The sequence below is a fragment of the Panthera leo genome, chromosome D1, assembly GCF_018350215.1.
Source record: "Panthera leo isolate Ple1 chromosome D1, P.leo_Ple1_pat1.1, whole genome shotgun sequence".
NCBI lineage: Eukaryota > Metazoa > Chordata > Mammalia > Carnivora > Felidae > Panthera > Panthera leo.
Window position 1 is genome coordinate 69,795,522 of NC_056688.1, and position 288,358 is coordinate 70,083,879.

The 288,358-nt window shown below is 39.7% G+C and overlaps 4 protein-coding genes and 1 pseudogene across 9 annotated transcripts; 3 read left to right on the forward strand and 2 right to left on the reverse strand.

Annotated features, from left to right (window-relative positions):
• Positions 1 to 9,630: 9,630 nt before the first annotated feature.
• On the reverse strand, positions 9,631 to 10,268 carry PTH (parathyroid hormone). Its single transcript, XM_042906880.1, has 2 exons — positions 10,178 to 10,268; positions 9,631 to 10,058 (listed from the first exon to the last, which is right to left on the reverse strand). Exons 1-2 carry the CDS (start codon positions 10,261 to 10,263, stop codon positions 9,797 to 9,799), a joined length of 348 nt encoding a protein of 115 aa, XP_042762814.1. The 5' UTR covers positions 10,264 to 10,268; the 3' UTR covers positions 9,631 to 9,796.
• A 3,642-nt stretch (positions 10,269 to 13,910) lies between these two features.
• Positions 13,911 to 134,787, reverse strand: LOC122201260 (translation initiation factor IF-2-like). The gene is made up of 6 exons (XM_042907164.1): positions 134,148 to 134,787; positions 133,506 to 134,116; positions 101,594 to 101,685; positions 84,581 to 84,621; positions 23,296 to 23,410; positions 13,911 to 14,276 (listed from the first exon to the last, which is right to left on the reverse strand). Exons 1-6 carry the CDS (start codon positions 134,785 to 134,787, stop codon positions 14,222 to 14,224), a joined length of 1,554 nt encoding a protein of 517 aa, XP_042763098.1. The 3' UTR covers positions 13,911 to 14,221.
• LOC122201022 lies at positions 77,508 to 78,715 on the forward strand (annotated as a pseudogene).
• Positions 113,463 to 114,660, forward strand: LOC122201023 (peptidyl-prolyl cis-trans isomerase FKBP1A). Its single transcript, XM_042906879.1, has one exon. The coding sequence runs from the start codon at positions 113,595 to 113,597 to the stop codon at positions 113,919 to 113,921; it is 327 nt and encodes a 108-aa protein (XP_042762813.1). The 5' UTR covers positions 113,463 to 113,594; the 3' UTR covers positions 113,922 to 114,660.
• On the forward strand, positions 134,022 to 208,825 carry FAR1 (fatty acyl-CoA reductase 1). Of its 6 annotated transcripts, none has more exons than XM_042906864.1 (13): positions 134,023 to 134,276; positions 136,056 to 136,153; positions 173,861 to 174,056; positions 177,890 to 178,065; positions 184,774 to 184,953; positions 187,156 to 187,333; positions 188,366 to 188,410; positions 188,525 to 188,643; positions 189,761 to 189,828; positions 191,800 to 191,971; positions 199,182 to 199,311; positions 205,646 to 205,773; positions 208,548 to 208,825. In XM_042906864.1, the coding sequence occupies exons 3-13, from the start codon at positions 173,868 to 173,870 to the stop codon at positions 208,708 to 208,710; spliced, it is 1,548 nt and encodes a 515-aa protein (XP_042762798.1). In that variant the 5' UTR covers positions 134,023 to 134,276; positions 136,056 to 136,153; positions 173,861 to 173,867; the 3' UTR covers positions 208,711 to 208,825. The 6 variants fall into 6 exon arrangements, with proteins under 6 accessions (XP_042762795.1, XP_042762798.1, XP_042762796.1 ...); XM_042906862.1 differs by lacking the exon at positions 136,056 to 136,153 and adding an exon at positions 171,895 to 171,994; XM_042906863.1 differs by lacking the exon at positions 136,056 to 136,153 and adding an exon at positions 171,895 to 171,963.
• Positions 208,826 to 288,358: the final 79,533 nt, after the last annotated feature.

Sequence of the window (288,358 nt, forward strand, 5' to 3'; positions counted from 1 at the left end):
TGCTGATGGCTCAGAGCCTGGAGCCTGCTTCTGTTTCTGTGTGTGTCTCTCTCTCTACCCCTCCCCCGTCCACGCTCTGTCTCTGCCTTTCAAAAATGAATAAATGGTAAAAAAAAAAAAAAAAAATTGTTTTTAAATGTTCTGCTGTAAGTTAAGATCAAGGGAGGTGATTCTGTAGTCCATGTTAGGTTTAGAGAGGTCTGTCAAACAGGAATCCTTTCCCTGTATCAAAATAGAAGCTATAATTTCCTACAGAAAGTCTCTGATATTCTATAGAGTTTCCACCAATCTTCCTTCAAAAAAATCTTCATTTTTAATATATATATTTATATATACAATAGTGTCATTTGGCTCACTCTATCCTCCCTACAAATAAGCCCAATACTTAATAGGAAAACAAACAAAAAGTAGTTCTAACCCTGCTGTGGGCCGATCAGGTGTCCTCCTTGGCATAATTCACAAGTTCTAGTCCAAGTTCTAGAAATTCTCCAGGAAACATTGGAGGAATTATGTCAGCAAAGATTTTAGATAAAATATGGAAACTTTGTTCCATACTGGAATCAGGCCAAAACATTTTACCTTACTTTGAGGGACCTATAGTCCATCTTATTCTGTTATTCCAAGGAAGGAAGGAGGGAGGGAGGGAGGGAGAAGCAAGGAAGTCTGAAAATCTAATAAAACTATCACCATCATTTGCTTAAAAAAATTAACCTATCAAATATTAATTTGGGGAGCATTGGTAGCATCTATATGTCTAGTAGGTAACGCCATTGATTCAAATCATCACAAACGGCCTACACCATCATTTGTAAATGCTAGCTAACCCCTAATGTAAATCTTCTACAATATCAATCACAATACGCACCAAAAAGATCAATACAAATAAAGAGTTTTATACAGAAGCAACGAATAAGTTCCTTTGGTTGTATTGTTGCACCTCCTAATATGGTAAGACAAGATTGTTTCACAGCAGAGGATAAGATAGTTAGCGCCTGGAGGGCTCAGTCGGTTAAGCATCTAACTCTTGATTTCAGCTCACGTCATGATTCGTGGTTAGTGAGTTCTAGCCCCCCCAACCCCCCCACCTCCCCCCCCCCCCCATCAGCATGGAGCCTGCTTGGGAGTCTTTCTTTCCCAGGGTCACTCTGCCCCTCCTCCATTCGCACAGTCTCCAATAAGTAAACTTAAAAAAAAAAAAAAAAAAGACTTCTAGTTAAATACTTGCTCAGCAAATTAATAAGCCACAGAACCAGAATCCTGTTTAACTTTAAAGCCTGGGATTTCTTGTTACTAGAAGGTTTGAGCACTGTCACCTAACAGCAGGAACAGGAAAATCACACTAACACCAAAAGAACTCTATTCAGCAAACATATTTATAGATTAAGACCCTGTATAAGAATACTAGGGGAAGTACAGGCCTTGTGAATATACAGGTTCTAGGATGGGAAAAGATAAGATTCAGTAAGCAGAAAGGGAGAGGCTAAGGCTTGAAGGTCCTGGGTGGGGAAAACACATATTTTAAAACAATGCTGGGGAGCGTCTGACCACTAGCAAACGCCTGAGGGCGCAAGGTTCCTCTTAAGAATGTAACAAACACCACCTACCCGCCCCCCTCAGGTTTCCCTCAGGAATTTGACAAAAGACCTAACTAAAAATAAGTAGACCATAAAAGATATGACCCAAAAGGAACAGTTTGGCCGTAGAACACCCCCATACAACGGAAACGAGCCAATCAAAAAGGAATGACTAGGCATTTAGAGTTATCTAGCCAATAAGGGTGAAACCTGAGAAGGGACAAGGGGGAAGGAGAGGGGCTGATCAAAACCTTATAGAACAGAGTTTTATAAGTTTGCCTACAGTTTCTGGCATTCACTTTTTTTTTTTTTAATATATGAAATTTATTGTCAAATTGGTTTCCATACATGGCATTCACTTTTGAATGAAGAGAGCATTCATACAATTCTTTCTTTCTGATCTTATGCTCTAATAAACTTTTGCCTGCTGCTCATTTTATTTTGTGTCCACGTCTTCATCCTTCAATGCAGCGAGACAATGAATCCCAGGTATTGAGGTTAAAAAAAAAAAAAAAAAAAAAAAACCTCGCAAAACATTTCTACTGACTTAAATGAGATGTGTAAGTAACAAATAAAAGGAAAGCAAGCCGGGTGGTAAGGAGATAATGTGCTGTAAGAAATCAGAGATAGGAAAGATTACTTCTGATTGAAGAGATGAAGAAAGTGCAGGAAAGGGGCAAGATGGATGTTTGATTTGGGGCCTTGAAGAATAGATAGGATCCATGCATGAAAAGATAATAGGAAAAAACAGCTGTTTTTTTTTTGTTTTGTTTTTGTTTTTGTTTTACATAAACTCTATGCCCAACATGGGGCTTGAACTCACAACCCAGTGATCGGATCACATGCTCTACCAACTGAGCCAGCCAGGTGTCCCAGGAAAGGACATTCTTATGGAGAGATCAACAAAGGCATATTAATGGCTAAGCTATGTATCCTTTAGGGGCAATAATGACCCATTTAAGAAATGAATAGGACGCAATGTGAGAAAAGTAAAATGGAATGGAGACATGATAATGGCCTGGAATGTTGGGTTAAAGTAGAGGTCTGCAAACTTTCTGTAACTTGTTAGCTTGCAATAAGGGTAAAATCTCAGACCTTTCACAGCTTTTGACAATTCCTATTAGGCTTTGTTTTGTAAAGATTGACATAGTGATCTAAAAATTTACATAGAAATGCAAAAGTCCTAGAACACGAATTAAAAAAAAAAAGAGAACAGGGGCGCCTGGGTTGCGCAGTCGATTAGTGTCCAACTTCGGCTCAGGTCATAATTTCACACAGTTCATGAGTTCGAGCCCCAAGTCAGACTCTGTGCTGACCGAGAGGAGCCTGGAGCCTACTTAGAGTTCTGTGTCTCCCTCTCCTTCTGTCCCTCCCCTGCTCATGCTCTGTCTCTCAAAAATGAATAAACATAAAAAGAGAGAGAGAGAGAGAGAGAACAAAGTGGGAGAACTTACACGTCAAGATTTCAAAACTTATTACAATACTACAGGAATCAAGATGGTGTGGTGTTGGCACAGAGCTAAGCACATTGCTTAATGGAATAAGTTGTGAATCCAGAAATAAGCCTTTACATTTATGGTCAGTTGATTTCTAGCAAATGCACCAAGATAATTCAACGTGGAAAGGATAGTCTTTTCAAAAAAACAAACAAGCAAACAAAAGACCCTTAGGTCCTTACCTCACATCATACACAAAAATATTAATCTTAAATGGATCATAGGCCTAAATATAAAAACTAAAACTAAATTTGATAGGGGCACCTGGGTGACTCAGTCAGCAGAGCATCTGACTCTTGATTTCATCTCAGTCATGATCTCATGGTTCATGAGTTCAAGCCCTACATAGGGCTCTGCGCTGGTGGTTTGGAGCCTGCTTGGGATTCTCTCTCCCTCCCTCTTTCTCTGACCACCCCCCGCCCCCCATGCTCACATGCTTTCTCTCTCACTCTCTCTCAAAATAAATAAATAAACTTTTTTAAAAACTATAAATTTGATAAAAGAAATCAAAGGAGAAAATCTGCATGGTGTTGGGTTAGACAAAGGAGTCCTAGACATGATAGCAAAAGACAAGTCATTTAAAAAAAATTGACAAATTTAATTATTACGTTTAAAGTAATAAGTTTAATCAATAAAATTGAAAATTATTGAGCTTCAAAAGACACCATTAAAAGAGTGAAAAGACAAACCACAGACTGAAAGGAAATGTTTGAAATCATAATAAGGAGGTGTATCCATAGTACATAAAGAACTCTTATAACTTAATAAGACAATCCAATTAAAAAATAGCGAAGGACTTACACAGACCTGTCTATGATGATATACAAATAGTTAATACACACAGGAAAAGATGCTCAGTGCCATTAGTCATTTAGTAAATGTAAATTAAAACTACAATGAGATAAATTACAACTGCACACTCACTCGAATGGCTATAATGAAAAATCAGACAATGACAGTGTGTGAAGATAGGGATAAACTTGAACCATCATAGATTGCTGATGTGAGCATAAATCACAATCATTTTGGAAAACAGTAGCTTTTTATTTTTTTTTTAATTTTATTTATTTATTTATTTATTTAACATTTTTATTTATTTTTGAGACAGAGAGAGACAGAGCACGAACAGGGGAGGGTCAGCAAGAGGGAGACACAGAATCCGAAACAGCCTCTAGGCTCTGAGCTGTCAGCACAGAGCCAGACGCGGGGCTTGAACTCACAGACCGCGAGATCATGACCTGAGCCGAAGTCGGCCGCTTAACCAACTGAGCCACCCAGGCGCCCCAACAGTAGCTTTTTAAAGTTAGATATAAATTTACCATACTATCCAGCAACTCCTAGTGATGAAGTTTCGGGGTGATGGGAGGTTCGTGGGGTCCAGAGCTGACAGCCAAGAAAAAGTTCTTGAAGATATCTTTGGTGCAAAAAGATGACTTTACTAATGCATGGGAACAGGATCCATGGGCAGGAATTGCTGTGCTGTGTGAGGGGTGACCGTTTTATGGAGTCAGGGGAGATAAAGTCAAGAGGGAGTTTCCAAAAAGACTTTCACATGCTAAAGACTTACTGGAGGCCGACTATTGTCAAGCTAAGATTGTTTTCCCATTAGCAAAGCATTAACATTGAAACAGTAGGGTGTTCCTGGACTTTAGGCTGTTGATGGGATTGCCTTTTTCTGCTAAACTGGTGGAGACTCCTATCAGTTTAACCATTTGTTTTTTGCACTTTCTTGTTTTGGGGTAGCCGGGAGTGTCCAAGGAATATCACACATGTCCCACCTGGGGGGAGAGTGCTAGCTTGTGTTTTGCCCTCAGCCTGCCTCACGCTCCCTCATCACCAGGAATCTACCCAAAAGAAACAAAAAAATATATATCCACACAAAAACCTACGTGTGCTGCTCATAGCAACATTATCCTCAGTAGCCAAAAACTAAAAATAATCAACTGGTGAATAGATAAATGTGGTACATTCATACAATGGAGCGCTCTTCGGCAATAAAAAGGAATGGCTTACTGATATGTACTACAACATAGATAAATCTCGAAACCTGTAGGCCGAGTGAAAAGAAGTCAGATGCAAAAGACTACAAATTGTGTAAGTCATTTAGATGAAATGTCCAGAAAAGGCAAACTTAGAAAGACACAAAGCTGATCCATGGTTGTGGGAGTTTCAAGTGGGAGCAAGGATTGACTGCAAGTGGGCTCAAGGAAATTTACTGGAGTGATGGTAATCTTCTAAAACGGTATATGGATGATAGTTGCACGATTCTATAAATACTAAATAACACTGCTTTCAGAAGGTGAATTTTATATAAGTTATACCTCAATAAAGCTGTAAAAAGGGGGGAAAAGGACTTTAATCCTATGGATCGGATACCTCAATTAATTCTTTGGATCCACATGAACCCAAACTTGCAGAGGTGGGAATTTTCCTGCTTGTAACCTGAAAGCCATTTCATTTTTCAATGCCATCCATGGTTTCCATGCATGCACCTCCATAAATATATCTACCTCAGAACCTCTTTATCCACTTTTCTGTCCTGGGATCCTAAGAGAGGGTGAGAACATAGAACCCATGAAGATCTGTGCCAAGGAGCTACAGACGTTGCAATTTGGCCATCGTCCTCTCAAGGAGATGTGATCTCTGTCCAAAAAGAAGAACAGACAGAAACTGTTAGATCATACGCTCCTGAGCTTTTCTAATAGTACCAGGAGTTTATATGTTTGTTTTGCTGAAAAGGAAGCTTTAGGATAAGAACTGCAAAAGTAAATCACTGATTTTAAAACCTGACTATTCTAAATGCTGGGCTTTGCTTGGGATGAAGTTGAACTAGACAAAACAGATCCACTGTTTAGGGGCAGGTTGTTTCTTCTCCAACACGTCCTGGTTCCACTTCCATGAACTGCTGCTTCCAAATGGAACCAAGAACTTGTTTCTATCCAGTTCTGCACAGACTAGGTTGGATATTTACAGGCCCAATCCCTGAAGACTTGGGAAGGAAGGTTTGTGGTGTATGGGCCATATGGAGAGGAGAATGATAGGGGTAAAGATATTTAGAGACACACATTATCCAAGGATTAAGTTAAGCAGTGAGAGGAAGTCAGAGGAGAGGGACTTGTGGGACCCCATCTGATACTGACCTTTCAGGGACTGAAAGTTGATTCAAAGAACGCGATAAAACATTTTTTCACTACTCAGAAATAATAAATAAATAAATAAATAAATAAATAAATAAATAAATAAATAAACCTATGCTTACATGAGAACTTAAAATGTGATTTTTAAAATTATCTACAAAGCTATGGGAAAATAATTGTTTAATAGATGGTGTTTGTTGTTTGTTTTGTTTGTTTGCTTGTTTGTTTTTACAGAGAGAGAGAGAGAGAGAGAGCATGAGTGGGGAAGAGGGGCAGAGGGAGAGAAAGAATCCCACGACCCTGGGATCATGACGTGAGTCGAAATCAAGAGTTGGATGTTCAACTGACTGAGCCACGCAGGCACACTGATAGATGGTATTTAGAACACTAACTGTCCATATAAAAAATAATAAAGTTCCAATATAATATTTTGTCCTACACAAAATTAGACTCCAAAACAAGAAATACTTAAAAGTGAAAGGTAAAACACTAAAGTAGTTATAAGAGATAATTTGTGACCTAGGGTTGGGGAAAGACTTCTTCAGTAAGACTCTCCAAACACAGAAGCACCTGGGTGGTTCAGTAGGTTAAGCATCTGACTCTTGATTTAGGCTCAGGTCATGATCTCACAGTCATGAGATTGAGCCCCACGTCGGGTTCCATGCTCAGCGTGGAAGCCCGCTTTGGGATTCTCTCTCCCTCTCCCTCTGCCCCTCCCCCATCTAAAAAATAAAAAACAAAAATAAAACCAATAAGGAATTCATATTAGAATATGCAAAGAACTCAGAATTAACAGGGCAGGAAAATCAATTAAAAACTGGCAAAGGATATTAAGGAAAAAAAAAAAAAACAGCTCATGGACTCGGAAGACCAAGTGGTCAGTTCGTAGAGAGAAGTTCAATCTCACTAGTATTCAGAGATAGGTGAATTAAAACAATGGGCTACCACTTACCATCAATGTGACACAACTTCTCATAAATGTGCATACTTCCAATTGTAGGTGGAAATAGACAGAAATGCCTAGTTCTCCTGGTGGGAATAGAAACTGTACATGTGATTCAGGGTCTTGCAAAGTTTGTTTATGTATCAGGATTCTACCCCTGAGTAAACATCCAGGGAAATTCTCACACAGTTCCATCAGGAGACATATTTAAGAATACTCGTTGAGGCTGGACGCTACCAGGGAGCTGGAGGCACCATCCACACCACCTTCTACTGCTTATTCTTGTATTAGATAGTAAACTGGAAATTGAAAAACTGCATTCTCCAGACACCTCTGCTGCTAAGGTTCTAGAAGAGGTTTAGGTTCAGCCAATCATATGCACTCCTGGGAGAAGGGGCAGGCATAAGTAAGGTGATTCCGTCACTTTTCCCTTTCTGCTGGCAAGCCCTGTTGTGGAAGGGGTTGATTTTATTGTGTTAGTATTACCAGATTCTAGCAACAAGGCACAATAGATGTCAAGAAGCAAAGGGCTTGCCATCTTTTTTTGCTGTGGTTGGTCATGGCAGGTACAGTTTGTTTCTGGAACAGCAATAGGAAGCAGAGCTGCCTCCTGATCAGGGCAGTCTCAGGATAATATCAGTCAGTTGCTGAGATGAGAAGACAGAACAACTCTCTTGGTGACTTTGTGAGTTTTTCCTCCAAGTTTAACATAGAGTCTGTTTTCATCAGCATTCTCAATGATTTTGTAATGAATCCCTTTCTATAAACTAACGGAAGTAGCTTCTCTTCTCTGCATTTCAACCAAAGCCTGATTGATTCCACCAGGATGCCAGACATTTGTTAATATTCTTGTACATCTTGCAAAATTTACTTGCCATTTCAGCCATCTCAATTTTTCCCTACATCAAGAAGATCTGTTCCCTTCTCTGTGTATCATTGTGTTTTGCATTTCACCTATAACACTATAATTACTTGCTTACATCTCTGTTTTCTTTAGAACACAAACTGTTTGAGGCCAGTATGGGATCTTAGTCCTCAGGGATATAAAGCATATTTTATTTTTTAATTATTTATTTATTTTTATTAGTAATATCTACACCTAGCATCGGGCTTGAACTCACAACCCCAAGATCAAGAGTAGTGTGTTTTATTGACTGAGCCAGCCAGGCACCCCCACAAGGCACATTTTAAGTGCACATGTAGACACTGTATTGGACAAGACAGAATATAGAACATTTCCATCATCACAGAAAGTTCCGTTGCACAGCATTGATCTAAGTAGAACCAGGGTCTGTATTTTACACTTCTGGAGTGTCTTGTATTTTTCTTTCATAGTGTTTATCAAAATTAATAGTGAATTAATATCTGTCTTGCATACTAAATTGTAGGCCTCATTAAGATAGAAACTGTGTCCATTTTGTTTGCCAGTTTATGCCCAGTGTCTAATCTAGTACATGACAAATAAAGGATACTAAATTGATATTTGTTAAATGACAAATGAATGAAATCATGTCCTAATAAATACAAACATTCTATTCGTTATTTTTAAATTTTTTTAATGTTTATTATTTATTTTTGAGAGACACAGAGAGACAGAGCACGAGTGGGGTAGGGGCAGAGGGAGAGGGAGACACAGAATCGAAGCAGGCTCTAGGCTCTGGGCTGTCAGCACAGAGCCTGATGTGGGGCTTGAACCAACAAACCATGAGATCATGACCTGAGCCAAAGTCAGACACTTAACTGATTGAGCCAGTCAGGTACCCCCAAAAGTTCTGTTCTTTACAATTTGGGGTCCAGTCTAGAAATATGATCAGTGGGTTTGTGTGTAGACAAATGTTTTCTCAAGTTTCAGACCACTTTTTTGCCTTTCCTTGCAAGGCATTTAATTTCCTGAAATGAAGAGAGCAATAGTATCTAGCTAGTAAGGATTCCAGGACCTAGTATTTTGGTAATATTAAAAAGATGATGTCCAAAATATGGGACTGTAAGACACATAATTAAAAAAACATTTTGCATTATTCTTCCTACTCATGACCAATTTAAACACTTTGGTATTAGTCATAACCCCAGAAAGTGTTCTTAAAATTTTTTTAATGTTTATTTATTTATTTTGAGAGAAAGAGACAGATAGCGTGAGCAGAGGAGAGACAGAGAGAGACACACAAATCCAAAGCAGGCTCCAGGCTCTAAGCTGTCAGCACAGAGCCCAACGCGGAGCTTGAACCCACGAACTGTGAGATCATGACCTGAGCCATGGTCAGACGTTTAACCGACTGAGCTTTCAGGTGCCCTGAAAACGTTCTTATAACAAATGAGAACTATTTAACTTCATTTATTTAAAATTATGATCATTAAATTTTTATTTTGCAGTGTACGATGGGAGAGAGGTTACAAAGTGCAATTTTATTCTTTTATAAATTATGCAATAACATACTTTAAAAAGAATAAACAACAGAAATGGAATAATTAAAAGAGGTCTTACATGAATAAAAGTAGAATCAAAACAATCAATTAGAATTTCAGCTATCGTGGCTAGCCATGGATTAGACGTAAATATTGGCATTTGGTGATCTTCAAAGCTTGAGAATGTTAGCAGCATGTAATTTTGTTGCCCTATCCTGTATATAGCAGTGCTCTGCTCTGTCTTCACTGGGATTTAGCTTTGATTAACACATCCACATCAGCTTTGTCTGCTTCTCCAAGACTTTTTTGGTGGTTCTCAGCCGGGACATTGTCTTCCTTTTTTCGGGGCCTCTGGGAACCACCATCTCTGTGAGCTATTGGAGCTCCGAGGGCAACAAAGTTGTGTACATCCTGTAGTTTCCTCCGCAGCCATTCTACCCTCTCCACGGAGCTCAGATGCTTGCCCAGGTTATGCATAAACTGTATTTCACTCACAGACCTCTTCCTGAAGGGAACAGCAATGGGAAGGACCACTCCATTAGCTCCCCCCTTCCCAATCATAAAGCCAACGTTAAAAATCCAGCTCCCATGCCCTCACCACGCAGAACAGCTTACAATACTTACTTAACAGGTTTCCCATCCGATTTTGCAAGAAAGCAAATTGCAAACATGACAACCATGACCTTAACCATGTCTTTTGCAGACATCATCTTCACTAAAAGGAAAAGGAAAATGGAAGCGTTTAAAAATATTTTTAATGTGTCAAACTGTACAATCAAATTTGTAGTAGTTGCCTTTACAGCCATACAAGTGCACAAAGTGTTACAGCAATCCCAAGTAATTGAATTGGTTTTCATGAAAGACTTTGACAATCAGCCTCTTTTATTTTATAGATACGTTAGTACATATTGTATACACACAAAATTTGACTCTGAAATTAGTCAGATTAGTTCTCCTTTCTTAAGTATCTTTTAAGAGTTTTGTACAATTTTTAATATATTAATTTAAGCCACATGAGAACTGAAAAGGCTTACTTTTTAGAATTTTCTCCCACGTTTTATGTTGCTTATGATTAAGTGCTTATAATTTGCTTGAAAATGGCTAATTCTCTTAATTAGGTAACTTGCTAACACTATTTACTAAGCAAGTTTCTTTTCTCATAAGTCAACTTCATTTCAGGCACTACAATAATAGTCATAAATATCAAACGAATAGGCTCTGATTTAGAGATTTTTAATGAATTAATGCACACTTCTATCATTAAAAAGAATGTGCCAAAGTATTTTAAAATCATCTAATCATTCATCTAATCATTAATTATTTATGGAGTTAGAGCCTTGGCTCCATATGGAATGCTTGTCTATCTTATTTGACTTATTTTATTAACACTCTTGTTTGAGTATAATTTTTAGCACTTTCCTCTTTTGCCCATATAAAGCTTTTCATCTCAAAATAGAACAGTCTTACCTTAATCTGCATTTCAATAATTGCAAAGCCTATTATTACAGAAGTGCTTTTTCTTAACGCTTAATGTTCTCCATTTTAACATACACAGAATGGCTATGTGCTCATATTTTTAAAGGGAAACGGCATCATTTAGAAGTAGCATAAGAAAGATTATAATCCACATTTATTTTTACTCTGCAATATAAGACTACTGATGGAGCAACAAATGAATATTCTTCAGTGTTGGTTTATGTTAGAAACAGGCACTGTAGCTACGGCATTGGGATTTGGTCCTAGCTTTGTCATATCCACCTAGTGACTTAAGACATCTCTCCTTGGCTTCCTTGTTCTTTTATTATTATTATTATTTTAAGTTTATTTGTTTATTTTGAGAGAAAGAAAGAGAAAGCAGGAAGGACAGAGAGAGGAAGGGAGAGAGAGAATCTTAAGCTCTGCACTGTCAGCGCAGAGCCCAACACGGGGCTCAATCTCACAAACTGAGATCATGACCTAAGCCAAAATCAAGAGTCAGATGCTTAACGGACTGAGCCACCCAGGTGCCCCAGCTTCCTTATTCTTAATAGAGAGAAGAGCTTCTTACAAGAATGTCATGAAAAAGCTTAAAAAAGACAGTTGTAAAACACCCTTAAAATTCACATACAGTTTTCAGAATAGCAATTTTGAAAAGGCTTTATGTAAACGGAATAAATATCCAGGAGTAAAACTGAATTTCTCCAACTGTAACACAGATTGAGCTCTCCACGAGCCATAAAACAAACCATCTAGATAAGGATATTCTGCATTAAAATGAATTTTAACACAACACAAATTTGTATCGGCTATTTAAATCAGAATTACTCATTCCTCACTAGGCTGTTTTATTTCAAAATTTCAGTAAGATAACCATTAAAGCATATCATGCCAAATTTTAATTATTTTCTGTGTAATTTCAGATGAGTTTAGAAAAACAAAGCATCTCAAAAGACTTTAATCACAAAAATGTATGATTCAAGAGCATTTTAGCAGCATAAATTTCTTTTATATTAACCATAATTCAAACTCTCCCTTAATAACTTACCTTGAACAAGCAGCATATTTGCAGAAAATAGCACACATCACATAATTACTTCATAATGACAAAAAACCTCAAATGAAATTTAAAAGAAAATATAAATATTACTCACCACACAAAGTTGTGACAAGATCTTTCAGGTGTCTTGACAGCTGATACTTTCTCAAAGTTGAGTGAACTGGTGAAAGCTGATGAATTAGACTGTAGAGACCCTCAAGTGTGACTTTTATATATAGGTCTTCCACTCACCAAAAGAAGCTTTTTTGTTGTCACAGATAATGTCACTCCCCATTCTCTGGATAGTAACGATAGGTTCAAAGCCACACACACACCCCCACTGGGCGGTGCCCATTCCTCTTAAATTTTAAATAATTGGATATTAAAAGGAAAACAGTGTGGGGCTGGGAAAAGGGTTTATGGAAAGATTTCTAACAAATATTGAAGTGTAATTGTGACGGGATTAATGAATTTATAAGAAAGACTGATTTCAAAGGTTTATGGTAAAGCTATTATTTGAAAGTAAAATCTGAAAATAAGTGTATTTGTTATAACATATAGTGTTATATATAACAATATATATAGTGTTATAACACTATTGGTATAATTATTGTGAGGGTTGTAAAGAATCACATTATATTATTCTTACTTTGGAATCCATTTTCAACCAATCCATATTATTCCTATTTCAAAAAAAAAAAAAAATAGACATACTGCTTTTCTTAAAGGAAGTGTTAAAAATATTTTGAGAAAATGCACTTTGTAATTAATTTTAAAGCTTCAAGTGTGAAATTATCTCAAAATTCATGTCACTTAAATTTCATTTATACATTTTAATTTGCGCAGAAAACATTTGATAAGCACTAACTATATGCCAGACTTTATATGTATTATCCCATTTAGTCTTCGCAGCAATCCCTTAAAGTAAATGCTGGTATCAGCCCAGCTTTCACACGAGGAAACTGGGTTTGGAAAGTGGAGAAGATGGAATTCAACAAAGGTCTTTATGACTCCAGAGCCATTTTGATTCTTACTACCTCAGTTTCGCCCTAGAAATGAAACCCTTCTTTGCATTCCAGTCTTTAATTTGCCTAGCTTTTGCAGCCTCTTTGCCCAGGGGTTGGGTCTTGATTCTCAGGTTCCCCCCGTTGGTGACTAAGGGCCTACTCCAAAATCTAATAGAGGCATAGTACTGCCACCTGTCTGATTTCAAATATTGGTACGGTCTGGTCTCAGTTCGAAACCCCTTGAATGCCCTGGGTATATCCAGGGCTCATTTAGGCAGCTTGACTCCCACCTAAAGTCCCAGAACTGGATTGTTTTTCTTAGCTATGGTCCTATCCAGGCTTCATATTATCCCCTTTCTTGCTAACCATTGCCAAGGTTCAACTCTACCTCAAGTGCAAGCCAGTCCAAGTTTGGACAGTACCTATACAGAGTCTAGAATGAGATATATGCATGAGTCCTGCTCTGGGAAATCCTCTTTACTGGGCAAATCTTACCTGGAGTGTATGTCCAGACTCCATTTTGGAAGTGCTAGAAACAAAATGCAACATGGCTAGAGGATTGAACTGGGTTGCTAAAAATGTTGGAAAACATGACAAATGAGAAGCAGTTGAATGAAATTGGAAAAGTCTGGAAAAGACATGGGGGTGACTATATAGATGTTTTTAATTTTTTATGGGGCTAACACACAGAAGAAGAAATGTTTTCTGTGGTTTAAGGAAGGAAAGACTGAGTTTAATGGTTAAAGATTACAAGAAGGCAGATTTGAGCTCAACTTGGATATTTTAATTATTAAAATAAAGAATCAAGTATCTTCTTAAGTAGTGAGTTCCCCCATCACTGCAAGAGTTCAAGTAGAAGCTACATGAGATTTTTTAAGGAGAATATAGAGATTCCTATGTAGCGAGCAGATGGTTGAACCATGAAACCAGACCATAAAAATCTATTACTTTGGTTTTTTGAAGACCTCTTCTCATGCAAAGTATCCATGTGATGTTTGTTTATCATTTTTTTTTGTTATACACTGTTGAGGGGAAAGAGAATTGGAAATGCAAATGATTTTATAAACACATTTTCACTGTTATTATAATGCCATGTTTAACATTTTAAATTTGTAGATTTTTCCACTTCTTCAGGGAAGTTTGACATCATTGACAGCCTTCCAGGAGTGATGCAGTTAGTACTTTCACTGTGTTCTTCCTACTGCAATTAAATAAGAATAAATTGTCTCATTGAAGACAACCATGTTGCTAAATTAGTTTTTCTTACAAATTAAGCAAACTGTTTAGACAATGTTCACTTGTTTAAAAAATGCCTTGAGGATCTACTATCAGCTAGGAGCTATGCTGAGCACTAGATGATTGAGATATGATCTCTGCCCTCAAATTTAACACGTAATTACCATATAATATAATAGGTTATAACAGAGATGTGAACAAAGGCTTATAAAAATGCAGATAAGGAAGTAACTAAATTTCCATAGAGTTGATGGGAGCTATTTTACTGAGAAGCTGAAATATTCTCAAGGATGACGGAGTTTTCCACCAGAGAAGGTGAAAAAAGAACAGAGAGAACAGCATATGCAAAAGCATGGAGGCCATGAAGACTGAATATATGCAAGTGGGAGGAGAGGGGGAGATGAGCGATGATCCCATAGAAGGAGCTTAGGTACAAGTTGTAGAAGGTATTTGTGTGTATGACAAGAAGTTTTATCTTGCAGTCCTTTCTAAATTCATGCATGTATTAGTAATATTTTTGTGTCTCTCAGATTTTTTAAAGGACTATCTGACCTTCCCACAGAGAAAAGATATTGCTGCCAAGACTTGGCACATTGTTTATCTGAACCATCAGGGTCTGGAACCACAGTCACTTGATAGAAGGACATTATTTAAGAAATAGGAGGGCTAGGGGCTATGTGGGCACAAGAGGCTGATGTCACATTGGCAGAAAAGCTGAGCACAGCTTTTTGCTTTGAAAAGCTCAGCCTTTCTTAGGACTCTCAAGTTCTCCGAAACTGGGATCAGACAACATACTGTATTCCTCACATTTGGGAAAAATAAAAGAGCCATGTGTTTTCTCTTGCATTATGGGAGGTTTAATTTTAGACAGATACTTTTTCCTTCTGTTTGACAAATAAGAATTAGTAAGACTTTGGGGACTTGGCATGAAGAAGAAACTTCCAGGGCTAGGAAATCAGCCACAGTTCTCCTAATTCCAGACGGATGAGATGGTATCTGAAAAGTTGACTTACTCTTTTGCTTTAAGCTGCTCTATGGGATATTGAGCTACTGAGTTCTTTAAAAAAATTTTTTTGTTATTGGGGCGCCTGGGTGGCTCAGTCGGTTAAGCGGCCGACTTCGGCTCAGGTCATGATCTCGCGGTCCGTGAGTTCGAGCCCCGCGTCGGGCTCTGTGCTGACAGCTCAGAGCCTGGAGCCTGTTTCGGATTCTGTGTCTCCCTCTCTCTCTGACCCTCCCCTGTTCATGCTGTGTCTCTCCCTGTCTCAAAAATAAATCAAACGTTAAAAAATTAAAAAAAAATTTTTTTTGTTATTGAAATAAGTTGACATATAGTGTTATATTAGTTTTGGGTGCCCAAAAGAGTGATTGGACCAATTCTATACATTATGTAGTACTTACCACACTAAGTATAGTCACCATCTGCCACCATACAATGTTATTAGAATGTTACTGACTATATGCTCTAAGCTTTACTTTTCATCTCCATGACTTATTTATTTTAGAACTGGAAGTATGTATGTCTTAATCCCCTTTCACCTATTTCACCCATTCCCCCCCTCTGGCATTTGCCAGTTTATTTGTTCTCTGCATTTATGCGTCCATTTCTGCTTATTAATTTGTTCTGTTTTTTAGGTCCCACATATAAGTGAAATCATATGGTATTTGTCTTTCTCTGACTTATTTCACCTAGCATAATATCTACTAGGTCCACCCATGTTGTCGCAAACAGCCAGATCTCATTCTTTCCTTAAGCCAAATAATATTCCATTGTGTGTATGCACATGGTGGTGGTGGTGGTGGGGGTGGTGTGTGTGTGTGTGTGTGTGTGTGTGTGTGTGTGTGTGTGTGTATACCACATCTCCTTTATTCATTTATCTATCGATGAACAATTAGGTTGCTTCCATATCATGGCCACTGTAAATAATGCTGCAATAAACATAGGGTTGCAAATATCTTTTTGAATTAGTGTTTTCATTTTCTTTAAATACCCAGTAATGGAATTACTGGGTTGTACGGTATTTTTATTTTTAATTTTTTAAGGAACTTCCCTGCTATTTTCCACAGTTGCTGCACCAATTTACATTCCCACCAACAGTGTATGAGGATTTCCTTTTTTCTACATCTTTACCAACGCTTGTTATTTCTTGTCTTTTTGATTTTAGTTATTCTGACTGGTGTTAAGTGATATCTCATTGTGGTTTGATTTGCATTTCCCTGATGATTAGTGGTGCTGAGCATCTTTTCATGTGTCTTTTGGTCATCTGAATGCCTTCTTTGGAAAAATGTCTATTCAGATCCTCTGCCCATTTTTAATTGGGTTATTTGTGGTTTTTTTGGTGTTGAGTTGTATACTTTTTTTTTAATTTTTAAAAAATGTTTTATTTCTTTTTGAGAGAGACAGAGTATGAGTGGGGGAGGGGCAGAGAGAGAGGGAGACACAGAATCTGAAGAAGGCTCCAGGCTCTGAGCTGTCAGCACAGAGGCCGACATAGGGCCTGAACCCACAAATGGTGACATCATGAACTGAGCTTAAGTTGGATGCTTAACCAGTTAAGTCACTCATATGCCCCTTGTATAGGTTCTTTATACATTTTGAATATTAATTCCTTACCAGGTATATCATTTACAAATATCTTCTCCCAAAAATGCCTTTTTATTTTGTTGATGGTTTCCATTGTTGTGCAGAAGGTTTTTATTTTGGTGTAATCCCAATAATTCATTTCTACTTTTGCTTCCCTTGCCTCAAGAGACATATACAAAAATATGTTGCTAAGGTTGATGGTCAAGAGATTACTGCCTATGTTTTCTTTTAGTTTTATGGTTTCAGGTCTCACATTTAGGCCTTTTTTTTTTTTTTTTTTTTTTTAAGTTAGAGCATCTTAACTTTTCAGATCCCAATTTCCACATCCAAAGTAGAATACTTTCTTCCCTCCTCTGAGTTATGGGCTTTCAGATATGAGCTATTATATGCAAAAGTGTTTTGCATGTAATTGACATTCAAAAGATGCATGTCTTCTTTGGGACATGAAACTAGCTCTGAAGGGAAAGTGTTCCTTGCCTTTCCCCTCAGATGGGTCCACCTTACTCCAGGAGTCCCCATTAATAAACATGGAGAATATTGAGCTCCTGGGCCCAATTTGCTCTCTGCCTCCAAGATCTGCCAGCCTGGTCCTGTGAAGTGCAAAGAATTTAGAGGCAGTAGGCAGCTATCATGTTCATAAAATCCACTCTGAATCTGTTAACAGCACAAGGAATTGTAGTAAAATTTAAACTAAGACTAATCGTATCTTTGCATTGTTGGGAACAAAATGTGTTGAATGTGATTGGAGAGTGGACTCCTACACAAGTTAACAAACTAATAGGTGGCCTCAGAAGCTACATTCTTCTTACACCCACCTGGCAATACTGTGCAGTGGAAACACTCAGGACCTGACTATGGAAGATGAGAGCAAAGATCATAGCTCTAGCACTTATTAGTTGCAAAACCCAGGATGAAAACCTTAATTTCCGCACAAAAATAAACATAAGCTACCCCACAGAGTATCACAAGGATCACATAGAATAATGTAGATGAGGCACTTTGTCAACTACGTACGAGGTCTTGATTAAAAACAAATTTAGCAATAATAACATTGTTTTCATGAATCCTGTTAAAGTGATATAATTCTAACTTGGAGCTTTCTGTGTCCTTTCTAAGCTTCATGAAGGACATTTCAAGCATCACAGAGCTTCTCTAAAGGCTACACCTAGAATGCTATTGACCTTGCCTTTCAACAATGAAGAAAATCTTCCATACGGTCAAACTCAACAAACCGTCCTGAAGAACTCTCTAGTGGGTGCAAAGAGAAGCATGAAGATGAGATTCTGTATTTTCCCTGCATGGAAATTCTCTAGATGTTTAGGACACCAATAAAGTGTAAAAAAGCCACTATGAAACTTCATTCCAAGCGTATTCATGTGGTTGGGTCGCTTATGAAATCAACTAGAGGGAAGATCGTAGTGGACAGAGCAGTAGATTTGGAGTCAGAAGACCTGAGTTCAGATCTTGGCATTACTAGGATCATCAGATTCAGCAAATAAAAACACTAGACATCAGTTAATAATAATAAATTGTACACTTAAAGTTTTATTAAGAGGATAGATCTCTTGTTAAATTGTCTTTTCAGAAAAAAGAATTTAAAAAATGCCACAGGACACCCTGTTATATTTGAACTATTTCTAGTTATCTATGCATATTTACACAGAAATAAAAGAAAAATAGTGTATGGAACATACTTCTACTAAAAAATTATTTGTGTTTATCTAAAATAAATTATAAGTATCTAAATTACATAACTCTTTTTAAAATTATATTTCCCTGAATTGACTTTTTCTTAATATTTCCTGTTTTTCAGAGTTTTTTAAAATGTTTTATTTATTTATTTTGAGAGAGAACAAGAGAAAGAATGAGCAAAGGAGGAGCAGAGAGAGGGTGAGAGAGAACCCCAAGCAGACTACATGCTGTCAGCACAGAGCTCAGTGCAGGCTCAATCTCACAAATTGTGAGATCATGACCTGAGCCAAAATCAGGAGTGGGATGCTTAACCGACTGAGCCACCAAGGCATCCTTGCAGAATTTTTAAGTAAAGTTTCTTACAGTTACAGTTTATGTTCCAATTACATTGTAGCATGGCTTCTACATCCAAATTATTTTGTCCTTTTTTGCACTGAACATACATTCATGAGAAAACATGCTCAACATTATGACATGAGCTGGTACCCTGAACAAGTACTGAAATAAAATCAACAACTCTGTAAAACTGTTCTTCAATTTGATTTCTTGCAACATATAATCTCATCTTTCATGGTAGGAACTGATTTTCCATTCTTCAGGATTACATCTCATCTCTTGATCAGTGACTCTTAAAATTGTTGTCCATTGACAAAAAGAAACATATTGTCATCAATTTTGATTCCCTTCTTTGTCACTACATATAACAATTTCACTTGTTCCCTACTGGATGAGTATTTAGGAATATCTATGTAAAACAATCAAGTTCTTCAAGGGGGGAAATCCATTTGAAAAACAGATATGACAAGTGCCGTAATCATTGTCCACTTTGAGATGGAATTTCTTTTCCTGTTCATGAGCAACATTGTCCCTTTAAGAACAGGCACTTAGGGGTGCCTGGGTGCCTCAGTCGGTTAAGCAACTGACTTCAGCTCAGGTCATGATCTTGCCTTCCTGAGTTCAAGCTCCATGTTGGGCTCTGTGCTGACAGCTCAGAGCCTGGAGCTTGCTTCAGATTCTGTGTCTCCCTCTCTCTCTTCCTGCCTCTCCCCTGCTCACACTCTGTCTCTCTCTCTCTCTCTCTCTCTCTCAAAAATAAACATTAAAAAAGAAAAAGAAAAAAGAATAGGCTCTTAAGGGAATATATTTCTCAATTCTTTAATCTATTCAATAAGTCCCTTTAAGCAATGGAGAACTTTAATAACACTGTTTACTCTTCTTTCAATTTGCATAATCTTACTATTAAAGAATACTGAAGACTAAAGAAATACTGAAATACTGAATACTGAAGACATGAACAAGAAATAAGTAGGCTTCACTCAATGGAGTGTTTTAAAGGTCAGCAAGAACTTGGGGAAACTTTTCTTCAGAAAGTATGATTTCAACACATCAAATAAACCAAGGGTTCTCTGTCTTTGTTTAATAGAATCAATGGGTTTTTAAATGTGAGACAATTAAATAATACAGAATGCCAACAGAACCAAAAATAATTTAATTGTTTAGTTTGACCAGAATAAATACTGAAGGTTAGATGGTCATCTCTGTCCCAATCATGATCCTGTGGCCTGCTGTCCATTTAGCAGGGGCTATGGATAGAGGCAGCTTTCCTTAAAAAGAACTCTGGGTAAGGCAGGCAACAACATACATCTTTATCTTACAGAATCAACTTATGCATCAAAGTATTTGCTTTAAAAAATGTTTGCAACAGGGAGCATAACTCCCCATTCCTTAAGTGTGGAATGACTTCTTCCAAAGAATACAGTATAGAAAGGAGGAGGGGTGCCTGGGTGGCTCAGCTGGTTAAGCGTCCGCCTCTTGATTTCTGCTCAGGTCATGATCTCATGGTTCATGGGATGGAGCCCCACATCAGGCCCTGCAGTGACAGCCCAGAGCCTGCTTGGGATCCTCTTTCTCTGCCCCTCCCTCGTTCACACACACTCTCTCTAAATAAATAAATAAATAAATAAATAAATAAATAAACTAAAAAAAAAAAAAAAAAGGTAGAAAAAAAGCAGCTCTATAGTAGAGAAACCTGAAGAACACTACCTTTGACCAGGTGATCAAGGTCAACATCAATAGTGTAAGTCATGTTGACAGAATGTACCCTTGATATTATGTGATGAAAATGGCATTTTACCTCTGTGATTTTGCTCCCCAAACCTCATATCCCTAGTCTAATCATGAGAAAAACATGAAGCAAATTCTAATTGAGGGGCATCCTACAGTATATCTGACCAGCACTCCTCAAAACTGGTAAGTCATTAAAACAAGGAAAGTCTGAGCAACTGTCACAGCCAAGAGGAGCCTAAGGAGACACGATGACTACATGTAATGTGGTGTCCTGGATGTGATCCTGGAACAGGAACAGGAAATTAGATAAAACCTAAGGAAATAATAATAGACTATGGTCTTTAATTAATTGAAATGTATTGATGTTGGGGGCACCTGGGTGGCTCAGTAGGTTAAGCGTCTGACTTTGGCTCAGGTCATGATCTCATGGTTTGTGGGTTCGAGCCCCATGTCAGGCTCTGTGCTGACAGCTCAGAGCCTGGAGCCTGCTTCAGATTCCATGTCTCCCTCTCTGTCTGCTCCTTTCCCACTTGTACTCTGTCTCAAAAACAAACATTAAAAAAATTTTTTTAATGTATTGATGTTGGTTCATTAATTGTAACAAGTGCATCATACTAATGTAACATGGTTTTTTTTGAAGGTAAATATTATTTTAATGAATCTTGTACATGTGTCCATATGTGTGTATCTACATACACACACACACACACACACACACACACGTACACACACACACACACGCACACACATCCATGATATACAATGTATTTTTTCCCAGGGGTTGACTTGAAAGGAATCTCAGAAAGCAGACTGCTTTTTTTTTTTTAAGTGTTTATTTATTATTGAGAGATAGACACAGAGCATGAGCAGGGGAGGGGCAGAGAGAGGGGGAGACACAGAATCTGAAGCAGGCTCCAGGCTCTGAGCTGTCAGCACAGAGCCCGACGTGGGGCTCGAACTCACAACCCACGAGATCATGACCTGAGCTGAAGCCAGACACTTTACTGACTGAGCCACCCAGGTGCCCCCTCGGAAGCAGACTGCTTTAAACGGTGCAGAGCTTCTCTGATGTGCCAAGCCCTCCTCTTTGGGTCAGACTTCCATGTTTACCACAGAAGCCCCTCTTTTTATCCATGGTCTGCAGGCCCTACTGATATTATACTTTTTGAGGAACACTATCATCTTTTCTTTAAAAATTTTTTTAATTTACATCCAAATTAGTTAGCATATAGTGCAACAATGATTTCAGGGGTAGATTCCTTAATTCCCCTTACCCATTTAGCCCCTCCCCCATCCCACAACCCCTCCAGTAACCCTCTGTTTGTTTTCCATATTTATGAGTCTCTTTTGTTTTGTCCCCCTCCCTGTTTTTATATTATTTTTGTTTCCCTTCCCTTATGTTCATCTGTTTTGTCTCTTAAAGTCCTCATATGAGTGAAGTCAGATGATATTTGTCTTTCTCTGACTGACTAATTTCACTTAGCATATTACCCTCTAGTTCCATCCACACTGTTGCAAATGGCAAGATTTCATTCTTTTTGATTGCCAAGTAATGCTATATATATATACATACCACATCGTCTTTATCCATTCATCCATCGATGGACATTTGGGCTCTTTCCAGACTTTGGCTATGGTTGATAGTGCTGCTATAAACATGGGGGTGCATGTGTCCCTTAGAAACAGCACACCTGTATTCCTTGGATCAATACCTAGTAGTGCAATTGCTGGGTCGTAGGGTAGTTCTATTTTTAGTTTTTTGAGGAACCTCCATACTGCTTTCCAGAGTGGCTGCACCAGCTCGCATTCCCATGTAACATGTTAATAACAGGGGAAACCATATGGGAGCGGTAGAGTGGAACTCTCTGTGCCATCTGCTTAAATTTTCTGTAAATTTAAAGTTCTAAAAAATAAAGTCCATCGGTTAAAAAACTTCACAGAGATACGGCAGGAAAGATAAATAAATGAGCATAACTGTCAGCAAATCAACTAAATAAAAGTTTATGAATTGAATTGAGAATTAGGAGAGGTAACTGAATACAGCAAAATTCAGAGTAAAAGAAGATTTTTAAAAATCATCTATTGTCACTTTCCACAGCACATTATACTACCCATTGTCTTATTTGGTTCTCACAGTATCTTTGAGGTAAATGTTGTTCCTGTCTGTAAGTGAGAAGCTGAAGCTTAGACTTATGAAATTCTTGGTTCCAGTTCATTCCACTAGTGAGGGGACATAGCCAGAATTTACATGTGTCTCTTATATCCATGGCTTTTTCCTCAGTGTCGTATGGCAGAGAATAAAGGTCAAAAGAATGAAAGAGGGGTTGAGGGGATGTGTGAAATAGATGATGAGAATTAAGAAGTGTACTTGTCCAGATGAGCACCGGGTGCTGTATGAAAGTGTTGAATCTCTATATTATATACCTGAGACTAATATTATACCATACATTAACGAACTGGAATTTAAGTAAAACCTTTAAAAAAAAAATGAAAGCAGGAAATTCAACCCAAAACATATCTGCTAAGGTTGAGGCCCTGTGTTGAAATGTATGAGATTACAGAGAAGGTCAGTCATGGACCCTGACCTTGAGGAATATACGCTCTAATGGGGGAGACAGAAAAATATAATTTGCAGTAATACCTGGTCCACTGGCATGGAGAGGAGATGCAGATGTGGCTGTTGAACATGCACACAATCTTATTCCCGTGGGTGCTAAGAAGTTTCAAGGTCAGACTCCTACACTTCTGTGCAATCACTGCAAATTAGAAGATTATTTCTTTTCACCTGAGGGAACATTGAAGGATAGGCATCTGGTTTCATTTCAGGTGTAAACAAGATGACACACATAAATGATAAAGAGGACAACCTTTTATCTGACATAAAGGTTTCTGCCTATAGTTTTTCAGCTGTACAAGCTTTCCTTGCCACTAAACAGTTTAGCTGACATTCTGATTTTAAGCTTAGATTCACCAAAGGACTCATATCTTTCATTAATCGGAGTGCAATAATACAATAATAGTTATAGGGCACTTACTAGATGGCAGGACTCTTCTAAGTGCTTTATATACATTATTGCTTTAATCTTTACAACTATCCTAAAATGGGACTATTTTAACCCCTATTTTGCAACTGAGAAATCTAAGACATGAATAAGTTTAAAACTTGTCCAGGGTTACCTAACTATATTGACAGAGACACAATTTGAACAGGAGAATGTGACTTCATAACCCATCTTATAATTGTGGCATATTGTTCATCTATTCACCCCCCGAACACACACACAGACACACACACTGAAAAAGTATATTAAAGTGTGTTTACCACACTATAATTTGTATGTGAGTAAATATACTTTCTCTATTTTCTAAAATTATTTTGATCTTCACAACCTCCCCAGGAGCTAATTAGCAGGGGCATAAAAGTTCTCAATTTCATTTAGTTTAAAAATGAGTTCAGGGGTGCCTGGGTGGCTCAGTCGGCTAAGCGTCCGACCTTAGCTCAGGTCACAATCTCGCAGTTCGTGGGTTCGTGCCCCGCGTCAGGCTCTGTGCTGACAGTTCAGAGCCTGGAGCCTGTTTCAGATTCTGTGTCTCCCTCTCTCTCTGACCCTCCCCCATTCATGCTCTATCTCTCTCTGTCTCAAAAATAAATAAACGTTAACAAAAATTAAAAAAAATAAAAATAAAAATGAGTTCAAATATGTACCATCAGCATGTGGGACTCATTCCTGGAATGCATAGATGGTTCAATATATAAAAATTAATGTGCTCCATCACATTTACAGAATAAAAAAAACCCACATAATGATCTCAAGTGGTGCAGAAAAACATTTAACAAAATTCAACACCCTTTCTTGATAAAAACCCTCAACAAACTAGGATTGAAAGGAAACTACCTCAACATAAACACCATGTATGAAAAACCCACAGCTGACATCATACTCAATGATGAAAGACTGAAAACTTTTCCTCTAAGATCAGAAACAATATAAGGATGTTCATTTTCATCACTTGTATTCAACATAGTAGTGGAAGTCCTAGTCAGAGCAATTAGTCAAGCAAAAGAAATAAAGTCATCCAAATTGAAAAGGAAGAAGTAAAATTATCTCTGTTCACAGACAACAGAAGCATGTCTGTAGAAAACCCTAGAGATTACACACACACACACACACACACACACACACACACACACACAGAGTTAGAACTAATAAATTCATCAACATTAGAGGATACACAATCAACACACAAAAATCAGTTGCGCTTATTTACACCCACAATGAACGATCCAAAAATGAAATTAAGAAAACAATTTTATTTACAATAGCATTAAGAGCATAAAGTATTTAAGAATAAACTTAACTGTGAGGGTGAAAGACTTGCATAGTGATAACTACAAAACAATGCTGAAATTAAAGACATCAATAAATAGCAAGACATCCCACGATCATGGATTGGAAGACTTAATGTTGTTAAGATGTCAACACTACCCAAAGCAATCTACAGATTTGGTGCAATCTCTACCAAAATTTCAGTGATGTTTTTTGTAGAAAAGGAAATATTCTTCTAAAATTCATCTGGAATCTCAAGGGATCTCGGATAGTCAGAGCAATTGTGAAAAAGAAGAACACAGTTGGAAAACAACACTTGCTGATTTCAAAACTTACTACAGAACTATGGTAATCAGTACTGTGTGGTACTGGTGTAATGACAGATATGAAGACCAATGGAACTGAATAGAGAACACAGAAATAAATCCTTGCATACACGGTCAAATGACTTTTGACAGGGTGCCAAGATGATTCAGTGGGGGAAAGGACAGTCTTTTAAACAAATAGTGTTGGGAAAACTGGATGTCCACATGCAAAAAACTTGAAGCTAGATCCTTACCTTACACCATATATAAAAATAAACTCAAAAGGCATCAAATATCTAAACGTAAAAGCTAAAACTTCTAGAATTCTTAGAAGAGAACATAGGGAAAATCTTCATGACAATGGATTTGGCAATGATTTCTTGACTATGACACCAAAAGCATCTACAGGTAGGGGTGGAGAGGCCGGAAAGAACATTTTCTCAGGGGTGCCTGGGTGACTCAGTTGGTTAATATCCGACTTTGGCTCAGGTCATGATCTCATGGTTTGTGAGTTCAAGCCCCGCACCGGGCTCTTGTGCTGGCAGCTCAGAGCCTGGAACCTGCTTCAGATGCTGTGTCTCCCTCTTTCTCTGCCCCTCCCCTACTTGCACTCTGTCTCTGTCTCTCTCTCTCTCAAAAATAAATAAACATTAAAAAGAAAATTTTCTCAGAGGGGGTAAAATTCTAGTTGGGTTTTCAAGCAAGGAATTATGTTACTACTTAACGGTTTTACATGTATATTTTATATCTACAACTAGATCAAAAGCAATTCATGGGAGGCAGCCTGAAAGAATCATAGCTTCAGATTTAAAAGGATCATTAGAGATTATTTAAACCAATACCTTCATGGTGCTACTGTAGACTGACTGTGTCCCTCCCAAATTTGTATGTTGAAACCTAATCCCTAATGTGGTGGTATTTGGAGGTGGAGCCTTTAGGAGGTAATTAGGTCATGGAACCCTCATGAATTAGAATGGTGCCTCTATAAGAGGCTCCAGAATTATTCCTTACCCCCTTTCTGACATGTGGGGACATAGAGGGAAGATAGCTGTCTATGAGCCAGGAAGCCAGTTCAGAAATATATTTCTGTTGTCTATACGCCACCAGTCTATGGTAGCTTGTTATAGCAGCCCAAACAGACTAACCCACTAACAAAGAAACTGGGGCTCTGAAAGGGGACATAACTTGCTCCAAGTTCTTTTTTCATCTTCATCATGGTAACTGTCACAGACTTAATAGGTCTAAATCTCCCCGACCTGGGAATATGAAATGATTTCTCCAATATCCAAATGATGAAGGTTTTGTGCCCCCATCCCACTTGATTGAAGAAAGTCTAGTCATCCAATAGGCTCTCTTCCCTAGGTGGTTTTACCATCAGAGAAGCTTGCACGTTCTGCAAGTCCAGCCTGATGGAGTATGCTACCTGGTTAAGCTAATGGTCTCAGGATGTTGCTTTTCTATGTATTTTGATCGAAATAATTTTGTTATTTTCTATTTTTCTAAGCATGGCCTTTCACTTTCCTGCCTGTCACATGGGACAGTTTGGGGATTATCATCTGTCCTTGAACACCTGCTGCCATCACTCTTTTGGCATGGGCAGTGAGGGAAGGAAACAAACCCTTCCTTTAATTGATGGTGGATAGAAAGCAGAAGAGAGAGAATAAGGTATACATATTGCTGAATGTGGCTGCTCAGAGTCTTCAGACCCATCTGGTCAGGGTCCTAGGAGGATGCCCCCCCACCCAGCTGCTAGTCTGGCACCTTCTGGTTGGTGCCGTTTTTAAAAAATTTTTTAATGTTTATTTATTTTTTAGAGAGAGAAAGACAGTGTAAGCGGGGAAGGGGCACAGAGAGAGGGAGGCACAGAATCGGAACCAGGCTCCAGGCTCTGAGCTGTTAGCACAGAGCTTGATGCGGGGCTTGAACTCATGAAGTGTGAGATATCATGACCTGAGCCCAAGTCAGACGCTCAACCGACTGAGCCACCCAGGCACCCCTGGTTGGTGCCGTTTTATCTCTCATGAAAGACAAGCCCTTGAGTACCTCGTCTGCCCTGAAGTTGAAGTTCCATCTACCATGAAGCAGTTGGAGGGCCATCACCCTAGTCCTCATCTTCTATTCCAGAATCAACATCTTTCCAGGCAGGCAGGGTGACTAGAAATGGAAACATCTGCCTAATTGAGGAGAAGCCTCTTCTACTCCATGCAAGGTGGGTTGTAGCGCAGAATGGCCCACAAAAATCCAGTCTCATTAAATCAAAATATGTCAGTGTCAGCACAAGTGAGTTATTTCTTCAAATTATCTGTTGACACTGACAGTCCAGTGCAGTCTAGTTCCTTCCCTCCTATTGTTTTCTCCAGCTCCAAATAATGTTTGGGATCTCACATTTTGGTACGTTTTTCAGATTTCTAGATCTCTGAGGATAAAACTCTCTTATTTCCTCAATAACAAACAATAAAGCTCTTTCAATTCAACCAAAGAAAAGAATATTTTTCCCCAAATAAGTACAAATTCTGCAGAGTGGCACCACCGAAGCACATCAAATTTATATAATCTAAAAGAAAACTGAGCTGCTTCATCCAAAATATCTGCTTTCATGTCATTTCCATTTTCTCAAAAAAAGGATGCATGAGTAGTCGAGATATATGTATACATTGAACACTTCAAGTGGTGTCCCTCAAATCAATTAAGGTCTTCTTTAAAGGCCAAGTGAGTAAGATAAGTCTTCAATTTTTACAAAAAAAGGAAAGAAGAACTGCTTAAAACTTGAAAATTACACATAGCTGACTTCTAGCCATCAGAGTTTTAAAAGTCTTAGGGCTTAAAATAGTCTTGATGACTATTATATAATAGATCTATTATAGATAGAGAGAACATAGGGAAAATGTTCATGACAATGGATTTGGCATCATTTCTCTCTATTATAGATCTATTATATAATAGATTCATCTAATAAATAGATGAATGAAGCTGAATAACTCAAGCGTTTATTGAATACTTATTATATGCATGCACTTAGCTAGGTAATGAGCATACCACTGGAAAATAAAACAGGAATTTCCTACTTTCCTGGAATTTCAGCCTGGTGGAGGAGACAGGAAATAAACAAATAAACACTTAAATGCAAATTGTGATAAGTACCAAGAATAAACTGGGCTTGGTTCTCTCTCTTTTCTAAAAAATTTTTTTAATGTTTATTTATTTTTGAGAGAGAGACACAGAAACAGAGACAAAGCATGAGCGGGGGAGGGGCAGAAAGAGAGGTAGACACAGAATCTGAAGCAGGCACCTGGCTCTGAGCTGTCAGCACAGAGCCCGACATGGGGCTCTAACTCACAAACCTTGAGACCATGACCTAAGCAAAGTCGGACGCTCAAATGACTGACCCACCAGTCACCCCTTGATTCTCTCTTGATCCAGAATAAAGGTGTATGGGGAGAGGATGCCCCCTCCTTTTTTTAAGCAAGCTCCACACCCAATATGGGACTTGAACTCACAACCCTGAGATTGAGAGTCTCATGCTTCACTACTAAGCCAGCCAGGCACCTGGAGATAACTTCTTTAAATAAGATGTTAGGGAGGGCCTTTAAAGACTGAGTCATTTAAGCCTAGATTGAAAATTGAGTTGGAGTCAGATGTACTGAGGACAGTGAGCCATGTGTGTGAAGGCTCTCCCCCTCCAGTGCCTGCAGAACTGAAGGCAGGCCAGTGATGGTACAGCTTAATGAAGAGGAAGAGAGAGAGAGGGTTGTGTTATTTCATGTAGGTCCTAATAGGATGCTGTAAGGGGTCTAGATTGTATGCATTTGGGGGAGCCAATTTAAATAGGATTTTAAATAGGGCTGGGGTGGGGATTTGGCAGAAGATACAATTAAATTCACAATTTCAAACGATTACCCAGTTTGCTGTGTGGTGAATGGATAGAACGTATGCAGAGGATAGGATCCAAGAGACCAGTTAGGAGGCTCTTCTTGCAGGTGAGAGAGGAGGGTGACTTGGACTAGGATGGTGGCATGGACATTTGATCTGTAGGTGCGATCCCCTACAGAGGTGGTCAAGTAAAAATGAGATAAAAGTCAAGCATGACTGATGATTTGTGGCTCCTGTCTTGAGGCGCTTACATAAAGGCTTCTCTCTTTGACTTTATGTCCTCCTGGCCTTATCTTCAGTGACAATATGACCAAGAGCACATTTAAAAACCTGCAATTGCCCTCGTAGCTATCCAGAAAATGCACAAAATGAAATTTGCATCCTTCACCTTTTCAGGTCATTGCATTCAACCTACGAGGCAGCAGTCCTAGGTTCCTAGCTTGCTGCCACCAAGGTTTATTCATCTCTGTATTTTTTGTGTCACTTAGCACTCTATTAATACAGAGCTCATGGTCAATGAATTCTACGTTGATCTAAAGTGACAAAAATTCAATATCTTCAGAGTTAGCGGGTCTACCATTTGAAAGCGGTTTCAGAATTTGGGAACAGGCACAAAGTCATTAGGAGCCAGATATAAGAATAGCTTTGCTTAATGGCATGATTTAGGCCTAAAGTAGTGAGTGGTTTTTCTCGCATGGCTCATAAACTGAAAAGACAGCCCCCGGAGAGCAGCTACCTCCTGCTCAGACCCCTGAATCCACACACCAAGCTGCATGTGCTTACTCATGGGGCACTTACAGTACTTAGGGTACCATCTGGGCACTGGATATTAAAGTTGCATAAAATATGGACCCTTGAGGAGAATAAGGTGACCTCTTCTACATAAGGCTTCCATAAGCAATCTATTCTTCTCCTACCAAAGCATATATCTCACTGCACTGCAGTTTTTTTGTTAGTCTGTCTTGCACTAAGTAAGGCTGATGTGCTCCATGAGAGCAGAGACACGTGTATTTTTTCTTCACCATTGTAGCCCTTGCCCCTAGCAATGCCTGGTACCTAGTGGAGTGGATGCTTGTGTTTGCCTACACATCACCTTCCCTCTTCTTTAATAAGGGAACACTCTCTCCCATGAAGCATCCATTCCATTTGGTTTACTTGACTCTGATCCCGTCTGTATTGCAAGAGAGTGGCACACACCAGCATTCTCTCTGAAGTTTTTCAGTAAGAGATTTTAGGGAAGACTCTTGCCCCTTGTCTTGGCCAAGCTGCAAATGAATCTTGGCAGCCACCACACCTGCCCCATGGATGCTGTTGGTGTTTCACCTAGATTCCCTTCACCAGGGAGATTCAGACAATCCCTTATCCCACAGCCCTTGGCTGACTGGCAAGGGGTTACAAAATCAGAACTCCTTGTCTCAAGGTGGGATATAAACTCTGTGGTATGATTTATGCTTCAGATCTCCCCATGGGAAAAGGCTGAAGCTAGTAGTCTCCAGCAGAGCCTGCGTTCTTGCTTAGCTTCCTGCCCCTGCTTCCCTCACGTACATTTTCCTGAAAGCATTCCCTCAATAAATCACTTTCATAGGAATCCTACTTCAGACTCTATTTCTAGGGAATCCAACCTAGTCAGCGTGTAGAAAAGAAAGATTAACACTAATAACAGCATTTGAATGTCTGGATCTTTACCATGTTTTTCCTTGTACTTTGTAGTTAGGTGAGCTGATTTGTTTAAGCTATTTGGATTTCAGTTTCTGTCAGTTGCATCTAAAAGAGTCCTGACATTTAGCAGCATTCTATAAACATTGACTAAGTATATCGAATTATAAGTAGAACAAAGTAGAAAGTATAGGTGAGGATGAAAACATGGTGAGCAAGTCTGTTTAAGCTACTTGGATTGGGTTTCTGTCATTTGCATCTTAAAGAGTCCTGACATTCAGCAGACATTCTATAAATATTTGTTGAATAAGTGTATTGAATTATAAATAGCGGGAAATGGAAATACAAATGAAGATGCAATAAATGGCATTCAGTGTTTTGAGAAATGGTAATTTGCATTTATCTGAGCCCCTAAATATAAATAGGAAATCAGCAGAAATGTGGGTAGTGGAGACATTCTAGGCCTTAGGAACCTTCGTAAGAACAAAGGTTTTGGCAACCTGGACTGATGGGTGTTAGAGAAAAGATGAGTTGTCCTACACGGGTAGAGTGGAGGAATGTAAAAAATGCTTATTTTGTTGAAGCAACAAGTTTATGAGATCATATGAAGGGAAAGGAGTTCATCACCGGTGTGTATTTCCAAGCTTGTGGGCTAATGCTGACAGGTGGGCTCTAAGAGAAAGTACAAGATGTACAGACAATACTCTGATATGTTTGGGCTGTAACAGCAGACAGATTGCAGCAAATGTAATCAAGCTGTGGCTGTTCGTCATGGTCACATGCAATCAGAGTAAAGATCTGCTGAGACCCATTGATTCTGAGGTGTGTTCTTTACCCACATGGGAGCTGAGTATACACACGGCAGTCTCCTTGGTATCATTTTGTCCTATTTCACCAGGGTGGTGCAACAGTTGGCCTGTACAGCATAGATATATTTATTTTGATCTGGTTAAGTCATCATGAAAGTTGTTGGTTTTTTGTCAGAAAACAATAAATACTAAAAATATACAGTACTTTGTATTGATTGCTCAGAATAATGCCTGCTGTCACGATGTATAATAGGAATTTTCATTTATGATGCTTTAACATAAATCGTGCCATTTAATCTTCATAAGTGCCCAACAACGATCAAAGTTTTAAACTTTGCCAGAGTCACCAGACTTTGAACAATGCCTTCTCTCTTCAAGTTCACACCTCTTTCTTTCTTTCTTTCTTTCTTTCTTTCTTTGAGAGAGAGAGAGAGTGCAAGTTGGGGAGAGGGGCAGAGGGAGAGAGAGAGAGAATCTCAAGCAGTCTCTGTACTCAGCGTGGAGCCCAGCCCGGGGTTCAGTCTCACGACTCTGGGAGCATGACCTGAACTGAAATCAAGAGTAGGTGATTCAACCAACTGAGCCACCCAGGCACCCCCACACCTCTTTCTAATACCTGAGAATAGCCTCATGGTGATCCCTATGGATATTCAATAAATATTTGCTAAGATGCACTGATATAGCACAGTTAGTTCTTGGTTTTTGTTTCTCTGTGCTCCTCAGGATAATGGGGTTCTTTGTCTGACACCTCCCCAGCACCCAGAGAGTCAGCCTGCCCCTAGTAATAGGCCCTCTTCCTCGGCAGCTTTTATTGCTGGAAAAGCCTGACCCTTATATTACATGGCTTTTGAACATGTCATAGGCATTTCAAACTTAACATGTCTAAAATTGAATTTCTTATACACATGAAACTAATATAATAACATTGTATGTAAGTTACACTGGATTTAAAAATAAAAAGCATAATAAAATTTAACAAAATGGAATTCTTGATGATTTTCTGAGACCTATATATACTCCAGTTGGCTCCCACTCTTCCCCTTGTCAGCATCCCCCTGCCACGCCACCACCCAGTGAGTTATTAAAGCCAGAAACTTAAGTGTCAGCCTGTTAATTTCACTTTCAAATGACATCTAGAACCTATTTACTTCTCTTCATCTCCACTAGTACTGTCCTAGGCTAAAGCATCCTTCTTTCATTTTGACCACAGCAATAGCCGCCTAAGTGGACATCGTGATTACAATCTACACACTCGATCCCCTCTACACACGTCAGCCAGAGTGAGCTTTTATTTTATGTCATTTTCAGAGTGACCTCTTAAAAATGTAAATCAGGGGCACCTGGGTGGCTCAGTCAGGTTAAGCATCCAACTCTTGATTTTGGCTCAGGTCATGACCTCACGGTTTTTAGGATCAAGTTCTGCATCGGGCTCTGTGCTGATGACATGGAATCTGCTTGAGATTCTCTCTCCCTCTCTCTTTGTCCCTCCCCCACTCCTGTGCATGTTCTCTCTCTCCTCTCTCTCAAAATAAAGAAATAAATAAACATTTTTAAAAATGTAAATCATGGGTGACTGAGTGGCTCAGTTGGTTAAGTGTCCAACTCTTGATCACAGCTCAGGTCTTGGTCTCAGGGTGGTAAGTTCAAGCCCCCCTTGGACTCCACGTGGGGCATGGAGCCTACTTTAAAAAAAAAAGTAAATCAGATCACAACATTCTTTGGTTTAAAACTAGTTAGGGGCACCTGGGTGGCTCAGTCGGATAAGCCACCGACTCTTGATTTTGGCTCAGGTCATGCTCCCAGGGTCGTGGTATTGAGCCTCACTTCGTGTGGAGACTGCTTGAGATTCTCTCTCTCCTCCTCTGCCCCTCTTCCACTGTTGAGGGAACACACTCTGTCTCTTTCTTAAAAAAAAATGTTTAATAGTTTCCAACTGCATTTTGGATAAATCAGCTGTCAAGTAACCTACAATGCCCTGCATATATTGCCTGCTATGTCTCCAGTATTACTGTCCTCTTTGCTCAGTACACTCTAGTCACCTTGGCTTTCTGTTAGTTCTTGAGTACATCTAGCTCTTTCCTGCTACAGGGACTTCATTGTTATACTTTTTCTGCTGGGAATGCTCTTGATGAGCCTAGTTCTCTCTATTCTTCATGACTTGACACATTTTAACTCATTAAGGAGGTTTTCCATAAAATTGCTATCAACAGTTCTTATCTCTGGTATTCTCAATTAGGCACATTTTCCTTTTCTTTACAGCAATCTGCAATTATTTGCTGTAATTATTTCATTATTTGTGAAATTCCTGGTTATATATCTTCTGTGTAAGAAAGTAAACTTCATAAAGGCTGTGATATCATCTAGTCTTGGTTATATCATTAATTCCTGGCACACAGTAGGCCCTGAATAAATATTCTTCAAATGAACAAATGATTGAGTGACCTCTTGTCTAAGATGGCAATAGGACCAGTATTTATCTTTGCCCTCGTGTCACTCAGGTGACAACTTGCCCTAGCCTAGGTCCAAGAGAAAGTGTAGAAACTTGAGATCAGCCTTGCTGTAGTGGAAACATTATATGATGTGGAATCAAAAGAACAGCATTCTAATTTGGGAGAGTTACCTAACCTTTATGAACCTCGGTTCTCTCCTGTGTAAGAACAGGGATCATGACATAGCTTGTAGTCCCATTATCTTGTATCCACAATGCCTGATACACAACAGATGCTAAAAATATGAGTTTATTTAACAAAACAATAATTCTACCTTAGAGGATTTTTGTGAGGATTAAATGAGATATAGTTTATAATATACCTAATAGTTTGGGGTATATTTTAAATGCTTTTTAAATGCTTATCTCATAGAACATGCAATTGAAAGAAACTTAAAGTTGCTTTCTTTAAAAAAAAAAAAAGTTTATTTTGAGAGGGAGAGAGAGAGAGAGCACTGAAGGGGCAGAGATAGAGGGAGAGAGAATCCCAAGCAGGTTCTATGCTGTCAGCACAGAGCCCAATGAGGAGCTCAAACTCACGAACTGTGAGATCATGACCTGAGCTGAAATCAAGAGCTGGTCGCTCAACAGACTGACCCACCCAGGTGTCCCTAAAGTTGCTTTCTTATTCAAAGCAACTCTGAAAAAGAACAAAAGTTGGAGGAATAACACTTCATGATTTCAAAACTCACTGAAAAGCTACAATAATCAAGGCACTGCGGTACTGGCATAAGACTAGATACAAGATAAACAAAATCGGATTGAGAGTCCAGAAATAAACCATTGCATTTTCAGTCAGTTGATTTAAAAAAAAAAAAAGTACTGAGATAGAATATCATAACATAAAATTTTCCATCTGAATCACTTTCAAGTGTACATTTCAGTGATATTAAATGCATTCATAATGTTGGCTAACCATCTCCACCATTCATTTTCATAACTTTGAATCCTGTAAAATTGAAACCCTCTACCCCTTAAACAATAACTCCTCATTTCCCCTTTCCAGCTCCTGGAAAACACAATTCTATTTTCTGTCTTTATAATTTTGACTACTCTAAACACCTATCTCATATAGGTAGAAACATATAATATTTGTCTTTTTGTGACTGACTCATTTTACTTAGCATAATGTCTTCAAGGTTTACCCATGTTATAGCATGTGTCAGAATCTTCTTCCTATTTAAGGCTGAATGATATATTCCATTGTATATTTGCTAGGGTTGCTTCCATGTTTTAACAATTGTGAATAACGTTGCTATGCACAAGGGTGTAAAAATATGTTTGAGTCCCTGCTTCCAATTCTTTTGGATATATATCTGGAAGTGGAATGCTGGATCATATGGTAATTGCATTTTTAATTTTTCAAGGAACTGTCATCTCTTTTCCATAGGAGTTGTACCATTTTACATTCCTCTGACAGTGCACAAGGTTTTCATTTTCTCCACATCCTCACTGACACCTGTTGTTTTATGCTTTTGTTAGATAGTAGCTATCCTAATGGATTTGTACTTTTGATTTGCATTTACCTAATGATTAGTGATACTGAGCATCTTTTCATGTGCTTCTTGATCATCTGTGTATCTTCTTTGAGAAATGCCTGTCTAAGTCTTTTGCCCAATTTTTAATCAGATTGTTTGTTTTTTGTTGTTGAGTTTTAGGTGCTCTCCAAATATTCTGGATATTAATCTCTTACCATATATATGATTTGCAAATCTTTCCTTCCATTTTGTGGGTTGCCTTTTTATTCTGTTGATAATGTCTTTTGATGAACATAATTAAACATTTTTCATGAGGTCTAATTTGTCTATTTTTTATTTTGATTTCTGTGCCTTTGCTGTCATACCAGGAAATCAATGACCAACCCAATGCTGTGCAGCTTTTGTTGTATATTTTCCTCGAAGAGTTTCATACTTGTAGGTCTCACAGTTAAGTCTTCTTTCCCTTTTGAGTTAATTTTTGTATATGATGTTAGTTAAAGATCCATTCACTCTTTTGCGAGTGAATATCTAGTTTTTCCAGTACCATTTGTTGCAAAGACTGTCCTTCCCTCATTGAATTGTCTTGGTAGCCTTGTCAAAATCATTTGACCATACATGCAAGAGTTTATTTTTGGGCTCTTTATTGTATTCCATTGGTCTATATGTCTGTCTTCATGACAGTACCACACTGTTTATGGTCACCTGACTTTTGACAAGGGTGCCAAGACAATCCAATGGAGAAAGAGTGATAGTTTAGAAAAATGATGTTGGGACAACTGGATATCCACATATATAAGAATGTCATTGGATAAAATTTAACTCAGAATGGGTGAAAGACCTACACGTAACAACTAAAACCACAAAGTTCTTAGAAAACAACATGGGTGTAGATCTTTGTGACCTTGGATTAGACAACGGTTTCTTAAATATAATGTCAAAAGCACAAGTAACCAAAGAAAAAAAGATATATTGGGCTTCACCAAAACTAAAAATTTTGTGCCAAAGGACACTGTCAAGAAAGTGAAAACTCAAACAATGGAAGAAAATATTTACAAATTATATCTTAGATAAGGAGTTATATCTAGAATATATAAAGAAGTCTTAAAACTCAACAACAAAAACCAAACAACCCAATTAAGAAAATTTTCTGAACATTTATTTATTTTTGAGAGAGAAAGAGCACGTGTGAGGTGGAGGAGGGGTAGAGAGAAGTAGACAGAGGATCTGAAGCAGTCTCTGCACTGACAGCAGAGAGCCTGATGTGGGGCTGGAACTCACAAACCATGAGATCATGACCCAAGCCGAAGTCAGACGCTCAACCAACCAAGCCACCCAGGCGCCTCACAAACAACCCAATTTTAAAATGGGCAAAGGACAAACCATAAGTGACTCTTAAAAACTGAGAATAAACTGAGGGTTGATGGGGGGTGGGAGGGAGGGGAAAGTGGGTGATGGGCATTGAGGAGGGCACCTGTTGGGATGAGCACTGGGTGTTGTATGGAAACCAATCTGACAATAAATTTCATATTTAAAAAAAAAAAAGAGGAGAAGATAGCAGCATAGGAGGATGCTGGACTCACCTTTTCCTGCTGATCACTTAGATTCCACCCACATCTGCCTAAATAACCCAGAAAACCGCCAGAAGACTAGCAGAACAGACTCTCTGGAGCCAAGCATAGACAAGAGGCCCATGGAAGAGGGTAGGAAGGACGGAGAGGTGGTGCGTGCTCCACGGACTGGTGGGAAGGAGCCGGGGTGGTGGAGGGGCAGCCTGCCTGGCAAGGCAGAGCCCCCGAGTCTGGCTTGCAAAAGCGGAGGGAACAGACTTCGTGAATTCTGACAGCCAGCGGAACTTAACATCTGGAATGTTATAAGTCAACAGCTCTGCTCAGAGAGCGGGAGGGTGAGAGGACACTGGGAGAGAGAGGTGTTGAGCCCTGGAAGACAGAGCTCAGCTCGGCAGGGAACAAAGGTGCTGGCCAGCGCCATCTCCCTTGCCCATCCCCTAGCCGAAATCCCAAAGGGAACCAGTTCTTGACACCGAACTTGCTTGCACCTCACAAACACCCAACGCTGTGCTTCTGTGGATCCATCCCTCTAACGGGTCTGCCTCCCTCCTGGTGCTGCAGGGCCCCTCCCACAGGGAACAACCCATGGCAAAGCAAGCTAAACCTGCCCCTCCTGTCGCTGTGCACCTTGCGGATCCACCCCGGCTAATATGCAGGTTCCCATCAAAGCAGTACCACAAGCCTGGCAGTGTGCAAGTAGCCCAGACAGGGGCCACACGACTCCACAGTGAGTCCTGCCCCTGGAAGAGGGGAAGATAAGGTACACACCAGTCTGACTGTGGCCCCAGCGGTAGGCTGGGGACAGGAATCAGGTCTGGCTGCAGACCCGCCCACCAACGCAAGTTACTCCAGACAACACAGGGGAAGTGCCCTGCAGTTCCTCGCCACTCCAGGAACTATCCAAAACGATGAAAGAGAAGAATTCTCCTCAAAAGAAACTCCAGGAGTAGCGACAGCTAACGAATTGATCAAAAACGATTTAAGCAATATAACAGAACATGAATTTGAAATAATAGTCATAAAATTAATCACTGGGCTTGAAAAAAGTATAGAGGACAGCAGAGAATCTATTACTACAGAGATCAAGGGACTAAGAAACAGTCATGAGGAGCTAAAAAATGCTATAAATGAGGTGCAAAATAAAATGGAGGTGGCCATAGCATGGATTGAAGAGGCAGAGGAGAGAATAGGTGAATTAGAAGATAAAATTATGGAAAAAGAGGAAGCTGAGAAAAAGAGAGATAAAAACATCCAGGAATATGAGAGGAGAATTAGAGAACTAAGTGATGCAATCAAACAGAACAATATCCGTATAATAGGGATTCCAGAAGAGGAAGAGAGAGAGAAAGGGGATGAAGGTGTACTAGAACATATCATAGTTGAGAACTTCCCTGATCTGGGGAAGGAAACAAGCATTGAAATCCAAGAGGCACAGAGAACTCCCTTCAGACGTAAATTGAATCAACCTTCTGCACGACATATCATAGTGAAACTGGCAAAATACAAGGATAAAGAGAAAATTTTGAAAGCCAGCTAGGGATAAACACGCTCTAACATATAAAGCGAGACCGATAAGTCTAGTGACGGATCTATCTACTGAAACTTGGCAGGCCAGAAAGGAATGGCAGGAAATCTTCAATGTGATGAATAGAAAAAAAATATGCAGCCGAGAATCCTTTATCCAGCAAGTCTGTCACTCAGAATAGAAGGAGAGATAAAGGTCTTCCCAAACAAACAAAAACTGAAGGAATTCATCACCACTAAACCAGCCCTACAAGAGATCCTAAGGGGGATTCTGTGAGTGAAATGTTGCAAGGACCACAAAGTACCAGAGACATCACTACAAGCATGAAATCTACAGACATCACAATGACTCTAAACCCATATCTTTCTATAATAACACTGAATGTAAATGGACAAAATACGCCAACCAAAAGACATAAGGTGTCAGAATGGATAAAAAACAAGACCCATCTATTTGCTGTCTACAAGAGACTCATTTTAGACCTGAGGACACCTTCAGATTGAAAGTGAGGGGATGGAGAACTATCTACCATGCTACTGGAAGTCAAAAGAAAGCTGGAGTAGCCATACTTATATCAGACAAACTAGACTTTATTTTTTTTAACGTTTATTTATTTTTGAGACAGAGAGAGACAGAGCATGAATGGGGGAGGGGCAGAGAGAGAGGGAGACACAGAATCGGAAGCAGGCTCCAGGCTCTGAGCCATCAGCCCAGAGCCCGACGCGGGGCTCGAACTCACGGACTGCGAGACCGTGACCTGAGCTGAAGTCAGATGCTTAACCGACTGAGCCATCCAGGCGCCCCAAGAAAAACTAGACTTTAAATTAAAGGCTGTAACAAGAGATGAAGAAGGGCATTATATAATATTTATAGGGTCTATCCATCAGGAAGAGCTAACAATTATAAATGTCTATGCGCTGAATACAGGAGCCCCCAGATATATAAAACAATTACTCACAAACATAAGCAACCTTATTGATAAGAATGTGGTGATTGCAGAGGACTTTAATACTCCACTTACAACAATGGATAGATTATCTAGACTCAGGATCAATAAAGAAACAAGGGCCCTGAATGATACATTGGACCAGATGGACTTACAGATATATTTAGAACTCTGTATGCTAAAGTGACAGAATATACTTTCTTCTCGAGTGCACATGGAACATTCTCCAAGATAGATCACATACCAGGTCACAAAACAGCCCTTCATAAGTATAAAAGAATTGAGATCATACCATGTATACTTTCAGACCACAATGCTATGAAGCTTGAAATCAACCACAGGAAAAAGTCTGGAAAACCTCCAAAAGCATGGAGGTTAAAGAACACCCTACTAAAGAATGAATGGGTCAACCAGGCAGTCAGAGAAGAAATGAAAAAATACATGGAAACAAATGAAAATGAAAATACAACAATCCAAATGCTTTGGGATGCAGCGAAGGCAGTCCTGAGAGGAAAATACATTGCAATCCAGGCCTATCTCAAGAATCCCAAATACAAAATCTAACAGCACACGTAAAGGAACTAGAAGCAGAACAGCAAAGACACCCCAAACCCAGCAGAAGAAGAGAAATAATAAGATCAGAGCAGAAATAAACAATATAGAATCTAAAAAAACTGTAGAGCAGATCAATGAAACCAAGAGTTGGTTTTTTGAAAAAATAAACAAAATTGATAAACCTCTAGCCAGGCTTCTTCAAAAAGAAAAGGGAGATGACCCAAATAGATAAAATTGTGAATGAAAATGGAATTATTACAACCAATCCCTCAGAGATACAAGCAATTATCAGGGAATACTATGAAAAATTATATGCCAACAAACTGGACAACCTGGAAGAAATGGACAAATTCCTAAGCACCCACACACTTCTAAAACTCAAACAGGAAGAAATAGAAAACTTGAACAGACCCATAGCCAGTGAAGAAATTGAATCAGTTATGAAAAATCTCCCAACAAATAAGAGTCCAGCACCAGATGGCTTCCCTGGGTAATTCTACCAGACATTTAAAGCAGAGATAATACCTATCCTTCTCAAGCTGTTCCAAAAAATAGAAAGGGAAGGAAAACTTCCAGACTCATTCTATGAAGCCAGCATTACTTTGATTCCTAAAGCAGACAGAGGCCCAGCAAAAAAAGAGAACTATAGGCCAATATCCCTGAAGAATATGGATGCAGAAATTCTCAATAAGATACTAGCAAATCGAATTCAATAGCCTATAAAAAGAATTATACACCATGATCAAGTGGGATTCATTCCTGGGCTGCAGGGCTGGTTCAACATTTGCAAATCAATCAACCTGATACATCACATTAATAAAAGAAAAGATAAGAACCATTATGATCCTGTCAATCGATGCAGAAAAAGCATTTGACAAAATTCAGCATCCTTTCTTAATAAAAACCCTCGAGAAAGTCGGGATAGAAGGAATACACTTAAACATAAAAGCCATTTATGAAAATCCCACAGCTAATATCATCCTCAATGGGGAAAACCTGAGAGCTTTTCCCCTGAGATCAGGAGCACAACAGGGATGTCCAGTCTCACTGCTGTTGTTTAACATAGTGTTGGAAGTGCTAGCATCAGCAATCAGACAACAAAGGGAAATCAAAGGCATCAAAATTGGCAATGATGATGTCAAGCTTTCACTTTTTAAAGATGACATGATATTATACATGGAACACCCGATAGACTCCACCAAAAGTCTGCTAGAACTGATACATGAATTCAGCAAAGTTGCAGGATACAAAATCAATGTACAGAAATCAGTTGCATTCTTATACACTAATAATGAAGTAACAGAAAGACAAATAAAGAAACTGATCCCATTCACAATTGCACCAAGAAGCATAAAATACCTAGGAATAAACCTAACCAAAGATGTAAAAGATCTGTATGCTGAAAACTATAGAAAGCTTATGAAGGAAATTGAAGAAGACATAAAGAAATGGAAAAACATTCCATGTTCATGGATTGGAAGAATAAATATTGTTAAAACGTCAATACTACCCAAAGCTATCTACACATTCAATGCAATCCCAATCAAAATTGCACCAGCATTCTTCTCGAAGCTAGAACAAGCAATCCTAAAATTTGTATGGAACCACAAAAGGCCCTGAATAGCCAAAGTAATTTTGAAGAAGAAGACCAAAGCAGGAGGCATCACAATCCCAGACTTTAGCCTCTACTACAAAGCTGTCATCATCAAGACAGCATGGTATTGGCACAAAAACAGACACATAGATCAATGGAATAGAATAGAAACCTCAGAATTAGACCCACAAAAGTATGGCCAACTAATCTTTGACAAATAGATCTTGGAAAGATCTTTGACAAATATTCTTGGAAAGAATGGAAAAAAGACAGTCTCTTTAACAAATGGTGCTGGGAGAACTGGACAGCAACATGCAGAAGGATGAAACTAGACCACTTTCTTACACCATTCACAAAAATGAACTCAAAATGGATAAAGGACCTGAATGTGAGACAGGAAACCATCAAAACCCTAGAGGAGAAAGCAGGAAAAGACCTCTCTCACCTCAGCCGTAGCAATTTCTTACTTGACACATCCCCAAAGGCAAGGGAATTAAAAGCAAAAATGAACTACTGGGACCTTATGAAGATAAAAAGCTTCTGCACAGCAAACAACCAACAAGACTAAAAGGCAACCAACGGAATGGGAAAAGATATTTGCAAATGACATATCAGACAAAGGGCTAGTATCCAAAATCTATAAAGAGCTCACCAAACTCCATACCCGAAAAACAAATAACCCAGTGAAGAAATGGGCAGAAAACATGAATAGACACTTCTCTAAAGAAGACATCCGGATGGCCAACAGGCACATGAAAAGATGTTCAATGTCGCTGCTTATCAGGGAAATACAAATCAAAACCACACTCAGATACCACCTCACGCCAGTCAGAGTGGCCAAAATGAAGAAATCAGGAGACTATAGATGCTGGCGAGGATGTGGAGAAACGGGAACCCTCTTGCACTGTTGGTGGGAATGCAAATTGGTGCAGCCACTCTGGAAAGCAGTGTGGAGGTTCCTCAGAAAATTAAAAATAGACCTACCCTATGACCCAGCAATAGCACTGCTAGGAATTTATCCAAGGGATACAGGAGTACTGATGCATAGGGGCACTTGTACCCCAATGTTTATAGCAGCACTCTCAACAATAGCCAAATTATGGAAAGAGCCTAAATGTCCATCAACTGATGAATGGATAAAGAAATTGTGGTTTATATACACAATGGAATACTACTTGGCAATGAGAAAGAATGAAATATGGCCTTTTTCGCAATGTGGATGGAGCTCAAGAGTGTTATGCTAAGTGAAATAAGTCATAGAGAGAAAGACAGATACCATATGTTTTCACTCCTATGTGGGTCCTGAGAAACTTAACAGCAGACCATGGGGGAGGGGAAGGAAACAAAAAAGGTTAGAGAGGGAGGGAGCCAAACCATAAGAGACTCTTAAAAACTGAGAGAAAACGGAGGGTTGATGGGTGGCGGGAGGGAGGGGAGTGTGGGTGATGGGCATTGAGGAGGGCACCTGTTGGGATGAGCACTGGGTGTTGTATGGAAACCAATTTCAGAATAAATTTCATATTTAAAAAAATTTAAAAAAATTAAAAAAATTTAAAAAAATGGGCAGAGAATTTTATCAGACATTTATTTCTCTAAGGAGATATAAAAATGGCCACTAAGCCCTGGAAAGATGCTCAGCACCATTCATCATCAGGGAAAGGCAAATCTAAACTGCAATTAGATACCACTTAATATTCACTAGGATAGCTATTTTTAAAAACAGACATTAATAGGGCACCTGGGTGGCTCCATCAGTTAAGCATCTGACCTCAGCTCAGGTCACGATCTCTCGGCTGGTTAGTTCAAGCCCTGTGTCGGGTTCTGTGCTGACAGCTCAGAGCCTGGAACCTGCTTCGGATTCTGTGTCTCCCTCTCTTTTTGCCCCTCCCCCACTAATGTTTTTTTTTTTTCTCTCTCTCTTTCTCAAAAATAATAAACATTAAAATAATTTTTAAAAAAACATTAATAGAGGTCAGTGGGGAGGGGGAAGACCGCAACAAACAATGCAGAAAATTTTTTAAATAAAGAAATATATGGTGTAAAAATAAAAAAATAAGCATTAGTGAGGATATAGGGAAACTGGATTCTCATGCTTTGCTGGTAGTAAAAGCCGGGAAGCCACTTTGGGAAACAATTCTAATTGTTTAATTGTCAAAAAATTTTTTACTTTGTTTTTTAATGTTTATTCACTCTTGAGAGAAACAGAGAGAGAGAGAGACAGAGTGCAAGCAGGGGTCGGGCAAAGAGAGAGGGAAACAGAATCGAAGCAGGCTCTGGGCTGTCAGCCCAGAGCCCAACTTGGGGCCAGAACCCACAGACCATGAGATCATCACCTGAGCTGAAGCTGGATACTTAACTGACTCAGCCACCCAGGCACCCCTCCTCAATTTTTAAATATAGAGTTACCACCTGACACTACAATTCCACTTGTAGGCTTGTACCTTTGAGAAGTGAAACTATGTCCACACAAAAGCTTGTGCACAAATGTTTACAGCAGTGTTTTTCATAAAAACTAAAGTAAAAATGACCTGCATGTCCATTAACTGATGAATGGATAAACAACATGTGGTATATGCATACAATAGAACGTCATTCAGTAATAGAAAAGGGATGAACTACTGAAACTACAGCATGATGATTCTTAAAAACATTATGCAGGGCACCTGGGTGACTCAGCCATTAAGCATTTGACTTCGGCTCAGGTCATGATCTCATGGTTCGTGAGTTCAAGTCCTGCATTGGGTGAGCCCCACTTCCTCTCTCTCTCTCTCTCTCTCTCTCTCTCTCTCTCTCTCTCAAGAAAACAAAACAAAAAAGTGAGCTCCTAGCTGACTTGTGCCCCCCCTCAAAAAAAATAAGAAAAAGAAAACATGTTCAATGAAAGAAGCTAGACATAAAATACCAAATATTGTATGCTTCCTTTCATATGAAATGTCCAGATTAGGTATACCCATTGAGATGGAACTTAGATTAATGGTTCTTAGGTGCTGGGAAAGAGGGGAATGACTACCAATGGATGTAAGGTTTCTTTTGGAGGTGATGAAAATATTTGGAAATTACACAGTGGTGACAGTCACACAACTCTGAACCATACTAAAAACCACTGAATTGGTGACATTAGAAGGGTGAATTCTGGGTTATGTGAAATATATCTCAATCAAGCCATTATAAAAAGAAAAGAACATTTACCTAAAGATCTCATTTTAAATGTGAAGAAAATGAGATCTGAAGAATTTGACTGTTTACATATGTATCGGTGGTTTTCTCCTCAAATGACACTATTATGTAGTTACAAAGGCAAGCAACTGGCTGGGAGAAAACATTTGAAAAAATAGATCTGATAGGGACATTTTTCCAGAATATACCAAGTATTCAGTTTAAGAGAAATCAATTTTATTTTATTTTTTCGAACAACTCAATTTTAAAGCATTCCTTTAAAAAAAAAAAAGAAAGAAAGAAAGTGGGGGAGAGTGCCAAGTGGAGAGGAAGAGAGAGATAATCCCAAGCAGGCTCCACCTCAGCGCAGAACCCGACTCAGGGCTCGATCCCACAACCCTAGAATCACGACCTGAGCCAAGATCAAGAGTAGAATATCCAACCGACTGAGCCACCCAGGGGCCTCTCAAACAACTCAATTTTAAAAATGGCTGAAAGATTTAAAGATATCTTCTTTGACCAAAGAAGATACATGGAGGAACAAAATAGAAGGAAAGATGCTCAACATCATTATTGCTGAGGGAAATGCAAATTAAAGCCACTGTTGGGTACTTCTGCAAACCCCTTAGAATGGTTAAAATAAGACTAACAGTATGCAGGACAATTGCAACTCTTTGTTGCCAACTGGAAAGAGAAATAATATAGCCGCTTTAGAAAAGTTTGTAGAAAAGAATTATAGAATTGAACGTACACTTAAATCTAACTCAGAAATCCCACTTATAAGTATTTACCCAAGAGAAATGAAACATGTTCACTCAAAGACTTGTATATGAGTATTCATAGTGTCACTGATCCATCTATCACCACCACTAACTTGGGAAAGCCCCAGGGCCCCTTGGCGTTGCCAAGATCAACTGCTCCCTCCCAGGAAATCCCCAGAAGGCTGGACAAATCAAAGCACAGCTCCTTGCTGGGTTTGCCAACACTGTTGCCAAACAAATTTAGATAAACTCAAACCTAGATAAACTTAGAGGTGCCAATACCTCAAGGAAAAGATAAAGGGAGAAATTTATCTCAGGTGCTGGCAGCCAGAGATGGGGAGGTGGCAGGCTCAAGCTTTAACAACCAACCTCTCTGTGGGCAAGATGGACATCTAGAGTTTTATAAGGTGAGGTTCAGGTGGGTACATGCAAAGAGAGTAGGCAGAGAGCACGTGATCATGGGTGAAGGTCGATAGGTGTTCAGCCCATGATCCTGGGCAGGGAAGGGAATGTGTGGGATGTGGTCTTGTAGGCATTCCATTGTTATCAGAGCTTTTTTGGTCTGGTGTCTGGTATAGAGGCCCCTTTTAGGCAAACAGGCTAGAGCATTGGGATGAGAAAAGGGCCCAGAGCAACCCCCTGGTTGAATACAGGCAGGCCCCTCAGGTGACCCACCCCAAAATATCCATAGTCCCTAACTAACCAATGGGCTGCTTGAAGCCAGACGCAGTCACCAAAAAAAGGGAAAATTCTGTTCATCGCCATACTTCCCCACTGTCCTTCTTTAAAAACAGTCCTCACACACCGCCTCCTGGCAGACAGCCTCTCCTCTGCTGTCCTGCCCGCAGCTCCCTTTTGGTGTATTCAATAAACTTCTATCACCTTTGTTCTGCTTTGAGTGAATTCTTTCACCTCTCTGCCACCTGTCTCCACCCAATCATTGCCCCACATTTGGGGGCCCCCATCTGATTGGACAGACACCACATTTAAACACCACAGTTGGAATGTTCTGGTCGTTGCAAAACATCTCCATCAATGCTTCAAAAAAGTGCGATAAGAAATAAGCACAATGGTCTTTAGTTTGAGCATGAGTTAAGCGGTCTTGTCTATTTCTGGTTTTAATTGTTGGGGTGTACAGGTGAGCAAGAAGGCTTGCTGACAATAGTAGACTTTTAATAAAAATTAAAAGCAGAAACCTGGGAGCAACCCAATGGTCATCAACTGACAGAAAAAAATTGTCATATATTCATGCAACGACATACTCTTCAGCAATAAATAGATTACTGATGTGTACATGTTGATGAATTTCAGAAACAACAGACAAATTTTTTAAAAAGGCAAAACTGTAGTGATGAAAATCAGTCTGTGTTGTTCAAGGGCTGAGAGTAAGGGAAGGAGAGTACCTAAAAAGAGGCAGGAAGGAAGTCTTGTGGGGATGGAAATGAAGTGTTCTATACCTTGATGATGGTGGTGGGGGTTACAAGACAATATACATTTTTCAGAACTCATCTAATTACCTTAAAAATGTCAAACTGTATATGCAAATAATATCTCATTAAAGCTGACTTTTGAAAAGACCATCACCCAAAAACTTCATTTGAAGATGAAACAGTTGGGGGTGCCTAGGTGGCTCAGTTGGTTAAGTATCCAGCTCTTGATCTCAGCTCAGATCTTGATCTCAGGGTCTTGAGTTAAGCCTGCCTTGGGCTCCCTGCTGGGTGTGAAGTCTATTTAAAAAAAAAAAAAAGATGAAAAAGTAGAGCTCTAAAGTTAAGTGATCACGAAGGTAGCAGAAGTTGGAAATCCATCCAGCATTAGAAAGAATCATGTGACTCCTTATCTAGGGCCATTTGCATTATAACTTGTAGTTTATTTTCAGGAAGAAAAGCATCAAATGTACTTCCATTTATTTACGTCCCCCCTGCCCCCCCACCCCATCCCCACCCCGTACTATTTGCTGGATCTTCTTGGGAATGTGGTAATTAAATGTTTGTATTATCAGGTTTGTCTTCTAGTCAGCTCAATCTGGGATCAAACCTCTTGATAATAAATAATATTGGAGTTGCCAGTTGAATGACAGGTTGTCTTGGTTTCTAAATACCTTCAGTAAAAGGGAATTAATTCCTGTCTACTTTTTAACAGACAAAAAAATTAAGAAAGCCTCAGACACTGGTTCGATAGAAATAAAGGTGTTATTTCCAGGTTTGTGACTTGTTTTTACATTTCTCTATTGTTTGTTTCAAAAGAAAGCAAATATTTTACTTGAGAACTCAGGAGTATTCAGGTTGAAGGTTTTTGCAGTCCATTTCTCCCTGCAGAAAACGCAGGGAGCCCCCTGGTGTAGCTTCTTGTTACTGCACTTGAGTGATACCGCACTAGAGTGATAGCGCCATCAAGCGGAAAGGAGAGAACTACCTGGGGGAGGTAACACAAATAAATAACAGGCTGGGTGAAGCAGGTGGCAGGGATCAAGGAGGGCACTTGTGAGCACCGGGTGATGTTCAGAAGTGCTGAATCACGATATTGTACACCTGATACTAATGTAATAACACTAATGTTAACGACACTGGAATTAAAAGAACATAAATGAAATGAAATGAAATGAAATGAAAAATGAATTTAAAAAATAAGAAATAGAGCTAGTTTGACATTTTTTTCACTCACATGCTCCTGATTCTTTGTGATCAGTAATCCACAGTGACCAGACTGGCTAAGGCAGAATGTATTCGAATTGGATATAAATAAATAAGCATTATTAAGAGTCTGTTATTTTTCAGGTGTTAGACTGGTATAAAAAGAACGATGCTTGAGAGACAGATCACTTTAGATCAAAAGTTAAATGTTACAAAAATGCATGGCTTACAAAATGCTCGTATGCCAGTTATTGAGTTCCATTTACTAACAGCTCTATGTGGTAGGTACTTGTATTCTAACTTTACAAGTGAGGAAACTGAAGCTCAGAAAAGCAATTTCTTTTTAGAAAATTACTTTTTATAGAGCACTTTAAAGTTGAAAAACATTTATTGTGTACCACACTCTTGGACAGGTTCCAGGAATATAAGGAGATATGCATTCAAGAACCTTCATGTTCATTGTAAATATGTAAAATAATTATAATCCAGAGAGGAGGGTGTGATAGAAAGCATTGGGAAATATTTGCTAAGAGCAATGGGTTGAATCTCAGAAAGTGTAAATCAATTTGCTATGTGGAGTAGAGGAAGATGAGGTTTGTAGGAAGAAAAACACATTATATGCAAAACTGCGGGAGTAGAGAAGACCCAGGCAGTGCGAGGGTGGTGGAAATCCCATGGATTAGAGACAGCAGCAGGTATAGGAAGAGAAGTCACAGGGTTGAGCTTAGGAAACAAAGTTGCGGTTACATTGTACAGGGTTTCAATGCCATTCTAAAGAGTTTGCATTTTTTATTAAGAACTTTGTTTAATGTTTATTTACTTTTGAGGGGGGAGGGGCAGAGGGAAGGAGACACAGAATCCGACCTGTCAGCACAGAGTCCGATGCAGGGCTCCAACCCATGAACCTTGAGATCACGACCTGAGCCGAAATTGGAAGCTCAACCAACTGAGCCACCCAGGGGCCCGAAAGAGTTTGCATTTTTGAAGTCTGTGTGTGCTTCAGACTGCTTACAGAATCAGCAATGTTTTAAGAAGATCACTCTGGAGGCAACGGGAAAGCCACACTGTGGGAGGTGCATTAGTTGGGGCTGTGGGAGTAGTCAGACATGAGATGATGACACTGTCGGCCATGGCTGAGAATGACGACAAGGACAAACAGGCAGAATCAAGAGATACCAGGAGTCAGACTTGTCAGAACTGGGTGATCAGTTGGATTCGGGGGGTTAAAGGCAAAGGAGAAGCAGAAGATGATTCCAAGTTTGAACTACTGTGTGGATGGTAATGCTGCCATTGTCTACACATAGAACACAGAATTCGGGGCCTGTAAATGATGGATCCGGAATTAAATCCCAGGTCTTCTGACTCCCAAAACTTCTGTAATCTAACATACTGTGTCTAATAGGCTAGTGATGCCAATTACAGTTGAAAAATATCAATGAAAGTAATTTAAAATTGTTACAAAACAAATTCTATAATATAGCCAAATTACTATTATAGACCCTTCTGTTACATAATAATTTCTCAAGAATATATTCCTTTAAAGCCCTAATATATTTATGTTATTTCCTCTCTGTCACTAATTCTTTGCTAGGTTTCTACTTCCAGAGGAGCAATTTTTTTTTTCATTTGAGAGAGAGAGAGAGAGAGAGAGAGACCATGTGCAAGCAGGGGAGGAGCAGAGAGAGAAAGAGAGAGAAAGAGAATAGAGTACCAATGCAAGGCTCCATCCCATGACCCTGGGAGCATGACCTGAGCTGAAATCAAGAGTCAGATGCTCAACCAACTGAATCACCCAAGTGCCCCAGATGAGCAATTTATACAGAAAACTTGGTTATATACAATTTAGTCTAAGTTATATCAGCACAGAAGTCAGTTTGCTCCAGTTCAGAGGTGTTTGCTCTGACTTGTGATACTGAAGTGCCCTGGCCACCTAGACCTGTCACCATCTGTCAGTGGTCCACCTCTCAGTGTCATTCAGTCCTTGTACCATGCTGGCCCCTATACCAGGCACTCTACATACAGTGACTGATTCAATCCTCTTTTTTATTTTTTTAATGTTTATTTTTGAGAGAGGGAGAGAGCATGAGCAGGGGAGGGGCAGAGAGAGGGAGACACAGAATCTGAATTTTCAAGGCTCCAGGCTCAGAGCTGTCAGCACAGAGCCCAACGCAGGGCTTGAACCCACGAACCATGAGATCATGACCTGAGCCAAAGTCAGACGCTTAATTGACTGAGCCACCCAGGTGTCCCTGATTCAATCCTCTTAATGTCTCTGTGAGGAAACTGTTATCATCCTTACTTTATACATGAGGACCCTAAGGCCCAGAGGGGCTGAGTAACTTGTGCAGAGTTCAACGACTTCAAGTATGTATGCTAACTACTCCCACACCTGCTCTTCTAGCTGAAACATTGCAAGTTCCAGATTTGCATCTCCAACACTCGACCAGCCAGCCCTACCCAGACATCATTGACATGCCTCATAATTCAATGGGTAAAATAAGGTTCATTATTTTCCCTACAATCTGCCACTCCTCTGTTTTCTGTCCTGGTTGATAGGATCATTATACACCTGATTGTTCTAGTCAAGAATCTGCAAATCACTTTCATCTCTTTGCTTGCTGTCTCCACTGTGTCTGGTGACTAACCTTTTTTACTTCACCTTCTTGCTCATATACATTTGTTTTAAAACTTAAGTGACTAGGGGCACCCATGTGGCTCATTTGGTAAAGTGTCTGACTCTTTATTTCAGCTCAGGTCATGATCTCACGGTTGGTGAGTTTGAGCCCTGTGTTGGGCTCCATGCTGAGCATGGAGCATGCTGAGGATTCTCTCCCTCCCTCTGGCTCTCTCCCCCGCTCATGCCCTCTCTCTCTAAACTAAAAATATAGGGTAAAGTGCTTGTGCACAGTAAGTGATCAGTAAGTACCAACTGTTTATTAATCTTCTGATTATATAAAGTATATATGTCCATCATTCTAAAAATTCAGCAATATATAAAAATTTAAAAAAACTAGAAACCACCCAAACTATTCCATGACCACTGTTAGTGATACGAAGTTTAGGCCCGAGAGTGAATGGTCAAGGAAGAATTCTTGAGATGTTCTCAGTGCAAAAAGGTGATTTTTTTATAGCACGGGGATAAGGACCTGTGGGTCGAAAGAGCTGCACTGGGGTTGTGAGGAGTGACTGATTATATACTTTTAAGTTTGTGGAAGGAGGAGGGATAGAGATAACATAGATTTCTACGGAATTTTTTTATGCTGAAACTGAGGTTTATAGGACCTTGGAGGTCTGTCTATTGTCCTGATAAGGTTCATTTAGTCTCTAATAAAACATGCACATAAGGCAGCCATGAGTTCCTTGAAGAGGGTCATGCTTGTATGTCTCAGCTGTTTATCAATGGGCTGCAAGTTGCCTCTGTTTCCCTCATCATTTTCCTTTCTGAACGACTTTGATCCTTAAATCTTTAAGGTTGCTGAGAGTGGAAGGTCTTATCTTCTGTACTTCTTCCTGCTGAATAGAGGCATAGAGATGTACCTATCTATGGGTCAACATTGGTCAGTCAGTTGTGCGTAAGGGAGCTACAAAAGGCAGCTGAGTCCAATATAAACGGCAAAGAATTATCTCTGTGTGTGGTAATGACAATCTGTTGATGGGAAGTTATTGTAGTGATGGAGTTTCACACCAAGTGAAAAAACATTGAAAAAGGCAGCATATTAGAATTAAAATGTTCATAATAATGAGTAGTCCAACAAGGAGATTCTTAGTAGTTGTCCATTAGTCCTCCCCCGAACCAGGAACTTAACCAATCATTTAAAACGAGGGAAGGGTTTTGTGGAGCCTCAATTTGAGTATTCATATCTTTTAGTAGTCCTGTGGCATTTTTATGATAATCTGGGATGTATACACAGCATTCTGCTTTAATAATGGCACATGTACTCCTTGCGCTGCTGTTAGAACATCTAAAGCCATTCTATTTTGTAGAACCACTTTGCCCATTTGTGTGACCTCAGTATTAAGTAAGGAGATGTTGTTTTATGAGTCATTGAGTGCCTTTATGATGTATTTATTAATAGTGTATTTATTAAGGGTTTCCATACGCCAAATTATGCTTTCTAGCCCTACAAATGGAGCAAAAAATGGATGCCAAATGATCATACCAATGGAAAACAGATCATGTCCATCTTTGTTTTAAATTGGGAAGATTAGCTTGGGTAGAGATGGTTTTGACAATGTGCCCATGAATCTAGGCAAAACCCAAGGTGCAATGACCTATCCGCCCTGGAATAAGCCAGGGGCATAGGTTAGTTCCACATGACCAGTGGGTTCCATTTGGAGGTAGCCATCTGATGCCAGGTCACCTTATCCAAACAGTAGCAAACCAGTCAGTAGCCTGGAGTATAATGGTTTGAGAACATGTTTCTAGTGATAGCCATCCTAAATGTCGGGTGTTATTTGCCCAGGTATCGTATGTATGATTTCTTTGTTCTCAGCATAAAACTGCCTTTTAACTGAGCTGTCCAGTGGTGGGTGTGAGCTGTAAATATGTATCCCAAATTTGATATATACCCTCCTCAGTATAGCAATAAGTAGGGTTTTGTAATCTAGGCACTTGTTGACAGGCATCAATTTGTGGGCTTGCAAAGTCAGTTTATATTGTAATAGTGTGAGGGTATGAAAAAGTCTGGTTATGTCCTGGTAAATTCCATGTGTTAGTGACCATGGGCCAAGACGAAACATCGTGATTCGTGATAGATTTATCATGAAACATGGTGTCATTAGGGTTTTATGGTATTTCTGAAATATAAGTACATAGAGAGTGCCAATCAGTGCCTCATAAAGAGAAAACCCACCAGGGTAACCCAGATGTACTTGATGTGGGCAAAATTCCACATACCCAGCAAGCTGTCTGATTTTGAAGCTCAGCGTAATGTGTGCCCATTGTAGAAAGGAATTGTCTGCTAAAATTGGTGAACAGAGAAGGAAAAATATACAATCTTCATTGTCTTGCTAGGAGGAGTTTGAGACCTTCTATGGGTTCACAAGAGTAAGAAGACATGCTAGTTTGCTTGTTGGTTTCCTGTAAAGGAGGTACAGGTTTGATTCTAGATATATGGGTCCAGGAGAGTGTCCCTCTAACTTTACTGCAGTGGGAATATATAACATGACCCAATATAGACCTTTCCATTCTAGATTTAAGTCCCCTGCTGTATTCAACTTCCAATCTTTTTAATAAACCATGTCTCTGAGGCTTACATGGGTGAACTTTCAGTTACAGTTAAATCAGGTTTGGAGAGCATGTGATCAGCGTTGTTTTTTTTTTTTTTTAATGTGTATTTATTTATTTTGAGAGAGAGAGAGAGAGAGAGAGGGAACATGAGTGGGGGAAGGGCAGAGAGAGGGAGAGAGAGAATCCCAAGAAGGTTCCATACTGTCAGTACAGAGCCTGACGTGGGGCTTGATCCCACAAACTGTGAGATCATGACCTAAGCAGAAACCAAAAGTCTGATGCTTAACCAACTGAGCCGCCCAGGCTCCCCTGGACTGGTTTTAAAAGTGGGGAGGGGGAAAGGTAGTTCAGATTGCTCCTTTTGGATTTACTTGTGCACAAACTATACAGGATCAATAGATCTGTTTTAGTGTAGTTGTTAAATTTACTCCATCACAGTTTTTTAAAGTTTATTTATTTTGGGAAAGAGACAGAGACAGTGAGTGGGGGAGGGGCATAGAGAGAGGGAGAAAAAGATCCCAAGCAGGCTCCATGCTGACAGCCTGTGGGGTTCAATGTGGGGCTCGAACCCACAAACCGTGAGATCATGACCTGAGCCGAAACCGAAGAGTCGAACGCTTAATGGACTGAGCCACCCAGGCGCCCCTCCATCAAATACATTTTTGATGAAATGTTCTAAAGCACCTTTGCCCAAATGAACAGCCTGATGTAAACCTTGTATTACCTTCCATTGGTTATTTTTGGGTATAAAGATTTTTTTCCTCATAGTTAACATGCCAGTTCTGTGCATTTTTTGAATATCCTCATTCCTGGGCTATGTGAATTTTTTGGTCTGAATAGGCTGGAGTTATGGACTTTTTTGGAGTCAAGACTGGTATAAGGCTTAATATTTGTTTATTCTGCGCTGCCTGCTTGGCTGCATAGGCTGCTAAATTGTTTCCTTTCTAAGATCCTATCTTTTTGATGTCCTCTGAGGTGAATTCTAGCTACCTCCTTAAGTAGGTGTATAGCCACAGGAAGAGTGATAATTTCAGGCCCATATTTGATTGGGGAGTTATGGATTGATAATAATCCCCTTTCCTTCCAAATTTCCCCGTGGGCATGTAGCACCAGGAAAGCATATTTGAAATCAGTATAAGTATATATTTTTAAAGATTTTAATTAAAATTTTTTTAATGTTTTTTATTTATTTTTGAGAGAGAGAGAGAGACAGAGAGTGAGCAAGGGAGGGGCAGAGAGAACATGAAACAGGCTCCAGGCTCTGAGCTGTCAGCACAGAGCCTAATCCAGGGCTTGAACTTGTGAACCATGATATCATGACTTGAGCTGAAGGCAGACACGTAACTGACTGAGCCATCCAGGTGCCCCTGGAAACAGTATAAATATTATTTTTAGGCCTTTTGTCAGTTGAAGAGTATGGGTAAGTGCTATTAATTCAGCCTTTTGAGCAGAAATATTTAACTAAGCCTCAATGGTCTTAATTAAACTAACTATAGCATATCCAACTTTTCTTTCTCCCTTATCCATGAAGCTACTGTCATCAGTAAACCAATTGTCACCTCTATTTTCAACAGGGGAGACTTTTAAATCTGGTCTGCTAGAATAAACAATATAGATAATCTCTGAACAGTCATGGTCTGACACAGAAGTGTGATGGTCAGATCCAGGCATAAGGGTAGCTGGGCTTAAACTGTGACAGGTTTTAAGTATCATTTCAGGTGTGTCTAAAAGCATAGCGTGGTAGTTAGTAAGTTGTCCTCCTGTCATCCATTGGTGGCTTTGGTCTCTAGGACACTTTCGACCTGATGTGGAGTCACCGCTGTCAAGGATTGTCTCATAGTAAGTTTTGAAGCCTCTTCTACTGGGAGGGCTGTCGCAGCCACTGCTCAGAGACAAGCCAGTCACTCCTGTGCCATATGATCTAGTGACTTTGAAAAATAGTCCACCAGTCTTGTTTCATTTCTTAATTTCTGAGTAAGAACTCCCAATTCTTGTCCCTGTTTTTCTGCTACATGTGAGGTGAAAAGTTTTTCTAAACTTGGTAAAGTCAAAGCTGGGGCTGATGAGAGCTTAGCTTTTAATGTTTGAGAGGCTGGTTGCTAGGCTTTAGTCCAGAGTAAAGGTTCTTCTTCAGGGCTTTTAATTGAATCATACTATGGTTTGGCTAAGAGCCCAAATCCAGGAATCTGGAGGCAGCAAAATCCTGCCACACCTAAGAAAGGAGTTTTTTTGTTTTGTTTTGTTTTTTGTTTTGTTTTTGTAGCTGGAAGCCCAAGATTTAATATAGCCTTTTTTTTTCTGTCAGTAGACAGGGTATGGTATCCTGGTGTTGGTTCATACCCCAAATATTATACCTTTTTTTTTTTTAAAGATATTTGTACCTTTTTAGGGTAGCTGAGATGCCTTCTGTCTGCCGAGAAGTTAAGTAACCTTATAATATTACTATCAGATGTTTCTTTTGTGGGACTATACCATCCACATATTGCATTACAGTCCCTTGAGGCAAGGAGCTATCACAGAGGTCCCTACTAAGTGCAGCCCCAAATAGGTGAGGACTGTCTCTAAATCCCTAATTGAACAGCCTATGGGCTTGAAGGGGAGGCTCATTCAAAAGCAAATAGTGGCTGTTTCTTCACTTAGAGGGATGCAAGAGGAGGTGTCTTTCAAATCAAGCACTGTGAGCCAGCTGGCATCACCAGGAACCTGGGTGAGAATAGTGTATAGATTTGACACCACGGGATGGGATAAGCACCACTGCCTCATTTGTAGCTTTTTTTTTTTTTTAATTTTTTTTTTTTAACGTTTATTTATTTTTGAGACAGAGAGAGACAGAGCATGAACAGGGGAGGGGCAGAGAAAGAGGGAGACACAGAATCTGAAACAGGCTCCAGGCTCTGAGCTGTCAGCACAGAGCCCGACGCGGAGCTCGAACTCACGGACCGCGAGATCGTGACCTGAGCCGAAGTCGGCCGCTTAACCGACTGAGCCACCCAGGCGCCCCTCATTTGTAGCTTTTAAATCTTGTACCACCTGATATTCTCCATTTGGCTTTTTTTAACTGGTAAAATTGGAGTGTTATAAGGAGATTGACAAGGATGTAAAATACCATGTTTGAGGGGCACCTGGTTGACTCTGTTGGTTAAGTGTCTGATTCTTCATTTAGGCTCAGATTATGATCTCATAGATTGTGAGTTCGAGCCCCGCTGCCAGTGTAGAGCCTGCTTGGGATTCCCTCTCTCTGCTCCCGCCACCCCCCCTCCACCTCTCTCTCTCTCTGACACACACACACACACACACACACACACACTAAATAAACATTAAAAAATAAAAAAATAAAAAAATAAAAAAATAAATAAATAAAATGTCATGGTTGAGAAACTTATCACTAAGTGGTTATAACCCAGCTTTCCCCTTAGGTTTTAAGGGATACTGTTCCTTATGACGTATAGTGGTTCGGTCCTTTGAGTTTACTTTAACTGGCTGAGCTTTAAGAACCCATCCTGGGATATCAAAATCCCACACCTGCGGATTTTCTTCCTTCCAAATATTAGAAGGAATTCCAGTGTAAGGTTTTAATTCTCCATGTCAAAGAGAACAAGCTGTCCTCTTCTTTAGTAAGAGCAAACCTGCTTCCTAGTTGATACATTAAGTTTCGTCCAAGTAACGGAATGGGACAAGATAAAGGACTAGAGAAACAGGAGTAATTAATTGCCTTCTATATTTACAGATCAAAGGTGTAGTCTGGCAACATGTTCCCCTTCTCTGTCAACAATTTTATGGTTAGAAAGACAAGTAGGACTGGAGTGCAGAATAAGAACAGGATAAGTGGCTTCTGTATCAATAAGAAAATTAATAAACCTTTCACATCCAGGGTAACCCAGGGCTCACTCATCTTGATGTAAAGGTAGCCGAACCAGCCTCAGGGCCCCATCATGCCAGATCCTCTGGTTTCTGCTCTCGAGAGGGCAGGGAAGCTAACTCCTGTCTTTCTCCCTCTGCAGATGAGGACACTCTCTCTTCCAAAGTCCTTTCTTCTTACAGACAAGACCTGGCTCTGGTGGAGAACATTTGTTTGGACATCCCTTGGTCCAATGTCCAATTTGCCACACCCGTACCATGGGGTCTTATCTGGTCCTTTGTCTGATACTGGCATTTTCTTGGGCCCCTGGTAAGTCTGTCATTGTAGGGAATCTGTAATAGTGGCAGCCAATGTTTGAGCCTGTATTTTACCCTGCAATTTAGCTTGCTGATCTTTTTCCTGCCTTAAGGCCATATCTCTGTTATTTTTTAAAAATTGTTAATATTAATTAATTAATTTATTTAGAGAGTGCACGGCCAAGTTGGGGGGGGGTGGGGCAGAGAGAGAGAGAGAGAGAGAAGATCCAAAGTAGGTTCAGCACTGCGAACACAGAGCCCAATGTGGGGCTCAAACCCAGGAACCATGAGATCATGACCTGAGCCAAAATCCAAGAGTCAGCTGTTTAACCAACTGAGCCACCCAGATGCCCTCCTTCCCCACCACATCTCTATTATTAAAGACTCCAGTAGCTACCTGTAGTAGGTGCTGGGTGGGGGTTTGAGGACCTAGAGCCATTTTAGTCAGTTTTGGCAGATGTCAGGTGCCAAATGACTTATAAAGTGCATGTTTAGTATATTTGTTCCCTTAGGTGAGATTTGGTCCATATTTATTTACAAATGCCTTCTATCAAATGATTCTGAGATAGAGCTGGATTCTCATTACCTCCTTGAGTAACTTCCTGAATGTTATCAAAGTTTACAGGTTTAGAGAATCCTTTTATTCATCCCTTCTATTAAGCGAGTGATCATATGGTCTCATCTCTCCCTTCCCTGTGTATCTTCTTGGTAATTCCAATGAGGTTCAGTATTGGGAATAGCAGTTCCCCCTACTGGATAATAATCTCTATCTCTGAATGCTAGCTCATCAGCAAATTCTTGAGCCTCTGCCCAGATACAGTTCTTTTCCTTAGGGGTACAACAATGAGTTAATGCGATGTATATATCTTGCTGGGTCAAATCAAACATAAAAGATAATTGTTGAAAACCCTCAATAAATTGGGAAGGGTTTTCAGAATATCGTCTTAATTGTTGTTTTATCTGAGCCAGGTCTGCCATGGAGAATGGGATATGGACTTATTTTTTTTTTAATTTTAAAAAAATGTTTATTTTGAGACAGAGAGAGCAGGTGGGGGAGGGGCAGAAAGAGAATGGAAGAGGGAGAGAGAATCCCAAGCTGTGCTGCCAGTGCAGAGTGTGATGTGGAACTCCATCCCACAGACCATGAGATCATGGCCTGAGTCAAAATCAAGAGTCAGATGCTTAACTGAGTGAGCCACTCAGGTGCCCCGGGACAGAGACTTTTTGCCCATTTCTCCATTAGCAACCTCCATAAGAGGATGCAACCCAGATTTAGGTGGAAGATAGGGAGTCCTACTCCTGGTATGTCCAACTGGGCTGGGACAAAGGGGTCTTAAGGTTTATAAGGAGGAGGGATAGTAACAGAGCCAATGTCCTCTTTGTTTAGATTAGCCTGTGATTCCTCCAGTAGCCCAGGTTTATTAAGAGGAATTGGCTTATTTTTTTTTAATTTTTATTTTATTTTATTTTATTTTATTTATTTTTTAATTTTTTTATTATGAAATTTATTGTCAAATTGGTTTCCATACAACACCCAGTGCTCATCCCAACAGGTGCCCTCCTCAATGCCCATCACCCACCCACCCCTCCCTCCCACCCCCTATAAACCCTCAGTTTGTTCTCAGTTTTTAGGAGTCTCTTATGTTTTGGCTCCCTCCCTCTCTAACCATTTTTTTTTCTTCCCCTTCCCCATGGTCTTCTGTTAAGTTTTTCAGGATCCACATAGGAGTGAAAACATATGGAATCTGTCCTCTGTATGACTTATTTCACTTAGCATAACACTCTCCAGTTCCATCCATGTAAAGGCCATATTTCATTCTTTCTCATTGCCACGTAGTATTCCATTGTGTATATAAACCACAATTTCTTTATCCATTTGTCAGTTGATGGACATTTAGGCTCTTTCCATAATTTAGCTATTGTTGAGAGTGCTGCTATAAACATTGGGGTACAAGTGCCCCTATGCATCAGTATGCATCATAGGTGCCCCTATGCACCCTGTATCCCTTGGGTAAATTCCTAGCAGTGCTACTGCTGGGTCATAGGGTAGGTCTATTTTTAATTTTTTTGGGAACCTCCACACTGTTTTCCAGAGCGGCTGCACCAGTTTGCATTCCCACCAACAGTGCAAGAGAGTTCCCGTTTCTCCACATCCTCTCCAGCATCTATAGTCTCCTGTTTTGTTCATTTTGGCCACTCTGACTGGCGTGAGGTGATATCTGAGTGTGGTTTTGATTTGTATTTCCCTGATGAATAGCGACGTTGGACAAGGAATTGGCTTATTTAGACAATCATCACCAATACATCCAGAGGGTGTTTATTAAGCTGGTGTGTGGTTAGACACATTCTGAAAGAAGCCCTTAGGTCAGGGTCCTGATTTAGGGCCATGAAGGCCTGGACATAGGGTACCTCAGTCCATATGCCCTGTGTTTTGCAGAAGAGATCTAACTGACAGATCATATTGAAGCTTAATGTCCCATTGATGGGCCATTGTCCCTCATCTCCTAAGGAGTACTGAGGCCATGCAATGTTATAGAAGATCAGTTTTTTTCTTTATTAAATCTTGCAATCCAAGTTGATTCCAGGGGGATAAAAGTCATCCCAAGAGAGAATCCTTGGGGACTGAAAAAGAAGATACCATGTTGCTAGAAAAGTAGAGAAAGTCCATTATCAAAAAATCCTCCACCTCCCAGGTGGTGTCCCAGGGAGGATATATCAGAGGTTCCGCGTGTCAAAGTGACCCAAGTTGTCCCTCTAAGAAGTCTCTATGAAAACTGCCTTGCCTTGTAAGAGGGATCCTGGTGTCCCCCTGCTTCCCTATCGCATCCTAGGCTACAAATGAATGCTGGTGAATGGACCAAAATGCAGTGCTATGCCATGCCATGAAAAACCCACCATTTTTAACCCATGGTGGGGGGAAAAAGTTTTACAAGGGGGAAATTACCCAATTTTGTAATTTAAGTAGTTAATAAGGGACATTGGCAGAAAACAGTAAAGACAGAAACCACCATGATCTAAGTGACATTCCAACACATGTAGTCCTTACAGCCAACTTTCCTAGGAAATAGTCCCTGGTTGGGTTTTTAATTCAATCAGGTACTGGTTTTGGCTGCCTCTGGGTGGAGGTCTCCTGGACAGAAGTGGCTAGACCAGAGATGTGAAGGGGATCACATTAGACCCATGAGGAGGAAAGCTCACCTCACAGGTAAGTCTTAAGATGGGCAGCCATCCTAGTGACTTAGGTGGTTGTCCCATGCCCCAAAAGACAACTTTGTATAAGAATTGGAATAAAGGGGGGGCATCAAGTTCTAGATCTTATTACCATTCCAGCCAGGGCACTAGCTTCCAGTAAAAAGGCAGGCTTTTGGTCCTCCACATAGAGTAGCCATGGACCAGAGGATTGCAGCCTGAGCAATTGACATGAAAATGTTCCAATAAGACTGTACTCCTTGAAAAGCCCCTGAAATGAAAGTAAAGGGAGAGAAGAGGAAGTACTCACCAAGTTTGTACAGAGGCTCGGAGTACAGATGAGAAGATTCAAGCCCCACATTGGGTGCCAAATGATGTGATTTGAAGTTTGGGTCCTAGAGTGAATGGCTAAGAAAGATGAGATATTTTTGTTGCAGGAAGGTGTTTTTATTATAGCAGGGGAACAGGACCCGTGGGAAGAAGGAGCTGCACTGGGGTTGTGAGGAGTAACTGATTATATACTTTTAAATTTGTGGAAGGAGAGAGGATAGAGATAACGTAGGTTTCTAAGGAATTTTTCTATGTTGAAAGTGAGGTTTACAGGACCTTGGTGGTTGGTCTATTGTCACAATAAGGTTGCTTTTAGTCTCTAATAAAATATCCACATTAAGGCAGCCATGAGTTCCTTGAGGAATGTTATATTCTGTATGTCTCAGGTATTTATCAGTAGGTTGCAGGTTGAAAGGAGATTTAATTTAAACTATATTTCTCTTGGCTTTATTCTCATCATTAGTATTTTGGTGAAAATCCTTCCAGTAATATTTTTAGTTTATATTTGTGATATACAGAATCTGAAATTTACTGCAGAGGGGGAAGAAAATTTACAGAAGGAGCACTGGTGCCTCCAAAAGGGACAAATTCCAGATCTTTCTTTGATATTCTGAGTTATTGAAGCAGTGGTATTAAACAACTTGGGGTGGCAAGCAATGCATCTCTGAGACCAAAAAATGCCTATGACTCTCAAAAATAGAGAAGGTGGCGGATTGGTTTTTGTCCTGCATCTAGAATGAGGAAGATTTAGGGTCTATAGGGCAGCAGACATCAGCCCCTCTTTTAATATATATGAGGAAGCTTGTACTTCTACTAAGTGGTGTGCATGTGAGCAATGGAAAAGCCTGTTTGTTGAAAGCCTTAAGTCAGCAAGTCAAGGCCTACTTTGGAAAGCAGTGATGCATTTGAATCCTCAAGCTCTGTTAGCAATGACAAGGGGCACTGATTCAGAAGACCATATAAGAGTATTGCCATTTGAGGAATAGCCTAACTTTGCACCTTTGAGCAAGATGAAACCTAGAAGCAAGAAAACAATAAAGACCAAAGCAAAGATAAATAAAATCAAGAATAGAAAAATAATACGAAAAATATCATTGAAGCCAAAAGTTGGTTCTGTGAAAAGATCAACAAAATTGACATTGAGGAATCTTGGGGCAGGAGACCAAGAAGGAAAACTGTATTTTCTGCTAGACTTAGAAGAATAGCATTGACTTCATTATTATTTGAACAGTAAAAATAATGACTTTATTTTATACCCAAGCAAATGAAGAAGGCATACTTGTTCCTTATCTTTGTGAATTATTTTACATAAATGGGATCATAGTATACATGCTGTTTTATACTTTGTTTTTTTTCCCTCAACAATATGTTGTGGACATCTTTCCATGAAGTAAATGTATAAATGTATCATTTTTTAATCAGCCATGCACTATTCCATTATCTCTACAACCAATACCTACCACCCCACAAAATCAGAAGAAAAATACTGTGCCACAGCCCCCACCTTTTTCTTCCATAAATGACTAGTGCCCCCGTTTACAGGATCAATGGAAGATTCTATATCTTCTTCTCACGGCTTCCTGTTCTCCTTGAACTATTGGAAATTCCAGGGCCTTACATAGCTTAAAGGGAGGGTCATTTGTCTTCCACTTCCAACCAGGAAGAACCTAGTATTGGTTCTGTCATTGTCCTCCAGACTCTTCCACTGATGGAAGGTCTGACCCAGGGTCTGCCCTGTTCTAGTTCCCAAACTTTATAACAGGATAACCAAAGATTCTGAAATCCACATAGCTGATGCAGTTTAGTAATGTTTATCTTCCCAGTCTAGAAGTTCTGGTATAGATTATTGAGTCCCTGTGTTGCTCTCGGGTTCATAAGACAGCAAAGGATCCCAGTGATCAATTTCTGCACCCCCTGACTCATGGCATTCCCTCTTTTGTGTACTTCAATGTTAGCTCCTGCTACACTTCCTTACTCTTGCCAGTGCTCTCTTTCTAGAGATTTGGTCCCCGTTGCCCGCCTACTGGCTGTGGCCTGACTGATGGAGCCCTCAAAAGTCTCCCTTTTAAAGCCCTGATATTTGAATTATGGCTGAGCTCATTCTTTAGATATAATGCCTTGTGGGGTGATATCTCCATCTGTGACTGCAATCTGTCCTTGGCAGAGAATACTAAAAAAGAGAGTCTCGTCAAGGACCAGAGCAGGTCTTCAATGCTGACACTGTCTGGAGATGCAGCATGGTATGCTGGTCATGGTGATTCTCAACTCACTCTCTATCCACCTCAAACCCAAGAATGGTAATCCCTTTCCTTTACTCGTGATCAGTATAAGAGTGGGTCAGTCCTGGCAATGAGGTGTGAGGGGAAGTCTTCTGGGAAAGCTTCTAAAAAGGATTTCCTTATTCCTAAAATAGACTCAGAGAGAGAAGATCCCTCTTCCTTTGTACATCATCATGTTTAAATGGGATGTTTGGAACCACTTCTGCCTGGTTATGATATTAAAGCCGATCCACCGTGGAGGAAAGAGCCAAGAGAATTGCGGAGAGGTAGAACTGGCACACAGACATGCTGACCCTAAAGTCTGCCCTACTTCTTGACTTTGTAAGTGAGATAATGATTTCCTTATAGTTAAAGACCATTTGTGTGAAGTTTCCTATTCCTTACAGCCCATATGAGCCCTTCATGTGGATAAATTACTTATCTTCCTTGAGCATCAGTTTCTTCAGCTAAAATAATCCCTATATGCCTGTATTTTGAAGTTTAAGTGAGCTTTGTCAAGCACACTGTCATGACACTATCATTACTAAGTTAAGATAATACTTCTTTGTCCTTTCACAACCTGACCTCACAGTGGGCTCCTCGGGTAGTTTGAACTCTATTTCATATTCTCTCAGGAATTTAACCCCACATAATCTGGACTGAAGATTTCGACACTGAGTAAATCTCAGTCAGCTCCACAGATCTGTACAGCAGTGTAGTATAATGATTAAGAAAGAGGGAGCAGGAATTAGACTGCCTTGGTTCAAGTAAAGTTGCCCATTAACTGTGAGCTTGTGTAAATTGTTTAACTTCTCTAAGGCCCAGTGTCCCCATCCATGCGTCATAGATAATAATACCTACTTCACAAAATTGTTTTTACATTGCAAAGAGGTGATCTATATTAGGATTTTAACCCAGTGACATTGTTCACAGTTTAAAACACACACACACACACACACACACACACACACACACACACACACTCCCCCTATTCCCATGGCCTAAAGGTGTGTGGTGACTAAGGGGATGAAGATGTTGTTGAAATGGATGACGTGTCTCTGGGCCACTCCTCCTGAACTAAGTCTCCCTTCTAAAAGCTGTCATGAGCTGAAAGAACCAAGATGAACCAGGACCATTTCAGGATCCTTCTTTTTCCTCTCTTTACCTTTCTTCCTCTGGCTCCTGGTTTGCTGTGTCAATTCAGCTAACTGACTAAAGAGACAGTTTCTTTTAATGTTTGCCTGTCTCTGCCTTATAGAGAAGAGCTCAAGAACCACAGGACCATTAGGGCATGAAGACCCTTAGCACTGTGAAGAATAAGAATATCCAATCCAATCTTATTTGATATCTAAGACACATTAGGCTCCCAAGTGTCTAATGACTATACAGCTACATAGGGGGCATAGTAAGGACTTGAACCTGAGTCTGGATCTAGCCATCACTCTAGTTTTACTTAATGCCTTAATCTGGCAAGAGTTGCTAAAGAAATTCACATTTACGCAATACTTACTAAATGCTATTTACAAGTCAGATGCTGGGCCAAAGTTATTTACATAATTTCATTTTATCTTCACAGGTATCCTGTGAGAGGCTACTGGAGAGATTTAACAACTTGCCAAATGTCACGATGGATTGTAAGTGGGGAAGCTGGGATATGAAACTATATCATCTGATTCTAAATCCAGAACTCCTAAAAGAGAAAATATTTGTGCTCATTCTACCTATACTTTACCTCATACATATGCTTGCAGGTGCATGGTAAAAACTAAATGAACAGTTTCCTCTCTCCCTGCAACCATAGTACCCTCAGCCAAGGGAAACATTATTTATTCATGAACTTCAGGGTTTAAAATTTTTTCCCCTAACGAACTGAAGCCTCTAGCCCCTACCTACGGAAAGTGTGTGGTCCTTACACCAAAAGCTTTGGCATTTCCTTGGAGCCTGCTAGAAATGCAGAATATCAGACTCAACTCCAGACTTCTTGAATCAGAGTCTGGAGTGTAATAAGATCCTCAAGTGAGCGGTGTGCCGCTTAAAGTTGAAAGCTCTCTTAGTCTAGATGAAGCTGAAGGATTCCTGATTTCTGATGATCACATAATATTGTTACTAAATTTCTCCTTAACAGGATGAAGTTTCCAAATAATTATGTCCAAACCGCTCTCTCAAGAATTTGCAAAAAGAGAATCAGATAAAAAAAAAGGATTAATATTAGATGGCATACCTTGCTAAAGGCAAGGAGACTTGTAATCAATTTGTAAGTCTTTTTGAAAAAGTACACAAGGAATTTAGACAGAAATTTCTATCATGCCCCAAACCACTGAGTCCAATGAAGATAACAAATATTTACTGAAAAAATGAAAATATGAGGGGAAAAGAATACTCAGCAAATAGCTACACCAGACATTTTGCATCGTTTAATTTCTCATCACAACATTGGATGCTCACTATGTATATAAGGAAACCAAGGCAAAGAAGATGTTAGGTAAATTGTCCAAGGCCATGCAAACTTGGGTTTGAATCCAGATTTGCCTGATTCCAAAGCTCCGATGCTACTCACTCTGTGTGACCCACACATACTGTACTAGGTGCTGTAGGAATCCAAAAGAAGTTTCTATTTTCTCAATTCTAAGATGTACTTCTTTCCCCACAGCTTGACAGGTCTGAAGTTTGGGAATCTTCTTAAGACCAGTGTCAAAAGTTACTTGCCAAGGTGCCAAGAAAATCCAGTGTAGAACGGGAAGGTTGTTGTTTTTGTTTTCAACAAATAATGTCAGAATAACTGGATATCCAACTGAAAAATATGAACCTTGACCTGTACCTCATACCACACATTAAAACTAGTTTGAGGTGTATCATAGACTTAAATGTAGAAGCCAAAAAAAAGTTTTTTAATTTATTTTTAATTTTTTAATTTTATTAATTTTATTTTTTTTAAAGTTCTTTATTGGCTTTTTTTTTTAACGTTTTTATTTTTATTTTTGAGACACAGAGAGACAGAGCATGAACAGGGAGGGTCAGAGAGAGAGGTCAGAGGGAGACACAGAATCTGAAACAGGCTCCAGGCTCCGAGCTGTCAGCACAGAGCCTGACATGGAGCTCGAACTCATGGACCGCGAGATCATGACTTGAGCCGAAGTCAGACACTTAACAGACTGAGCCACCCAGGCGCCCCATTTAATTTTATTTTTAAATTTACATCCAAATTAGTTAGCGGATAGTGCAAGAATGATTTCAGGAGTAGATTCCTTAATGCTTCTTACCCGTTTAGTCCATCCCCATCCCCAACCCCTCCAGTAACCCTCTGTTTGTTCTCCATATCTAAGAGTCTCTTATGTTTTGTCCTCCTCCCTGTTTTTATATTATTTTTGCTTCCCTTCCCTTATGTTCATCTGTTCTGTGTCTTAAAGTCCTCGTATGAGTGAAGTCATATGATATTTGTCTTTCTTTGACCGAGTAATTTCATTTAGCATAATACCCTCTAGTTCTATCCACATAGTGCAAATGGCAAGATTTCATTCTTTTTCATTGCCAAGTAATACTCCATTGTATATATATACCACATCTTCTTTATCTATTCACCCATCGATGGACATTTGGGCTTTCCATACTTTGGCTATTGTTGATAGTGTTGCTTGCTATAAAAATTGGGGTGCATGTGTCCCTTCGAAACAGCATAGCTGTATCCCTTGGATAAATACCTTGTAGTGCAACCCCTGGGTCGTAGGGTAGTTCTATTTTTTATTTTTGGAGAAACCTCCATGCTTTTTTCCAGAGTGGCTGCACTAGCTTGCATTCCCACCAGCATTGCAGAAGAGATCCTCTTTCTCTGCATCCTCATCAACATCTGTTGTTGCCTGAGTTGTTAATGTTAGCCATTCTGACAGGTGTGAGGTGGTATCTCATTGTGGTTTTGATTTGTAGTTCCCTAATGAAAAGTTATGTTGAGCATTTTTTCATGTGTCGGTTGGCCATCTGGATGTCTTTGGAGAAGTGTCTATTCATGTCTTTTGCCCATTTCTTCACTGGATTATTTGTTTTCTGGGTGTTGAGTTTGTAAGTTCTTTATAGATTTTGGATACTAACCCTTTATCTGATATGTTGTTTGCAAATATCTTCTCCCATTCTGTCAGTTGCCTTATAGTTTTGCTGATTGTTTCCTTTGCTGTGCAAAAGCTTTTTATTTTGATGAGGTCCCAATAGTTCACTTTTGCTTTTGTTTCCCTTGCCTCTGGAGATGTGTTGAGTAAGAAGTTGCTGCAGCCAAGATCAAAGAGGTTTTAAGCCAAAAAAATTTTTAATGTTTATTTATTTGTGACAGAGTGTGAGAGAGAGAAGGGCAGACAAAGAGGGAAACACAGAATCCAAAGCAGGTTCCAGGCTCTGAGCTGTCAACACAGAGCCCAAAGAGGGGTTTAAACCCACGGACTGTGAGATCACGACCTGAGCCGAAGTCAGACGCTTAACTGACTGAGCCACCCAGGTGCCCCTAAAAGTCAAAATTTTAAACATGGAAGAATATATCTGCAACCTTGGGATAGGTAAATATTTCTTAAAGAAGACATGAAAAGCACTAAATAATCTCATACCCATTAGGGTGGTTGCTATAAAAAAATAACAGAAAATAACATGAGAGGGAGAGGATATGGAAAAACTGGAACCTTTACACACCATTGGTGGGACTGTAAAATAGTTCAACCACTGTGGAAAACAATATGGAGTTTCCTCAAGAAATTTAAAACAGAACTACCATATGATCCAGCACTCCCACTTCTGGTTATATATATCCATAAAAATGGAAAGCAGAGTCTCGAAGAAATATTACACACTCATGTTCATAGCAGCACTAGTCACAATAGACAAGAAGTGAAACAATCTAAATGTCCACTGACAGATGAATGGATAAAGTGCGGTATATACACACAATGGAATATTACTCAGCCTTAAACAGGAAGGAAATCTTATCACAGGCTAAAACATGGATGGACTTGAGGGCATTATACTGGGATAACCAAGTCATCAAAAGACAAATGTTGTATGATGCCATTTATACACGCTATATAAAGTAGTTAATATCACAGAGACAGAAAGTAAAATTGAGGTTGCCAGGGACTGGGGAGGAGGAATAGGGAGATATTGTTTGGGTAGAGGGCTTTAGATGTACAAGATGAAAAAGTTCTGGAGATATGTTTCATAACAGTGTGAATTAATTAGCACTATTGAAATGTACACTTTAAAGTGGTTAAGATGGTAAATTAAAAAAAAATTTTGGTAATCTTTATTTTTGAGGGAGAGACAGTGCGGATGGGGGAGGAACAGAGAGAGGGGGAGATACAGAATCCGAAGCGGGCTCCAGGCTCTGAGCTGTCAGCACAAAGCCGGATGTGAGGCTTGAACTCACGAACGGTAAGATCATGACTTGAGCTGAAGTCGGATGCTTAACCGACTGAGCCATCCAGGCACCCAAGATGGTAAATTTTATATCATATGCTTAAAAAAATTTTTTTTAATGTTTTGTTTATTTTTGAGAGAGAGAGAGAGAGAGAGAGTGAGCATGAGTGAGGGGCAGAGAGAGAGAGGGAGACACAGAACCTGAAGCAGGCTACAGGCTCTGAGCTGACGTGGGGCTCGAACTCACAAACCGTGAAATCATGATCTGAGCCAAAGTCAGTCACTTAAGCGACTGAGCCACCCGAGTGCCCCTATATCATATGCTTTTTACCACAGTAAAAAACTTAAAGTCTCTATGGAAAAAAAGAATTTAACATAAAAGAAAAAAAATTAATTATGCTTCATAAAATTAAAAAAAAAATTAATCTTTATTTTTGAGAGAGAGAGACAGACAGAGTGTGAGCAGGGGAGGGGCAGAGAGAGAGGGAGACACAGAATCAGAAGCAGGGTCCAGGTTCTGAGCTGTCAGCACAGAGCCTGTCTCAGGGCTTGAATTCTCAAGCCGTGAGTGAGATCAAGACATGAGCTGAAGCTGGACACTTAACTGACTGAGCCACCCAGAAACCCCAATACTTCGTAAAAATTTAAACTAGCCATTCCTTAAGACAATGAAAAGAAAATGAAAAGGCAAATCACATACTGGTAGAAAATATTCATAGTACATCTGTCTGCATTAAATGCTATGGTGCTCCCTCCAAATTTCCCTTCCACAACTGCTGGAAGTTTTAGCAGCTAGAGCAACAGGTAATTCTGCCTCTAGACATTTCCATTGGCCAGAGTGAGCTGCCAATAACAGAATGTCCCAGTCCTGAAAGAGTTTGGAGATATGAATGTGGAGGTCACTGTTATCAACTCAATTTATAGTTCTGAGTGAAATCCCTTAGTAATAGAGAAGATATTTACAACAGAGTTTTGAAGAAATACAATGTTTAATGTTTGGGTAAAGGAGGGAGAAGAGAAGGGAAAAAAAGAAGAAGGTGAGGGAGAAAGGGAGAAGAGAGGTAAGGGTATCCAGAGAGATGGGAGGAAAACTAGAATTGCGTGGAGACGTTAAAGTCAAGAGAAGAGGATGTGTCTGAAGGGAGGTAGTTTATCAAATGCTGCCAGAAGATTATGTGAGAGAAAGACTAAACAATGTTTATGAGATTTAGCAATATGGAGGTCACTGGAGACAAGAGGTCAGAGCAATTTATTTGCATAATGGGGCAGAAACCAGATTGATGAGTGAGAGGTAAGGAAATAAACACAGCAATGAAACAACTCTGAAATATTTTTGAATGAGAAGAAAAGAGAGAACTAGGTTAGCATTGGGAGCAACTACCTGAATCAGATGGCAAAATGTTTAAAAACTCAATTTAATTATTTTTAAGTAAGTGCTACATTCACTTGGTTCAGAGGTTTTTAAAAATTATACATTGAGGGGGGCCTGGGTGACTCAGTTGGTTAAGCGTCCAACTTCGGCTCAGGTCATGATCTCATGGTTTGTGAGTTCAAGCCCCACATCAGGCTCTGTGCTGACAGCTCAGAGCCTGGAGCCTGCGTTAGATTCTGTGTCTCCCTCTCTCTCTGCCCCTTCCTTGCTCACATTCTCTCTCTCTCTCTCAAAAATAAACATTAAAAAAATTTTTTTAATTATACATTGAGAAGTTTTACTTTCATATTCTTTATAATCCACACCCCCTACCTCATCCTCTACATGTAACCACTGGCCATTAGTTTTAGGAAAACTAGTGAAAAAATTTTTTTTTCAACTTTTTAAATTCCAGCTCATCAACATACAGTGTAATATTAGTTTCAAGTGTAGAATTTAGTGATTCAACACTTCCATACATCACAACAGGTGCACTACTTAATCCCCATCACCTATTTAGTACACCCCTAACCCACCTCCCTTCTAGTAACCATCAGTTTGTTCTCTATCGTTAGGACTCTTTCTTGGTTTGCCTCTCTTTTTTTCTCCCACGTTTATTTGTTTTGTTTCTTAAATTCCACATGTGAGTGAAATCATATGGTATTTATCTTTTTTGATTGGTTTATTTTGCTTAGCATTATAGTCTCTAGTTCTATCCACATTGTTGCAAATGGCAAGACTTCATTCCTTTTTATGGCTGAGTAATATTCCACTGTGTGTGTGTATATATGTGTGTGTGTGTGTGTGTGTGTGTGTGTGTGTGTGTGTGTATAATCTTTACCCATTCACCAGTAGATGGAAACTTGGGCTCTTTCCATAGTTTGGCTACCTTAGATCATGCTGCTATAAACATTGTAGGTGCACGTATCCCTCTGAATTAGTATTTTTGTATTCTTTGGGTAAATACCTAGGAGTGCAATTGCTGAATCATAGGGTAGTCCTATTTTTAACTTTTTGAGGAAACTTCATACTGTTTTTCAGAGTGGCTACACCAGTTTTCATTCCCAAAAAGTGTAGGAGGTTTCCCCTTTCCCCACATCCTTGCCAACACCTGTTTCTGTGTTGTTGATTTTAGCCGTTCTACAGGTGTGAGGTGATATCTTATTGTAGTTTTGATTTGTATTTCCCTGATGATGAGTGATGTTGAGCATTTTTTCATGTGTCTGTTGGCTATCTGTAGGTCTTCTTTGGAGAAATGTCTCTTGATATCCTCTGCCCATTTTTAAATTGGATTATTTGTTTTTTGGGTGTTGAGTTGCACACATTCTTTGTATGTTTTGGATACTAACCCTTTATCAGATATGTCATTTGCAAATATCTTCTCCCATTCTGTAGGTTGCCTTTCAGTTTTGTCGATTGTTTCCTTCACTGTGCAGAAGCTTTTTATTTTGATGAAGTCCCCATAGTTTCTTCTTGGTTTTGTTTCCCTTGCCTCAGGAGACATATCTAGAAAAATGTTGTTATGGCTGATGTCAGGCAAATTACTGCCTGTGCTCCCCTCTAGGTCTTTAATAGTTTCCTGTCCCACATTTAGGTCTTTCATCAATTTTGAATTTATTTTTGTGTATGGTGTAAGAAAGTGGTCCAGTTTCATTCTTTTGCCTGCTGCTGTCCACTTTTCCAATACCATTTGTTGAAGAGACTGCCTTTTCCCCATTAGATATTCTTTCCTACTTTGTTGAAGATTAGTTGACCATACAGTTGTGGCTTCATTTTTTTTATATTCTGTTGTGTTGATTTCTATGTCTTTGTTTTGTGACAGTACCATATTGTTTTTTTTTTAAGTTTATTTATTTATTTTGAGAAAGAAAGACAGAGAAGGGGAGGGGCAGAGAGAGAGGGAGAGAGAGAATCCCCAGCAGGCTCCACACTCAGGGTAGGGCCCGCAGCAGGGTTTGATCTCATGACCACAAGATCAGGACCTGAACCAGTATCAAGAGTCGGACATTTAACCAACTGAGCCACCCAGGCGCCCCAGTACCATTCTGTATTGATGACTACAACTTTGTACTATAGCTTGAAGTCTGGGATTGTGATGCCTCCAGCTTTGCTTTTGTTTTTCAAGATTGCTTTGGCTATTTGGCTATTTTGTGTTCCATACAAATTTTAGCATTGTTTCTCCTAGCTCTGTGAAAAATGCTATTGGTATTTTGGCAGGGATTGCATTAAATGTATAGATATTTTTGGATATTATAGACATTTTAACAATATTTGTTCTTCCAATCCATGAGCATGGAAGGTCTTTCCATTTCTTTGTGTCCTCTTCAGTTTCTTTCATTAGTGTTTTATAGTTTTCAGAGTACAGGTTTTTCACCTCTTTGGTTAGGTTTATTCCTAAATATCTTAAAAAAATTTTTTTTACATTTATTTATTTTTGAAAGACAGAGAAAGACAGAATACAAGTGGGGGAGGGGCAGAGAGAGAAGGAGACACAGAATCTGAAGCAGGTTCCGGGCTCTGAGCTGTCAGCACAGAGCCCAACACGGGGCTCGAACCCACAAACCGTAAGATCATGACCTGAGCTGAAGTCGGATGCTCAGTCCACTGAGCCACTCAGGTGCCCCTTATTTCTAGATATCTTAAGGTTTGGGGTTGGCAGATAAGAGCAAATACTAATGTAAATTAATGTTCCTCCCCTCTTTCTTACACAAAGACAGCATACTAGCTTTGATTTTTTTCACTTAACAATAGATCTTGTACATCTTCCCAGATCAGTACCTACAGAGGGACACAAGTTGTTTCCTTTTGCTGTCCCTGCTGAGTGGATAGAGCATTTTCTCACTGATTCCCATCCTCCACTGATGCTTGCTCCCAGAAATGTTTCCAGACTACCGGTGTGAAGGGATGGTAGACCTCCCTTGGCTTCAGGGAAAGCATTAGGCTGAGAAAACTTGTGTAGGGGAATTGCGCACCAGAGCTGCTCCAGAAATGCAAGCTGAACCGAGGGGATGTGGCTTAGGGCACAAAAAACACTACATAAACCCATACCAGGAAAGTGAATGGAAGATGTTTAATCTTTTAGAGAAGAACCTTTCCCCCAAGCCCCTCCCCATCCCACGTTGTTGGGGAGGAAAGTGGTTATTAGGTGACCTGTTGCCTTTGCACATGTGTTTAAGCCTCAAATGAATTTCCTGTCCTTAGCAGAATTCTCATTCCTGCCCTCAGTCATAGGACTCAGGCTCTAAAGCCTTTCTGGGGTTGCCGGGCAGATCTGCCTCTGTGCTATATAGCAGCCCCCTTGGAACTTATTCTGGGCTGTGGATTCCTTTGTTATGTCACCTAGTAACACTTTCTTGTTCCCTTTCCATCTTCTAGAATTTTGCTGAAATTTTCATCTCCCAATGGAGAAATGTCTATTCAGATTCTTTGCCCATATTTTAGTTGGGTTATTTGTCTCTTTATGTTTGGGTTGAAAATGTTCTTTATATATTCTGGATTCTAGTCTCTTATCCAACATATGATTTACAAATATTGTCTCCTATTAGGTGAATTGTCTTTTCACTTTCTTAGTGGTGTCCTTTGAAGCACATTTTTTAATTTTGGTAAAATCTTACTTTTTCTTTGGCTGCTTCTGCTTTTGGTTTCATATTTCAGAAACAATTGCCCAATCCAAGGTTATGATTTACACCTATGCTTTCTTCAAAGACTTTTATAGTTTTAGTGCTTAGATTTAGGCCTTTGACTAGTTTTTAGTTAATTTTTGTATATGATGTGAGAAAGGGTGCAAAATCACTCTTTTGCATATGGATATCCAGTTGTCCCAGAACTATTTGTTGAAAAACTATTATTTCCAATTGAATGGTCTTGGCATCTTTGTTGAAAATCAACTGACCATAAAGTGAGAGAGTTTATTTCTAGATCTCAATTCTATTCCATTGATGTGTATTCAATTCTATTCCATTGTGTCTCTCCTTACCCCACTACCACACTGTCTTGATTAGTGTAACTTTGTAGTAAGTTTTGAAAGTCAGAAGCTTGAGTGCTCCAAATTTATTCTTCTTTTTCAAGATTGTTTTGAATTGTTTGGCTATTCTGAGATCTTTGAATTTCTCTATTAATTTTAGGGTCAGCTTGTCAATGTCTGTGAAGAAGTCAGCTATGATTAAAAATTGGCACTTTAACTTTTCTTAATATCAAAGTACTTGTAATATACCTCAGCAATGTTCATAAACAACATCTCAACATGAATATTGAGAATTATACACATATTTATTATTTATGTTTATTTGCTCAATAAAATTCCTTGAAGCTTCTGTTCAGAGGGTGGCAGTTGAAAATCATAGCAGAGGGGAGCCTGGGTGGTTCAGTTGGTTGAGCATCTGACTCTTGATTTTGGCTCAGGTCATGATCCCAAAGTCATGGGATGGAACCCTGCATCAGGCTCTGCACTGATGCTCCATCAAGCATGCAGCCTGCCTGAGACTCTCTCTCTCCCTCTGCCCTTCTCCCCTACTTGTGCTCTCTCTCTAAAATAAAAAAAAAGAAAGAAAATCATAGTAGAACTTTCTAACTTTGTGAAAGTCTATATATTTTTATGTTATCCCCGTGAAGCATAATAATATACACACCAGACTAACACAACATAGGATTCTTTTTATCTTTCCTATGTGATATTTTTGTTGCAGAGGATAAATGTTCACAAGATAGCAGACAGATTCCTCTTTTTTTGCTTAAACACAGAGTTCCAAATAAGACTGTTCAATAAAAATATTCTCTAAAGTCACTGTATTTCTCAACTACTTTGACATGAACCTTAAAATTCAATTCAAGAACTCTCACATTAGTACAGACTTTCTCTTTCCCAAAAGAGAATATCTGTGAATCACATCAAATCAAATGTAACACTTTTAAATTTATTATTATTATTTTATTTTATTTTATTTTAAATTTACATCCAAGTTAGTTAGCATTAGTGCAACAATGATTTCAGGGGTAGATTCCTTAATGCTCCTTACCCATTTAGCCCATCCCCCATCCCACAAACCCTCCAGTAACCCTCTGTTCTCCATATTTAAGAGTCTCTTCTGTTTTGTCCCCCTCCCTGTTTTTATATTATTTTTGCTTCCCTTCCCTTGTGTTCATCTGTTCTGTGTCTTAAAGTCCTCATATGAGTGAAGTCATATGATATTTGTTTTTCTCTAATTTTGCTTAGCATAATACCCTCCAGTTCCATCCATGTAGTTGCAAATGGCAAGATTTCATTCTTTTTGATTGCTAAGTAATACTCCATTGTATATATACACCACATCTTCGTTATCCATTTGTCTGTCGATGGACATTTGGGCTCTTTCCATACTTTGGCTATTGTTGATAGTGCTGCTATAAACATTGGGGTGCATATGCCCCTTCAAAACAGCATACCTGTATCCCTTGGGTAAATACCTAGTAGTGCAATTGCTGGCTCAGAGTAGTTCTATTTTTAATTTTTTGAGGAACCTCCATACTGTTTTCCAGAGTGGCTGTACCAGCTTGCATTCCCACCGGCAATGAAAGAGATCCTCTTTCTCCGTATCCTCGCCAACATCTGTCGTTGCCTGAGTTGTTAACATTAGCCATTCTGACAGGTGTAAGGTGGTATCTCATGGTGGTTTTGATTTGTATTTCCCTGAGGATGAGGGATGTTGAGCATTTTTTCATGTGTTGGTTGGCCATCTGGATGTCTTCTTTGGAGAAGTGTCTATTCATGTCTTTTGCCCATTTCTTCACTGGATTATTTGTTTTTTGGGTGTTGAGTTTGATAAGTTCTTTATAGATTTTGGACACTCACCCTTTATCTGATATGTCATTTGCAAATATCTTCTCCCATCTATTGGTTGCCTTTTAGTTTTGCTGATTGTTTCCTTTGTGTGCAAAAGCTTTTTATTTTGATGAGGTCCCAATAGTTCACTTTTGCTTTTGTTTTCCTTGCCTCTGGAGATGTGTTGAGTAAAAAGTTGCCGTGGCCAACTTCTGATGGAGAATGGCACTACTGAGTAACTTCTGTGGGTTCAGCCCATCTCTTCCTTGTGAAACTTCTTCAGTGATTTATACTAATCACTTTGATCTGACCCAGATAAAGTGCTTAATTGTTGACCCATGGCATTCTTCCCTCACTACTCACCCTGTTATTGCCCAAGACTCCTGTGTTGCCACATCCAATGATTCACTTTCCTCTCACGTAACCTTTAGACACTGTTGCCTGCTCTCTGCCTTATGAACTTTGTTCTGTGAATTCTTTCAAGATATTATACCACCCTGGATCTCCCACTTCTAAACATATGGTCTCTCTTTTCTCCAGAATTCTCTCCTGTCTTCCCACCGCACCCAAAAGATATGTCTCAGCCACCCTTGTCTTGCTCATGGTTTTCATAATCATTCCTATCCTGATATCTTCTTCTCATCTAGTCTTGTTCCCCCTCTTGCCTACTGGGCCTATCTAGTTGGATATCATATCATTTCAAATAAAGTATATCTGGATACGGACTTACTTTATTCTCCAAGTCAACTTCCTTTCAACTTCATTTCTTAGTGGTAACAACCATTTCCCAAGGTCAGTTCCCTGCCCTTTCATTCCTTATATCTAATCAGTTGCCGTGAAGTTCTGTAGGTATTTTCTGGAAGAATTCTCAAACCAATTGATTCATCTCCATTTCTCTTCTTTCTACAACTTGTTCAATTACTTTTGTAACATCTTCATGAAGTCAAGAGAAATCTAGTAAGAGCTTTAATCTGCAAGGCAAGTACACACCTGGAGAGCAAGTTAGGCCCTAAAGCCTGGGCCAGATAAAAATAAGCCATTGATCAAGATTGAGGGCTATTTTCAGATGGTATCAGGAAGGACTGATATAGCCATTACCTCAATATTGTATTGCCATAACTCCCTAACATGTCTCCTGGATACTGTATGAGACTAATGTATTTTGCTCTTAGGCACTTCTGTACTTTTATTTATTTGGTTAGTCCGGGTTGGTGGTAATAGCTTAGTATTATCTCACTTAAAATTACTGATTTTTGTCAGAAAGGCTTCAGTACCATGGTTAAACCAAGAATGGTCAAGTACAGGGAACTTTCCAGAACACTCGCTGAAAAGCGGAGGAGCGGCGGCTGCCCGAGCTGCGCCCAGAAATGCGCTCCTTCCCGCTCCCCCACACCGGCCTTGGCCCCCTCGCCGGCTGTAGAAAATGGTGAAAGAAACTAGTTACTATGATGTTTTGGGGGTCAAACCCAATGCCACCCAGGAAGAATTGAAAAAGGCTTACAGGAAATTGGCTTTGAAGTACCACCTGCCAAGAATCCAAATGAGGGAGAGAAGTTTAAACAGATTTCTCAAGCTTATGAAGTGCTCTCTGATGCGAAGAAAAGGGAATTATACGACAAAGGAGGAGAACAGGCAATTAAAGAAGGTGGAGCAGGTGGTGGTTTTGGCTCCCCCATGGACATCTTTGATATGTTTTTTGGAGGAGGAGGAAGGATGCAGAGAGAGAGGAGAGGTAAAAATGTTGTGCATCAGCTCTCTGTAACCTTAGAAGATTTATATAATGGTGCAACAAGAAAACTAGCTCTGCAAAAGAATGTGATTTGTGACAAATGTGAAGGCTGAGGTGGTAAGAAAGGAGCGGTAGAATGTTGTCCCAATTGCCGAGGTACTGGAATGCAAATAAGAATTCATCAGATAGGACCTGGGGTGGTTCAACAAATTCAGTCTGTGTGCATGGAGTGCCAGGGCCATGGGGAACGGATCAGTCCTAAAGATAGATGTACAAGCTGCAATGGAAGGAAGATAGTTCGAGAAAAGAAGATTCTAGAAGTTCATATTGACAAAGGCATGAAAGATGGCCAGAAGATAACGTTCCATGGTGAAGGAGACCTAGAACCTGGACTGGAACCAGGAGATATTATCATTGTTTTAGATCAGAAGGACCATGCTGTTTTTACTAGGCGAGGAGGGGATCTTTTCATGTGTATGGACATACAGCTGGTTGAAGCACTGTGCGGCTTTCAAAAGCCAATATCTACTCTAGACAACAGAACCATTGTCTTTACCTCTCGTCCAGGTCAGATTGTCAAGCATGCAGATATCAAGTGTGTGCTGAATGAAGGCATGCCAATTTATCGTAGACCATACGAAAAGGGTCGCCTAATCATTGAATTTAAGGTAAACTTCCCTGAGAATGGCTTTCTCTCTCCTGATAAACTGTCTTTGCTGGAAAAACTCCTACCTGAGAGGAAGGAAGTAGAAGAGACTGATGAAATGGACCAGGTAGAACTGGTGGACTTTGATCCAAATCAGGAAAGAAGGCGCCATTACAATGGAGAAGTGTATGAGGATGATGAACATCACCCTAGGGGAGGTGTTCAGTGTCAGACCTCTTAATGGGGTCAGTGAAGAACACTGATGGCATTTTATATGCAGTAGTGAACGAATGAAGGACTATAATCATAGCTCACTACTTGCTGTTATTGTTTTTGTTTTAATATTCAACTATAGTAGTGTTTTAAAAGTTAAATGAAGAATAAAAAATATAAAAGCTCAAAAAAAAAAAAAAAGAAAGGTCAAGTACATACCTAAGTTGGTTTCCATGAAAACAAAAGATGAGCAAAGAGGTATAATCCTTAACTTAAGATATTGTTCACTAGGTCAATAGAATAGTGTCAGGAACTGGAATTGAAGTAGAGCTTTCCAGAACCAGGGGAGACACAAACCAAAAAAATTATGGGCAAAAGTTTTTCTAAGCTTCCTGAGCTTCTCTGCTACCTGGAGAACAAAAATAATTTAAACCTTCACAATGAGCCTTATCTGAACTCTAGTCTTTGACTGCCAACAAGGCTGAGTGTCTCTTTCAGAAGAGTAGCTAACACTTATACAATACTTTCTTTTATATATATATATATATATATATATATGTGTGTGTGTGTGTGTGTGTGTGTGTGTATACACATATATATATACATATATTTATATTTTTAATTTTTATTTATTTTTGAGAGAGAGAGAGAGAGCAGGGAAGGGGCAGAGAGAGGGAGACACAGAATCCAAAGCAGGTGCCAGGCTCTGAGTTGTTAGCACAGAGCCTGATGTGGGGCACAGACCCATGAACTGTGAGATCATGAATGACCTGAGCTGAAGTCAGATGTTTAACCAACTGAGCCACCCAAGTGCCCCTATATAATACTTTCCATGGGCTAGTGTATTAACCATATTTTTAATATTTTATGGTGTTTGACAAGTTGTGGGGATTGACTCGCTGAGGAGAGACTGCCCCTCCCAGGGTTAGCTAATTCCCAGAGATAATAAACAATTTGCCTGAAATATTACTCAGCCATAAAAATAAAAATCTTGCCATTTGTGACAACATGTATGAACTTAGAGGGTATTATGCTGAGTGAAATAAATAAGACAGAGAAAGACAAATACTGTATGACTTCACTAACATGTACAATCCAAAAACAAAACAAATGAACAACAACAAAAAAAGTCAGAAACAGACTCATATAGAAAATAAACTGATGGTTGCTACATAGAGGGATGGTCAAAATAAGTTAGGAGGTTAAGAAGTACAGTCTTCCATTTATAAAATTAAGACACAGGATGCAATGTACAACATAGGGAATATAGGCAATAATACTGTAGTAATCTTGTATGGTGACAGATGATGACTACTTATTGTGGTGACCATTTTGTAATGTATACAAATATCAAATCTGTGTATATATTTCATAATGTATGTAAATATCAACTATGTTGTACACCTGAAACTAAAACAATATTGTATGTCAATGATTCTTCAGTAAAAATTTAAATTAAAAAATGAGCAACAAATCTGAAAGCATGTTTTGCATATATAAATCAACTAATCCCAAGTCCATACCCCCAGTCACCTCCTTTATTTAACGCCCCCCCCCAACTGCAAACCAATATACCCCCTGCCCTAAATCATCCAGGACTAAGTACCAGACAACTGAGACAGCTCATCAAAATTATTCAGACTAGCCAACCCTAAGCAGTTTCCCTTGCCCTGCCTTGCCTTTCCTATGGAAAACCATAAAGGCTCTGGGCCAGGCTTCCCCTTCACTACTTTCTGCCTCCTAATCAACACTGATGCTTCCCCAGGTGGCCCTGCATGGTATGTTGTGCCTTCTCCTCTGGGAAAACATAAGTAATAAAAGCCCTTCAGTGGCACTAGTCTTCCCGTGTTTTTACTTAGTCATCTCCATAAATTAAAATCCCATGAGTATAACAGAAATCGGAGCCATTCTAAGTATTTTGCATAAGTAAACTCACTTAGTCTTCACAAAAATTCTATAAGGTATATACCACTATTATCCCCATTCTAACAAGGAGAGCATGAGGGTAAGTAACTTGTTTACAATTCTATGAGTGAGTGACAGAGCTGAGACACCAACCCAGGCAGCTTGGTGTCAGCATTATATCGTGGAAGTCCGGGTGTTCCACGTACTCAAGACACAAATCTCTGGCTTTCTCCTCACCAGCATAGACCTCCTACAAGGCCTGCCCTCTTTGTTTGACAACTTGCCTTGAATTAGTTATCAGAATGAGGAGCAGACACATCTGGGGCCTGAAAAGCATCACTGTTCTGATCCGAGGTGATTGGCTTGGGGTGAATAGAGAAAAAAACAACTAGTTAAAGTTGTGTAAAACTCAGATGCTACAAGAATGACAATCCGTGCTCTTTGTCTCTTGGATCTATTTTTTGTGGTAAGAATACAACACAGTCCCTTCAGCAATTCTAGCAATGAACCAAATGTTTATGTGCAGCAAACTACAAGTCTTCCAGTGTTTTCAGGGCATAAAGTACAAAATGGCACCAGTAGATGAGACTAGAGAGATCCACAGGAACCAGGCCTGGAATGTCTCACGTGATTTACAAAAATGCAGGTAGGTGATGGGAAGCCAATATTTCTCCTTCCCTCATGCTTGAGAAATGGGACCCTCTGACAGATCCTCCAGAGGCTACTACATAAATGGTCTCTTAGGTTATGTGAAATATAGAGTAAAGCTTCTATTAATGGCACTATTAAAACCTAACATGAACATTTGACTTTCTTTTCAATTACTGTGTTGGGCCAATTCCCCGAAATAAAATTGAGTCAAAAAAATACCGTTGTTGGGACACCTGGGTGGCTCAGCTGGTTGAGCATCCAACTTTGGCTCAGGTCATTATCTCGTGGTTTGTGAGTTCAAGCTCCACATGGAGTTTACTGCTGTTACCCTGTCAGCACAAAGCCTGCTTTGGATCCTCTGTCCCCTTCTCTCTGCCCCTCCCCTACTCATCCTTGCTCTCTCTCTCTTTCAAAAAACAAACAAAAACATTAAAAAAAAACCCAACACGTTGTTCTTTCAAACTCCAGATTGCTTTCACTAACTTACATAGCCTCAAGCATTGTATATATTATACAAAGACTTGCCAGCATTCAGTTTTATCCTGTAAATTTATGCTACGTCATCCTACACTCTTCAGAAATCATTATTTCATTCTCTTTTCTCTTCACATTTCCATCATTCTTTTCCCTTTTCTTGCCCTCAACCAATAATCTTATTTCTTTTAAAGGAAATCAGGTATGTGCCCACCACTAATCTACCAGCCCTCCAGCATCTGTACCTGTTTATTCTGTTGACCCTCAGATTATAATGGGTGGAATTGACATGCTCTTAACTAAGGACAAACCTTCACTTGTTTATTGATCTTCTCCTTTTTACTCAGGACTTGGCTCTTCCTCTCTCTTCTGAATGCCCCATAAGTTCAGTGACTGGCAGCTCTCCTGAGCTTCAGGCTTATATTCATATATCTGATTTCTCAATTTCTCTACTTGGATGTGTATCAGGTGATCTTAAATGTAGTATATCCAGAACAGAACTCTTGATTTCCTTCATCCCCTAAATCAGTTCCTCCAGTCTTCCTTCTCTTAGTTAACGTCACGATCATTCCCTCAGTTGTTTAGACCCCAACCAGGAGTCATTTTTGATTCTTTTCTTTCTCCCACACCCTCCATCCAATCTATCTGCAAGTTCTGCTGCCTCTAACATCAAAATATATCCCAAGTCCGGTAATTTCACCTCTTCCAACACCATCATCTTTATATAATCCAGTAGTTTTAATATATTCATAAGATGTGTTCAACTATCACCACTCTCTTTTCCAGAATATTTTAATCACTCCTAAGAGAAACCCTAAATCCATTAGTAGCCATTGCGTATTCACCTCTCTCCCTCATACTCTGGCAACTACTTATCTACTTTCTGTCTCTATAGATTTGCCTACTCTGCACATTTCATATAAATGAAATCATATAATGTGTGGCCTTTTGTGACTGGCTTATTTCACTTAGCATAACATTTTCAAGGGTCAACCATGTGGTAGCAAGTATTGGTACCACCATTTATTTTTCATGGCTGAATAATATTCCATTGTGCAGCTATATACCACACTTTACTTATCTATGCATCAGTTGATGGGTGTTTGAGTTGTTCCTACTTTATAGCTATTACTAAGAATGCTTTGAGAAAAATTCTTTCCTAGCTGGGTCATATTGTAACTCTGTGTTTAACCTTTGAAGAACTGCCAAACTCTTTTCCAGAACGGCTGTGCCATTTTACATTCTGACCAGCAATGCATGAGTGTTCCAATTTCTCCACCTCCTTGCCAACACTTGTTAATGTTTGATTTTTAAAATTATAGCCATCCTATAATGAGTGTGAGTGGGTACCAATTTGGTTTTGGTTTGAATTTCCTTAATGGTTGATGATGTTAAGCATGTTTTCATGTGCCCATTGACAATGTATATGTCATCTTTTGAAAAATGTCTATTAAAATTCTTTGTCCATTTAAAAAATCAAGTTGTCTGTTGATTGCTGAGTTGTAAGAGTTTTTATATATTCTAGATACTAGGTCCTTATCAAATATATGAAGTGAAAATATTTTCTTCCATTATCTGGGTTGTCTTTTCACTTTTTTGATAGTGTCCTTTGAAGTCCAAAACTTGTACACATTAATCAAGTCCAATTTATTTTTTCTTGGGTTTGTATGCTTTTGGTGTTATAGCTGAGAAACTGTTGCCTAGTCCAAGGTCATGAAGATTTATACCTATGTTTTCTTCTAAGAGTTTTATACTTCCAGTAATTAGATTTAGGTTTTCAATCCATTTACAGTTAATTTTGTATATGGTATGAGGTAGAGGTCCAAATTTATCCTTTTGTATGTGGATATCCAGTTGTCCAAATAATTCTTTATTGCAGAGGCTGTCCTGTGCATTGTAGGATGTTTAGCACATTCCTGGTTTCTACCCCTTAGATGCCAGTAGCACCCCCTCAAACTTATGACAGCCAAAAATGTCTCCAGAAATTGTCATGTCTCCTAGTAGGCAAAAACAACCCTGATTGAGAACCACTGATGTATGTAATTGGAATTATCTTGAAATGAAGTGTGCAACCTCTGGGCTTGACTGTTTTGCTTTAAAAAAAATTTTTTTTTTAAGTTTATTTACTTATTTAGAGAGAGAGAGAGCATACAAATGGGCGAGGACAGAGAGAGAGAGAGAGAGAGAGAGAGAGGGAGAGAGAATTCCAAGCAGCCTCCACGCTGTCAGCACAGAGCCCAGTGCAGGGCTGCAACTCATGAACTGTGAGATCATGTCCTAAGCTGAAATCAAGAGTCAGACACTTAACCGACTGAGACACACAGGCACCCTGTGGAATATTTTCTTTTTTAAAGTAAAGTTATTGTAAAAAATATTCAGGTATACATAAAGAAGTAAAGAAGAGTATAAAAGACCCCCATATACTCATCACCCAGTTTCAACAACCTCTATTATAGATCCTGCTCTTCCAGTGGCCTGATTGTTTGACTTTCCCTGGCCTCCCAAAGCACATGGAGACTTCGCACAAAGCACATCATGACTTTGTCAGTCATGATGCAACTGGAGTTTAATACAAGAATTAATTAGACAGGTGATGGAAACACTGAGAAGCCAGGTAAGGTATGAGTTAACCCAGAGATTGCCAATGACAGGCATCTGCTACCATGTTTAGGGGCCACATGACAAAGGAAGGAAGTGGTGTTACAAGAGCCTAGAACACTGCTCAGAGGGATCTGAAACCATAGAAAGAGAACCTGTCCATTAAGAACTAGACCCAGAGACATTGAACACGGTAAGACATGGAGAATTACCCAAGAGTCTTTCTACTCACCTTCTCAATTCCTATTTTCTCTTAATTCTTCCCTTTTGCTGAACCTACCTGGAAGCCAGTTGGTAAAAGAAAATAGGTCATGTAGCTCCCTACAATACAAGAGAGAATAAAAGAATGAATCTCAGAGCAAAAAGCAAAATTATGCATCATTTGAAGTAAATTGGGATAAACTGAGCCCATTTCTTAGCCCGAAAGAGTGTAACTTACAAATTTATTATCCTGGTGTTCTCTTATCACAGATAGTAAATATTTTGTTGGCTATTGTGCGCATCAACTGGAGGCAAAAGATTTGACCACACTTTAGAAAATATAAACTGACCTGGGGTGACTCAGCAGTAGATAGCCCAGGAACATAAGTATCAGTTGCTCTTTTGAGGCTAGGTGCAGGGAGCAAATCAAGATGTCATTTAGTGATTTAATTACTAACCTCCATTCTATATCCCTTCTTATCTCCACCTTAGAAGATTATTATCAGAATTGTTAAAAACTTCCGGGGTTTGGCATAGACTGAAGGATCTAAATGTGTCTGGAAAGTCATCTTCTATCGGTGGCCTCTCAGACTTGGATATTGCTTTTGAACCTGAAAGTCCCATCTTTGTGAAAACCTGAACCCCTGGAGTCAGTTTGCTAAATTAGGGATATGTGAGAGTGGCTCATTGGGTCATTTTATCACCACACTCAGGACCGATAGTCTTGGAAAAACTGTTGCTTACATTGTTTCATTTCAAAGAGCACAGGGCTTTCCTAGTTGGGTTGCTTATAAATCTTATAAACTCCTACAAAAATTCCTATCTATACTGTTCCAAAAGGAAAGAGTCTCTGACTTTAGGTAGAGATGTTATCTTTCATGTCTTCATACATTAACCAACATTTTGTGAGTACCTACTTCATGCTAGGCCTTGAGAAGAATACAGTAAACAAGACCAACACAGTGTTTTGTTTTGTTTTGTTTTACTTTGTGCTGCTTATAGGAATTTAGACCCTGAGATTACAGCCATAATCCCAGGGGAAGAGACTCCTTCATGACCAACTCTCAGGATTCTGTGAACTTTTTGCTGAATATAACCAAACATAAATAGGAAACATGCTCAGTGGGGTAGGATCAGCTGCCTGGAATGGAGTCCATGACAATTTCTCCCTGGGCTTTCTAATAGTATCTACCCTTCTTCAACATACTTAATAGATATCTGGAGGAAATATGGACAAGTGCTCAAGTGATTTTTCTGAGTGGTTTTTCATGAGAAATGTCAATAGATACAACCTTCATTGACAAAAGTTCTTTGGGGTCCTTAACAATTTTTAAGAGTATAATAGGATCCTAAGACCAAAAAATTTGAGAACTGCTACTCTAAGGATCATATCTAGAAATAACATGGAATGGTTGGGTCATAGATTATGCATTATATTCAACTTTTGTAGATAATAGCAGGTTGTTTTCCTAGTAGTTATACCAATTTATAATCTCATCAGTAATGGAGTGCTCTAGTTAAAGGTCTTGGCACTTTCTGTGATTCCTGATTTTTATTTGATTTGTAAAGGACTCCACACTATTGTAAAGGTAACTTAGATTTTTGGAAGGGAGTGAGGATGAAGTAGTCCAGGCTCTACCATTTAATAGCAGGGCGGTGTTCAACAAATGATTTAACCTCACTTTCTCCATAAGATTGTTTTTATGATCACATGAAATAAGGCACTTTAAGTAATAGAAGTGGGCTTAGTACATAGTAGATATTGTGCGTGTTTGTGCTTAATAAATGTTGGGTATCATCGTAGTCGTCATTATTTTTATGGCAATATGTAGGTACATTCTGAAAATGTGTGATCAGAACTGAGATTGTAGGTATGCTGATGAAATCGGTATTCCATTTAGGCTTCAACTTACTTTTGGTGAGGCTGGAGGTGCAAAGGGAGTCTAAGAACATGGAATATATGAATGTATAGAAATTGAAAAATCAGGCCTCCTGGGGTGGAGAAATGGGAGTTTGGGTTTTCTTTTTTTATTTAAGAAAATGAAAGCCCGTATGGTGTTTTCATCCAGTTGAGTAATTTCCTTAGTCTAGATCCAGAAAGGACTCATTTAGGTTCCACATGACTCAGGAAGAAAAAGAGACTGATAAATTAGTAAAGAGCTGTCATATACTGAGTGCTTAACATGTGCTAGACACTATTCTAAGAGTCTTTTACCTTTTTTCCATTTCACTGTAAAACAATTTTATATATTAGGTATCTTTCTTTCTTCCTTCATTTTTATTTTTTGAAAGAGAGAGCACAAGCAGGGAGGGGCAAAGGGAGAGGGAGAGATAATCTTAAGCAGTCTCCATGCTCTGTGTGGAGCCCCACACAGGGTTTGATCTCACAACTCTGAGATCATGACCTGAGCTGAAACCAAGAGTTGGATGCTTAACCAACAGAGCCACCCAGGCACCTCATTATGTATTATTCGTAACCCATTTCACTGAGACATAGATAAATTGAGTAACTTTTCCAAGCCCACATATTTGTTAAGGTGTGGGGCTCGGCTTTAAGCCAAGGCAATCTGACCCCAGAGCCCTCATCTTAATTACTCCAATGCTCATTTGAATACGTGATTCTCAAAAACACATAGGTTGAGTGGATAGGAGAGACTAGTATGTATTTTAGTTAAGTCAATGAGCCTGTGAGATAAAAATGATAGAAATTATTTAGCTGGTGACTCAAGAGTAGCTTTCCTGAGATGATGATAGGAAAACGCGGACATAAACGAAGGCAGGTGTATGTTACTAGGCACAGGATAAAGAGTAAAGACGTACTTGGGAAAAATGAATCTCTCTGGAGATTATGTTCCAAGTCTTTTGGCAACTCTTCATCCCCCTGAGGATTTCACATTATAGAGTTGAACTCTCACTCCTTCCTCTTTTGATCTCATTAGTAGTTTTCCTTTTACAATGCCTTTCTTGGCAACCCAGTGAGGTAAGTATGTATTCTTATTCTCTTTCTTCAAATTAGTTAAGTGGTTTGCCTATGGTCACACTAGAAAGTGGACAGAGTCAAATTAGCCACGGTTATTGTCTCCAATTCAGTACTCTTTACATTCACAACTGGCATTCTAGAATACCTCCCTCTTTTTTATGCCACTGCTCCTTTTGCTTTTTAAAAAAAAATTTTTTTTTTAACGTTTATTTACTTTTGAGACAGAGAGAGACAGAGCATGAATGGGGGAGGGTCAGAGAGAGAGAAGGAGACACAGAATCTGAAACAGGCTCCAGGCTCTGAGCTGTCAGCACAGAGCCCTACGCGGGGCTCGAACTCACGAACTGTGAGATCATGACCTGAGCTGAAGTTGGAGGCTTAACCGACTGAGCCACCCAGGCGCCCCTCCTTCTGCTTTTTAACTTGTCTTTTTCTTTCCCCCCATAGTCTATTGCATTGAATTATTACATGCAGCAACAACAGGCCGTGTTCCGTATCCATGTCTGTCTTTTTAAGAGATCTTGATGATCTAATTCAAGTGTTTCTTGAAAGATTATTTGGATGTATGTTTCCTTACAGATGAATTCTCAGGTTTTAGACGTCTGAAAAAGCTTTTTTAATGGTTTCTTTGTATGGTTAAAGAATTGATTCAAGGCATTGAAAAAACTATATCATTTAAGACTCACGTGACTTTCATTTTGGCAGAAGAAAATCAAAAAGTAGTCGAACATGTTTTCCCTGCCTTCTCCTGTTCTCCCCTAAACTTAGGAAGACAAGGATACAAATCAAAGCTTTCTTTCAACCAAGTTGATGAAATTTGAAGTGTGGTTCGTGAGCAAACGGCTAAGAAAGAATTCTTGAGACGTCTTTGGTACAAAAAGGTGATTTTATTAAAGCACGGGGACAGGACCCGTGGGCAGAAAGAGCTGCACTGACGTTGTAAGGAGCAATTGATTATACACTTTTAGGGGTAGAGATAAAGTTAGTTTTTAAGGAGTTTCTGGATGCTGAAAGCACGGTCTCACAGGACCCTGAAGATTTAGCTATTGTCAAGATAAGGTTGCTTCTAGTTTTTAAAGAAGTGTAAACATTAAGGCATTAAGGCAGCCACAAATGTCTTGGGGAGTGTTACACGCCAGGTCTCTGACATCTATCAATGGGCTGCAGTCTGTAAAGGAGTTTAAACTACATTTTTCTTGCCTTTGTTTCCCTCATCAAAGTCACATTAATGAGTTCAAAATATATTTATTCACAGGTAAAATATATTCACTATTGGAACCTTGGATTTTGAATCTACTTTTTTTCTTGTTTTGTTATTTATATCATCCCTCCATGGGAAAAAATATTTTAGAAAAGGTTAAAATCCTTTTTTATTGCCTTCAACAATCTGTCCCCTTCTACCATAGGTAACCACTGATATTACTTTTGTTTTTGTCTTTCCAAACTTTTTTCTCTGCATTTATCTACATACATACATTTCCATGGAAAACAAAGTTATTCTGTAGTTAGTTTGGTAAGATTTTGTAGATTTTACATAAATGAGGCATGTTCTGAAATTTGCTTTTTTTTCATTCAACATTCTGTCTTAGGGACCTTTCCATATTAACATTATTTGTTTTAATGATTATATGGTATTTTGTGGGATGACTTTACCACATTTTATTTCTCCCTACTCATTGGCTTCTTATTTTTTCATTTAAAACAATGCTGCAACAAATATCTTTGTACATGCTTCCTCATGCACCTGTACAGCTATTTCTTTGAGGTAAATATAGAGAGGTAGAATCGCTAAGTCACAGAGTGGGTATGTTTTAAAATTCCAACACTTTATTGTCAAATTGCCTTCCAAAAGGACTGCAATTTAAACTATTAGCAGTGCATGAGGTCTCTTTTTCCAATCCTTAACCACCCTTGATATTTTCAAGCTCTTTCAATTTTGCAAATCTATTGAGTGAAAAAGCTATCTCATTGTTATACTTTGCATTGTTTTGTTTGTTTTCTAGTGAGGCTCAGTGTCTTCTCCTATCTTTATGGCTGTTTTTCTTTTGTGAGTTGTCTGTTTATATCATTTATGCTTTTACTATACCAGTGGTCTTTTTCTCACTACCAATGTCACTTTTGGTGAAAATAAGTTTTGCATGTTGATGAAGTCAATTTGTGACTTTTGATTTAAAAAAATGTTTTTTAAGTTTATTTATTTATTTTGAGGGGGGTGAGGAACAGAGAAAGAGGGAGAGAGAGAATCCCAAGCAGGCTCCGTGCTGTCAGTGCAGAGCCTGACGCAGGTCTTGGACCTACAAACCTGGAGATCATGACCTGAACCGAAATCAAGAGTCAGACGCTTAACTGACTGAGCCACCCAGCACCCTAATACATGGCCTTTTTTGTCTGTCTTCTTTCACTTAACAGAATGTTTTCATGGGTTGTAGTATGTGTCAGTACTTCATTTCTTTTTCTTGCCAAACAATATTTCATTATATGAATATATCACATTTCATTTATTCATTCATAAGTCATGGGCATTTGGGTTGTTTTCATTTTTTGGCTACTATGAATAATGCTGCTATGAACATTTCTGTACAATTTTTTGTGTCATCAACTGTTTTCAATTTTCTTGTGTATATACTGAAAGTAGCTGAGTCTTTATGGTAAGTCTATCTTTAGCATTTCAAGGAACTGCTAAACTGTTTTCCAAAACAGCTGTACCATTTTACATTCCCACCAGCAACTTGTGAGCATTCCAAATGTTCCACCCCTTGTCAACACTCGTTATTTTCCTATTTTAAAATTATAACCCCCCTAGTGGATATGAAGTGGTATCTCATTGTGGTTCTGAATTCCATTTCCCTCCTGATTAATGTTGAACAACTTTTTGTGCACTCATTCACCATGTGTGTCTTCTTTGGAGATATATCAATTCAAATCTTTTGCCCACTTTTATTTTTATTTTTATCAACAATTAAGATTTTATTTTAATAAATTATAGGTCATCTCATTTATCAGAATAACAGTGAAACTATAGATAAATACTTCATGGTATGGCAAGACGTTCACTGGTTAGAGAAAAATTGGGTTACAGAGTAATATATAATGTATTATCCTATACATAATGTTATGGACTGAACCATATCTCTTCCACCCCCAAATTTATATATTGAAGCCCTAATCTCCAATGTGACTAAATTTTTTATTTTTAAAATTTACATCCAAATTAGTTAGCATATAGTGCAACAATGACTTCAGGGGTAGATTCCTTAATGCTCCTTACCCATTTAGCCCATCCCCCTTCCCACAACCCCTCCAGTAACCCTCAGTTTGTTCTCCATATTTATGAGTCTCTTCTGTTTTGTCCCCCTCCCTGTTTTTATATTATTTTTGCTTCCCTTCCCTTGTATTCATCTGTTCTGTGTCTTAAAGTCCTCATATGAGTGAAGTCATATGATATTTGTCTTTCTCTGACTAATTTTGCTTAGCATAATACCCTCCAGTTCCATCCACGTAGTTGCAAATGGCAAGATTTCATTCTTTTGATTGCCAAGTAATACTCCATTGTATATATATATATACCACATCTTCTTTTTTTTTTAAATGTTTATTTATTTATTTATTTATTTATTTATTTAATATATGAAATTTACTGTCAAATTGGTTTCCATACAACACCCAGTGCTCATCCCAAAAGGTGCCGTCCTCAATACCCATCACCCACCCTACCCTCCCTCCCACCCCCCATCAACCCTCAGTTTGTTCTCAGTTTTTAACAGTCTCTTATGCTTTGGCTCTCTCCCACTCTAACCTCTTTGCCACATCTTCTTTATACATTCATCCATCGATGGATAGTTGGGCTCTTTCCATACTTTGGCTATTGTTGATAGTGTTGCTATAAACACCGAGGTGCACGTGTCTCTTCAATACAGCATACCTGTATCCCTTGGATAAATACCCAGTAGTGCAATTGCTGGGTTATAGGGTAGTTCTATTTTTAATTTTTTGAGGAACCTCCATACTGTTTTCCAGAGTGGCTGTACCAGCTTGCATTCCCACCAGCAATGAAAGAGATCCTCTTTCTCCGTATCCTTGCCAACATCTGTCATTGGCTGAGTTGTTAATGTTAGCCATTCTGACAGGTGTAAGGTGGTATCTCATGGTGGTTTTGATTTGTATTTCCCTGAGGATGAGGGATGTTGAGCATTTTTTCATGTGTTGGTTGGCCATCTGGATGTCTTCTTTGGAGAAGTGTCTATTCATGTCTTTTGCCCATTTCTTCACTGGACTATTTATTTTTTGGGTGTTGAGTTTGATAAATTCTTTATAGATTTTGGACACTCACCCTTTATCTGATATGTCGTTTGCAAATATCTTCTCCCATCTATTGGCTGCCTTTTAGTTTTGCTGATTGTTTCCTTTGCTGTGCAGAAGTTTTTATTTTTATATAGTTTTACATAGTTATATATATTTTATTTTATTTTTATATAGTTTTCCCAGCACCACTTGCTGAAGAGACTGTCTTTATTCCATTGGATATTCTTTCCTGCTTTGTCAAAGATTAGTTGGCCATTTGCCCACTTTTAAATTAGGTTGTTTGTCTTTTGGTTGTTGAGTTGTAAGCTTTTTTTTTTTTTTTTTTTTTAATTCTGGATACAGTATCCTTATCAGATATATGAGTTGCAAATATTTTCTCCCATTCTGTGGATTGTCTTTAAATTTCATGATAGTGTCCTTCAATGCACAAGAGTTCTTTATTTTAATGAAGTCTAACATTTATTTTTCTTTTCTATTTCTTACATACTTTTTGCTTGTGTTTTGATATAATATCTAAGACTCCATTGCCAAATCCAAGAAATGGAATTTTCTTTTATGTTTTCCTCTAATAGTTATATATTTTAGCTCTTACATTTGAATATTGATTTTTTAAAATTTTTGTATGATAGGTCCAACTTTATTCTTTTGCAAATATATAACCAGTTGCCCTAGAACCATTTGTTTAGAATACCATTCTTGTCCTATTGAATGGTGTTGGCACTTTTGTTAAAAATCAATTGACCATAAATGTGTGGGTTTCCTTCTGGACCCTCAATTCTGTTCCATAGATCTGTATGTCTATCCTTTTGTCAGTTCCAGGCTGCTTTGATTCCTGTGGCTTTGTAGTAAGTTTTGAAGTTTAGAACTATAAATCTTCCAACTTTGTTCTTTTCTGGGATTGTATTGTCTCTTCTGGGGTCCCTTGCTATTCCATATGAATTTTAGAATCATCTTTTCCATTTCTGCAAAATAGGCAGTTGAAATCTTGATATGAATGGCATTGATCTGTAAATTTGGGGTATATTGCCATCTTAACAATATTAAGTTTTCAATCCATGAACACAGGATGCTATCCATTTATTCAGGTTTCCTTTAATTTCTTTCAGTAGCTTTTTATCATTTTCAGCGTATGAGTCTTGCACTTTCTCAGTTAAGTTTATTCCTAAGTATTTTATTATTTTTAATATTATGAATAGAATTGTTTTATTAATTTCATTTTCAGATTGTTCATTGCTGGAGCATAGAAATACAACAGATTTTTCTGTGTGATCTTGCATTTTACAACTTTGCTGAATTCATTAGCTTTAATAGTTTTTTAATAGATTCTTTAGTGTTTTCTATACGTAAAATTATGTCACTTGTGAATAGAAATAGATTTACTTCTTCCTTTCCATTTTGGATAATTTTTATATATTTTTTTCTGTCAAACTTTCCTGCCTAGAATGTCTTATACAATGTCGAATAGAAGTGATAAAAGCAGATATCCTTGTCTTGACCTAATTATAGGGAGAAGCCTTAAGTATAATACTAGCTGTGGTTTTTAAAATTTGTTTGTTTTTTAATTAAAGGGTGTTGGGGGTGCCTGGGTGGCTCAGTTGGTTAAGTATCCTATTTCAGCTCAGGTCATGATCTCATAGTCCGTGAATTGGAGCCCCATGTTGGGCTCTGTGCTGACAGCTCAGAGCCTGGAGCTGGTTTCAGACTCTGTGTCTCCCTGTCTCTTTGTCTCTTCCCCACTCACACTCTATTTTTCTCTCAAAATTAAAAACATAAAAAAATATTAAAGGGTGTTGGAATTTGTCAAATGATTTTTCTGCATTTATTGAGATAATCATGTGATCTTTCCCCCCTTTCATTCTCATAATATTGTGTGTTACACTCACCAATTTTCATAAATTGAAACACCCTTACATTGCTGAAATAAATCTCACTTAGTTATGGTGAATGATCCTTTTAATGTGTTGCTGGATTTGGTTTGCTAGTATTTTGTTGAGGAATTTTACGTCTGTATTCATAAGAGACACTGGTCTGTGTTTTCTTTTATTGTGATTTCTTTGTGTGGCTTTGCTATCAAGGTAATACCAGCCTTGTGGAATGAGTTAGAAAGTTTTATCTCCTCTTCCATTTTGAGGGGAGAGTTTGAAAAGGACTGGTGTTAATTCTTCTTTAAATATTTAATAAAATTAGCCAGTGAAGCCATCTGGTTCTGGACTTTTCTTTGCTGGAAGTTTTTAGGTAATTGATTCAATTTCTTTCCTTCCTATAGGTCTATTCAATTTCTCTCTTTATTCAGTTTTAGTAGTTTGTGTATTTCTAGAAATTTGTCCATTTCATCTAGGTTATCTAATTTATTGGTGAACAATTGCTCACAATATTCTGTCACAAGCCCTTTTGTTTATGTAAGATTGAAAGTAAAGTCCCCATTTCATCTTGATTTTATTAATTTCAGTCTTCTCTCTTTTTTGCTTGGTCATTCTAATTACCAATTTTCTTGATATTCTCAAAGGACCAGCTTTTGGTGTCACTGATTCTATTTCTTTCTATTCTCTATCTTATTTATGTCTATTCTAATCTTATTTGTCTCCTTCCTTCTTTGCTTCCTCCTTTCCTCCTTGCTTTAAGTTTAGTTTGCTTCCCTCCCCTGCCCAGTTCCTTAAGGCAGAATGTTGTTGATTTGAGATCTTCCTTGTTTTTTAACATAAATATTTACAACTATAAGTTTCCCTCAGAACATGCTTTTGTGCATCTCATAAGTTTTAGCATGGTGTTTTTGTTTTAATTCATCTCAAAATATTTTCTAATTTCCCTTGTGACTTTTCTTTGACCCATTAGTTGTTTAAGAGTGTGCTGTTTAATTTCTACATATTTGTGAATATCCCAGGTTTTCTTCTTTTATTGATTTCTACTTCCACTCCATCATTGTCAGTGAAGATATTTTGTATGAGTTCAATACTTTTAACCTTATCAAGCTTTGTTTAATGGTCTAACATATGTCCTACACCAAAGAATGTTCCATACACACTTGAAAATAGCGTGTGTTCTAGTGGTTACTAGAAGGGAGGTGAGTGGGGGATGGGTTAAATAGGTGATGGAGATTAAGCAGTGCACTTGTGAGGAGCACCAGGAGTTTTATGGAAGTGTGAAATGACTATATTGCGTATCTGAAAATAATATTTCACTGTATGTTAATTAACTGGAATTTAAATAAAAAAGAAAGGGGGTGCCTGGGTGGCTCAGTTGGTTAAAGCATTGGACTTCGGCTCAGGTCATGGTTCGTGAGGTCAAGTCCCACATTGCCCTGGGTAAGCTCAAGCCCTGCTTTGGGTGAGCCCCCTTTTTTTCCCCTCTCTCCCCCTCTCTTTTTCCTCTCTCTCTCTGTCCTTTGCTTACCTGCACCCTCTCTCTCTCAAAAAAAAAAAAAAAAAAAAGGAAAGAAAAGAGAAAAGAATGTGTGTTTTGCCATTGTTGGCTGAAGTGTTCTATATATGTCTGTTAGGTGTAGCTGTTTTATAGTTTTATTCATGTCTTATTTCCTTGTTTATATTATGTCTAGTTGTTCTAATTAATTATAGAAAGGGAGGTTTGGGGGCACCTGGGTGGGTTAGTTGGTTAAGTGTGGGACTCTTGATTCTGGCTCAGGTCATGATCTCATGTTTGTGAGAGGGAACCCTGTGTTTGGTTTTGCACTGACAGTGCAGAGCCTGCTTGGGATTCTGTGTCTCATCTCCCTCTGCCCCTCTCCTGCTCACTTTCTCTCCCTCTTTCTCAAAATAAATAAATAAACTTAAAAAAGAAGAAAGTGAGGGTTTGAAGTCTCTGATTATTATTATTATAATTATTATTATTATCATTATTTCTCCCTTCAATTCTGTTTTTGCTTCATACATTTTAGGGCTCTGTTAGTTGTGCACATATTTGTAATTGTTGTATCTTGATAAATTAACTATTTTATCATTATGTGATGTTCCTCTTTGTCTTATGTAACGACTTTTGTCTTAAAGTCTATTTTATCTGATATTAGAATATCCATTCCAGTTCTCTTTTGGTTATTGTTTGTTCTCTTTAGGTTCCTGAAATATCTTTTTCCATTCTTTCATTCTCAATCTATTTGTGACTTAGATCTAAGGTGTGTCTTGTAGACAGCACATGGTTAGATTAAGTTTTTTTATCCATTCTGCAATCTCTGCCTTAAAGGAGTTTAATCCATTTATATTTAATGTAATAACTGATAGTCTTTTGTGATTTGTCTATTTGTTACCTATATGTCTTTTTTTTAACAGTTTATTATGAACCATGAGATCATGATTTGAGCCAAAATTAAGAGTTGGACACTTAATTTTTTTAAGTTAGTTTCTTTAAGTTATTTTCTTAGTCGTTGCCCTGGAGATTACAATTAGCATCTTAATTTATAACAAAATAGTTCAAGGTAATAACACTTAGTTTCAATATTATGTGAAAGCTGTTTCTATATAGCTACTCCTCCACCTCTCATAGTACTATCTCAAATTACATGTTTATACATTTGTACCCATCAACATAGATTTATAATCACTGTTTTATGTAGTTGCCTTTTAAATCAAATAGATTAAAAAGAGAAGTTATAATAAAAAATACATTAAGATGGACTTTTATATTTAGCTATGTAGTTACCTTTATCAGTGTTCTTTATGTCTTTGTATGGATTTGAGTTACTGTCTAGTGTCCTTTTATTTCAGCAGGAAGGACTCCTTTTATCATTTCTTGTGAGGGATCTTCTACTTGAAATGATCTCTTAGTTTTTATCTGGGAAAGTCTTAATTTCTTCTTCTTCTTTTTTTCTTTTTGGTAGGTTTTTGTGTGTGTGTGGTTAAAAAACATATAACATAAATTTACCAACTTAACAACTTTTAAGTGAACATTATGATATTGTTAACTATATGCATATTGTTGCACGACACTCTAGAACTGTTTCATCTTGCATGACTAAAACTCTGTACTCACTGAACACCAACTCCTCATTTTCTGCTTCCCCCAGCCCCTGGCAACCACTACTCCACGTTGTTTCAATTAGTTTGATTAAATATTATGTATAAGTCGAATCATGCAGTATTTGTCCTTTTGTGCTTAGCTTATTGTAGTTTACATAATGTCTTCAAGTTCCATCCATATTGTAGTATGTAACAGAATCTCCTTCTTTTTAAAGACTGAATAATATTCCATTGTATGTATGTAATGTATTTATCTTATCCATTCATCTGTTAATGGATATTTAGGTTTCTTCCACATCTTGACTATTTTAAATAATGCTTCAATAAACATCTCTCCTTCATTTATAAAGGATTATTTTGCCAGATGTAGAATTCTTAGTTGCTAATTTGTTTTCTTTTAACATTTTTAATATGTAATCCTACACTCTGGCCTCTATGCATAGTTTCTGATAAGAAATTAGCTGTTAATCTTATTAACATAATTTATAATTTATAAACTTATAATTATAAATTATAAATCTTCCAACTTTGTTCTTTTCCAGGATTGTATTGTCTCTTCTAGGTCCCTTGCTATTCCATATGAATTTTAGAATCATCTTTTCTGTTTCTGAAAATAGGCAGTTGAAATCTTGATACGAATGGCATTGAATCTGTAAATTTGGCATTGAATCTGTAAATCTTGATACGAATGGCATTGAATCTGTAAATTTGGGCATTAAATCTTAACAATATTAAGTTTTAATCCATGAACACAGAATGCTTTACATTTATTCAGGTTTTCTTTAATTTCTTTCAGTAGTATTTTATCATTTTCAGTATATGAGTCTTGCACTTTTTCAGTTAAGTTTATTCCTAAGTATTTGATTATTTTTAATATTATGAATAGAATTGTTTTATTAATTTCATTTTCAGATTGTTCATTGCTGGAGCATGATCTCTTGTTCATGACAAGTCACTTTTTTTGCTGTTTTCATGATTCCCGCTGTCTTTGGTTTTTGACAATTTGATGATAATGTGTCTTAATGCATATCTCTTTGAGTTTATCCTACTTGAAGTTCATTGAGCTTCTTGGATATGAAGACTCATATCTTCTATAAAATCTGGGAGGTTATATCCATTATTTCTTCAAACATTCTTTCTGTTTCTTTCTCTTCTTTTCTTTTGAGATTCCCGTTAGATGTATGTTGGTATACTCACAAGTCTCTGAGACTAATCATTTTTCTTCATTCTTTCTTTATGCTCCTCAGAGTGGGTAATCTCAAATGACCTCAAGTTCACAGCTTCTTTCTTCTGGCTGTTTAAATATACTGTTGAACCCCTTAAGTATATATTTTTAATTTCAATTATTGCATTTTTCAAATCTAGACTTTCTATTTGGTTTCTTTTTTAAATTTTGTATCTCTTCATTGATATTATCTATTTGATGAAACTTTATTCTCCTGGTTTCCTTTACTTCCTTGTACAAAGAACATTTTGAACATTACAATGCAGGAACTCCAGAAATTACATTCTTCCCTCCCTAGGATTTGTTGTAGTTGTTTGTTTATTGAGTTTTCTCAACTAGTTTTGTAAACTCTTGTTGTTGTTTAGGGGCACTGTAGTATCTTTTCCATTAGTTTAGTGGTCAGCTAATGATTTGACAGAGATTTCTTTAATGCCTGGAACAATGATAACAGAAAACCTTCCAATTTGCCAAGAGCTCTCTGTACATGTTGTGACACATCTTCAATACTCCGTCAACAACTCTTCTTGAGCCTTCCTTACTGCTTGAGCAGAACCTGAAGGCCAGCTAGAGGTGGAAGTTCAGTGTCTTCTCAGGTCTTTTCTGAGAATACACTAGCCTTGGATATGCACCCAGCCTTTTAGAGCCTTAGGAATATGTGGAAGCTTTCCAAAGGTCTTATTCTCCAAAACATCTCATTTCTCATACTTTCATTGCAAGCTTTTATATTTTTTCTATTGCTTGCCCCAGTTGTTATCTTTTACCCCAGGCATTAGCAACGAATACATTTGCCTTTCAATATGTTTGATAAGCACTCCCCCAGGTAGCTGCTTCAGACTTTGGAGAGAGCTAAATTAAGTGAAACTAAGGCAAGTCCTTTGGTTTGGTCTTTCAGGGAACCATCAGACAAATCAAAATAAACCACCACAGTTCTTTGAGAATGAAGTTTGTTTTGCTCCCTCTAGTACTAGAAACCTATATCCAAAATGGAAGCTGTTGTCTTGAAGGGTGTTGCTAAACCAGGCAGTAGGGAATGAAGGATGGGGAGGAAGTAAGTTAAAATGCCACAGAGCTCTCTTACTAAGATTTGGCTGTTTTATTTATTTATTTATTTAGCCTTAATTAATCATTTTCCTGGTTGCTGTAAACTTTTAATTAGTTTCTGGAGTTCTGAAAAAGTTGGTTTTGATAGTTTTTGCTACTTTACTTACTGCTTTTGTGGAGGGACAGAATTTTGGATTTTTGTACTTTGCTCTTTTCACTGATTCCCTCTGATTTTGGAAACTCATTTAAAGACTTTCTATTTAAAGGGTTATAAATATATTCCCTTAAATTTTCTTTTACTATTTGAACGATAATGTGTGTTGTTTTTTTTTAAACACATGGGTCTGTAATCCATAAAAAATTATTTCTGTGAACAATGTGAGGAAAAGATTGTAGTCAGCTGAATAGTAGTCCCCCAGGAGCCAGTGAATGTTACCTTATATTGCAAAAGGAACTCAGCAGATGTGATTGGAGAGTTTGAAATGGGGAGATTACTTTGTATGATCTGAGTGGGTCTGATAGAATCATGAGATCCTTATAAAGAGGAGGCAGGAGATCAGAAAGTAGGAGGAGGAGTAGGAGGAAATATGACAGTGGAAGCAAGGTGTTAGTGTGTTGCAAGAAATGGACCAGGAGGCAAGAAATGTAGGCTGCTTCTAGAGGCTAACAAATACAAGAATACAAGAAACCTCCAGAAGGAGCACATTGATTTTAGAATTTTGACTTCCAGAACTATAAGAGAATAAATTGTTGTTTTAAGCCACTAAGTTTGTGGTAATTTGTTAAGCAGCAATAGGAAACTAATACAGGTTATTTTGGTCTGAGCAACTGACAGAATGGAGTTTCCATTTATAAGATACATGGGAAGCAGGTTTGGGAAAGAAAGACAGTATTCAAAACTAAAGTTTATACTCTCCAAGTGGAGTTACAAAGAAAGGGTTGGAAAAGTTATTGACTTGTGAGTGGGGTAGAGGTGAGGACTAGAGATAAGAATTTGGGGGGTCATCGACATATAAATGCCATTTAAAATAATGAGACTGGCTGAGATAATCTGGGGAAAGAAGGTAGATAGAAAAGAGGGCTGAGCATTAAGCCTTGGTGGACTCCAATAAATGGTGAAAAAGAAGAATCGACAAGGGAACCCCAACTCTATATGTGTTACCCTGGAAGATAACCAGATAGCAATTTTTGTAGTAGGATGTTTAGCCAAAGGCATTGTAGTGCTGGAGAAATTGAGTTAAATCTCCCACTTAAATTTTTAACATGTCAAAAAATGGCATAGTGGTATCATCAAAGAAAGTCATTAAAATTTTTTTTTTAAATGTATTTATTTTTTAATTTACATCCAAGTTAGCATTTAGTGCTATAATGATTTCAGGAGTAGATTCCAGTGATTCATCCCCTATGTATAACACTCAGTGTTCATCCCAACAAGTGTCCTCCCAACGTCCCTTACCCATTTAGCCCATACCCCCACCCACAACCCCTCCAGCAACCCTCAGTTTGTTCTCCGTATTTAAGAGTCTCTTATGCTTTGTCCCTCTCCTTGTTTCTATATTGTTTTTGCTTCCCTTCCCTTATGTTCATCTGTTTTGTATCTTAAATTCCTCATATGAGTGAAGTCATATGATATTTGTCTTTCTCTGACTGGTTAATTTCACTTAGAATAATACCCTCTAGCTCCATCCACATAGTTGCAAATGGAAATATTTCATTCTTTTTGATTGCTGAGTAATACTACATTGTATATATATAGACTACATCCCAAGAAAGTAATTTCTTAAGGAAAGAAAGGCACAAATATTTGTGAAATGGCAGAAATACAAAGAGGCTTTAACATATAACTGGAGTTCTTCAAGCATTTAACAAAAAGAGTATGAACATAAGGGCAAAAAAATTTTTATAAGCAATGTACAACTATATTCTAGTCATCATCTGAAGGGATGCAAAAGAAAAATACAGTTAAGAGCAAAATGGATCAGAATTTGAATTTTACTTTGCCTCCTACCCATTGGGTGACCTCAGGTTTAGGAAATAAGTTACTCAACTTCTCTGAATTTCATTTTTTTTCTCATCTATAGAAACAATCGTATTTACTACAATGAGCTTTGTGTGGATTGGGTAACACGTGTTAGTGCCTAGAACACAGTTTATATTCAATGAATGGTGGGTTTTCTCATTCCATGCTCCCATCAGAATCCAAGTCTTAAATATAAGCAATATGATAAAATTTGACTTGTGGATCTGGTTTTCAACTTATGTTTTGAGCAGAAGTATCAGGTTTACCAAGTTCTATACTATGAAGTAAAGTGAGTTGGAGAGGAGATCCCCAGATTTTAGTAAAATCCCCAGATTTAGTAGTCTTCACAAGTCCTCACAATATCTATGGCAATATAAGGCACAAGCTCCCTCCACCCTACTCTCAAGATAAAATTAGAAAGTTTCTAAAGGTCTTTCTAAAAAGTGAAATTTGTTTCTCAAAAACGGAGTTGAAGCCAGATTAGGAAGCCACTATTTCAGAGAAGGGTACTTCAGACATATAATAATTAGACAAGGATTGAAATAGAGAAAACAAACCCCACAAACGAAAAATCTTCCTGGAGGTGGAGGTAAAAGGAAAGAATTGCAAAGTCCATCCTCTGGCTCTTGTCCGTTGTCATCTGTTCAAGCTTAAAAACAAAACAAAGTAAAATAAATTGTAAAATAAAGTCCTGCTAAACCTGGTTCTAAGCCAGATGCGTCCATAGAACAGCTTGTCCCCCTTTCTTCTTTGCAGGCACAAAGGAAACTCAAAGGACCAGATGAAGGGCTATATTGCTAGCGCTGGAGAACCAGTCACCTCACTCCTGCCAAATGACCAAACACCTCTACACTCCCTCACGATTTAGTGAACTCCCTGTTTCACCTGCTCTGTTCTGCTCTTTGGACACTCACTCCTCCTGCAGTACAGCCTATGGCACACACACGGTGCTACCCTGGAGAAGGAGAAACCCCAGTGAGGAACTTGGGTTGCTGCCTGTACTACTGTTTATGGAGGGACAGGGAGAGGTTTTACAACAACTCTTAGCACACTGTGTCATTCTCTGTGTCTGTTCCACCAAGCTCCTTGTTGTGTCTGTGACTTACATGTAATGATGTTGGATACGAGAGAGAGCATTTAACATATGTGCCATGTTCCCAGCCCTATCAATGGCCCATATGGATCGAGTAACCCTGTTTTGTATCATGTGACCACTTCTCCCCATATTCTCTGCTAACTGAGGCCAGTCGTGCCCCTAATTGAAAAACCACCAACACATAGGCTGGCTCATGTCCTGTGCAGTGAAATGGCATGAAATGCTTTACCTTACCTGAAGTAAGGGTTTGCTTACTGAAGATTGAATCTTATAAAAAAATGAGTGCAGTTAAATTTTTACTTTATATATTGCAAGCACTTCCTGCCATCCAGGATGGAAACACAGCTTGCTTTTGGAAGCGGACGAATGGAAATTGACGAATGGAAGCCTAGGGAGGAGAAATTTGTTCAAGCATACTCTAACAAAGAATTGGGCTGCCCTTACCTGGGGGGTAGGATAACTCACAGCTTCTAAACACTGTACCAAGGAAGTGCAGAGCCAGCACTAGGGTAAAGCAAGCAAGGCACCCAGGATGCAACATTTCAGGAGGTGCTCCCTCTCAGGGTTGTGCAAGTGCATGGTTGGTACATAGAGTTGAAAATCTTCTGAAATTTTACACCCTGGGCACTTTGCTTGCTTCACCCTAGTCCTGGGTCCATGTGGCACTCTAGATTATTAGGTAATGAGCTGTGGCAAACAGATTCATAGTCACAGGAGTTTAATGGCAGAATATTTGAAAGATTCAGCAAGTTGAGGCACCTGTGTGGCTCAGTCGGTTGAGTGTCCTACTTTGGTTCAGGTCATGATCTCACAGTTTGTGAGTTTGAGCCCCATGTCGGGCTCTGTGCTGACAGCTCAGATCCTGGAGCCTGCTTCGGAATCTGTGTCTCCCTCTCTGTCTCTCTGTGCCCCTCCCCTGCACACCCCTCTCTCTCAAACTAACTAACTAACTAACTAACTAAATAAATAAACATTTTAAAAAGAGAGAGAGAGAGATTCAGCAAGTTAAAGATGAGAGCAGATGCTCAAAATTCTGATCTCTGAGAGGATAAGAACATGCCAACCCAAAATAGGCCACTTTTGTGTACTGATGATTTTGAGCTGAAGGCAGCTGAGAAACAACAGATTAAGGAAAGGCTCTCTGATCTCCCCCTTCCTACCTAAAAGCAGATCAGAAATTTTCTCTTTAGAAAGGTACTCTACTAGGAAGAGAAGAAGAGTGTCACCATCAGACACTAGGAGTCAATGCCAAGATGGATATGTACAAACAAACCTACTGAAATAACCCTTAGCTTCTATTAGTTTCCCTGTATATCCTAGTCACTTCCTTGCAAACTACCACTCCTGAAAGAGTAAACTTTTCTTTGTCTTGTCACTTCACAAATTTATAATTCTTTGTTTTTTAAAGTATATAAGCTGTTGGTACTAAACCGCTACTTCGGTCTTTGGTTTTCCTATAAAGGCTCCAAGTGCATGTAAAAATATTAAATGAAAACTTTTTACTTCTCTCCTGTTTGATCTTATGCCAGTTAATTAATTAATTAATTAATTTTTGAGGTGTTCTAGAAAATTTTTATTTTTTATTTTTTTATACAATTTATTGTCAAATTGGCTTACATGAAACTTACCCAGTACTCATCCCTCCTCAATGCCCATCACTCATTTTCACCTCTTCCCCACCCTCTGATCCCCCCTCAGTTTGTTCTCTGTATTTAAGAGTCTCCTGTGGTTCCCTCCCTCTTATGTCAGTTTAACTCTCAGGTCCAGCTACAGAACATAAGAGGGTAGAGGAAAGATTTTCTTCTGCTATGTGGGCCAAGAATATGTTGAAGAGAACAAATGAAATTTTGAGTAATCTGAAAATGCAAGCTGGAAAAAAGATAAAGAGTGAGGAGATCAATGGATAGTAGACAGAGAAAGAGATCCACAGAGTAGCCGATAGGCAGAGAGTAGTCAGTCATGTCACATTAGACAGATAATTGTTGAATTTCTACTCCTGAAGGCCCTAGAGCTATTTTGGACCATCTGGCCCTATGGAATCCAGCCCTACCATGGCTTCTGCCACTCATGAGTGAATCTTTCTGTGGCAAGCTGCAGAAAACAGCTCCAACCTTAGCAGAAGAGAATTTATTCAAAAGGCATTGGGATTAGAATCCAACTGACTAGAGGTGGGTGAGTCATGCCTGAGAACCAAGACATCCCTGGAGACAACAGTGGTCTCAGTAGCAAGAAAGGTCTGGTCAGAATGTGTAGTACAGACAGAGTAAAACTTGATCATTGATAGCTTTAGTGTGCTTTCCCCTGGGTTAGAGATTCACATTCCAGGGTGGAGGGGAATATACAATGCCCTAGTTTAGCTTGGGTCAAAGGCCTGCCCTCCTAGCTTGTGTCACAAGCCAAGTCCCACATAATGGTTCTATCAAATTAAGTGGAAGAGGTGATAGGGGCAAAAGGTAATTGGGCCACAAAGAAGGTTGAAACGATGAATATCGGAAAGCCCAAACAAGAACTGTCCGCTGCCCAACAACATGGCTTTTTGTCCTTCCAGGGGTTCCCACAGACCTTCCCACATGTCCTAGATCCCTATCTTTTATTCCTGTGAGTACCATTACCCCAGCTACCCCATAAATGTTATTTTTGAATGATTCTCTGTTCCTTGCAACCAACACAGCTGAGGCATATTGCTGAGGAAGACAGTGCTTTTCCGTATTTTCCTTTGTCTGTATCCTACAGAAATTATCAAAACTTCTGGAAATACTCCAAACTTCCTTCTTCAGGGGGTATTTTCTTCTGGATACTTTGGTCTTTTCTGTCAGCTTTCTCTTGGAACTTTTTCCACATGGGAAGGTGTGATGAGAAAAATAAATTTTTTCTAAGTTGCTACCTAGGCATTTTACGGTACGATGACCTTACTCACACTGAGTCTGAACATTTAGATAAGGACTTGAGTTTAGGATTCCCACCATAAATTCCCATTTTGCCATCCCCAGAGCACCTTTTAAAATAACCACCTAGTGGGGTGCCTGGGTGGCTCATTTGGTTGAGCGTCCAACTCTTGGTTTCAGCTCAGGTCATGATCCCAGGGTCGTGGGATCAAGCCCTGTGTTGGGCTCCACACTGAGTGTGAAGCCTGCTTGGGATTCTCTCTTTCCCTTTCTCTCTGCCACTCTCTCTCACTCATGCTCACTATAAATAAATAAATCATCACTTAGAAATAAACAAATAAAATAACCACAGTTATTAAGGCTGTGAAAAGTTGGTGACCTCTGCCCCAGCCACATTAGTGAGTAATAGGTGCATGCTACCCTATTCTATTTCCTGCTCGTTCATGACCTGACACAGAGGACTGCCCTTCCCCTAGCTCATTGCACACCCACTCCCATTTCTGGGATTTATAAGTAACAAATCTTAGCGCTTTACTTCTTTTGTGAGTGTACTAAACCTGCTTCTTCAGTGAAAACAACCCTGGGGTATTTTACTTGCCCAAAATTGGAACTCCAATGCTTGAGGAGCTATGTGCTGACTCCTGTGAGTGGATTGTGCCCCCTCATGCAGCAGGTCATTTTCTGAATGTTCTTAATTCAATACACCAGCTCCAGTTTTCCAAAACAAAAGGGAAAGGGTCATAATATTATAGCCATTTCCTTTCTCAGTTAATGTCTTAGCCTGGTATTGCTCAGAGATCAGCCCAAGCAGGGGCAATATACATGGGCCCTCCTGCTCCACTGCAAAGGAAACAATCAACAAAACTAAAAGGCAACTGATGGAATGGGAAAAGATATTTGCAAATGACATTCCGGATAAAGGGCTAGTATCCAAAATCTATAAAGAACTCACCAAACTCCACACCCGAAAAACAAATAATCCAGTGAAGAAATGGGCAGAAGACATGAATAGACACTTTTCCAAAGAAGACATCCAGATGGCCAACAGACAGATGAAAAGATGCTCAACATCACTCTTCATCGGGTAAATACAAATCAAAACCACAACGAGATAACACCTCACACTGGTCAGAGTGGCTAAAGTTAACAACTCAGGAAACAACAGATGCTGGAGAGGATGTGGAGATACAGGAACCCTCTTGCACTGTTGGTGGGAATGCAAACTAGTGCAGTCACTCTGGAAAACAGTGTGGTGGTTCCTCAAAAAATTAAAAATAGAAATACCCTATGACCCAGCAATAACACTGCTAGGAATTTACCCAAGGGATATAGGAGTGCTGATGCACAGGGGCACTTGTACCCCAATGTTTATAGCAGCACTTTCAACAATAGCTAAATTATGGAAAGAGCCTAAATGTCCACCAACTGACAAATGGATAAAGAAGATGTGGTTTATATATACAATGGAATTCTACTTGGCAATGAGAAAGAATGAAATCTGGCCATTTGCAGCAACATGGATGGAACTGGAGGGTATTATGCTAAGTGAGATGAGTCAGTCACAGAAAGACAGATACCATATGTTTTCACTCATATGTGGATCTTGAGAAAATTAACAAAAGACCATGGGGGGAGGGGAGGGGGAGAAAAGTTACAGAGAGAGAGAGAGAGAGAGAGAGGCAAACCATAAGAGACTTATATACTGAGAACAAACTGAGGGTTAATGGGGGGTGGGGGAGAGGGGAAAGTGGGTGATGGGCATTGAGGAGTGCACTTGTTGGGATGAGCACTGGGTGTTGTATGGAAACCGATTTGACAATAAATTATATTTTTTAAAAAAGATATAATTCACATGCCATAAAAGTCATCCTTTTAAGGAATACAATTCAATGGTCGTTGTATAGTCACAAAATTGTACAACTATCATTACTATGAAATACAGAATATTTTCATCAGTTACTTCCCATTCTCCCCTTCTCTCAACTCTTGAAAATTACTAATTTAACTTTCAATCTCTGTGAATTTGCTTATTCTAGACATTTCACACAAATGGAATCATATAGTATGTGACATTGTGTGTCTAGCTTCTTTTACCTAGCATAATCTTTTTGAGGTCCATCCACACTGTAACATGTATCAGTACTTACTTCCTTTTATGGCTAAATAATATGCCATTGTATGGATACATCACAATTTATCTTCTCATAATTGATAGATATTTGGGTTGTTTCCACTTTTTGGCAATTATGAATATTGCTGCTATAAAAATCATGTACAAATTTTTGTATCAGCATATTTTCAATTCTATTTGGTATCTATGGTATACAATTACTGTGTCAAATGGTACTTCTATGGATAATATTTTGAGAAACTGACACACTGTTTTTCAGAGTGGCTGCACCATCTACAAAATATGAGGGTTCCATTCTACATCCTCAACAACACTTGTCCATTATTATTTATATTTCAATCATTCTAGTGAGTGTGAAATGGTATCTCATTGTGGTTTAAAATTTTTTCTTTTAACGCTTATTTTATTTTTGAGAGAGAGAGAGAGACAGACTGTGAGCAGGAGAGGAGCAGAGAGAGAGGGAAACATGGAATCTGAAGCAGGCTCCATGCTCTGAGCTGTCAGCATAGAGCCCCATGCAGGGCTTGAACCCATGAACTGTGAGATCATGACCCAAGCCGAAGTCAGACGCTTAACTGACTGAGCCACCCAGGCACCCTTCATTGTGGTTTAGATTTACATTTCCCTAATGGCTGATGATGCTGGGCATCTTTTCATGTGCTTACTGGCCATTTGTGTAACTTCTCTGGAGAAATGTCTATATGCTCATATTTTAATTGGATTATCTTTTTTTAACATTTATTTTTATTTTGAGAGAGCTCAAGAAGAGGAGGGGCAGAGAGGGAGGGAGAGGGAATCCCAACCAGTGGCAGTGCAGAGCCTGATGCGGGGCTTGAACCCACAAACCGCGAAGTCATGACCTGAGCAGAAAACCACCTGTATTCTGTATTTATGTATTCTGAATACTGGTGTCTTATCTATGAGTTGCAAATATTTCTTCCATTTGGCTTGTTATTTCACTTTCTTGACAATGAAGCACAGATGTTTTTAATTTTGATGAAGTTCAATATATCTATTTTTTATTTGTTTGCTTGTGCTTTGGGTGGTGTATCTAAGAAATCATTGGCTAATCCAAAATAATAAAACCTTACACTCATGTTGTCTTCTAAGAGTTTAATAGTTTCAGCTTTTACATTTACGTCTTTGATTCATTTTGAATTAACTTTTGTATGTGGTGTGAGGTGGGGGTCCAAATTCACTCTTTTGTGTAAGGATGTGTACACTCTTTTGTGTATATCTAGTTGTCCCAGCATCATCTGTAAAAACAGATTATTTTTTCCCCATTGACTTGTTTTGGTAGCCTTGTTGAAAATCAAATGACTGTATATATAAGGGTTTATTTCTGGACTCTCAATTCAGTTTCATTAACCCATATTGCTATCTTTATGCCAGTATCACACTGTCTTGATTACTGAAGCTTTGTAGTGTTTGTCCTCCAACTGTGACCTTTTTCAAAGTTATTTTTGCTATTCTTGGTCCCTTGCTATTCCATGTAGAATTGTAGGATTAACTTGTCAATTTCTGCAAAAGAAAAACTCCTAGGATTTTGATAGGGATTGCACTGAATCTGTAGGTCAATTTGAAGAGTATTGCCATCCTAACAATGTTAAATTTTCCAATCTGTGAACACATCTCTGCATTTATTCGGTCTTCTTTAAGTTCTTTCAAAAATTTAATAATTAAAAAAATTATTTCTAAGTATTTTTGATGCTATCACAAACAGATTTTTTTTCTTAATTTTCTGACTGTACTCAACTGATATTTGTACATTGATTTGGCATGATGAAACTTCAGTAAATTAATTCATTTCTAGTTTTAATGGATTCCTTAGGTTTTTCTATATACAGGATTATGTTCCCTGAAAGTATAAGTAGTATTACTTCTTCCTTTCCAATTTGGATGCCATTTATTTATATTTTTTGCTTAATTGCCCTGATTAGACTCTCTAGCACTATGTTGAATAGAAGTGGCAAGAGCAAACATCTTATTATTCCTGATCTCAGGAGAAAGCTTTAAATCTTTCACCATTAAGTATGATGTTAGCTGTGGTCTTATCAAATTGAGGCAATTTCCTTTCTATCTTAGTTTGTTGTGAGTGGCTCAGTCGGTTAAGCATCTGAGTTCAGCTCAGTCATGATCTCACGGTTCGTGAGTTCAAGCCCTGAGTCGGTCTCTGTGCTGACAGCTCAGAGTCTGGAGCCTGTTTCTGATTCTGTGTCTCCCTCTCTCTCTATGCCCCTCCCCTGCTCACACTCTGTCTCTCTGTCTCTCTGTCTCTTGAAAATAAACATTAAAAAAATTTAAAAAAAAGAAATATTGAGATGATCATGTGGGTTTTTTCTTTTTAACTTTATTGTATTAATTTGGTGTATTACATTGATTTGTAGATGTTAAACCAACCTTGCATTCTTGGGATAGGTCCCACTTGCTCATGGAATATAATCTTATATGCTACTGGATGTGCTTGCAAATTCACAAACATGCAGCTAGTATTTTACTGAGGATTTTTTTTTTGACTATATTCATGAGGGATATTAGTCTGTTCTTTCATTTTTTCCTTGTGATGTCTTTGGTTTTGAGATTAGGCTGATACTGGCCTCACAGAATGAGTTGGGAAGCATTCCTTCCTCTTCTATTTCTTTAGAGAGTTTTGTAAAACCCTTAGCAATAGAACTAAGGCCAAGAAAATGAAAGACTGCTTTGTGCTAAATAATTCTACCCTTCTGGGTTATAATACAAAATACTATATACAAAGATGGATTCTAATGAATAAGGTAATAAATATTTAAGAGATAAATATCAAGCCAACACATTTTGTCCTAGATAACGTTTACCCATACCTGAATTTTCTAGAGGTAATCTACTTAAGCCATATCATAAATTTATTTTTAGACTAATTTAGTGTTTGTGAAATGGAAATATAGCATATTCCTTGAAAAGCATTCAAGCAACAGAGCAACATATCAATAAATTAAAAAAATAAAATCCTATCACCTAGAAATAAACATCAAACTATTTGGTGAACACCATTTTAGATTATGTTTGATATCGCAGCTATTTATGTATTTAAATGTACTCATTGTTTATCTCCAGTCCTTTTATCTTACCTTCACTATACTTAAATTTCATGGATATATGGATTTTATTGAAAGTAATTTTTTTCTAGGACTCCTGGATACAGTGATTTCTAAGTTTCTTTATGCTTAGGAGTATAAATATGCTTCCTTATATGCAAACAACTTGCCTGTGTAGTATTCTTGTCTTCTATTTCAACTTTCTAGGCGTTGCTCTATCTTCTGGCACTGAATATTGCTGTGAAAGAATCAAAGCATAATCCAAATTTCCCATTACAGATCACCTTCTTTTTCTGTGTGGATGCCTGAAGAACACTGTTTAATCCTTGAAATTTAACTGAATTTGACATGTTTCATCTCAGTTCAATCACTCATTTCACTTTTTTTCAGAAACAAGATCGCCTTTTAGTTTGCAGATCTAGTTTCTTTTAATACTTTTTTTTCCCTCCTGCTGCACATTTTAGGCTCACTCTTTTAGGGATATTAATTGGACAAGGTTCTCTACAATGCTTTAACATTTGTTTTCTTTTCCTCTTCCATTGTAGTGATTAATTAGGCCTTCTCTTGCGTTAGAAATCTCATTTCAGTTGCGCCTGTTGTTTCTTCATATTTTATATTAATTTGTTAGGTGAAAGTTGGTGTTATTTTGGTCCTTATATTGTCTTCTTAACTCTGAAATCTCCTTTTTCTGTCTCCTATGGTCATTTTATATCGTGTTCAAGCTTTTGCTTTATTAAATTAATATTCTTAGTAAATTTTCTTTAGGTGTAAAGTATCGTGAAATTTTTATTCTGTTCCTTAGTACCTAACTTGCATAGTATTTTAAACAGTTATAGATGTTTCTTCTTAAACATTCCCCCATCCCTCTAAACTTTCACCATTCCAGTATGTCACTAGGAAGGGGAGAATGTTTAATGTGTTTTTCTATTTCTACCATATTTTAATTCTATCAGTTAGGATGCTTTTGGCCACAAATAACAAAATCTCTAAAAATGTTTCAAACAAAAACTGTAGTGAAGCCCCCTGATATCCCCCCCTTTTTTGTAATACAAGTGCCTGACTTAAGCTTTGACTGCTGAGACAACCATTACAAAGAGACACCCACTTCAAAGAGGGCTATCTCAAACACAGGTCAGACACACAAATACAGAAACCACCAGGCTCCTTCCCTGTACCAAGGCGCCTTTGTTTCAAAAATCTTGGTAGATTCCCATAACTGACCTTTTGGGCCACTTGTTTTTCCTCTTCCCGTGCTTTAAATCCCTGCTCTTATGTTTTAAATTCACCATTTAATAGTGAGCCCATGAAAGCCTAGGCCCCGGCCCTCAACTCCAATAAAGCAGAGCCCCAGGCCAGTGTGCACTCAGTCTATCTGCCTACAACCTTGCTGTGTGGTGCCATGTGTGCTATGTAATTTACAGGTCCTGTAGGTGCTCAGCCTTCATTTTTACAAAGTTTCTTGATGATTATTGCTGAAAGCCATCTTGCAATCATAAAAAGCACAAGGGCCCATTCAGCCACAACACTGATTACGGACAGTCTGGGACTGGCACAAAACAAAGACATTCTATCTAGTATCTAGAGGTAGTCAGTTCCAAGGCTGGCTCCACAGTTTATGTCATCAAGGATGCAGGCTCTTCCCATCCTTCTCTTCTGCTGTACTCAAAATCACAAGATGGCTGCCACAGCTCCAAAGTTCAAATCCATACATACCAGCATCCCAGGCTGCAAGGTGGGGGAAAGGACTCTGAGGACCTTGTTATTTTTTTAGCTCTCTCTTTTTTTTCAGAAAGGAAAATCTTCCTCAGAACTTTTCTTCTTTATGCCACAACACTTAAACAGACTTCTTCCATTTTGCCAGAAATAGATCGTGTGCCTTCCCTAAATAAGTCCCTGATAAAGAACTGGATTGTCACGATTGGTCTTAAGACAGCGATTCTCAACTGAAGGTGATTTTTGCTTTCTGGCAATCTCTAGAAATAGTTTTGGCTGTTGAAACTTGTGAGAGATGTTACTGGCGTCTAGTGGGTAGAGATCAGGGATGTTGCTAACCATTCTACGAGGCACAGAACAACCCCCCACAACAAACAGGTACCTGGCCCCAAACATCAATAATGCTGAAGTTGAAAAATCCTGGTATGATTATGGTAAGTCATAATTCATCTCATTCTCTGGGGCTTGGCACATTGCCATCCAAACCAAAATCAGGGTTCTATGGGTATAGATGAAGGGGAGAATATCAGTTGAGTATACATACTACCTATCCACACACCATTATCTAGTGAGAGGAAACTGATTTTCAGTTAGAATACTAATCAATAATTTATTTTTCTTACCAAAAGAATTGTTAGACTGTCCTTCCTCTGCCATACAAAGGACAAAATAAAACTCAGAGAGAAGTAAAAGGTCTCAGCTGTATACAGAGAAATGCTTCGGAGTTATGCAGTCAGAAAAAGAGAGAACAATTGGGGTTTAACAAGTGAAAAATACTTTTACAGAGAATTAGAAGAATAAACTTATGAAAAATAAACTAATCAAAGTAGTCCTTAAAGTGAACTTTGTCAATAACTTTATGAATAAAAATAAGGAGTACATAAAATACAAAATAAATTAGGAATAAAAAAGACATTTATGGTAGAGTATCTCAAAAATATCCATTTCCTAATCCTTGGAACCTGTGAATGTTACTTATATGCAAAAAGGTTTTTTTGTTTGTTTGTTTTGTTTTGCTTTTGGATATGATTAAGTTAGATTGTCATTATATGGGGAGATTATTTTGGATTATCCTGGAAAGCCCAATGTAATCACAAAGGTTCTTATAAAACGGAGGTAGGAAGGGTCAGAGTCAAAGTAAGAAATGTGATGACAGAAGCAGAAGGTGAAGTGATGTGATGGGACCATTAACCAACGAAAGCTAGTGGCCTCTCAAAACCAGAAAAGGCAAGGAAATGGATCCTCTCCCTTAAGCCTCCAAAAGCAACATATCCCTGCTGACACCCAATCTGACTCAATCTCCAGAACTGTAAAATAATAAATTTGTGTTTATTTATCATTAAAGCCACAAAGTTTGTCATTAATTGTTATAGCAGCAATGGGACATCCAAGTGCAAAATGACATAGAATAAGAACAGCATGAGACATAGCATAGAAAATCTCCAGGACTTGCAAAGACAAGAGGAACTGGAACTGGATCAAAAGAGAAGCAATATGGGCGCACGCAGGGCGGGGCGTGCGGGGGCGCGCGCGTGCGCAGGCCAGGCGCCCAGGGCCAAGGCAGAGCCGGGGAGCTGCCGCCAGGTCCGCTGTGGGTCCACGCCGCCCGCCGCGCCGCCCGCCAGCCCAGCGTCCCCAGCCGCCGCCGCCGCCGCCGCCATGGGAGTGCAGGTGGAGACCATCTCCCCCGGAGACGGGCGCACCTTCCCGAAGCGCGGCCAGACCTGCGTGGTGCACTACACGGGGATGCTTGAAGATGGAAAGAAATTTGATTCCTCCCGGGACAGGAACAAGCCCTTTAAGTTTATGCTAGGCAAGCAGGAGGTGATCCGAGGCTGGGAAGAAGGGGTTGCCCAGATGAGTGTGGGTCAGAGAGCCAAACTGACCATCTCCCCAGACTACGCCTACGGTGCCACCGGCCACCCAGGCATCATCCCACCGAATGCCACCCTCGTCTTTGACGTGGAGCTTCTGAAACTGGAATGACAGGGACAGCCCCCCTCGAGCCCCCTGCGCCCCGTTCTTGGATGTGCCGTGGAGGGATGTGGCGCCTCCAGATGCGCACACGCGAATCCGTATGGAGCTTTTCCTGATGTTCCACTACACTCTTTGTATAAACATCGACCCCGACTGAATGTGTTGTCACCCGGCTTCGCTCTTTCCCTTTCTCCTCGTATGTGTGTTGACCTAAACTATCTGCCGTAAACCTCAAGTTACTCATTTTATTTCGTTTTCGTTTTGGGGTGAAGGTTCAGTTTCAGTCTTTTGGATCTAGGTTTCCACTTAAGTATTAGTCAAGTATTAACAGCACAAGTAATGGGTTAATTTTAGAATAGGAATTGGTGGGGGTGGGGGGGGGGTTGCAAGAATCTTTATTTTATTTTATTTTTTTTTTGGATGAAATTTTTATCTATTATATATTAAACATTCTTGCTGCTGCGCTGCAAAGCCATAGCAGATTTGAGGCGCTGTCGAGGGCCGAATTATCTCCAAGTTGAGAGATGTCCTTGGGTTGAATTAAAAGCCCTACCCAAAACTGAAATGGGGAGGGGGAGGAGAGCCTTTGCCTCCACTGCCCTGCCCCACCCTCCCCTTAAACCCTCTGCCTTTTGGAAGCAGATGGTTCTCACTGCGATGTTGGACACTACAGGTATCTGTCCCCAGGCCAGCAGGGACCTCTGAAGCCTTCTTCGTGGCCTGGCTTCCCCCCACCCCCCACCACCCACCCACCCCCCCCCCCCCCCGCCCCTCCATCCTGTGGTTTTTCTAACGGATATTCAGGACTTTTGTAATCTCATAGCTATCCAAGCTCCACTTCCTAAATTTTAAGAAACTTTAATCGAAAGTTTAAATTGAAGGTGCTGTTTGTAGACACTTAACACCCAATGAAAGCCCAGCCATCATGACAAACCCTTGAGTGTTGTCTTGAGAAAAATGATGCTGGTCATCACAGCTTCAGCATCTCCTAGTTTTTGATGTGCAGCATTGATGTTCAGCTCCCCCTGCTGATCTCAGAGTTTCCTGCCTTTTCCTCCCCCCTCTCACCCCTTTGCTGTCCTGTGTAGTGATTTGGTGAGAGAAATTATTGCTGCCTATCCCCCACCCCCACCTCCCTGCACTATGTATAAGTTCCAAGTTTTATTATTGCAATAAAAGTGCTTTATGCTGGCTTTTCTCAAAAAAAAAAAAAAAAAAAAAAAAAAAAAAGAGAAGCAATATGTAAACACTAAGTAAGAGTTTTTACCATTTCTCATAGTGAGAAGGGAACTGGATATTTCTGTGGAAATTCACTGAGTATTTGTTATACTTTGATGTATATATTAACCACAGTTCTCCAGAGAACAGAACCCATTGGAGTTTTATGTCTGTCTGTTGTGTATGTGTTTGTAAGGAACTGTCTCATAAAATTGCGAGTGAGGGTAGGCTGGCAAGTCTGAAATCTGTAAGGTAGGCTGGCAGACTGGAAATTCAGGTAAGAGTTTGAGTTGCAGTTTTGAGAATTCTGTAGGGCAGCAAGCTAGAAACTCAGGCAGGGTTCCTATGTTACAGTTTTGAGGACAATTTCTTCTTCATTAGGAAACCTTAGTCTTTGCTCTTAAGACTTTGAACTGATTAGATGAGGCACACTCACATTTTAGAGGGTAATCTGTTTTTTTTTTTTTTTTTTTTTTTTTTAGTTTATTCATTTATTTTGAGAGAGAGAGAGAGAAAGCTCAAGCTGGGGAGGGGCAGAGAGAGAGAGAGAGAGAGAGAGAGAGAGCCTGATGCATGATGGGCTCGATCCCATGAACTGTGTGATCATGACCTGAGCCGAAACCAAAAGTTGGATGCTTAACCTACTGAGCCACCTAGGCTCCCCAATGATAAGCTGGTTTATCCAAAGTCTACTAAATTAAATATTAATCATATCTAAAAAATACCCTTACAGAACATCTAGACTAGTGTTTTGACCAAACAATTATGTACTACAGCCTAGCCAAGGTGACACGTAAAATTAACCATCACAATGTATATGTGTACATTTAATTCTATAGTAGAATACACTCATTTATTACCAGCAAATCCTTTGTTATGTTCAACAACTTGCCTTATAGTGTTCAGATCTAGATTCTTAATCTGGAATCCATGGACCCCTGTCGGGTCCCCTATCTTCAGGTTAGGGGAGAGGGTTCATGAATTTTTCTGGGGGAGAGATCCATAGCTTCACATACTCTCAGAAGTCTAAAAGGGTCTGATGCTGGCCCAGAAAGGTACAGAGTCCCTATAGACAGATATCTAAACTGAGTGAAACATTTTTGAAATTTGAAGGCAGGATTCTGGTGTCGAACAAGCAGCACCCTTACAGACTGCTCTGGGAGTTGCTCATTACATAAATACAAAGTCCTCACCAACTGTAAGTAATAGATTAGATACATATCGTTGCTTTCCAATAAGGTTTTTCATATCTTACTCATATTACAAGAGAGATGGAACAGTCCAAAATGAGTCTCTTGGAAGCAAGTTTTTGGTCATTACAGTTTTATGAGCTATTTAGTTAATACATGGCCAGAGTGAGCAGCAGTGAGGAGCTTTCCAAATTCTTAGAGATCAGAAAGAATGCTGACCTCTGAATCCTAAACTTATCAACTCAGCACATATGAGAAGCTAGCAAAATGTCTCCAGCACTCTAAGGACAGCTGTGTCCTTTAAATGAATGAATCAATAGAAGAAACTTAGTATTTTAAAGTAGTTCAGACTGCAAAGGGGCTGCACAAGGGAGTTTCTAGGATGATGGAACTATTCTATATGATACTATGGTTGTAGACCTATGACTTAATGCATTTGTCAAAACCCACAAAATTATACATCACAAATAGTGAACTTTTTTACATGCAAATAAAAAAAAAGTCAACAGGATATCCAAGGATCTCAGGATGGAATGCAGTGACAAATGAATCTGATTGTATTACAAATATATGATATAACCTCACTGAAGGAAGTGGGGAAAACAGAAGCTGACCTAAGGAACTTTGGAAAACCATATTTGGACTGGATACTTTAAGGCTAAAGACAAAAAGGACAGATATAAACACTATAGTTGGTAAGTGTCAGCATTTCTGAAACTGCTTTATTTATCTACTAGGATAAAATAAATAAATTAAAGACAACGGGAGCCAGATTTCTCACTTTAAAGAAAGAAATTAAGAAACAATCAAGGAGAGAAGGCTAGAATGAATTCTGTAGTGCTGTATTAGAATTGGAGATGTCTATATGAACTCATGTTCATTTTAATATATATTCATATAGATACAGAAACAAATATAGATATGTGTTTATATGGGTTAATATCTGTGTGTATGTAAACAAACACACACTTATTTGCTAGCTCTGTTCATTGAGTAGACCTGGAAGCAGTGGCAACTCAGTAGCAATGAGCACGTCCAGCACCCAAATCTTGGTTCCTAAATAACATTCTCCAACAAAAGGACACAGGAAGTAACCTGAAAGAGCTCTCAAATCTGGAAGAATTTGGCCAAAGTTGGAACAATTTGAACCACAAAGTAATAATAGTATTCTATTATAATCCAAAGAATAAATATCCATGAGTCCATACTAATATAAACAATTGAATAAATAAGTAGGTAGGTAAGTGCCAGAGAAGAATCAAATTTTCTTTACAGAAGAATTCAAGACAATATTTGTAGCTACTCCCCTCTCCAGGAAGTTGAGCTGATTCTCCCTTTCCTTGGGGGTGGGCTAGACTTGGTGACTTGCTTCCAAAGCACGGAATAGAGGAAAGAAAAACAGTAATTCCAAGTGGAGAAAACTGGCAAGTATCATCTTAAACAAGTGGGTAAGGTTAACATTATCAGTGATAAGTTACATTGATATCATATATCTCCTGATATGATGGGAAGAAAAAGCACTTCACCTTTGTTGTAAGCTTCCTCCAAACTTAATAATCTAGTGTGATCATAAGAGAAACCCAAACTGAAGGACATTCTACACAATATCTGACCTGTACTCCTCAAAAATGTCAATGTCACAAAGGACAAGGAAAGACTGAGAAACTGTGCAAGATTGGAGAGGATTAAGCAAAATATGGTAACTAAATGCAGTGTGGGATCCTGGATTGGATCCTTGAATAGAAAAATGACATTAATGGAAAAACTGGTAGGATTGGAATAAAGTCCATGGTTAATAGCATTATACTAATGTGAGTTTCTTAGTTTTGACAAATGTACCACGATTATGTAAGATGTTAACATTAGGGGGCACTAGATGAATGAAGGTAACCCTCAGTACTAACCTTGCAACTTTTTAGTATATCTAAAATTATTCCAAAAATATAATTAGATTCAGAAAAGCAAAATCTGACAGAGTGTCTAATATAAGAAAAATGTTCTTCCGTTGGTCAGGAATATTTCTCCAGGCCTGAGTGGGCTGAAACTCGCCTCAGGTCTGGGTAAGAATTCTCTGTTTACCCAACAACTTTTGGATTGCTGACTCAGCCTAGAGGGGACTGTGGTCCTGTGAAAAGGAAAGCTCTGAAGAGGTCAAATGAGCATACTGTGACAAGAAATATATATCCCCTAATTATAAATCAATCAACTGGCATCCAGGCCAATTGCATCAACCTCAGAAAATTTAGTTATAAATCTCTCACTGAGAACGTGCTCCTCCCAAGGTCCAAACTATACTTTCTGGACTAGCAAATCTCAAATTCGGAGCCTACGATCTGATGGGTTCCCCCTCTAACTCCTACACACCTCCGTCCTTTTATCCACATTGTTGTTCCAGTCCATTAGGCCTCCTGGCAGCCAGCTCTCCTAGCAGACCTCCAGTAACATCATGCTTGCTTTATACAATAAAACCTATTTCTGATACCTTAGCATCCCTGTTACTTTCTTGAATATTATGAATACCAGTTGCAAAAGTAAAATTCCCGGGGTGCCTGGGTGGTGCAGTAGGTTGAGTGTCTAACTCTTGATCTCAGCTCAGGAGCTCACAGTTCATGAGCTGAGCCCCGCATTGGGCTCTGGACTGATATGGAGCCTGCTTGGGATTCTGTGTCTCCTTTTCTCTGCCCCTCCCTCACTTGCGTAGGCGCTCTCACTGCTCTCTCTCGCTTTCAAAATAAATAAACTTAAAAAAAAAATCAAAAGTGAGATTCCCTCAGGCCCTTTGATGTTTTTATTAAGTAAGAGCTGTGCCTGTATTCTGGAAACATTAGGGTACAATACCATTAAACAATTACTCTAAAATCTAGCTTCCACCAGGTTTTTACTGAAACCTGAAAGAAAGAACATGATTCTCTCCCTGATAATACAACATAATACAACTAACTTCTAAGACTTCGCCTTGAACTTCAAGTTCTTCTGGCCAACATTACTCTAACCTGGTTGTCAATAAATTTTAGTAACTATTGCAATGGAGAGCTTTTTACCACTCAAAGCTCACCAAACCCTGTGTATTGAAAACTATAATGTGTTAATGAGTCAACCAAAAGAATGCAGAGCATTTTATTATGTAATAAGCCAGAATGAAAACTAAGGTTTACAAATATTTGTTTCCTCTTTGTTGTCCAAACTTTATCACCCATAGTTTTTTGTGTGATTATTACAGTCTAAACACGTGACTGTAAAGAAACGGGATGAGTAATTTTTGACTGGCAGAATTTTTGTTTTATTACTACAGACACGCCTGTATTTAGACTGTGTGCCTGACTTGTGTGTATTCTCCCCAGGACTAGGTAGAGGGTGGGATATTTCCTTCCCTTTACGTTGGGGATGAGCAGTTAATCCCTCCTTACATTCCTCTTCTCTAGGGTCTGATCCTAGTCAGGGTCTCAATGCCTCGACTCAGTTTCCCTTCCATTCTGGTCCCCATTTCTGTGCTGTGCCCATGGTAGTGAGAGAACAGTCACTTGAATTTTGTCATTTACCTTAATAAACCTAAATAAAGTGCATATAATGCAATCTCTTTTTAAAAAAAGTTTTTAAAGTTTGAGAGAGAGAGCACAAGCGCGCACGCAAGAGAGTGGGGGAGAGGAAGAGAGAGAGGGAGAGGGAATCCTAAACAGGCTTCTGTACTGTCAGCACAGAGCCTGACACAGGGCTCGATCCTATGAACTGTGAGATCATGACCTGAGCCGAAATCAAGAGTTGGATGCTCAATCGACTGAGCCACCCAGGCGCCCCTTGATACATCTATTTTATTTACAAATTTATTAACTTCCTACTCTTCCCATCTTTTTCATGTAATCATATACTTTCAAGTAAAGATACATAGTAGGCAGAGTTCAGGGGAGAAGATAAGCCTGGATGTTTACATTTGGGAATTGTCAGCATCCATAATCCATATGACTTCTGAAATTCACCCTGAATGAAGGCACCAGCTTCAATCCTTACACTAAATTTTAGTAAAGCTCAATTTCTTTTTCATTTTTAAATAAATACATTAAAAAATATATATGCAATAAGAAGCTCTTCTATTTTCCTCCTGTACATGCCTGGGGTGCTTGAGTTTGGCTTTGCAAAGCACTGTTCGGGGACAGAGAAATCCAAAGGCTGAGTTCTATGAAATCTCCATTTTCAATTTTATTACAAACTGCCAATTGCTTTTCAAAATGCAATGTACTAATTTATAAGCAATTAATGAAAGAGTTCCTATTTCTTCACATCCTTCCCTAAACTTTATATTATCAGACTTCATACCTGTCAGTCTGTGCACTGACCTCTCCCCTCAGGGACCAGATTTCTGCTCTAACTGGCTAGATGAAGATTCTTCACTCTCACCTTAGCACAAGACTTTTCATCCTTCAAGGTTTGTGAGAGTAAGATATAGTTCTAGAAAAATAAAATTCATTAGTGGACCAATAATTAAATATGAATTTAATAATTTATTCTTTTCTCATCCCTAGCAAATATTTTAAACATAGTCACATAAATAAGTAATAAATATGTAAAAAAAAAAAAAGCGTTACAGAGAGGATGCCTGGGTGGCCCAGTTAAAGCCTCCGACTTCAGTTCAGGTCACAATCTCGCAGTCCATGAGTTCCAGCCCCACGTCAGGCTCTGTGCTGACAGCTCAGAGCCTGGAACCTACTTATTTTTCTATTTATTTATTTATTTACATCCAAGTTAGTTAGCATATAGTGCAACAATGATTTCAGGAGTAGATTCCTTAATGCCCCTTACCCATTTAGCCCATCCCCTGCTCCCACAACCCCTCCAGCAACCCTGCTTGCCTTTCTTTTTAAAAAAAAAAAATTTTTTTTTACGTTTATTTATTTTTGAGACAGAGAGAGACAGAGCATGAATGGGGGAGGGTCAGAGAGAAGGAGACACAGAATCTGAAACAGAATCCAGGCTCCGAGCTGTCAGCACAGAGCCCGATGCGGGGCTCGAACTCACGGACTGCGAGATCATGACCTGAGCCGAAGTTGGCCGCTCAACCGACTGAGCCACCCAGGTGCCCCCCTGCTTGCCTTTCTTAAGTCACCAAGGCAGTTGCTCCTCTGAGTTCCCATTGAATATCCTTTTAGGTTTTAAAAACTTCATTTTGAGGGAGAGAGTAGGGGAGGGGCAGAGACAGAGAGAGAGAGAGAGAGAGTGTGTGAGTGCAGGGGAAGGGCAGAGAGGGAGAGAGAGAATCTCAAGGAGCCTCTGTGCTGACAGCATGGAGCCCAACACAGGGATCAATCTCACAAACTGTGAGATCATGACCTGAGTCGAAATACATGCTTAACCAACTGAACCACCCAGACACCCCCCCCATAGAATATTCTATTGACTGTTCTCATAGCACTTATATTTTATTGTGTTTATCTCTTTTTGCCATCTTGACTGATGCTGTTCAATAGAAACCTACCACAACCCACATGTAGTTTTAACTTTTCTACTAGCCACATTAAAAACAGATGAAAAGATTTTCATATTTTTATTTAACCCATTATATCCCACATATTGTCATTTCAACATGTACCTGATATAAAATTTATTAATGAAGTAGTTTAGCTTACTTTCTGGTACTATGCCTTCAGATTCCTATGTGTTTTTTGAACTAGCATATTGCATATTAGCAGATTGCAATCTGGACTGGCCACATTTCAAGTGCTCAATAGTCACATATATCTAAGTGGCTCCCAGATGGGACAGTTAGTGTGAGCTTCAAAAGGAATCCTATCTTGTTCATTGTTTTATTCCCAGGTACCTGATTTGTAAGAAATGCCTAATAAATGCTTGTTAAATGAATGAATGAACAAATGAACAATGATAAAAATAGCTAGGGTTGATTGCTTGCAATGTGAAAAGTCACTCTGATAAGCAATGTACATAACTTTCCTTATCAGCAAATGCTTGGTTGGCATTCAATGGCTATTTAACAGTTATTAGATAATTATGTAGTCTTGGGAAAGCCACTTAACTTCTTATAATCTCAATTTACCTATTTGTGATAGGACAGAGGGTATGGCCAAAGTGACTCTGAAGACCAGTTCTAAAATAGGGTGGATATAAAAAAAAAAAACTTAAAAAAATTTTTTTTATATTTATTTTTGAGAAAGAGTGAGCCGGGAGGGGCCGAGAGAGAGGGAGACACGGAATGTGAGCTGTCAGCACAGAGCCAGAAACAGGGCTCGAACTCGTGAACTGTGAGATCATGACTTGAGCCAAAGTGGGATGCTTAACCAAATGAGCCAACCAGGCGCCCCCCCCAAACAACTTTTTTTTTTTTTTTTTATGTTTATTTTTGAGAGAGACAGAGCGTGAGCAGGGGAGGGACAGAGAGAAAGGGAGACACAGAATCTGAGGCAGACTCTAGGTTCGGAGCTGTCTGCACAGAGCCTGACTGGGACTCTAACTCACAAAGAGCGAGATCATGACCTGAGCTGAAGTCAGACACCTAACTGACTGAGCCACCCAGGCGTCCTTAAAATAGAGTGGATTATAAATAAATGCAGGAGATGGGTAAGAAGTTTAAGGAAACAATGCTGCACAACAGAAAGGTGCATGCTTTGGAATTAGACACATGATATTAGAATTCCCAACTCTGCTACCTCGTATATGCTCTTAGGCAATTTAATTAGATCCCCTAATCTTCTATTTCCTTATCTGTTAAATGGAGACAGTAAGACCTACCTTGTTGTGAGGTTTGTAAATAATATCTTCAAAGTGTTTGGCACTTAGTAAATCTTCAAAAACTAGACGATAGGCATTATTATTGGCTCTAGGAAGTCTTTTGCACTTTTTTCAAAGATTTAACAATTTTAAAGGTAAGTGTTTAGATAGGGCTTATCATGTGTTAAGTGCTTTAAAATATTAACTCACTTAGCTTCACAACACCCCCATGAGATAGGTGCTATTATTGTCATTTCCATTTTACCCCTGGGAAACTGAGGTATAGAGGATTAACTTGCCCAAGGTCACTAGGTAAGTGGTGTTGCTAGGATTCTACACCCAGGAGTTCAGTTCTGGTGTCAGGGCTCTTAATCACTATGCCTTCTTATTCTCAAGCCAACCATTGCCTAATTCATGAGAAAAAACCCTGCAACTGGCTGCTCTAATAAATATAACATTAATGAACTGGTTTTGTTTATGGAAAACTAATCTGTGCACTCTGCTCTGGAGAGTAAGAGATTAGAGACTGCATCAAATGTAAATCTTAGTTCCTTGAAGAGTCACACCTTTGTATTTAATGACAAATTCTTATACATAGGTGTGGTTTTCTGCCTGAGGTTCTCCCAGTTTGGGGCCTTTGTTTGCAAATATTTCTGGAAGCAGACCTCTCCTTAGAAGCTCAAGGATGTGACAGCACTTATCTTTAGAGACTTAATGCAGAGTTCTCAAAAAGCACCACCCAAATCCAGGAAGTAGGTGAGTCAGAGTGTATGGCTGACACTTTGGACACATGTGATGCTGGAATACAGATGATCATCTAGTCATCCCCATTTTTGGGCATCTACAGGAGCTCTGTCCTGATTTATGTACAAAGAGAGTTAATCTCCAAGAAAGAAAGAAAGAAAAAGAAAAAAAGGAGACAGGAAAAAGAAAAGAATAGTCTCCAGGTCTCAGGGAGACCCTCATTGCCCCCAAACGAGGTCTGAACAATGACAATGCCACCCACAAAAAAGGGGAAAAACGAGGAAAGAAACTGACCAGCAAGATGGCTTCTTTTTTTCACAATTATTCTTGCAAAAGATAACAGACAGTGTATCAAGAATATTACAAATACTGTTCCTCTTCTTTCCAACATCTGTGAGCTACCAGGACACTTTAATCAATAGAGGAGATAGTTGAGAATGTAGGGGAGGCAAAATTTTACCTCTACTTTAGCCAGGCCTGAGATTAAACTGATATAAGACAGATTAACAGGAGAAAAGTATATAAACTTAGATGTTTTATATGACATGGGACCTCTCATAAGAAAGACCCACAGAAATGGCAAACCCACACGCTTTTACATTAGCTTGAAAAAAACAAGGCAATTGTGGAAAAGTAACTACACCATACGGGGAGGCTAAAGGAAGATAAGTGTTATTTTAACATGGTCTATTTATACAGGATTCTCTTGGCTTTGATTCCCCCCATTGAAGAATGTTCCTTTTTTCCTGGTATAGGGAGCACACTTTCACACAGGAGTGTTTATCTCCTGATTTCAGGAAGAACAGGGGAGATTAGACTACCCTTCTTTGCATCTGCTGTTTTTGAAGTGCCTTCAGTTCAAAATAGTCCTTATGCCAAAGTGGCATATTCTGCCTTCTTTCCTTCTCCCCCTTTGACAATTCCCCCAAAAGATTCATGGTCCAGAATCTGAGTTTCTATTCTATTTCTCAGTGATTTAGTCTCTTAGTCTTGAGGATAGGTCCGTTCATTTAAAGAGCTGTCCATTCAGGACGCAATGGTGCAGATGAGGGTAGCTGTTCATCTCCAGCAATCTCCATACGATATGAGCAATCAGGCATTTACTGAGGGGTATTTTTCACAGAAACTAAAGAAAAACAAATATTAATGGTTAAAAACTTAGTTTCTGAGTCCAGAGGACAGCTTAAGATTTAAGCAAGAAGTTTCTTTATATGGTAGAATGAAGATGTCAGTTGTAATTTGACAAATTTCCTGGTTTGTAGTTTGAATGTCCCTTGTTACATTTACTGGGTGTTCCAGTGAATTTTCTGAGTGGCCCACATGAGTAGACATGAAGGTTGTTTATCTGTGATCTGTTGTGGTGATTTTCTGAAGTTTATATCAGGTCATCCAACTTTAGCTTGTAGGACTAAGGGAAAAGGGAAAATCATTCTTTGTGATATCAAGTCAGAAGGGTGGGAAAAATGGTAAATGTTAGTTTGGAGAGTTGTGGCCACATACTGGAGGAAACTAGAATTTCAGGATCCAGACCAATTTGTAGTCAGATAACTAAACCTCGAAGACAATAAACAGGGCTAGAGTCTTTTTATTTATTTATTTTTTTGAGAGAGAGAGGGAATGAGTGAGTGAGGGTGAGAGAGAGAAAGACTCCCAAGAGGGGCAGAGAGAGAGAGAGGGAGAGACAGAAGCAGTGCTCACCCGAAGCAGGGCATGAGCTCACCGGATGCAGGGCTCAAACTCACCAACCGTGAGGTCATGATGGCCTGAGCCGAAGTCAGATGCTTAACGACTGAGATACCCAGGCACTCAGGGCTAGAATCTTCATTGTAAGAGTGGATAGCTTTTCACAGAAATGTAGTTTTCTCTCTAGAGTCAATCCCATTTTTATTAAATATAATTACAGTGAAACTATTTTGTTTGTAAAATAAGTTTAGTCTCATTAAACTTGGCCTGATTATTTACATAAGTGTGGCGAGAATAGTGATTTATCACATAGGTTCTTTTCAAGTCTGTTCTGTTGGAACTTTTAATAAGGAATCTTAGATTGAGCCTTTAAAAGCCATTTAAGGCTAAGATATGAAGCCAAGAATTTGCTATCACACTTTGCCTGTAGCATACATAGATTTGGGTGAATTCCTCTCTTCTCAAGCACCCAATACATGTTAAGGTTTTTGGGCCTGCCAAGAAGTAACCTTCCTTATTCACCTGTAGGGCTGGGAATCCTGTAAACAAGATATGGGGCTGGTATTTCAAGAGGCTTTATAAGCATTAGCTCCCTAAAGTCAACCTTAGTTCCTTAAATCCATCTGGTCACATTTGAGTCTATGTACATCATTGTCAAATATGACATTACAGTCCAAGCCTTGATAGTGTAATCAATGTTTCCAATCATGTTCTATTATAAAGAGAACAGATTCTCATTGAACCTATGAAAACAACTATATCATCATGAATAAGAATATTTATGAAGAGCCTCTAAATTTTGGAGGGATCAGAGAGAAAAAGATAAATATTTTAAGTTTTGTTCACAAAGGCATAGACTATCAAATTGAGATAAGTTACAGATAGCTTCAGAAAAAGAGAGAAAAAGGTTTTCTTAAATCTGGAAGACAAAATATTAAAGGTCCAACAATGCTTTAAATAAGAAGTCATAAAACTGTAATCATCATCATCAGTTCATTCATGTACTTTCTTTTTTTTTTTTCAAATAAGCTCTATGCCCAAAGTGGGGCTTGAACTCCTATCCCTGAGATCAAGACCTGCATGGTTTACCAACTGAGCCTGCCAGGAGCTCCCATCTATTTACTTTCTGTTTGCTTGATCTTGGGTTAGCAGTTTTATGAACCAATCAGTTTCTCCATTAGAATTCTAGAAATTCTGGAGCCCAGATGGCTCATTGGTTTAAGTGTCTGTCTCCTGATTTCAGCTCAGGTCATGATCCCAGGGCTGTGGGATCAAGCCCTGCATTAGGCTCTGTGCCAAACATTGAGCCTGCTGAAGATTCTCCCTCTCTCTCTTCCTCTCTCCCCTTCTCTGCCCCTCTCACTTGCCCTCTCTCTCTCTCTCTCTAAAATAAAAAATAATTAAAAAAATTTTTAAAAAGAATTCTAGAAATTCATATCCCCTTTAGTGATATAATCTTAGAGTTATCAGAAACCTGTATTTTAGAGTACTTGTCAGCGTCCTTTCCATGATCTCTTTAGAGATGAAGCAGTTTTGCTTGTAGTTGACTATAAGTGTTCTCAGAGAACAATCAAGAGTAAAGCAATAATGATTTATGAATGACAAAAGACTTAAAAATAGCCATGGTTAAAGATCTGCTGAGAGTTCACTATTAAAAAACGATACAATTAACAAAGAACATTTGTTTATTTCTGTGACATGCAATGTTTTCAAGTAATAATTAGAATTATGACTGATTATACAGACAGTAAGGACACTCACAGATTCCTAGGAATTTTGTACAATTTTTGAAATATTGGTAACATACACAAATAAGATCTAAAGAAAGTTAATTATCACTTGTATTTGACAATGTTTCTCATACAATTAACATCTCAAAAAAGCTGATTAGTTTAATCTCATTTCATAAGGGTAGACAACAAATCTTTGAGATCACCTAGGGACCCTTATAGAAATTCCAAAGTTGGTTCCAGGTCAAAAGACTTCATTTTGAATTTGATTTGGGGAAATTTGTCAAAAACACTTAAACGTTTAAAATACTCCATTAAGGGGGCGCCTAGGTGGCTTGGTCGGTTAAGCATTGGACTTCAGCTCAGGTCATGATCTCACGGTCCATGAGTTCGAGCCCCGCGTCGGGCTCTGTGCTGACAGCTCAGAGCCTGGATCCTGTTTCAGATTCTGTGTCTCCTTCTCTCTCTGCCCCTCCCCTGTTCATGCTCTGTCTCTCTCTGTTTCAAAAACAAATAAACGTTAAAAAAAAGTAGTTAAAAAAAAAAATACTCCATTAAGTAGTATCCCAGGGACAAAATGCTTAGCTATTGATCTAATTAAAGTGGCAATTAAAAGATTTTAAAGGTAAATATAGAAAGTCATATAATTGTTAAAAAAACAAACAAACCCTCAGCTCCTTTCGTATCGAAGACTCAGTTTTCCTAAGTAATCAGATCTGACAAAGACAACGTGAAGTACAGGAAATTATTCCGATAAGTCATAAAATCTTTATTTCCTTGGCAGATAACACAAAAGAAAAACCTTTTATAATCTCTTATTAAAAGCAGACCAATAATCTAAGAAACTGTCATTTTAATGGGGAGAAAATTAAATTCATTTTCTATATTATTGAGGTCATTTTACAAAACTCTTATATTTGATCCATTTAATTTTGGCTAGCTTTGACCTTGTAACATAAAATTTGTTTTCCACAAAATTGCAATTTTCTACATCCATTTAGATTTTGTCTTATTCCTTTTCTCTTTCTTATTCTGGAACACTTAGTCATTTTACTTTAGACAAACTACTCCTTTTTTTTTCCAAAAACACATCCTACATTCATCATACACTCTTTATTTAAAAACACATCCCATTCTCCTCCTATACTTTGTACACAAAGGTTTTTTTCCCTTTGTTATTATTTTTAGTAGTTTTATTTTCATATATAGATTATAAATTTTAACCATTAGTAACCTTTATTTTCCAGTGAAAATCAGGAAGCAAGTAATTGTGAACTATTATATATTAACATCCTGCAATAGGTTAGTAAACTTGTGACTACATAATTATAATTATAAATTATAATTATAAAAATTTATAATTTTTAGAGACTTATGCTTTTTCATAGTACAATTTTTTAAGGTGGTAAAAGATATGTTTACTATCTTAAATATCTTTTTTCTCTCTATAAAAATTAAGAAGCCAAAAGTGTAAAAACTTTTGTTCAGCAATTAATGTTTTAGTATATTTCCTTATTTGAAAATGATCTAGATATTCAATGAATATCCACAATTTAACTTAATATAACTTCAAGGTTTCAAGTTTCCAAAAAGATTTTGGAAACTACTTTTAAGTAGACACAATACTTTGCTTACTGAAACAAAGGTAGCATAATCTTAAGTTATTCTTCTGTAGATAAATCAGCCAAATTAAAAAAAAAAAATCATAGAAGGAAAGAACTTAAAAGTGAAAACATATGGCTCTCTCCAAGTTTTATTTTGTACTGCTGTGTTTGACATAAAGAATTTATTTTTATTGTACATCTTATTTTTAAACTGAATTTATAATTTTACAATCTTAAACATCTAGTAGAGATAAACTCATTGGATTAGTAAACCCAAGTAGAAAAAGTTGTATGTCTTCATTTATGTTTAATGTTTACAACTCTGAAGACATGATTGTTTTTATTAAACCAACTAGCTTTTATTTACCAAAAATTGTTCTAGATATTGTGAACTTGAAAAACACTTGGGTTAGTTTCTGTATTTCTGAGTTTTGGGTATACTTAATTTATACAAGTGCTTTTTTTTTTTTTACCTGACTAAATAGAGCTCTTTTACAGAGTAATTTTGGCAATATCATATGAAGGTAGAAAAATATCATATTACATAACATATACACCTAGACACAGACCTGCAAAAAGAGATCTTAGAGTTTTCATTTTAAATCTCAGCCATAAGTTAGGTATAAACTCAGAAACATAAAACTTACTAACTTATAGGAGAGTTATCTTTGCCTTGTTAATTTTTTAATTTGCTCTTCCTATCAGTATCAAGAGGGCGTTTATTTAGGGATGAGAGCTCTGTGAAAAACCTTTTTAAAAAAGATAAAAGTCTAAATATTCAAGAGTATACTGTCTTTTTATTAAAAAAAAATTTTTTTTTAACGTTTTATTTATTTTTGAGACAGGGAGAGACAGAGCATTAACAGGGGAGGGTCAGAGAGAGGGAGACACAGAATCTGAAACAGGCTCCAGGCTCTGAGCTGTCAGCACAGAGCCCGACGCGGGGCTCGAACTCACGGACCGAGAGATCATGACCTGAGCCGAAGCCGGCCGCTTAACCGACTGAGCCACCCAGGCGCCCCTATACTGTCTTTTTAAAATGAAGTATAATTGACATACAATGTTGTGTTATATTAGTTTCAGAGGTATTTTGATTTAACAATTCTATACATTACTCAGTGCTCACCAACAGTGTAGATACCATCTATCACTATACACTATTACAATATTCCCTATGCTGTATTTTTCATCTCCATGCCTTATTATATAACTGGAAGTTTCTACCTCTTAATCCCTTTTGCCACTCCTACCCCTATCTCCCCTCTGGTAACCACCAGTTTGTTCTCTGTATTGAAGGGTCTGTTCATTTGTTTTGTTTTCTAGATTCTACATATAAGTGAAATCACATGGTACTGTCTTTCTCTGACTTAATTCAGAAAATATACCTATTTGAATCAAAAAACAGTATTCCTCTTTATGGTTTAAAATCAGTAGGCCTGGAGTGCCTGAGTGGCTCAATAGCTTAAGCATCTGACTTCAGCTCAGGTCATGATCTCATGGTGCATGAGTTCAGGCCCAGTATCAGGCTCTGTGCTGACAGCTCAGAGCCTGGAGCCTGCTTTGGATTCTACGTCTCCCTCTCTCTCTGCCCCTCCCCCACTTGCGTTGTCTCTCTCAAAAATAAACATTAAAAAAATTTTTTTTAAATCAATAAGCCTTTTATCCCTTAACCATAGACATAAGAGGAGTCCCCAAGGAGTGCAAAAGATGCAGCCCTCCCCAAATCCAGTAAGTTCATTCCCAGAGTCAGCTTAAGAACGCAGACTTTCATTGTCACAGGCTTAAGGTAAGAACAGTGTTTATGAACCTGATGTCCCCTGTTATCTGTGGGAAGATGAGATGCTTCCAACTATAGACCAGCTAATTTGTGTATTGGGTGGATGACATTAGGATGAGAGTTTCCTAACACTAATGAAGGTGAGGCAACAAGCCCCCTCATGGACAGGGACCTCTCATTAAAGACAACCTTCCTTAGGAGCTGGTAATGTTGGACAAAGAGAATGCTGCTTGTCATGTTGTATCTTGGGTTGCCAGCCTGTTTGTCTGGTTACCTGACTCAAGCCAACACTTGTACCTTCCGGCTGGTGGAGAACTAAAGCCAAACTCTGAAGACAGAACAAGATGAAAGGAATATCCCATCTTACGATTTTTCCCCCTTATGATAAATACCCCAAAAGACAGACAAGGAAAACAAAGACTAGCAACCTATGGATAATACCAATGGGTGGGGCGCCTGGGTGGCTCGGTCGGTTAAGTGTCCGACTTCGGCTCAGGTCATGATCTTGCGGTCCGTGAGTTTGAGCCCTGCGTCGGGCTCTGTGCTGACAGCTCAGAGCCTGGAGCCTGTTTCAGATTCTGTGTGTCTCCCTCTCTCTCTGACCCTCCCCCATTCATGCTCTGTCTCTCTCTGTCTCAAAAATAAATAAACGTTAAAAAAAAAATTAAAAAAACAATACCAATGGGTAACCAGGACCAAACTTACAAGAGTCACAATTCAAAGAACTAATTTTTATAAATGTCTTTATCCTGTCAATCTTCCTTCCTTCCTTCCTTTCTCTTTCTTTTTTTTCTTTCTTTCTTTCTTTTTAAGTAATCTCCATATCCAACATGGGGCTTGAACTCACAACCCTGGGATTAAGAGTTGGATGTGCTACTGACTGAGCCAGCCAGGCACCCCTGCCAATCTATATTTAGAGAGAAAAAAAGATGCTTTTATTATTCTTGTTTTGGCTGGGCCTATAGGCAGAGATCTGAGATACTGGTATGTGTAGCATGTGTGTTTCTGGGTTTATTCCTACATGTTTTCTCAGTAATACATGGTATTTCTCTTTAGGTTGTAAACTATTTTTTAATAGGTTTAAATTATTTTTGTTTGGTGTAATTTACCTTTGTTTACAGAATGGTGTTTCTATAGCAAGGATCAAAAGCACATACAGTATTTTATATTTGAATAAAATTACAAGGCAGTTGATTCCAATATATATGGCAGCCCAATTCTCAGGCCTCTTGTTGAAAGATGGGGAAAGCATTTGAATGAATGATTACTTTCTTTGGTATTACTACATTTTATAGGTTAGACTCTAGGCAAAATCCTTCATCACCTTTTGTGGAGACTATTACTCACTCTTTGTAGATATATGAATTCTTTGGATCCATTTAAGAATGATGGTGCACTGAGGGACACTGGCCAATCCAACAACATGCCCTCCCCGTGAGTTTGTACCATGTTGGAGAGTGAACCATTGTTTTAATTTTAAGTCTTCCTTCAGAAAGCCCATCTTGGGGGGCCTGTGGTGGGGAGTGTCTCTGCTGGAGGTGCATGTTACATACACAATGACTTTAATCAAATGAGATGCCTTGATGCTCTCAAACCTAGTTATTTTTGAATTTCATAATGTACTCATTCAGCAATTACTTAATTTCTTCATGTGTTTTCCTCAGAACTAAGTAATAGTTTGTATCTATCTATCTATTGAAAAAAATCAAGATGTTTGCACAGAAACTAAAAAATCTGCAATGAAAGTATTCTCCAGAAATAGTGTCTGAATTGCACATGCCGATAAATCTCAGCAGTGGTGGACTTAGTTCTTCTGAGAATATGCCCCTCAATTCCCTAGGCTGGGCTCGATCCTCTTTATATATATTCCCTCACCCTGAATTATATAGGAATGATCCATTTGAGGTCTTCCTCTTATACCCTATGCTCTATGGAAAAATACTGTCTTACCTGACTTTACACGCCTAGTTCGGGGGCAGGTACTTTAAACCAAGGCATTTATCTGAATTGAACCGCTTAATGACTCAAGTAGTAAATATGAATCATGTAATCTGTTTTGCTGCGGGCGCGTGCTCTTTCACAAGCTAGAATTTGGCCCACAGGTCTTATGTTTGTTCTGGAAAGGTGGTTATTGACCCATTTGTAACAAGTGTTTCACCTTGGCCCGGCGATTTCACAATTCTGCTTCTGGACTGGGTTCTAGGCACACACTATCTGGCGTCACCTATGGGAATGCCTCATCCCTGAGGGCAAGCGGCTTTGTTGGCTTTGTGGTCCTGGGCCCTCCTGCAGGAATGACTGTACCTGGCCCGCTGGGCTGGTCGGTGAGCTCCTCCAGGGCAGAAGCCATGGTATGTCAATGAAAATTTCCTGGGTTCGGAGCTCTGGTCGGCCACAAAGTAGGCAGCTCGGTAAATTATTGCAGTTTCCAACTAGGTGAGGCAGAATGGGTGCTTTGGGGCCACTAACGGGGCCAGGCACTGAAACAAGCCCTACACCCTCAAAGAAAAATCACTCGGAACCATCTTCGCGCATCCTGAAGTATCAACCCGTGCGCGCTAAGTCTCTGTGCCCAGAGCTTTCACTCATTTAAAATTCTCAACAATCCTTTTCTTTTTCCTCCTCTGATTTGCAGTTTTTGAACGATGGCTGGCTAAATCCTAGTGAGACTGTTGATACCGCGGGAGTCTCACCGTCATGGGAATGTTATTACAGTTATTCTCACAATTCTTTTATTTTTTTTTTTATAAAAGAGGGATTATACAATATTCTATATTAAAGTGTCGTGAGTGCACTAACCTGAACTGTACGGCTGGGTACATTTTTACATACGGATACCACCCAGATCGAGAGACAGAACGTTTCCAGCTCCCCGTAGGTTCCCTTGTGGCCCTCCCATCCCCCTGAGGTAACCGTTATTCAACTTCTCTCACCAGCGGGAAGTTTTGCACTGCGGCCTGATTTGGTCCACGGGGCTGGACGAGGCGCACGCTCTGCTCGCTCCCTACAAAGCATCGCGCCGAGGTTCCGGGAGTCCACCACCGAGCGACAACTCCCCGCTCACAGACCCCGCGTAGGCGGTGCGGGAGCACGCCACAATGGCCGCCCGCGCTCTCCCGCACGGGCCTCGCCGCATTCTCCCACCCTTCCAGCGGGTACCTCTCCCGCGCCACCGCCAGCCGGGTGTGGCCCTGGGCGCGACCCGCCGGAACGCTAGCGGCCAGAGAGGCGCTCCTGAGCCCGGGATGTGGGGCGCGCGCCCATTGGCTGAACTTTCCTGCTTGGGCCGGCCGGCGGCAGAGCCCGCCTCCCGGCCCTCTTTCGGCGCTCCCATTGGCCGTTCGCGTCCCACCCGCGCCCGCTCCCGCCCCCAGCCCGCCCAGATGGAAACGGGGTTGAGGGGGTGGGAGGGCGAGGCGAGGAGGGGGGGTCGAGGTATCCTCCCGGTAAGGGGGCGCGAGAGACAAGACAGGCCAATCCGGACAAGACGTGGAAAAGAGGCTCCGCGCCAGCCAGTCACATCGCGAGGTCCGGGTCGGGGAGGCTGACGCGAGTGCGGGCCGCAGCCAATGGGCGTGCCACTACCCGTCCGCTCTTCAGCAGCCGGTCGGGGGTGGTGGAGGAGCGAGTGAGGAGAGCGCGACGGCGGCGGAGACATCGCTGGACGGCCAGGGGGAAAGCGAGGCCCGAGCCTCTGAGTCTAGGTGAGAGACAGCGACGCCGGGCGGGAGAGGCGGGCTGCGGGCCCCTCCTCGCCTGGCCCGGGCCGCGGCTGCGGGAGCCGGGGCGGCAGGCCGCCGGAGGCGACACCCGCCGCCCCGCCCCGCCCCCGCCCCCACCCTGGGCCGCCCGCAGCCGGGGGCGCCCGCCTGTCTCTGCCCGGATGGTCTGAGCGCTGCTGGGACGGGGCCGCCGCCTTCCAGACTGCCGGGCTGGCGAGCGGGGACGCAGGGAGGGGCCTGGTTTGCAGCCGCCGAGCCTTGGGGGCTCAGTCTGGTGTGGGGAGGCCGCATAGAAGTGGCGAGGGTGGGGGGGGCGGGTAGTTAACGGAGGAGCGGGCTCTTGTGCTCCAGGGGGGCAAAAGAGGCCTGTGATTGAAGGATTTTCTGGTCCGACGAGGAAGAAAGTGATGGGGAAAGGGTGATGCTCAGAAAAGGGTGCCCGGGGAGAAGGTGCGGAACCGGGGAAAGTGACTGGCCTTTTGGAAGTAGGCATTGATAGAGGATGGGGGGAAATCAGCTGGGAGTGAAGGGAGGTAGGGTTTGTTTGTTTCTGTTTTTGTTTTTTGGAAGGTTAAGATCTCTGGACAGACCGGGACACGTGGGTTTGGAGTAAGAGGCACCTACTCCAACCGGAAGGTCCCTGAGAAAAAGGTTTTAGGTGAGGTGTGGATGGAGGCTGTTTGACTAGAAGGCGTTAGGTGGCCAGTTAGGAGAAAGTATACAAGGAGCAGATGAGGTAGGCTTATGATAGCTAAAAGGTGTGGATCTTTTATGACTAAGTGAGCAAGAATAACTGCTTTTTGGGAGAGACTGGAGAGTGTCTCAGGTAGGAGTTAGTCAAGCCAGGTTTATAGGTTCATTCACTACTCATCGTGGGCCAAGCACTCAGACTTAACTCTCACTACTGACGCTAATTGTGCCCCCCACCCCCACCATCCCGGGACAGTTCATCTGATTGTTTTGCCACAGCAGCACACAAACTCACCCTCTCAAAAGTAAAGGCACAAATATTGTTTGCTTTCGATTGGATGGCAGTGCGGAATCGTTTAATTTCATGTTTAAAAAAAATTAGACCATGTTGGTTTAAAGCATGAAGATACTTTCAGAAAATCTGCCCTGTAGGGGAATTTAACTATCTTGTTGAGCGCATGTAATACAGCATAAAAATGATGCAAGATCTCTTACAGTAACACAGTGACAATTAACACATAAGTACAATTCTGTTACTGTAGGATCAACCAGTTCCACGCAGTAGAATTTGATTACGCATCATGCTTGTTGGGGAGGTTTTTAGCCTTGGGAAGAGTTTTGTACCTAAGTAGGTTCAACGTTTTTTTTCACTTAGAGGAAAGAAACACATGGTATGTGTGTGTCACCTCTGCTGCCTTTCTGTTTGATGCCTTTGGGAATTTTTATTTGTGGGATGTGGGCAGAGGTTGGGGGCAGAGAAGAGGTAGAAGAAAAGAAAGCGGCCCACTGCCACATTTCCAGAAAATTTAAACGGCCTCGAGGAGGTGATAAGCACTGAGATGTAGTTTCTGCTTGAGGATAGGTCAGAGGTTTGTGAACAGTTTAGCACTTCTTGACAGACGAGAAGTCCCGAGGACGGAAGCCAAAGAGGGCATATGTTCTATACGATAGTTCCTTCTTAGCCAGCTCAACAAAGCATCATAGCTAATGGACCGTTCTTTAGGAAGTAGAAATAATTTTGTGGAAGAAATTTCTTGGTATTGCTATTCACTGATCACATTTTACCCTTAGGATGACAGAATACCTAAGTGCTGAGGTGCTGAGGTGACTCGGGGCAAAGAAGTAATCTGAGTGGTATGGAGTTAATCAGGGAAGGTTTCCAGGAAGGGGTGAGTTTTGAGACACCTTTTGAAGAGTTTGGATATGGGTTATTGGAAGACTTGAGGATGACATTCAAGAAGTTTGGACAAGCTGTAAGCAACTGTGGATGAGAATGACACATAAAAAATGGATTTTAAGGAGGATGGAACATTTGAATGAAGATTTAAGTGTGGAGATCAATTAAGTCTGTGGTTGTAGCTTAGTTTTATAAATAATGGTTCTGTATGGTGGTTAGGAGAGAAGAATTAGAATAGTTGACGATGGGGATGCCTGGGTGGCTGAGTCCGTTAAGCTCCTGACTCTCGATTTCGGCTCAGGTCATGATCCCAGGGCAGTGGGATCTAGCCCCGCATCAGGCTCCATGCTGAGTGTGGAGCCTGCTTGGGATTCTCTCTCTCTCTCTCTCTCTCTCTCTCTCTCTCTCTCACTATCACTCACTCCTTCCCTCCCCCGCCTCCCTCTGTCCCCCTCCCCTGCTCGCTCACTCTCTCCAAAAAAACTAAAAAAAAAAAAAAGAAAAAAAAAAAAGAAAACCAATAGTTGATGATGGATTGGAGACGGGTAGTAAGGGAAAGAGCATGAAAATATTTTTTGATTTTTGTGGTAAGAGAATATGTTGAAAATAAGTTGGGTTATTGAGAAGTAGATTTGGTGTTCAACCAAAAAATAATCAGGAACATTTTTGAGTCCTATACTAGATTATGTTGATAATAATAGCAAAATTTAGTGGGTGCTACTTTGTGCCAGACGCTGTTTTGAGCTTTCCGAGTATCATCTTCCTTTGATTATCCCTGTTCTTTAGATGAGGGAACTGAGATTCAGAGAGATTTAATTTGCCTGATGCCACATAGCTAATAAGTGGCAGGTCAGTATTGACAAAGTTAATCAGTAAATTTTAACTGAGCGTATGTTTCATGCCAGGCACTGTGTTAACTGTTGGAGGTTCACAGTTGACAAGCAAATCTAAAGGTCAGGCCTGGGCCATTTTATTTTATTAAAAACAATTTTTTTTTTTTTAACATTTATTTAGTTTTGAAAGACAGAGAGAGACAGAGTGTGATTGGGGAAGGGGCAGAGAGAGGGAGACACAGAATTTGAAGCAGGCTCTAGGCTCCAAGCTCTCAGCACAGAGCCTGATGCGGGGCTCGAACTCACTGACGGCAAGATCATGACCTGTGCTGAAGTCAGCTGCTTAACCGACTGAGCCACCCAGGCACCCCTGGCCTGAGCCATTTTAAAATAAATTGTTAGGAATTAATAGAAGAGAGACAGTGAAGGGAGAGAAGAAGAGGAGTTGGAGAGACTTTTGTAGATACTGAAGAATATACTGTTTTGGAAAACTTCGGATAGAAATAGAGAAAGTAGTCAACAACAACATGTGTAGCTGAGAGACTCTGACGAACCATTGAGTTAAGTCAGGAAAAAAGTTATGTGAATTTAGTCTCAAAAACCAGAATGGAGATACTAAGGTATAAGCTGGTAGTTACTCATATTTAGTGGCAAGTTACTCATATTTAGTGGCTCTGTACAAACTTAAAATATGGTGTACAGATTCATAGGAAAGATGTTGGTATGTTCCTTTCTAATATTTTAATCTTTGGCTGGTAAGATCATGGGTGGCTTAAAAATGCTCATATTCTTTGTATTTTCCCAGTTTAAGTAAATGGGCATTACTTAATATATGGGGGAAAAGTCATTCTACTGAAATGAGCTAATAGGAAATATGTGGGTGAGCTAGTCTGAACTATGTTTCGGATAGAGGAAAAGATGGCCTTATTTCAGTGTATACTGCTGCATGTGAGATACTTTGGTAGATACTTTCCTGTCTTGGAAGTGACTAGACACATCCTGAAACTGTACGTACTGAAAGATGGCATTTGTTTAATTTGAGGGATCAGGTTACTAAATCACCTTGAGGCTTGGAGATACGGTCTTGGCTCTTCTGAACTCTGAATGTTGTTCTTTTAGGGTTTAATACATGAATTTAAGGTTAAACAAAGCAAATCACTCACTTGAGTGAATCATTTCAACTGTGTCTTTTGGACTTTACACCCTTTCCTCTTCGCACACATTGGTTCTGTAGTTCCTCTCTTCTAGTGGGGTTGTAATGGGCTTAGAGTTTCAGTTCAGTAAGACAATATGAAAGTGCTGAATTTACATGTAACCAATTTAACTTAAAATTTGCCATTGTTTTCTGTTCCCAATTTAAAGAAGAAAAGAGATGAATTTCAAGACAATAAAATAAGCTTTTCTTATCAAATAATTATTCAAAAGCAAACTAGTAGGATTTGCCCCAGGATCAGTACAGGTTTATTCCGATCTCTGCAATGGAGATGGAAGAATCTTATAAGTCAAGAAGAACAGGGTCTAGTTTTTAGTTTAATTTGGCCCATAGGGATCATGGGAGGAAATATAATATTTCATTTGGGTATTGTACTGTTCCTTTACATAAATTATTACCTTTAGCTCTCATACAGTTCTCCAAAGTGGATAGCCTGTTACAGATGAGACAATGAGGCTCAGAGAAGTTAGTAAGTAACTTTCCAAAGGTTGGAGAGCTAGGAAGAGAGCTGAGATTCAAACCTTGCTTTGTGAAACTCCAAATCTCATGCATGTAAGATCAAGGGCAAGAAATACTTATTTATATTAACTACAATTGAAAAAAATGCCACATAGCCTTAGGTGTTCAGTAACTGTTATGTTAGAAGATGGGACTGTTGCTCTGTGTGTTTGTCCTGTGACACTGGCTCTTAAATGATGGTGATTATTGTGTGTCTTTTAAGGGTGCATTATATTACCTTGAGAGGTGTATGTTTTCATATTTTAGTAGTTTTTTGAAATGAAGGTGTAATTTACAGAGTTTATTTTAAAATGTTTATATGGGGCGCCTGGGTGGCTCAGTCGGTTCAGTGTCCAACTTTGGCTCAGGTCATGATCTCAACAGTTTGTGAGTTTGATATTTTTGATATCCATGTCAGGCTGTGTGCTCAGAGCCTGGATCCTGCTCCGGATTCTGTGGCTCCCTCTCTCTCTGCCTCTCCGCCACTTGTGCTCTGTCTGTCTCTGTCTCAAAAACAAATAAACGTTAAAAAAAATTAAAAAATAAAATGTTTTGGGGCGCCTGGGTGGCTCAGTTGGTTAAGCGTCTGACTTCAGCTCAGGTCACGATCTCGCGGTCCGTGAGTTCGAGCCCCGCGTCGGGCTCTGGGCTGATGGCTCAGAGCCTCGAGCTTGCTTCCGATTCTGTGTCTCCCTCTCTCTCTGCCCCTCCCCCGTTCATGCTGTGTCTCTCTCTGTCTCAAAAATAAATAAACGTTAAAAAAAAATTAAAAAAAAATAAATAAAATGTTTATGCAATGGATACTATCTTTTTTTTTTTTTTTTAATTTGACGATCTAATTGTCTCTGTTAAATGGTTCATGGGACGCCTGGGTGGCTCAGTTGGTTAAGCATCTGACACTTGATTTTGGCTCAGGTCATGATCTCATGGTTTGTTAGTTTGAGCCCCACATAGGGCTCTGCACTGACAGCACGGAGCCTGTTTGGGATTCTCTGTCTTCTTCTCTCTGCCCCTCCTTCTCTCTCTCTCTCTCTCTCTCTCTCTCTCTCTCTCTCAAAGATTAATAAGCATTTAAAAACAAAACAAACCAAAAAAACAGAAAAATGATTCATGAATTGGACAGCACTCCATCTAATAAGTAGAGAGGGACTCCCAATGGCTACTGTGTCTTAAAGTCAAATGTGTGTCTCAGAATTAAGGAAGAGTGGTATATGCATGTAGTCTGCATGTATATTGCCTTAGCAGTTTGCTGTGTACAATTTCTTCTCATTTCCTTCCTCTACTTAGCTTATAACCTTTTTTCTTTTTAGTATGATGTAATATGTAGAACTGAAGTATATATTAATAATAAAATAGTCATTCTTTTTAGCTAATGAATATTATAGAAGAAAGTTCTTTGATGTGGAAAATTAAAATTGTACTGTGAATCAGCAGATCTGAGTTTTAATTTTGGTTTTGCTAGCAACTTGATGTGTAACTTGAGGCAAGTCATTTCCCCTCTCTGAGCTTTAATTTCCTCATCTGTAAAATGGAGTGGGGAAGGGAACCTTTAGACTTGTCCAGCCTGAACAAACTGTATGCCCTCTGTTTAATTAAAAATGTGGGTGCCTTAGATCTCTTTTTAAAAACTATAGTAGCTTTTTACTATTTTTTCTTTCACTTCATCCCTTTGCATTCTCTCCTTGCCCTTTTTTCCCATGGATCCTTGAGAGTACTATTAGCTTCTCAATGTATTAGAGAGGATGTGTTATTTTTGATATCCTACATTTACTAAGACAGGATATTTGAGAAAGTAGTAGGTACTTAGTAAATAGTTAAAAGTGAATATATGTTTTGTCTGAGTTTAATCAAAGAATTATTTAAATAAAGTATCGCACAAAAGCTGTTAAAGTTTCATTGAAAGTTCTGTGTAAATAATGAAATGTGTTTTGAAGTAAGTTTATCTACTCTCCACTGGGCAGATGTACAAAGATGAAAACTATTGGACCTGTCTTTGTCAAGTGCTGTGTTCTAGTAGAAGAAGGAATCTCCTTTAAACTTTGTATTACGGAAAGTTGCCAACATAAAATGCACATCACCAATTTTAAAAATTATAAACCGATTTTTATTTTGAAGCAAATCCCTACACAACATTTTTACCAGTTATTACTAAACAGCATGATGAGTGTAAAAATAGACATGCTAATCTAAGTGAAGTGGAAATTGTTTGTATAAATTGTTCATATTTTGAGACTTGTGTATTATACTGTGCTAAGCAGGGGAAATTATATAAAATAATCTGTAATTCAGGAGTAATGACTGAGTATATGTATATAAAACAGAATGTGGCAACATGATATCATATACCAAAATTGGTGATAGAGGTTCTAAATGAGAGATGACATTATTTCTGAATGAAAGTAGGATTTAGACAAGGAGAAAGAATGTTAGGGGGTGAGATGAGGGTGATCACCTGGAGAAAGCATGTAGTTAGAAAAATCTAACTTTAGCTTCATAGAAAAAGTCCCATCTTTTAAAAAAAAATGTTTATTTATTTTGAGAGAGAACGAGAGTGCACGCGTGTGCACGTGTGAGGGGGAGGGGCAGAGAGAGGGAGAGAGAGAGAATCCCAAGCAGGCCCTTCACTCTCAGTGCAGAGCCCAATGTGGGGCTCGATCTCACGACTGAGATCATGACCTAAGCTGAAATCAAGAGTTGGTTGCTTAATTGACTGAACCACCCAGGCGCCCCTAAATCTGTATCTTTTTATATCTTTTAGAACCCTACGGCATGTTATTGACATACTTAGATCTTAAATCAATATTTGAAAAAAGCCAATTTCTGTATTACAAACATGGACACACTTCTTTATGACTGTATCACTGTCTGTCTGGTGAATTATTTGACATGTTCCATTAAAAAGCCTTCTGAGTATCTTAGTACCTCATGTGTTAATGGATCCATTTTATCTAGAATGTTTGTGTGTGTGTGGCATCAGCTTTCAAATATAAATCACTTTGAGATTGTAAATGGTGGCTTGTATGTGTGTGTTTAAATGTTAATCGTTTGACAGGTTTTAGATTACTTTGAAATACCTAGTTTATATCATTCTTGTCTTTTATGGAATTTTTGCCAGAAATGTTGGCATGACAGTCATATGAGAAATCCTTGCATTTAAGGAATTTTTACCATTATATATTATTATTTTGGAGTATTGACTTAAATACTTTGAAGTATTAACTGAGAATAAAATCTTAAACTATGTTCCATAATGCGGAGATTTTTAGCCAAAGGTCATGAACCTCTTTGAGCATCTCCTCAAATCTTTGTGCTTTAGCCTCAGAAAAATAAACAGTAATCCCCCCTTGTCCATAGTTTCGCTTTACATGGTTTCAGTTACCCATGGCCAACCTCGGTCTGGAAGCAGATGATCCTCCTTCTGACATATCAGAAAGTCAGTAGCAGCCTAATACTAAGTCACGGTGCCTACACCGTTTACCTCACTGCATCTCATCATGTAGGCATTTTATCATCTCACATCATTAGAAGTATGATAAAATATTTTGAGAGAGACCACGTTCACATAACTTTTGTTACAGTATATTGTTATAATCGTTCTATTTTATCATTATTGTCAGTCTCTTATGTGTCGAATTTATAAATGAAATTTATCATAGGAATATATGTATATATAGGAAAAACCAGTATGTGTAGGGTTTGGTGCCATCTGTAGTTTCAGGCATCCACTGGGGGTCTTGGATGTATCCCCTGCAGGTAAGGGGGGATTACTATGCTATACATGCATACTTAGTTTTTCATATAATTCTAATAAGACTCTCAGAACTCATTCAAATACCCTTACAGGTTTATGGATTCAGTTTAATAAACCATTCTCTAATGTATAGGCAAAAGCATACTGCTAAAATTCAACTCAAATTTGTTTCTGTGTGTATTGCTCACCTTTTACAAGCAAATATTTTTCATATTTGAGTGATAAAAATTGTGAAACTCATTATATATATGCCTAATTAAAAAAAAATAGATCAGTCCCCTTTTTTTTTTTTTAAAGATTTTATTTTTAAGTAATCTCTTCACCCATTGTGGGGCTCAAACTCACAGCTTCGAGATCAAGGGTTGGATGCTCTACCAACTGAGCCAGCCAGGTACCCCCAAAATATACCAATTCTTAGCTGGATTCTTGGGGAAAAATAAACTATCGCCAGCATAATACATATGTTGAATGATTTTACCAAAGATTTTGGAATATGTGTTTGGTACTTCCTATAATAGCTCCTGATGAGGGAAACAAAGGCAGAGAAATGTAGCTTAAATTAAATCCCCTTACAGCTTGCAGTCCACTGATAAACACCTGAAACATGCAGAGCATGATCTTCCTCAAACAACTCATGGCTGCCTTACTTCCTTTATGTTTTTCTTTTATTAAACACTAAAAGTAACCTTGTCTTAATAGTAATTAGCCTCTTAAGATCCTGAAAGCCTTGCTTTCAAATTCCTTAGACACTTGAGCTATCCCTAAACCCCACTAACTTAAAAGTATATAATCAGTTACTCCTCACAACCCCAGTGCATATCTTTCTGCCCACGGGTCCTGTCCCTGTGCTTTCATAAAATCACCTTTTTACACCAAACACATCTCAAGAATTCTTTCTTAGCCATTTGCTCGTGAACTTCAAATTTCATCATCTGGCGCCCAGGGTGGGGCATTGAGTCTTCCCTTCTGGACTCTGAGCCTTGTTGCAAAGTTGGTGAATACTTTCTCTTTTCTTCCTTTACTCCTATTTCAGGGGCTTTTCAAGGAGTATGGTCTTATTGGAACACTTTCATGTTGATTGCTCAGGCTGTAATCCTCTAGCCTGTGGAGGAGAAATTCTGCCTTTTGGCTGGAAGTTGGTACTCTGGCCGGGATGGTAATAAGACCCAGATACTTGATGCCCTCTCTTTATTTCTGTCCTTACAAAGTTGTCTGTGCTGGGAACGAGACAGCCACCTAAGTGACTAGCACGACTGCTGATCTTAAAGACTCCTGTGTGAGGTTTCCTCTTTATTGGTCTAATGTGATCCCCTCCACATCCCTGGTCTAGCTGCTTCTGGCTGAGAAACTTCTACTGGGAGCCAGCTGAAACCCAATCGGGAACTGTTTCCTAGGGAAGTTGTCTGTAAAGACTATATGTGTTGGAATGTCACTTACATCATGATGGATTTCTGTCTTTACTATTTTCTGTCACTGTCCTCTACTAACTACAGAATGGTGAAACTTTTCTAGTGTTTTCCGTTGGTTAAAAGTGGCACAGCCTTCAAGGAAACTAAGGCATGACCTTCATGGCATGCTCCTCAAGACAAGGTAAACTAAGGCACAGCCTTTTACAGCACGGCTTTCAAGGCATGGCATGGGCACAGTATTTTGGTCCATATACCAGGCACCCATTTGTAGTATAGGATGCAGTGGGGAAGCTAAGGGACGCTAGCATCCCTTTTCTAGGGCCCCTTAGTGACTGGTTGGTGATCATAACAGTTTTGTTTGAGGGACGCCACTGGTCGCTTTGACGCCAAGAACCTGTGATGTATCCTTCGTGGTATACCCCCTGGAAGTTGAGGGCGGGGATTTTTGGTAATGGACCCTCTCTACTTTTCTAGAAACATGGGATCTTCAGTCCCCAGGGACTGTCCCTTGGGATGCCTTTTAACCCACTAGAATCAATTCAAATTGGAAAATTTAGGAAAGGACTGATCTTCCGTAACACTGACTAGCCTTAATGCAATCTATCGGTTAGATCTCTTCTGCAAGAAACAGGGCAAAATGGACTGAGGTATCCTATGTCCAGACTTTCATGGCCCTAAATCAGGATCCGGACCTGAGGGCCACTTGCAGAATGTGTTTGCCCAAATGTGTTTGGCCACTAACCAGGCCGATAAACTTCCTCCTGATAATTGGATGATTGTCTAAACAGGTCTCCTCTGAATGAACCCAGGTTGCTGGAGGAAACACAGGCCATCCCTAATGAAGGGGACACTGACACTCTCTCTTTCACTGTTCCTCCTTTGTCATAGACTCAGGTTACTCTAGCTGTATGTGGGGGCTCTTACTATTCATTTCTTGAGTTAATGACTATGATAATTGGAACCAATTTTCTCTTGTTAGTCTACCTCAGGAAGGAGACTTTTAAGGTATATTCCCAAGCAGCTGCCGTTGTTTCGGGGAAGTTCCCTGTCTCTGGCCTGACATGGACTGCCCATTTCCACTTGTTGGTGGGGAAAAAAAAAATAATCTGCATATGCTCATTTGTCCAAGCTGACGGCTTTAGGATTGGGAGACCTCTTTCTCTCTCCACTGGCTTTTATCCATCTCCAGCATTCCTGGAGGCATCTCATCTCTTCTGCATTCCACTCCCCCTTTTCCTGTTTCTGCACAACTTTGGGTGCAACCTGCATCTTCCATGCTTCTGGCACCATTAGCCCCTCCTCCTTTCCTCGCTATCAAGGAGTGAAGAGCACTCCCTTGGACTTAACGCTGCCCACTTCAGATTTCTTCACTGGGACCCCAGGTAAAAATTGACAATGGTGAACAAAGTGATAGACTTCATGAGGGGACCCAAGTGGAACATATTTGGTATTTGAACTAATTTATTAAGCTTGTTGGTTTAATTAAGATGCACATGTCTTTAGAATTATCAGCACTAAATACAAGACTTTTTCTACCTAGGTTTACTGAAGGTCAGATAAGCTCTTGAATATCTCTGTTGCAATTTGTCAGCAAAAAGATGGCTAAAAATGATGGTTAATTTTATCTGTCTCAGGGTTTTCATGGAAAATTGTTAAGTTAGCTTTCAAGGTCTTTGGTAACCCGAAACTTTTGTTTGGATGATAAACTGGATTGAATTCATTGAACATCCAGGTCTTTAACAAATATGATAAAATGCTTAAGCATTATTAAACATAGGTTTATGTTTTTGACTTATTGCAGAGAAACTAAGGATATTTGGGTCTGTTGGAAAAGCTGCTTTGTGCTTAGTTGATTTATAAATTTGCCATCTAAAAAATTCTGGTGTCACAGTTCCCAATTAGTTACCACTTAGTTTTCACTGGAGACTAAAGTTTCTAAGACTTAAAATTCTGCTAGATGTAACTAAGACTGATGGAAATAGGAAAAGGCAACTCTGTATGTAGAAAAGTAGGAGATATGTAAGAAAAATATAAGGAATGAAAATACATTTTTGTTGAAGGTAAAATAAAGTAATTTTGTCCTAAATGAGACTGGTTGTTTGCAGAGAAAGGGCTTGGGACAAAATCTGAATGCAAAGGAAAGTTGTAGAAGGTTCGTGAAGGTAAATCTTGGGAAAGGAATTTTATGTGTGGTTAGGACAGACTAAGGTTGAAATGAATGGATTTTAAAAATACACTGGTATAAGATTAAAATTCTGCTTTTCTCTCTGTTTAAAAGACAAAGTTTTCTTGGATTGTTGATCTGCTCTTGATAAAAATAAATTTGTAAACAAAGGTCTTTTCTCTTTTGTCTGCTGGGAGAACCAAAGCTTATGTTTTGTCTTTATCAGGTCTTTGATTACTTAAAACTTCAATGTTAAAGGAGCTAGGTTTTGCTAACAACTGTATAACCCTACGTATTTGCCTTTAGAATCTCTTATTGCCACCGTGGTTAAATAAGTAAGATTTGTGATGATCTGTAATCCTATTTAGGATGTGCTTTATAACTTTCTAAGGTTTTAACAAACTTTCCAGGGTTTTAAATTGTAAATGAAATCTTTTGACCAATTGGATGTTTTTATTTGGTACGTTACTTTGGAAAGCCCTGTCAAACATGATGGTAAGCCTTTGGTTGTATTGCTTGGTAAATGCTATAACTGCTCAAATATATCCATAAAATTCTCAAAGTTTTAATATGTTTCGGCATAGGGTCATCACTTGATATTCCAGTTGTGGAAGTGTTATGTGTCACAGAAATAACGGAGTTTCCTTGTCAGTTGCATCATACTGAACTCTCCTATCAGATTGTTAACCATGTCCATTTTTGAGTCTTTTGTCATTTATAGTTATTGTTCTGATGCTCTTACAAAACGTGTTTCATCTTCAAGGATGTTTATAAAAAGGAATTTTAGGACAAATACATGTATTTGACATCTTTAAGATCATAAAACAAATGGGTAAAAATTTACAGAGCTAATAAGTTGCATTCAAATTGAGCAAGAATTGGTAACATGGGACTAAATAAACGGAGGGAGATTATAGTTTTGTGACTCTTGTTGGAAATATTGTTGGTTCTCTAATGTTTGCCCTTCCAGATTAAGTAAACTTTCTCTTAAGATATCTATGATATACAGAAAACTGATAAAGTATTCATTTGTAAACAAACTAAAGCATTTAACTTTTCTCCCTACCTCAACCCTCTGAAATTCAAAAACTCTCAGTAAGTATTCTTTCTTTCATGGCAATTACAGTTGTTTGCATAAGTTCAATAAGAATCTGTTCTCCTTGTAACAGGTCACCATTGGAAATACTGGTTATTTTACCAAGTCTTTGACTGGAATGTCATATTTGAGAGCAACATACATACACTCAGATATGACCAAACAGTTTTAAGGAACTAAGGTTGACTTTATGAAGCACGAAGCCAGTAAAGCCCCTTGGAAATGTTGGCCTGATACCTTGCTTACAGAGTTCCCAGCAGCCTTGTTAGGTGAGTAAAGATGTCACTTCCTGGCAGGTGCAGCCACCTCAGGATACTTTGGGACCTCTTAGAAGGAATTTGCCCAAATGCAGGCATGTCTGATGGCAAGTACTTGGCATGGCTTCTGGCCTAGAGAGGCTACTGAAAGTTCAATCTAGAGAGAGATTCCTTATAAAAAGTTCCAGCAAAGCTAAATTTGAAAGATCTATATGACCAATCTCTGTTCTTGCTGAGCTTATGTAAATAATTAGGCCTAGTTTGTTAAAACTGGACTTGTTCTACAAATGAATTAGTCTTGATTTGGCTATCACTAGGAATGAAGGTTGTTAGAAAAAATTATGTTTCATGGCAATGCTCCTTAAGACAAGGTAAACTTTATGGATGTTAAATTCGAGTTCTGATTGTCTTTAAATGTTTGCTGTTTTCCTGGACTAGGCAACTTGAGGTAAACTTCAAAGGAATTGTCACAAAACTCAAGTATAGACAATCTTTTTGCCTGTTGCTCTATGGGCCATTCAGAGGGATCACCACAAACATTTGAGTTACAAACCAGCAAAACCCATCTGATTCCCACCGCCTATTCTCACTCCATCTGAGGATGCTTCAGGCCTGACATCTAAGAATCTTTTCCCTGGCAGCCCTCGAGACTCAGACACTCGGTTTTATAATTTTGCTCTAACCATTAACCTGTATTTTTTTTCTTGTTTCTCTTAGAGTGCCTCCAATTGTTTACTAAACAAAACAGAGTCTGTATGTTGGTTCATACCACCTATTACACAATCAAAGCCTTAAATGGCTCAAAATAACATTATTAAACACTAAAATAACTCAAATGCATTAAACAGTTCTACAAAATAAAAAATGGCATTAGCTGTTTTAACTGCTGCACAAAGTGGAACTTGCACTCTCATAAAAACAGAATGCTGTGTATACTTTCCAGATACCACAAAAATATTTCTGAATATCCAACTGACAGATACTCAAATTGGCTCTTTAAATGATCCCTCTCTTTCCTTTAATAATTGTTTAAACTCCTGGACTGAAGAAAGATTTTTGTCAACTATCAAAGGACTCTTATTTGGGCCTCTTTTCCTTCTTGTTATTTTAATCATGTTTTGTTGTTTTCTCCCATGTCTCTCCACCTGGTGCCAAGACGCCTTCACTGCCACAACTTCAAGCCAGCAGATGATCCTTTCTGTTCAAGGACACTCCCATATGTTATCAACTCTAGATATAGCCACCTTAGTCTTTCCTAACTCCTATTAAATTTTCAACTGACCAACCTTGACCCATAGATAGGTACATCTCTACGACTCTATTCAGCAGGAAGAAGCTATGGAAGATGAGACCTTCTACCTTCAGCAACCTTAAAGATTTAAAAGGGTCACAGTTGTTCAGGGAGGAAAATGATGAGGGAAACAAAGGCAAGAGAAACGTAGCTTAAATTAAATCTTACAGCTTGCAGCCCACTGATACACCCCTGAAAACATGCAGAGAGTGACCTTCCTCAAGCAACTCATGGCTGCCTTACTTCCTTAATGTTTTTCTTTTATTAAACACTAAAAGTAACCTTATCTTATAGCCCCTCAAGGTCCTGAAAGCCTTGCTTTCAAATTCCTTAGAGACTTACGCTATTCCTAACCCCCATTAACTTAAAAGTATATAATCAGGGGCGCCTGGCTGGCTCAGTTGGTTAAGTGTCTGACTTCAGTTCAGGTCACGATCTCATGGTTTGTGAGTTCGAGCCCTGCATCTGGCTCTGTGCTGACAGCTCAGAGCCTGGAGCCTGCTTCGGATTCTGTGTCTCCTTCTCTCTCTGCCCCCTCCCCCACTTGTGCTGTCTCTCTTGATCTTTCAAAAATAAATGTGTAAAAAAAAAAAAAAAAAAAAAAGGTATATAATCAGTCACTCTTCACAATCCCAGTGCAGCTTTTTCTGCCCACGGGTCCTATCCCTGTGTTTTAATAAAATCACCTTTTTGCACCAAAGACGTCTCAAGAATTCTTTCTTAACTGTTTCCTCAAGAACTCCACCAAGTACTGTCCATCCTGAATTAATAGGAGGTAGAATATATGACTTTTAAGTCATATATTAAGTCATATTTATTTATAAATATATAAATACCATTTTTTCAAAGGTAAAAGGAGAAACTACTTTGGCCTAACTTGCCCTTATATAGTTGAGATCTGTGGAGGAAAGGGTTTGTTAAAGTATTTTGAGTTGTACATTTTTAAAAAAGTTTATATATTTTTGAGAGATGGGGGAGAGAATTCCAAGCAGGCTCCGTGCTGTCAGCGTGCATCCCGTCATGGGGTTTGATCCCACGACTTGTGAGATCATGACCTGAGCCAAAATCAAGAGTTGGACAGTTAATCAACTGAGCCATCCAGGTGCCCCTTTATGTATATGTTTGTGTTAAAATTAGTCCTACATGTGATAATGGGGTTTAGAATTGTGTTTTGGTCTGAAGGGATTGATTCTCTATTAAGTCCTGAGATTGTGTTTATCATCTATCTAGTTTGAATGATGATCCTAAATAAAGTTCTTAGAAATACATGGTTTTAAAAACTTGTAGGTTGCACCTAAAATAAAATCATAATAATGGTTTTTACATTAGGCAGAAGCCTCAGGAGATAGGAACAGTTGAATTAGCTGCTAATGAGACATTGGACTGTTTGAGGATCTAGTGAATTTTAGGTGTATTGCTTTAAAGTGATAACCTTTGTGACCTGTTAGAGTTAATAATTCTCTGAGGATCTAATGTACTACTGGGAAACAAGTTAACTCTAATACATAGACTTTGAGAGCTAGAAGAGGAAGCATTTAATCATTAGTGATTTGGCCTCCTTTTCAATGAATTTTATGAAGGATGAGAGCAGTTAATTGACTGGCACAAGGTCAGGTGGTTAGTGGCATTCCCAACAGAGTAGTTACTCATTACTGAGTTTTGGTAGGTCTGTTGTGCTTATTTTGGCTGTTTTCATTCTGGATCTCAGTTTCTAGAAAAGAAAGTATCTTTACAGTAGGGTTTTTAGCATTGTGGCTTTAAGTCTCAGTTGATAAATTGACTAAGAATTACCTGAGTTTTTATACTCTTGGTGTTTTTACTTTGCTGTACGTGTTCTCACCCCATCTTTAGCACAATAACCCACGGTTGTTACAGGCTTATTGGGTAGGGTTTTTAGGAGCTTAAATCAGTTTCACAGCTGGAAACAAATACTAAGAATCCACAAAGTCATCAAACACTTCCCTCATGTTTTCTTTTTTCTTTTTCTTTTTTTCACTTGAGAGAGAGTGTGCACATGGGCGAAGAGACAGAGAGAAAGAATCTTAAGCAATCTCCACATTCAGCACAGAGCTGATGTGGGGCTTGATTCTACAGCCCTGGGATCATGACCTGAGCCGAAATGAAGAGTCAGACACTCAACCAACTGAGTCACCCAGGCGCCCCTCTCTCATATTTTTTGTACCTTTCTGGGCTGATTCCTGCCTGACATTTAGTTGCAAGCTATATCTATGAACCTGGCAAAATTTTAAAGGTAAACCAGGAAAGGATTTTTGAGAAGAGGGTTTGTTATGGGATTTAGTCCTTTTGAAGATATTTTTTGATGATTCCCAGAACTAGAGACTGGAGGGATCACTCACATCCAAGTTCAGAGAAGTTGTTCTGTAAAGGGCCTGATTCCAAGTTCTTATATTACATTTGGTTGGTGTAGATTTGATAGGCAGGGAGAGCACCTGCCCCTACATTAGTAGCCCTGTAGTCAGGGTAGGACCCTTAAAACAGTGCTTCTCAAGTTGTTTTAATCCCAGCCATTTAACTGGGTCATTTTTTAGCTCAATAATTCCCACTTTTGGTGGAAAAAAAAATAATTGTCAATGTCCAGGCATTTTGGAGGGAGAGAGGTTTTCTTCAGCATTTAGGGATATGGATAGTTCCTAGTTGAATTATGAAAAATATATTTGTCTTAAAGTCTAGACTAGTTAGAACGCTGTAGGTCTCAAATCCTCATGATGCAATTGTTTAATACATTCTGCAGGTATAATAAAACAAATAAAATGTATGAAGCTTAACTAATGCAAATTTTTAATTAAAAAGTAAAAATAATGACTCAGACAATACAACTTCACCAACAGTGAGTGCCTCTCTTGAAATTACAGAATTTCACCTTTTGAGTGTGTGTATGTGGTAGGAGCTTTGTAGCATTGGGAGTTGCACTAGCCAGAGTTATTAACTGTATACAGATTGAAGTCTTTGGTACTTTTGAACAACCTGGTCATTTTTGCACCTCTTAATAACTGACTTGATAGTTTATTCATAAGTAGTCTTTTAAAAAACATTAAAAAAAATTTTTTTTTAATGTTTATTTATTTTTGAGACAGAGAGAGACAGAGCATGAATGGGGGAGGGCCAGAGAGAGAGGGAGACACAGAATCTGAAGCAGGCTCCAGGCTCTGAGCTGTCAGCACAGAGCCCAACGCGGGGCTCGAACTCACGGACTGTGAGATCATGACCTGAGCCAGAGTCAGACGCTTAACCGACTGAGCCACCCAGGCGCCCCTTAAAAAACTTTTTAAGTTTATTTATTTTTGGGGGGGGTTGGGGTAGAGAGAGAGGGAGAGAGAATCCCAAGCAGGCTCTGTGCTGATGTCCGCACAGAGCCTGATGTGGAGCTCAGTGTCACGAAGTGCTTGACCTGAGCCTAATCAAGAGTCAATGCTTAACGGACCGATCGTTAACTGACTGAGCCACCCAGCCACCCCAATTCATAAATAATCTTATGCATCAAAGGAATATCATGCTTAAAAAATTTTTTTTCATGTTTATTTATGAGAGAGTGAGAGAGCTTGTGGGGAAAGGGCAGGGGAGGGAGACACAGAATGTGAAACAGCCCCAGGCTCTGTCAGCACAAAGCCCAAAAACTGAGATGAAGACCTGAGCTGAAGGGATGCTCAACTGACTGAGCCACTCAGGCGCCCCAGAAGATCATGCTTTTTAAATCATTGGGATTTAAATCCATGGGACATTTGGTGGCCTATTTTCGGATAAACATTACCTTAGAAGGTAATTTGTGAGCTTTTCAGGAGCGTTGTTTCCCTAGCTGTATTGGGAAATTTATCAAGGCTTCGGGGTCTGTGGCCTGCTTTACCTGGGGACATTTGGTAGTCTTCGATATGCTAATACACTTTATTGATTTCTAGTTGGGATAAAGTATACAGTGTCCCAGCCCCATTTACCATGGTTTGGAAAATGCTGCCTTGGAGGATGTATGTACCTGTTTTTAGGTTCAGCCTTGAGAACAGATTCAAAAGGTGCATAAGAAGGTGACACAAGAGAAACAGGAAATACAGCATAAAGCAGAAGCTTCAAAGCACTTTTCTGCTGTTCAGGGTTGCAAGGCGTTTGCTGTAATAATCAGACGGAGTCTGAACTGCTTCTAAACTGAATCTAAACTACTTTTATAACCAGTGAAATACCTGATTCTGCCAGCTTGTTCTCAAAGATCTTAATCTTCATGAACAGATTTTGGTAGTTTTAAATTACACCACACAAGATCTGCTTGAGTCCATTTTTGGGAAAATCTATAGGTGGTCAAATGTAATGTTTGTGGTAAATATGATATATTTTCCTCTTAACATTAGGAATTTGAAATATTTTTGTGTTAGTCTTTCGATATATTATGGAGTCAAATGCACAACTTCCATGAATTGCTAAGCACAATTTTAGTTGTGTTGGAAAAGTTCAAGAAGCCCGGTGTTTGGTGGTACACTTAAAGTGTTAGTACGCCTATGTATATTTGAATCCTATATTTTCACTTTTCCTTTTAAAAAAAATTTTAGTATTTATTAATTTTGAGAGGGAGAGAGAGAGCACGTGCAAGTCGGGTAGGAGCAGAGAGAGGGAGAGAGAGAGAATCCCAAGCAGGCTCTGTGCAGTCAGTACAGAGCCTGATGCAGGGCTTGAACTCAGGAACCGTGAGTTCATGACCTGAGCCAGAATCAAGAGTCAGACACTTAACCATCTGACCCACTCAGGTGCCCCTGTATTTCACTTTTCTGAGTAAGTATCAGGATAAAAATTTCATGTCTTTAAATGAAAACATTTTCATTAAGGTAAGGAGAAAGCATTGCACAATAGTTTAAGAAAGAATCACGTGGCTTGTGACAACTACTTTGTAAAAATTATTTTCTCCCAGAATAGAATTGAAGATATGGATTTACTACAAGCAATTAGCAAACTGTTAATCGGAGCTCAACCCTTCTTCGTAGGCTTTACAGTAGAGAAGTTACCCCACTGGTACAGGCCTTGAGGACAGAAACAAAAACAAAGGGAAATGGATATTGCTGAAAACTTTAAATTTTCTTGTCAGCAGATAATCTTAATTCTGTAGAATTGACATTTACTTTCTAACGGAGGAGAACTTGACTTTTTAAGATGTCTTTTGTTTTTTTACATCACTCCAAGGAATTTGGAGTCTGAATTTTGTTAATGGCTAAGACTTTCCAGGATAATGAAGCCTTAGAGCACATGCTTATTGGAGTATGTGTACAAAATAGTTATGTAGTGCCCCTAAAAGAACTAATGAACCTATTGAGATTCCTTACCACCAAGAAGTATCTCAGACACTGAGGAAGATAGGATTCAGAGAGTTAAGTATTCGTATGCCAATGTCTGTGTAGGCAAACAGAGTGCCCATTATATCTCCTTCAATGGGTGCTCACAACAGGGTTGGACACTAGCATCTTTTATTGAAAAAAGAAATGTTAACCAAGATGCTACAGCCATTCTTTTGTTTGTGGAAAAATGCCTCATAAGCCTTAATTTTTGAAAAAGGAGAAAGGAACCCACTATTCTTACCAGCTTGAGTACAGTAAATAGTGTACATTTTGAGTTTGCATTTTGGCCCCTTGTTTGTTGCTTACAGCTTACTTGCAGAGGCAGTTGGTTTTTTTTTATGTTGAGTTTTGAAACAGCAAATAATGATTGCAGAGTTATTAAAATATAGCAGAAAGACACAAGACCAGTGGTTCCCAGTATGCCTCCAGATGGAAGACAATCAGAAATCTTAAAGTATATATACTCTTCATAGTCAAACTGAAATGAGTTGGCTTGCTTTTGGCCAGAAGTGTGTCAACTCCAAGTGGTAACTTACTTATTAGAAGTTGACAAGTAAACAAGCAAAAATGAAATTTTTATTCAGTAAATGAGGTTGTTTGGTAAAAGGCAAAATATTTCAAAGTATGAGGCCCATGCAGCCATTTTTTTTAGTTTTGGGTGGCTGAAAATATGTAATAAGAAACAACTCTTTGTTGTTCCCTAGGGCCATGAAATAGGTCCAACACGGATTAAATAGTTGGCAGTCTCAAAAGTAATAAATTTGTCATTATTTCACCATGTTCTTCGTGGCAGGTGGTGTTGTCTGAAGATGGTCTTACCAGTATCTCCCATTGCACATGCTCTTTCATTGTGACCTTGACTCTTCTCTCATCCTGAGGTGGGGTTTATGGCCCCTCCCCTTGAATTTGAGTGGTCTTGTGACTCACTTGTAACCAGTAGAATGCAGGAGTAGTTATACTTGTGTGACTTTCAAGGCAAAGTCAGAAGAGGTTAGAGAGCTTCTGGCCTAGCTCACCAGAATACTGGTTGTGAAGCCTGTAGCAGCTTTGTAAGCAAGCTAGCCTGAGACTGCCATGCTGCAAAGAAGCCCAAACTACTTCATGTGGAGAGATGCAAAGGATCTAAGATCCTGAGCTAGAACTTTTCAGCTAGAACTGTTTAGTTAATCCTTCCCAAATTCTTAACTCAAAAATATCGTGAGAGAGATTAAAATGGTTATTGCTGTTTTAAGGTACTGAGTTTTTTAGTGATTTTGTTACATAGCAGTAGATAATCAGAGTCCTGCTTTTCCTGAATCTGCTACTATATCTTGAGATTTGACAATGTGCCAATGCACAGTAAGGAATACACCCCAATGATTGGTTCTGGGATCTCAGCATTAACTTTATTTTGATCTTTGACTTTTGGAATATAAAACTTTTTTTTTCCTGTTTTATCCTGCGCCCATTTGGAAAAGCCATTCCATTTTTACGTATTTAGTAGAGTGTATTTTGGTAACTGAAGCTGTATCATGTGTGTTGGAAAGTGTCCATGATATTATTGCATGAGAGCACATGCATCATCTTTAGAAGATCTTTCCACTGTACCCTAATTTTAGTTGCTATGATATTTGGCTTTCTATTAGTTTCTTAGGGCTGCTGTAACAAAGTACCACAAACTGGGTGGCTTTAACCAACAGAAATTTATTGTTTCATAGTTCTGGAGGCTAGAAGTCTGAAATTGAAATCCATACTCCCTCTGAAACCTGCAAAGGAATCCTTCCTTTCCTCTTCCTAGGTTTTTGGTAGCAATTTTGATGTTCTCTGGCTTGTAGCTGTATAACTTTAATCGCTAGTTTTGTTGTCACATGGGAGTTCTCTGGAGTTCTCCCTGTGTATCTCTGTGTCTTCACATGGCCCTCTTCTTATAAGAACACCGGTGATAATTGGATTAGTGACCCACTCTGCTTTAGTGTGACATCATTTACCTTAATTACATCTTCAAAGATCCTGTTTCCAAATAAGGTCACATGCTGAGGTACTGGGAGTTAGGAATTCAAAAGATCTCTTTTGGGGAACACAGCTCAATCCGTAACAGGCCTCAAGGGAGATTGGTTTTAACCATTTACGCATTTTTACTCCAGATTAGATGTGAAGGGGGTTTTTCACCAGTACCTATGAAGTCTGTTCTCTGCGCATTAAGTCCATCTTTTCAGCATGCACACATAATACACATAAAATTTGATTGTAGTTTTTAATGGTTTAGGCTCATTGACCCTTTGAGAATCTGATAAAAGCACTGGATTCTTTCCCTAGAAAGATGTATAGATGTATGCTTGGGAGTGCGTACTTGTGCACATACACAACAACATTTTGTTTTAACGTGTTCTTGGACCTCTACCCCTATCCCTGCTCCCCAAAGCCTGTTCATGAACTTCTGGATTAGAGAGTTAACTAATTTAGGTTACTTAGAGATACCTAATCCCCATCTCTTTTAGTGGAAAAACAAAAGGAAAAACAAGAAGCTGAGGCGATCCCTCATGGTTATTGTAGCTACATGCAGTTTTCTGGAGGATTTTCATTTTTATGTGATATTTATCATGTGCTTAGTCTCTTCCTTCCCTTCCTGCTCCCCACCCCCATATAAAACCTTTAGCTAAGGAAAATTGTAAACAATGTTATACTTTTCTGTAGAGAAGAATAGTCTAGGTTCTTTTAGACGTGGATCAATATATAAACAGACTTTTATATCTTGCTACAGTGTTGGCTTAGCTCATGACCTCTTTAAATTCTCTGTTATTTTTTGATTATTACATCAAAATTATTTTATAAAGGATAGTAATCTAGGGTTTCTGAGTCTGCAACAAGAGTGTATCCTGTGCTCTTCTTCACTTGTAGCCTTTTCTCCAACATAATATTGCCCAAACCTCAGCCCTGAACATTTTAATAGGCTTTCCTTTTAAAAGTAACAGATTTTTTTACACACTTTGAAACAGACTATAGGTTATGTCTTCATTTTGCATTTAGCCTCTGGCGTATTTCTGTTTCTGAAGCCTGGCATTCATGTATTGGCTTGTTTTTGACGATATTACATCAAACAAATATTTACTGTCTGTTTTACATGACACATATGGTAAGTATAGTAGTTGTGAAATCACAGGAGATGAATTTTCAGACCATACTGGTTTCCCTTTGATGCCTTTCTCTTTTGTATTCATTTTTCTGAATATGAAATATTGGAAATCATTGTTTAGAATAGGGGTTGGCAAACTGACTTTCACACTACCTTCCTCTTTGTGAATGAAGTTTTACTGGAACATGTCCATACTCATTCATTTACTTAATTATTCATGGTTGATTTTGTGCCCCAAATGGCAGAATTGAGTAGTTGATATTAAGATTGTATGAATGGCCCACAGAATTGAAAATATTTATTATCTAACCCTTTACAGAAATCTTTGCTAACGGTTTGTTTAGAATATTTTGTAATTCTACCTTCTAAGGATACTTAAAATTTTTTTTTCCTACTTTTTAGTTATGGAATCTAAAGGATATTAAAAGACCATTTAGCTCAACTTTTTATCTAGTGTTTGAATTTCCTTTGGTGTTGCTACCACGTGGTCGTCCAGATTAAAGGTCTAGGACAGTGAGACAAAACGGGATTGGATGTGCTATGTTAAACGCAGAATAATAACCCCTGGTTGGAAGTCAGTGACTCCCATTGAAAAGATAAATGGACTATCTTATTCTTTGTCCATTGGGTCTCCCTGCTGTCTCCATTGGTAGGTTTTTATTTTGGGTTTGTTTATGTGGTGAGGGCACAGAGGAGCCAGATTTTAATAGGAGGACCGCTAAATGGACCCTTATTTCAAGATAATAGCTATTAAGTGGTAGAAATTTATAGGAAGATTGATTGAATGGTGAGACATTAACTTGAGACTTTCATATTCAGTGCTTAGTTTTCCTAAACAAATTGATAACTGCTAAAACATAGAACTAAGTCCTTACAAATATACTTTGTCAGATTTTACTGTTTGTGTTAAAAAATGCTGGTGCAGAAAGAAACATATACAGGTAGAACAAGTCCAGACTTCACTGCAGAACCGTATTTGGTAGTTCTGTGTACTTGAGAACTTAGTGAATGTGGTGAACATAGATGAGCTCTCGGGAGATGGAAGAGAGGTGCATCTGATCCCAAGGTCAAGATTATCCTAAAGAGGAATGAATTTCTCACATTGCATTCAGGAAATCCAGTCTGTTAGAGTCTAGTTCTTCAACAGTTTCTTAGTTAACATCTGGTTTTTAATCTAATCTAATAATTTTCCATCTAATAAAGAGAAGGAATGAAAATGTAAGTTATAAAGATTAGCAGAAGATAATATCCCCCCCCCCCCCGCCTTTTTTCTTTTTTTTTAACACTACCCTTTTTACTTTTACGACGATTTGTCAAGTGCAGCTCAGTCTCTCTGTCTCTGTCCCTGTTTCTTGGTCTGTCTCTCTCTTGCCCACTGTCATATCTCGAGAGTGTTCTTTTTGCTGTAATAAACTTTCCTGCTTCTGTCGCACAAGAAAAAAAGATTTGTCAAACTTTTTTCCTAACGGTGAAAATGAGTTTGTAAATAGAAGACAGAATATAGTGGAGACTGGCTAACTGAGAAGAAAATTTGTGCTTTCGTATATTTTTTGGTACCCTCTGATTTTTCTATTTTATAAAAAGTGCTTTAAAAAATATATAACACAATGCACCTAGTACATAATTTAACAATGTACAAAAGGATATGTAGTGCAAAGTAAATGCTTTTCATCTCTGTTCCCCACTTACCAAGTTATCCCTCCCAGAGATAACCATTATTACCAATTTTTTGGCTTTTTTTTTTTTTTTTGCCAGAAATAATCTATGTATTTATAAGCATGTGCATACTTTTTTTCATTCCTTTTCTGTGTCATAAAGGGTGGTGTATCATATAGGATATTACTTCTTGGCTTTTAAAATTTATCTTGAGTGCTATTTCTTATCAGTATACGTATGTTGAACCGCCTCATTACTTTTTGAGATGCAGAATATGCCATTATAGGGATATGCCACTTTGCTCATTCACCTGTTGGTGGACATTTAGGTTTTCAGTCTTTTGCTATCTATGTTGCATTAAATACATCATTGCACACACTTGTAAGAATAGCTGCAGGATGAACTTTTAGAAATAGAACTGCAAAGGTAATGAACATGTAAAATTTGATAGATATTGTCAGATTCCCTCCCATGGTTTGCACTAGTTTATATTCCTACCAGCACATAAGAGAGGCTGTTACTTGTGGGGGCACCTGGCTGGCTCAGTTGGTAGAGCATGTGACTCTTGATCTTGGGGTCATGAGTTCAAGCCCCACGTTGGACGCGGAGCATACTTAAAAAAAAAAAGAGAAGAAAAGAGTGTTTTACTTGTGTAAAAACTCTATCAATTTTTTGGTCTTTGTGAGTCTCATAAGTAAGTGAAAAAATAAATCTTGTAGTATTCATTTGCATTTTTCAGAATGAGTAAGATTGAGCATTGGTTATAGATGGAACGTCACATTTTATGTTAAAGACCATGCATATGTAATGTAAAGGTGTGTGTGCATGTGAAAGTGGGGGAATAGTCTTGATATTTTCTTTGTTCCTTTTTGTCTTGTTAAGTAAAACAGATTATTACAGATTGTTAAATAGTCTTGGCACTCAGGATCACTGGGTCTAGTACAGTCTTATCACTCAGTGTGGTTCCTGGCATCACTTAGGAACTATTAGCAATGAGGAATCTCCGGCGCATCCTAGACCTGTTGAATCAGAATCTGTGTGTTAACAAGGTCTCCAGGTCATTTGTGTGCCCATTAAAGTTAGGGAAGCACTAATAGAGAGATTCACCTGGCCTAAAAATAAGGCTGGAGCCTCCCAAAGAGGGTATACAAATTAACCTTTTGGCTGGGCAGGGGGTGGTGGGGGGCGGGGGGGCAGTGGCTCATGAACTTGGTTCTAAATTGGACTGGTAAAAATATTTAAGGTGTGAAATTTTGTGCCTTGAGAAACGGGAGCAGGGGTCTTTGGATACAACTTTGTCACTAGAATGTTTCATTTCCACAGGGTCCAGAGGGTCCAGAATTTATTAGGATTGAAATAAAATTTTGAAATAGGGGCTCTAGGTTTAGGACCAGGTTCTGGGGAGAGGTAACTGGTAAGAAAGAGCTAGGTCGGCTAAGAAGTTCTAAGCGTCTGACTAGATTTCAGCTCCGGTCATGTTCTTATTTATGGTTTGTGAGTTCGAGCCCCAGGTCGGGCTTTGTACTGATGGTGTGGAGAGCCTGCTTGGATTCTCTCTCTCTCTGCCCCTTCCCCATTTGCACTCTTTCCCTCTCTCAAAAATAAATAAACTTAAAAAAAAACAACAACAACTGGGAATCGGGGGAGATTTGGCTTGGGGCAGAAGTTGCCACCCTCTGGTCTAGACTCATTCTGTGAGTACAGGGAATTATGCAGCTTTTTGAGCAGGTGGACGTGTCGTCTCAGAGGCTCTTGTGGAATTATTTAAACTGATAGTGAGATCTGGGAAAAAGGCATGAAAAAACAAAGCACCTTTTAATGATGTAGGAAAAAAGCATCTGGAAAATAAACTTTTTTTGAAGTCTAATACAGAGAAATTCACAAGTACAGTTTAATCAGTGGCTAATCATAAAATGAATTCACTTATGTAATCATACTCAGGGCAAGAAATAGAATATTAGAGCCCCAGAAGACCACTGTGCCTCCTCCCTTCTCCCTAGCAGTGACCACAATAGCTTGACTTCTGACCCCTAGATTAATTTGCTTTTATTTGAATTTTGTATGAGCGGAATCACACTAGCTGTATTATTTTGGCTCTGGGTTTTTTGACTAGTATTGAGAACTCTTTCGGTTTCATTGCTATATAGAATTTTTCTGTTAGAGCATGCCAGTATTTATCTATTTTGTTAATGAGTATTTGAGTTTTTCCCACTTTTAGGATGTTGCAAGTAATACTTCTTTAATCTTCTTGTTCTTCACATCTTTTGGTGTTCGTTAGTAAATGTCACCAGTTTTCCAAAGTAATTGTATCCACTCTTGCTGTACTACTAGTGTTGGGAGTGCTCTAGTTGTTCTGTACCACCGTCTGCAAGTTTGAGACCCTCCAATGTAGAGGGATTACCTGGGTTGCTCCTAATAAAGCTGCCTTAGGACTATAGCCTGATTTCCTACCTTAGGAAGCATTTGATGGTTTGTTAACCCTGTTAGCCAGTAAGTAGGCATGTCTTGTCAGTTGTTGTCAGGCCCTCAGAGGTTTGGTTTAAGCCTGCTTCTGCTAAAATCATTCATTTCCTTCCCCAATTAAAAAAAAAAAATGGGTATATGTACATGTGAATATACCAGTGTCCTGTCCAGAGATAAAATAGCTGTTAGTCTTACTTTGGTAATAAAATTTTTTTCTACTCTAAAAATTAAACTCCTAATTAAGTGATTTTTTTTTTTTTTTTTTCCGGAAAAGACCCCTAACACATTTCTAGACTAAAATATTGTAGTTTGGACTGACTGCCAAGGGATCATACTGAGAATCACTGCCAAAGAATATGGGGAAGATGAATAAGAAAATGTAATTACGTTTCTCATCATTTGTGTATTACATTTAATCCTTACACAGATGCTGTGAAGTAAAGGGAGGGTTGGGTATGCTATCTGTATCTTAGAAATGAGAAAACCAAAGAACCAAATAGGTTAAGTAAGTTCACCCCCAAGATAAATGGGTGAAACTGGATTCCAACCCAGCTCTGTTAAGACTCAAAGCCCAGGGGTTCCCACCATATCAGGGTCATCTGAAAGGCGTTTCCACAAAGGGCCTACATTATTTAGCAGGAAGCAGTTGATAGCAGAGCCTGATTTCATACAGTACTGAAAATGGGTTCACTAGAGATTAGTTTCCTACTCATTGTAGGGGAGGAAAAACTTTCCTTCTCCCCTCTTGAATTCTATGGCTGGTGCCTGTTAATTAAACTGACAAGAGCCAGATTAACAGGAGGAGAGGGGTGTGTGTGTGTGTGTGTGTGTGTGTGTGTGTGTGTGTGTATTTATATATTATAAATAAACACTTTTTTTTTTTTTATGTGGGCTAGGGCTTCACAGAAAAGACATGAAAAACCAAAAAGAGGTGGTTAGACTTGAGAGCTTATATACCATATTAACAAAGGGTGATAAATTATGAAGTGATGGTGGGAGAATGGGTGAAATAGGTAATGGGAATTAAAGAGTACACTTATTGTGATGAGCACTGAGCAATGTATATAATTGTTGAATCACTGTGTTGTACACTTGAAACTAATATGACACTGTATGTTAACTGCGCTGGAATTAAAATAAAAAAGCAAATGAAGTTAATTAAAAGTGCAAAAACATTATGAAGAAGTGACTAGACAAAGGAAAAGGAGTTTGGGCTTCTAAAAGCAGTAAATTGTAGGAAGGTAAGTATATGAGAAAAGTAATAGAAGATAAGGGTTATTTTAGTAACGTTTGTTGGTGCTGACTCATCTCAGTGCTAACTTTACATCTTCTTCATGACCATAAAACTCCCTCAGAGTCTTCATGACAGTCCTCATTTCTCAGAAGTTTCTGCTTTTAATCAGATAGGGGAAGTTCAGGGAAGACTTGTTTCTGTATCTGTTAAATCTCGATTGCTCACAGTAATCCATATGGCAAAGTGACATATTTAAGTGTATATTCTGATCCACCATGCTCCCTCACACAACACTACTATTATTCATAGGCAGTTAAGTACAATACATGTTTTCAAAGTTCACTGATCCATAGGATTACTTTGGTATAGATACCTGCAGAAACATGCTTGAATTTGTTGCTTATCTTAAGACAGACCCCAGAGCATCTTGTCTTCTACCCTGTCTTACCACCTCTACTGACCTGGGTTTTTTGTTTCTAACATTCCAATGAACGATTTTATCTAGTAAGGTCTTGGCAGTGGGCTGGGTGCAGTGGAGTTGGAAATAAATCCACTAACCTTTGATAAGGGCATATTTCTATTTTTTAAAAATACTTATTTATTTTTGAGGGGCAAAAGAGAGGGGGGACAGAGGATTCGAAGTGGGCTCAGCACTGACAGCAGTGAGCCCGATGCGGGGCTCGAATTTATGAACTGCAAGATCGTGACCTGAGCCAAAGTCAGGTGCTCAACATACTGAACCACACAGGCGCCTGATAAACGAGTATTTCTGAGGATAATGTCTTTTTATTCAGACTGATAGTGAAAATAATTAAGCCCATCTAGATGGTCTTTGAGTCAAGTTCTGTTTGATGGACCAACTTCTTATGTTCTCTTTGTTGGCTGCCCTCAGGGAAATCCTGGTAAATCTAATTGCCTTTAAATTTTAATTAAGAGTCTACCTGACCAGTTAATAGTTACATTTCTATTTGTGTTGCTGGTTTGGCCCATCAACTTTTTAATGTATGTGTGAGTTTATGAATGAATTAATGAGAGTACGAGCAGTGGAGAGGGGCAGAGGAAGAGGGAGACAGAATCCTAAGCAGGATCCCATGACTCTGGGATCATGACCTGAGTGGAAATCAAGAGTGGACTGATCCACCCAGGTGGATGGGTGCTTTTATTGTCTATTCTGCTTTTATTGTCAAATGATTTGGAATTTTAAGAATTCTTCTACCAGAATTTGCCTTTTTTCATGTTAACATTTTCTGTGAAGCAGATTTGTGTCTATCATGTCTGAAGGCCCTGTAGGGGAAAATGCAGTTCTGTTTACTCCTGTAGTGAATTGTGCAAAATGAAACAGACCTTCAAGACCATCTTTTCCAACTTTATACTTTTTCTGAACCTCTTTTCCAGTGCTGTGCACTCAGTCTTTATCAGTGAGCTGATGCCTTTACCTCACCACTAAGGGCAAGTAGAAACTTTATTCCCCCTGCAAAATGTGGGATTTAGTGTGAAGATATTGCTTCAAATTTGGCTCTGCCCATGGGTGTGCTGAGTGACCTAAGGCAAGAAAATTATTAAGGAGGCTTGTGGAAAATTATATCTGAAAACATGAGAGATACAACTTTTTGTGCTTAATAGATTTTCCTTTTCCTTTATTTTTATTATGTATTTTTGTCATCACTGGTGAGTCTTCTGTCAAACTTTGGCTTCAAGCCCTTGGAATTGCCTCTCATTCCTTCTTCCTACCTTGCCCTGCTCTCCACATAATTGTTCACATTTGTCTTTCTTCTTAGCAAGTGTCTGAAACAACTAGTTGACAGAATATTAAGACTTTTAATTACAGTTTTCAGCTCTAATTCAAGGAAAGGAATTCCTATTTCTTGGTACTGAAGAGCTGCTTTTTTTTTTTCTTTGCTAGATTTTTGTGGCTTTCTGAATATTCTAATACCCTAATCTCTCACTTTAATAGCTTTATCTATTGAAAGAACTCCTTTAAAAAAAAAAAAAGTTGAAATCGGAGGTGTAGGATCTGCTCTTTACTTGTTTATCTTAACCAAGTTTCTAAAACTAATGAGACAGCATGATTAGCTTTCCACTAATATTAAGACATTTATTATGAGAGTACTGTTATGTTGCAAGGGTGCAGTTTATATTGACTGAGTGAGTGCTATCTTGAAAGTTCTCTATGGTTTCTCCATTTGTGGCCATTTCAGGCTCTTTTTGCCCATAAGACCTATTTCACGTTCCCTTTTTACAGATAAGGAAACAGGTTCAGAGTAGTAATTTTATCTTAGGATCTCATGGCTTCAAAGTGGTACCATCTGGACTTCAAGTGAGTGAACGTAGGAAGTGAGTGAATGTATCTTCATTTAAGTACATTTGTAATATGTTTTCTTAATGTAAATATAAATACATAATATAAAAGCACCAGGAAAACCCACTTTGGCAAGAATACCTTGAAAGATTAGAAACATTTGGTACCCAGCATTTTTACTGGTCTTTTGAAAGATTTCTGCCTCTTTAACTTTTGAACCATAAGAGAAGGTTTGTTTGTTTTTTAATTTTAGTTGACACACAATGTTAAATTAGTTTCAGGTGTACAGCATAGTGATTCGGTAACTTTATACATTATCTTCTGCTTACCCCAAATGTAGCTACCAACTGTCACCATACAACTCTATTACAGTACCATTGATTAAATCCCTTATTCTGTACTTTTCATCCCTGTGACTTATTCATTCCATGACTGGAAGCCTGTACCTCTCACTCTTGCTTCACCTGTTTTTGCCTATCACCCCACCCCTTCTCTGGCAACCACTAGTTTGTTTTCTGTGTGTATGGGCCTGTTTCTACTTTTTGTTTGTTTGTTTTGTTTTTTAGATTCTACATATGAGTGAAATCATATGGTATTTGTCTTTTTCTGTCTGGCTTATTTCACTTAGCATAATACTCTCTAGCCAAGATATGCTGAGTAATGTTCCATTGTATACGTATATCACATCTTCTTTACCCATTCATCTATGGAGACTTAGGTTGTTTCCATATCTTGGTTATTGTAAATAATGCTGCAAAGAACATAGGAGTGCATTATCTTTTTGAATTAGCGTTTTTGTTTTCTTTGGGTAAATATCCAGTAGTGGAATTACTGAATCATAGGATAATTTTGTTTTAATTTTTTGAGGAGCCTCCGTACTGTTTTCCATAGTGGTTGCACCAATTTACATTCCCATCAGCTGTGCAGGAGGATTCCTTTTCTTCCATATCCTCACAAACGTTGTTTGTGTTTTTTGTCTTTTTGCTGCTAACCATTCTGACAGGTATGGGGTGATATTTCACTGTGGCTTTGATTTGCATCTCTGACAATTAGTGATGTTGAGCATCTTCTCACATGCCTGTTGGCCATTTCTGTATCTTTGGAGAAATATCTATTCAGGTGCTCTGCCCATTTTGGAACGGATTGTTTTGTTTGTTTGTTTGTTTGTTTGTTTCATTGTATAGGTTCTTTATGTATTTTGGATATTAGCCCCTTACTGGATATATCATTTGCAAGTACCTTCTCCCATTCAGTAGGTTGCCTTTTCATTTCGTTGATGGTTTCCTTTGCTGTGCAAAAGCTTTTTATTTTGGTGTAATCCCAGTAGTTTATTTTTGCTTTTGTTTCCCTTGCCTGGGGAGACATGTAGAAAAATATGGCTAAGGTTGAAGTCAACGAGATTACTGCTCATGTTTTCTTCTTCTAGGAGTTTTATGGTTTCAGGTCTCATATTTAGATCTTTAATCCATTTTGAGTTGAGTTTTGTATATGATATAAGAAAGTGGCCCAGTTTCATTCTTTTGTCCAGTTTTTTCAACACCATTTGTTCAAGAGACTGTCTTTTGCCATTGTATGTTCTTGCTTCCTTTGTCATAGATTAATTGGCCATATGAGCATGGGTTTATTCCTGGGCTCTCTATCCTGTTCCACTGACCTGTGTGTCTGTTTTTGTGCCAGTACCATACTGTTTGGATTACTGCAGCTTTGTGGTGTGTCCTAAAATCTGTTGATTGTGCTAGCTCCAACTTTTTCTTCTTTCTCAAGATTGCTTTGGCTATTTGGGGTCTTAAGTGATTCCATACAGATTTTAGTACTATTTGTTGTAGTTCTGTGAGGATAAGGTATTTTTTAAAGAAAATACTCAGCTGCCACTGTTAAGTGATGTTTTCTTGAAGGCAGCTCAAGAACAGTAAAAGTAAATATGAGTCACATTTTATAGCCCCTCCGCCCCAGCACGCAGGAATGATAATGTTGCGGTTTTTCCTCAGCATTGCAGTGCTGCAGCTGTTTTTCAGCAGATGATAGCTTTTGATGTCTTGCTATGTAGAACTCACACAGTCGAAATTGAAACAGCATGCTGTAGGATTGGCAGCATTTTCTTTCCTGGCATTTTCTAGTAGCTTCTGGCTACATTGGCAGGGCTATGTGGAAGATGTTACAAGTCTGGACTTGCCTTAAAAGAATTCTCATTTGTTCTGGCTTTGTCAATAAGTTAGCAGTAGGGTGAAATAAATGTATTGGTGGATGGGGGGAATCAAGGATACTTAGAGTTTGAAAATGCCTAGTGCTTGTAAAGTTTTTGGTGACATTGTGATAAAGTGGGAGATTTATGGGAATTCTGTTCTTTCTTTCGTGAAGAAAACCGTGTAACTCACATGTAAACAGTACCTGAAACTGGTAAGAAGCAGTTTCATCCTGAAACTGTCTTAGCAAGCAGCCTTTCTACTGCTACGCTTGAGGAGAAAGAATTAAGTTTGGTAAAAATTTTCTATTTACAGATTTGCTTTTGAGGCTTTAGAGGAAAGACGTCATTGTAGATGAGGGAAAAAACATGTAGTTGTGTTAGTTTAGGGTTGAGCCAATCGCATATTCAGGCTATAAACCCTCAATTATTAAAGGAAAAACTGCCTGATATTTTTTCTGTTTTAAATGCATATGTACACCTGTGGAAAACTTTCTTGTGCCTGGTATCTAATAGGTACTTAAGAAATGTTTATTGAATACATTTTTGCATATGAAGAAAATGAAGCTCAGAGAGGGAATTAGATGACTTGTTCTAGGTCATATTCTCAGCACACTGTGGTTAACATTTGTAATCAGCATATAGTTGTTATCAATACCTACTGGATTTATTAGGTATATTGATGCAGTTTTTTTCATATCTCCCTTCAGTGGGCTATAGTTTTAATTAGGCTTTCGGTCACTGAAATCTTGAAATAGTCTTGCTTAGACCTGAAGCAGGTTATAACTAGAGTAACCATATAATTTACCGTGCAAACTAAAACACTTCAGAGGACTATACTCAAAATTCAGGTGGGATAGCATGTACAAACCAGCTTTGTTCCAGGCAAACTAAGACCTATGGTCACACGAGGTTTTTATTTTTTAAAGTAAACTTTTTATTGGCATGTAGCATACATTCAGAAAGTCCATAAATCCTGAGTATACAGCTTAATGAATTTTTAAAAACTGAGCCAACCTGCATCAAGAAATAGAACATTACTAGTCTCCCAGAAGCCCCCTCCCACCCTCTTCTGGTCACTGCCTCTTCTTTGCAAGATAACCATTCTTTTAACTGATGAGTTTTTGTCTGTTTTTGAACTTTATGTAAGTGGCATTATGTAGTATGCACTGTTTGTGTCTGGCCTCTTTGGCTCAGCATTCTTGTGGGCCTCATCCATGTTGTATGTAGTGATTGTTCCTTCATTTCATTGTTTTTTTAATATTCCATTGTGTGAATATGCTATAATTTATACAACATACTATTGACAAACATTGGGGTTGTTTTAATTTGGGGCTAACAGGAATAGTGCTCCCATGAACATACTTGTTGATGAGTCTTTTGGTGAATGTATATACTCATTTCTCTTGGGTATATAATTAGAAGTGGAATTGTGAAGTATGATATATGAATGTTCAGCCTTAGTAGGAATGCCACTTTTGCTAAGTGTTAAACCTGTCTGTACTTCCTCTAGCAGTAGGTGAGCGCTCCAGTTTCTCTGCATCCTTACCGATACTGTGTATTGTCTGTCTTTTTCATTTTAGCCATATTGGGGACAGTGTAGTGGGATCACATTGTGATTTTAACTCGATAACTACAGATGGTGAGTTCCTTTTCATGTGCTGATTGACCATTTGGATCTTCTTTGGTAATGCCATTTGGATTCTCCTTTATGTTTGCCTCAAGCCTTTCCCATTTTTCTATCAGTTTATCTCTTCTCCTTGTTGAGTTGTAGTTGTTTATATATTCTGGGTGGTAATCAGTTGTTATTATACATACCACAAATATCTTTTCCTCTAATTTGTCTTTTCTGCTTATTACAGTGTTATGGGATGAACTTAATTTTAGTGTCCTCCAGTTTATCGATATTTTTCTTTTGTGGTTAGCACTTCTTGTGTCCTATTTAAGAAATGTTTGCCTACCCCAATATCATGGAGATGTTCTTTGTCATTTTCTAGGCCTGTAATTATCTTGCCTTTCACATTTAAGTGTATAGTCAATCTAGAGTTCATTTTTTGTGTGTAGTGTGAGGTAGAAGTCAAGATTCATTTTCTTTTAAGTTTCTATTTATTTATTTTTTTAGTGATCTCTACACCCAACATGGGGCTTGAACTCATGACCCTGAGATCAAGCATCACACGCTCTTCCGACTGAGCCAGTAAGGGACCCCCAAAATTCATTTTCTATATGGATAGCAAATTGACTGCATTATTCTTTGTCCTAGTACCACATTCCTGCAGCTTTATAATACATCTTGATATACGGTAATGAAGTTCCCCAGCTTTGTTGTTCTTAGTACTTATCTTGGCTATTATTGGCCCATCGTATTTCCGTAACATTTTAGGATCTTAGTTTCCATCCACAAAAACAGCTTAGGTTTTGATTGGGATTGTATGGACCCTAAGGATGGTGAGTTGACATTTCATTTATTTAGAAGTTGTCTTCTAATCCAGGCATGTAGTAAATCTCTTCATTTATTTAGGTATTGTTTAATTTCTCTCAGTGTTTTGTAGTTTTCAGAATAGAGGTCTCAAATATCTTTCAGATTTACTTCTACCTTCTGGTAGTTTAAAAACATATAATTCACCGAGGTAAAATTTACACAATATAATGAACCATTTTAAAGTGAACAATTTAGGGGTGCCTGGGTGGCTCAGTAGGTTAAGCGTCCGACTTCGGCTCAGGTCATGATCTCGCAGTTCGAGCCCTGCATCGGGCTCTGTGCTGACAGTTCAGAGCCTGGAGCCTGTTTCAGATTCTTTGTCTCCTTCTCTCTCTGACCCTCCCCTGTTCATGCTCTGTCTCTCTCTGTCTCAAAAATAAATAAACGTTAAAAAAAAAAATTTAAAGTGAACAATTTAGTACAGTTCAGTGTTGTGCAGTCACCACCTCCGTCTAGTTCCAAAACATTTCCATCACTGCAGAGTAAAGCTCCTTAAGCATTTTGTCTCCACTGCCCACTCTCCCACCCCTCAGCCCCTGCCAACCACCTGTATGCATTCTGTCTCTATGGATTTATTTATTCTGGATATTTCATATAAATGAAATCCTGTAGTATTGATGTTTTGTATCTGACTTATTTCACTTAGTATGTTAAAAAAAATTTTTTTTTTACATTTTTATTTATTTTTGAGAGAGAGAGAGAGAGAGAGCAAGCGCATACTTGGGGGAGGGGCAGAGAGAAAATGAGACAGAATCCGAAGCAGGATCCAGGCTCTGAGCTGTCAGCACCAGAGCCTGATGTGGGGCTCAAACTCACAAACTGTGAGATCATGACCTGAGTCGAAGTTGAATGCTTAACCAACTGAGCCACCTAGGCGCCCCTCACCTAGTATGTTTTTGAGGCTCATTCCTCGATTGTAGTGTGTGTCAGGTCTTCATTCCTTTTTATGGCCGAATAGTATTCTGCTGTAGGTATATACCATAATTTGTTTATCCATTCATCTGTTAATGGACATTTTGAGCTGTTTGTACTATTTGGCTGTTGTGAACAGTGTACTATAAACACGCATGTACTTGTTCGAGTACCTGTTGGCAGTTTTTGGGGCGTATGCCTCAGAATGGAACTGCAAGGTTGTATAATTCTGTTTAACTTTTTAAGGTGCCACTACCTTTCCCATAGCAGCTGAACCATTTCACGTTCCCACAAGTGATGTGCACGGGTTTTAGTTTCTCTGTGTCTTCCTTAATACTTGCTGTTTTCCATAGTGTTTTGGTGTTTGGGATGGTATCTTAAGGGGTTCCAGTTTTTTGTTACTTCATTTTCCGTGTCGCTGATGTATAGAAATACATTTGCTTTTTTCCATATAAATTTCGTATTTAGCGACCTTCTTAACTTCATTTAATTCTAATAGTTTATTTATGTGTTTATTGGATTTTCTCTATACATCTGGATTTTGGATTTTCAAGTGCTTTCTTATTCTTCTGTTCCTTTTTCATGTACTTTGCTATTTTATGGATGCAATATTTTTGTGAATGGCTTGGAGAATTTCTTTAGAATTTAAATTCTGTTTAAAATTTTATTGCCCTTGTTTCCTTAGCGGTTGATTCTGTTGCTTTTCATTTTGGTTCTTCTTATTTTGTTAGGTATTTCTTAAATATCTGGTGATCTTTGGTTATCTAGTCATGTTTATGAAGGATCAGGGTGGTTGGTTTTGGGGGCTGATACTGGCTGGCTTCCTCTCAGTTTTTTGCGGTCTGTTTTTCCAAAAGAGCTTTTCTCTGAATGAGATTACTGATGCAGAATTCTGTGTGAGTTTATTTGTTTTTTTAAATTTTTTAATGTTACTCATTTTTGAGAGACAGAGACAGAGCATGAGTGGGGGAGGGGCAGAGAGAAAGGGAGATACAGAATCCGAAGCAGGCTCCAGGCTCTGAGCTGTTAGCACAGCGCCCGAAGTGGGGCTCAAACTCACAGACTGTGAGATCTTGACCTGAGCCGAAGTTGGATACCTAACCGACTGAGCTACCCAGTCGCCTGAAGTTTTATAGTAACTTTATTTTTTATTTTTTTAAATGTTTATTTATTTTTGAGAGAGAAAGAGACAGAGCACCAGCAGGGGAGGGGCATAGAGAGAGGGAGACACAGACAGGCTCCAGGCTCTGAGCTGTCAGCACAGAGCCTGATGTGAGGCTCGAACCCATGGACTGTGAGATCATGACCTGAGCTGTAGTCGGATGCTTACTTGACTGAGTCACTTAGGCGCCCCTTTGTGAATTTGTTTTAAGGGCCAACAGCAGCCAGATAGATAGGCTTAGGACCTAAAATTTATTCTAGGGCTCAAGTACTTTGAGACTTTTTTCTTTCGTTGGTTTAGTTTCCTCTCTCTTGATTCTCCACCTCCCCCGTCATTTGTGGATGTCTGGAGCAATGTCAGGCTCAGCCCTACTTTTCTTTTGTCCCTAGCACCCATGCTGGATGTTCTTCTCAGCAGATCTGGATACTAAGCCTTGGGAGCTCAAGTTTATACCGGAAGTAAGGCTGTCTTGAGTGGCTCTGCTGTTCTGTGAGCAATCCTTTAATTCCCTTGATTTCCCTATGACTTTTTTTTAATTTTATTTTTTTATTTTAGAAACAGAGTGTGCACAAGCGGGGGAGAGGGAGAGGGAGAGAGAGAGAATCTTAAGCAGGCTCTACACTCAGCACAGAACCCCAACGCGGTGCTCAATCCCAGGACCCTGGGACCATGAGCTGAGCCAAAACCAAGAGTTGGACACTCAACCGACTGAGCCACCCAGGTGCCCCTGATTTCCCTATGCTTTAATTCAGTTTATTTATCTTTTTATTATTTAAAACTTTATTATTATGTTTATTTATTTTGAGAGAGAGAGAGAGAGACAGAGTGTGAGTGGGGGAGGGGAAGAGAGAGAGGGAGACAGAATACAAAGCAGACTCCAGGCTCTTGAGCTATCAGCGCAGAGCCCCACATGGGGATCAAACCCACGAGTGTGAGATCATGACCTGAACCGAAGTTGATGCTCAACTGACTGAGCCCCCCAGGCACCCTTTTAATTCAGTTTCTTGATTCTGGGCTTGGTGTTCTCTGTTCAGGGAACTGGGACATTTCTTGCCTCCTTATAAGTCCTTTCCTATGCTTGCTTTGCTTGGGTTGCTATTTCTTCTGCTATGGCTTTTCTGTCAACTTAGTCTTATCTTTTTCTTCTAGAAACTCTTTCCTTCTCTCCATTCTGCTTTTTATTTTATTTTATTATTTTTTTTATTAAAAAAAATTTTTTTTTACATTTATTTTTGAGAGACAAAGACAGAGCACAAGTTGGAGAGGGGCAGAGAGAGAATGAGACACAGAATTCGAAGCAGGCTCCAGGCTCTGAGCTGTCAGCACAGAGCCCCACACGGGGCTCGAGAACCATGAGATCATGACCTGGGCCAAAGTCGGATGCCCAACTGGCTGAGCCACCTAGGCACCTCCCTTCTGCTCTTTAATGGGTCTTTTTCTTATCTTTAGATGTTATGAATTTATTATTTTTTTAATTATGAAAGTTAGAACATAAAACACGTGTATCTACTCACTAACTTAAAGAAAACATAAATTGAAGTTCCTATTCTCTGATTGTATTGCACTCCCTCTCATGCATCTGTTAATATCATCTTGTGTGTGCATTTCTGAACAACAAAGAGCATTGTTTTGAAAGGGTTTGAGCTTTGAATAGTGACAGACTGCATGAATCCTTCTGCATCTTGTTTTTTTCCATTCATCATGGTTCTTTTGTTTGTTCAGTCTCTTAGTATACTATCTTTTCTGCTGTTTTAGTGGAATTTGGACAAAGGGGATAATTCAGCTCACGTATTTCTTACTATGACTTTTTTAAAAGGGAGATTTAAGCACCTTTTGGATATATTGTCACTACAGACATGGAAGAGAAAGGACTTGATGTTACCTCTTCTTGTTTCAACTGGTGATGATAGGCGAATATGATACCCCGCCATGTTATACAAGCTAGACAGTTGAGTCTTGCTGCTGACCTCTATTTGGTGTTATAAATCCTTTTGGAGACAGTGAAATAGAATTCATTTGTGTGTAGGGTTTAACTGAGGTTTAAGTGAAGATTTGAGTTCTTATTGCTGGAAGGAATTTTTAGAAGTCATTTAGTACATACTGGACTAAAGAAACCTAGGCCCAGAGAAGGTGAGTGACTTGTCTGAGGTGATCCAGGTGGAAAACACAGGGGCCAGAAATCACTTTTGCAGTTCGTTATTCTTTCCACTTTACTACAGTTAACCAGAGGTTAAAGTCCCCTTTTGCTAATATTCAACTTTGACTTTTGCCTGTTTATTTGAATAGCAAGAGATTTTTAGTGCATAAGAAGTAACAAATCTTTGAACTGATCTTTATTTGCTGTGTTTTCCTTAGGATCAGAATGGTTTCAATCCCAGAGTACTATGAAGGCAAGAATGTCCTCCTCACTGGAGCTACCGGTTTCCTAGGGAAGGTACTTCTGGAAAAGTTGCTGAGGTCTTGTCCTAAGGTGAATTCAGTATATGTTTTGGTGAGGCAGAAAGCGGGACAGACACCCCAAGAGCGAGTAGAAGAAGTTATTAGTGGCAAGGTAAGTGTAGAAAATGATCACTTGGAAGAAAGAAAAGAACGTGTGTATGTATAATTACTGTAATCATCAACAGTTCAGTTTATTTCTTCAGTGTCCTGAAAAAATTAGTACCAAAAAAACAGTCGTGCAGGATGGTAATAAATGGGATATGACTTGTGATCAGTAGGAGAAAGGAAGGTTTCCTCTGTGATGGGCAAAATTGTATAACAAGTTCTAAAATAGCTATATGGTACATACTTAATGTGTTTTCAGAATATTTGGAACATATTGTTTGTAATTACTAGATATTTTAAATAGTATTCAGAATAATAATAACGAAGACGTAGTTTCTAACTACCTAATGTGCTGTGAAACACTGTGCTGTGATAACACTTAAAAATTTGTAAGCACTGATTGCTTCCCATAACAGTATTAGGAAGTAGAAAAGTCACATATTATTATTGGACAAATAACATGATGACAGAGGGGTAATATAGGATATGAGAATATGTCATGTATTTTGAACCTTTAGAAAAATATTGCTAAGAAAAAAATGGAAATGAGCTGGAGTAAAATTATTTCATAATCCTAAGCTTTGAATTCTCTCAGAATGAATGAATTAGATTATCTGACATTCATTGATAGTAAGTTTAGTACAGTAGCTATGTAAGTTTTTAGTTATTAGGTATTATCTAGTACCTTTTAATCACTTGTAATTAGTATGCTTTAATTCCCTTCTTGATTACTCCCTCCCCTAGTGGGAGGTGATTCATTGTTACTCATTTTTTATATTTCAGAAAACATTTACTATGCATATTCAGTGCTGGGAACTTGATTGATGTAGGGGGTTGAATGGAGGGATAAATAAGATAGAATCCTTGCCATAATGAAGATTGCCTACAAGTTAGAGAGTTTTTAAGAGAGAAGAGAGGGTATAGAAGTGTCAAGAGAGACCAAATAGGAACAGTTATTGAAGTTAATGTCTTGGTTGGAATTGGGGCTCGGGTAAAATGTCAAAGATTTGGGCATCTCCTCTGGGACCTCCAGGGCAGTGGATCTAAAGACTTTTCTCCACAATAAGTCTAATTTGTAAAGAGAAAGCATACCTTACACTTATTAAAGCCTGCAATTTATTGAACTTATGTGACTTAACCAAAACATATGACCATTATTTTCAATATAAAGATACTTTGTCCTCATATATTTGTCTAAATTTTGACTAAAGTAATCCATAAAATTGTGTCATTTTATCTATGCCTTTAATTCCTTCCTGATCCGTCCTGCCACTTAATCCTAGGCTACTCATTCCCCATTATGTGTATAGCATTGCTAGTAAATCAATAAGATGAGTTTTTTTTTATGTCAAGTATCAATGAATGCGCACTTGAAGTTAGTAAGAAACTTAAAGGTAAAGCCTGCTATGATTTTGAAACAGGAGTAAAGAGCATAGGCTAGGAGCATATGCTGTAGTGGGACATTGTCTTATAGTACAGTTTCTCAAACTATTGACATTTTGGACAGGATAATTTTTCATTATCAGGAGTTGTCCTGTGCATTGTAAGGTGATCAGCAGCATTCTTGACTCCACCTGCTAGATGCCAGAAGCCCCTTCCCCCCACACTCCCAGTCGTGACAATCAAAAATGTCTCCAGATGTCACCAGATGTTCCCTGGGGGGTACAATTTCCCCAAGGTGAGAACCACTGATGAATGTCTCTGGGAAAGGAAACTCCATTAAGATGGTGATGATTAACTAAAATAATTAACCACAAAATAAATTCTAGAAAGGGAATAAAGTATATCAAAGAGGGCATTAGTGAACATAGTAAAGGAGGAACTAATTAGGGTACCGGTGAATTAAAAGCACCGGAAGACATAGTATTGAATAAATAGCTAGAAAGGGAAGAGTATCAGGTTTGAGATGTAACTTGTGAAACAGCATGAGCCTGTCTTGGTGGTGGAGATATCTGATACGATGGGGAGTTAAAAGGTCCTTGGCAATCTGGGAGAATGAAAAATGTAAATTCAAGGTGTTAAAAGTACTTTTCTGATCATTCCTCAGGTTGATTTTTTTCTGCTTGCCCCTTAAATATTGATATTCTCCAGAGTTCTGTCCTAGGCCTTGATCTCGTCTAGATCCAGTTAGGTGATTACTCAGCACCTTCTGTTTTATGTGAGACAAATGGTTGTATTTTAAATTAGATTTGGAAAAAGCTTCATCTAGTCTGGACCTTGGGTGCTCATCACTGCTGCTACCTGGGTGGTCTTCTATTCCCAGGGCTACCTGTGTGGGGGTAGTAAAGTCTATTTGGGTGGCCTGGCTCTTCTCTCCCCTAAACTCCCAGACCCACGGAGCCAGTTGTTTCTACTAGACCTGTCTTCTGGATGCCACATGGGCACTTCACACCCATCCTTCAGAAAACTGAACTTGTATCTCCATAACTGTACTTCTTGCTCTTCCAGTATTTTCCACCTAATGAATTTATTCACTTAACAAGTGTTCATCATGTCCGCATCTTGCCAGGCGCTCGGCTATTTACGACCTGTGTGCTGAGCAAAGTAGATGTGGTCCCTGTCCTTGTGGAGTTCACATTTCCTTATCCCTCATGTTGAGTCATTGGCCAAGTCATACTGACTTCTTTTTAACTCCCCAAACATAAATGCTGTCTCACTTTCAGGTGGTTATACATGCTGCTTTCTGTGCCTGGAACACTGTTCTTCAACTTTATAATCTCTGGTCCTTCCCCAGCTCGGTTAGTTGTTTCTCCCATACAGTCCCATAGCACTGTAATATTACCCTATTTTATTACCTTTAACACTGTATATTAATTGTTCGTTTGTCTGATTTTTCCAATCAGACTCTAAAGAGCTTGAGGCAAAGATTATTGCTTTGTTTTCTCAGTGTCTAGAAGGTGCCTGGCTCATATGAAGTACTTGGTAGATATGTAATAATATAAGAACACATTAATATTGAAGTCACTAGCTAACAGTAGTAGAAGGGAAGTGAAAGTGAAAATTATATGTGCTGTCTATAGACTTTCTTTCCAGATCGAGAATCTCTGCTTAAACTGCAAGTATGGACTTGAAATGAAATGGAGAGTCAAAGTGTAATAGAGGAGGGATCTGGAGATAGCATCAGTGCTCTTCTGTGAAATCTGGGATGAAAAATTAAATTTGACTCACAACTGAATGTGCCTTTACACTGTAATCATTTTGGGATCTAACTGAATCTTTAGTTAATTCATTCCTTCTGGAATACTTAAATAATATTGAATTTTTGGGTTAGAATCCTGTATATATGCTATTTCTCAAGTTTGTCCCAGAGTCTAATCTGCATATTTGCTTACCAGTATTTTTTTTCCTTCAACGTACTTTTTTTTCCCCTTAAACTTTGGTCTCAGATTTTATGTAGACTACGAATAATGGTATTGTACTGTAATCAACTGAAATGGAATAAAACCAAAAATAAAATGAAGTGATATATTAAGATCTGGATTTTAGAAATTTGAATGGTCATTTTAAACATTGTCCTAATGTCTGTACTGTTTAAGTCTGAGGGACAATATAATCTAGTCAGCAAAGGCGTGAACAGTTCAGATTTAACTCTGCACACTACCAGCTCTGTGTCCTTGGCAAGTTACTTAACCTCTGTATATCTCAGATTCCTCATCTGTAAAATGGGGATAATAATGTGGGCTTCATAGGGTGTTTTATATACAGAATGATGGCAATTAAGAATAGAAATTTTAGGATGAACTTAGTTGGCATTTTAAGAATAGCGATCCTTGGTGGGGTGCTAATGGGTTTTAGAAAGTTGAAAAATACTGCCTTAAAATACTTTTTCCCCTTGGATAGCTCTTTGACAGATTGAGAGATGAAAATCCAGATTTTAGAGAGAAAGTTATAGCGATCAACAGTGAACTCACCCAACCTAAACTGGCTCTTAGTGAAGAAGATAAAGAGATCATCATAGATTCTATCAATATTATATTCCACTGTGCAGCTACAGTAAGGTTTAATGAAAATTTAAGGTAAGTAAAGATATTATATGATATGTGAACTTCAACATAGTTAAAAGATCTATTTGAATTCTTTTTAGTCAAATTGTTTTGAAAGTGATTTGAAACTGTTTGCCCTGTGTCAGTTGTAGCTTTTGGTGACCTAAAGAGTGTTAAAGGAGTTTTTCTCCTTGTTATCAATTTAAAAACATTGGATAGCTAGTGTCTGTGTATTAGAAGAAGTTGCCATGAATTTAAGTGTAGGGCAGGGAAACACAGAGTAGAAGAAAGAGAAATTTACCTTCAGTAGGAGTGTTAGTTTTAACAACTAATAGTGTTTGTTTCCTCTTCCTCCACTTTTTCAGAAACCTATACCCCAGCAGATTTATTTTTCCACTCCACACATACCCATCTGAAAATTAGAAAAAAATTAGGCTCAGGTTTTGTAGCATAAGATAAAATGGCTTATAAACTTAAGTCATACCTTGTGTTTTTTTAAAAAACTTGGTAGCAGTGTTAGGGATAGGCTACATTGGACATGAGTTTAATTAGAAAAATAACCTGGACTTCTGTCCAGATGCCTTTTCTTTTTTTAAAAAAAAAAAATTTTTTTTTAACATTTATTCATTTGTGAGAGACAGAGAGAGACGGAGCATGAGCAGGGAAGGGGCAGAGAGAGGGAGACACAGAATCTGAAACAGGCTCCAGGCTCTGAGCTGTCAGCACAGAGCCCGATGAGGGGCTCAAACTCACGGACTGCGAGATCATGACCTGAGCCGAATTCGGGTGCTCAACCGACTGAGCCACCCAGGCGCCCCTGTCCAGATGCCTTTTCAAGAAAAAAGCTTTTTAAATGTTTACTTTTTTTAAAAAAAAGTCTAACAAATATGTACTTCGAAAAATGGTGCTTATTCAAAGGATTCTTTTTGATGGTATGTTCAAAAATACCATTTTATAATGTTAATCTAATTGTATGGTCGATTGTATGCCAGTTAAAGTGGTGCAGATTATTTTAGGTTTCACAATTACTTGAAGGCCTTCCTAGAATGTTTTTAAGTTAAATTTTGATTATAAAGGGTTTTGAGATTATTTCTCATCAAGTCTTCTATATAGAAGTATAAACCTTAATTGATACTATATATATATAATGTGACAGTTCAGTGCCAAAGCATTAAAATATGTTTTGCCTATGTTCCAGGTGAGGGCACTGTAGTAGTCACTTACATTTCTTTAATTGTACTTTATAGTTTTCAGGGTATTTTCTCATGCATTATTTTATTCTGTGCTAATGTTACCACTGTGATATCGTGGGGCAAGTCCATTTTATACTTGAGTGTACCAGAAAGGACATGAGCTTTGGAATTACATACCTTAGTTTTAACTTTGACTTTATCTTTTATTATCTGGTGATAATAATTTATTTATTTTTAGTTGTTTCTCTGCAGCCGTTATGTGTTCATGATTCAAAAGTGACAAAAGAATCTTAGTAGAGGTATGGTAGAATCTCACTTTCATAAAAGATGTGTGTACATATATGTGTATTTAGATAACATCTTTCGATACTTGCCACTTATCTTTGGATAGTGTGATTACAGGTAGGTTTTTAGTATTAAATAGTCAACCTAACAGATATTTCCCCCCATAGTTCTAGCTTTCATTATTTTTCATAACCAACAGAAAATTCACACAGCCTTATGAAACTGTTTTCAAGAAAAACAGGTATATGTTTATTGGATAATTGTGCTGTAGGTGCTTTTAAATGGGAAATTGATTTGCAGACTGGCAACATTAATTAGGATGAAACTCCTCAAAGTGACTTACGAACCAAATTTTCAAGGAACCTTCTCCCTCTGTCTATCCTCCTCAGGGTACACGGGGCTACCATTAACAAAAGGGAAATCTTTACATTATTCTCTCTTTTACTAGCGATCTCATAGTGGAATGGGCATTATAGATGAATTATAAACTCTGTTGCCTTGTCAAGGCATCTATATTTACTGACCTAACCTTAGTCATTACATTGAAATTATTGTTTTCTGGTAAGCAGTTTTAATGGATATTAACATGTAAGTGGGAATATTGCAACATTAGATTTGGGCCATACATTCTAAAATACCATAGTTTAGGGGGGCGCTTAGGTGACTCAGTTGGTTGAGCATCCGACTTTGGCTCAGGTCATGATCTCACAGTTCGTGAGCTTGAGCCCCGTGTCAGGCTCTGTGCTGATGGCTCGGAGCCTGGAGCCTGCTTCGCATCCTGTGTCTCCCTCTCTCTCTGCTCCTTCTCTGCCTCACACGTTGTCTCTCTCTCAAAAATAAATAAAGATTAATTTTTTTTTTTTAAATACCGTAGGTTGGTATATAATAACTGTTTAAAAAACAGTTACTCTTTATAATCATTTTTTAAGTTAACCCACAAATAAAAAATGGCACAAAGCCTTTATTGCCAGGGCAAAAAATAACCCAGATTATACTTCCAATATTATACCCAGTATTTTGGGAGAAACCAAGATAAATTGCACAGAGATCCTGTTTGCAAAGTCCATATAGTCTAATAAGGGAGATAGATTGCTTAAATAACCATAATAAAGCGTAGAAAATAAGGAGTTACTGAAGAGCATACATTAAGTGCTGTGAGAATTGAGAGGCAGTAGAGCTCATTTAGTTTTAGATATGGTGGTTTATAAACCTTGAGGTGGGAAAAAGTGGGTATCAAGATTATGCATTATAAAGAAATACTGACCTGAGAAAGATGAGGAGAGAGTGATTTTGAGGATAATGAAGGGAGTTTCTTAAATAGTTGATCCTGGGTTTTGGTGCCCCTAAGGTAATAAGGAAAGTGAAGGTCGGACAGGGCCTGTGGAGTTGAGAGTAGGAGAGTATCAAGAAACTAGTGTGAGATGTCAGAGATGTAGCAATTGGAACATGAGAATATGTGACTATGAACTTTATGAATAGGAGAGTAGGTGTCAAGAAAGGAGTAGAAGTGAAGATGGATGATGAGAAGAGATCAAGAAGCTAAGTTGAGTCTAAGGGCATCAACTCTCCACTTAAGAATGCATTATGAATCTTAGGAATTCCTGGAAAATGTGTTAAAAATGCAGAATCTTAGACTATACTTGCAAAATTCAGACCCTCTGGTTTGGGATAGTACCCGGGAATCTTAATTTGTAGCAAGACCTCTGGGTATGATTTTAAATTATAGACGTCTGGGTCTCTTACCTTAAGATTGATTAATTGGTCCCTAGACATCTGTGTCTGCATCTTCATTAAATTAAGAAAAAAAAATCAGCAGTAGTAGTGGTGAGATCTCACTTAGGAAGCATTTTCTCAGAAGTGGGGAAGGAGGAAAGAGATATCAGAATGGCCTGGGGAGCTTATTTAAAATATAGTTTTCTAGGCTTCAATTCAGACATTACAAGGTGTCTGAGGGTGAGGTCCAACAATCTACATTTTTTCTTTTCTTTTTTAAATGTTCATTTATTTTGAGAGAGAGTGTGAGTGAGCATGAGCAGGGAAGGGGCAGAGAGAGAGGGAGAATCCCAAGCAGGCTCTGTGCTATCGGCACAGAACCCAATGTGGGGCGTGATCTCATGGAACTGTGAGGTCATGGACCTGAGCCAATCAAGACTCTTAACCGACTTAACTACCCAGGTGCCCCAGTCTACATTTTTAATAAGCTCTCAGGTGTCTGTCATGGCAAGCATGAGATCTCTGGTATAAGGTCTTAGTATTATCAACACATATTTTGTATAATTTTTTTTAATGTTTAGTTTTGAGAGAGAGACAGACAGAATGCCGCGGGGAAGGGGCAGAGAGAGACACACTCACAGATCCAAAGCAGGCTTCAGGCTCTGAGCTGTCAGTACAGAGCCTGACTTGGGACTCAGACTCATGAACCATGATATCATGACCTGAGCTGAAGTCGGACGCTTAACAGACGAGCCACTCAGGCGCCCCTATCAATGCAAATTTTGAACAGTCCAGAATGTCTGTACAAGATAGATGAACAAGAAAATTTATTGGCAGTTAAAGTTGAATTCTTCCTTTTTTTTTGGAACGGCTTCTATGTCCGTGTTAATGACAGGGATCATAATTATAAAGATTTGTTCATTTTGCCCCATCTTCCAAAAGCTAATGTTATTTAAGATGCATTTATGACTCCATATAATCAAACCGTGAGAATATTTTATACACACACACACACACACACACACACACACACACACATATATTTTTAGTATTAAATGCTTTCTGATCTAACATGTCAGGGTCTCAGCCTGAAGTTCAATGGAGTAGAAATTGAATGGTGGTAAAATAGAGCGAGATTATTAGCGTTGCAGAGATACTAAAAGTTATTTATGGGGGCATAATATGCCTTCAGGTTTGGGCTCTCAGGTACAGGAGTAGTAGACAGGTACACAAGTGTTCTCTCTGAAGTTATTCCTTATTTTCAGTGACCCAGAAATTCTGTCACCGTCCTCAGAAACCTGTAACAGAATATCCTTTGTGTACTGCTCCCAAAACACTATTCTCCCCAGCTTCATTGTTTTGCAAATGCAAAAGAAAATAGCTTATTGCCTTACAGTCCAGTGGACTGTATCTTCTCTGTGAAATGTCTTTTTTGCTGGAATTCCATTTGAACAGATTCCCTCCCACCTCACTTGAGGTAAGGAAGAAAAAAGCTATACTCCTGGTTGTAAATCTCAAACCAATTATTTCATAAAAAAAAAAAAAAAAAAATCCTTCTAGTATGTTTTCATGAACCCTCGGATTCTATTAAATTTAAAGAAAAAATAATGCACAGGAGTTTTTCTCTCATGAATTATTTCTTGTTCTTGGTGACCCAGAACTTGTTGTCCCGTCCTCAGGAACCCGTAACAGAATATTCTCTGTACACCTCTTCCAAATCAGTACCCTCCCCATCCCCACTGTTGTGCAAAGGTGATAGACATCAAAGCCCTGCTTTAGAGTCAAGTGGACCAGATTCTATCAGTGACCTATCCTGGCCTTTTAAAAGAATAATTGGATTTTTTTTTCTTCTTAAGTACTGAAAATGTAAGAATTCTGGAAAGTACTTAAAACCACCGATTGTTATTTTAAAACAAATTCTTTTGTTGTCTCTCTTTGAACATAAAACGTAAACGTAGGATTTCTGATTTAGGGAAACAATTTCCACATTTCTAATTTCTTTCATTGTTAAAATTTTTGTGATGTGCTGGTATTCCACCATGTTGATATGCCATAATTTATGTATTGTTCCCTAGATATAGAAAATTTAGGGAATTTTTATTTCTTTCTTTGAAAAATTAGTGTTAGGTCAAGATTTTCCTCCAAGATAATTTCAGTAGGTTAACTAGATGAGTAATTATATCCTTTTTATACTTCCTGCTACTACTTTGTCTTAATCTCTTTTGGATCAGTTTTATCAGTGTAGTTATCGACAATGTATTACTTTGCCAGTTTTAGCACAGTATTACTGGTATTATATCAACTTTTTCCCCCCTTTCAAGTAACAAGCTATAAATCTTAATAGAAAAGGTTAATAGAAAGCAAAACTATCCACCATCTCATTACCTTTAGTAATATTTACTGAATGCCTGTTTCAGTGCCTATTGAGGAATAATGCTAATTACTTGCAAGCTTTTCATTTCATTTAATTTTATGCAAATCTTAGTAGGTAGACTCTGTTATAGTTCCCATTTACTGGTGAGGAAACTGAGGCCTGAGTGCTTGACTGATGATGCAAGGTCACCCAGTGCTAGCTGATAGGTAGGCCAAGTCAGAATTTGAAGCCAGGTCTTACTCTAGAGTCTTGTTCTTAATCCTGCTTTACTTTTTATAATGTGTATATTTAAAAAATATTCATGCAGATATCCCATGTTTTTATAGTTGTCATATAATTATTTTAAATGACTCTTTTCTTTGATTGTGATAAAATACTACTTTGTTGAAGTTTATTCATTTCATTCATAGTGAATATCCGGGCTCTCTAGGCTTTCACTATTACTAGATGATGCTTCATTGATTAGTTTTCTACATATTTACTTTTGCATTTGTGAAATTATTTATTTTGAATAAATTTCAAGAATAGAATAATACATGGATCATTTTTGAATCTTGTGACAAAATGTACCCATTTTATTATAATACCCCTTTGAATTTTATAAGCTAGTCTTTAAAGTGTTTGGATTAATTACTACACAGGGAAACAAACGTATTCTGGATTATATGTTATAATATAACTTCATGTGTCTGAGTTTTCTTTGACTGTTTTAGCCTTACTGGTGACTCTGCCTTAGAATTTTAAAATTACTTAACCATTCTGCTTTCTTCTCTTTTGTAATTCCACATCCTGAAACAGTATACTTCTAAAAATCAAAGTGCAAGAGAAGTCTAACATGGCTTCAAAATGTATGTATAAAAGCCAAAGACTGAAGTTTTCTGTTTTTATTTCTGGGTTATTTAAAAATTTTAATTTGTACTTTTATTTTTTAAATACTACTATAAGATTTATTTTATAATCAGAAAATCTTTCTTTTTAAACACAGCGGATAGAATGGATGCTCTTTATATTGAAATAAAATACACAAAATCAGACCTAAGGGATCAGTTGTAAAGAAACAAAAATCTCTGTCTTCCTAATGGAAATTAATTTTTTTTTAGCAGGTGAAATCAGTTCCTTTCGAATTTTTCACTGGGAAAGCTTCCCAATTTTTCATTGTTACTTTTTCTTTTACAGAGATGCTGTTCAGTTAAATGTGATTGCTACACGTCAGCTTATTCTCCTTGCACAACAAATGAAGAATCTGGAAGTATTCATGCATGTATCAACAGCATATGCCTACTGCAATCGAAAGCATATTGATGAAGTAGTCTATCCACCTCCTGTGGATCCCAAGAAACTGATTGATTCTTTAGAGTATGTTTGTTTTAAATTTATACACACTTGCTTTGATCCCCAAACTTTGGAGCCAAAGTTTTATCTATTTATATGTGTCTCTTGGTCTATTTCAGTTTCTCTCTCTTTCTTTCCACTTCTCTTCTCTCTCTCCACCTACGCGTATGTGTACATTTATCTCTTTCTTATTCAACAAATTATTACATACCTACTCTGTGCTGCTTATTGTATAGATTTATATCTGCATGACTGATGGTGAGGTCAGTGTTGAGCTTGAACTTTTGACCAGGTGTGATGGTTGGAGGAAGGTCTCTGAACAGCTCATCCACGATAAAGTCTGCATGGCCAGGATTTCATTTGTTTCAGGCTGCGCTTTCTCATAAAGTGAAACAAACAAACAGAATCAGAGCAAAAACAAAAAGTAGGGTCTTTTCTTCTTTAATGGACTAGAATTATAGAAAATTCCCGTGTACATCATATCTAAACATAATTGTTAATCCTCATATAATAACCCTGTGGGCTTCTTTTTTTTTCTTGTCTGTTTCCCTTAGGTCTTCTTTCGTTCCCCAAATCCTATCCACTTTCAGTTATTGTCCCCTGCTTTCTCATATTATCTTCTTCCAAAGGGCACTATAGAGTATTCATTGCTTCTCCAGGTTTTCTCCTAAAATAAGCACATAATAAGTCTTTTTCTTTAAGGCTTTCCTGCTGATCAGTGTGAGGAAACAGACAGATTGTAAGAAAATAAGTAAAATAAGAATGAGAGCTTACCAAGACGTTCTTGTAATTCCCTGGTTTCTGTTTTCTAACTCCATTTCTTAGATGGTCCCAGATGTTTACCTCATGGTCTCAACAGGTCAGTAGTCAGAAGTGTTTAATATCTCTGGGAGAAGTTGAATGTAGAAGTTAATGAAGCTTTTTACTTTTTCTCTTTTTAGCAATTGGTGTATCCAAACATCTAAGTTTCTGAGAAAGAGCTTGTAACCTTCTAATTCTGCACCTCCTTTCTTTGTTTACAAAGAAATGTAGCTAACGGATAATTTTAGAGTAACTCATGGATTGGCTTTATGAACTCAACTCCCAGTGATAAGTCTTCCTGCCTAATGTCTCCTTGGTTTAGCCAGTTTGTTGTTGTTATTGTTGTTGTTGTAATGTAGCAACTGTTCCATTTTTCAAGGCTCCTCTCCACTGTGGAATTGTTCCTAAGTTGAGTAGCAGCCTCCCTTCAATTTTGTTAGGTTCTTTTTCTTCCACACACAAAAAGTACTTCCACATACAGAAGAAAGCTTACCTTAATAATTTCTGTTTTGTGCTTCCTCATCAGTTAGTAGGGTATCTTTTGAGTGTGATAATACACTAAGTGTACAAGTCTGTGTAACATTATAAACAGTAAGGAAGAGTATTTGCAGACAGGTACATACATAATGGAATTGGAAATGGAGAATTGGAAAGACCATGGGTATCACCTAGTGTATCACCCTCCTTTTATATAGGATCAGAGTGGACCTTTTCTTCAGAGATATTGAGAGAATTGGAGGAATTTTGTGACTTCATAGTAGGTTGCTAGTTGAATTTTTATAGCATGGTTCAGTTTATTTTGATCATTTACTTTAGTATTTGTTAGTCTCGCTGGTGAGAACATAATAGTTTTTAGTGCTTTACATGAACTACTTAGACCACTAGGTCTTTTATATTAATTGTAAATGTATGTTCATTGCAACTGTTTATTGCAACATATTATGTATGCTGTTTTGGTCATTATATACAGGTCTATAATTCTTAATATGAAATCTAAATTTTGGAATTTATTTGGACTTCAGAAAGGAAATATAATCTCTGTGTATTATGCAATATGAAATAATGAGATCTGGGATAGTACCCCTGATTAAACATATTTGAAGTGTATGAATATTTACCCTAAGTGGTATTTTTTACAAGGCCACAGATCAGTTGAGATCAGTTATTGCTACCTACCATATTATTTATGAAAGAACTCGTGGCTTTCAGACCTTTTTGGATATAGAAATTGTATATAGGAGATGTGGACTTGTAGTTGATGTTTAATGAAAGTAAGATTAACTTCCATTTATTTTTTTTTAGTAAAAGTTGTCAAATCAATTGAGTCAGAGCAACAGATACGTTTGAATATGCAAACTTAAGTGGTTTTGATTTTATAGTAAAACATCTGAAAATATTTTTGCATGCAATTTCCTTGTTAACCAGGTGGATGGATGATGGCCTGGTAAATGATATCACACCAAAATTGATAGGAGACAGACCTAATACATACATATACACGAAAGCATTGGCAGAATATGTTGTACAACAAGAAGGAGCAAAGCTAAATGTGGCGATTGTAAGGCCATCGATTGTTGGTGCCAGTTGGAAAGAACCTTTTCCAGTAAGTTGTTAGAAATCTTTGTAAATAATGGAATTGAGAATTATAAGTTTTGTCTCTGTTTAAAAAGAGTTGGCAGTTGTTTGATATAAGAGCAGGTGTTATTTACTGTGCGTGGCTTACTGTGGCAAAATTGTTCTCATAGAGACACTTCTCTTGGTACTTTTATTTGTAATGTAATGCCACGGATATAGAAATGCAGGTAAACATTTTAAAAATCTTAACTAAAAATTAAATCAAAGGCTGTGATATTGTCTGGAGTCAAAGCATACCTTGCCTTACGCGTTTTCTTTGTGACTGACAAGATACTGGCCTCTGACACATCAACATTTGTTGGCTTTTAAAATTATTTACTGATTAGTTTCCCTTGTGGAGGTGAAGGCAATAGAACTGAAAATATTCAGGACCTTATTTTATTTCATTTGCTTTTTAGTACCAAAAAGAGGAAAGCCTTCCAACGTGTAGGCTTCTCCCTGTATAGATCACAAGCTAAGAAAGGTATAAGACATTTCTATGATAATTTGCTGTGGAAAAGCAGGACATTACGGTATTTATGAATCCCTGGAGTAAGATGATATAAACTAACAGATGAATTGATTTAGGAAAAATCTGGGTCTCTATAATTATAGGAAGTATAGTCTCTTTTGTTGCTTTGACAAGTGTTCTCTTTTCCTCTGTTTTATTCTGAGGAGGATTTCCCTTTTCCCCCTAATCTCGCGATGCTGCCTCAGTAAATAGCACAGAATCAAACTTGTGCAAGTTTAATTTAGCTAAAATGTTTGACAAGTATAAACTCCTTTTTATAAAATTCTCTTTGTAGAGAGTTAATTAATGGAAGAGGAGGTAACTCTCTGAAAATGACTTCAGGGCAGACTGCTTTTGTTTAGGAAGGAGAGAGAGATTCTGGCCTGAATCTAGTCTTTTAGTTTTTAGAAGAAAACTGCTAAGTATACATATGGGGTTGTAGATTTCAAATAATAAATCTCTAGTTTTATAATATTTCTAAGCTCACTCTATTTTTAACTTTTGTATTAGGGATGGATTGATAACTTTAATGGACCAAGTGGTCTCTTTATTGCGGTAAGTAAATCTTTTGATTGATTTAATATTCTACATATTTTTCTGTTTTCTGTATGTCTTATATATGCATTCTGGCTTATATATCTTAAGGTGTTTTTTTTAATTTCAACAAAGGCAGGGAAAGGAATTCTTCGAACAATGCGTGCCTCCAACAATGCCCTTGCAGATCTTGTTCCTGTAGATGTAGTTGTCAACACGAGTCTTGCGGCAGCCTGGTATTCCGGAGTTAATAGGTATATGAGGTGACAATGTCACTTGTTAAATATGTAGTAACTGTACAGGGAAAATGGAGCTAATGACTAATGTTAATTAATCCTTACTGATATGTATAGGTATTACCACTTCCAACTGCAAGAACTGGTTTAATCACAGGTAATATAGCAAGTAGTTCCATTAGCTATAATTAAGAATTAATGTTAATTTTCATATACTACCTACAGGATGGGACAAGTTCATTCGGGATTAAAAATGAGAAAACCCCCAAACCCTACCACCCCCTGTTGCTTTTTAAATCCAAACTAAAACTTGGTGTAAACTCAATGTATAAAAAATCTGAAACTCTCGGAGATGGCACACTAGAGCAGCTTGAATCAACTCAGGCCTCTTTTTAAAAGGGAGTAGTAGCATTTACAGGTAACTCTTAATATATTTTTTCCCTAATCAATAAACTGCCTTGGGGCGCCTGGGTGGCTCAGTCAGTTAAGCGTCCGACTTCAGCTCAGGTCACGATCTCACGGTCCGGGAGTTCGAGCCCCGCGTCGGGCTCTGGGCTGATGGCTCAGAGCCTGGAGCCTGTTTCCGATTCTGTGTCTCCCTCTCTCTCTGCCCCTCCCCCGTTCATGCTCAGTCTCTGTCTCAAAAATAAACAAACATTAAAAAAATTTAAAAAAATAAAAAAATAAAATAAAATAAACTGCCTTATTTTTTTTAAGCCCGTATTTTATATTCCAGAAAAAGAGAGATATAATTATATGTGTATATTGTTTCTGGTAAAAGAGAACTCAGCCCATAAGTTTTTTAAACTAGAGCCTCTGAGATAGGACGAGCTGTAGTTGTTTGTCATTTTTGTTACATTTAAAAACAGATAGTCCTGCTAGTATAAGCAAGAAAAACATGAAAAGAAAAACAATTTTTTTTAATAATTTTTTTTGGTAGGGGAGGGAAAAAAGGGTAGTTTTATATAGTCCTTCAGACATAAAAATTAATCCTTTAAGGTTAATTTTTAAAATAATCAATGTAGAAAAGGTACCCAGCATCCTTATTTCTTCCTACTTGAATATTGTATAAGATTTCGATTGGATAAGTCCAGCCTCTTTTTATGTTTCATTACTTTGATCTTTGTCTTTGCAGACCAAGAAACATCATGGTGTATAACTGCACAACAGGCAGCACTAATCCTTTCCACTGGGGTGAAGTTGGTATGATTTTACCTGTGTTTTTGAATGTTAGAATAAATCTTAAAGAACTTCAAATGTTCACTGAGTTGTTATGTTAGAATACACCCGTGAGGCATTAAAGCCACTGAGTTAGCAATTTATTCTTATTTTAGTTGCCACATTAGCCAGTACTGCTTTGTGATCCTTAGCAGTACTTCACAAATTAAAAAATATCCTGCAGTATATTCCCTCCTTGGCCCACCCTTGTCTGTTTTTCTGCTGCTGTCTGTGGCAACCCTGACAGATGCCCATGGCAATGAAACAGGGCTTCTTTTCCTCCCTTGTGGGTGCTCTCAATCCTGATGTTGTTGATCCAAAGGCAATATCCCTTCCAACTACAAGAGTTGTTATATCACAGGAGCTAGCTGGCTGCCCCAAGAGTAATGAATTAAGGAGTTAGCAAGAAGGATACGTTTTGTCAGAATATTTTCTATGACATTTATTAATCTGTTTAAATTCACAAATCCACGGAGTATGTATGCTGTGTTGCTTGTTCTAAATTAGGAATAATATAACTTAAAGCCTATTGAAATTGAATAATGTTTTAGTTGTTTATGTTTTCAAATTTAAAGTAAAATATATTTTTGGCATTGATTTAGTAATAGGTCTTATTTTACCTCTCATTGAACGATTTTTGTTACCCTTGCAGAACAATTTTGATTTTAAAGTAAGTCTTTATGTCATTTGTCCTAGGGTTTTTCCGTGGCATTTTTATTTCAATGTAAAGATTGACCATTAGGGCATATGAGGAAAAAAAAAAAAAAACTAGGGTGATTTTAACTTTTGGATAATTATTTAAATAGTATTCTTTTAAGAATTTTAAAACACTGAAATGAGTTAGGTTTTTTTGGTAATCTCTCATTGTGTTGTAAAAGTTTAGTAAAAATCAAGTTGAACGTTATTTTTAAGTGGATATCTCAATATACACTTCTATTAAAGTATTAACATAGATCATAGATTTGATTGTGTTGATAATGTATTAACTAAATAAATTACAGCAGAAGTTAATTTTGGGTTGTTTTAAGCTTGTTGATGTATGTTAACTTGAGCAACTTAATTATTCATAAGCAAAGGATGATGATTTTCCTTTTCTTTTTTAAGTAAGTACAGTAATAAGAATCTGGAAAGAGGAACAGAAAGAAAGAAGCTATCGTGAGAGGTGAAATATAGAAAGTGACATTGTAAACTGACATAGGTAAAACATTAAAAGGATTTTTAAGAGTGAATTTTAGCAAAAATTCATTCATCTAATTAAAATTCATAAATAGCGGCAGTCCTAAAACCACCCGAGCTCAGCAGTCTGATACCCATATTCTCTTAGTTATTATCGAGAGTAGAAAAGTTTGTTTTTTAATTGAGCGAACTCTGACATCTTTGGTAAAATATTTTGCTTTGTAAAAACATGATTTTTGTTTTTCAAAACTTCATTACATGGTTATTATCAAAGCTGTTACACAACTTTTCTTCCTCAGAATACCATGTAATTTCCACTTTCAAGAGGAATCCTCTCGAACAGGCCTTCAGACGGCCCAATGTAAATCTAACCTCCAATCACCTTTTATATCATTACTGGATTGCTGTAAGCCATAAGGCCCCAGCATTCCTGTATGATATCTACCTCAGGATGACTGGAAGAAGCCCAAGGTAATGGTGACTGGCTCTGTCTTATCTGTTCCTCTGACTGTTAAACAACCCATGCTTACACTAAAATGCATATGAATTAACTCTGTATTTGTTTATGCTTATGATAAGGCTTAATGGCCTTTTGTGAATGAGAAGACTCTTGAATTTAAGACTTTGTCAGAAAAGCGAAGGTAGTGTTGTCACTCTAATTTATTCTAAAGTTTGGATAATAAATTATTGTCGTGTGCTGAATTTTAGGTCTAACTTTAGGTCTTTTTTTCTGAATAGCAAATAACATTCAAAATGCTCTGACGCTTATTTTTCCTACAGGATATTATCTAAATCATTCCTTCAAGATGAATCCTTTAAACCAAGCATTCAGGCGCCCCAATATTAAGTTGTATTCCAACAACTTATTGCTTCATTATTGGAAGGGTGTCAGACATACAGTACCTGCATTATTGCTCGATCTTGCACTCAGGTTGACAGGTCAGAAACCGTGGTAAGAGGAGTAGCAGTGAATACACCTATGTATTGGTAAGGTGGTGGAAGCTTGCTGGAGAGACGAAAAGTCTGCTAGCATGAGCTTTACCTTTAGAATTACTAACCTGAATAATCACAATCACAATCAGGACGCTAGGACATTTCTTAGAAATTGAGGATATTTGGGGAGACTGTGGATCTCATTTTATTGGGCCATTGATCCTCCAAAATCCCATAATAGAGGAAATGTCCAGCATCAAGGTTGTCATTGTTATTATAAGCTGAAATTGAGCCCGTCTCTCCCCCTTAAAAACTTAGAGGTGAGTCTATAGGGGATTAAGGGTGAAATATTTTGCTCTGAGTGGATTGTGGAGTTTTATATGAAAACGTAGAATGCTTCTAAAAATTTAATTGCTCGAAATATCTCAGCTGCCCATTCAGCTTATAATATGGTAATTACAGTTTTTGACTAATTTTCCAGATTGAGAATGTCATAGTTTAAAACAAAAGTTAACAAATGAAAAACTTTCTATGTTCTTATGGTTGTTATATAGCCTTTCTTTCTTCTTTTCTTTCTTATTGAAACCCCACAGACTTAAAGTCCTCCCCTCCCACTGTCTTTACCAGAATTATAGTGAAATGTACCACAAATATATTTATTTTTTTTAACTACATTGGCATTACAGTGGAGCCTTTGATTGGAGAGTTCAGGATTTGAGTATTTATGTATAAAGAAGATGCTGATTCCAGATCTTCCATCAACTGTCAAAAAATAAAAGTGAGGTATCTGCCAGTTATAGTGTATCAGGATCTGAGTTACTTGTAGGGCTTTTCTGTGGATTCAGTTGTCCGTTACGTTCCTAACCCAGTATGTTAAGTATTGAAATATGTGAGAGGTGTTGAACAACTTTAGACTAGATAAAGAAATACTTCATGGAAAAAAGATCCAAAGTGTATCAAAATTATTTTCACGTTTTTCTAGAATGATCTGCGAAATGCAGTATTTATGATTGGCATCATTCTTTCCTGGCTAAAAAGCAAATGTAAAATTTATGAGAGATGGCATTGCATGCTTGCTTGATATTAATAAGGTTATTGCACGTTAGAGCAGAAAAGTCAAAACTACGTCCACAAAAGTACAACAGGGTAAAAACAAAGCCTGCCTGATACAGTAAAAGGGGCTTAGTAAACTTGAAAAATGAATGAATAGCCAAAATTTATTAAATCCTTTATAGTAGGTGTTGCTACATAACATATCATCTCAAACTTAGTGGCTCAGAACAGCAGAAGTTATTTTTTATTTTTAAATTTTTTTTTTGACGTTTATTTATTTTTGAGACAGAGAGACAGAGTATGAATGGGGGAGGGTCCGAGAGAGAGGGAGACACAGAATCTGAAACAGGCTCCAGGCTCTGAGCTGTCAGCACAGAGCCCCACACGGGGCTCGAACTCACGGTCTGCAAGATCATGACCTGAGCCGAAGTCGGACACTCAACCGACTGGGCCACCCAGGCGCCCAGAACAACAGAAGTTATTTTATCATTTCTTTCAGTTCATTGTTTCTCTCAGGATCAGGAATTCAGGAGGGAATCCGCAGGACAGTTTTGGCTTGGGAGACTTTCACAGGATTGTCAGATTCAGATGGGGCTGAAAGGGGGCAGGCAGCAGAGCACCTTGTATCACTGTCTCTTCTTAAAGTGGCGGCAGGATCTCTTCCTATAGTGTCTTTTCAAGGACTGGTGGTAGCCTTAGGGGAAATGAACTGCTTATCTGGTGACCGAAGGCTTCAAGGAGAAGCATTTCAGCAGGCTGGCGAAGCCGTGTGCTTCTGACCTACCTACGGAAATGATACAGCACCACTACCTACCAACTTATTCTTGAAGTCACAAGCCAGTCACATGTCCTCTGAGAGTCAAGGAAAGGGAATGTAGAGAATGTTCAAGATCATGTAAAATTGAGCAAGTGAGTTGAAAGGTATTGTTGAAGCCATTTTGGAAAGTGCAATTGGCTGTGGTCAGCCTCCTGGCCACGACAGTTCATGTTCCTCCCTTGTGGAGGATACGCTTATTTCTTCCCCCCCTACCAAGACCTTCCTTGCATCAGCTTGAAGCCACTGTTGGGTCTGCTGAATCTGGCACAGTTGCAGATGAGGCTGTTTAGGAGTGGTTTTGCAGGTACAGTTCCTCAAGTGTTGGTCTGAAAACCTATGAATGAAAGTGATAAGTTACCTGCTGCCTGCACACCCAACATGGATAAGCATAGGAAAATGACTGGACGATTTTGCGCAATCACTGGTCTGTAACAGTTTTGAATTCCAGCTAGGCATGTTTGATGGTTTCTTAATTAGGGTTCAGTCCTACTCTGGTTGTTCTCTGAGGCTCTTGGCTCTGCCCTCTGAGTCATCCTTCTTTTTTCATTAAAAAAAAAAAAAAAAAAAAAAAAAAAAGGCCTGTGTTTGCAACTGAATCATCTTCTTACCCTACTTCGTTGCCCATAAAAGGTTGTGAGTCCCTAGGGCTGGGATCAGCAAACTTTTTCTGTAAAGGGCCATGTAGTTTCTGTTGCTGTTACTCGCTTCTGCTGTTAAATGTAGCTTCCAGCTTGCAACTACTCAACTCTGCAGCCATAAACAATATGTAAATGAATAAGCATGACTATATTCCAATAAAACTTTATTTATAAAAACAGATGGCTTTGGCCCCTAAGCTCTGGTTTGCTGAGTCTTGATCCAGAGGCCTCTATTCACTTAGTACAGTCTCTGTCCCTTTAAGTGTAAACTGATAGGATTCTTTTTCAAACTGTACACATTTCCTGTATATCTAATTTTAAAGCAGTCTACTCCATTACATCAAAGCCATACCCACAGAACTCTTTAGGACATGCCTTTTTCTATCTTGAGTTCCTTATGAGGTTGCTATGGAACAATACTCTTAGATTCTGCCTCCTCAACAGTAGAGTTTCTATGAGACATGTCTTTAAGATTTGGAGTGAGTTTTTGTTTATCTGAAAGGTTCTGTGAGGTACTATTTTAGATCTTTCTGAGATCTTAAAGAGTCTTACATCTACTTTCTGGATTTGATCTATGCTCAGAAGCCTTTTTCTTTTTCTTTTTTTTTTTTTTTTGAGAGTGAGTGCAAGCAGGGGAGGGGCAGAGAGAGAATCCCAAGCACGCTCTGCACTGACAGTGCAGGGCCTGATGCAGGGCTCAAACTCATAAACAGTGAAATCGTGACCTGAGCCGAAATCAAGAGTCGGAGGCTTAACTGACTGACCTACCCAGGCGCCCCTCGGAAGCTCTTTCTTAACTGATTCCTGGCTGACATTTTACATTCCTTCCCAGATTCTACTCAGTTCATTTTTTTAAATGATCATCTTTGTTCTTTTTGAGGAAACCTTCTCAGCTAGATCAGGTTTATTAGGTACGGTTTTTATTTTTCATGTTACCACAAGTGACACTTTCGTTCTTCTAACTTCCAACAATATTTTCCTCACTTTCCTTTAAGCCCTCACCAGCATCTTCCTTTAAGCTCTTTGAAGTTCCCACCAACATTCTTTTCTTGGTCCTTCCAGGTTTCATTAGTGGTCTCCTCAAGGGCCTTCAGATTCTGTTACGACTTGATCCTAAAGCCAATACTACATGTTTTAGATGTTTATTTTAGTAGCCCCTCATTCCCAGTACTGATTGTATTGATACTTTCCTGGTACTCATATCTATTCTGTTACCTGTGCTGCATGACAAATCACCTCAAACTTCTAATCTTTTTTTTTTTTTTCATTTGAAGTATAATTGACATCAGACTTAGTGTCTTAAAACAACAATCATTTTATTTATCTCATGATTTCTGTGGGTCAGAAATTCTAGAAGGCTTTATGTAGGTGGTTCTAGCTCAGGGTCTTTCAAGAGATAGAGGCTGGCTCAGGTACACTGTGGGAGTAGTAAAGAAAAGGGATTGTTCAGAGCAGCTAGAGTGGCTGGGCATCTTTCTCACATCATGTGGTTTCAGAGCCTTTCTGTGCGGTCTTTACACATGCACTAATTTGGACTTCCTACAACACAGCACCCTTAGAGGGAGTTGAATGGTATATATGGCAACTGAAGTCCTCAAGCATGAGTATTCCAGTGAACAAGGCAGAAAGCTCTCTCACTTTTTCTTACCCACCCTTGGAGGTTACATAGTGTCATTCTTACCTCATTCTGTTGGTTATACGTTACCTTTACCTCTTGATGGAGCGATAGTCAAGGTGATACTGTAGGTGAGCGTGTAGGATAGGAGGTAATATAATCACCTTTGGAAGTTAAAGTCTGCTCCAAATAGAAAACATCAAGTGAAGAATCTTCTTAACTGAGGTTTGTCCCGTGCAAGACTAAGTATCAAAGCAGGAATGATCCTTGACCTCTAGGAGCTTATAGTCTAAAAGTAACAAGAGCCAGAAAGGTTTTTTATTTAGGCAATTTTATAAATGTTAAGTACAAAGTCTTATAATTCATATTATGTAATTTGTTCAGATATTTACTGAGCAAGGCAGTGGGCTTTATATCTTATATTGGGGCCTTAATATAGTGCCTCCTTCTTTATTACAGTAATGTTAATCATGTCATTCGTGGTGTCTACTTGTTTACATTATTCTGCATGTCAGCTAGATAAAAATCTAACTTACATATATATCTTAACATAATTATAAAAAGTACAAATCAAACATGCATCTTAAGGCTTCCTGGTTAATAGTCATTGGGGAGTAGGATGCATGACATTATTGCAAATAGAAGCAGTATAAATTATTCACTGTAGCTCTTGAAATGCAGTAGATATTTCATCACTCTTAGAAATGATATTAAAAAAATGGTTCCATAGCCTTATTTTTTTGGTTATTTATTTTAACTCTCTCTAGCTTAACTTCATTGAGTCTGATATTTTTCATCTTTGTGATTCTTTTTTTAATTTTTTTAATGTTTATTTATTTTTGAGAGAGAGAGAGAGAGAGAGAGAGACAGAGCATGAGTGGGGGAGGGGCAGAGAGAGAGGCAGACACAGAATCTGAAGCAGGCTCCAGGCTTAGAGCTGTCAGCACAGAGCCTGATGCGGGGCTCAAACTCGTGAACCATGAGATCATGACCTGAGCCAAAGTCAGATGCTCAACCGACTGAGGTACCCAGGCGCCCCACATCTTTGTGATTCTTAATAGAGGGCAGTATCTCCATCAAGGATCATTTGAAAATATTTGGAGACGTTTTTTGTTACTATACCTAGGGAAGGGATGCTACTGGTATCTAATGGGTAGAGGCCATTAGATGCTGAACAGGACAGCCCCCCACAAAGAATTATTTGGCCCAAGATGTGTGTAATGGTGAAGGTGAGAAATCCTGGACTAGATGACCATGAAGAGCTAGCCCTACCCTAAAGGACTGTGACTATTTTTTGCAGGTTGCCATAATAAAGAATACATACTCAGAACATACATGGCGATGTAGTCCCAGGCATCTATCTGCTCATAGGGCATTTTAACCAAAGAGTGACTATGCAAGGTTTCAAGTTTCTTTTTATCCCCATAGTATTCAATCCAGTACTTTTATTGCTTGATAAATATTCTGTGAACTTTACACATATATGGCCTTTCAGATTTCCTTCTCCCTCTCCAAATTTTTTATCATAATTATGTTTTGAATGGCTGAATGGTTGCAGGGTAATTTGTCACTTGAGTGAAACTGAAGGTAAGACTAGGTGAGAATTGTCAGTGACAAAGAAATTAGGAAGAAAAACTTGTTAATAAGATGTATGTTGGAAAATGATGTTAAGTAAATATGTGTATGTGTGTTATTCAAGTATACTACACTGGTTGTAATGGTAGATATTGATTTAATTGCAGATCTGTTACATCTTTTTGTTTTGTTTTGTTTTTTAGGGAAAAAAGAAAAGGTCTAATCTTTTCTAAAAGCAGCATGTCTTGTTTTTTCCCCCGCCATGTGCTTTCTATCTGTCTGAGCTATCCCTGTCCAAATACAACCTTCAATGCCCAATAATTCTTTTTGTGTTTGATGGAGGTTTTATTTTGGAATTCTTTTCTTGCATGAACCAGTTTTTCTCTGCATAGTCCATGTTGTCTCAATTTCTCTTAGTATTCTGGATTCAGGGTTTCTTTCTAAATGTATTGAATATGTCATCAGAATTGCTTAGCTAATATTGCTGTTTTGACTTTCCCTCCATTTCTGGTGGTCTAATTTTCTCCCACTTTCTCCATTTCTAAAACCCCTAATTTTGGGACTTTCTAAACTATGTAAATGCTAATCCTTATTGTGGGAATATAAACAATTCTTTTATTTTTCCACAAACTATTTTTCTGTTTATCAGAGGTCAGGAATTTTTGGTGTGTGTTTTGTTTCAAAAAGTTCTTTCTTCCCTTTTCCTACTTACCATAGGTAATTATTACTGTATAAATGTTACTGCTCTGGGTAGTGTTGTGATATCAGTGACTTACAGTGAGCCACGATCTATAAAATGACAGATTTAAAGATTAAGGTCCCTCATCCTTTTTAAAAAGGAACAAGCAAGAAATACCAAACAAAAATATTTCTGTAAGGATGAATAATGGGGGATTTGGGGAGGTAAGTGAATATCTTGAATATCTATTTCAGAAAGTTTTCAGCATCAGTCATTGATTTCACAGCACATTCAGACAATCAAGAGTGATACCTGTCTGTGTTAAAGAGAAAATTACTCTAAAAATGTATGTAGAGAGAGATGATCAAATGGCAAACGAATATTTCTGTGTACTTTGCCTCCATGATGCTGAAGAGTGGAGATCACAATATAACTCCTTATGTTATAAATTCACAGGAAATCTTAGTAATTTTAGCCAAACTAAAATGTGATTTAAGGAACGAAGAACAAGGGAATACTAATTGAATCCATTTATTTGCTTAGGATTATAGAAGAAAATTTGACCTTAAAGTATTGTATTTCCTATGAAAATTTTATATATCAGTAGAACTCTGTTTAGGCAGTATTAAATTCATTTGCTGCTGCTTAAAATTTTTTTTTTTCATTTTGGATTTATAAAATGTTCTTCCAAGATGCAGAAATATTCTCTGGTGGTTTGGTCACTTACTGAATGAATTACAGAATTATAATTTTATTGCTACTATTTCAATATAGAAACTGCATCTTGGGTGGTGATGAGATTTTTCCTAATCTATGCGAATTATGAATCTGTCAATTTTTCTCATAATACAGGATGATGAAAACAATAACTCGTCTTCACAAAGCTATGGTGTTTCTTGAATATTTCACAAGTAATTCTTGGGTTTGGAATACTGACAATGTCAATATGTTGATGAATCAACTAAACCCTGAAGATAAAAAGGCAAGTATTTTCTGTTTTATTTTAGAAAACATAGCATATTAATTGGACAGCCGTTAGCAACCTGAGAAATAATTGGATATTTTCCAGTCATTAATGCAAAAAGAAAGACATTTGACCTATTTATATGTGTTTCATTAAAGCTTCAATCATAATTGTTGGTGGTAAAATAAAATTGCTTTATCTTAGAATTTATAACGTAAGTACTTGAGAGTGGCAGAGATGTTTTCAAAGTATGATTGAAATGTTGGTTCTTTTTTTCCCTTTAGTGAGATTCAAAGAGAAACTAGAATTCTTTATGCATTTTTCCTTCAGTTTGTTTTCTTTGAATTTTGAGAAAAAAACCTTCCCTCTGAAATTGTTTTACCTCATATATTCTTTAATTTCTTATCATTCTACATTTCGCCCTCTGTTCGTTTGAAACTTAAACTCTTTGTGTGTGTTCTTTTTGAGGTTACCTTAGGTATTTTAACATACATATCTAACAAAGTCTAAATTAAGCAATTTCTATAGCCTCTTTTTAATGATATTTAGGACCTTAAAATGTTTAAACTGTGATTACCACCCCACTAATTTACATAGTTATACATTACTTTAGTTCTCTATTGAAACCCTGTAATTAGATATGACTTTGTTTAGTTGTATTTAGATTTAACTAAATATTTACCAGTAGCTTTGCTATTCGATCTTCTCTTTAGGACCCTTTTCTTTCAGTTTGAAATGTATCCAGAATCCCAGAATATGATTTAGTAGGCGGTCTGTTAGTAGTGAGCTCTCAGTTTGTGATTGCCTGGCATGTCTTTATTTCACTGTTTCTGTAACATGATTTCAGTACATGAAGGATAACTTTCTTTTTATATTCCTTTAATATTTCACTTATGTTGTTGCTGTTGAAAAATCAGTCTAATTTGCTGCTGCATTACAGGTGCTCTCTTATTCCTGTCTGTTTTTCAGAGTTTTTCTTTCGTGTCCTGCAGTTTCACTGTGAATGTGTCTAGGTATAATTTTTAAAAATGTATCCTGTTTCACAAGTGGGCTTCCCAGATCTGAAGTTTGAAGTGTGTTAGCAGTTCAGGACAATACTTAGCTATTGTTTCTTCAAATATGGCCTCTTTGGGATGCCTGGGTAGCTCAGCCAGTTAAACATCCAACTCTTGATTTCAGCTCAGGTGATCAACTCACGGTTCCTGAGTTCGAGCCCCGCATTGAGTTCTGCGCTGTCAGAGAAGAGTCCGCTTGGGTTCTCTCCTTCTCTCTCTGTTCCTCGCCTGCTCACGCATGCATGATCTCTTTCTCTCTCTCTCTCTCAAAAATAAATAAACTTAAAAAAAAAAAAAAATATATATATATATATATATATACACCTCTTCACCATTCTCTTCTTGTGAAATTTTAATATATTTTACATCATTCTTTCCTCTTTTAAGTTTTATCTCATATTTTATCTCTTTGTTTCTGGCTGGAAAGCTAATGGTTAAAGGTCTGTGGCAGTCTTTCAGCCCTGTCTGCGCCACCCAGTTGAATAAGGGGGTTCAGTGATTTTCATGTTTAGAAATTCAATTTGTTTTTCAGATCTTACAGATGTTCCTTTATTTCTCTTTTTTATTTTTTGATTTTTATTTTAGAGCAAGCGGGGGAGAGGGGCAGAATCTTTTTTTTTTTAATTAAAAAAAAATGTTTATTTTAGAGGGAGAGCTCATGTAAGCCAGGGAGGGGTAGAAAGAGGGGGACAGACAGCAGATCTGAAGTGGGCTCCGTGCTGACAGCAGAAAGCCTGATGTAGGGCTCAAATTGGTGAACCATGAGATCATGACCAGAGCTGAAGTTGTATGCTTTACCAACTGAGCAACCTAGGTGCCATAGAGAGGGAGAGAGAGAGAGAGAGAGAGAGAGAGAGAGAGAGAGAATCCTAAGCAGGCTCCACACTCAGTACAGAGCCTGATGCAGGGCTTGATCCCACAACCCTGGAATCATGACCTGAGCCAAAATCAAGAGTCGGGCACTCAACTGACTGAGCCACCCAGACACCCCTCTTACATTTCTTGAAACATGGTGAACATAATTGTTTTAAATTCTGTGTCTGATAATTCAAACTTCTAAAGGCTGTGCAATGGTAACACCTGATCATCTGTTGTTTATGCTGGGTCTCACTCATGGCACCTTGTTTTTTTTCTTATTGTTTGACTGTATATTCATATTCCTTGAGGATTTCTGTGGAAATATTTTGAAGCATATGTTGAAATTGCACTTTTCCAATAAGGATTCGCCTTTGCTTCTGCCAGTAGCCCAGTGAGTGATTATTAGCATTAACTAGCCAGGTGGCATTAACAGGCCAGGACCACTTTCAGATATCTGATTTAGTTTTTAGCCTAACTCAAGTGAATGTGGGCCTTAAGTAGGCTGGTTCATGCTTATAGTTTCTCAAAGGAGATTTCTTTTTCATCTTCCCAGGGGCAGTTTCCTTTCTCTTTCCACGTCTTTCTTTAAAAATTTTAGTACTTTGGGGCGCCTGGCTGGCTTAGTCGGTTAAGTGTCTGACTTCAGCTCAGGTCATGATCTCTTATCTCATGAGTTCAGGCCCCACGTCGGGCTCTGGGCTGACAGCTCAGAGCTTGGAGCCTGCTTTGGATTCTGTGTTTCCGTCTGTCTCTGCTCTGTCTGTCTGTCTCTCTCTCTCTCTCAAAAATAAACATTAAAAAATTTTAATGTTTTATTTAATATATCCAAAATAATATATAATTTAAACAGAAATTTAAAAATCACTGAAAATTTAAACAACTGTTTATATGATATTATACTTTCAATTTTTTTATACTGAGCTTTTGAAACCCTGTGTGCATTTTATACTCCACGGCAAATCTCAGTTCAGACCAATCACTTTCAAAGTTCCCAGACATGCATGTGGCTTGTGGCTACCATATTAGATAGTGCAGATTTAGTACATGTTACTGGTCGTGCGTGATAAAGGCATTGAGTGTGCACTTTTTTTTTGCCCACTTCTGTGTGTGGTGGGTTTACTTCTTTTTTTCACCCTTGCTCTGAGGATACAGCTTTGGGAATTTTTATCTTTTTGCAGCAATATTCTGTAAGACACCTTAACTGATATGGGGCCATAGGCTTTATAGCCAATCTTCATCCTTGCCTGCAGCATCAAAACAGAAGGTCCCAGTTACCAGGGTTCTGCAGAGAATCCCAGGTTAAAAGATTTGTGGCTTCTACTGATTGCTTATGTTCTCCCTTCCCATCTTCCTTGTCCCCATCCCAGTGCACAACGCATACTGCCTAGTGGATTATTAGAAAGTGCTGGGGCGCCTGGGTGGCGCAGTCGGTTAAGCGTCCGACTTCAGCCAGGTCACGATCTCGCGGTCCGTGAGTTCGAGCCCCGCGTCAGGCTCTGGGCTGATGGCTCGGAGCCTGGAGCCTGTTTCCGATTCTGTGTCTCCCTCTCTCTCTGCCCCTCCCCCGTTCATGCTCTGTCTCTCTCTGTCCCAAAAATAAATAAAAAATGTTAAAAAAAAAAAAAAAAAAAAAAAAAAAAAAAAAGAAAGTGACCATCCAGGTGAAGAAATAGAATATTTTTGTCCCCAGAAGTTTCCCTTGTGCCCCCTCCCAATAACTACCTTCCAAAAGTAACAACTATCTTGAATTCTGACATTAAATAGTATACTCATTTTTGACTTTATACAAATGGTATCATACAGTATTTTTTCATTTCTTTTGTTGATAACATATTTGGGTTATTTCCAGTTTTTGGCTGTTGGGAATAATTCTTCTTTGAGCCATGTGCACACATTTATATAGGATATATATCTAGAAATAGAATAGCTCAGTCAAAGGGTATTTGTATGTTCAACGTAGTTGATAATGCTAAACAGTTTTCCAAAGTAGTTGTACTGATTGACATTTTGTGTGGCAGTGTACAAGAGTTCCTGTTAATATGCATCCTCCCAACAGTTGACCTTTTCATTTTAATTTTTAATTTTAGACACTTTGGTGGGTATATGGTGGTATCTCAATGTGATGTTAACGTGCATTTCGTATTACATAAAAAGTTTGTGTAGAAATTGCAAAAAACATCAGTCCTACTGAAAATGGGCTAGAGATGAACAGTTTACAGAGAAGTAAATGCAAATGATTAACCATTGGAAAAGATACTCAACCTCACTCATAAAAATGGAGATGCCAACTGAAATTAGACTGAGATATTTACTCCTTGACAGTTTGCAAAAATGCAAAACTTGACAGCCTACCCTTCTGGTAAGGCGTTGGCCAGTGGGAGTTCCTATATACATTGTTGGTAGAAATATATCTTTCTCTGTCCTTGTATTTCCACCTTTCTGTATCCTTAGTTATCAGATATTCCTCTTATAAGCAGCATATAGTTTTGCTGTATTTTACTTTTTTCAGTTTGGCAATTTTGGACCCTTATTTGGAGGATTTAATCCATAATTTAATTTTTGATAACAGATTTAAATCTAACGCTTAGTGCATTCTATTTGTCTTACCTGTCTTAAGTTTTTGTTTGTTTTCTTTGAGGTTATTTTTTACAGTTTTGTATTTTCCCCATCTGTATCAGTTACATAAAATATACTCTTTTTCAGTTGTATTACTAGGTTTCTCTAAAGATTACAGCATCCTTCCTCACTTCATCAAAGACTAATATAATATTGATACTTCTTTTGTTTTGGAGAATGCAAGGCCTAATACTTTTCTGCTGTTGTTACGTATTTTAATTCTGTATGTGTGTTGTATGCCTCACCACCATTATTCTTAATTGCACTCTACTAAGTATTCACATAGATTTACCAGCATAATTGGCCTTTTGTGGCTCTTCATTTCTTCTTCCGTCTCCAGACTTCCAATCCAGAATCCTATTCATTTGGCTTAAAGAATACCCTCTGGTGTGCTTCTTCCTCTAGTGTGAGTCATCTGCTGATATCACATTGTCTCAGTTTTTATTCTTCTGCAAACATCTTTATTTTTCAAAGATGTTTATACTGTATAGAACTGTGTGTTAGCAGTTTTCTCTGAGCACTGGAAGACATCTTCTCATAGTCTCTTGGCTTCTATTGTTTCTTTTGGGAAGTCAAGTGTCAGTTTAATAGTTGTCCCTTCGGAGGTAACCCATAACATCTTTTTCTGATGTCTTCAAAATTTTCATCTTTGACTTTCAACAGTTTTATTCTTGATATGCTCAGGTACTTGCATGTGTATGGTGTATGTGTGTTTTGAATCTGTGGCTTAATGTATCATCATTTTGGAAATAAAAATTCCCAGCTGTTGTCTTCTCAGATGGTGTCTCTGTTCCATTCTTTTTCACTCTTCCTGAGGGAGTCCAGTTAACATAGTCTCATAATCTCTCCCATCTTAAATCGAGCCTCCATTTATTTTTTTTTTTAATTTTTTTTTTTTAACATTTATTTATTTTTGAGACAGAGACAGAGCATGAACAGGGGAGGGGCAGAGAGAGAGGGAGACACAGAATCTGAAACAGGCTCCAGGCTCTGAGCTGTGGGCACAGAGCCCGACGCGGGGCTCGAACTCATGGACCGTGAGACCATGACCTGAGCCGAAGTTGGAGGCTTAACCGACCAAGCCACCCAGGCGCCCCAAATCGAGCCTCCATTTAGTGCAGTGTTACTTTAGTGATTTATTTATGGTAGTTGTTTTTGGTCTGCAACTTGATATTTTCAGATAAGTGATGATAAATAGTGAATAATCTGTTTCTCACTCTGAAAAATAATCTGATCGTGTATGGAGAAGCACTGAGCAGTGCATAGCCTTCTTATTTTGTCACAAAATAACATTTTTGTAAAGCTTTATTTTCTAGATTCATCTATCCTTTTCATCAGATGGGCTCCTTACTGTTACCTAAACTCCTAAGCTAGCTTTCATAAAGTCTTTTTTTCTCTTGATGTCATTACTGTTCTATAGGAAAGGTAATACATGTGGTTTGCAGGATGTTCAGGAAGAAATACTGGCAATATATTAATATGTGTATAAAGTGGTGAGGAACACATAGATTATTTGGACAATGGGATTTAATTTTTTTTAGTGTAAAAAGAAGGTTGCTTTTTCCTTACACTTCATATATACTTCTCTTTGAATGTTGACATGAGCTTTCAGATTATCTCCTGAAATGTTTCTGTGTTTCATGGGAGGTATAAAATAGGGATTAAGAACTTCTTTGTGAACAGCAGTAAGATTTTAAAAGTTAATACTATAAACATTTTGTAATCTTGTCATGTGGAATTAGCCTTTAAAAAAAATATGAATTTTTGACCAGTTGTGAAAAAGTTATTCAAGAGAAAAACTGATAGTTGTTTTGTTTCTATAGACCTTTAATATTGATGTACGGCAGTTACATTGGGCAGAATATATAGAGAACTACTGCATGGGAACTAAGAAATATGTATTGAATGAAGAAATGTCTGGCCTCCCTGCAGCTAGAAAACATCTGAACAAGTAAGTTTTTTACATGGGCTTGATTGCATCGTGTCTTCCTTATGAATTATCACACAGTTTTTTATTTTATTTTATTTTATTTTATTTTATTTTATTTTATTTTATTTTATTTTATTTTTTGGTGAGCTGGTATATTGCTAGTGTAATATTTTATTTAGGAAAAGTGCTTACATTAGCACTGGAACTATGGTAGTATTTAGCCTAAGGTTGTTCAAACTTACTGTCTTTATCCTGTTCCTTAGCACTAAGTTCAGGTGGAATTTAGTTTTGAAAATCACTATTTTCCTTTGTATTTCCTTCCTTTGTATTGCTACTGAAGAAGTAAAGATATTAGGAGAAAATAAAAATGTATTTTAAACTAGAGGTAGTTTATTTGAAGTGTTGTGTTTTTTCTTTTGTTTTTTTTCCCTTTGTCAAATACATCTTTGGAAGAGGAAAAGCGATATAATAATACATCATTCAGCATAGAATTTTTTCTTTGTTTTTAAAACAAGAGTTATAATTATTCCTTTAGTCTCATTATAAAAGTAATATATACTGATTGTTTAAAAAAACTCAAAACACAGGAAAAATCACTGTTACCCATAATTCAGAGATGTAGTTAATTTCAATAGTAACCTCTTTTATTTGTAGTGTTTTTATAAAACAGCTTTCAAGACTTTCACATTATTCCTCTTGGTCTGCTGACTTTATGAGGCTTTGCAGGGCAGCTAGTTAAATAGTTGAGGAAATGGAGGTTTAGGGAAGTTGTGTTTGCAGGTCATATGCATTAGGCAGCAGAGCAAACTAGAATACTGATTTTTGACTCCTAATTCAAAGCTCTTTTATTTTTGAGAGAAAGAGACATGCAGAGTGTGATTGGGGGAGGGGCAGAGAGAGAGAGGGAGACATAGAATCCAAAGCAGGCTCCAGGTTCTGAGCTGTCAGCAGAGAACCCAATGCAGCGACTTGAACTCACAGACTGGCGAGATCATGACCTGAGCCCAGGTCAGACGCTTAACTGACTGAGTCACCCAGGTGCCCCATGAGCTCTTTTGTCTATACCATCATTTGTATATTATAGTCCTATCTTGGATTGTCTATTGAAGGTAATGGAATTTATCTAAATTGTTACGTACCTGAACATTTGTATTCCTTTCTAACACCATTGAAAATATAAAAAAGGTTTTGAAATATGAGTACAGTAACATTAATGTTACTCTTTGAGACTGGGAGGGCCCTTCTATATGGACCCATGCCATGCTTCTTTCATAGATGAGGATTTGTCCAGTTGGCCTTTGATAATGTGTCAGCTGTAAGTGAAGGAGTGAATTTGCATGTCTGACAGCTTAGAAGTACCTAAAGATGTTTAAAAATATTTTATTTTTTTGTCTGTAGGATGATGTATATAATGCCCAAACCTTTTAGATTAGATGGGAAGCTCCAGAAGGGGCATGTCTGTTTTACCTACAGTATACCTCGTCCTGGTCATACAGAAAGATGCTCAGTAATACTTGTTGAATGAATAAATTTGTGTCCCAAATTTTTTTGTTATAAAAAATCTTTGTTTTATTCATGGTTGATAGAGGTAAGGTGGTGTTTGATGGACTGCATGGTCAGGTTTGTTTGACTTTTGCAGACTTTCTAATTTAAGGGCTTCTAGTTAATTTTAAATAAGTTTCACATTAGTAATGGATTTGAACTCTTTTTTTCTTTGGTCTAAATATCAAAGTTTATTGAAATAAAATATAACCTATCATAAAAAATACTAATATCACTGGTTACAGTTTTAAGTATATTAACAATAAATCTGACATTTTAATCCTAGAATGACACTATCTATACTTGTGGTACAATAACAAACATGAAGTTAAATATGGAATAATGAAGAATTCTATCAGAATATTTTACACTTTCCCATCTATGTTCAGTATGCCTTTTTTAAGGAATATCCTCTGAAAGTGAAACTTTTGGAATATGTTTAAAGACATAGTTTTTAGGGGCGCTTGGGTGGCTCAGTCGGTTAAGCGTCCGACTTCAGCTCAGGCCACGATCTCGCGGTCTGTGAGTTCGAGCCCCGTGTCACGCTCTGGGCTGATGGCTCGGAGCCTGGAGCCTGTTTCCGATTCTGTGTCTCCCTCGCTCTCTGCCCCTCCCCTGTTCGTGCTCTGTCTCTCTCTGTCTCAAAAATAAATAAACGTTAAAAAAAATTTTTTTTTTAAAAAGACATAGTTTCTAGAATTAAATAGTTTTAACATAATTAGCATTTAAAATAATAACTTTCTTTCATAGAAATTCAGTTCAGTTCTAAGCTGGGTGGATGATTTTAGGTGTCATCATTTGAAAAAAGTATTTCAATGCTGTTTTGTATCAATCTCTAGGGTTGCTATTATTTTCAGACTGGAATTAAAGCTGGTCATAAAGCAAAATGGATGAATTGTTCCACAAGTAGAAAGGGCATTAAGGTAGTAAAGAAAAGGAGAAACGAATAGGTGCTCATACACAATCTGTATATTTAAACTCTTTGAGAACTCTTTTTCAATTGGCCAATCTTAGCCTAGCACAAGGAGATCTATATGTCATAGCAACTTCCCGAACCAAATAGTTGGACAGTAGAGTGGAGGAAGAAAACTTGTTTCTTCTTGCTACATTTCAAAATGACTTGCTCTGCAGTCATTATACCGTAATGGATTTGAGCTTTGATGAGATCAGCAACGGGGCATTGATTATCTGCCATCCAACAATATTTTATTCTAGAAAACATTGTCTGATATGTCTCTTGATTTGCTTTTCAGGTTGAGGAACATACGGTATGGTTTCAATACTATCCTTGTGATCCTGATTTGGCGCATTTTTATTGCAAGATCACAAATGGCAAGAAACATCTGGTACTTTGTGGTTAGTCTGTGTTACAAGTTTCTGTCATACTTCCGGGCATCCAGCACTATGAGATACTGAAGACGAGAATTTAGCATTAGAACATCTATGCATATGGTGGTCTAAATGCACAAAATGTAAAATGTACTTAAGTCATCTCACCTTTTGTCAAGACATTAAACCATCTTAGATCAGAGTGTGGAGTACAGTATGGTACATTTTATGTAACATTTTAATGTTTATGCTTACAAAAATCTAGTGAACACACTGTGGTTATGCCAGCTCAAATCTACAATAGCCACCAAAACCATGACTTAACATTTTGATCCCTGGGGACAAGGGGTGGGGTGAGGGTAGGAATGGGGAAATAGGAACACTGACCAGTATAACTGTGCAATTCTGGAACATATTGATTAAAATATGCCTTAACATATAGTGAGTTTCTAATTCTAATATATAGTGCAGTGGAAAGCATTTATTTGGACAGGAATACATAGCTAAGTTGGTAGATATTTAATTCTTCAGTGTTTGGTTTTTTTCATCAGTTGAAGTGGGTTTTAGTTTTGTTAAAATTATAGCCAAACTATTTTTACATCATTTCGTAAGTTACTAAGTGGTCTCCAACGTGAAAGACATGTTCTCATTTTCCTTTCTCTGATTAGTGGTCTGATGCACATCATTTTTTTGTAAGCAATCAGTTGCTTCCATTATCAGAAGGCTATATGTTATTCTAAAGGCCCTACTGGATCTAATGAGTTTGAGAATCCATATCACCATATGCTATGTATTTTTTGAAGGAAAATGAGAACGAATTCAATAAGACTATTAGTGTCAAAAAGAAGACGAATACAGTTTTCTTCTCCACATTATGACCAAATAAAAATCAGTCCTGTGAAATTGTGTTCATGTTTTGAAGCTGGAGGATTTCTTGAGACTGGCAAAGAAGGGTGCAGGTGGGGAGGGATTCACCATATTTGTGCTCTCTTCCCTGTGTACATTATATTAATAGGACTTTTAAGGCTTATACAGTCTTTCCAGTGAAAACTGATAATGCTTTATTATGGAAGAATATATTTGCAGATAGTCCTAACATTAAGAAAATGTTCTCACATGTGTGTAAACACATACTAACTTTTGACCTTGAGAGCTGAATTCCTTCAAGAAAAATAAAATAGTGCATAAAATAACGTGTATAAAATTAAATAAAGGACTTTATTTACATACCACCTAAAGTAGCAAACTGTTGAATGAGATATCATTTATTTTTTCTGCATGTAGTTTTAAAGAGATGCATTATAGAAACAAGTAATAGCAAGAAAATTAATGTGTATTTTAATGATACATTATTATTCCCTTTAAACCTTTAAACCTTAATAGTAGTAAACTGTCCTTACTGTTTTAACATACGTTTGGTTTAACAGATTGATCAGCATAACATGTTCGAATTTAGCTGATCAAGTTGTACTATATTTAAATCAACAGTATATCTTGAATGTGTTTAATGAGGTCAGTTCACAATACAAAAAGTTACATAGAACTTTACATCTTACTTTCTCTGTCAATTTAAATGCAAGAAGTTTATTTTGTTATTGTGAAAACCTAAATGTAAAGGAAACCACCTTCTTCCATGCAGGTGTGTAATCTTGAGAAGGAAAAATGCTTCCATGGTGAAGCCAGATTTTCTGTAGTAAAACTTTTAAACATTATTTTAAAAGAAATATGTATGTATGTGTATATATATATATATATATATATATATATATATATATATATATATATATATGTTCATATTCTTTGAAACGATACTAAGTCTCTGGTCTAGGACCATACCTTGTGTAAGGCGTGAGAGACCATGACAGTGTCTAAAAATGGAATAAATGATGATGCCTTTAATTTAAAGTGGCCCATAATTAACTCTAGATGCTCTATACATTGAGTACTCCATCTCTCCAAATACATTTCCGTAATGGGTTGAAAACATGCTAACATTTGTATGATGTTTGTGCTCTGCCAGATATACTTAGAATCAGATGAAGTGTCTTTGTATCTTGCAAAAGAATCAGGTCCAACTTTGACAGGCATGTGAAGTACAGAGGGGGGTATGTCTTCTGAACCATGGCATTGTTCTTGTAATCCAGTGTAGGGAAATGCTAGCTAGGCGGGTGCTGAGGCCACTGCATTAATTTTGTGTGTTTAGAATTCTGTTGTCAGAAGAAACTCATGAATGAATTAATAAATCATTGTAGAACTTAGTTCTGAAATTAGTGTGAAGAATACATAGGTTGTTAATCCCCACCAGCTAGACTTAAGCTTAACTCAAAGATTTTGGAAATCATTTTTGTTGATGTCGTTTGTCAGACAGAGTTTTAGTTTTGTTTGATTATATTTTCACACGAGCTCCATTTTTAACATGATAGCCTAATAAATTTGACATTTCATGTAATTCATTTGATAAAAAGCTATATTGTAAAACATTTGGGCCTTTCCCCTCTCTTCACTCTTGATTCTTATAATTCTGTGCGTTTGTCAATTGTGACATCATTTGTGGCTATATTTAAATTTGACTTGGCAACATTAATATGTTTTAAAAGTCAACAAAGAAGCATGGCAATGTGTTCTTTGACTTAAGAATGGTATAAACATGGTATAAAAATGGTAATAAAGATTGGAAGTAGGGAGGAAAATAATCTTATTTCTCCCCTTTTTTTGTGTGTGTCTATAGGAACTCGTTCAGGGTTTTTTTGCTTTTTGTTTTAAATGTAAATTGATAATCTTTTATAAGAAGTAAATAGAAGCATTATTGGGTGCCTTTGTTTGTAAACCAAAAAGTAATAAATGAATCCCTATATTTCCATTATAGTATTTATTGTATTTTTACGATAATTATCCTGAAAATTACCCGTAAGATGACGTGGTTAGAACTCCAGGAAGCAGGCCTCACGTATGCTACTTACCTTTTTGTAGGTGCACTTATTACCTCTTGTATCTTAATGTTATTTAATTCTGAGTTTTTTACAAGCATTTTAGGGGAAGCATATGGACAGGATGAATGCCTTTCATTAAAGTATTATTTTCATGTATTTGTCTGGAATGAGGTAGTTTTTACCAGGAGACTGTCAGTGTCTCATTGCGCTCCAGCCACTCTCCTCCACGTTGAATGATACCGTTTTAATTTATGGGTACATTTGTAGTAATTTATCTGTTGAGGGAGGATGAGGGATCACTCACTGGTAATAGAGACTAACTGTAAAAAAGGTGTTGGGCTGGGTTCGGGTGAGTGTAAATGGCCTTTTTCCAGGCCACCTCCAAGCCCTGACTCGAAACCATTAGCACTGATTTGCTCTACTCGGAGAAAAACTCTCTAACCATTTGCATGAGAAACTAGAGACAGGAAGGTATGCTGCATAACTTGGTAGAGAAATGAGTTCTTTAAACTTACAGTCTCTGTGATAAAAGACATATGAAATATTTTCTTATTGAATAATTAATGTTTTTATCTTACAGCATTTTCTAGTCATAGAATGAATTTATCTTTTTTTTTTTTTATGGTGGTATGTTCTTCTATTTCTGTTACTCTTAAGATTCCTAAGCAAATCATCTTTGTCAATTGAGCATAGTTGTGTCTAATTGTTAAATAATTCCTTGATTTTTCTTTATTAAAGACAAGTTTGAGTAACATTAAGTTTGACGTGCTCCTTTTGCAAGTTGATGGCTGTAAAATACATTTATGTAGAAAAACACAAAGTGAGAAGTATGAATTTAATATCTTTACTGTAGGCCTGAAATGAAAGGAATAAGGCTATAATTGTTTTTCTTTCTTTCTTTCTTTCTTTCTTTCTTTCTTTCTTTCTTTCTTTGTCACAGATCACAGACACTGCCTTTAATTTTATACAAGAAGAAAAGAGGCACTGGAGATTTTTCTGAATTCATTAAAATATACAAATATTCATAGTTACTGTCTTCGAAACATTTACCTTAAGATTCTCTACTAGATGTTTAACTTCATTTTCATATTACAGCTTCATGGGGTTGAAGTAGGTGTCCTCCGAAGATGCTTTGGAGACAAAATTGCTTTATTTTCCACTGGTTGTACAGAAAACCTAATACCTTCTCGCTGTCTGTGTCTCTCTCATGCGTAAATCTGTTTGATCTTGAGATTTGGTGACCAAGTATAACTAGAACGTTTTAGTTTGAACCGTGTAAAAATGCTAATATTTGATCATCTTAGACCTATAAAGGTCTAAGGCTTTCATATGACTCAACCTAGTATTAGAGCTGTTTTGGTTTTATTTTTTTAAAACATCTGAACCTAAACATACAGAAGAATGTGGTTTCATTTAAAATAGTCATCCTGGGAGATTGTAGATCAGTACTTAATTTTTTTGACATTTAATACCTAATTTTCTGCTTTATGTTGTATCTTTCATAGATTCTTGTCATTTCTCCCCACCTGGTTGTTGGTTTCTTGAAAGGCAAACCAGCCTTGTACCCTTCATGTAGTAGAAGTAACACTAGCGAACATTTGTTGAGCATTTATGCTGTGTATCAGCCAGTACTGTAAACATTTTACATATATCAACCCACTTAGGCCTTTTAGCAACCCTTTGAGGAGGGTCCCTCTATCACCTGTGATTTATAGGTGGGTAACTGAGGCAAATGGTATAACTGTTTACCCATGTTACCAGTTCTAGTGGCAGAGCGTAGGTGTGAACTTAGGTAAAGCCCTGCTCCACAATGCCCAAGACAATACTGTAGGAACATAAATGTTTCTGGACTATTCAGAGAAGTTGCCTGACATGCTGTTGTTCTAAATGTCTTTATTGGCTTCTTCCTTTTATTTTATTTTTAAAGTTTATTATTTTGAGAGAGAGCATGTATGTGAGTGGGGGTGGGGGAAGAGGTGGGCAGAGAGGGGAAGAGAGAGAACCCGAAGCAGGCCTCGCATCGTTTGGAGCGGAGTCGGATGCAGGGCTTGAACTCACAAACCGTGAGATTATGACCCGAGTCGAAATCAAGAGTCAGACCCTCAGTCGACTGAGCCACCCACACGCCCCTTTATTGGCTTCTTCATTTTAAAACCCAGCACTCATCAAAATATTGAGAACTTACTATGGGTCTGGTGCTATGTTTTATACTGCAGTTATCTGTTTATCCATTCGTATCACTTACCACACTATAAGCTTCTCAGTGGTCCAGACATGAATATAACACACTGCCTACCCTTTAGGATGTGGTGATTTAACATACATAAGTACACAATTTTAAACAGGCTTTTTGTTTATTTATTTATTTTTGAGAGAGAGCAAGCGAGCAGGGGAGGGACAGAGAGAGAGGAAGACACAGAATGTGAAGCAGGCTCCAGGCTCTGAGCTGTCAGTGCAGAGCCTGACGTGGGGCTCAAACTCACAAACTGCGAGATCATGACCTGAGCAGAAGTTGGATGCTTAACCAACTGAGCCATCCAGGTGCCCCAAGTAAACATAATTTTAATACAACATACAAGGAAAGGAAAAGACGAGATACTAAAAGCACTAAAAACACTGCTTGGTGTTTCAGGGAAGAGCTTATACAAACACCTGACATTTAAGTCGTGGTTGTAAGTCTGATTGAGACAAGGCTGGGATCGAGATGCATTCCATGTATAGAGCAGAGCACATGTTAAGGCTGGGCAGTGCGGTGCAATGAGGAAATATTTTGGTGCTACAGGGGAAGACGACGAAGGGAAGATGAAGAAGTTAGGGGCCAACAAGGGCCTGTGCGTGGTCAGTGCACTCTAGGCTGTGGAATACCTCTTGTCTAAAACACTCCGTTTCCCCAGCCAAAGCCCACCTATTAAATATCAATAGATTTGTGACTTTAAATGTACTGACCCATTACATTTATAAATGAAATTAGTTTGAGAGAAAAAAGTCTACTCCTACCGTGTCCCTAAGTACTTTTGAGAATACAAACCACAAGAGTATTTAAACAACTAGTTTCTGGTCTTCAGTTTTTTGATTCTCCAAGTAGGATCCCTAGACCAGCAGCATCTGCGTCTCCTGGGAACTCCATAGAAATGCAGCTTTCCAAACCATCCCAGACTTAGTCAGAAATGGGTGGGCCCGGCAGTCTGTTTCACAAACTCCCAAGTGACTGTAAAGTGCACTGAAGGTGGAGAAGCTCTGGGCTCTATAGTCAGTCTTTGTGAGGTACCAGCAAGGTCCAGGCAGAGTGCTGTTCTAGGATCTGGGACAAGGTCTGGAAAGTTCTACTTGAAACTAAAAATCACTATAGAAAACACCATACAAAACACATAGTAATACATAGAAAAGGGTCTGGCCTGGCAGGGATAATGCCAAAACGTTCAAGTTAGCCTTGTGTGGTGGAGTTATGGTTGGTTTGGCTTTTTGTCCTTTATTCTCATATTTTCTAAGTTTTCTGCCGTGAGCCTGAGTTTTATTTTTCTTTCTTTTTTTTTTTTTTTTTTAACCAAAGAGTTTTTATTTTAAAATAACTTTACAGATGTGGGTGCATGGAATTTGGAAAAGTAACAAAAATGTAAAAATGTGTCTTTTCTCCAATAAAGAGTCAAGGTCCATTCATTCTGGATTTTTAACTCCAAATCTTGAGGTGGAATTCAGTCTCACAATTAAGGAATGACAACTTACTAGGCACCAATGACCCTTGAAACCAGGTCTTTGTTCATATTCTACATTGGTTAATTGTGATTTGACAGAGAATCTGCTCCCATTCAGCTCTTGGTAGACTGAGAAGGTGTTCCTCGTTCTTAAAGCGGAGTTCTGGAACCAGCGCCGTGGGGATCTCTCTTAACTACCATAACATGGTGCAGGCAGTTGAAAGTGTTGCTAATTTGAGAATGTCATCTTTGAGGAAATCTGAAATGATCAGAGTTCTGTGGCCTTAAGCTTTATGAAAACAGGACTTGCCCCACCTCCCCCATTAGATTGAAAATACCTCTTCACTTTGATTTCTGCATTTGATTGTGAGCTCTCCCTTAGAGCAGGGCCTGTTAAAGTACCTGGCACATAGAAGTTACTCAGTAAGCCTTCCAACTTACTGATAACGTGAAGTTTGTTTTGTTCTTCCTTCTGTGAGTCACAAGATTTTAAGCTCCCTCCTCATGTACAAGATTTTGCAATTGAGGAGACTTTGCCGAAAAGGATGTGAAAGTGGTTTACACTGTTAACCATTTATTTATCTTTTTAATAAAGCTAGAGATGCTAACAAAACAGACAGTGCACTTGCCCCAAGTTAGAAACTCCACAATTGACAAATTTTACCAAGTCTTTTATTCAACAAGACTTTTTATCCACTAATGTAAAATCATGCTTAAATTCTATCTTCTAAACTCTTAGCAGGTTATAATCAAAATAATAACTCTGATGACTGTATTACCTCCAGAGTCTTTCTTGATAAAGGTATCTATTCAAAGAAGCCTAGTTGAAGGGCGAGTTGATTTCTGGAACGTGGTGATTCCTAATGGTGTGTGCTTTAGATTAGAAAAAACTCGGGGTGAGCTTTATGAATGTTTAGCAGTGCTAAAGCCATTGGGAGGGTGGGCTGTGTGTAACATCTAACAGCATTGTAGAATGACCTAATGGAACACTTTTACCTGACTACATCATCTGCCTTCCCCACTATGCCAGAATCCATCTTACAGGCCTGGGCCAATTTTTGAATTGTTTTCCAGTTCATAGTGCGCAATGCACTGTGAGAATTGCCCACCCTGCTCTGATGTCTTCAACCCTCAATTCCTTCATTCGTATAATATCAGTATTGTCCTAACTCCTGTCATGTTAGGACCATCCTCCTACCTCTTCCTGTATTGTCAGATGCACTTTACCTGCAAGTACACTTTGTATATCCACACTTGGTTGTCTTCACAGACCATCAAATTCTACCTATCTGTGACCATCCCAGAGCAAATGGGACTGTTTCTTGAAGAAATGTCAATACTGGGGTCCCGGACCCTTCCCTTTAGCATGATCATATCCAGAGACCCTCCTCCTTGGCATAAGGGCAGACATTTTAGCGTCTTCTCAAAAAGACACGTACACAAAACCATCCCCATCATTTTACAATTTTTCCCTTGGCAAGAACTTTCTAGTTATTCTATTTGAGTTGAGTTTCTAATTCTGATGCACAGTCCCCCGTTTGCCCCTAAGACAAAGGTTCCTATGTGCAGTGTTCTTCCTTCACCCCTGCAGACCTATTCTTTGCAACTGATTTCCATGCCTTGTCTGGTTCCTCTTCAGAGCATGCTCTTCCAGCAGCTGAGTGATCTTCCTAAATCACAAATCTGTTCATATTTACCCCTATATACTTAAAACCCTAAGGGGCTCCCCTTTTGCACACTGTCCCCAGGACCAAGCCCATACTTCATGACATGGTTTCAATAGCTCATCATGATCTGGACAACTTCTTGGCTCTCACATTCTTCCTATTCCTCATGTCCAAACCACTTGGTGTTTTACCAAATCTCTCTAGTCTCTCTTGCCTTGATCACGATATCCCTCTACCTGCAAAATTGTGTCTACTCTCTCCAACTTTCTCATTTCAGTTTAGACATCAAGTCCACATCAGGGATGCCTTCAACTGCAAATAGCCAAGAAAGCCAGATGGCAGCTAATTTTTTGTGAGCATTGATTTACTGTCACCATCAGCATTATTGGTATTATTTATAATCATAAGTTCAGTCTTCAACCTATTCTTAAGTGATCCAGTGGCTGTGATAAAACTCCATTCCACATTCCCATTCCCCTGGTTCCAAACCGGGGATCACAAACAGGTTTTATCTTAGCTATTGTTGCCAATTGGTTAATAACTGATAACTGTGTTGAAAAAATTTTGAGACTCAAGAGACACTCAGCAGAAGAGAATGCCTTGTGTGATCTGTCGTGGGTGCAGAAAACAAGCGTGGCATGTGTGCAATGTGTCTGCCGTCTTTTGCCAAACTTGTGCATCTCTAAATGGCTTGGAATAAAAACGGTTTCACAGTTAGCTTGTTGGGATGAAAAAGCACAATTCTAGATGAAGAAAAGCATTATGATTACTTTTTCTCTAATTTGCATACCTGGTGCATTGTTCTGCTTTAAATGATAAAACAGCCTCACTTTTCTAGGATTAAACCCAATTTAGTTCTAGTATAGTTATTATTTTTTGTGTACATTACTCAGCTCAGCTTGCTAGTATTTCTACTCATCAGTCAACTTTGAATTGTTACAACACTTAACACATAAGAACCTTACAGCAGTAGTTACATTTATCTCTTTCCCATTTTTCATGCCTTTGTTGTCAAATATTCTTTTTTTTCAACTTTTCCAAGTATTACAAACTGCAGAAACATTTTTGCTTCAAATAGTCAACTGTTTTTCGTGCCAATGAACTTAAGAAAACAAAACGTAGTTAGCATTTATGGAGTTCTTTATTCCTTCATGTAGATCCATATTTCCAACTGGTACCATTTCCCCTTGGCCTGAAAACATGAACATTTCTGGTAGTGTAGGTCTGCTGGTGGTGAATTCTTTAGCTTTTGTTTATCTGGAAATGTCTTTTTTTTATCTTCATTTTGTAGGATATTTTCCCTGGAAAAAGAAGTCTATGTTGGCAGCTTTTCTTCTTTAGCATTTCAAATATATCATTTTAAGTACATCATTGTCTTTTGCTCTCCATTGCTTCTCATGGGAAGTCGGTGATTATTCTTATATTGCCCCCTTTTAGGTAAACATGCACGTTTTCTTCTGGCTACTTTTATTTTGTTTTCAGCAGTTTGACTATCATAGATATGTTGAGTTGTTTGGTGTTTTTTTGGTTTTTTTTTTAATGTTTATTCTGCTTATGTTTTACTGAGTTTTGTCTGGGGTCTGTGGGTTAATAATAGTTTTCATCAAATTTAGAAAATGTTGGCCATTATTACTTCAAAATTTTTTCTGTGTCACTCGCACGTTCTTTTCCTCTAAGACTCCACATATATATGTATTAGACTGCTTAATATTGTCTTATAGACACTGAGGCTATATTTAATTTTTCAGTCCCTTTTTCACTCTGTATTTCAGTTTGGATCATTTATATTGACTTGTTTCCAAGTATACTGATTTTTTTTTTCTTTTTGTAATGTCTAATTTACTGTTAAACCCATCTAGTAAAATTTCATGTCAGATATGACCATTTTTAGTTCTACAATTTCCATTTAGCTGTCTTTTTATAGTTTTCATTTCTCTACCGACATTTCTTACATCAATCTTTTCCTTTAAATCTTCCATACACTCATAATAGCTCTTTTCAAGTCCTTAGCTATTAATTCCAATGTCTGTGTCCTCTCAGAGTGTGGTTTTTTAGGGAGCCATCATGTTGTTGCTGCTGCTGTTCCTGGTTGTAGGTCACATTTTCCTGTTCCTCCTTCTCCTATCTAATAATTTTTATTGCTTGCTGAACCATGTGGATATGACAGTATTGAGAGTCTGGACTTTGTTTTCTTCCTTTAAAGAACATTGAGTTTTGGTTTTGTAGGAGTTAATTTGTTGGTAGATCAGCTTAAAGGAGTAGGGCTTTCATGTAGCCCTTATTCTAAGGCTAGAACAGATCTACTTCTACGTACAGCCCTTCTGAGCTCTTCCACTCAGTGCCTGGGGGCCACTTTATTGTGTCCAATTGGAATATAAATACTTCGGATTGTGTAACATTCAGAATCTCCATTTGGCTTACACAGACCCCGAAGGATAACTCTTTTCCTGATTAGTATTCGGTCAAAGACCCAAGGGGGTCCATATGCAATTTCAGGAGCTACTGCCCTGAAGAACCTCCCCCCCTCTGGTATCCTGAATTTCAATTTCCAAGCACCTCAGCAGCTCCAGACTCTGATCTTTATTTCTTTCATATAGCAAGGCTACACTCAATCCTAGGTTCCCCAAGGTTCTGGAAACCCCTCCTGAGAGAGCCAGGTGACCTTGGTATTTCTGGCTGTCTGATTAGGGATGTGCCTGATATTCAGGAAGAAGCCTGCAGCTCCCTTTGTCCCACTAGATCCAGCGGAGGCAACCAGCTCCCTGTCCACCCCCCCACCCCTTGCTAAATCCATCTGCACTCTCATGCCTTCCAAACCACCGAACACCAGAGGTTAGTGTCAGTGAAAAGGAAAGTCAGAGGTCAGTGTCAGTGTCAGTGGAGGGGATTTAGTTCCTCCATCATCCCCACCAATACCCCCTAGCCATTGCATGGTATTCTTTGATAGGGATAATTTGTCTCAAAGCTATGGAAAGCTTGAATATAAGAATCTTTCAATTCTGAGCCTGGGTGGCTCCGTTGGTTAAGCGTCCAGCTCTTGATTTCGGCTCAGGTAATGACCTCACAGTTTGTGAGATTGGGCCCCATGTCGGGCTGTGTGCTGACAGTGCAGAGCCTGCTTGGGATTCTTTCCCTCCCTCTTTCTCCCTCTCTGCCCCTCCCCTGCTCACTTGCGTGCACTCACTCTCTCAACATAAATAAAGAAACATTAAATAAATAAAATATTGCTGCCTTTATCTGTAGATTTAAAAAATTAATGAGGCCACTTGGGTTCTTGGGAACAGACTCTGAGTTGGGGTTTCAGAATCAAGCTGTTTACTAGGGATTGACACCTGTGAGAAGAAGGAACTGAAAACAGGTTGGCAGAGGAGGAAATTAAACTCTGTTGGAGGCCTGCTGAGGCTTCAGCCCTCTAGCAGGGAGCTTAGGAGTCACTATTGCCTGTTAGGTGCTTTGCATCAAGCCGAATGACTGAACCTAGATACCCCACCCCTCTCACTCAGTCACCGGATCTGTGTTGCTCCAGTTAGGGCAGAACTTTGGGTATGGCAACTCTCAGAGCAAGACAGACCCTGCAGGAGCTGTCTCAGAGGCTGTCTGCTGACCACGCTCTGCATTTGAGCAGCACGTCCTCCCTGGAAGGAGAATGTGGTGGTATATCTCTCAGGGCTACCACAAAAAAAGGTGCTTGCTGTGGAAATGCAGCTTTAGGACAAATACTCTTGCTGATCTTCCCAACCCGATTGTCACTCCTAAACTCCATCTGGTCAGAAAATCTGGAGCCAGCTAGTCTCATCTTTTGAGATACCAGGAAGTAGTGAGGACTGGACTGTCATGGAGCCTCACTGGGGTAAAGTTGGGGCAGGGGCCACCCGGCAGCCTCGAACATGCATTGATCCACACATCCATCCATCTGTCCATCTCTCCATGTGTCCACCCACAAATGTTCCCTGTGTTAGGCTCTTGGTCAGGTGTTGGGAAGGGACCTGTGGCTACAACCCCTTCCCTGCCCTCAAGGAACTCAGAGGCAGTGGGGGTGACATCACAGGGGCACAGCAGTCATCACTGTGACCCAGGCAGATGATTGGACCTACAGTAAGAGGGCCTCAGCAGTGGGTCGGTCATTCCCACTGCTTCTGGGCTCAGAAGCCAATGTCAGGCGAGTGGGAGGCACTGAGAAGTCAGCCCATGGGGAGAAGTACCAGCATGAGGCCATGGGCAGGACTGAGCTGGCAGTAGCTGCCAAAGGAAGAGTCAGGCCTGGGCCTGGGCTGCATGAGGTGGGCACAGGCAATGGGCTTTAGGGGAGACTCAAAGGCATGTGGGCACAGGACACAGCTGAGCTTTGAGGGACCAGCGAAAGTGCAGCGGATCCAGAAATGGAGGAGTGAAGAAACAGGCTGGGCAGATGTAGAAGTGGAGTAGGGGTGAGGCACCAGCGGTGTCTGTGACCAGCAGGAGGGGAACAGATTCAAGTGCAGAGAGAAGGTCAACTTCCGCTGGGGTGGGAGGGTACTGTTGCTCAATGTTCTTTCTCGGATGTGCTTACTTGGTGCTTCCCTACTCTCTCCCTGTTGCTCTGTTGCCTTCTCCCTGACCCAGGGCTGACCTAGGAGGCTGGGTTAAGGGTTGACCAGGGAGCCTGTGCATCAGCATCTTCAAAGAGAGAAAGTCACAGTGCGAGAAAGAAAGGGAGATCAGCTCTGAAGGGGGCACCTGCCTGGAGCCTCTCACTTGGCCAACTCTCACTTTCCCCGGATAGACCTCATTTCTCAGGCCTCTGCTATTTGGGGAGCTTGAGACAAGCCCAGGACTCTTCAACCTGAAATATTGTCTCTGTCTGCTACAGAGACACAGCTCCCACACTGGAAACATACACGATTATTCTCATTCAGGCAGGTCCAGCCAAGCTATGAGGAGAGAGACCCCTCCGGGAGGTCTAGCCAGTATCCCAATAGGCATGGCTGACAGGGGCCTGAGGAGGCAGACCCCCAGAAGGCCTGAGGAGGCCTTTGGGAAACTTGAACAGTAACATTATATCAGGGCAATTTCCGACCTTCCACCAAAGCCCTGGCACTAGCTGAATCAATGACATGAAAAAGGTAGCTTAATGTTGCACAAGATAACTTGCTTTTTGGAGAAAAGAAAACGGAAAGAAAGGAATAGCATGGATGCTCAGGCTGTTGTTTTCCTACCAGGGCAAATAATCTTGCTCCCAGGCCGGAGGGAAAATCAACACATGCGTGTTCTGGGCATTGCTGGTGGGATGCTTTGCCCACTGCTCATGTGATCATGGAGTGCCTTCTTCACTCTTCCCAAGTTCCCACATCAGTCCAGATTCCTCCCCGCAAAGGTCAGAGCCTCAGGCAGGGGCCCCTCTGCTCCCAGGCTTACCTCTCAGTGTGGCCACCCTTCCCCGGGTCTCAGGAGCTGCACCCCTTGTTCAAGTGAGGAGCCCCCCACTTCAGGTGCCCTTCTCCCCACGACTGTTCCAGAATACCTAGTTATCAATCACTATTGCTCCCCCTGCTTCCTTCTCCTGCTCAAATGGACCCCACTGACCGGCAGGCACTCGCTCCACTGGCTCCTTCTCACTGGTGCCTTCTTACTTCTCCCTGTCCCCTCCAATCTTGGCAGAGTGGCCTGTTTTCTTCGCTTGGCTCTCTCCCTTACCACCAGCACTTCAGCACCTTGCACTCTAGCTGGTCACACCCAGCGGGCGCTTATCAGCAGGTGGTTATCTCATGTGCCCTCCTGTCTGCACCAGCTGGCACCACTGGCCACCCTATCATCCTTGACTCTCTCCCCTCCCCGGCTTTCCCTAACAGTTATATCCCGCGTTTCCCCAATCTCCTTTATGGATGTCGCTGGGGACTAAGCTGCAGACACCTCTCTTGAGCTTCAGACCCCTGTTTCCAGAGTCTTCCGGTCACCCCTCAAGGATGTACACAGACACCTTCACGGTCATCTTCCCAACTTCCAATTCTTCCCTCTCCTGTGTCGTCCGTCTTAGCCAACGGCCTCAGTGTGCTTGCCCTGCCTGTAACTTGGGAGTCCTCCCTGTTCCACAACTCATGAACTTGCCTCGATCCTCCTCCTCTTCCTCCTTACCCTCCTTCCTTCCCCCTCTTCCCTCTCCTGCTCTTCCCTATCCTCCTCCTCCTCCTGTTCCTCTGCTCAACTCTGGTCCTCATCACCTCTTAGCCCAAGGACTTCAACACCCCCACTCTCTGGTAGATCCACCCCCTCCCCTCTGGTACTCCTCAAATTCATTCTAGGTAACGAGAGCCATCTTTTTAAAGCACACAACTGATCATTTCGCTCTCTGCTAGATACCTTTGATACCCTTCCCTTGCCTTAAAGCAAAGTATGGTCCAGTCCCCTCAATAGAGTCTATAAAACCATCCTTGATCTGGCTCCTGTTGGCTCCTCCAGTTGGCTTCCCCACTCCCTCCCTGCCTGGCACTTTATCCTCCAACAACACCAAGCTGAAGCCTCTGCTGCTTTGCCCAGGCTGTTCCTTCTGTCTGCAATGTCATCCCTAACTTTAACTTTCCCTACTCATTGTTTAAGGCTTGATTCAAGTGTTCCTTCTTTTGAGACACCCTTGTCTGGTCCACAGACAGATCTATGATAGCTTTTGGCATAAATGCCTTGTAGTTATGTACAAAGAGTGTTCTAGCTGAGCCTAGAATGGGGGTCAGAATTGGTGGACAGGATGCCTTCTTGGATTCTGTTTGCATGAGCGGATAAGCATGAGGGTTGTTTGGGGAGAAGCACTGAGTGTGGGATCGGAACTCAGAAAGATGGCAGATAGAAACACATTAGGGCTGTTCACAGGAGGCATTTATTCTCTGCCAAGCCCCTGGAAATGTTGGTGAATCTTGGGGGGGGGCGGTGAGTCACATAGTCTGGGCTCAGACAACGCAAATTCAGGGTCCCCTGGTGACAAGGACCAATGCAAATGTGAGGAGAGGCCATCCTCTCCTTCTTGGCAAGGAGCCCAGTATCACTTTAGCACCTTCAGGCCTAGAGGTTTGGTGGGGGGTGGGGGGGGGCAGCCTTGGCTCCCAGCCCTACCATGTATGGCTGGCACAGGTTGTGCCTTGCACATGCACACCCAGACAAAGGGTTGGGAATGGGACTCAAGTCCACCCAAAGCAAGGAAGAGCTTCCTCTACTTTGCACAGAGGCTTTGTGTTCTTGTAGCAACCATATTGGAGTAGCTATGGCTTTTTCAGAAAGGGCACTGTCATTTCTTGGTGTGCAGAAGCTCCCCTTTGTAGCTGTGAGGCTGGAGGACATTGACAAGGAAGAAACTTGGGCAGGCTGTAGAGTGAGGGTTAAGTGTTGGTTAAACTGATGGATTGGTTCATGATTACGTGTGAAACATTCTTTGGGAACTTTGAGAAATATTTGAGGGACCCTTCACAGGGAATTAACTCTGAGTGAGTTTATTTGAATGAATGGGCCCCCATTTGTACTCGCAAGTTATTGTGGAGTGGGAAAATTGAGTTTATATTTTCAGTTTCCCCACAGTGGCCCCCAAAAGCTGATGATTGGACTATTCTTATTCCTTTTTTGCTCCCTGGGCCTAAGCACAGTGCCTGGTGCTCAGTGGATGGACAGATGGATGAAAAGACTGTTCTGTCGATTCCTTGTTCCAAGTTGAAGGAATTTGGTGAGGGGCACAGCAACCCTGCACGGGTCAGTCCTAAAAGCAATTAATATCTCTCGTTTCTTCATGCAGGATAGTCGCGCTCTGACAATGAGGCTTGACCCTCACCCAGGAAGATGCAAAGAAAAGGAAACAGTGGTGGATGTGGCTTGTGCTCTGGTTCTAGTGGCTGTGAGCAGTGGGCCTTTATGGTGCTCTGGGGAGCGAGGGGTGGCTCTGTGAGGTGTTGTGTCCACAGGCACAGGCTTCTCTTCCTCCACGAGCAGCCACCATCTTGTGCAGCCACGATGCCAGCCCAAAGCGAGAAATTGGTAGAGTCCACCTTGGGCAGCCCTGGAAGGTGATGCCCCACGCAAGCTCTGTTCCCCTTCCTGCTTCCATTCCGTAGCTCTCCTGGGCCCCATTCTGAATTGAGCGAGGGCCAAGAGAGCCCTCTGTGGACCATGTACTGCCGCGTGGCTGAAAGAAGATGCCTGTCTTCATTGCCTGTGGGTTATCTGGATTTAGGTCCCTTTTCCTCCCTTCCAACAAACCACCATTTTCTCATGACAGAGGAACAGGCTGATGTTAGGGAAGGAACCAAGACCTTTAGAGTCAAGCAGACCTAGGTCAAGGCCTGGCTCTGACACCTGAGCACCCTAGGCAACTCATTTAGTGTCTGAGTCTCAGTTTTCTCACCTGTGAAATGGGCCACTGTGGATGAAATGTGATCAGGTATGTAATGTACCCTGGGCAATGCCCAGCCCACAGTTAACGTGCTTCGTAAATGCTAGCCACAATCATCAACAGGCAAGCCAGCTCTTTGGCCTGCTCCTGGAATGAAGACCTTCCTACAGGCTCAGAGCAGAGATTCTGACAACCCAGTGGTGCCACCTTTTACTCAACCTAAATATGCACAAACGACAAGGAACAGCAAGGAACATGGGTTTTCTTTCACTGAGCTGGTACACCAGGTCTGGGCAGTGAATTCAATTTGGCAAATACGGTTTTAAGGACCTGTTTGTGTCCATACTTAGTCTGGAGTTTCAAAGGGAGGCCGCCGGGGACAGGACCACTGGGAAATCTGAGCAGGAGGCCCAGGGTGAGGGATGGGGCAGGGGTGGGGTGGGGTGGGGAAGCAGCCTGGGGGGGGGGGGCACAGGTGGGTTGGAGGTCTGAGTACCCCCACTTAGGCTTCTCCTTCCAGAGCCCTGCAGGGACGTCTGCTGGAGTTTAGAAACGGGAGAGTGTCCCTGCAGATGGGAAGGCTGCTCAGTAGCCTGCCTGATTCAGTAGCTCTGCCTCACCTGCCAGAGGCCCCCACACCAGAGTCTAGCCATGAGGCCCTTCTGAGCTTGGCCCCACTTTATCGTTCCACCCACCGTGCGCTCTGACTCAACGCTTCCCCTTTCCAGCCCCGCGGATCAGTTTCTCAACACAGCTGCTACTGTCCGCTGGGGCAGTACAATTCTTCCTGACGCAGGACTATCTTGAACATTCCTGGACGTTTGACTTCGCCGGCCTCCACTCACTGAGTGCCTGTAGCCCTCACCCCCCCCCCTCCCCCCAAGATTCATTTCCAGATGCCTTCCCCCTTTTCCAAGTGCACCCGGCCCTGGGCACGCACTCGGAACGTCCCTCCGCACCCCGCCCACCCCGCCGCCTCTCCACCTAGCCCTCCGGAAACACCCGAGTCAGATCCCACGTGTGAGGAAGCGCCCCCTTATTCCCCGAGGCCCAGTCACAGCTGCGGTCCCTCCCCACTCCGCAGCAGATCTCCGCTCTTGGAGGGCTGTCCGGAGGTCGATTTCCTTCCTTCCCCCGCAGCAGCTCCCCAAGGGCAGGAGCACATCTTAGAAGCAGCTGTGGGCTTCTCACATCCCGCACTCATCTGAGCCGGAGAAGCAAAAGGTGCCTCACGCAGGGGTCCTGGTTCGGGAAAGCGGCGTGGTCCAGGGCGGGGCGGGGCGGGGCGGCACTAAGGGGGACCCGGCAGGGACGCAGCTCGGCTTCCCCTGCCACCTGGCGGCGATCCCGCGCCCCGCGATGAGCCGGGCCCGGGGTGGGGGGGCAGCCTGCCAGTGCCCTGGGCCCCTGGGGCCGCTTAGGGCAGCGCTCCTGGCGGGGGCCCGGGTATTCCAGCAACTATCGTGATTATCATCACTGCGACAGCCTGTGTTTGTGCAGCTATTTACAGTTTAAGGAGCTTTCATTTCACCCACACTCTGCCACTCAAACCACGTGGCAACCCTGTGAGGTCGGCAGAGCCGCAATTGTTATTTTACAGGTGGGTAAAGGGAGGTGAGTAATATCGATAACACCATCAGGTAACAGCATCACTTCTCCCACCTCCAGTCTTTTCCCTGCCCTAATTATTGAGTGGTTCACACGTGCCAGGCAGCGGCCTAAGGAATTCTACCAACCTCGCGTAACAGACTCCTGAGAGTGGCTTTTCCTGTCTCAGAGTTTGGGCAAGGTCCTAAAGCCATGTGCCCACACATTTCAAAGCAGCGCTGTTCCCAGAAATAGAGTCACATATGTATTTTAAATTTTCTAGGAGCCACATTTTAAAAAAAGAAGGAAAAGAGGTGAAATCAATTTTAATGAGATATTAATTAACTCACCCAATATATCAAAAATATTATTCCAACATGTAATCAATATAAAGAATATTAGTGAGGTATTTTCATATTGCTTTATTCACACTGAGTCTTTGAAAGCTGGTGTGTCCATTATACTTCCAGGACATCTCAGATTGGACCAGCCATATTTCAAGTGCTCAGTAGCTGTATGTGGCCAGTGGCTGCCATGTTGGATAGTGTGGTTCTAAACAAAGGAATTTGGCTAAGAAAGGTTCAGCTGACTAGAAGTCTCTTACCAGCTTTTGACCCTTATCCTACCATCAATGTCTGGATCATTTATAAGAGGAGGTAGGGGGTTGGAGGGTAGGTAGAAGTGAGGATTGAGCATTTCTTTGAAAAGAATTGTTGGCATGCTGTGTGATTCCTGTCCCCTGTCTGTGGAGGAGAGGAGGTTAGACCCCCTCTTCCAATTTAAGCCATGTAAGGGAAGCTTCTGTACAGTACACAGGCTGATGGCTGAGTAGTGCCTGGAGAAGCCAAGGAATGCACCTGGCTGGAGTTGACCCTGATGTCAGAGCAAGGAGAGAAGGCTGTGGAGTGAATAGGTGGGTTGTGCATATGGTAGGGCAAGGGGCATGTTCTCCCTGGGACATTTGTCACCTTGAGAGAGCCACTGCATTGTAGTCCTGCCAGTACAGAGAGGCTGCAGGGACTGAGGGGCCACTTGTGAGCAGTCAGCCAGAGCTTTCATCACTCACAGCAGAGGATGGTGCAATGGGAAGGGCTTGGGAAACCCATAAAAGTATTCCATGAGAGAAAGAGCCTGTACCTTGGGACCTGCCACCCAGAGGGTCCTGAGGCTACATCACAACATTACCTATGGAGGGCCTTGCCCTTTTCCTCAAATCTTCTGCGCATCTCTGCGTATGACCTGGAAGATGCCCCAAAATGGCAGCTTGGTGAGTGGAAGGCAATGGAGTAAGGAAGAGGGAAGAAACTGACCGTGAGCTTCTTTTCCTTCTGTGGCTTCTCCAGTAGTCGCAGGCATTATGGTGGGATAGGGCGGCCAGGAACTGAAGTTCCTAGAGAAGGACACAGGCTGGGCCCCCATGTCTTGCTTTTTGGCAAGGCTTTTGCTTACTTCTGTGACAATCATTCATCCCACGAATATTTACTGAGCACTCAATAGTAGTTGTTATTATCACTATACTAGCCTTTCATATTTGGATTAAAATTTTTTCTAATAATTGGTGATGACACTATCAGCTATGATTAATTATGAGGTTAATGTTGAAGGCTTTACAATACAGGTAATCAGAGATCTCTGTTATATGCAAAATAAATCCAGCTCAGAGTAGCAAAAATGAAAAAAGTAGTGGAGTGGATCATGTAAGTTAGAAATTTAGAGGGTGATTGACCTCAGGAATGTTTAAAAAACTCAGAGAGGGGCGCCTGGGTAGTTCAGTTGGTTAAGCGTCCGACTTTGGCTCAGGTCATGATCTCGTAGTTCACAGGTTCAAGCCCTGTGCTGTGCTGACAGCTCAGAGCCTGGAGCCTGCTTCGGATTCTGTGTCTCCCCCTCTCTCTGCCCCTCCCCTGCTCGTACTCTCTCTCTCTCTCTCTCTCTCAAAAAATAAAAACAAGTGTGAAGAAACTCAGAGAATATTTGTTCATCTTTTGGAATTTCTTCCTTGCTTTCTTTGTGTGAGAATCACAAACTCTCATACTATAAACAGCTTCTTCTGCCAAGCTAGGGAAGATGGCTGTCCAGTGATCCAAACCTGCGTCTTTCCAGCACTGTAGCCCAAAGGCAAGATAGCATCATTCTCACTAGTTCCAGCCGTGATGTCCCTAGGACTCTGGTCTGACGGACGCAGATGCCCACCATTTGGAGCTGGGGATTAGGGAAAGATAAAGCGTGGCAGTTGATTACATCTCAAACACAAGGACTGGGGGCAAGTTTCTTTGAGAATGTTGGCAGAAATGAGATGGGGAAGCATGCCAAGAAGATGAAACCATAGTTACCACTGCCAACTCTGGGGCATATGTGCAAAGAGCTATGCAGCAGAGAAGAGGGTGTGACCAGTATTGCTTCCTTAAGGAATTCCTAACAACCTTTGTCAAATACCTCGCTCAAGTCCAGATATGTTACATATTAATTTTCCTAATAATCTTGGCTGGATATCTCCTATCTGCCCCTCCAGATCTGCTCTCCACCCTTCTCCTCTACCCTGCTTTCCACCTGCTCTTTGCCCCAGGAGGTTGACTTATCTGGACTATATCAACAGTTCCTTTGCCCTCTGGTTGGATTTTCAGTTGAGGTTGGCCAATAGAGACAGGGAATTGGACAGAAAGAGAAAGACAAATCGAGATATTTATTTTCCAAGCTCCCTTAATGTCAGATTACTTCAGGCCGCCCAGGTTCCTCCACCAAAGGGGGTGTGGCTCTGCTATAGTAGCTCTGTCTTCAGGTTCGCACCCACCTTCAGGCTCAGGGGGGTGACATCCCCCCTGTTGTAGCCCGGGGTACTGTACTACCCCTTGGGTTTTCCTACATCCTGTTCATCTTTGTATATAATTCCTTTATAAAATTCTAAGGCCATCCTAATTTGAGTACACTATCAGTTACCTGACAAAACCCTTCTCTGCAAAGTAAATGAAAATTGGTTGCTTGTGATTGTCTTTAAGCCATATCGACTCCTTACGGTCTCTGCTTTCTTTTCGAAGCGTTCACACACCATTCTTTGTGCCTATTCCTTGACTCTTGTAGAGAGTCAGTGTCAAGTTTGGCGGCCTGTTGGTTTTTGGAACGCTCTCTTGAAAAAGTATCGCTGCCTTTGCTGTTATGAGTTCTTTAATACCCTCCCCTGTGCTCTAGCATACTCTGGACATTTGGCCACTTCACTCTTTTAGTGTTTCAGTCAGAATAACCCGGGCCATGCCCTGGTAACAAACAACCTCCAACACTCACTGGCTTAAGTAAAAACAGGTTGATTTCTTGTTCCTGCTAAGCGTCCATCATGGGTTGGCATAGGGCTCTGCTCATAGTGAACACTTAGGGACCCAAAATGACACCAACAGATGGTGTCGATCATTGTGCCGGGGGAAAGAGAGTTCTGGAGTGTCTTGCATGGACAATTAAATGTTTGCCCTGAACATGAGACCAAACTTGTCACAAGGCCTCATATCTCCACATGCCTCCAAAAGGGCCAGGGAGGCAGTCCTACTGTTTGCCTGGAAGGTGCCTGTCCCTTTTGGAGGGCATTTAATGGTTTCAGATGTATCTCTTATCTGTCCAGTTGGAGCATAATACCTCTCGGGACAGAGTTGTTTTGCACTGCTTCTTTCTAGCATATGTCTGGACCACGATCACACTCAGTGATTACCCACTTGGCTTGTCCGACCATGATTTTAAGGGTGAATGACATTTGAGGGGCACCTGGGTGCCTCAGTCGGTTAAGTGTCTGACTCTCGACTTCAGCTCAGCTCATGATCTCACGGTTCATGAGTTCGAGCCCAGCTTCAGGCTCTGCACTGACAGCACAGAGCTTGCTTGGGATTCTGTCTCTCTCTCTCCCTGCCTCTCCCCCACTTGCTCTCTCTCTCAAATTAAAAAAAAAAAAAAAAACTTAAAAAAAAGAAGAGTGAATGATATTTGAAAACAGGTGTGCTGGGTGTTATGCTATTTAGCCAGCAGTTGCTAAGAGGTGTGTGTGCAGGTGTGTGTGTATTTCAACGTCAATGGTAAATGCTAGTTCTTACAATAGCAAAATCTCATGTAAACAGTAAAATCCATACAGAAGGACAAATGTCGCTTCTAGATGTGCCAGTTCTACCATCAGGGTTTATTCTGAAGTAAGCATACGGTTCAGTATGGAACCAACACAATACCTGGCACATATTGGGCTACTTTTTTTTTGAGTGGATGCATGAGTATCGTCATCTTATTCACCTAGCCTCGTATCCCAGCTTTTGTCGTGTTGCCGGGCAACAGAGAACATATGTTCACTTTAAGCAAGATGTAGCATGGAAGGGCTGAGCTACAAGATCATACCAATGAGGTGAAATACTGAGGGTTCTGACTCTAGCACAAAAACAGTAGAATCTGGGGGGACTTTTATTGGAAAGAGGACAAGGCACGGGTGGGGAACCACGTAGGCCATATCCACTCTTTGCTGGCCACTGCCAGCCTCACCTGTGTAAATCTACCTGGCTTTGCCAGCCTGAGAGTATAAGACATGGTTGAACGAACTTTGAATTTCACATCTTAATCGAGGTGGGGCCCATCTGCTTACAAAAGGCTCCAGGTGGTCTCAAAGTCACCCCCAGGTATTTCTGCTTCCGAGGACTCAGGCTGAGTCCATTCATGCTCTTCCACTCCTTGATGCAGGTCAGTGTCTGCAAACCATTCTGTCCCTGCTAATGGTGCCCCTGGGTTATTACACAGCCCTGTCCGGCATGCTGGCCTCATTGGTGGTGCCCCAAGCCCTCAGTGGGGAGTCAGGTGTGGTGTGACCATCTCCTCCCCAACTCTGAGTCACCTTAAAACAGCTCACAAGTCCTTCAAGAACAGAGTGTCCTCTTTCCTCTTCACCTTCACCCTACTCCCCACCCTAAGCTGACTCTATTCTCACCCTCCCCACCCCTACCACTTCCTGCCCTCCATCCTCCACCCCTGGTGGGGATGGCTCAAAACTGGTTCCTCAGGCTGGGCCAGGGATCTGTCAGCATTTCTGTGTGGTCACCTTGGTCCTCATCATGGCCAAATAAGGAGTGGGGGGTAGAGCCAGGATTGAAACCCTCGTCCACCCTTGCACTCACTCTCCCCTAAAAGCACACACTGAGACCCTAAGATAAAAATGAAATGCAGAGATTATCTGTTGCAAGTCAAAACTCTTTAGTTCTCCTCTCCCTGGATTTGTCCCTCTCCAGACATTCCTTCGCTCAATAAATGGCATCACACCGCATCTAGCCTGCTCAGAAAGTGCGAGTAGTGCTACTTGCAAAACGGAGCTCACAGTCACCACATTGCCCCTGTCCTCACCCTGGTCCAAACCATTATGTTATCCTCCACCTGGTCAACCGTCAGTGACCTCCTACCTGGTCTCATCGCTTCCAGGCTCAGCCCACTTATTTCTCCATTAAACGATTCCACTCAATTCTCCATAAATAGATCCCTCATTGCTGGGTCTCCTCCACCATGCTAGTCTTCCTTGTGTTTGTTGATCATATTTCAAAATAATTCACGTGCGTGTTTCTCCCCCTATCTCCCACCCCCGCCCCGAGCTCACTGACCTCCTTGACTTCCCCCGCAACAGGCAGATAGAAGTCCCCTACTGTGGAATGAGTTGCAAAACCCTGCAGATATTTAACTGTAAGCAAAGAAGAGAGTGTTGCTTTTCTAAGCACAAGACTGAATATTCCAGCGCAAACTTGCAGGGTGACTGTTCTTTTCCTTCCGGGAGAGACGATAAGGGGCGAGAACGGATTTAAAACACCTGTCATCCACTACGGACATACCCCCCCTCCCCCGTTCTATGCCTCAGCACCCTCATGAATACCTAGGATGTAAGGTGGGGGTCTTGATGACGAGGGATGCAAGAATCAAGGAGGGAACCTTTTCCCTGTCCAAGGGAGAGCTGGATAGAACCAGTTTGTAATTGCCACTGAGCTGGGGCAGCAGTGAAACACAGCTCCATCATCACACTTGTGAGACTGTTTGGTTAATATTTATCTCCCTGGCTAGACTATAAGCTCTGTGAGGACAGGCGGGGGCTAGTTTTTGCTGTCAATTCAGCAGTGTCAGACACATGGTAAGTGCTCAATACATACCTGCTATTCAAAAAATGAACCAAGTATATGTTTATGTGCAGGTGGATATTTACAAACACACATGGGGCATGTAAGTGTATATGTATGTGTGCACATATTGATACACACAAGGTTGAGGCTTCAGGTGCTCAGTGTTCACACTTGTTTTTCAAATGCAACATTAGCCAGTAGAATTTTATTGAAGCGTGGTAAGGACGTAAAAAGGTGCTAAAACTCATAAAACCTCTGTGTGCTGCGATATGAAGTCCTTTTTTTAATTTAAAATTTTTTTAAGTTTATTTATTTTGAGAGAGAGAGAGGGAATAAGTAGGGGATGGGCAGAGACAGAGGATCTGAAGTAGGCTCTGTGCTGACAGCAGAGAGCCCAACACAGGACTCGAACTCCCGAATCGTGAGATCATGACCTGAACTGAAGTCATATGTTTAACCAACCAAGCCACCCAGTCGCCCTTTAAATTTTTTTGACTGGAGATAGATAGTGTTGGTTAGGGAGCCAATTCTCTCTAACAAAAATGAAGGTGCTTTTTGAAGGGATGTAACCATCTCCTTTGGGCAGATTAGAATGAGATTGTAACTAGCCAGGGCTGTGTGGTACACAGCTTTAATGCCAGCTGTGGCCAGTGAGATGTGGTGCCTGGTGACCAAGGGACCCTAGAGAGAGTTGACGTAGAGCAGACAGAAGAAGCAAGAGGAGAATGGAGTGGAATACAGTTGTGCTCACTCAGAAACTGCAGGAACGAGACAGTAGATCAGAGACAAAAAGTTTACATGATGAATGTAAATGAATTTATTATGGTTATTTGGGTGTTAGAAACATCACACTCCAAAACGGATTTGGCTTAGTCCTTTATCTGTCGGAATTAGTGGCAAAGCAAAGTCTATCACTACGTGTGCCTCTGTGTGTGTGTGTGTGTGTGTGTGTGTGTGTGTGTACATGTGCATGCCTACATGGCACAACTTTCCTGCCTGCTAATTGTGCAAGAGCCCTGGGGGCTTATGGGCAACCCCCAAAGAAGGCTCCTTGCAGGTGGATACACCTCTTCGTTCTGCTTGCCCATGTTCTGTTGGATCCATTCAGAAGCAGTGACCCCCTTGCATGTTATAACACGCTTTAACACAGAGATCTTGGCTAAGATTCCTAAGCCCTTGTGCCTGGTGGCCAGGGTCCTTAGCCATTTCTGTTCGGAGTCTCTCGTAGTTTTTTGCTACTCAGCATCCAACCCCCGCTTCCTTCAGTTATAATACCCAATTTTCTAAGTTTCACAGAAGAAGCATGTGACTGGCTAATTCGAGTACTATGTCTCATCGATTTAGTGATTGGCCGAGTAACTGACATATATTCTATTGAAAAGCCAATATGATTTTTTGGAGACAGCTTCTGGAGAACATTACATGGATCCTGCCAATGAAATCAACAGAGAGAGGGAAATACAATATTGAGAGATGGATAAAAACAGTTCTCATGATATATTTTAGATCCCTGGATCAAGCCATACCTGACGTTAGTTACCCACGCACTATTTAGTAACCAACCAATAAATCGCCCAAATTCCATTGTCTTTTTCCCCCTTAAGCCTGGTTTACCTGTGTTTTCCATCATTTGCAATAGAAGGTATCCCAACAGATACTGAGTCCTGCTCCTGGGAATTTTAAGTGAGGCAAAGGTCATGGCTATTTATGAATCCAGCATCTCCCCTCTATCCTTCAAGTCTCCAAGAATATAGTTCTTTTCTGATTTGGGTGTTTTCCCTATTTTCAGCCCCTGGAAGACTTTCCATTCTGGAGCAATCCAGCTCAAGGTTCTATATGACTAGGCCCTTGAAAATAAACAAAAAAAACCTGTTAATTCTCCCACAAGGCAAAGGTTACTTAGATCTCCTGGACACAAATGCTTGGCTGATCTTCCAGAAGGGGGGGGAGGGAAAATCTACCTTTTCATTTGCTTATAGATGGGAGAATAAGCTAGAATAGATATCTCAATAACTTACCTGCTAGTTAACTTTAAAGGTCTAATGCTAAGACAGCAAAGTCCTAGTAATAGAGCACATGACCACTCACTTTCAGGCTTGTTTGAAACACCGTAAGGACAAGACAGCAGAGCAAGACACGAGGCACCTGACCCGGTGCTCCCTGACTAGAGAATTCTGGCCAACTGACTAGGTGACCAGAGCTGCACTTACATGGCAAATTACAAATTTAGATGCCTCCAGGGCCAGGTGGGTAACAAAACTAGTGATCTGGGGGAGGGTGGAGGAGCACAGGCAGCAGTGGGGACCACCCAGAACAGGGGAGGACTGTTCAATAAAGAGGCAGCCGATACTCAGCTCAGCCTATTGTCACCATGTGGAAAAATGGGCAGTGTGGCTCCAGTTTAAGAGAAGCCCTAAGTTTTGCAATTTCTAAATGTTGGCAGCTAATTAAAGAAATAAATTAAAAAAAAAAAAGGCAAACAGCACTATCCAGCCAAACAAAATACATAAGCTGGCAAGATCCACACTTTTCTGTTTCTTTGTTTAAGTCCAAGATAAATAGCCTCTCAGATATCATCAGAAACCAGATTCTCCAAATGTCACAAGCTACTAGATGGGTTCCTGGCTTGGACCACCATGCATGGTGTCTGAGTTGACCTGTTCCCCCTTTTCCAGGTACTGGATCTGGCTCTCCTTTGGTGGGTGCTTCTCTCCCTCCATGTCTGTGTGGTTTAGGTGAGGCTGACTCAACCTCTGAGTGTTAGCAGCCCACAACCCTGTCCTGGCCAGAAATCTCATCCTCCTGCCATGGTGGACTAGGGCAATAAGGCAATTCCTGGATTTCTTTTTAAAAAATTATTGGGAAAGAGAAGCTCTGTTTCCTCTGAGATTGCTAGCTAGCTACAAGGATTATGCATCTGGAGGGTTCATGTACCATCCATGGGCGAGGCCTGAAAAAGAACTGCCCTATCACCAAGAAAGCAGCAAATAAGGAGGGTGAAGGTGGGAAAGAGAAGTATACAGGGACCAAATGTGAGCTCCTGGATCCAGCTACACCTGAAGCCATATCTACATCTGGAGTTTGAGTAGCTTAGCACAATTTCCTCCTTAAGACAGTTTTAGCTTACATGCTGCCACTAGTAATCAAAATAAGCTCGTCAAATAATAGTGTGTTACTCACTTCCTAATAGCTCTTCAGACATAACTGAAGCCCAGAGCCTTGGCTGGGCCCCCGTGCCTGGGAGGTGGGGATATCTGTGAATCCAACATTGAAATTGTAGGGAGAAGGCCAGAAGAAGAAGTGGGGCCGACAGATCCACCCTTTCTGCAGGGGTTAGAATCAAATGTGTGCTAGGGAAGCATCCCACGTTCAGTCTGTTTTGCTATAACACTTGTGTGTTGTGAGTGATTTTAACACAAATTAGCTCAGATGTGTTGGATGAGCGGTGGGAACGATGTCCGTGAAATGTGGAAGGTGGCACTGGTTCATGTGTGACGCTGCCAGCCGGCCAGGAGCTGAGGGCGCAGCGCAGGAACACAGCTCGCTGCAGCAAGCAGAGTGGGGAGGCGGGAGGAAGTAACACACAGTTGTCCCTTGCTTCGTGTCACTTTAGTTGAGCCACAGTCTCTGTCTCAGGAGTGCTTCCTGCTCGGTGGTCCCTGATCCTGGGCATCAGTTCCTTATCTCCATGACTCCATTACAGCTTCTCTTACATTGCCTTCTATCAGTCCTTTCCTTCTTTCTTCCTTTTCAAGTCAAAGTCCTTCATTTTCTGTAGAATTTTTTTTTTAATGTATTAGGAGCTGAGCATTCTTTTTAAAACTCTGCTGGCATTTAAAAAAAAATTCAGATTGTTATTGCTTTGGTTACTGCTCTGGTTGCAAACTTGTGTATGTTTTGAATTGTCTGCCTCAATCCTATTTTCCCATAAGTCTTATTATTTTTAGTGTGCAATTTTACAGAAAGTGTTTTCTCCCTCCCCCAGGAACGCACGTATCTTGTTATTGCAGAAACAAAGGCATTTTTTACAAAAGAGCAGAATGATAGATGGGCATCGGTATGCTGACTTTGGACCACGTTGCTTCAGTTCTCATTCATTTCCTTGCTTTTATATGGTATTATCAAGGTTCAACCTGTCTTTTAATCTTTTGTTTGTTTATTTCTTTAGTATTGAAATATAAAGAGACTTACACCTGAATCTCAGGTCCTAATAGGGTGAACCTGGAAGATTTTTGTGGATCTCTGAATTTAATTGTCAAACCAGGAAGGCCTCGCTGTGCCCCCTCAGCATCCAGGAAGGGCCTTTAAGCAAAACCATATGCACCAACAACACAGCATAAGCAGATGCTATATGCTGTAAAGGACGTGAGATTCAGGCAGCTGGAAAATTGTGCTACAAAAATAAACACCCACTTTCTGCAAATTGGGCAACTCTCATTAGCCCTGGGAAGCTCATTTTCATGGTTAAGTAGTTAAGCTGCTGATTAAAGGCACAAGACCATTTAGGCACCTGCTTATTCTTTCATTTGCTAGTTTCAACTTTGACCAGGAGATGGCGCTCTTGAATGTAATTTGGCAGAGGGCTCCTCCGCGTTGGCTCTACCAGGCCAATTCAGCACCTGCAAATACTTCCTTCTTAAACTAAGCAAATGACTTGGATTTTCCGATGGGGAGAGGAATGCAATTGTAAAACCAGCTAGAAGCCTGAGTGGCTAAGAACATAATAACACCACCTGTCATGTTTTCATTTGAATTTAAAAATTCAATTAATGCTGATTAGTGTTGGGGGGGCCGGGGTGGGGGGGGGCAGGAATAGCCCCTAGTGCTGTGATGTTAAACCAGGAAGTAATAATACTTTGAAGGAAAAAAATAAGGCATTTGAGGAAGAACTCGTTTTTGATTTGACCACATTAGAATAAAGACAGCTTGGTGCACTGGAGTCTGGTAGACCTGGCTTTCTATCTTCTATACAAATACCGCATATACTGGCCTGTATCTTCCAGACTTGCCTTTGCATGCTACCAGATGACTTCAAAGCCATTATTCCCAGTACTGAGTAAACCAGGAGGTTTTGGAGCCAATTTACGTCTCTTCAAACATTGCTTTTCAGGCAGTGCCCACCAATATTTGAAGAGCAAGTTCTAGAATGTGGTGGCTTGAGGTCTGAATCTTAGTTTGCACTGAGATGTGGGTCCAAGAGAGTGATGTCCTAAAATAGAATCATAATGTGGCTTCCCGGGTGCCCTGTATGAGGCGCTCTGAATGCAGTATCTCTTTTAATCCTTACAACATCAAGAGGTGTTTCCTCTTGATGATCTTTGTTCACAGATGAGCCTCACAGAGGCTTAAAGAAGCTAAATAACTTGCCCAAGATTAAGCAGGTAACAACTATTACAACTAGGAAATTGTTCAGCTGGTTCCAGAATCCACACTCATTACTGTGCTGTTGATTTCCCCCCCAGAACGGCTACAGTTTCTTTCCTACTTAAGACTTTCTTGACTTTCTTATTTTTAATGTTTTTTTTTTTGAGAGAGAGACAGAGTATGAGTGGGGGAAGGGCAGAGAGAGGGAGACACAGAATCCGAAGGAGGCTCCAGGCTCTGAGCTGTCAGCACAGAGCCCAAGGTGGGGCTCGAACTCACGAATCATGAGATCATGCCCTGAGCCGAGGTCAGACGCTTAACTGACTGAACCGCCCCGGTGCGCCTATTTCTAATTTTAAAGAAATTCTAAATAATGCCTCATATTTCCTTCCTGTACTCTGATGGAAGGTCTTGTTCGTCCCTTGCAGCCCATTCCCCCTGCACACTTTGGAAACCGCCAGCTTAAGGTGAGACCGGCCAGTTCTGGCTCTCTGCTCTGAGACAGAGATTCTCTTCTGTCAGCGTTCAGGAGAGCTCAGGTCTTCAGCGGTATCAGGGCTGGTATACGTGTGCTGAAGAGCCAGCCTATCCTTTCCCTGGGCTGGGGAGGGAATGAGTATCAAAATGATCTCTAACTTGGTGAGGCTGAAACAAAGGGAAATTATAGGGACTGAACGATGCCCATGCCTAGGGGTCCAGGGTGTGCAAAGTCCATTTGCCAAGGCATTGTCAAGTGGTGTGTCAGTTAGTCAGGGTTGCCACGACAGAGCACCACAGACTGGCTGCCTGAGACCTGAGAAATTTATTCTCTCACAGTTCTGGAGGCTAGAAGTCTGACCAAGGTGTGGACGGGGTTGTTTCTTTCTGAAGGCATAAAAGAGGTCTCGTTGCAGGTCTCTTTTCTAGCTTCTGGTGGTTTGCTGCCAATCTTTGGTGTATCTTGGCTTGTAGAGGCTTCCCCCTTATATCTGCCTTCATTTTCACGTGGCAGTGTTTTTTTTTTTTTGGTGCATGCCTCCGTCACTGGTGTTCTTTTTACGAGGATGTCAGCCATGTTGGGTCGGGGCCCATCCTACTCTCGTATGACTTCATCTTAACTAATTACATCTGCGACCATTCTATTTCCAAATGAGATCATATTCTGGAGATTGGGGGTTAGGATTTCAACATCTCTTTGGGGGGGAATAAAATTCAACTGTAACAGACGTCCTCTGCTAAAAGCTGGCTTCTATAATTCCCCCTTGTCTAAGCTTTTCTATGACTGACCGCTCCCCTGATGATCAATGTTTACTTGCTTTACGTCAGGGTTTCTGAACTTCTTGGTGCTACTGACATTTCAGACCAGATAATTCTTTGTTGTTGGTAGGCTGCCTCGTGCACTGTCACGAGATGCCAGTAGCACTCCACCCCTCCCTGAGTTGTTACAGTCAAAAATGTCTCCAGACATTCCCAAAAGTCCCCTGGGGTGCAAATTCACCCCCTTCTAGAACCACTGCTTTGGATAGAGCAACATGGTGCAGTGAACTCCAGCTGTGCCCTGGGGTCAGGGACTCACTCTGCTCCTGGAGACTTTGCGTCTCTGTGCTCTCCTCCATGCTAGGTCTACTTGCCGTTTCAGTCCTGGAAGGTGACCTCTCAGGCAGGGTATGCCCCTCCCAGGAGCTCCCAAGACCACTTTTTCTTTTGTTAGTTGTGTTTCTGATGTCACCTGTGTATCTGGACCAGCATACTACAATAGCTCTTATGAGGGAGTATTGAAATAGTATTGCTTGATTCTTCCCGATGGGACTCTGAGCTCCCTGGTAGGGGGCAGGGAATGGGGAACAATAAAGCTTTATTAAATTTGTATTCTTAAAAGTGCCTAGTGGTTGTCTGCATTTTAGCAAAGTGGTTAAGGACATGGGCTCCGCATTTGGGTGCCTGGGTGAAAATCCCCTCTATCACTGTGACCTTGAGCTTCAGAGCCCTCAGTTGTAAGGTGGGGACAATGGTAAGCAATTAGCATTGTCCTGAGGATCAACTGAGCAATGCCTGTAAGGCAGTTGGCAGAGGCCCTTGAACTTGATAAACATGTTAGCCGGGCCATTATTATTATCTCAGTACCTGGCATAGAGTGGACCAGTAGGTGCTTGCTGAATCAGTGACTGATAAAGTTTCATTAAGCAGAGCAACCCAGTCTCTGTGTAGAGTCACAATCCTGGTGGGCCCACAGGGGGCGGGGGGGGGGGGGGGTCATCCCCTTTCACATAAACTCCAGGAACTATCCCCAACCAGGATTGTGACTCTACACAGAGACTGGGTTGCTCTCCTTAATGAAATTTTATCAGTCACCGATTCAGCAAATAGGTGATGCTTGCTAAGAAACATGTGTTCTTTTTCATAGTTGGAAGCTTCTTCCCCCTCCCCTCCAAGTGTGTTTCTCTCCTTGGTTTGTCTCAGTCTCTCTTGGGAGGATTCAGGCTGAGTTTATTGGACGTTAAACTCACGCCAATTTAAAAAAAAATTTTTTTTTAGATTTTTTTCTTTCTTTTTTGAGAGCAAGAGACTGAGCACAAGCAGGGGAGGGGCAGAGAGAGAGGGAGACACAGAAGTTGAAGCAGGCTCCAGGCTCTGAGCTGTCAGCACAGAACCCGATGTGGGGGTTGAACTCACAGACTGAGAGATCACGATTTGAGTCAAAGCTGGACACTTAATCTACTGAGCTACCCAGGTGCCCCAAGCTCACACCAATTTTTTTTTAATTTTTTTAATGTTTATTTATATGTGAGAGAGAGAGACAGAGAATGATCAGGGGAGGGGCAGAGGGAGAGGGAGAAACAGAATCCGAAGCAGGCTCCAGACCCTGTCAGCACAGAGCCGGACATGGGGCTCAAAGCCACAAACCGTGAGATCATGACCTGAGCTGAAGCCGGATGCTTAACCGACTGAACCACCCAGGTACCCCTCACGCCAATGTTTAATAATCGCTTCTCCCAAAGGCAGGCACGTTCTGGTTGTAAGGATGCTGCCCATGGGACCGGACAAGGCATTTGAAAATCTAAAATGAGTTAAAGAATCACCACAACAAAGAACAAATGTACATAAACTTAGCTATTTTACCAGAAATGGAGACAAATGTTATTTACTTTATTTTTATTTTTTTTAATTTTTTTTAACGTTTATTTATTTTTGAGACAGAGAGAGACAGAGCTTGAATGGGGGAGGGTCAGAGAGAGAGGGAGACACAGAATCTGAAACAGGCTCCAGGCTCTGAGCTGTCAGCACAGAGCTCGATGCGGGGCTCGAACCCACGGACCGAGAGATCATGACCTGAGCCGAAGTCGGACGCTCAACCGACTGAGCTACCCAGGTGCCCCAACGTTATTTACTTTAAATTCAGGGTTTTTGTTTTTTTTTTTAAGTCTTTGGGAAGTTCCAAAGTTATTGTCCCTCCTTCCCCAAATGAGACAAACGCAATGGCTGCTTTTTGGGAGCTGCCCTTATGGGGCCCTCGTTTTGTACAACAGATTTAAGCAACACCTCCTCCGATCTGTGTCTACCACAGTCCGAAGGTTCTGGGGTGTTAGCTTCCACAGAAAGTCTGGGGGCGGGTTCTGGGCCTCACCTATATGAGGCGGGTGGAGTGTTCCAAGGGCAGGAAAGATACAGAGGTTTAGAGGCTGGAGCCCTTGAAATGGAAGGGTATGGGTCACGAGCAGCAAACATGAGCCTGTACATACTGATAGATATGGCCCCCAAAGCCCAGTCAGGGTGGGAAGGAGGCACAGAGAACAGCAATATTAAGGGAACAATTTCTAAATTAAGAAAAAAAAAATGAGCAACATCAGAAAACGGTACGGTGGTTCCTGAAAAAATTAAGCATAGAATTGTCGTTTGATCCAGCAACTCCACTTCTGGGCATATACCCCAAAGAATGGAAAGCAGGGGATTTTAAACAGATATTTGTGCACCAGCACTCACAGCAGCATTATTCACGGGAGCCCAAAGGAGGAAGTGCACCAAGTGTCCTTTGATGGACGACTGGATACATGAAACGTGGTATATACATGCAATAGAAAGCTATTCAGCCTTAAAAAGGAAGGAAACTCTGAAACGTGCTATGCCATGGACGAGCCCTGAAGACACTGTGCTTAGTGGGATAAGCCAGTCACAAAAGGACATATATGGTATGATTCTACTTGGATGAGGTACTTAGAGCAGTCAATTCGTAGACACCGGAAGCAGACCGTGGCTCCCAGGGGCTGAGAAGAGGGGGGATGGACAGATAGTGTTTAATGGGCACACTTTCAATTTTACAAGATGAAAAGGGTTCTGGAGGTGGGTGGTGGGGATGGCTGCACAACAGTGTGAATGTACTTAATGCCCCTGGTCTGTACACTTAGAAATGGCTACAATGGTAAATTTTATGTTAGGTCTGTTTCACCACAATTTAAAAAAAGGAAGTAATGTCCACCCATCCCAGAGTAGATGCCTGGCTAGAGTTGTGCATCATAAGCTGGGAGGCCGGCTCAGAAGCACTTCACAGGTTTAGAAAGACAAACAGCAAGGGGGCGCCTGGGTGACTCAGTCAGTTGGGTTGGGCATCCGACTTCAGCTCAGGTCATGATCTTGCGGTTCGTGAGTTCGAGCCCCCGCCCCGGCGGGCTCTGTGCTGACAGCTTGGAGCCTGGAACCTGCTTCAGATTCTGTGTCTCCCTCTCTCTCTGCCCCTCCCCTGCTCATGCTCTGTCTCTCTCTTCCTCTCAAAAATAAAGATTAAAAAAAAAAAGACAAACAGCAGGGGTGCCTGGGTGGCTCAGTCGGTTAAGCGTCAAAGGGGTTAAGCACCCAACCTTGGCGGGGGTTACCATCTCACGGTTCATGGGATGGAGCCCCAAGTTGGGATTTTCTCTCTCATCCTCTCTCTCCCTGCCCCTTCCCTGCTCTCTCTCTCTCTCAAAATAAGTAAATAAACTTTTAAAAAAGTATACTTTTAAAATTTTACCTGAATGTGTGTGTCTGTGTGCACGTGTGTGTGTGTGTGTGTGTGTGTGTGTGTGTGGCCCTGGAATTGGGAAGGATGAGCACAGAGGTGAGCAGAGATCGGAGGCCACTCGTCGACAGGGTGGCAGCCCTCTAGGTTCATAGAAGGGAAGTCCCCACAGCAACCCTGTGAGCATAATGCGTCTGCATCCTCCCCTCAACGGCCTTCCTCCCACAGAGTCAGCTGTCCCTCAAGCCTCAGGTCTGCTTCAGTGACAGAGACAGACAACATGATATAATAAAAGAGCAAGGGACTAGGAGTCAGAAAGCGTGGGTGTGAATCCCAGCTCTGCCGCCGAGTGATCTCTGAGAAGTGGCTCAATCGCTGAGCCTCCGTGCTCTGAACTGGGTCCTGAAAGGGAGATGTCTGGCATACAGGAGGCACTTAATACGTGTTTGGGATATCAAATGCGGTGTTTACCACCTGTTTATCATAAGATGCTAACATTCACAGAGTATCCTTGCAGCAATCACCTGCATATCATCCTGGGCTGGAAGAAGAGAAGCCTGCTGGGTTGGGCAGATTAGGTAGCAGCAGTAGGCATTCCCGAAGTCGTAGAAAAGCCAGTGACTCAGGCTTTATGAAGCTTCAGAGAGAAGCCAAAGTGGGCTATGCAAGGTGGGGGCACCTGGAATTGGGCATTGCTCTAGAAATATTATTAATAGGCCCTGCGCCAGTGCCTCATTTCTTGGTCCAGACTCGGTGTTAGGCCCCTGGAGATGTGGAAGTGAGTTGAGGTCAGCTTTCTCTGTCAAAGGGCTCACGGTCCAGTGGGAGGGGGGAGGAAGGGAGTGCGAGCAGAGCTCTAATGGGGGATTAGCAAAGAGTTGCAGAGAACTTCACTAATTCTTCTGGAATCTCCTTCTCAGAGATGACATGTGAATCGAATTTTAAAGGGTGGCTATGTGTTATCCAGACAGATAAATGTCATTAAAAAAACACTCCAGACAGGAAACATTACAAAGGTCAGAAGCATATCTGAGAATTTTCCTCGATTTCATGTGGCTAGAATATTGAGTGGAATGATCATGGTCAAGGGCTGAAAACAGCTAACAGTTTTTGAGCACTTGCCTTGTGTTGGGATGGTGCAAAGGGCACTTTGCATGCATTGTCTAATTGAATCTACTCGGTGCGATTATTATCCCATTTTACAGAGGTGAAAATGGGAAGCTTAGAAAGGGTAAGGGACGTGCCTGCAATCACACAGCTCGTTGATGGAAGAAACAGGTGTCAAACCTGAGTCCAATGGGCTTCAATGCCAGAGCTTAAAAAACAGGCCCAGTCTCCCTTGTAAAGCCCCTGAATGTGGTGCTAAGATGTTTGGATGCCATTGGGTGGACATACCAAGCTCCATTGTTCATTTGGGTTTTTTTTTTAATGCTTATTTTTGAGAGGTGGGGAAGGGCGAGAGAGAGGGAGATAGGGGATATGAAGCAGGCTCTGTGCTGGCAACAGAGAGCCTGATGTGGGGCTCGAACCCACGAACCTGAGATCCTGACCTGAGCCGAAACCAAGAGTCCAGCGCTTCACCGGCTGAGCCACTCAGACGCCCCTCAACCTCCATAGTAATATGGGTATGATCTATGGCTCCCAGGCCACACAGCTCAGGGAGGTGAGACCGGCATGAGGACAGCAGTTACACGTCACATTTGCCCACGTGCAGCAGCCACTGGAGCCCTCCTATCAGTGCACACACGCGGTCCTTGCGCTGGTGCCGCCGCTGGCCCCTTGCTTCTGTTTGCCCTGGGAACAATGGCAGGGAGGCCTGTGGGATGTTTTAGCTTCCATTGATCTTGTATTGCACCACCTTTGCATTAGGACCTAGGATGAGTCCACTGGGACGAGGGACGATCCATGGAACACACCTCATGCGGGGCTTAGATACCTGCTCATCTTTCCCACTGGTTTACTCTCTCTGACTCAAATTTGTGCTCTTTCCCTTTAGGGTAAATTCCTTCTCAGAAGATTCCTGGGCTCCTCATGCAAGCAGGTTCTCAGTAGACATACCTAGCCATACCTAGCTCCTAGAGTGACCACAGCTTGGCTTCAAGCCAGGCCCTTCCAGCTGTGTCTGTCTTTACATCTGGATATGCCCTCTGAGAAATGGGTTCATCTCTCACATTGAGTGCATTTTCCATCAGCTGCATCGTGAAGACCAATTAGATTTATTGTATGAATCAGCTTTATTTATTTATTGTATGAATCATCTTAAGGCCGTGGCGTTCTCAATAGGGGCAATATCACCCCAAAGAGGTGAAAATTGGTTCTTGGTTGTATATAAAGCACAGACATACATATGAACAGGTAGACAGTATGTCAGTGGCAATAAAATTTCACGGGATGATATTAGGGAAAAAAATGCCTGCAAGGCTACTTGGGGGCAGTAGAGAAAAAAGATAGAGAAACACTCTTAAGACCCTAAGATAATAGGAATATTTATGTCAATTACAAATACACTTTATATGTGATTATCTTTCTGTTCAAGCTTATTAACAGATTTCTATGTGACAAACATTAGTAAAACAAAACGAATGTTGAAGACTATTAAAAACGGTTTTAGAATGTGTCTACAGAAGGACGTCTCCTCTTCTATAGGCTATATTTGGGGTATTTCATATATTTGGAAGCCTGTGTTCTTTTTTATGAAACATAGAAATTCCCCAAATAGTTTTATTGGCACGGGTTACCCTCATGGAATTTGGGCCGAAAGCCCTTTAGACATCTGTGATCAATTAGCTTTTGATTATTGGCTAATTAAGTACATTCAAAATATATCCAAGAGATGGATATTACAGTTAAGTATAATTCAGCTAATATTATGATTGAAAAAATTAAAAAAAATTTTTAAAATGTTTATTTTTGAGAGAGACAAAGAGCGCAAGTGGGGGAGGGGCAGAGAGAGAGGGAGACACAGAATCAGAAGCAGGCTCCAGGCTCTGAGCTGTCAGCACAGAGCCCGACACGGGGCTCAGACTCACAGACTGTGAGATCATGACTTGAGCTGATATCGGATGCTTCATCAAGTGAGCCACCCAGGCGCCCCATGATTGAAAATATTTTCATCTTTCATCAGTCCAGGGCACTCATGGAAGGAATATTTATTATTTAATTTCATATGTACAATTTACAAAGAGCTTTCACGTAAGCTCCATTTGCTGGTTGTGTACCTCATCTGACCACTCCCAAGAGCCCTGTGAAGTAGGGATTATTATTATTTTACCATTTGATTTTAGAGATAAGGAAAACGAGGCTCAGTCAGCTTAAATAATTTCTTCAAGAGATTTAGCTGCCAATGGTGCATATGGGTCAACTCAGGCTGCCATAATAAAATGCCGTACACTGGGTAGTGTCGGGAGAAAGAACTCTTTTTTCTACTATCCTCATGAGTTCTCTGATTGGGGTCCTATACATTGGGCTGAGAAAAAGAATAGCCACAAGAGAGAAACAGAGCTTTATTAGCATGTGCCTCACCCTGACACATGGGAGCACTCAGAGATGAGTAACTCAAAGGGTTCATTAGATTTGGGGCTTACAAAAAGAAAAGAAAAAAGAAAACAAAAAAAAAAAAACAGAAATTGGGCTTACATAGCTTCTTAGCAAAATAACAATACATTTTTAGAGTGTGTCAAGACAGAGGAAAAGAACCTTGGGTTTCTAGGGGCAGCAAACTAGTGGTAGGTCAAAGCTGGTTAGGAAAATTTGTTATGTAGATTCCTCTCCAGCACCAGGCTGATAAAGGTCTAAAGTTGTCTCCAGTGATTAACTTTTGTTTTTCCTGCTAGAGAGGGTAGGAGATTTATGTCCTATCTTTAGGTAAAGAAAGCTTTTCTCGTTATCTGCTTCTTCTCAATTGCCTTCAGCTCAAAACAATCCTTATGCTTAGGTGGCATACGGTGGCTTAAGCAACAGGAACTTACTTTCTCAGTTCTGGAGGCTACAAGTCCGAGAGCAAGGTACCAGGGTCCGGTGAGACTTCTCTTCCTGGCTTACACATGGCCACCTTCCTGCTGCATCCTTATAGGGACGTTCTTTTATGCATGTGAAGGGAGAGAAAAATACCTCTGGTGTCTCTTCCTCTCCTTATAGGCTCAGCAACCTCTCAGATTAGGATTCCACCCTTATGACCTCATTTAAGCTTAATTACTTTACTAAAGGTCTCCTTTCTCCAAATAGAGTCCCATTGGGTGTTAGGGGGTGAACGGAGAATTGGTGGGGGGCAGGTACACTTTGGTCCATAACATGGTGGCATTGGGAACTGTATTCCTCTCCTCTGACTCCCAAACCTGTCTTTCTGGGCCCCATCACATGATCCCTCCACGTGCCGGCATCCATGCCCTGAGCCAGCGTCAGACCGTGGTGGCAAGCCTAGTGCAGGCAGGCAGCCGCTGGCCTGGGGTAAGTGCCAGAGGTAGGAGGAAGGCCTGCATCCTTGGCATCAGGGAGAGGAAGAGCAGGTGGAAATGCAAGCTTCCCATTGCGGTGGTCATGACTGTCATTCAGGTGTTCATTTTCTCCTGCCTTGAACATTGGAGGAGTTCCCTGCTTACCTCCTCTGCCTCCAGCCTTGGCCCACTCTATTCCATCCCCCCACAGACACGAGTCCTTTTCCTAAAATGCACCTCTTTACTGTGTTTAAAACTGTTCAGTGTGGGGGCACCTGGCTGATTCAGATAGTAGAGTGTGTGACTCTTGATTTCGGAGTTGTGAGTTTGAGCCCCACGTTGGGTATAGAGATTACTTAAGAATAAGATCTTAAAAAACAAAAGAAAACAAAACTGTTCAGTGTTTCTCAACATCTACATAATGTCCAATTCCTTAACTCTGTATTTAAGAGCCATCACCACCTTGGCCAGAACCACATCTCTGACATCATCTCCTGCCACCACTCTCCTCATATTGAATATTCCAGCTACCCAGAACTCCCTTTTGTTCTCCCCAATACACTGTTTGAGAAAATGTCTATTCTTATTTCAAAACTCAGCTCAGAGAGCATCTCTTTTAGGAATCTCCTCCAGAAGTCCCTCCTAAAGAAACCTAGCCATGCTTTTCTTTCTGAAGCATGATCATTTGGTTATGCAAAGCAGTTACCTTCTATCAGAATTGTCTCCATTTTTTATCTGCCCTAATGGAATGTGGGCCTCACGTAGAACATGGTCCCGGGAGTACTTCCAAAGCAATTAAGTGTTTCTGGTGGCAGTTCCCTCACCCAGATGGGTCTCTTCCTCTTCTTCATTCCCCAGCAAGCAAGAAAGCCCGCCTATTCTTATGCAGACCTGTAGCCTTGGCTATTCTCTAAAAAGGCTAATGGACAATCTCAAGGAAGAAATCGACTCCTATGGGTTTTCTCTAGTAGTAGAAAATACCATCAGGAAAATAGGATTTCTCTTTACTCTCAGTAACCAGTATTTCATCTCCTCTTCTATTTAGAATAATTTCTTCTATGCCCAATATGGCAGCCCAGTTCTGCATCAATTTTAGAACTCTGGAGGTCTCTGAGGCTCTTAAGAAATCAGTTCTTCAAGCTTTTCTACAGTCAGCCAAGGCTCCTAGACGGTCAAATACAAAGCCCTGGCAAATCCCTTTAGTCAGAGTCCAGACTTGGCTCTTAACTCACCACCTGCAGCCAATTATCTCTTGAACTGATTGCTTGGCCAACTGTTGGGGCTTTTTTTCACTGACCAGCTGCTTAACTCAGTGGTCTATCACTTCCTTCCCTACTTGAGATATACAGAATCTTCCCCAAGAGATTTATCTGCCTAACTCAGATTCTACTCTTCATTCTCTCTCTGTCCCCTTTTCCTGGAGCACAACCACCTTCAATGCCAACCCAAGAAGAGAAAGAACTTGGTGTAACTTTAAAACTTGGCTGTTTATCATACAATAAGGGAAGGATTGTAATTTGTAACAAAATTGTCTTATCTTTAGTCAAGCACACATGCAATCTTGGAGATTCTTAGGATGGCTCTTCATTTTAGGATCAAAAGTCTTTGTAGAGTCCACAGGGAGTGACGGTTCATGCCTGGCTTCTCAGTTCTGTCTCACTGGCCCCAATCATTTTTCACTGGCATGATGCCTTTGTAATACTCTCAGAATGCACCCTATGCTCATCCCCGTGGTAACAAAGAGTAACATTGCTGAACATTCCTTCTTGTTCTCTTTCCTACACTCTCCTCCACATCTTATATCCTGATTTTATTCTACTTAACTGTCACACCACAAACATTTTTCATGTTTTTATAGGGTTTTTAAAAAAGTTTTTAACATTTATTTATTTTTGAGAGACAGAGAGAGACAGAGCATGAGCGGGGAGGGGCAGAGAGAGAGAAGGAGACACAGAATCTGAAGCAGGCTGCAGGCTCTGAGCAAGTTGTCAGCACAGAGCCTGATGCGGGGCGGGGCTCGAACCCACAAACTGTGAGATCATGACCTGAGCTGAAGTCGGATGCTCAACTGACTGAACCACCCAGGCGCCCCTTTATAGGATTTTTATAAATTAATATTTCACCAAGTGCATTTAAATACTCTTTCTTTTAATTTTTAAATTTTTTATTTTATTTTTTTATTTTAGAGAAAGAGAGTGTGTGAGCAGGGGAGATGGGCAGAGGGAGAGAGAGAGAGAGAGAATCTTTTTAAAAATAGGTTTTCTATGTATTATTCATTTAATTAAGATCCTAAGTACACACAGGACCACTGACCACCTTCCTCAGCCCATGCTATGTCCTTATCATTGACTCCTACATAAATCTATGTGTTCACTTCTATTTCTTTTTTTATCATTATTTTTTTAAATTTAAGTCCAAGTTAATTAACATATAGCATAATAATGATTTCAGGAGTAGAATTTAGTGCTTCATCACTTACATATAACACCCAGTGCTCAACCCAACAAATGCCTTCCTTAATGCCCATCACCCATTTAGCCCATCCACCCACCCAGCACCCCACCAGCAACCCTCAGTTTGTTCTCTATATTTATTTAAGAGTCTTTTTATGGTTTGCTTCCCGAGAGAGAGAGAATCTTAAGCAGGTTCCATGCTGATCATGGATCCTGACATGGGGCTCAATACCATGACCCCTGAATCATGACCTGAGCCAAAATCAAGAGCTGGATGCACAAACGACAGATACTCAGGTGGCCCAGGATTAATTTTTAGTAATGGAATGGCTGGGTTAAATGGGGTGAATATCATTTTAACTCTTTTAAGCTATTACTCTCTTGCTTTATATATACTGTGACAACTCTGTGTAGGTGTGTACTTTAGACCAAGATCACCCACAACGAGGGCTACGATTTTCAGTTTATCTTTACTAATTAAATAAGCATAAAATAATATTTTCAGTTCCATTTCAATTTCTACTTGAGTCATGGCCACCACCTTTGAAGTACCACTCCTCCGTGGTCAACGCGGACATTTTAAGCACCACTAACTAAACTGCTATTTCCAGGTTCTTTTAAATCAACTTTGGTTCGACTTTGGTTATAGACTTCATTAACATCTAGAAACGTGACAACCTGCACCTGCTTCATAGGTGCCCTTCCCTCACCTTCTCCCTATTCTTATCTATGCTGGTGTCTACACAGGTCAGCATCTCTCTAGATTGTGCATCTGTTCTGCCTTATGAGTTATGTCTAACTGCATTTCTTTCTCTAGAAACATGTTTTGACTCTTTGTTCCAAATGCTCAGGACTACTGTTCTATTCCCACAATGCTGGCAGAGCCCAAAATAGTTTGGAAAATTTTCTTTGGAAATTGTTGTCAAAGCCATTGGCATGTTCTTTTGAATATCCTTATTAGTGGCAAAACTTGGTATTTAGAAGGTAGATTTTTAAAATTTGTTTTGAAAGGAAACTAGTATCTTTTACATAACTTTCCAAATCAGGCGGATCCTGTCAGAGGCCAAAAGCCATGCCATTATTTCAGCAGGGAGATATAACGAAACTATTTCCCAGACAGAAGAGAGCTGGGCAGGCAAAAAGGGGACACTGAGGTATCACAAAGGTAGTAGCTGCAGGAAGCAGCTGTCTCCCTTAGAGATGGGGATATGTCGAGATTACTAAAACTTGGAAGTTTCTAGGAGGAGCCCGCAGAGCTGGGACTCAGCCTCTAGGGAGAAGGCATGCTCAAATGCAACTCTGCTCGGAGCTTGGAGTCTGGAGAAGCAGCTCTTTGGAGCTGGGATTCTGACTCTGCAGAGGGAGGTGCCAGTGGCTGGGGCCTTATTTCAGAGAGAGCTCATGGGCTTGGTTCTGGTTGAGGAACAACCGCAAACTAGAGCCACCTGTGTGGCTGGAACCAGCAGCTGCTGCGCGGTGAAGACCTGATAGGAACGGGAAGCAAACCAAGGAGAAAGTCTTCATCCTCCCTCCACCCGTCATGCTCCCTGTGGCCTCCTTGACAGACAGAGACGAACAAGGAGCCAGCTGGAAAAAGAGAATGTCGTATGCAGAAGTTGAGCCCTGGCCTCAGAAGTGGACTTATGGAGGAGGGGAAGATTGGGGCAGACAATAGTGGCTTCGTAACGAGCCACCCATCAGGTACCAGGCTGCATAAGGATTATCAATCATGAGGCCTCCCTTAGTTCTTGGGACGCTCTTGTGCCTGAGGAATTCCTGCTGACGTGTCGCTGAGGACCCGGAGGCCTGGAGAGAGGAGCTACTAGCCTGAGAACGCACCCTTCTCACTCTGTGTTCACGGCTGGTTCCACGACGTCTGCTGAAGGTAGGCTGTCTTTGGGATGACAAGGGGGCTGTGATGGCAGACATAGGAGGAAAGGAAGGAAGGAGCCGGGGAGGTGGCATAAGACTGGGCCACATGTCCTGTGATTCTTCCTTGTGACCCACGCTCTACATCTTTAGAAATTTCTACACACCTCATGAAATGCTTGCAGGAAATGGATTTCTTGTGGCAACCGTGGAAAGGTCTGAACTTTGCCCTGTGAGAGACTTGTAGAGGGACAAGGACAGCATGTGGAGATGCAACATAGACTAAGCAGGAATCTTGCCGGCAGCCTAAATCTCGTGAAGGATTATGACTTCACTAGGCTGTGTAATTGGTCTATCTATATCTTAAGACTTGGGAGGCTCTGGCATTTAAATTACACCCATTTTATAGATAGAGAATTTGAGGCTGAAAAATCTTAGGTAACACGACCGAGATCACATAGCTGTTAAATTGTAAAACGTGAATTTGAACTCAGTTCTGATTCCCAAGATACTTCCTCTCTGCAGTGGAAGGGACAAAGAAGCCACAATAGCACTATTATAGGCCATTTATTCAACATAGAGTATATACCTGAAAATACACTAAGTGCTTATATTGCTTAATCCTCATAATTTCATGAGGTAGATACTATTTGCCTATTTCACAGAAAGAAAAACTGAGGCTGAGAGGCTAAATAATATGCCCTATTCACAGTCAGCAGTAAGTGGAGCTGGAATACCCAAGTCCATTGGACTCCAAATCTTGGGCTCCCAACCAGTGCTCCTTAGACTCTAATGTGCCTGAAAATCACCTGGGGATCATATTTAATGCAGATTGCAATTCAGTAGCACGGGGATGGGGCCTGAAAAATTGAATTTCTAATAAGCTTCCCAGTGATGTTGATGCTACTGGTTCACGAACTTCACCTTGATTAATAAGGTTCCTAATGATGACATCACACCGCTTCCCCATCCTGCCAAATCCAACTTGCTATTTTCACATTGGCTCGTCACCAAGACCCCAGGAGGACCTCTTGGTCAGGCTCGGTTGTAATATGACACACAGGGCTCATCCTTCTTTCTTTTTCCTTCCTTGGAAATTCTTCATAGTAAAGTAAGTAACCAAACAAATCCATCATCTGGCAAGTCATTAAGGAAAACATGATTTTCATCCCCATGTGATTCCATTCAATTAATGAAGCTGTCATTAAAGTCCATGACTATGTCAAGAAAATTAGTTTCAGGTGTTAGATTGTTTAGTTCTAGGGTAATTTCTATATTTTTAATGAGGAATATTTGAAATATCATCACCCTTTTCTCCACCAGGGACTTACAGCTCAGGATACCTAAGAAGTCTGCCATATTGGGGGTCAGCGGGATGTTTACAGGAAGCAATTCACAACAGCTCATTGTTGTCTCCTTCTATTACCAGGAGATCTGCTCATTGAGAATGTTTTCAGAGCCTTAGCATTTCTTTGGGGATAGAGAAGCAAATGTAGCTTATGAAAAGTGCTGACAACTTTGTAAAGGGACCCAAAGAAGTCTAGCCAGGAATCTCCCGCTGATGTTATCTGCCCAGAAAGTGGAAAGCCTTAAGGAAGATTCATTTCCCTTCTCTAACATAGAATATTTATATTGTAAACTCTGGTTTAAAAAAAACAAACAATATTTTATTCCAAGAGTTAAATGTTTTCCCCCTGCAGTCCTAACCCCCGTTATTTCCAACCACATTTGAAATTAAACCTCAGCATTTTCACCTCTTAGTGTTGGGTTGTTGCAAAAAGAATGATAATGAAAAGTTTGTGGGTTTTTTTTGTTTGTTTGGGTTTTTTTTTGTTTTTTTTTTTTTTTTTTTTTTTTGGCTTTGGAACTTTAAAAAACTGAGTCTGGACTTTAGCAATGAGTTTAGAAAAATACTTACGCAGTAAGCTTGCTTCCCCTCCACACCAGGGAGCTAAAACTATATGGGCTGGAGCATTGAGGAAGCAATCAGGAAACAAAGTTAATTGCTGGTGGGGTGTCTGAGAAGTATCTTGTTTTGTTCCCCAGTCCATGGGTTGACATCTTAGGACAGGACAGGAAAACAATAGAAACTGAGTAAAGGTCCTGCTTGGCTTTCAGTGTATTCCTTCCTAAGGTAGGTTTCTGGGGACTTCTATGTCTTTTCAGACATCACTTTCTATTTTCCATGTTTTGTGTGTCAGTAGTTCAATCTTTCTTCTTCTTCTTCTTCTTCTTCTTCTTCTTCTTCTTCTTCTTCTTCTTCTTCTTCTTCAGTTCAGTCATTTTTATTGTTGAACAACATGCTGTGGTAGAAACATGCCATAATATGTTTGTGCATTTGCTTGTTGATGGACATTTGGGTTATTTCTACTTTTGCTAATAAGAATATTCACGTACAGCTTTTTAAAAATAAACTTTTAATTTTAGAGTAGTTTTAGATTTCTAGGAAAGGTGCACAGCTAATACAGAGAGTTCTTGTATATCACACATCCGGTTTCCCCTATTATTAACAACTTATATTAGAATCATGTACTTGTCACATTTAATGAACCAATATTGATACATTATTATCAACCAAAGTCCATACTTTATTTAGATTTGTTTCATTTTTGCCTAATGTCCTTTTACTGTTCAGCATCCCATCTACGATACTATGTACATTAAGTCATCATGTCTCCTTAGGCTCCTCTTGGCTGTGATTTGCTAATGTTGAGTTGAAGATTTTATATCTGTGTTCATGAGTTATAGTGTGTTGTTTTCTTATAGTATCTTTCTTGGTTTTGTATCAGAGCAATGCTGTCCACATAAAATAAGTTGAAAAGTGTTCTCTTCTATTTTCTCGAAGAATTTGGGTAAGCTTGATATCTTATGTTCCTTAGCATTCGATAGGATTCACCAGTGAAGGCTCCGAGCTTAGAATTTTCCAAGTTAGAAACCTTTTAATTACAGATTCGATTTCATTAATAGATATGTAGTCATTAAGTTCTTTTTCTTCTTGAGTCAGTTTTAGTATGTTGTGCTTTTTTATCCATTTCATCTATGCTATCAAACTTATTGGCATAAATATGTTCTTACTATTTCCTTAATATATTTTGATTGTCAGTAAGCTTTCCCCACCTCCAACATTTTATGTTAACAATTTGAATTCTCTCCTTTTTCTTTCTTACCAGAGATTGATCAGTTTTGATATTTCACAGAATCCTCTCTTGGCTTTGTCAATTTTTCCTAATGTTTGTTCTCTATATCATTTATTTCTGCTTTTATTTTTATTATTTCTCCCCTTCTTCCTTTGTGTTTATTTATGTATTTATTTTTAATATTTCCTCTAGCTTCTCTAAGTAAAAATTATGCTTTTTTTATTTTAAGCCTTTTTTTCTACTTTAGCTGTGAAAGCTATAAATTTCACTCTCAGCACTGTTTTTGCTGCATACTATACATTTTAGTATGTTTTGTTTCCATTATTATTCATTTGAAACAATTTCCTAATTTCTCTTGTGACTTCTTCGACCAATGGATTATTTACAAATTTGTTGTTTAATTTCTAAATATTTAAGGGCTTTTCTAGGTATCTTATTATTAATACTTTCTACTTGGTTTTGTTGTCTGTTGTGGGCAGAGCCCATACTCTGTAAGATTCCAGTCTCTTAAAGTTTATGGCAAATTATTTTATGTTCTGCCTTGTGACTTTGCCATTTCTCCTGCAAAAGCTGTATGATGTATTTTCTTACCGTTTGACTTTGAATTTGACTATGTGACTTGAGTGACACAATATAATGAGGTGGAAGTAATGGCACATTAGTTCCAAGCAAAAGAAGGCCTTCTGTATTTCCCATTGCCTTTGGGGGGTTTAGCTATCTCCATAAAAAGAACATGTCTGGGCTAGCCTGCTGGCTCCGGAGAAGGATGAGAGACACAGGGAGCAGAGCCTGGCCTCAATCAGTCTAAGAGGTCAACCTCCAGATCTATGATCAAAAATAAATCATTGTCATTTTAAGCCACTGAGAGTTTTGAATGATTTGTTATGTAAAAAGAGGTAACTGATATAGCCATTCTCCATGACAAGTGATTGAATGGATGCTCAAGGCCTAGCCAGCTGGTCTGTACCCATTCCAATAGACTTCCCTGCTCTTTTGAGCTAAAGCACTACCAGGCCTATGTTCCTGTCCTTCCAGCTGCTGCCATTACTTTTCTTCCCTTGGAACAATGACAGTGAACATTGGTTTGGACATCAGCCTGATGAGTTTGCTCATGGGGTTGCCCTGACAAAGTCCCTATTGAAAAAGCTCAGGCATCCTGGGTGCATATCTGGCCAGAGGGACAGCCTAACAGGGGTGGTGGGACTGAGCCTGACCAGTCTCAGTCTCCCCCACCAGCAAAGGAATGTGGAGTTGAGGGCACAATTAAAAACCTCTGCTGGCCTGCAACTCCTTTATATTGGCTCCCAACATTCACCCATGCTTTTGGACTCCATTGACTTCAGGATATCATTCTCTTCCTACATTAAAACTTGGCTACTTTCAATCTGGTAAGGATGAGGCTTCTGGTTCTGGCTCTGCATTTGGTCAGTTTCCCTGTATCTATTCTGGCATCTCTAGTTTGGTAGGGAGAAAGGGGGCCAACAGCAGCTGTTAGTTTTTCATCTTGCCTAGAATTGGAAGCTCCAACTTTTCTGTGTTGCTGCTGGTGTATGTGTATTTGTGAGTGTGTGCAATGTAGAACTATTTGTGTGTCTATGTATGCACAGGTATACATATACATTCTTTTTTGTCTATCGGTAGATAGATGTATATATACGCATACATAACTATGCACGTATGTGTACACATAGGTATACATACCCATACATGCCATATATATATATATATATATATATATATATATATATATATATTCCACTAATATTTATTCATGCTGTATGTATTAGTCTGCTATTGGTTTTCACCTGTGCTAAATCTGGAAGAGGTGGGCTGGCTCACTCTTTTTGGGGCCTGAGACAAGAGTACAAATAAAAGCTTATTTACCATATATCAGGATATTTAGCTATGAATCAAGCTAATAAATTGTTTAACAGAATACGTCCTGTCCTCCTACCTTGACACTTATATCTTCATAATAACCTAGAATACCAGGTTCAAATTTAGAACTCTTGTATCCCTCAGAGTTCTGTATCAGAAGTAGTGGTATGGGTGGGTGGGGCGCCTGGATGGCTCAGTCGGTTAAACCTCCAACTCTTGATTTGGGATCAAGTCATGATCTCACAGCCCTGAGTAGGACTCCTTGCTGACAGTGGAGCCTGCTTGGGATTCTCCCTCTCTCTCTCTCTCTCTGCTCCACACCCCCCCCCCAAAAAAAAGTAGCAGTATGGGAAAAGCTATTCCTTGACCCTTGGCCTTCTCCCCCTATCTTTCTACCCTAGACTGGGATACACACTAATTCATGCATTCAAGCATCATTTACCCTCTGCAAAGAACCACCCTTGGCCACACTTTGGGCATAGGCATGGATATTCTAATAGCAGAGACCACCCTTGGAAGAACAGACAGGGGAAGAGGCATGTGCAGGCCAGTTAACTGGCTTTAGGGACATCTTGGCAGGGAATCCCAAGGTCTGAGACACCCAGATTGTCATCTGTAAGGGTAGGGGCATAGCCAGCAGAGGACAGTAAATATACATTATACCAATACTATAATGCCAACAGTGCTTCATTGAGGTATAAGTCATCCTTGAATATGGGTATTGTTGTTTTAATATACCAGCTGCAAATATTTTCTTTAGAACTTTTCCATATTTATTTTTAAGTGAGATTGACTTTTTTTTTTTTTTGCTGTTATTTATTAGGTTTTGGTATTAAGCTTATGACAGACTTATAAAATGGTTTGGGAAACTTTCCACTTATATATTCTGAAAGAGTTTCAGTAATTTAGGTAGGATTATGTGTTCCTTGATAGCTAGGTTAGTTAGATCTTGCCTGTAAAACAAGCAAGGTCTAATGTTCTTATTTATTTTTACTCTTTAAAGTGGTAGATTTATGAGAAACCTTGCTAGTATATTGTGTGGTTGTTAATGTGTTTGGAGAGTCTAGTTTTTCGTGAATCAATTTTTGATAATTTATATTGTGCTAGGAAAATCAGCCATTTCATCTAGATTTGAAAATTTATTGACAACATTTTATATGATATTTTATAATGATTTTTACTATTTTTTGCAACTATGGTTTTATCTTCTTTCTCATTCCTGATGTATTTGTTTGTCTTGCACTTTTTCTTAGTCAAACTTCCTAGAGTACTGGGTTTATCTATCATTTCTGCTGGCATTTGTTTTGTGATTCATTATTTCAGCACTTTATCTTTATTAATTCCCTCATATTTCTTTTACTTTGTTCCAATCTTTTAAATGGAATGCTTAGTTCAATTATGTTCCGATTTCCAAATGTAAACACCAAGGAAAGACCAGGTGCAGGATTGTGAATAGGTAATGAAGCCAAGGGTCAGAAGGAGGACAGGACATGAGGTGGAAGGGGGAGAGCCACACGAGGAGGAGTTATGACAAGCAGCAGAGAATGTGTGAGGCTTGGTTGTCAGCATGACATGTTATAAAACACTGCTCTCAGGACAGGGTGACATGTTATAAAACACTGCCCTAACTCCACAGGCTTTGCCTCCAACTCCTGTCTCCATTTTGGCCACGAGCACATCCTGAAGAACTTGCCAAATACCCAACAGAAATCCAGACCCACAATGTCTACTGCAGTTTCGATCCAAGACTTTTACTGGGCTTTTTTTCAGAGCCCAATAAGAGAAAAAGAAAAACCAATAGGGACAAACGTAGGGTTAGCAAATTTTATTTTGTCAGGGAAGGATATTAAATAATATTAAATATACACATACAACCATTTATTAGTCCAGTGATTACAACTACATTTAAGATATTTTAACATACAACAGTTTATAGCTGAAAAATCACAGAATGACGGTTTAATTCAATTTGCAATGTGGTTCTTCACAGAATTCCAGCCCTAGCAGCACAAAGCAGAGAATAGAAGGGTGGCTTTGAAACTGGGTAACAATAGCTTAATAATAACCAGCTAACTTGCTGGGCATGGGGGAAACTTGGTGAACCCTACTTGCTTTTGGCTTAGGGCCTTAAATTTTGGACCCTAGGAGTAAGCATGAAATGGAGTTCGAAGACCTACCGCAGGGACTGTAACTCAGCTTTGCTTTATCCCAATCCTTAACAATTAAGATGAACCCACAGTGCCAAACACCAGGCAATAGCAATTGTCCGTCGTCTCAGGAAGAAGATATGATCATGTAGGTCACAAATTATTTCCACCATTTTATAAAGATAGCATCCTGGACCAGAAAAAAAAAACTAGCCAGCAACACAAGGAGGCAAACCAGTAAGAATGAAAACCATCAGAGGCAGAAGCAATAGGGCTTAATATATTGGAATGATCAGATCCAGACTTTGAAGTAGTGGGGATCAGAGTATTCAAGGGGATAAAATACAAGGTCTAGGATTTTAGGAGAGAACTGAAAGCTGTTTTTATTTTATAATTATTTTTTAATTAATTTACTTATTTTGAGAGAGTCAGAGACAGTGCGAGTGGGGGAGGGGCAGAGAGGGAGAGAGGGAGAGAGGGAGGGAGAAAGACAGAGAGAGAGAGAGAGAGAGAGAGAGAGAGAGAACCCCAAGCAGGCTCTGTGCTGGCAGCGCAGAGCCTGAAGTGGGGCTTGAACTCACGAAACCATGAGATCATGACCTGAGCTGAAACCAAGAGTTGGACATGAAAGCTAGTTTTAAAAAAGAGTCAAGTGAGTATCCTAGATTTAAAAACCAAAATTAAGCATACAATTAAAGGGTTTACTAGCTAATGAGAGAATTAATGCACTAGAAAATAAATTGAAAAAAAGCACCCAGAATGAAACACAGAGAGGCAGAGGTAGGAAAAACACAGAGTAGAAGATAAGAGACAGAAGGATATAGGAATATGCTAGATAGGTTTAATATTTGTGTTATTAGCATTCCAGTAGGCTGAGGATGGAGAGAGCAGTGGAGAGAGGGAGGGATAGAATGTATGAGAGAGGGAGAGAGAGACAGACAGAAGGAATGGGGAAGAAGCAATACTTGAAGAGATAGTGGCTAAGAATTTCCAAACCCAAAGAGCAATATGAGTCCAGTCTTTTAAGATTCTCTCCAAATATCTTGCAGGGTAAATAAAAAAAGAATTCCGCATCTAAACACATCATAGTAAAAATGACAAAAATCAAAGACAAGATAAAAATCTTAATATGACTTTGTCCTGCTGCTGATTTTCTCTTCATAGTCACAATAAGATCAGCAACTAACACATCAACAGAAAGAATGGAAGCCTTGGGACAGTGGGCTAAGAACTTGTAAGTGCTAAAAGAAAACTGTCAACCTTAGAATTTTACATCCATCAAAAATGTCATTCAAGAAAGAATAGAAACTAAAGATACTTTCAGACTCATCTAAATGGAGAAAATTCATAACCAGTAGACTGAACTACAGAGAGTACTAAAGGGCAGAAGGGAATAATACCAATTTGCTGTGTAGGAAGAAATAAAGGTCAATAAAAAATAAGTCAATATAAATAATATTTACTGTATAAAACCATTTAAAATATTTACCATTAAACACTTTAAATTTATAAATAAATTATAAGATGAAGAGCACATAAATTAGAGTTGAAATGTTATAAGAGTTTGACATGTCCAAGAAGAAGGTAAAAGTACCAGTTAATATTGGATTGGATAAATTCACAAGCCGTAATGTAATCTCTAAGGCAGCCACTAAAAGAATTATAAAACAGCATTTGGCTTCCTAGCTAATAGAAAAGAAAAATGAAGCAATTAAAAATATTTCAAGAGAAAGGGAGAAAGAATATGTGGGACAAAGAAAAAATAAATAATAAAATGGTAAATTAAAACATCCCAATGTCAGTGATAGGAAAACAAATGGACTAAACACTCTGATTAAAAATGAAAGATTACTAGTGTTGATTACAAACTCAATTCACGCTTTAGATGAAGTATTCATAAAACCTAAGAGTATAAAAAACAAGAAAGGATTGAGGTCACATTCACAGGTACCAGGGATTAGGGTTTCAACATGTCTTTATGGGGGACACAGTTCAACCCACAATGATACCCAATACAAAAACATGCACATGGGCACCTTGAGATGTGTAAGAATATAGATAACAGGAGTATTTGTCATAATCCCAAACCAGAGACATCTTTTATGTTATCCATAAATCATAGTGGCATAGTAATGCTATAAAATACTATATGATAATTAAAATGGATAAGTTATAGCTATTTACACCAATGTGTGTCTCACAAACATAATATTAAGTTAGAGAAGCTAGACATGCAGAATATTTATTGTATGGAATCCATTTATTGAAAGTTGCTGCACTACTATTTGAGGATATACGTGAGATGGTTGAACCCAAAAGAAATTCAAGAAGATGATTAGCGTAAAAGTCAGGATAGTGGTTATCTTTGGAGGTAGGGAAGAGGATGCAATGGGGAAGGGGCATGAGGAGGGTTTGTGGATGTAGACAGTGTTCTATCTCTTGACCGGGATGCTGGTTGCAATGTGTTTACTTTGTGATAGATCATTTGATCATACACCCTTATTTATTTTTCTGTATATGGGTTTTCTCATATGTACGCACACATATTTACAGAGAGGAAGAAAGGAAAGAAGGGAGGGAAGCAGGGAAGTTAGGATGGGAGAGAGTAAGGAAGGAAAGGGGGGGAGGAAAGGAAGGAAGTTAGGGAGAATGGAAGGAACGAAGGAAGAAAAAAAAGTGAATCCAGAAATTTAGTGAATTTGAGGCCATCTGGGTTATATTTACAATCAAATGAGGCAAACTAAAGCAGTATAATTAAGTTTATTAGAAAGAACACATTGGCCTCAATTCTGTTCACTAACTTGGATGTGTGTGGCTTTGCCTGCAATATCTCCTGAATAGTTTTGAAAATGTTTAATTCATGCAATAATACGTCTTTGAGAACACTCAGTGTGCTGGACACTGGGGTACACTTTTCCTCTGAGTTGAATTTTATGGAACTCAGAGGAAACATGGACAATTTTGGTCTGAACAGCTACTAGTCTCAAATTTCCTCACGATGAGAAGCTCTTCCCTCACACCACCCCCACCTTTGCCCACGCTTTAGTTGCAATGACTAAAACTTGCGAAATACTATGTATTAAAGCAGACAGGATGCACATATTCAAAAAATACCATGGCCATCTGAGATCAGGGTGAGAAAGTCTGTTGAAAATCTGTGGCAGCCTGAGTTGGGGAGTTGATGTGCATGTTCTCTGAATATTTAAGTTAGATAATGATTCTAAATCTTATTGCTTGAAAGCTATCTAAAACCCAAAGTGCCAGCCTCACTGGCTCCTCCTTTAGGAATACAGATGTCATCAAATCTCAATAATGACAGCTATTAACACAGCACATGAGATGAAAAAGAAATTTAAGAAGACATTTATTGTTTCTTAAACTTTTATGATCTTCCATGCCTGGCTTAAAATTCATTGCACATGATGTTGCTGTCTTATTTAATCATGTGTTTAAGACTAATGGATGTGTAGAATATGCTGCAAGTGAATTTCCAGGAATCTGGTTTGCCCACTCATAAGTCAACCATGTTCAGGTCGTGATGTGCCAAGACTACAGTCAACTTGTCTTCATAGCCTTTCTCTCTTTCGAGAAGCCATGAGCTTCAGGAACGCAGGGACCATGTTTTCTTCCCTTACCAACGTGTGCTTAGTACCTAGGGCAGTATTAAGCATGCAGCAAACACTAAATATTTATTGATTTGCTGATTGAGACAAGAAATGAATAAATACATGACAAAGCATATGTTGTCCTACAATGAACAATGATATTCCAGAATCATTCCTCTTGAGTTGTATTTAACCCTTGCCATTACCAAAAAGGGCCCTGACTTGGACTTTCATTCACTCAATCAACTGATTTTTATTGAATCCTTATGTAGACATTAGGGACATGAGGTACTTTTGATGATAAGAGGTAGGGGGAAATTTTTTTAAGTAGTAGGAAATATTAGGGGCCGATTTTAAATAGAGAGACCAAGTAAGGTCTCACTGAGTTGGTGTTTGAGTAAGATCTGAAGGAGGTGAGCGAGTGAGAGGTGAAGTGAATTTTAGGCAAAGAGAATAGCATGTACAATGGCCCTGAGGCAGAAAATCCTGGGAGAATTCAAGGGAAAGCAAGAAGCTGTGTAGCTGGAACAAAGTGAAAAGGGGAGAAGAATGGGAGGTGAGGTCAAAGTGGTACCTGGTCCAGACTGTGTAGGGTCTCATAAGCCCTTGGTTTTTACTAACAGTGAGATAGGAATCTATTGGATGATCTTGGGCAAATGATTGACATGACCTGACTTGCTTTTAAACAGGATCACTTTGATGATTTCATTGGAAATACATATAAAGATCAAGAGCAGAAACATTTGGAGCCAGAGCTAGTTTAGTCTATGGAAAATTCTAATTCCATCACGTATACACAATTGTAAGCAGAGGATTTGTTTTTCACCAAGACCAAGTCAAAATAGTTCCCTCCTTTCAAGAATATATTTGAGGATAGAGTAGATACTATCATTACACAATAGATGTTTCCTTCTTCTTTAAAAAAATTTTTTTAATGTTTATTTACTTTTGAGAGAGAGAGAGAGAGAGAGAGAGAGAGAGAGAGACAGAGTTCAAGTGGGGGAGGTGCAGAGAGAGACAGAGGGAGACACAGAATCTGAAGCTGAGCGGTCAGCACAGAGCACAAGGCGATGCTCGAACTCACGGACTGGACCGTGAGATCATGACCTGAGCTGAAGTTGGACTCCTAACCAACTGAGCCACCCAGGTGCCCCTGTTTTCTTCTTTTTGATGGAAGTATATATTTGGTAGTGCATGAGTATTCTACCATAACTGCAATGTGGAAAGGGGTTTTAGAATGTTTAAACAAAATGAGAAATTATAGACTACTGTTTTGAGTGTTTTTGAAGAGTACCATTTGGCATCTGTAAATGCATTTTTTTAAAGAACTGACAAGATATTTAGATTAAAATTAATGGAATATGAAGCAAAAACAGTAGAGATGAATAGTGAAATCAATAGAAGTTATTTTGATACTGAGAAGTGAATTGTAATAAAATTTTCAGATTATTCTGAAAGCAGCAATTCACTAAGAGAAAGATAAATTTAAAATAGAAGTGATAAACTTGATCATCCCATAAAATAAAGAATCCAATTAATACAGAGAAGTGATTAAGTAGCCACATTGCTAATTTGGCAAAAACAAAAAACCCCCCAAAACCAGTGACATTAATGAAGATAACAGAAAAGTCAAAATATGGTAACACAAGAAGATACCAACAAAGACTGGTTAAAGAATATTGTCAATTCAAAAAAACATTTAGATTCAATCACTGGAAAGACAAGCTCGAAATGTTCTGAACTCTAAAGCTCATATATAAAAGGAACTTGATGGAGATTTTCCCAAATTTGAAAACAACCCAAAAATCTATATGACACTACCCATGACAAGTTGTAAAGCTGAAAGGAACTTTCTAAAATATCAGTATTAAAAATTGACTTCTCACCAACCATGCCAGAGAAAAACCTAATTGTCTTTCTCTTGTTGGTGTCGAAAACGAAGAGTTGATCAAAGAGTAAGTACCCCAAAATTGGTAGGAGAAAATAGTATAAAGGTCTGTCAGGTAGTTAGTTAATCAAAATATTGCTTCTGGATTTTGTGGTATTCATAGGTTTTGTTGGCTTTTTAGAATTTGGATCTAGTTATAGTTTTTTTTTTTTTTTTTCCTCACTCTTGTTAAATTAATCAAATGAGGAAGCCATTAGACTGAGGTAACTCTAATAAGGTGGCAGCCTAGGTAGCAAATCAAAGTCTAAGCCTATATGTAAAAAATGCCTCAAGGTGATGAAATTGAAACCTAAGGACAACTGATCAAAAATAGCCAGGTTTTAAGCTATAGCCAATCAAATAATTTCCTTTCTTTGCTTCCACCTCTTGTCTATATGTCTTCTAGCTCCTGTCAGCTGGGTGCCTCTAACTACTTCTGGTTTGGCCTTGCCCAATCAAATTGATTTTTTGCTCAAATAAACTCTTAAAATCTGCCTCTGTTATCTTCTAACATTTTAAGTGAATATTTACTTTATGCCTGAATTAAAAAATTTTTTTAATGTTTATTTATTTTTGAGAGAGACAAAGACAGAATGTGAGTGGGTTAGGGGCAGAGAGAGAGGGAGACACAGAATCCAAAGCAGGCTCCAGGCTCTGAGCTGTCAGCACAGAGCCACACGCGGGGCTTGAACTCATGAGCTGTGAGATTATGACCTGAGCGGAAGTTGGACACTCAACCGACTGAGCCGCCCAGGAGCCCCATATGCCTAAATTTTTTAATGCATTTTTTAAAAGAGGGACCCCCAAATTATATACCCTTCAGGCTCCCAAAATCTGGATTCACTCTGATCAATAGGTCACTTAGCGTGTTTTAAGACTATAAGAGAAATTAGATGTTCCTAAGGATAGAAAGATATACAAATTTGGAGTTCAGGATCAAGGTTCAAGTTGGAGAAGTACATTTGTGAATGTTATGTTGGCCATATTCTAATGCGTGGCTCTTTACCATACCACTAAAGCAATTAACTGGATCCTCTGCAGATGGGGTGTCCCACAGATTTAACTCGGCTGTGACACTACCTGGAAATAGTGTCAGATTCCATGGGTTAAGGGCTGAGTCCCATAACCAGTTTCCCACCCGCCGCCCATGCGGATGCCAATCTCAAATCCAGGTGGTTACCTGTGCTTCTGACCAAATGGCTGTAAATCAGAGGTTACCATGAACCCCTCCTCGGGTTCCATTGATTTGCTAGAATGACTCCCAGAACTCAGGAAACTAGTTTACTTACTGGATTACTGGTTTATTGCAAAGAAAATTAAAGGATACAAATGAACTACCAGATGAAGAGATACACAGGGAGAGGTCCCTAACACAGGAGTTTCTGTCCAGTGGAGTTTGGTGCCTGGAACATGGATGTGTTTCTGGTTCATCAACATAGAAGCTCTCTGAATATATTTTTTGTGGAGGCTTCATTACATAGGCATGATTGATCAAGTCATTGGCTAGTGGCCATGGATTCAACCTCTAGTTCCACTCCTTGCCCTAGAGGTACAGGGGTGGGACTGAAATCAACCAGGTTGATTCTCCTGGCAACCAGCTTCCATCCTTAGGTACGTTCCAAAACTCACCTCATTAAGGTAACAAAGACATATTTATAGCTCTCATTTCTTAGGAAATTCCAAGGGTCTTAAGAGCTCTGTGCCAGAAAGAGAACAAAGACCAAATATAGGCAAACCTCGTTTTATTGCACTTTGCTTTACTGTGATTCACAGATATTGCATTTTCTTTTTTTTTAACAAATTGAAGATTTGTGGAAACCGTGCTTTAAGTAAGTTTATCAGTGTCATTTGTCCAACAGCATTTGCTCACTTCATGTCTCAGTGTCACACTTTGGTAATTCTTACAATATTTAAAAATTTTTCGTTATTATTGTTATTTGTTGTGGTGATCTGTGATCAGTGACTACAACTTGATAAAAGCTCAGATGATGGTTGACATTTTTTAGCAATAAAGTATTTTTAAATTAAGGTTTGTATTTTTTTAGTGTATAATATTGCACACTTAATAGACTGCAGTCTAGCGTAAACACAAATTTATAGGCACTGGAAACCAAAACATTTATTTGACTTTGCTTTATTGTGATATTTGCCTTATTGCAGGGGACTGGAACCCAACCTGTGATATCTCCAAGGTAGGCCTGCATGTATTTCTTATTATAAAATCACAATAGTACACATATCTAAATGGTATTTAAAAACTTAAGACTCAGGGCCACATTATGACTTTTGTGAGTTCTAGGCAATTTTGCCTTTGTGAGCCTCTTCCTCCACTAAAAAGGCATATAAAATTGTATAATTATTAATAGTTATCCACATAAAATTATATAATTATTAATAATTAATATAATAGGAAGAACAAATACTGTTAAAATGTCAACACTACCCAAAGCAATCTACGTATTCAATGTAATCCCTATCAAAATAACACCAGCATTCTTCACAGAGCTAGAACAAACAATCCTAAAATTTGTATGGAACCAGAAAAGACCCCGAAGCCAAAACAATCTTGAAAAAGAAAACCAAAGCAGGAGGCATCACAATCCTGGACTTTAAGCTGTATTACAAAGCTGTAATTATTAAGACGGTATGGTACTGGCATAAAAAGACACATAGATCAATGGAACGAAATAGAGAACCCAGAAATGGATCCACAAATGTATAGCCAACTAATCTTTGACAAAGCAGGAAAGAATATCCAATGGAATAAAGACGGTCTCTTTAGCAAGTAGTGCTGGGAAAACTGACAGCGACATGCAGAAGAATGAACCTGGACCACTTTCTTACACCACACACAAAAATAAACTCAAAACGGATGAAAGACCTAAATGTAAGACAGGAAGCCATCAAAATCCTCAAGCGAAAGCAGGCAAAAACCTCTTTCATCTTGGCCGCAGCAACTTCTTACTCAACACGTCTCTGGAGGCAAGGGAAACAAAAGCAAAAACGAACTATTGGGACCTCATCAAAATTAAAAGCCTCTGCACAGTGAAGGAAACAATCAGCAAAACTAAAAGGCAACCGACAGAATTGAAGATATTTGCAAACAACATATCAGATAAAGGGTTAGTATCCAAAATCTATAAAGAACTTATCAAACTCAACACCCAAAAAACAAATAATCCAGTGAAGAAATGGGCAAAAGACATGAATAGACACTTCTCCAAAGAAGACACCCAGATGGCCAACCGACACAAGAAAAAATGCTCAACATCACTCATCATCAGGGAAATACAAATCAAAACCACAATGAGATACCACCTGACACCTGTCAGAATGGCTAACATTAACGACTCCGGCAACAACAGATGTTGGCGAGGGTGCAGAGAAAGAGGATCTCTTTTGCACTGCTGGTGGGAATGCAAGCTGGTGCAGCTACTCTGGAAAACAGTACAGAGGTTCCTCAAAAAATTAAAAATAGAAGTACCTTATGACCCAGCAATTGCACTACTAGGCATTTATCCACAGGATACAGGTATGCTATTTCGAAGGGACACATGCACCCCCATGTTTATAGCAGCACTATCAACAATAGCCAAAGTATGGAAAGAGCCCAAATGTCCATTGATGGATGAAGAGATAAAGAAGAGGTGGTATATCTATACAATGGAGTATTACTAGGCAATCAAAAAGGATGAAATCTTGCCATTTGCAACCATGTGGATGGAACTAGAGGGTATTATGCTAAGGGAAATTAGTCAGAGAAAGACAAATATCATATGACTTCACTCATATGAGGACTTTAAGATACAAAACAGATGAACATAAGGGAAGGGAAGCAAAAATAATATAAAAACAGGGAGGGAGACAAAACATAAGAGACTCTTAAATATGGAGAACAAACTGAGGGTTGCTGGAGGGGTTGTGGGAGGGCTAAATGGGTAAGGGTCATTAAGGAATCTACTCCTGAAATCATTGTTGCACTATATGTTAACTAACTTGGATGTAAATTAAAAAAATAAGTTAAATGTAAAAAAATTTAAAAAAATCAAGTCAATGTAATTAATACTGAATATAATTCATATGTGATAATTTATAAATTAACATAACAAAATAATAAGTAATTACATTTTTATATATTTGTATATTATTGTTGTCAAAAACTGACTTCCATACTTTGAAGCCAAAAGTGTAACACAGAGACAGAGTTTGGGATAAAGATGAACAATAGTTTTACTGTTTTGCCAGGCAAAGGAGGCTGTAGCAGGTTATGGCCTTCAAAAACTGCAAGCCTGCCTGGAGGAAGGGGCTGGGGGCTTTATAGGGAAATACAGGACCTAGCTGGTTTTGACAGGGATTGTGTACGTGCTGCACACCTCCTTTGTCTTGTCGTTAGGGGGGTACCAGCTTTCGAAACAGGAGGCTGAGAAGGGAGGAGGGGAGGTGTGGGGAAGAGAGGAAAAAGGTTACTTTAAAATTGAGTTTCGCACAAAACAGATGAATATATGTGAGGGGAGAAAAGAGAGAAACTATCCATGAGAGACTCTTACAGATAGAAAACAGGTGCGCCTGGGTGGCTCAGTCTGTTAAGCATCTGACTCTTGATTTGGGCTCAGGTCATGATCTCAGGGTTCGTGGGTTCGAGGCTCTGCACTGACGGTGTGGAGCCTGTTTGGAATTCTTTCTCTCCCTCTCTCTCTGCCCCTCCCCACCTTAAAAATAAATAAATAAACAACAACAACAAAAGAGAACAAACTGGGGGGTGATGGGGGGAGGTGGGTGGGGGATGGGCTAGATGGGTGATGGGTATTAAGAAGACACTTGCTATGATGAGCACTGGGTGTTGTATGAAAGTGATGAATCCCTGAATTCTACTCCTGAAACCAATATTGCATTAAGGTTTCATTATGATTATATATATATATATATATATATATATATATATATATATATAGTAGCATGTATTAAGATGAATATTATCTAGGCTGAATGTATTATCATATTCACTTTTTCTTCTAACTTTAAAATAAAATATGTTCATGGGCACCTAAAAGTGTCACATAATTGTTAAAGTAACCAGATTAGGCCCAAGGTGGAGTCCCCATGTTAAACCCGTATCAGCAAACCAAAACTTTACTAAGTTTCTATGCTTGGTGCTCCCAGAAAAGGAAGAAGCTTAACCAATCAGCAGATGCCTGCTCAGCACCTTACCTGACCTGGCTCCAACTAAGGAAAGTAATTGGCAAATGCCAGTATAACTTCCTTGTTCCTGCTCACTTTGGTGTATAAAAATCTCTTGCCTTATATAGCTTTTTGGAGATCCTTTCTATCTGCTGGATTGATGCTGCCCGATTCATGAATCACTGAATAAAAGCCTGCTGGAACAGTAAGTTGTCTGTGGAAAATTTTCTTTTAACATGGCCAATTTTGCATCTCCTTTCCAAATCAATCGCACATGACAGCCTGCGTTCTAGTTAGCCGGCCTCCAGCTTTCCCACACCAACAATCTCAGTCAGAGTGCACCTGAAGCCTTCCTTTCCTTTCACTGGAAAGGTTTCTCGTTCCCCTGCCTGCCACTGACTCATTTGCTGACTCGCTTGCTCTATAGCCTGCTCAAGCTTTGGTTCATTTCCACAAGGACAAAACCAACGGAGGGGAGAAGGTCAACAAACTGGAGGTCAGGATAGTAGAAGGATCAAATATGTGGATGTTAAAGACACCTAGAATTATGACAGGAAGAGGGTTGGAAGGACAGACATTGGTCATGTGAGAGAGGAACCCAAATATTGAAGAAATTGTGGGAATCACCCAGGGTTCATGGGTGATGGTAGCAATGGGGGATGGTGTGTGATAAAGTCTGATGACATGGGAGTCAGAGCTATGGCTCTTTCAGAGGTAAGAGGAGAATAGTGGAGAAGCAACAGTGAGGAATTTAAAGAACTCCCTCCCCCCCCCCCCACCATGAACCCCAGTGACAGGAGGGATGTGGGAACTGCTGCAACGTAAACGCTGCTCTCAGGGAAGAGCCAGGTTTTGGTTAGAGCCAGACTATAGAGAAGGCTTGAATGTTTAGGGAACATTGCTTATTATGACCATGAATTTCAGACATTGACCGTTTTAGAAGTTGGAGAGGGTTATGAGATGGGGTCAGAATATGCAGAACATTTTGGAGATCTTGGGGATGAAGTGAGGGATGTGGGCTTCCTGCAGTGACTAATACAAATGGAGACAAAGGACATACAGATGGATGGTTGTGGTGAAGTTGTCAGTGTCAGGGAAGGGAGAGGTGAGGATCTTGTCAAGGAGGATTCTGAGCTCTGGTGCTTTTTCCAGACTCCTCCTGGAGGTGTGGAGGCCTGTGGAAGATAAGTTGTCCACTGAGCATGTGAAGTTCTGTTAAGACCCCAAGGTTGGAGGTGTGGGGTGTGTGAGAGGGAGTCTTACAAATGGGAAAGTTTCCCATGTAGACGTAACGGTGGCCCCATAAAGACTGCCATAGCTGCCTCAGAAGTCCTGCCAAGCCTGATACACAGGCACTTAAATATTTGTTGAATGAGTGAATGTATTGTCTTTAGTAACTGGAATATTTAACATTCACAGCCTAAAGCATCTACATTAGAATCACTTCTTGGGTAGATACCTACCAGACGTCTACACAATTAAAAGAAAAACAAATAAAAAATTAGAGCCTGCCCTAACAACAAATTCCTGCCCCCAGAATGAAGAAAATTCTTACACATTGTAAAATTACAGTTTTCAGGGTGCCTAGCTGGCTCAGTCAGTTGAGTGTCAGACTTCAGCTCAGGTCATGATCTCACGGTTCACAAGTTCAAGCCCCGCGTCAGGCTCTGTGCTGACAGCTCCGAGCCTGGAGCCTGCTTCAGATTCTGTGTCTCCCTCTCTCTCTGCCCCATTGTGCTATGTCTCTCTCAGAAATAAATAAAAACGTGAAAAAAATTTTTTAAGTAAAATAAAATTACAGTTTTCAACATCTAATCATTTAAAGATCCAGACTGCATAGGACAAAGAACAAGTGATTATAGAATAAAGGAAAAGAAAAGAGGAGGTAAACTTTTTGGGTAGTGGGGGGGATGGTGGTCAAAGAAAGAATATGATGTGTCTTGAACATTGGTTTGAATTAAGAGCCAGCACAGGCTAGAGGGGCAAGTGTAACAGGTATTTCCCCTAAGTCATAGCAGCCTGGGGTGAAGTTGGGGTTCCTGGTACCCAAATGCTAAAAATAAAAGAAAATTAGTTATTTCACCTTTCTTCATTAGCGACCTTGTGGGATCACGCAGCATTTCCTAGGTCTCTCCTTGCAATGGCCATCAGGAGCCATTTCCTGGGACCTGGGTGACTGCACTGGGAAAGCCATCATGAGTACTTCTTGGCTTCTGGGTTTAGGCTTGCTCCAGGTGTGTTCTCTGTAGCAGCTTCTGGAAGAATTCGTATTCTGCTTTCCAGTTATAGACCCCTGAAGGCCACACTCATAAAGTAACAGATTAAAGGGATCTTAAAGAGTTTTTGGTGTAATTCCCTACCTGATTGCAGAGGGCCTTCAGAAAATGGCATTCCACTTCAAAGTGACACAGCATTTACCACCCAGAGGCAGCCCATTCCATTTTGGTCCTTTTCAATAAATAGAATGTTCAGGCTCATTGAACTGAAATCCCCATAGCTTCTTTAACAGTATTCCTGCCAAGATTTTGTAATCAGTTTAATAAGATCAGTGGCCATAGGATTATATGCCATAGGGTGTCTTTCTAGTGACCAGAATTCAGTCTCTGAAATGGAAACAGCTGATTCAACCCTGGTGCAGTCTTACTAATCAATTTCTTTTTCTGTATGCATTATTTATAAATTTTCTTCTAATTTAATTCTCTTATTACGTTATTCTTTGTTTTATGCAATCCAACAAGCATTAAATAAATTACAGAGTGCCTACTGTGTGTCAGGCACAGATGTTACAGCCACATTGGTGAGTCAGATAAAGTTCCACTCTCTAAGACTTTGTTGGCTATAGGAATAGAGTCAAGGAAACAGGCTTTAATTCCAAAGTAAGCCAAGTGCTGTGTTATGGGATTTATTAGAATATATTGGAGTTCACACTGGGCCACCTAATCTAATTTGAATTATAATGCCACAAATCAAATGGCTGTTTTTTTTTAAAGTATATTTTAGACCTGAATGTAAACTTCACTCACCTTGGATAAATCTGTGTTTGCTCCACATTCTATCAAGCATTCATATACAGATCATCAGTAGTGGTGAAGCCTATGGATAGGGCAAACCCAGCTTTAAGCAGTCACAGATAGGATAAGCGGTTGGCAGGGGTGGAGGAGTAGGGAGGTGGGTCTTGGCCCTGGGTGTATTTTTTACGGCTGTCAAATTCCAGACTCACTCATCTTTCCCTAGTGGGAAAGATTACTTCTCAGAATGACACAAGTTCCTGGGCCTATGATGATAACAGCAGGAGCACTGTTTTTGCCCATTGATTATTCAATGGAACAAGGTCAGAAACATTAAGCACAAATATTTCAAATATATATATATATATACACATATACAGGGATTCATCAGTTTCCTAATCCTGTGGGTACACGTGCACACAGGCACAGATCCAATGTGACTAGGTAGAGATGGAAACCACTAGGAGGAAGCCATTTTGTTAGGACACTGTTACATATTTGAAGACAAAAGTGATTACTAAATATAGTCCCCAGATGTCAAATCACATAAGAGCCTCATTTCAGTGATAGCATTCCTAGCCTCAGGCTATCTTCATCATTTTTATGTTTTCCTTAACTTAATGAAATCTGCTCTGATTAAAAAACAAGATCTCCATAATTATGCCCTAAATTATGGCAGAGGGGAGGGGGTGGGTCTAATCATAGAGATTTCTTGTGGGGAGGAATGAGGGCCAGACTTTAATCCCAATTATTCGCCCTCTTGTCCTGCAAGTTCCTGAAGCACTCCACAAATGTGCATGAACGGTCCCCATGTCATGGGATTGATGTGAGCCAGCCATTCATTCACTTGACAGATATTTACCCAGCGCCTACTCTGAGGTTCCAACATCTCAGGACTAGGATACAGCAGTGAAAAAGATGTGCACAGAGCCCTGCTCTTGTGGAATGTATGTGGCTCAGGGGATGATGGTAGACGATGAGTATAATTCCCAAATGCATTATACAGAAGATGATAAGGGCCAGAAAACATGAAAATATGATATGGGCAAGAGGGGCTTGGGAGGGCAGATAGGGCTGCATAGATCCCATGGTTAAATAGAATGGTGCAGGTGAGCCTTGCTGGGAAGAGGAGGTGTAAGATGAGACCTGAAGGAAGTAACAGAATTACCTAAGTGGGTGGCCAGGAGAAGACCCTCAAAGGAAGAAGAAACAGCTGGTGCAAAGGCCCCAAGGTAGGAATTTTCCTGGCATGTTTTCGGGAGGAAGAGGCCAGGGTATCTAAAATCAAGTAAAAACAAAACAAAACAAAACAAAAAACTGGGAGGAGTGGTAGTCTGGGGTGTCACAGGATCCCATAACGCCTTGTAGGTTTCTATAAGGATTTAGGGTTTTCCTCTGAGCAAAATGGAGAACTACAGGATTTTGAAAATTTGTTTTGAGCATAGGAGGGTTTCCTGGCTACTATGTTGAAAATAGATGTCTAGGAAGCAAGGGGAACTGGCTAGGAGGCAGTAATGGAGGTGAGGGATGAGGGTAACCCAGGGATAACAGAAAGTGGTGAAAAGTGATGGGATTCCAGATAAATTCTGGAGAAGGGCCAGCATGATTTCTGATGGGTTGGATAGGAATCATGAGCATGTCTGTGGAAGGGAATCAGGATCTCAGGTTGGATATGTTTAATTTAAGATGTCTTCTAGACATCCGGATGGCCAACAGGCACATGAAAAGATGTTCAACGTCGCTCCTTATCAGGGAAATACAAATCAAAACCACACTCAGATACCACCTCACGCCAGTCAGAGTGGCCAAAATGAAGAAATCAGGAGACTATAGATGCTGGAGAGGATGTGGAGAAACAGGAACCCTCTTGCACTGTTGGTGGGAATGCAAATTGGTGCAGCCGCTCTGGAAAGCAGTGTGGAGGTTCCTCAGAAAATTAAAAATAGACCTACCCTATGACCCAGCAATAGCACTGCTAGGAATTTATCCAAGGGATACAGGAGTACTGATGCATAGGGGCACCTGTACCCCAATGTTTATAGCGGCACTCTCAACAATAGCCAAATTATGGAAAGAGCCTAAATGTCCATCAACTGATGAATGGATAAAGAAACTGTGGTTTATATACACAATGGAATACTACGTGGCAATGAGAAAAAATGAAATATGGCCTTTTGTAGCAACATGGATGGAACTGGAGAGTGTGATGCTAAGTGAAATAAGCCATACAGAGAAAGACAGATACCATATGGTTTCACTCTTATGTGGATCCTGAGAAACATAACAGAAACCCATGGGGGAGGGGAAGGAAAAAAAAAAAAAAAAAAAAAAAAAAAGAGGTTAGAGTGGGAGAGAGCCAAAGCATTAGAGACTGTTAAAAAACTGAGAACAAACTGAGGGTTGATGGGGGGTGGGAGGGAGGGCAGGGTGGGAGGGAGAAAAAAAAAAAAAAAAAAAAAAAAAAAAAAGATGTCTTCTAGGCATCAACGTAGACAAGTCAAGAGGCAGTTGGATGTGACTCTGGGGTTTGAGGAGGGGTTCTTGGATGGAGATATACATTCAGGAGTGTTTACAAAGACTCAGTCCTTCTCCTGTGTTTCTCTCTTACTCTCAGTGCTGTTACACTCGGAACATTCTGACGATAGAAATGTGTAGGTTTTCTTACAACAAGCAGTTCTCTGCAACCCCAGCTGGGTGTCCTACAATTTAACTCCATTCTGAAACTGTGTACCTGGACATTGCATCAGATCCCACAAATTAAGTGTTCAGTCTTAGAAGACCACCCCCCCCCCCATGCAATTCAGATGCCAGTTCCAACTCTAGCTGTCACCTACGCTTCTGACTGATTAGCTATAAACAGGAGGTTCCCATGACCCCCTCTTTAGGTTCCATTAATTTGCTGGAGTGGTTCCCAGAACTCAGGAAAACAGTTTACTTACTGTTTATTATAAAAGGATATGATAAAGGATACAGGTGAACATCCAGATGGAAGAGATGCCTAGGAAAAGGTGTGTGTGGGAAGGGGCGAGGAGCTTCCACCCCTTGTGCAGGCATGCCTCTCTCTCTGCTCCTCCACATATTTGCCCATCTGAAAGCTCTCCAAGCCCTACACCTGTAGGATTTGTATGGAGGCTTCATCATGTATGCATGATCCATAATTACCTCCATTTCCAGTCCCTCTCCCTTCTCTGGAGGGTGATGTGTAGGACTCAAAACTTCAAGCTTCGGATCAAGGCTTGGTCTTTTTGGTGACCCCCACCCACCCTTGCCTCCTTAGAACAAAAGACACTGCTAGCACCTGGGCAATCCCAAAGGATTTAGGAACTCTGTGTCAGGAACTGGGGTCAAAGACCACGTTTTAGAACAAAAGATGTTTTTAGCACTCTTGTCACTTAGGAAATGACAAGAGTTTTAGGAGTTTCATGCCAGACACTGGGGGGCAGAGACCAATATATATATATATATATATTATATATATATACATATATATATATATATCATATATGATGGATATTATAATTATAATAAATACATAATTATATATAATAAATACATATTTTAATATAAATATATATGTTTAAATAAATATATTAAATATATTACAGATATATAAATATATTATATATATATATATATATATATTTTTTTTTTCCTGTTACCTTACAGGGGGTCATCAGAGAACCCACTACAATATGCATCAGGTTAATTTACTGATACAGTCATTTGTCTTTGGCTGTCATTGTATTTTCCCCTCCACATCACTACTCCTGTGACAAAAGAGGGAGCAGGCTTTTGTTTTCTTTGGTCTCTGGGGAAGTTGGTTTAGCAATAGAAATGTCAATTGAGTGAAGGCAACCCATTTTTATTGCTTTTGTTGTCAAAAGCTTAGAGTTTCTGGTTGGGGCTCCCCAGGAAGGTGTGTGTAGCAGGCAGGAGGTTTAGGTAAAGTTCATTCCCCTTGTCACAGTTCAGGTAACCCAGGGCTTTCGCAGTCAGCCTATGTCATTTCCCTAATTTGGGGGTTGTTTCAGGGGTGGCCCAATTTGTCAGAAGCTTAAGACAATTGCTAGGGATTCTAAGATACCATACAGACTCTCTTTTGGACAGTGAGGTGTATGTTCATCAGACCTGGAACTAATACAGCTATTTTATCCTCACGAGGGAAGTAAGCTTAAGAATTAAGGTGCCATGTGGAAAAGGGCATAGTGGGAAAGTAGAAGAAATAGGCACAATGATTATCTATTGCTATGTAACAAATTATCCTAAAATGAAATAGTTAAAGAAAACAAGATTATTATTTCATGCAGTCTCTTTGGACAAGGGGTTTGGGAGCGGCTTGGGTAGGTGGTTCTGGTTCTCAGGGTCTTTCAGGAGGTTGCAGTCAAGATGTCAGGTGGAGCTGTGCTCATCTGAAGGCTTGTCTGGAGCTGGAGGAGTGATTCTAGAATGGCCCTTTTGCATAGGTGGCAGGTTTGTGATTGCTGTAAGTAGGACCCCCCCTGGGGCGCCTGGGTGGCTCAGTCGGTTGAGTGTCCGACTTCAGCTCAGGTCATGATCTCATAGCTTGTGAGTTCGAGCCCCATGTCAGGCTCTGGGCTGACAGCTCAGAGCCTGGAGCCTGCTTAGGATTCTGTGTGTGTCTCTCTCTCTGCCCCTAACCTACTCACATTCTGTCTCTGTCTCTCTCAAAAATAAATAAACATTAAAAAAAATTTTTTTAAAAGTAGGACCCTCCCTGTAGGGCTGTCTGAAGTATCTTCACAACATGGTAGATAACTTCCCCCAGAGTAAGGAAACTTTTTCATAGAATTTTTTTTTTCTTAAGTAGGCTTCGTGTCCAGTGCAGAGCCTAACAGAGGGCTTGAATTCACGACCCTGAGATCAGACCTGAACTGAGGTCAAGAGTCAGATGCTTAACTGACTGAGACACTCAGGTGCCCCTAGAGTAAGGAAACTTTAATGCCTTTTATGTTATTGTCTCAAAAGTCACACATTGTAACTTCTGCCATGTTCTACTCACTAGAGGCAAGCCACTAAGTCCAGCCCATACTCAGTGTGTGGGGAATTAAGCTTCACTTTTTGAAAAGAGAAGCATCAAAGAATTTGTAGGAGTATTTTAAGACCACCACACATAGTGCTAGAGATCTTAGAACCACACCTGAAGACTTTCGTACCAGTAAGTAAGCCAAAACCTCCCTTTATTTAAAAAAAAAATTTAATGTTTATTTTTGAGAGAGAGAGAGAGAGAGAGAGAGAGAGAGAGAGAGAGAGTGGGGAGCAACAGAGAGAGAGAGAGGGAGACATAGAATCTGAAGCAGGCTCCAGACTCTGAGCTGTCAGCACAGACCCTGATGCAGGGCTCGAACTTGTGAACCGTGAATTCATGGCGTGAGCTGAAGTCAGATGCTTAACCAACTGAGCCACCCAGGCATCCCTTCCCTTTATTTTTAAAGCCAAGTTGAGTTTTTTAATTACTTGTAGCTGAAACTATCCTTTTTTTTTTTTTTTTAAAGACATGGGGTTTTTAATGTGTATTTATTTCTTGAGAGAGAGGGAGAGAGAGAATCCCAAGCAGTGGGAGCTCAGTACTAAGCCTGACAAGGGGCTTGATCTCACAACCGTGAGATCATGACCTGAGCTGCAATCAAGTCAGACATTTAACTGACTGAGATACCCAGGTACCCCAGAGCTGAAACTATCATAATTAATGCAGAGGGTGTAAATTGAAGTAGTTGGTCTGGGAGAGGATAGCAGTTCCTAAAGCTGAGGGAGAGCTAGTTTCTTGGGAACTGAGAGGGTCTCCAAAAGGTAAGGGAAATGGCAGCCCTAGGGAGACTGGATCTTCCACAACGGGGCTCCCAGTCTACACAAAAATCCTTCAGCCCTGCACAAACATCCTGGCACTGCATTACCTATGTCTTTCATTATCTCTATTCTGAGGCTTTGACATCTGAGGCCCTGCTCTCTCTGGAGAGACTGCCCCTCCCATGGTTAGCCAATTTCTAGAGATAGTAAGCAACTCACCCTGGAGGGTGTTTTTCAAATGCAAACCAACCAATCCAGAGTCCAAATCCCAACTAACTCCTTTATCTGACTCTCACCCTCTGAACCACTATCCACCTGCACTAGTCACCCTAGGGCCATCTCCCAGACAACCAGGGACAGTCCCTATGCTCTAGACCCCACCAAAATAATCCAAACTAGCCAATCCTAAACCTGCTTACTATGCCTCATCTGCTCCTTTCTGAGGAAAATACAGTAAAGACTTGCACACAGTATGGCCCTTCTCCTTAGCCTCCCAACCAACCCTGGTGCTTCCCTGTGTGGCCCCTACATGGCATGGCATGACCTCCTCTATTGGGATCTGTGAGTTACAAACTATCTCTTCAATGGTAATCATCTCTTGATCTCTTGGCCTTACTAAACCTCAAATTTTCTACTAATACATTATATTTTAAATCAAGTACATAATACATAAAACTTCCTACCTTCAAAGGATCATGTGGAAATAACCGGGGGGTATATCAGCTACGACCAATATTGTATACCTTCCTGAATGTTTTGGACTATTTAAGACTCTAGGGGAATATGAGGAACAGGGGCTGGCCAGTCAGAGGCTGGGTAGAGTCAGATTTAATATAATTTTAAGAAAATAGATAACATAATGCTTTTTAACCTGAGCATGGTGATTACAAAATTAATACTTGCTATATATAAGTTTTGCTTTTTGAAGAATCTGTGATAAGCCTAATAAGCAGTTATTACCATTCCTATGTTGATTTTAATTTTCAAAGTAATTTATAAAGATTTATTTTTAAAAATCTCTAGCCCCTGCCGTCTCCACCTTTTGACCTTACTACACATTTAAACACTGGGATGTGTGAAAGCATTTGGTGACAATTTTTGTTACACAGATGGTGAACGCCTCACCTCGTCTACGAAATTTGCCAAAGTATGTTAAATCTTATTACTTGAAAACAAATGTACAATTATTTTTATAAATTTAATCATGAATTTACTTCATGGTCATTTCAATTTGGCCTTTCTGGCAACCTATGGAATTTCTCTAAAATTCAAATCTCAAGCATCTCTAGTAGGTACAAGGCTTTCATTTTTTAAATTTGTATCTATTTATTTCTTCCTGGAAAGAAAGGTGATCCCCCTTTTAAGAAGCTTTAACCAATAGCCTTTGCCTAAGACTGACATTCCAGTAATGTTTTCTCCTTTGTAGTCATTCTAATGCCCCTCCCCCCCCCTTTTTTTTTTTGCATTATCTATCTCAGTCCTTTCTCTGAGTCCTTATCTCAAATCTGTCTGATCATTGTCTTCAATAAGTGACTATATGTCCTTCATCACCAATGAGATGGAAGCTATAAATGGAAAACCCAGTTTTTTACTTTCTATGTGTGGGGAAAAACCCAGTTCTTATGTGTGTGCTTCCTTTGCTTTCACAGAAAATACTTTTGACACTTTTGGTCACCAAAGGTGTGGAGGTTTATACCCATACCAAGCAATTCTCCGGACACCAGTGGGGTATTCTATGATTTAACTCAATTCTAACACTATTTTCCTGGAGATAGTATCAGATCCCACAGGTTAGGGACTCAGCCCCACAAGACTATTTCTACCCCACTTCAGATGCCCATCACAATTAGTAGATTTCCAGGTTATTGAAAACTTCTGTCTGACTTGGCTACAAATCGGAGGATCACAGACCCCCTTCAATTAATTTGCTAGAGTGGCTCACAAAACTCAGAGAAACATTTTCTTACATTTATCAGTTTATAAAAGGATATGATAAAGTCTACAGATGAACAGCCAGATGAAGAGATACAGGGCAAGGTCTGGGAGGGTCCTGAGCACAGGAGCATCTGTCGCCATGGAGTTGGGGTGTGTCACCCTCCTGGTACGGATGTGTTTGCCAGCCTGGAAATTCCCTGAACCTCATTCTATTGGAATTTTATGGAGGCTTCTTCACATAGGCATGACCAATTATTAACTCCATCTTAGTCCCTCTCCCTTCTCTAGAGAACGGAGCGGGGTGGGGTGGGGGGGGGCTGAAAATTCCAAACTTCTAATCATGGCTTGATTTTTCTGGTGACCAGGAGCCATCCAGGAGCCCACCCTGAGCTGCCTCAATAGAACAAAAGATGCTCCAGTGCTCTTATCACTTAGGAAGTCACAAGGATTTCAGGAGCTCTGTGTCAGGAACTGGGGGCAGAGACCAATATATATTTTCTATTACCTCATAGATGTGAGTGATATCAAGGAGTGCCCTCATTCACCCTCAGGTTCTAAATTCTCTGTATTTCTGTGTTAAATTCTCTCATTTTCCTTCAAGTGTCAGAGGAAGGGGTTTTGGGGAAGGACTCCTCTCTTAAGCTAAATCATTCTTTTTGGCTCCTTGAGGGAAAATTGTTCCTATATTTATCACCTCTCATGCATCCATCCATCTTAGCCAGTCATCCACCCAATAACTAATTACTGAGCACCTGCTATCTGAGAAATCAGAGGTGCTTAAGATACTGTCCTTGTCTTTAAGGTCTCAAAATGAAGACTGATGAATTAGAAATCCAACAATTACAAAAGTGTGTACAAAAATACCATGATAGCACAGAGGGGATGATGACTTACTGTGACATAGGGTGGCATTTCATTTTTTTATTACTGTGTAACAAGCCACCCCCAACTTTTGTGGCTTAAAACAAGAATTTATGATTTCTTATAATTCTATAATCTGTGCTTGGCTTAGCTGGGAGACTGTCCTGTTCTATGCGTTGTCTGCTAGAGCAGAAAGTCCATGATGGCTCCTTTACTTGCATGTCTATTTATTCATCTGAGAGGACTGGAATAGCTGCCTGCTGGCCAGATATCTCTCACCCTCCAAGTGGCATCTCCACTTGGCTTGTCTGGACTTCCTCATGGCATCACTGTCTCAGGGCAGTTGGCCTTCTTTTGACAGATAGCTTCTAAGAGGGGGAACATAGAACTGTTAGTTTTATTTAGGCCTGGGCTTGGAAGTCCTAGAATATCACTTTCACTATATTGTATTGTCAAAACAGGTCACAAGTCCAGACCAGATTTAAGGGGAGGAGACAGAGATTTTACTTCTTCTTCTTTTTTTAATGTTTATTTATTTTTGAGAGAGAGAGAGAGAGAGAGAGAGAGAAAGAAAATGTGAACAGAGGAGGGCAGAGAGAGAGAGAGGGAGACACAAAATCCGAAGCAGGCTCCAGGCTCTGAGCTGTCAGCACAGAGCCTGATGTGGGGCTTGAACTCGTGAACTGTGAAATCATGACCTGAGCCACAGCTGGACACTTAACCAACTGAGCCACCCAGGCGCCCTAAGAGATTTTACCTCTTGATGAGTGGAAAGCCCTGCATTTGCGTGGTGGGAAGGTATTTGTGGTAGTCATCTTCCAAAAAATTACAGAGAAAAGGTCTGGGAAAGTGATTAAACTGGCCAAGGAAAAATTGCCCAAGCATAAACTCCTTATTCTTTTTGGCTTCTATGAATGAGGACTTCTTGTCCCCATCCCACTTTTATCACTTTTATCAACTCCCCTTCCCATTGCTCAGAGAACCTAGGATGGTTCACTTCTGGCATACAAATAATACATGTAGAGTAGCTATTTTAGATGTGGTAAAGAGTCCATTGTCCATAATAGGACCTTATTTTGATTGTCCTGATCCTCAATTTGTCTGTCTACATTCCTGGCATTTTTAAAAAATACTTTGCAACATACCCCAGTCAATACCAAATTTATCCATAACCTGAAGAAGAAGCATGTCTCTCAGACAGCAACATAGAAACATGGACTCTGGAAACTTGACTCTCTCTTTTCCTATGGGACTGGAAGTTCATTTCTGGAGCCTCAAAAACTCTGGAAATCATGTTGTTTCTATGAAATGTGCATTCTGGGGAATTATTTATTTACTGTTCTCTCTCCAGATTTAGTGAAATGTCCTTGGAATTTCCATCTTTCTCAGCTGTGCTAAATGGGGCTAAGGGTAGAGATTTAAGCCCATACTTCGGTCAGAACCATACAGCAGAAGCTGTAGTCCCCCTCTCCACCTGACTTTCAGGGTATGCATGGTGGTAGTGGCAGGAAAAGCAGGGGGAGTGCCCTAAGTGGGAGATAAGAGAGTTTGGTGAGGGCTCCTTGGCCAGACACATCCAGCCACCACTCTTTGCCAGAGTCTCCTCCTATTCTTCCCCAACTGGGAAGTTCTGCATTTTAGTTTCATTTCTTTACAGGAGACTGTTGCTAAAGTCCAAGTGGGGATGGAGGGTTTGAACTAAGGCAGTGCATTGGTGAGGAATGGTCAGTCATCTTTGTCCATGCCTACGCTCCACTTTGCACGCAGACACTTGGACCTCCTTGTCCTGGGCAAAGGCAGCTCAGAGTTTCTGCTTTGTTTGCACAGTTGCTTGTTTGCCCATTATTCTGGATCCCTGCACATCTTCAGAGCACTGGCAATCTTCCTGGGAGTAACCCTCAGCCTGGGAGCTGCCTTCTACTATCACCATTTGAAACAGTCCCTCCTAAGTTGGACTGGGGTGCACCTGGGAACACATTGCAACTTCAAAATCCAGATGCCACTGTATCCAATCTAAAGACAAATGAGATGACACGGTTTGTTGCCCTTAATGAAACAGAGGTTAACTTGGAAATGAACAGCATGAACTATGAGCCCCAAAGGATTCCTCCCTGCCAGGGGTCCAAGTTGGGCCAGACATCACTGACAGGACCAAGCTGACTTTCCACATCTAGAGGTTCCAAATGTTATTTTAGCTCTCAATGTGTTTTGAGAGCTAAAAATTTCTGAGAAATGTTTATGTCGAGGCTGGGAGAAAAATGAAAAGAAAAAAAAAGAATCATGATAACTTTAAGAGGTGGAAATTACTACCATGCATATTTTACAAAGGCACTGGAAGATGAAGACACTGGTCTGTGTCAGAGATTTGAATCTAGGACTCTTTGGCCCTAGATGGCCTCCTCTCCCTGATTAGGAGCCTACCAGCCACAGGTAAGCTAGCAGGAACTCTAAGTAGGGCCTGCCTGCTGCTCTGCCCAGGGTGCTTCCTTGGGCCTGTCCAGCTCCCTGTTCTCTCCTTTTTCTTTTCCTGACACAAACCCCAGTGACTTGGTCTGATTTTCTTTCTTCTGGAGCTTTCCATCATTCTCTTCTCCCTGGTTTTCTGCCCCCAATCTCAGAGGCACAATGGCCTGTGTTGTATCCAATTCCCTACTTCCTCCCTGCTCTCTAAGGCAAGCACTTACTCCTTTTGTGTTTTAAGGGTTTCACTGCAGGTCTCTTTAGGGACACAGAGAGGGGGTGACAGAACTAAGAACCCTGCATACTCTTTACACTCCTGGTCTTGGGTATAGAGTACATGACCCTCTTGTGAGATAGGTAACGACAGCCTTGGTGACCATCAAACATCAAATTTATGTCAGAAAGTGGACACCACCACTTCCCTTTGTTCCCCAGCTTAGGGATGAAAATGGGGATGCTTCTGTCCCTTAAGAAACTTTTCTCCAGCCAAAAGACTCCCTCCTGCCTGAGTAGCTATTGGAGATTTCCTAGGCAGTTTGCCTCTCTGGAGTCTTCCAGACTAGGAATCACTCAATTTCCTGGATCTGCCATTCCCAACTTTTCCTCTGGGGGCACTATTTCTTTGTGCCTTGGCCCCAATCCTTTGAGGCCAACAAGAACCCTAAGTGAATGGGCAGCTAGCTGCCCCTGGTAGATTAAGATACTGGTATCAGAAGGCATCGCAGGACACTGAAGATTGAAAAAGTTGGTCCCATCAGCCAGGTCACCAGGAGACTACATATTTTCTCAAAATTTAAAGCATTCAATTTCTTACTGCCTAAGAAAAATCTCATAAGGGAGTCTGAGTCATGAACAAAGACAGGACTGCTGTGGATTTATTTTCCTTTCTTTTTTTTTTCAATGGGGATATGATACAATTAGGTTGGAATAGACTGGGTGATTGTCTCACCAGGTGATTCTTAGGGGAGAGCAGAGACGGTGTGGCTTGAAAATAGTCTAGTATCATCCACAGCTGTGGTGTGGGAGGGACAGTCAGCATTCTCAGCGGGCAATGAAAGTCAGTTATTCATTACCACCAACACTTGACAGTGAAGTGAACACACGACATTATATTTATGCTACATAAAATAACGTGATACAATTTTTATGACCCAATTTAATGCAGTAGAGGGTATCGGTTTAATAAAGACAAGGACAATAGAATTAAAATTATCTATAGATCTACATAACAAAGGCTAGTAAAAAGCAAGAACTGCACTGATTTGACAGAAAATAGATAGCACTGTCATAAAATTTGTAAAAGGGAGAGAAAGTGCCTCACTCTGAATTTGTGTGAGTTAAGTTGTCAGGTGCTGATCTGCAAGAGGAAAAAAGCAAAACCACACGGCCGTCTTTTCTGAATTCCCAGGCCAACCACAGCTCCCTTCATTTATGCCTTCCTCTGACAGCAAAACGGACTGTGAAAAACTTTAATCCTTTAACAACTAGGCGACAAACCAGCAAACTTTCCGAGGGTTGTGTAAGATTTTTCAAAGTGAATTTCATTTCACTTTGGTACCTTACTTACCTTCTTGATATCCGTGGCAACTGGCTGGAAATGGTTAATATAAATATAGAAATATCAGCACTAGTGGCTCCCTGGACCCATGGAGGGCCATGGGCTCAGGGATGAGGGTGATTTCTAAGGGGAAAAAAATGTGTGTGTGGCGTGTGGGGTGGATTTCAATTTTATGCAACTCACTAAGTGTTGATGGAGCTTCCTCTGAGATTCCATGTCAGGACTGGGTTTGGTGGAGAGGCGGAAAAGTCTATGACCTGGTCCCTGCCTTCAAAGAGCTCACAGTCTGTAGGAGATGTAAGTTACACTGACATGTTGGTTTTCTTTTAAGAGTTCGAGTTGAGAGTAAATCCTAACGCTCTTTGTTCACTCTGCCTAAAGATTTTTCTTCACCATGATCCTAGTACTAAGTTTATGGCGGTATTGGCTCCTTCAGGCTCTTTTTTGTTTGTCCGTCAGTCAACTATGTTGAACTCCCCCCCCCCCCCCTTTCCTTTCCAGGGAAGGATCAAACCAATCACTGGCTTCCTTTACTCCACAGGGTTATAGGAGTGGATTTGGGGGCATTAAGTATCTAACCCATGTCAGATCACTGTCAAATCCTGAGCTCTTTTCTCTGTACAGTGCCACTCAGTCTCTACTCGTCAGAATTCCTGGGTCCCCCTGAGGTTCTTGGTCAGTGCTGCAGGGAGGAGGGAGGAAGAAGGGAGGCTGAGAGGTCAGGCCAGACCCCTACCCTGTCACAGTAGTAGCTACAGTAGAGCTCTACTTTCATCTGTTTTACATATAAACTCTACATAAACACTCTCAAATCCAAATGAGGCTCAGTGAGTTTGGAGACTGAGAAACAACAAAGGATTTGACCACTAAGGTTTCTCTATGTAATGGCTAATTTGATGTGTTAGCTTGACTAGGTCACAGGTGCCCAGATATTCAGTTAAATATTATCTGTGTGTGTCTGTGAGGGTGTTTCTGGATGAGATGAGCATTTGACTTGGTAGACTAGGTAAAGCATATTGCCCTTCCCAATTTGGGTGGGCATCACCCAGTACACCAGGGGCCTGAATAAAACAAAAAGGAGGAGGAAGGAAGAGTTTGGTCTCTGCCCAATTGTTAGGCTGGGCCATCAGTCTTCTCCCACCCTTGGGAGCCCATGACTACTGGCTCCTTTTGTTGTCAGGCCTTAGAACTTGAGCCAGAACTACACTGCCAGCTTTCTTGGGCCTTCATTTTGCAGATGGCAAATTATGGGACTTCTCAGCTTCCATAATCACATGAGCCAATTCCTTATAATAAATATCTTTCTTTCTTTATATATCCTATTGATCCTATTGCCCTGGAGAACCTTGATTAATGCATGGCCTTAGGTCAGCTTCAGAAGAGAGGTGGGTGTAGAAACCAGGCTGAAATGAGTTAATGGGAAGTGAGGAGGTAGAGGTGGTAAACATAAACTGATTTTTTCTAGAATGGATGTAAGGAAGTAGCTTGGGGTGGGGGGACAAAAGGTTTAGAGAGAATTTCCATTGAGAATTCTTGACCTTGAGGGTAGAGAGGAAGTTGTCCACAAGTTGAAAAGGAGTCACAGGAAGTATGTGTGGAAAAGGCAACTGTTTACACATCATTCCCAAGAAGTGGGTGGGGAAGGAGCCAAGGGCACTGCCCAGCTCTGTGAACTCAGACAAGTAACTTACCCTCTTGAGCCTCCATGCCCTCACTTATAACCTGGACATCAGGTTATTGCCCGTTCCCCAGGGTTGTAAGGATTAAAAGAGATGGATTGTGTTAAGGCAGGTAGCACAGAGCCTGGTACAGAGGGCAGTCACTCCTCCCTCCCCTCCTCTCTCAGCTTCTTGACACCACCCTCTGTCTCCTGGTTTCCACACTTTCGTCTGCACCTGTGGGCACAGTCAGGTAGATCAGGGCTTCAACCATGGCTCTACCTGTATTGGCTGTTTGACTTTGGGCAGGTTATACCGTCTACCCAAGCCTCAGTACTGACATCTGTAAAATGGGAATAACATTTCTACCTTGTGGAGGTGAAATGAGACAGTATATATAAAGCATTAATGAAGTGCCTAACTTACAGAAGATTTGGTCAAGAAAAACATAGTTTAAGTGACTCAATAGAGGCTAAAGATTTTTATTCAACTGATGTGCATTGGGGAGTATGTGACAACCAGGTGTCTCTCCAAATCAAAGCAGGACTGTGGTTTTATGGGGTGTAGAGAAGAGAGGGGTATGTGTCCTTGTGGTTTTAGCATAGTCCTTTTCGGCACCAAGTACGGGGAAGCCTATGCTTGGAGCTGTGCCTCTCGTTCAGCATTGTTGCTATAATCCTGGAGCGGTTCTTTCAAGAGCTGTTTTTTAAATCTTGCAGCCTGTTGGAGGAATCAGTTAGGAAGATAGTGGCATAGGAGGACGCTGGGCTCACCTCGTCCTGCTGATTGCTTAGATTCCACCCACATCTGCCTAAATAACCCAGAAAACCACCAGAAGACTAACGGAAAGGACTCTCTGGAGCCAAGTGTAGACAAGAGGCCCTTGGAAGAGGGTAGGAAGGGCAGAGAGGCGGTGCCTGCTCCACGGACTGGTGGGAGGGAGCCGGGGCAGTTGAGTGGCAGCCCACCCAGCAAGGCAGAGCCCCCCTGGCTTGCAAAAGCAGAGGGGCTGGACAGAGTGTGTTCTGACAGCCAGCAGGACTTAACATCTGCAATGTTAAAAGTTAACAGCTTTGCTCGGAGAGTGGGAGGGCGAGAGGACACCATGAGGGAGAGGTGTTGGAGCCCCAGGAGACAGAGCTCAGCTCAGCGGGGAA

Excerpts from the sequence above, each read along its gene's own strand:
- PTH (XM_042906880.1), bottom strand. The coding sequence starts at position 10,263 with ATGATGTCTGCAAAAGACATGGTTAAGGTCATGGTTGTCATGTTTGCA. Across the intron at positions 10,059-10,177 it reads TCGGATGGGAAACCTGTTAA|GAAGAGGTCTGTGAGTGAAA; the intron begins GTAAGTATTGTA and ends TGTTCCCTTCAG.
- LOC122201023 (XM_042906879.1), top strand. The coding sequence starts at position 113,595 with ATGGGAGTGCAGGTGGAGACCATCTCCCCCGGAGACGGGCGCACCTTC.
- LOC122201260 (XM_042907164.1), bottom strand. The coding sequence starts at position 134,787 with ATGCCTACTTCCAAAAGGCCAGTCACTTTCCCCGGTTCCGCACCTTCT. Across the intron at positions 134,117-134,147 it reads GAGCGGACGGGTAGTGGCAC|CCTCCCCGACCCGGACCTCG; the intron begins GCCCATTGGCTG and ends CACTCGCGTCAG. Across the intron at positions 101,686-133,505 it reads CAGTGCAAAACTTCCCGCTG|CTTGAACAGATGACAACGGA; the intron begins GTGAGAGAAGTT and ends TTTGTTTTTAAG.
- FAR1 (XM_042906861.1), top strand. The coding sequence starts at position 173,868 with ATGGTTTCAATCCCAGAGTACTATGAAGGCAAGAATGTCCTCCTCACT. Across the intron at positions 174,057-177,889 it reads AAGAAGTTATTAGTGGCAAG|CTCTTTGACAGATTGAGAGA; the intron begins GTAAGTGTAGAA and ends CCCCTTGGATAG. Across the intron at positions 178,066-184,773 it reads AGGTTTAATGAAAATTTAAG|AGATGCTGTTCAGTTAAATG; the intron begins GTAAGTAAAGAT and ends TTTCTTTTACAG.